This window comes from Drosophila nasuta, chromosome 2R (assembly GCF_023558535.2).
Source record: "Drosophila nasuta strain 15112-1781.00 chromosome 2R, ASM2355853v1, whole genome shotgun sequence".
Classification (NCBI taxonomy): Eukaryota; Metazoa; Arthropoda; class Insecta; order Diptera; family Drosophilidae; genus Drosophila; species Drosophila nasuta.
In genome coordinates, this window is record NC_083456.1 from 10,166,475 (window position 1) to 10,448,621 (window position 282,147).

Sequence of the window (282,147 nt, forward strand, 5' to 3'; positions counted from 1 at the left end):
CTAGATTCCAGCAGAAGAAATCGCCCGCAAAACGCACAAAATAGAATAAAAATAAAATGCTCTTAAACATTTGCATTGATTATGCATGAGCTTGTTCGCGGATTTCTACTTAGACTTCTTTTGAATGTAATGAGATCGGAATTCATTCTGAGAAGCACAATCCATACTGGCCTGAGGATTGTTGACTTAACCGACTACGCTGCAGGGCATAATTTGATTTAAGATACAAGTACGAAGACTTTATGATTAAATATGCAGAAGCCTCTCACTCTCTTTCTCTCTTTACTCTTTGCTGCCCTGACTATGGATTTTTGGCTCGTTAAAAAGTCTGTGCAGACAATTAGTGGCAGGATAAATGAAATAAATTATCATAATAATGTCAAATATTTGGGAGGCCAGGACAAGCGCAATTGCATTAGCCCAGCCGAAAGGAAATCCGTGCGAGGCGCCTTAAAGCATGCAACAATAAATTGCAATTGCGCTGACAAGCCAAGTTGAGTTGGAGAAAGGCAAGCAGAAGCAGAGCAGAGCAGAGCAGAAGAAGAAACAGAAACAGAAGCTGCAACAGCAGCAGCCTTGCGAAAAGGCAAACTCATTACAAATGACTGCATTAATTTCAACTCGAGCGAACAAATGAAGCTTCTCGACAGCATCAAATGAATTGTGGGCGTGGCAAGGACAAAGTAGAAGGCGACTTGTAAGAAAAGGGAACGGCTTGGGCGACAAAGGTAAAAGGCAGACGACAGCCACTTGAGTTGCATTTGTGCACCAGGAAAATGCAATTAAAAAGCGCATCAAGCGCAATATGGCAAAGGGAATGACAATGGCAAAACGGGATGAGGGGAAAACATGCCGAGAGCAATAAAGGAGAGAACAGTGCTAGTAATTTAATAAGCAGCGCCAAGACAAGGATTACACTATGCAAAGAGCATGACAACTGACTGCGCAACAACATCGAAATGAAGTGCCCAAAAATGTAATTAAATGATGAGCTGCAAATAAATGTTTTAGATTAAGCACATCAGATCAAACGCTAGCCTGCTTCATATGGTAATCTAGTATAATGTGTAAGCCCATTAAAAGACAAGCATTCCATTCATAGCGGAGGGTTTATCTCTCCCTCGAACTTGATTGCTGCAAAGGGTTAAAGCGACGGACAGCTGTTTCTGCTGATTAATTGCCCAAACGCAAGACACGCAAATTAAATTAGCCAATAAACGGCGGGCGGTCCGAGCATGAAGAGGAGCCTGAATGCTGTTGGTAGCTGTTTGGATGTTGCAGCCCGGAAGCTGAACCCAAAACGGACGAGCGAGTGAGCCGTGAAAGTGCCAACTTAGAAATTTGGTTTTTTATTTTCGCCAAAAGGTTACAACATTAAAAACAAATGAAGCCCTAATGGACTACGAATGCAGAGTGGATACTGGATGCGGCGGCCCCCTTTTTGCCAACCCAAAAGCCAGTCCTTGTAGATGACCAGAAGGCCAGTTCTTGTAGCAAGTTTGGCATGGATCCCAGCACGGCACAAATAATTGGCTTAATTTTTAATTGACGCGAAATTAATAGCCTCTGCCTTCTCTTGTGCCCCTTTCGCAGCCCCTTGATGCTGCTCTTTGGCCTGTGCCTTTGTGCTTCTTCCAATTTGGCCATGGGTGGGGCTCAAGCGCTGGCTCTGTTGCCATTGAAATTGAAAGGCGAAAAACCAACGACCATCGATGGGTCTCGCGGCCTGATGACAAATGGAAAAGAATGAGCCAAATACGCTGCACGTTTCGCAGAATTTCGTATACGCTGTCAAACAGATTCGTTTAATTTTTTGCATTCCGCTTTAGTATCAAATTTCACTTTAAATCTAAATTGCGAACTCTTTGCTGTTCGAATATTCTCGCGAAAAATCTATTCTTAGCGAATCACTAACATAGACTGATTTTCATTCATGATTTTTATACGATTATAAATAGCGTATTTGTGATGATGAATAACTAATCATAATTATTCTCTATTCCTACATAAATTTCTGTGCCAAGCATGCGCTATTCTGTACCTAACTTGTCAAAAGCAATTTTAGTTGGATGAAAATGGTCCGAAATGGATTTTAATGCTTGCTAAGTGACTATTAAAATGCGAGTTAAGTGAAGCAAAGTTAACGGCAAAGTTATTAGACTCAGAGCTCAGGTTTGCATACTCGCATGCTCGTGTATACTTAACTACATAAAAATTGAAAAACTTGAACGTGGCAAAGTTGGTCGACCAAGTCGAAGCCAAAGTTCATTCGAGTTTGGCTCATTAGCGTTTTGGTCAAAATTATTAATAGCAGCAGCAACAGAAGCAGCCGCAACAGCAGCAGGGGCGTTTATGTAGCATACCACGCCCACCTGGGCATGGGCAGAGGAGCTGCAATTAAGCAGCTGTTAAATTTAATTAAGCCTCAGCTTGTCTAAGCCTTTGCCACGTAGCCGTTGCCCTCCTTAATCACAGTCTTCCACGTCTCCCACGCTAATCAGCATGTATGTGTGTGTTGCTGTTCGTGTATGTGTGTGTGCAAAAGGTGTGCCTGTCCAGGTGTCTGGCAATCTGTGTGTACGCACAGGTGTACTTGTATGTGTTTTTTGGGCAAACTTTTCAACTTTGCACGGCGCAAATGTTAAGCGTGAAACTTTCTTTCCTTTTCGTTTTTTTCTCTCTTTTCGTTTTTGGCCAACAACTTGGAAGTTGGCTCAAAGCGCGCCAAACTTTTCGCATAACGGAAACGGAAATACACGTCAAGTGTGTGTGGATAGGTGTCTCGGCCTCAGTTCCTGTTGAAATGAGTCTTTCTATTCACAGCATAACTACCAGACAATTGCAACAACCACAACAACATTAACAGCAACAACTACAACAAAAATGCTCGGCAACAGCTCGAAACAACTATTTATTTAACTGCCAACATTTTTGGGGTGCCCGTCATCAAGAATCAGTCGGAAAGAAACTTTAATTAGTGGCAGGTGCGGATTTGGATCGTTTTTACCTAATCTATAATTGAACAATCAAAATATTCAGTGAAATCATTACAAGCAAAACTTAAAAATTATCATTTAATTCACCATAGCGCTCAGATTGGTTCAAAACTATGTATATAATAGTCTAAGGATAAATAAACTTACACATTCAATAACGAGACAAAAGAACATAATGTTTCTCTCTTAATGTGTACTACGTATTTTATTATTTCATCTTATATTTAATCATAATAGTAACCATTTAGGAAATAAAACCTTTACATAAAATAACTTTCTAGCAAATTTTAAGTTTTAATTTAGGTCACATAAGATTCACTTACTTAAAACTTCAGCATGAGGCTAAAATTAGTTTATAAATATATTACAACAGTATTCTTCGCTTGATTTTGTAATTAAAGGTATTTATATAGAATTTAAAAACCATATGTATGTTACTTGGAATAACTTCGACATTCCCTCAAAGATTTGTATTCATAAACTTTTGGTTTTCGCTTAACACAAACAGCAGAATGCGGAATGGAACGTGGACATATAGTTTAGTAGTCAACCCTTCCTCAATTCATTAGCAACCCTTATCCCGTGGGGCGCTTTCATCTATCAGCGTTAAGTATGCTATTTATATGATTATTTACATTTAGTTCAAGCACTTTGCCTTTGGGGAAGAGCTCGTTAATAAAATGTCGCTTAGACGCCAAACCAAATATGTACGATTAGATTACACTCAATGATGCTGTGTTTACCTTTACCCCAAAATGTATGTTACGCCCCCCTGGGCAAATGTCTTCCCCACTTGACTTTGCTCGCACACACGCACGCCTTAATGGGAAAATTGCAGTGCTGCTGAAGGTATTTATCCTTGACAAGCGTCGACAAGTAGAAAAAGAACAAAGCACAATCACAGCATCCACTTAAATATATAGTTGATATATTTTACATACACGAAATTGGTTTTTAACTGTACACCGCATACAACCGCAGCAGTTATCTGCTTTTGGACCCAAGCCCAAGCCCAATCCAAGTCCCAAGCCCAAGACTAAACCCAAGCTGAGACCGCGTAGTTCTTTTTGCGTAGTTACTTCGTCGAGCCTCTCGAGAACTGAGAGCAATTTCATTTTACAACTGTCGTTGTTTTTTTTTTTTTGGCGCTCACATTGCGCCATTTAATGTAAATCGTAAATTTAAAATGTCATGTAAAACGCTGCTGTCTGGGAGGTGATGCTTTGTGGGCGTGGCCACTGCCGTTCCCATAGCCGGGCACTTGACAGCGTACGCCACTTAAGCGAGCAGTAGCAACAACAGCAGCAGCAGCAGAAAAACAAACGCAAAGAAAAACCAGTGAAAAATGTTATTAAAAGCAGTTGACTGTGATTGCTCCAAAGGACGTTCAGGACTGAGAAGAATATTCAACGTTCAACGCTGAGAACGTTGAGAACGATGAGCACGGACACAAGCTGCAGTGTAAGGCACAAGGCGACGCTCTTCAATCATACCTTTTCAAGTCTTACTTTACTTCACTTCCTGAAATACCATTCCTGGTCATTTCATCAGACGCAGATGCAAACTAAAATTAAGTACGGCCCCAGGGAAAGTGCAATGTGATACTCGAGGCTCTTTTTCTGTCTTTCTATCTTCCGTTCTTTATTATTATTTTTATTATAATGAAATTGCATTTTTTTTAACGAATTCTTTGGCACACAAAAGCTTTTTATATAGAAATAAAGATATACGCATACTATTTAATGGAAAATTTGTTTTAACGACAAAAGAAGGAAACACAAACATATTTTCTTCAGCATATTAACAAAGTTTGGGTTAACAATTCGCGGGTTAATAACTGCTTTCAATAGAAATTATTTAATTTTCTTTTAATTTAATAAATCTATAAAAGTCACAATTTTTTTTATTTATGTTATTTTTGTTGAACTTGGAGGAGTCTATATACATATAAATAAGTCTATTTTCAACTAGATATGGCTATATAAATAGGCAAGAAACTATACTAATTTGAAAAAGTATTAATTCAGTAATATTTAATTGAGAAAGACAAATGAATCTAACATTGTTATTTCTATTAACTAGTAAAATTACAAGAATCACAATTTAAAAAAAACTTTACATGACGGTGCAACATAATTCAGTTTGAATTTGAATTTGTAATTTCGATTAAACCAGAAAAAAATCGATATTTTTGCAACTTCAAATTCATATCAGTTCACCTTGATAAAAATATGGTAAGATATTTCCATAAGGGCTGTGGCTGGTTTATTTAAATATGTATTAGCCAAGATATAGTTAACGACATGAAACTTGTTTAAATTGAGCTGAATGTGAATTGCAGATGATAACAATTTGGTGACATTGGGTTGCTGCATGCTAAGAGGGGCGTGACTTAAGCTTCAGAGTTTGCTTTTAATAGAATTTTATGAACTTAAGTAAAGTCGTGTCCAAATCCCACGCAGCTTACAAACACACACTCACAATAAGATAGAGTGACACACCCAACTAAATACAAAAAAAGAGATAGACAGAGCAAAGACTTTTTGACTTACGCAACAGCAAAAAGCTTTCAAAAAGGCTAAGAACGCCCAGGATGAGCCACGATGAGCATGAGTTTGAGTCCAACTCCTAGTCCGAGTATGAGTGCGAGTGCGAGTGCGTAAAATGGCAGTTAATCGTGACCACGTAGCAGGACTATTAATAAAAGCGTCTTTAGCCCTACATTTTGTGGACATCTTGGGCTCCTTTTGCCATTGCTGCAGCCCGGGAGAAACACAAGATGAAAAAACAGAGAGGCAAAAGCAACAAACAAAAACAAAAACAAACACAAAACCAAGAAAAGCGGCGCATCATTAATTTCACGCAGTACAACTGTCGAGCCTCACACACATACACACGCTTACTGAGAATACACTCACACACGCACACACCGATATGAGAATTGTGTTGTGCTTCAGAAAAATGGCAAAAGGCAAACTTAATAACAACAAAATGGCTTTTGTGGCCTAGTCCGCTCGTCCTTCTCTTCTGTCCTGGGTCTCAGCCAACTCACATTGCCATAGGCAGCAATTTTGTAATTTATCATTGCACAAATACACACAGTTCCTCCCTAGCCTAGACAAACATACACGTTTGCATCTGTGTGTGAACGAGTGCTATATTTGTGTGTATGCAGTTGTTGTTGATTTGTTTGTTCTTCAGAAAATGAACTTTAGAACTGAAAGCGACCCAACTATTTAACCTGACCATGGCTTACATTTAATAGTGTGTGAATTTGAAACGGGTTTACTATACTCTATTTTATATTTTACACTTCACATTTTTTTTAACAATTGTTCATAATTCACATTTAAATAACTGTCTAAGCAAACAAACAGATATGTGTTTAATTTAATACTTTTATATCAAATAACATAAAATACTGTTAACAAATTAAATTATTTAAATTTATACATTTTCATATCTATCCATTTTTCACATAAAATATGCTTTAACACAAAATTTATCTGTAATTTAATTAGTACAATATAATTTAAAAAATATTTGTAGTATCTATCTAATTCATCCTTGACTGGAATTCTTTCCCTAATGAAGAGATATGTACATTTATTTATTTAAATTTTCTAAGTCTTCAACGAAATTTACAAAATAAATACATTTAATAACTATTTATTTAATATAAACCAAAAATATATTTGAATACATTATTAAATTCGATTACGTTACGTTACACTAGTAGGATCAAAAAATAAGCCGTAGCCAGGCATTTGAATATCAGTCAGAGTAATATACACGCACGTGTGGGTTAACTAACCGCCTAAACACACTCGAAAAAATCCCCCCACAAAACCCATACGAAATTGTTACAAAATTGCCTGCAGCGTGGCACAAAACAGACAAAGCAACGGACAGAATGACAGACGGCCACAAAGAGGCAAAATTGAACACAAACACAAACAAAACAGTGCTTTGAAATTAAATAAATAACTGGCCCCAATAGACAAACAGAACGGCAGACAGACATACAGATGGACGGGGGACGGAGGGACAAAGAGATGGCTACACAGCGACACGTCAAAGTCAAGTCATTCACACTCATGACCACGCCCAATTCAACGCCCCCTCAACCATTATGTGTATTCTATCTTCCACATGTGTGTTTCTCTATTTTTAAAGAAAACCCGCTCTAATTGACGTGTCTTTGGTCAAATGTAGCAATTTTCGGCATGGCGTGTATATAGTATATTTTTTTTCCTGTCACGCCGCAGGACAAAAGGACATGCGACAGCATCGCACGAGTGCACCTCGAGTGTAGATATGTGTGTGTGGTGTTTATAGTTTGTGTGTGCCCTTCTTGGTAAAAACTTCCGTTCGCACGTGCTCAGCTAGGAGTGTCCTAAGACCGATTGCCTCTCGATTCACTCGGTTTCTGAATGGTTTACTGCATTTCCTGCTCTGTCGGCTGGGCCAGTTTTTTGATTTCCGTTGCAGTTGCAGTGATTGGTCAGTTTCATTTTGTAATTAGAAGGGACCGCAGCACTGTGTAATTGGCCGTGTAACTTGCGTTAATTCACTTAACAGCTGTTTAACATCAGCTTGGGGCAGCTGTTTCTTTGACTGGAGAGACTTATGAAAAACCGCTTAGGCTGACCCGAAAATCGTCTTTCTGCTGTCATTTGCATATTGTTTTGTGCTCGCTGAACTTTAGCTTATGCTCGAGAAACAAAAATGTGCTGCATACTTGGCAGCTTTATGCAAATGCCATTATCGGGCAGGACAAGGGAAAAAGAACCCAATATCAAGTCGGTTGATGCCACGTTTAACGTTATGCATGGTATACGAATAGAAATTAACATGACATTCCTAGGAACAGTTGCCCCAAAACTCAGCACAACACAACACAACTCAACTGAACTTAACTCAACTCAACTCGACTCAGTTGTGAAACAGCAGCAGTTAGAGACGCAGATGAAGATGACGATGATGGTTATGGTGTTGGTGATGGTGATGGGGAAAGCATCTTTTCGAGGGACGCATATGACGCGCTGACACCAAGAGCAGCAGCAAGGACAACAAACATGCAGGGCATGTCCCGTAGAAAATATGAAAAATGTAAAACAAAAATCTGGCAAAAACTTTTCTAATTTAAAACTGCCAACACAAAAAAAAACAAAAAGAACGACAGCAAAATGCAGCCAGGAAACAGCAAAAGGGCAACAGGGCAAAGGGGCCAAGAGATGGCTGTGTGTAGAACCTTAAGCAAATCTTAATATCATTTATATACGCTTCCAAAGTGGCAACTACGGACTATATGAGATGATTAGATACTTTGAGCTATTTAACTTGAAGTACAACAATAATTAATATCAATTATTTTTATGATTTATTTTGTCAAAAAAAATTACATATTTTTTGTACGCTATTCTTAGGAAGGGTATTTAATTAGTCTTGTGTAAAATTCAGTTGATTTCCATAGTATTCACTCAAGAAACTCGCAAAATGATGTCTGTTGACAGTGGAGAAGTGAAAGTCCTTTGTTTTATGCTTGTGGACGGGGTTGAGTTAGCTTACTGCACATGTTGATGAATGTGAGGCCAAAGAGATTTCAACTTTCTAATTTAATGCGGCAGTCAGACAGATAACTTCAATGTCAGCAGACTGTCAGAGCATTACAGCAGAACCATTCTGTACACTCTGAGCCAAATAAATGATATTGCGAAATTATTAAGGCAGTCAACGTGCCGTATGCGCAATGTCTCTTGCACCATATTGTTGCCTACGTTTTATTCTAAAGCAGCACATTATCAAAATTAATTTCTTAATTGAAAATTAACTGACAAACGCAAAGAACACAAAAACAAGACAATGCCCAAGCAAGCATCTGTCTTCTCATTCGCATTTGTGCGTATGTATGTATGTGTGTGTGTGTCCGCCTGTTGGCATGTGCAATGTGGCGTATGTGTGATAATAACTTACAGTAGCAATAAAAGCAACAATAGAGCGCAATTGCCAACTATTAGCATAACAATTGAAGCTGGGAATGTTTGTTGAAAATATTACGCATTCATGTGCAAGTATTTAGATAGAATTTATCTTAGTCGTGTTCCATTTCAAAGGTTATTAGCATTTAATGGAATACGCTTTCCCAATCTCAGTCTGCCAATTGTATTATCGATCAAGCGGCTAGCATAGGATAATCTATCATTTTCGCATGGTACTTACTTGGTTTTGCAAATCGTTTTATAATTGATTTGGAACTTTGGCATATTCTCCTTTGAAGCATCGACTTTTCCATCTTCAGCAAGCCAAAAGGCATTCGGAGTAATTAATTTCAAATTTAAATACATGGAATAATAAATAAGAAACTCAAAGACCGCATATAATTTTAAAAACTCTTTGATTTATTATTATTATCAAATTGTGCTGTGCTTTCCACTTGACATTTAGATTAGTTATTTTACTTGAAATACATTTATAATATTGCTGACAGTATGACGTATTTGCTAGTCGCTTATATTGGTTAACTGATTGATTCAAAGTTCAAAGGTTACATTTTAAAATTTCCATTAAATTTGACCCAATCCCTTGTCCATAAATTGTTAACTTTATCAAGATTTTGTGTCAAATGGCAGAATGTGACCCTTGACACAAATTTTGCTCCATTTCTGTTTTGGTGCCATGATGTTGGCCTTGCTGCGTTGTCGCTGTCGCTGGCTTCGTGTTTTTCATTTTTCGTTTTCTTTTTATTTTTAGCATTTATAGCATTTTGAAGACTTTTTCGCTCTTACTTAATTAACACCCTGCCTGATAATGTCCGGAGGCAGCATGAAATTGTTTTTGCGCAAAGGAATCTCGCTGAGTTGGCGGTCGATGGGCGCTCGGGTGTCATACAGCGAGGGGGATTGGCAGATGATGGCGCAAGTGCCAAACACACATGACAACGTGAATAGCCAGAGGAAAAAGCGATCCAAGACCATGGAAACAAATTTCCAATCCTCCACAATCTGTGAATAAAATATAACATCAATTTACAATCATTTGACTAATTGCAAAAAAAAACTGTGGTTAAATTTGAAAATAACTCAAAGAAACTGCTGCCGCAAATGCGGAAAAGCAATCGAAATTTTCTTTAATAATAATTTTATTGTTTCAGAGCTCGTAAAACACACTTAGCCAAGTGGATGGAGAGCAGAAGCAGGATGGAAAATTGTCCTATAGTGTGGCTAAATAAATTGGTTTCAATTGGAGTCATAAAATTTCGTTTGCGTCTGTCTTCTTTCAATAAACTTGAAATGTAATAAAAATATAAAGTTATGATTTAATATTTTACAATTTCATGTTGCACATTTGGGATTCGCTTCTCTTGCTCTTGCTCTTTGTGCTGTTCAAGCCGAAGTTTCAGGCAATAAACAATAATAGGAGCTCTCTGAAATCGCTGAGGCACAAGAGCTCTTCTGCCAGACGCCGAAAAATATGGCAGGATAAACAATAACAGCAACAATAAGAATACGAATACAAATGCGAGTACGAATGCGAATGTGAATGTGAATAACGAATACGAAGTGAAGGCTCAGACTCAATCTGGTCTGGCCCGTGGTGTGCTCAATAAAAGTGGGCAACAAAAATTGCTTGTGTTATGTATGGAAGTGGAGCGCTGAAGTCTGAAGACTACCCACCTCGTTATCCTTGTCGGCATCCTTGATATGCTGCGCAATAAATCTGACCGCACGCAATGCCTGCAGCACTTCGGGTGTTAAGTTGCGCGGTATCACATTGTCGGAATCTGTCAAGTCTCGTGGCGAGCGCATGAAATTGCGAAAAATTGAAATAAAATATAGGAATAATAAATAAATGGAGATGCCATGCTCGTGTCGCTGGACCCCCAATCTCCATTCTCCCACAGGCAATGGCAACTCTAAATCTGTTATAGATGTGTTTGTGTGTGTGTGTGTGTTTGGTTCATATATGCATAGAAATATGTATTATGGCCTATGCGAAATCAGTCCTCAGGCTATGACCAAACACTCGCAGCTTTAAGTTCCACAACCGCTATCCATAATAACAACAACAACAACAGCAGCAGCAGCAGCAATAATAACACCAACAACAAGAACAACAAAACTGAATTATTGCTGGCAGTTTTTTTATTTATGGGCATGCTTACCCTTGGCAGGGCATTGAAGCATCTAAGTGAAACTTGTAACATTTATTGAGAGCGCCAATCAATTCGTTGTGCGAATTTGCATAGCAATCGGAATTCATTTTGCGCCTTAATGTGACACTGAGTGTTGCTCAAGAGTTGCTAACTTCTATAGTATCTCGTATCTATTCGTTCTGACACTTACTTTTATTGTAAACTTTTTACAAATAGCTGAAAAAAAACTTACGAGAAATTGAATTCAATGCTTCTGCGCTCAAAAGTTTACTATAACATTTTTAGTGGACTTGGAAACTGCTTTGCTTAGTTGCTTGACCAATTGATTAAGATATTCAACTAAATATCTATGATACTATAAATCAGATACAATTCCGCATGGATATTACTTCTAAAGTGCATAAATTTCGGTACGTTTGATTTTAATATTTAAATATACAGAAGAGCTTGAATTTAATCTCGGAAAATTGCAGCGTAATTAATTTTAATTTGGCACATTTATTGTATGTTTTTTTTGATTTTCTAATTGTCATTTTTAAATATTTCTTTAGAATGTCATCGTATAGGTCATGCAGACTTCGTTGTTTCTAGCTAAAACCTTTTCACACATGGCTTGTTTTATTATCCTGTATATAGACACACTCACACTCACATGCACTCACGTACATGCACACGCGCACTCACACAGTCGCAACTAAAGCACATAGACGTTATTTGTCATCAAAGCGTCACATCATCGTCACATCCATCAACATTGTCCGGCAAGCAGGAAAACCGAAGCCATCATCCTTGAGCATGGCCTAAGAGCATATTCGGTTTTTCTTCGATTTTATTGCATTATTTGCTTTTTATACCCGCTACCCATAGGGTAGAAGGGTATTATAACTTTGTGCCGGCAGGAAATGTATGTAACAGGTAGAAGGAGGCATCTCCGACCCTATAAAGTATATATATTCTTGATCAGCGTCAACAGCCGAGACGATCTAGCCATGTCCGTCTGTCCGTCTGTGTGTCTGTCCGTCTGTCCGTCCGTCCGTATGAACACCTAGATCTCAGAGACTATAAGAGATAGAGCTATAATTTTTTTTCGACAGCATTTGTTATGTTTGCACGCAGATCAAGTTTGTTTCAAATTTTTGCTACGCCCACTTCCGCCCCCGCAAATCAAAAAAATCAAATAACAAGCGTAATTGTAAAGCTAGAATTGCGAATTTTGGTATATATAATAACTACTATAGTAGTTATGATTCCTGAAAATTTGGTTGCGATCAGATAAAAATTGTCGAAGTTATTAAAGAAATACTTTTGTATGGGCAAAACGCCTACTTACTAGGGGTCTAATTTGCTTTGGCCGACAATCTGGTATATTGTGCCGTCTATGGTATATTTTGAATGGTGTACTATATCGATATACCAAATATACCATTTGGTATATTTTTAGTATTTTTAGTATATTTGGTATATTTTTTATAATAATACCCCAAAATATATTTTTAGTATTTTTGTAGTATAATTGGTATGTTTTGAGAATAATACCGCAAAATATATTGCTTTTATTCAAAATGGGTAGCGGGTATCTCACAGTCGAGCACACTCGACTGTAGCTTTCTTACTTGTTTTTATTTGATTTCAATTTCAGCTTTTGGGTCGCGGGCTGCGAGTATTGCAAAATATTTGTGTTCTTGTATTTGTTTTTGTTTTTGTTGTTGTTTTGTTTTTTTTATGAACAAACCTCCCATCCCCATCCCCAAACACAATACACATACTCGAACTCACACTCACTCTCATAGTTAAACCCAAACTCCGATTCAAACTCACCCACAGAGTGCTGCATGCCATTATCGTAAGCGCCGTCTTGGCTGTCTTTGAACTCGCTGGGAAAATCGCTGATGCTGTCGCTGAAAAACAAACACAAACAACCAAGCACACGCGCATATTCAGGAAGGATGTTAGATAAGTGAAAGGATAAGTTGGAAAGCACAACAAAGGGGAGAGAACAGGGAAAAAGACCTTGACTTACCGCACATCTATCTCGTTGGTGTAGCCATTGCTGGGTGTGGAGTCATCGTAATCGGGAAGTGTGTACTGAGTGCGTCGCATCATCATTAGCTTTGGCATGAAGTGCAGAAACAATTTGCGCACTAAAGGCGACATGTTGTGCGTCGAGGGGGATCTAAATTGATTGAAAAGTAAGTCGAAGTCCATTAAGATTCCTCCACCACAGATCGTACAATTAGCGACCCGCATCGCTCCTCCCTCATCCTTTTTTCTCTCTGACTCACCTGAAGTGTATGTTGAGCACACAGACCGTTGTCCAGACGGACAGAGAGACAAGTATCATGGTAAAGAGTAGATACTTGCCCAGCAGAGGCACAGCCAACGATGTCGGCGGTATAATTTCGGCCAACAGCAAGAAGAACACGGTCAACGACACGAGTATTGAAATACATAACGTAACCTGTCAACGAAATGTTTACACAATTTCTTCTCTCTCAGTTTCTCTCATTCTCCTCCACTTCCTTTCTCTCTTTCTTCTTTAGTTGTTTCTCGCTCACTTTCTGTGTCAACCTCGAAGTGCCACTTTTGTTTTTGCAAACAATAATAACCACAACCACAACAATGACAAGAACACAACACAAACAAAACGATAACATGAACAAACAATTTACCAATCATTATCAATTAGATCCAATTACATATCAATTACGTATACGCCATGTAAAACAATAAGCCGATTTCAACAATGGATTTTAATAACTTTATCAAATTTCGTATACTTAACTTTAAAAAATTATGAAAACAAGAAATTTTGTATAACATACAAAGGAGAAACACATCGCAAATCAAGGAATCAGGCAACTCTTTACTCCCTTCAATATACTCAATGCTATCTTTAACACATAAACTAACGTAATGTATACCTTCTCTGACCGAGAATTTAATTTATCAAGAACAAGTATCAACACTAGAAGCAACAAGGTTTACTACAAACATGTATATATTTTTATACATTGTATGTTGTATGTGTTTAAGTTTAAAGTTTCGCATTTCACTGATTCAAATTTGCTATTCATTGGATCTGGTTGTCCTTCAAATTTGCCCTAAAACTGTTTGAAATATTAAGCAAATTACATGTTTCACTCATGTCTATGCATTCTATATATTACAGCCATATCTGTATGAAAGATCAATTAAAATAGATTAATCTACAACTTGAAGTACTTCATGAAAAATATTGAAAGTATATATTTTAGAGAAATTTGACAGCCTTCACAAATGTATTTTATTGAAATGGTTTAAGCAAACCTGTAAATTTCAAATCATTACAATGCAATTTAGTTTAGTTACACTAAATATATAACATTCTTTAAAAAAATAAAATGGACTTCCTCATTAAATCATCGATTGTATTCTCAAAATAATTCCAAAGATATTTCCCCTGCTAAAGTCATTCACAATAATTCATATAAATTGCCTTAAAGTCACTGCTCGTTAAATGTTGAATAGTTGTGAATAAGTATGAATAAGTATGGCTAAGTTGTTACTCAAGCAAATGAGCGATCTCAAACGAATCAATTAACGAAAATAACAACAACAATTAACAATACGCTGCACTGTGTTAGTGTGCGTGTAATATTGTATGTGTATATATGTGTTATGTGCGTGTCTAGTGCGTCTATATATGTATGTATGTGTGTATAGGTGGGAGTGTAGTATGTGTGTGTGAGTAGAGTAAAAGGACGTGAGTGCTCTGCTTAATTGCAGAACACGCGATATGAAGAAACTTTCGAGTGGCATTGACTTTGAATGCGATTCAAATTTGAGTTGATTCGATTCAAATCGATTGAATTTAGTTCTTTTATTTATTTTTTGGTATGCATTCGATGAAATTTACGTTATGAGATTTCACTACTCAGCAAACAGCACAAATGATATTCGACGCCAACAATACTATGAATATGAATCCATGATTGCATTACTGATTAAGTATTTGCTGTGAATATAAATGTGTGCTGCACATATGATTCAATGCATTCGCATTTGGACTGCTGGAACTCTGCGATTTGGAGATATATTGATAAACGTTCATATAAATGTATTTACGAGTAAATGTTTCTTAATCGATAATTAAATTACGAGTAGTTGGAAAGTAGTACAGCGATAGCAAAGTAGATAGACAGTTTTGTTGTGGAAAAGTAGTAGAAGTTGAGCTCTTACATTTTAGAGAATTTTGTAGTCAGAGTTTGTTTTTTCTACCGATATTCGATATTAAAGCCAATCTATAAGTACTATACTTAGCAGAGCTCAGCTTGCATGGAAGTTGATTAAGTTTTGGAAACTTTAAAGTGCAAGATAAGTATTTATAATAGTTATTTCAGTGTTCTCAGGTAGTTGTATGTAATTATTTAAATAAAAATGATAAAGTCAAAATATATACACATTAAAAAAACTTCTAATATTCCATCGTTTACAATCAAAAAAGAAGTCAATCTACACAAACAAACTACAGTATTCTAAATGAACATGCCACATGCATAAGAATTGGAACATTTTTGGATGACAATTGAAGAGTCCTCTGAAGCTGTCTTCATCCGCAAAATTTCCTTTAGAGCTTACCTTTTCGCCCGAATCGCTTGGCAAGTAAAAGACCAAAACGGTAAGAAATGTTAATGCCACACAGGGCACAATCAAATTCACCGTATAGAACAAAGTTTTGCGTCGCATGGTCAACTTGAAGGTAATATCTGCAGCCAGACATGAAATTTACATATTCGGTAACCAGGTAAACACACCTCTACGCAAAACTCACCTGAGAACGGCTCCAATGTGTCCGGATAGTACTCCTCATTCTTGGTTGCCGGCACCTCGAGTATGTCCCACTCCACCGACAAATAGAATTCAGTTAAATCGATGCCCACCTGAACAAGATTACTGCCAGGCACCTGGGCAACACACAAATGCACAGAAGGGAAGGCAATTTGTTAGTACTGTAATCCAAGCCACAATCCCCACAGCCACGCCCACTGAACCACCCCCTGATGTGGCTGCATAGATTGCATTTTGTGTGCAATCGAGCGTATGGTAAACAGTAAAGCAAATTTGCATCCTTTGGCCTTTCGATGTTAATCGAAATGCGGTTGGTCTAAGCTCTCACCTGGTCCAGGTGCTTCAAATCCACTTGGGCACCATTGTACGTCCATGAGCCGAATTTCATGAAACAAATTTGCTCATCGTATGGAAAATATTCCACATTCATTTCACAGGATGACTTGTAAATCGCCGGTGGCTCCCAGAACACTTCGCCAGTGTACTTCAGAGTGGCCTTCGTCATGAGAGTTACCTGCCAACAACACCCCATGTGGATGAAAGATTGTTTTCAATTCGATTAAATCGATACTCACCTCATAGTTGCCATCCCAGTTATTGTAGAGCACAATGTCGGGCACCCAAATGTGCTCAGAGGGCACATATAACTGCTCCACACCACCGTACTCTTCTGGATCCCAGCGCAACTTATAATCGAACCAGCGCTGCAAAGTACAATATAATATAATACCTTTAAATGGATAGTCGAATATTATTTTAAATTGAGTATTTACCTGCTTGACCCACAGATTGGTTGTCATCACCTGATTCTTCAGATTCACCTCGATCAGTTGCGATAACTTGAGGCCCAACCACACGGTAAGAGTCTCGGTATTATTTACAACCGGCCTAATAAGGCGATTATAATTACTCAAGAGATCATCATATAGCCGCTTAGTATCCGGATTGGCTTCGAAGCTTATAGGCGCTGCAACAAGAAAGATCCCAAGGCAAAACTAACATTAGCTAGAGAAAAATATCCCAAACAAACTGAGAGAAACGACCAAAATTTCCCAAAACAAATCACTGCGCAGTCGCCGCTCTTGTGCTCTGAAGCTCTCTCAATGGGCGCAGCATCCTGACAGCTGGGAAACTCATTAGATACATCATAAAAGTATCGGAATTTTCACAACATTTTCACGCTCAAGTTTTTCAAACTTACGTGTGGTATTTGCCAATGGCAAAATTATCAAAAACGCCAACCAACACAAGCGCCGCATTTTAATCGTGGTGTTATTACACGCAATTTCCTAATGTATTGCACTTATTTCCAGCGAATCGCAAATTTATTAATACATTTTTTTCTCCGCAAATTTTGGAGTAAACCACTCACGTCCGGGGCTCAATGGTAACTGGTGAAAAATCTCACGAAAATTGGACAAGAGATGAAAGCAGCTGTCAGAAAAACAAAGCGCGAAAAAACATCAGAAAATTCAAATTGAAAATGAAAAGAAAGTTTAGAAATGAAAGAACATTTAAAAAAATATTCAAATTTATTTATGTTGCATTCCAAATACATATTATATATTGAAAACATATCCATAATGAGAACATGTGGCAAATTTTCTTTGACTTGATAGGTCAGATTTCTTTCTTTATTTGGTAAATAATATACAACTAAAACTACAACACAACTTTGCGGCTGGCAATAAAAATTTAAATCAGTTATCTAAGACACAATTAGGAAACACCACCAAGAGTGTATTAACATTAATAGCGATTGTAAAAATATATTAAACTAATATAATGATGGTTCAAACAAATTCCTATAAAGCTAAGCTTACAAAACTCAAAATCGGCGGGTTTTTTTATAATAATAAAGTTCAAAAGGAACTTTTGAACCGTAGCCGAGTTTTCTACCATTTAGGGAAATTACCGAGATATATCATATATTAACATAGTTCCTCTAGTCAAGTCCAGAACCAAACCAGCGTGTACGCTGTTTACTGAGGCGTGATGGGTTGCCACCCGTTTCCTAGCAACGACGACAACGACAATTTGACAACACATAAATGCGTTAGGGGAAGTAACTGGAACAAAACAATTGAAGTTAGTCGGTAATTGGAAAACAAAAAACGAAAACGACAAGAAAATACATTTCGTAAACAACTTTCATTTTCAGCTGTAGCTATCGATGACGTTGAAATGGGCTACAAAGGCAACTTTCCACAGATTATGCGCGAGGCAGGCTTCAAGCTGCGGCAGTATCGAGATGGGCCATTGGACTGGCGACTCATGGGTAAGTTGAATGGTTAATAGCTTAATTTTATAAAAAAAATATGCAACAATTTTGAAGGCGCCTATGAAACGGATCGGATACTGCGGGAACAAAACTTTGAAGTGGTGGACGACGCACTGCAGCATTTATCCGAAGCGCCGCTGGGCACAGCGCTGGAGACGCACATACTGGACAGTGGCATAGCCAAGTACTTTATAATGTCGCAATATGCCATACAATATCTGCTCTACTGTCGCACATATCTGGACGAAAGCGTCGGCGAATTGCGCGAGGCACATGCTACAGCCCAGCAGGAGATTGCCAAGCTGCGTCAATCACTCGGCGAGTCCAACAATGAAGTTATCCAGCTGCACAAGAAGATCACGCAAATCGAGGCTATACGAGAAGTCGTCTTCCCCTGTCACTTGTGTACCAAGAACTTCATCAGCAACGACGCACTCAATGTGCACATCGGCAGGAAGCATCGTGTGGGTACTCCGACCACCAACTTGCCAGGTGGCAGCGGCTCCAAGGACAAAGATAACGATGTACAACTGATAAACACCATTAAAATGGAACTGGAGATCAAGCAGCTCAAAGAGCGACTAAATGCCGCCGAACGCAATATTAAAGAGCGCAGCACCAGCTCCAGACATCATGCTAGCCCACGCCAGGATCAGTCCACAGGCACCACACAAGTGCGCACTGTGGGCATACAGAGTAATCTGGCGGAATACAAAGAGAAGGATGAGCACAGCAGCGAGGCGATTGGCAGCGAAGCAAGCGAACGCAAGGAACAGCTTCATGGACTCGCCGAGCGTCTCAGCAACTTTGAAGTGTGGCAGACGCAGTTGAAGCAGAGTAACGATCAATTCATCCAGGACATCAATCACAAGCTGGAGGATTTAAGTCATGCTCTGGAGCAGACAAAACTGCGCGCCGAATCGAAAATAACAACTGTTGCAGCAGCAACAACCGAAGATCGTGTTGCTACGCCTTGTCTGGAGGATTTGGAGCGCATACTCAGCGAGAAGGTAGCCGAGATTGGGAAAGTAAGTGCCAATAAACTGGAAGAAGTAGTTTATCAGTTGGAAATGGGTTACAAGGAGAAATTAGAGGCATTGGAGCGTGAGTTGAAACGACTCACCGAGCACAAGGAATCTAATGTCATCACACAAAGTGTATCCAAAATACCCAAGCCGCTGCCCAAGAAGGAGGAAACCAACTTGGAACGCATTAAACGACAGGTGGAAACGGAATTTCTGAAAACCAAGCACGACGACGACACATATTCCATAGAGGAGCTGCCAGCAGAGCCAAAGCGAGAGCCAGAGCAACAGCAGCAGTCTGCGCAAAAGCAATTGGTGACAAAAGTCCAAGAGCTTCCCAGTCGCAGCAGTTCAGGGAGTCATCCAACGTTCACAAAGCCCGCAGCTGAGCTTGAGTCCAAATTAAAGAGCAAGCCCATCGTCAGCCAGCCAGAGACAATAGAAACCACGGACATCAGTGAGAGTCTCAGCGAGGAGGAGGAAACCATCAGCGAGGAGCCTAGTGACTTCTTCACCTCGGAACCAGAGCGACAAGTATTCCAAATGCCAAAGTCTAAAGCAGCGGCAAAAGCTAAGTAAGTAAAGGAATAATATATATAATAATAAATAAATACTTAAACGGCTCCCAGAAGTCCACAGAAGCCACAGCAGCCACTCACGAGGAAAGATGCACGTAAGCTGGTGAATCACAAGCTGAATCCACATGGCTTCAACATGAAGTCAAAAAGTATTTCGGGCATATCGCTTAAGCGCGTCAGTGCCGAGCTGGTGCAGCACAGGAACAACTTTCGACTGGTAAGTAAGATTTGTTGGCAAAGAGAGAATTTTTCAAGATGTTTTAACCGCCACAGGATAATCCACATTTCTATGCGACACGTAATCGCATACGCAAATTTGTGGATAAACTCTGCTCCGCCAAGATGCCACCGACTGCTCAGTTAATGCTAAAACACAAGACGCCACTACAACCATCTGATGATGGAGGCAAAAGCCTCACGGGCACAACACAAAATGACGAAGATGGTGATGATGATCTGGAAACTCCTGATCGCACGTCATCACAGGAGGAGGATGATCCGCAGGAGTTATCGCCCACTAACTCTAGTTCGCCACAGCAACGCCAACAGCATCGCAACTTTAAGGCACAGTTGGAGCAAATGTTGGCAAAGCCCGCGGCTCGCGTTGTTTCCAAGACGGGCACAACGCAAGTGCAGCTACATGCAGCCAGGCCAGTGCCGTTGCCACGCAAACGCGTTATGTTCAACACCATGGGCATTGACAAAAGTCTGAACGATGAAGATGAGGAAATTAAATGAGATTAAATAAATGTATAAAACAAAAACAAACGGAAAAATTCGTTATTTAAAATCTAGTGCTGCCACCCGAACGCGTTTTGTTTTCGTTGGCAATGCTGGCTATAAGTGGCAACAATTGCATCGCTGTGCTATCGATAACAATCTGTAAAAACACATGCATATCGATATGCTATGACGGCGAATTCATATGGAGATGCGGCGAAGTGTGGTTGCGCGAAAAAATTTCTTGACGTCGCAAAAATCTACAATAACTTGCAATAAATGCTTTAAAACCCAATTGAAGCGTACGCAAACCAGTGACAAACGCTGAACGTACATGGCGTAACGGCTAAACTACTGAAATTCCTCGGGAGCAGCAAAAAACAGCGCTGTTAAGTGTACAATATTACCTGACGACCACACACACAAACACGCACACGCATACACAAGCATACACTCCTACACACACACACTGTCACATACGCTCGTATATACACAGACGCACGCAGTTTCACTTGGCCTCCCTCCCTCCCTTGAGCCACCCAATCGCATCGATGAAATAACATACATAACGCGTATACCGAAAATACATAAGCTTGTTTGGCTGAAATAACGGAGAAGCAAAAAGCACAAAAAGAAAAAAACGCAGGTAAACAGAGATAAGAAAACAGACAGCGAGAGTGTCACAGCAGCAGTTACAAATACATAGATACAGATACAAACGCAGGTATCTGCAGCAGCACACAACAACAACAAACAGCGCCAGTGAAACATGTCCGACATCATGAACATTGACAGCATTATCTCGCGCCTGCTGGAAGGTAAGTCCTACAACTTAATGTTATTTCCAATTGGAAATCGGTTCCGTAAATAATTTTCAAATACCTCCCCCACTTTGTTCCCCATTCTTTTAGTGCGTGGCGCACGTCCAGGAAAAAATGTGCAACTCTCAGAGGGGGAAATACGAAGCTTGTGTCTGAAATCGCGCGAAATATTCCTATCACAACCGATACTGCTGGAACTGGAGGCGCCGCTCAAAATCTGCGGCGATATACACGGACAATACTATGATCTGTTGCGTCTGTTTGAGTATGGCGGATTTCCGCCAGAGTCGAATTATTTATTCCTGGGCGATTATGTGGATCGTGGCAAGCAATCCTTGGAGACGATATGTCTGCTGCTGGCATACAAAATCAAATATTCGGAGAATTTCTTTTTGCTGCGCGGCAATCACGAATGCGCCAGTATCAATCGCATCTACGGGTGAGTTGAGGAATACTATACAATTTCCATACTAAATATTTCATAAGCACACGCAATCATTTAACTCTTGATTAATCAACTGTCAACTAGGTTTTACGATGAATGCAAGCGACGTTACACCATCAAGCTATGGAAAACTTTTACGGATTGCTTCAACTGTTTGCCCGTTGCAGCAATTGTAGATGAGAAGATCTTTTGCTGTCACGGCGGCCTGAGTCCTGATTTGTCGTCCATGGAGCAAATACGTCGCATTATGCGGCCAACGGATGTACCAGATCAGGGCCTGTTATGCGATCTCTTGTGGTCCGATCCCGACAAGGATACCATGGGCTGGGGTGAAAATGATCGCGGTGTTAGCTTCACATTTGGAGCAGAGGTAAATTGTTGTAATACTAATTTATTATTGAGTATGCTAACAATGTTTCTTTTTTGGTGCTCTTTAGGTTGTGGGCAAATTTCTACAGAAGCACGAATTCGACCTCATTTGTCGGGCTCATCAGGTTGTTGAAGATGGTTACGAATTCTTTGCCAAACGGCAGCTGGTCACACTCTTCTCAGCACCTAATTACTGTGGCGAATTTGACAATGCGGGTGAGTGATCACTCACTGATCAGTGTGAGAGGGGGGAGATCAGGTCCATTGGACTTTAGACAGCGGCGTTGTGGGTGTTATCTTTGTTTTTGTTTGCAAATAACCTATACTATACAGATAACTGAGATTAGCTGTGATTTTGGAGATAACCTTCGCCAGCTGAAATAGGAAAAACTATAACATCTATTGTATACTCTATATGTACATTCTAATTCTATTGAATATTGTGCAAAAATGGAAAATTTCAATAGACCATACATTTATAAATAGGTTTTGAGTTTCCATATTCATGATTCATGCCTAATCGTTGTTTATTTATTGCAGGTGCCATGATGTCGGTTGACGAAACATTAATGTGCTCCTTTCAGATATTGAAACCCGCCGATAAACGACGATTTGTTTATCCAAACTTTGGCAGCTCAGGGCGTCCCCTAACACCGCCCCGCGGCGCTAACAATAAGAATAAGAAAAAATAAGCAACAACAATAATTTACAACAGCAGTAGCAACAACAACAGTAACAAGAAACGGCCACACAAAAATGAATACCAATTAAATGCGCAAATTGTTTGTTTTTTATCGAATATGTGTAATCGAATCGTGAGCAACGTTAGAAGGGTATAGAAATTCATACAAATTAGCCTATTTTTCATTTTGGAAAACAAAAAAAAAAGGAGAAATTACAACACACATACACACACACTCTCACAAATTGAGACACTTTAGTTCAAACTAATTGTAGTGTTAAACACTGCATAAGCATGAATATCTCTTAATGTATTAATTTTATTTTGTTATAGTTTTCCTTGCGCAATGCGAACACATTTTGAAACCTCAATCACAAGCACCCCCCAACACACACACACATACACGTACAGTAGGTACAAAAAGAATGCACACATACACACAGAAGCAAAAGTTGTATTTATCGCATTTTATCTTGCATAGCATTTTCTCTTTTCGGTTTTTTTGCATAGCACAACTACCAAGGCAGAGAGCACAAACTTCTCTTCACAATTTGTATTGTTTTATTCAATTTGTAGCAAAGGGTAAAATGTTGTTTTTATAATTATTTTTTTGAATTTGAATCGAAAGCTTTTGATATATGTGTGTGAAATGAAAAGTATGTACGGTATTTTAAGCGCAATTTATTTTTTTATATTATATTTTATTCATGATTAAATTTCTACTAAATGTTTACTTAGTTTTAAACGCCAAGCAAATTTAGCTCGAAGGTACATAAGATTCACAATTGTTTACACCAAAAATATTAAAATAAACAACAAAAATTGTGTATATTTTTAACTTGTATGCGTTGACGATTAAAAATATGTAACACACGAACACATACACAAAACGTGCATATAAAAATCAGAAAATGCAAAAAAAAAAACGAAATCGAAAATACAAACTACAATAATTATAATTAACTTAACAACTGCAAAATCCAGCAAAGATTTGTTTAACAAAAAACATAAGTATATTGAATGCTTGTTAGAGCAATAATAATAATTTCTAAAAGCAAAAGTTAAACAAGCGCATTAAGAGAGAGCGGCATACTTTTGAGCGGCACTGTGTGCCCTCAGCCGACGCCAACGAGGCGGCAGATAAGGTTACAAACAACAAGAACTACAAATTTAAACACACAAAACAAATAAACATACATATTATAATTAAAAATATATATACATATTTAATAAAATTGTAAGCAAATGAGACACACAGTACATGCATTCGTGTAGTTGTATTTGTATGTATTTGTATTTTGTGACAAGAACAACAAACAACTAAAAACAGTCGGAACATTCTAGTGCTAAAAGGCCGCCACACATTCGAGTATTATACTTATTATATGCATGCATGTATGTAAAATGCCGAGCCCCAAAGAAAGGCAAGCATCCAAAAATCGAATATGTAGTTCTATCTGTCGTTTTGAGAACACCCCCTCCTATGTAAAATGGTTTCGTTTGTACAATCTCCCCAAGAAAAAGTAATGAACCGCCCTGTAATGCAACGAGTTTTCGCAACTTGAATGTCCAGCTAATGCCTCCTTGGCCCCTTTCTCCAAGATCCCTTTGTCGAAGCCACACTCTAGTACTCTGTTTAATGTTGTATCGAATTCTACATATACGCAAAGGAAAAGAAGAAAAATACAAGAAAGTAATGACAAAATATATAATATTATAGTTAATATCAGCTGTTTGCGGAAAACACAGGAAAAACAAAACGATTTACATAAGAATATTTGAAAAAAATCATCAAATGTAACATCGTAACATTGCAAGCAGTTGAAAGCAAATTAAATTTAAATATAAACAAAATATAAATCACTTGTAATTAAATTTTGAAAATTCGAAAAGACAACAACAAAACGTAATATGAATAATAATGATAATACAAATTAAAATTAAAAATGCATGCAAGAAGCTAAAAAATCAACAAAAGTTAAAAACAAAAAAAAAACAAAAAATTAAAAAAAAAAACAAGGAGAAAAATTAAAATAAAAACAACATGAAGCACTTGTAACAAAATAGCACTGTTTTATTAAAATGATAAATGAAATACATATGTATTAGCAATAAATCTGAATGGAATCGCGTCGTTTTAACTTAACTGATGATAAATAGGGAATCAATACTCATGATAATATAATGAGTTGTCACTTGATTGATTGATCGATTAAGCTAACAATTTTTCAATTCATTCATCTATTTTTAAGTATTCAATATCTACAGCTAATGGCAATTGAAGCGAAGTGCACAGCTGCGTTCCAAGGGTGCACACGCTGCTCCCGTGCCACGTCCCGCTGCCTCCTCCTGTTGCAATCGCAGCTGCAGCAACTTCTGTCGCAGCGCATAAGGTGTTGTTGTTGCGGTTGTTGTCAATGGCTGCTGTCGCGATTCGTTGGCTCTATTTTTGTGCCACTTGCTGTCGCCACTGGCCACGCCCAGTTTGTCATAGGCGCGCTGCAGACGCAACTCATCCTGTCGCTGGCTGCTGAAGCAATCGCTGGCATTGAGCAAACGAAACTGTTGCAAGGCGAGCAGGCGCTGCAACTCGTTGTCGCAACTTGGGGGCAAAGGCGATGACGTCGACGTTGACGAAGAGTTGCAGCTACTTGCAACATGAACCTGACCCTGACCTTCAGCTGTCAGACGACTGGCGGCGCAGGCGCGTTGTTCATAGACCCGACGATTGTCCGTGTGCTCGCAGTGGGTGTTGTTGTTGGTGTTGCTATGAGAGCTGCCACTTGCCTGCTCCCCGCTAGCCCAGCTGAGCACCTTGACACGACTTTCCCGCAGCTGTGGGGCGTAGCCAGCGGAGCTGCAGCAGCTGGAGCAATGGCTCACCGTAGTTGTTGCCGAGTTGCGTCTGCTAAACTGACCATTCAACTGCGTGCTAGAGTGACCTAATCCCAGATTCTGCCCCGGTTGATTGTTGCTCCTGAGAAGTGGCCGTTTGACAAACTGCGTCGGCTGCACGCTTTGTCGGGATGATGATGTCAGCGAAAGCAGATCACTGCGTGGTCGTGGCTGCTCCGGTGGCTCTGGCTGCAGTCGTCTGCTGATGTGGCTCGTTGATTTCAATATGCTGCCACTGCCAGCAAAGCTGCCGCCGCTGTGTCCGCAGTAGCACCTCTTCATGCTTTTGTAATAGTTATGACGTAGAGAGTATTTGGAAATGATTTTGAACTGCGAGCAAGCTCCAAAATTTGTGATTGCGTGCTCACAGAATGTTCGGCGACGACTGTTGTTGAGTGCGGCGGGGCAACCGGTTTCCACACACATCGAGACTCACACATATCGAGTACATCGCGGCTGCCCCGACACCAGCAGCGGCTAGTGTTCCCATGCCCAACACCACCGTTAGTTACCTGGTCTGGTCGCCACGCCGGGCCGGCTCGCGTCGCGTTTGTTTATATTTGAAAAACAATTGCAACAGTTTCCATAGACACACGCCGAAGTCCTCGTGTTCTGCCCACATTTGAGTCGAATGAGTAAAACGAATGACTTAGGCAACAAACTTAATTTATGAACGTCCAATCGCCATAGATCGTTACTCGCCTATTGCGTTAGCGATTAGAACTAATTGGCTAGATGGCCGTTAGCATGGGAACTCGTTGGCATTTCGAGTGTCGAAATAAGACGGGATTCTGTTTCCAATGAAATGCTTCATTGCACATTACAACTTAAGTAATTTGCCTAGAGTAAAGCCGTAATACTTGTGGATGGTGTAAGGCTACAATTCACTTCTATACATAGCTACTGGTAGCAATGAATAAGAATTTAATGTTAAAGAAAGAAGAAATGTGTATATTGAATTCTGTAAATTTTTAGAATGAAAAGTACTTAGGGAAAGTTAATTTTTTGTTTAATTAGGAAATGTCGGAATAAACAATAATAGTAAAGATAAACACATATCATCAGTAGAATTTTGTTTTAAATTATATAACTAAAGTTAAATGTATGATATGAAATTTTAAATTCGTAATTGGACACCCTAATTAAAGTAAATTTAAGTGTACGTTATGAAATGTAGTCAAAATATGTATATCTAATGGTATATTCTTAAACTAATATGTAAATTAATTTCCTATATTTTACCTTCTTGACTGCAACATCGAAGGTATTTATGCATTAAACGCACCTTAGTTTTCAACTAAAAGCTTATATCTTCAAAAGCTCTTCAGTGTCGTCAAAAACCCGTAACGTACAATCGCACAAAGTCTTTCCAATAGACGCATATGTAACCGACTTATGAGTACTACCGGCTCTTTTAATAACACCCCAATTAAGGACTACCTCACTAAAGCCGGGGTTCAATGAACCGCAACACAAAACAGAAAGGGCATTACGGGGTTGCTGACTTGCCGGTCACCGTTCGTCACCTGTTTCCACAGTTTACACAGTTTTTGTTTTGTTTATTGTTTGTTTTTTTTTTTGGCAAGCAGCAAGAGCAAGCGACTTAAGTTGCAACCTCATGATCAATTATGGCTATTGGTTGCATTACCTAAAGTGGTCAGCCGGAAAGCAAAAGTTGCCGCATGTGGCGAGTAACATTCATATATGTATAAATATTCAAGAGTCGACATACAAACATACATGTTTATGGGCCAAAGCTCGCCGTGGTAATGATCGAAACTTTATCATATGCGAAGGAAGCTTTCGTGGGCTCAAGCCGAAGCTGAAGCTGAAGCTCAGTATAAAATTCCGTTGCTCGGAGCATCCCGCTTACATTGCGTTGTGATATCTCGTCGCGCTGCAGTCGATAAGCTGCTAAAGTTGTTTGTGCGTGTGTGGTGTGCGTGAATTTTCAATCAGCGGGAGGGGAAACTCCAGTTTGCCAGTTAGCAATTTCATTTCAATTTCGCATTGCATCCGATTTCGACTTTGACTTAACATCATGTCAAAACCATCGACGTTTTTATTGCTGCTGCTAATCGCCGTCGTTGCGCAGGAGACCACAAAATGTGTAACGGTCGCGCAAGATTTGCGTAAGTATAGCTCACTTCATAGCTATAGCTATAACAATAATAAAAACAACAAGTGCAAAATATTTGATTTGTCATTTGCGCATTTGCTTTCAAGTTTGGCTGTGGCTGTGGCCGCTTTTAGGCCCACCAACACTGTTTATGGCTTAAACGTGATAAATATTGTTTATGCGTGTTTAATATATTACCCGTATTAGCTACGGCATTTAAACGATTGCCCTTCAAGGTCGTTGACCATCTAATGTAATATTCTCTAATGGTCCGTCAGGGTGACAATCCCAATTCGAAAGTCCTTGCAATGGTTAAATGCACTCTTTTTATTCGCATATTATCGCATCCTGCCCCACTGTAAAATTCAGTTAATGTGAAAATACATCTCTGAAAAGAACACTAAAACATAATTAATACGTTGCCGTAAATCCATCCATATACAATGATCTCATTTCCTTTTCATCGCATTACACCTGAGATTAATATTGAATAAAATATAATTATTTTTATTGTTATTAAGTAAATTTGAACATATTTATTGTTATTATTGTTTTTTATTTCTTTTTCATCGCCTACCTCCGCAAATATAATTAATATTAAATACATATTTTTATAAAGAAATATCTGCCTCGATTAGAGTCAGAAATTTGTCACTTTGTTATTGAATTAAATCTTGTTACATATAGTATAGTTTTTTTTTAAAATTACAAATTGCAATGGGGAATCGTTATGCAAGCGAAACTGGTCTACAACATAATGACATATGACGATAGCGAGACAGATAAACAAGTTTCCAACTGTCAGTCAGTAGTTTACTTCCGCTTGATGCCATTAACCCACAATCGCTTCGCAATCCAACAGCAACCAGAATCGATGACACATATTTTTCAACCTACTTATCGTGCTGTGCATGGTATGTTGCCGTAGGTCATGAATGGCTTTGTTTTCACACTACACATCTCAAAAACAAAGATAAATAGCCGTGCGCATCGTCTTGACATTGAGAGCTAACAATGTTGGCTGTCGGCTCTCATTTGTTTTTAGCCCATTGTATGAAACAAGTTTCTGTTGTGGCCAACGAACTCTAAGTATTCGACTACTGATCGTTGCTATTAAGATTTATGCTTATATGTTGCTATTATAATTACAGAGTCCCAAATCGCAGCTGGACTTCCGGCCAAGCGATTTCAATTTTTGATTTCGATTTCAATGTCATTATCAAATCCGATTTGATTTGATTTAAATTAATCAATTAATTTTTATTATTTATTTTCGCAGCTGACAACTTCCCCAAGTGCAAACGCGATGCCAATTTTGACAAGTGTCTGGTGGATGCTGTTAATCAGGCAATACAATTACTGAAAACTGGTTAGTACTGTTACTACTTTAACTATTAATCGTTTAGCCAGAAATATCAACCTATTATGAACTCATTAAACTATGCGCAGGTAACAAAGAATTCGGCATTCCGCCACTGGAGCCGCTGTCCGTGAAGAAACTCGTTATAGATGCCGGTAACGCACCCATTAATCTACGTCAAGCCTTGAAAAATGTGAAGGTGCACGATATGATCTCGACAAGCAAGATTCATCGGTACAGGTAATTAGCAGATTCCAATTCCGAATCCAGTCCGGATGACAAATAGATCGAGCGCATTGTAAAACACATTCCATTCTTCTGACAGAACCGATTTGGACAAGCATTTAATCATCTGTGATAGCAAAACCGATCGCATTGAAATGATTGGCGACTACGAAATGTCGGGAAGGATTCTACTCTTACCTATTACGGGACATGGCAAAGCCAACATTACGTTGGTCAATACCAAAATCGAGCATCGTTTAATCGGGGAGCCCTTCGAAAAGGATGGCGTCAAATACATGCGTCTGAAGGAATATCGCGTTGCAATGGAGCCAAAGCGTGTTTATCTGCAATTTGAAAATCTGTTCAATGACAAAACCCTATCGGAGGGTATGAATCGTTTTCTGAATGAAAACTGGGAGACTGTCTTCAATGAATTGAAGGTGGGCTATTCTAAGAGCTTTGGTCTCGTATTCAAAGAGCTCTCAAACAAAATCTTTGAGAAAGTTCCGTTTGACAACATATTCTTAAGTTAGTTTCTATTGGCATGTGTGTAATTTATATATGTTAAATAACAAATTAGATAATAAATAGAAAACGGTTTCTGATTTACTTTTCAAGCCAAAGCAGAAAATAACGGCTATTTATAATTTTAAAAGCAGCGCCTATCGATAACTGACTAACCGATTATTGGAGAATTTAAAAAACCTTCGATATGTAGCAAGTATCGCTAAATTGCGGAATATCGCACATTTTTGCCAGCACTAATCTTGCAGTTTTGGCACTTTCGAAGCGGAAAAAGAAATAGTGTGTTTTTGTTTAAACAGTTGCACAAACAAATAAAGAGTGTACGACTCGACGACTCAGCTGCCTAGATGGCAGAACATTTAGGAAGCATGGAGAGTACCTCAGTGTCAGAGGCAAAGTACCAGAAACTGGCCAGCGAATACTCAAAGGTAAAGGCAACAACACAGCAACAGTTTACGCCCCAATTTGTAAGCGTTTTTAATCAAATTTAATCCACATCCGCTTTCCCACACGCACACTACAATAGATGCGTGCCAAGGCACAAGTATTAAAAAATGCGGTGCAGGATGAGCGGGCGAAGGTGGAAAGTCTGCGTGAGCAATTGCAGCAAAATGCAACATCATCACGACGCACCGAGCAGGAAGTAGACTCATTGAATTTTCGCAATAAACAGCTAGAATCGCGTGTCTCGCAGCTGCAGCTGGAGCTGTCGCTGCACGAACAGGCGCCCAAGAAAAAGGAACCAAGCAGGCGTGGTCTTTTAGGGGGCATCAAACAGGAGCCGCCTAGCGAGACGCCACATAATACGAATGCGGCGCAAGAGGCGCTCATATTCGAGGAGTTGCAAAAGAAAATCATGGAGAACGCGCAGCTGACATCATTGGTAAATAATGTGCAAGGTCACGTCACTACACACACACTTGTGTACTATTTTTATGACCACCCCACAGATCGATGACAAGCAGCGCGATTTGTTGTTGCACACCGAACGAATGGCAGAGCTGGAACACAAGTTGGAGAAGCGCACAAGTGACCAAAACGAGCTGGAGAAACGTTTGCGTAAAGAGCTCGAAACACTGCAACATCGCAACTGCGAACTAGAAACCAAACTGGTCGATGCAGCCAGCATGGTAACCTTACCGCCCTCTTAAAATGAATGTTAAAAGAGTTTAATGACCTATTTATGTTGTAGTTGGGCAGCGAGGATGCTTTAAGCGCCACTGGCAGCGACAGCACGCCGCTGCACAATCCACTGCAGCAGCAGCAACATCAACTCAATACCAATGCCGCCTTACCGTTAACTGCTGAGGAGCGTATTGCTCTTCTGGAGAAGGAGTCAGCTCACTGGCGAGCTCAATACGAGGCGGCAAAAGTCATTCAGAACTTCAACTCGAACTCCAACTTAAATTCGAACCCCATTATGGATCTCAGCAGCATTTGCAGCTGCAGCACAGCTGCTGCTGGCGTCACCGTTAAGCCTTGTAGCCTCGAAACTAAATGTAGCCAGCGAGTGCGCGATTCGCTACAAGAGCCCCTCGAGCCGCCTACGAAGGAACAGTTAATCTACAGTGTATTCAGTAGAAAATACGAAGATTTGCTGCGCCTCAAAGCGTTGGCCGAGTCGCGATTGCGTTCGTCGGAGCAGGAGGCAATGCATTTGCAGATTTGCCTGGAGAATGCGACGCAAGAACTAAAATCAAAGGATGAGCAACAGTCCAGCTTGGGTGGGGCACTGCAAATGCTCGAGGAAGAACTGGTAGGAATTTATTACAATATCAAAGTCAATCCTTGTTGAATATTTATGTGATTTACAGACCACGACACGTATTAACTATGAGGAGCAGATCAGCGTGCTGACAGAACAAGTGATTAGCTTAAGTGAGCAATTGGCGGCCGGCAATTGAATTGTAGAATTATGTATGCCTTGCCGCGTTCCCCATTCAAAAGTACCCAGGCCACAGTGGAGCATCTAATGTCGCTGTTTTGCTTTTGGTGCGGTTAGTTATTGGAGATGCTTGTGCAGTCATTTTCAAAGCAATAATGAAAAAATGTCGAATAACCAACCGTTTACATGGCAAAACAAACCCCCACAATGCAATGTGTGTATTGTATATAGCTGAATATATAAATTTATATATGTATGTTTTAAATAATTCACTAAAATTTAAACAACAAGAAACGTACTGAGTATGTTAATTACAATTTAATTGCGAACGACGAGCCACAGGAGCAGCCCATTTCTGCTTGGGGATTGGCCACCATGCGAAATCCTGCTCTAATTAGTTCGCTATGATAATCTATTGTTGCCCCACTGCAATAATCCAGCGATATTGTGTCAATGACCACTTTTGCCTTCTCCTCCCCAAACTGTAGATCGTCTTCGTTCATCTTTGTGTCCAAATCAAATTTATACTGGAATCCTGAACAGCCGCCGCCCTCGACGGTGATGCGCAGAAAGGAGCCGTCCAGACAGATCTCACGCAAACGTTTTAGGCAGCTATCGCTCACTATCAGCTGCTGTTGTGGGTTTGTCATGCTGGGTGCAATTGTTGTCGGAGATTTGGAGGCGGCGTCTTTGGCGGCATAGCGCAGTGAGGACGTCGATACCAACAAATTTCTGTAGTTAATGTTTATGTAATACTGTTTGATGGGCCAATATTATAGCTACCTTTGGAGGGTAGGTTTTGCCAGTTGGCGCAACACGAAAGCCATTTCTATAATTTCACAATTTCGAAAATAAGTTGCAAGTGACAAAATCTCGTAATCAAAACAAAAGGTACCAAACAGCTGCTTGTATTGATATACGATATATTTTTTTTATGAAGCTGCAGTGGCATGTCAACACGATTAATCTGTTAGCCCTATCGATATACGATTGAAAAAGTAAGACCGTGTGAAGTACAAATTTGTATTGAAGAGAAACAAATATTTTGAAAATCCAACTAGTATTACATATCCATTCTAATTTAATAATTCTCAAATCTAAAACAAAATGTTCTAATTGTCCGTTAGTTGTGGAGACAAACGAAAGGCTGTTAAAAAAAATTGGGCTATTGCATGCAAAGTGTGGCCAAACTGGCAATAGTAGTAGTCAGATCATTTTTGTCGTAAATTAGGATATTTGTAATTCTACTCCACGGTCACGCTGGTGTCTGCGCTTGCGCTTTTTTGTTGGCTTGTTTTGAACGTTGTGTTTGATTTTTTATCACCTCCAATAAGTGTTTTTACTAAATGTTTGTGCATGTTATCAGTGTTTATTGCGTATATTGTAAATAAAGTATGTCGGTAAAAATAGATAATGGTAAAATAGAAACAAATGTCAGATTGCGTCATAAAGTGCTCGCCGATCCCGAACGGGTTCGAAAAGATCTTGAGCATCAGCGTCGCATAACTCGTTTGCAGCAGGTAAGACGCAATATCAATTGTTTACATGCTCTTTTTACAACATTACGAAACACTGCATAGGTGCGCGAGAAATCGAATGATATAGCGCGACACATACGCCAAGAGACTGCAGCCGAAAAGACGCGGCAAGTACAAAAACTGGAAAGCGTCAAGCAAAAAGAATTGAATGTGTGGCGCGAGCATGTTATGGCCAAAAAACACCAGGACTACCGCACCGCAGTATTTCAAGTGGGCGCCGCCCATCGAGCCGCCCTTGTGGAAATCGAGAAAAGTGAACAGCAAAAGCAGCAGCAAAACGAACGCATGAAAAAGTGTCGTCGCCTTGCGGCCACAAATCGTGTGAAACACACGCCAGCAAATGTGCAACGTTCCACAGGAGGCAGGGACCTCAATGTGGAAGGGCGTGCCACTGCAGGCACACAGACACCAGTGCAAAAGACAACGGAGGGCAAAGAGAATAAAAAATGTTGCAAGTCATGGAAATGTCCTGGGAAAAACAAGTGTCAGGATGCCGCTGAATTCTCCGATTGCAGCTGGGATAATGAGCAGCTTGAGGCAGCGCAACGCATTGAATGTGCCCCAAGTAACAGCAGCAGCGGGCGGCAACTGCAAAAGACGCCGCCCATCATTCTCGATGTAGACATAGAAAGTGAAGATTCTCTGGAGATTTGCACACGTAATGGCATTGAGATTAACGATCGGCACATGCAAACCAATCGTCAATTCAGTCGTGTTGTGCGCTCCAGTCCTAGCAGCAGTCCAGTTCGCCAAACTAAGAAATGTGTTTCGCGTCCGCGCTTCACGCAAATCTCAGATTTGGTGCATCGCAACACGATGGACGAGCCACCTACAACGACGACCACCAGTCCGACACGTTCTGTGCAGCGTGTAATAACAACTGAAACGAACACTACGTCGCCCAAAAGAACTTCATCTCCACCAGCAGTAGTAACTTCACCCAAACAGGCGCCTGTCCAAAAGCGCTCTTCGCTAAGAAACCCAGTCAAGCAGGCGCCTCCAGCGAAAGTCATCGATGCGGGCATCAAACGCAGCTCAGCTGTGCAAACCGTGCAACAGCAGCCGCCCGTCGAGCTGTCGCGTTTGCAGTCACAGCCGCCTCTACAGGACCAAGCCACGCAAGTACCTCAGCAGCAAATACAACCTCATCAACAGCCGCAGCTGCCCATCCAGCCTATTCCCATGCAACCCATGCCACCATATATGCCACAACCCATGCCACCACATGCTGTTTATGGTCCGCCCATGATGCCTGGCTATGCGGCTCCCATGATGCCTTACGCCTATCCCATGCATCCGTATCCAACAACAAGCAACTATGTTGCACCACAACCTACTCAGCAAGCCTCCAGCAATAGCGCCACTGTGGTTCCACCACTCCCACGCACCACAACCACCACCACGACACGTTCAAGTGTCTCTACTAGCAGCTATGTAGTGCGTCAGAAACCTGGTGCGGAGACCAACACATCGGGCCGTGTGCAGTTCTATGATCACAATAACAAGTACACCCGCAACTATAAGGCGCCGGAGGAGTCGGTGCAAGTAAATGTGCCCGATGCATCACATCTCAATGCAATGGACCATGCACGCATTGAGACACAGCTCAGTAAACTGCGTGAGCAGGAGCTCGACAAGCTACGGTAGATCGATAAACAAGCCTTTCTTTTACTTGATTTTAATTATTATTAAATTTGCAGCAAAGTCACTGAACAGCGTGGACAGAAAGCGTTGCAGCGGGAGCAAGTACGTCGAGATTGCGCCGAATTAACAGAGAAATTGGACGCGCTTTCGCAGCAACAACCTCAGTTGCTTCCTAGTGATGTGAGTATATAAATGTATTGCCCATTTTTATATTTAGTTGTTTACTTTTCGCAGGCAAACTTTGTGGCTGGTCATCGCTATGCGGACTTGGCTTCGCGTAGAGAGCAAAAGATGAACGAGGTTATGGAACAGATGCTGCTGCGGCCGGCGATTGTAACCTGTCCCGAGGTGCGGCCATCCAGCAATCACAATTCCCCAAGAAAGTGTCATCACACAAAATCAAATGCGCCATATGCCATCAATGTTGGCGATCCGCCACTAGGCAAGGGCGATGATGCAGTGGACACTGCCAGCTGCTGCTCCTTACTGCTCGACTACGTGGATGATCAGAGCAAGCAGCTACGTACCGAGCTGAAAGGCATTCACAGTAAGTCTGCAAAGTCGATGAAATTGCGTAATTTGCTGCAACGAATTGACAAGATTCGTGGACAGTTGCTGAACGAATTGAAAGCTGGGGACATGAGTGGCGATAATGCGCAAAAGGTTATTGATTCGATACGCCAAGAACGTGCTAATTTGAATATCGACATGACACACAATCTTGACGAACGCGAGATGGAATTGCAGAAAAAGGAAGCAATTCTTGAGCAGCGCTTACGACAATTGTACCGACAACAGCAGAGGCTGGCCGACCAAAAAGAGCGACAGGTAAAGGACAGCGATGAAGGCACACATGAAATCATAATTAAGGTACGCAGCGATGGAACAGTTAAGCAATGCGTACCTAAGGGCAAATCCCATAGGAAAGCAAGAACCACAGAACCCAGCAAACCAACTACTTCGTCTTCAACTGGAAGCAGCACATTGTCGACTGAAAAAAAACAGGCGGAAGTGACATTGAATCAACGCCAGAACTCCATTGATTCAAATTCTACAGCGTATCGTGAGTTGCCTCCCGTTAACTATGAGAATATTAGAGCAGCTGTTGCTGCTACTGCACCTCCTCCGACTCCAACTGTAGCCACAAGTCAAGCTGAGCCCTTGAATCCCATTATTGCACATTATGTGCAACGTTTACTGACCATGTCGCAAAGTGCAATCAATCAGCTGGGCGTAAGCAGTTCGGATGTATCGACGCCTGCTGATTCTATAGTCAATCAGCCAGGTAATATAAGCTCTGGTCCGACGGCAGACGATACATTAATTAATTCACAGCGTATGGAACGTGTCCAAGCTTTTATCCAGGAGAATCGCAGTTTCATTAACGAACTGGAGGACACGCTGCAACGGGAACAAGAGCAGCAGCAGCAAAGACAACAACAAATTCCAGATCAACACACAAGTGAAGTCTTTGATGAAATCTGGATGAAGCGTTTAGCCAGCAAGATGCAACTTCAGCAGCAACATAAGCAAAAGAATCTGGAGCATCAAGCGCCACAATCGCAATCACAGCCAGAGAAAGATCAAACTCAAACCAGCCAAAGAGGCCATACTAGACGCTCAGTGACCATTGCAACCGATACTGAAAGTGCTGCCAGATCTTTGGCTCAATTACTATCAAGTCAGATGAAGAGCAAACAGATGGCCATCAATGAGTTAAGAACTACCTCAAGAACCTCAGAGATACAAACGCAAAAACAATCCCAAACACAGACGCAATCAAAGCTTCAGTCTCAGACGACATCGAAGACGCAGTCGCAAGTCATCAACGAGGTGAGCAGCAGCAGTGACAAATCTGCAGCACGTCATGTTGAACGCTATGCCAAACTCACCGAAAACTGTACACAGCGCATAGCCGAGCTAACCGAGCTGATAACCAAGGTGCGTGGCGAGAAGAATCGACTGGTAGAGGTAACTCTGACCTCGGCTAGCGAGGCAGAGCGTCACTCCACCGAGTATTTCGATTTGCCACCGCTGCACGAAAATGGACAGAAACAGCTAGAACAAGGTGGTTCTCGCACTATGTCCGAAGGTAGCGATGCCACACAATCCAACTCTGAAGCGCTGCCGTTGCCCCTGCAGAAGCACAAGTCAACGGGCGCCAGTCTGGACAGTGGCATTTCTGTATCGCGGCCCATGACTGCCTTAGGACAACAGGAGCTGCCCGAAGCAGAGCCCTTGTCATTGGGTTCATCCAGCCAACCAGGCACGCATCGTCGTGGCAAGGCGCCGCCAGCCACAATACGTCGTTACAGTCCACAGCTGGCGGCCGAGGAAATGGCGCATGAGTTGTCCACCATTACTGAAATTGATACGCCAGCGCAGTCGCATATTGTTGCTGCCCAGGTTGAGCCAATACCCTTTCCCACCTTTGAGCAGTATGCACGCGAACTGAATGTGGATGTCTCTCAATTGGATTTCAATCAAAGTGTGCGCTTACAGCATGAATTCGATGAGCTCATCAAGAGTATTAGGGAAGCCGGTGTGCGCCTAGATTACCGTGAGTTTCCCAGCATCAGGGAGTATCTACATGAAACTTCCTCTACTCAACTGCGTATTCGTACAGGGAGAACTTCAATGGAACCAGCACCATCGTTGACAGCTTCGCAGATGATGAAGGAGATGCGTCTGAGTCATGTCAGCGTTCGTGAATTTACTCCACGACACGAATATATGGAAAGGCTAATGGCAAGACTGCCGCCGGAAGAACGCGACATGATTGATAGCGCCAGCTTGGATAGCACCGATTCATTCAACGTTGAAGCGGAGTTGCGTCAACGACACTTATTGAAGGCCTCGTTCAAGCGAGGTCCGCCCAGCGATGTGGACGTGGCTAGCAGCACGCGACGTGAAAGTGTTCCACCCAATGCCAGTGCAACTGCACCTGATGAGAGCGGCATCGAACACTTGTCGCATTCGCTGCATGAGCAAGCGCGCCAGCAGCGTCCAGCTCCAAGTGAACAGCAGAATCACAGCAGGCAATATTCTGGCATGCATCAACGAAGCCTGCAACATCCAGATATAGAGCAGCCTAGCATTCAACACGTAGGAATACTTAATCCGAGCATGCATCAACGAAAACAAGAACGACAGTTGCACTCCAACAGCAGCTCATCCGAGTCGGAAAGACAACCACGAAGAGCAGGGACATCTTTTCACAGATCCAGTGAAAACTTGTCCCAAGATCCGCCACAAGAAGTCAGTCAAATGGGACGTTCGCTCAATTTGCGAGACTTTCTTACCAAGGAACTTCTCAAGCACGGACGCGGCAGACGGATGGTCAGTGGCTCCGACGGCACCGACGATTCACTGAAAGGCCAATTTCTGCAGTCGGTCATTGATTCGTTATCAGGTTCAACTTCACCTGCAACTCCAGGTGGCCACACACATGTCACAAATGCAACCAATGACAGGCAAAAGACGTCCACACCAGTAGGCTCCTTTACTACCGGTTATGAGGCTGGTGCCACGTTGCACAGCTCGGACTCGCAGCTCTTCTCGATGGACAGTCACATCTCGGCGGTTAATTATGCCGATGGAACGCCACCAATTCCATATGAGTCACAGAGTATGCGAGCTGATCGGGGATCAGCGAGTCGTAATGCAAAAACCGCACATAAATGATCCGAAATTCTTCAGAAAATTATTTATATTACCTTTTAATCTGATTATATATTGAAAACAAAAGTGACGAATGCAATGTAATTATCAATTATTTATGTATGTATATTTGTAATAAAAAATTATTAATGTTGCAAACAGTTTTTCTAGCTAAGTATTTCAAGTACAGAGTTCACAGAGTGATTGTGGTTCCGATTAGATCGGAGTATAATTTAAAGATTTGTTTAGTTTCTAATACTAGCTAATGCATATTTTGGACTTTGTGAAAAACTCGCTGAATTTCATATTATTTTTGCATCGTATGCTTAGTTATAGCACCCATAAACAATAATAAACTCATAATATTGAGTTCTCGTTGGGTATTTCGATATACATATAATAAATATGTAATGTTTCCATATTTTTAATGATTTCGTGACAGTTGACTCAACCTTGTCATTGTATTCTATGTGATAAATTGCTGTTTATACTTAAGGCTTATGTATATAAGGCAGTACATCTAGAGACTTTCACTATTTTACCTGTACGTTGGACACCGACAAAAATCATACTACACTACAGAATATCAAACATAAGTACTCGCTTACAAACTTAGGTATATCATTTTGGTACGACTTTAAAAGAAAACTTGAAAGTCTTCTTTTTATTTCGGGTAAATGCGAATCTAATTGACCCACTCACAATTGTTTCTACTCCTGCTGCCCCTCGGCTGCTCGTTGTGCTTCTCTTTGTTCCTGCATCCGTTTGAAAGAGTCGCTAGCAATCTTCTTGAGAGCATCGGCTTCTCCGCCGGTCGCTTCCACCATCTGTCTCAGCACTCCACGAGATTTCTTCAACAGCAAATGTGGTACATCGAATTCCGCTGCATTGCCGGCATCCATAACAATGATGCGTTCTGAATCCATGACCGTGTGCAATCTATGTGCCACAGTGAGAACGGTGCAATGACGAAACTTGACACGAATTGTTCTTTGGATCAACGAATCAGTTCTAAAAGTAAGAAAAACTCACATATAATTTATGTATGTTAATTAAATTTATTTATTGACTTACTGTGGATCCACATTGGCAGTGGCCTCGTCCAGCACCAGAACCTTGTTGTTGCGCAGAATGGCACGTGCCAGGCAGAGCAACTGTCGCTGACCCACACTGAAGTTGCTGCCACGTTCGGTGACCATAAAGTCGAGTCCAGGAATGGCTGAGCGTAGCTCGACATCTTCCAGAGATCGCCACAATTCTGCATCGCTATATCGCTCAAAGGGATCTAGGTTATAGCGAATGGTGGCGGAGAAGAGTACCGGATCCTGAGGAATAATGGATATACGAGTCCGTAGCGTCTCCAGCGAAATGCTGCCCGTCTCTATGCCATCTATGTAAATGCCACCCTCAATGTATGCCAAACGAAAGAGTGCACCTATCAGCGACGATTTGCCTGCTCCAGTGCGACCCACAATGCCCACCTTCCAGCCAGGTTCAATGGTCAGGTTGAGATGCTTAAGCACAGCTGAGCCACTGGGATCATAGCGTAGACTCAAGTCACGGAATTCTACCTGTCCAAGAGTGGGCCACTGCTGAGATGGCTCTTTACCGAAGGGTTCTGAGGATTCCTGCTCCAGTTCCGTGTATTGGAGAACGCGTTCTACACTAGTCATTTGTTGCAAGGATTCGGCCACCTGGCGGACACCATATTGCACCATGCCTGTGAGTATCATTGCCTGCGAGATAGCCAAGCCAACATTGCCGCTATAAGTAGCTGAAAATAAATACGAATATATTTTAGTAAGTAATGTTAAAAAGGATCGCATTGAGAGACTGTGGACTCACTTTCACTTGAGATAATGAAGCTGAATGTAACAGCAGCGAGAAAAGCGCAACTGACACAGTCCAGCCAGAGTCCCAATGTCGTGTTCGCCGCCATCGTTAATTGCCAGACGCTACTGTGTACATCCTGGAGTAAATCAAATTCCTTGGCCACCACGTCCTGCATCTGACGCGAGCGTATGATTGAGAGTCCCATCAGAGATGAGCTGAGGTGCGAGAACACAGGACTACGGCAAATACCCTCCAGACGCTTCAGATCCTGAGACGGACGCAAATACAGCTTCAGGATAAGCATATCGATAACAGCAACAATCAGCATGGCAGCTATCAAGATTGGATTAACCACAGAGATGACAATCAATATACCAAACATCACCAAAGCAATCTGTATAAAGTCCATCATAGCACGGGGCAACAGCTCATCAATGGCGCCCATATCCTTAGAGAATCTATTGAGAATGCGGCCCGAGGGATTCGTATCAAAGAACCGCATTGCGGCATGTAAAATGCTGCTAAACATACGATCGTGCAACACCTTCGAGGCATGCATGCACGTCTTGAAGAAGAGGAATCCTCTGAACGTCGTCATCACCACGACAGCAATAATGAGACCACCGTAGATGTACATACATTCGTAGGTGGTGAAACTGGTAGCTTCTCCACGAGATCTCAGGTCTTCTTGCTGGGTCCAGATGTTAGAAAAGTAATCAGAGCTGCTGCACACAACCTGGGATAATAGCATGACCAAGACCATGAAGCTGAAACTGAGTAAAGTGCTGCCGGCCTTGAAATATTCAAACCACACACGACCCGACACACCACCAGAAGCTTGAGCCTCAGCTAATTCCTCGTCATCTTCATCGGCATCTGCCTGATCAGTGCTGTTGACCTGTTGGATCGTTCCCAATTTAAAATCAGTTCATCAGAAATTTGGTTTTTACTTACCGATTTAGTGCCCTGCGTAGAGTTGCTGTGCTTTCGAATAGGTTGGTAACTGTAGGGTGCTCCATCGATATAGGGTATGTCATCATCATCTTCGGACTCATCCTGTAGACTTAGCGTCGTGTTGGATGAGGAGTTGCCAATGGCACTAGTCTCAGTCTCCTTAGGTCGCTCCAGTAACTTTGCAAAGTCGAGCTCACTATTGATCAAATCCTCGTATTTTCCTTGCCTTAGGATTCGACCCTGATCTACAATGACAATCCAATCGGCCTCAGAGAGAAAGTGCACTTGATGCGTGACAAGCACGCGCGTTGCCTTTTGTTGTGCTAAACGCCCACGTGGTCCAATTACCTCATCAAACAAATGTCTTCCCACGTGAGCATCTACAGCACTCAAAGGATCATCTAGCAAATAAATGGAAGCGGGTTTATAGACAGCTCGAGCCAAACTAATGCGAGCACGTTGACCACCGGATAATGAAGCTCCACGTTCTCCTACAAGCGTTTTATCGCCATTGCTCAATTGCTGGAAATCCGTTGTCAAAGCACAGCATTGAGTCACATCCTGATAGCGCTTACGTTCGTATTGCTCCCCAAAGAGAATGTTATTCCGGACGGTGCCGGTGAAAAGCCAAGGCTCCTGCGAGGCATAGGAAAGATCGCCCTGAATCACGACTCCGCCATCCACAATGGGCAGTTCGCCGAGCAACAACTGGAATAGTGAGCTCTTTCCAGCGCCGACAGGACCAATGACTGCACACAGCTGACCTTTTTCGATTTGTAAATTAAAATTTTGTAGTGTACGAAGGGGTTTTTCTAAGTCCCAGGTGGCATTCACGTCCTTTAGAACAACAGCTCGTGTATCGCCTCCATCCTGCTGCTGTTTATGAGTCAGTCCCTGGACCTTCTCGTCGCGTCCCTCCTGCAGCAGATAGGCCTGAACACGCCGCAGAGAAACCAAAGCTTCGGCACCAAAGGTAACTGCTAGGGGATACCAAATGGCGGCCACCAACTGGAGGATGTTGTAGTAGCTGGCGGCAGAGAACACAAAATCCGCAGTTATCTGCTGACCCATGAGAGCGGCTGCAGCGAGCGTGATATATAGGGTGGATCGCTCCGTGAAAACCATTGTGCTGAGGTAGAAACCACGCAGGTAGGATGCATAGCGAATCTGTTTGATTTCGCATCGTCTGGCTTCCGCAACGACCGCCTGGAAAGGTTTTTCCCAGGCGTACATCTTGATTACCTGTATGCCCTGCACCAGCTCATTCATGATTCCCACTCTTGCATCCGTTCGCTCGGCAATCCGCATTCGCAGCACCGAAGTCAGCTTACTCAATGCCGATTGCAGTGGTACCGTCTTTAGTAGCAATCCGACGACACCGACTAAGGCCGGGATGCCAATTCTCAAATAGATCAGATAACAAGTGAGCACCGCTTGGATGGGCATTATCCAGATCCAATGCATAAAAATGAATCCATAATCCAGGCGATTTACATCATTGGATAGCAAATTAATGAGGTAACCAGCAGGCGTTTGACCCGCCGACTTCATAGACAGACGCAGGGTCTTTCGGTAGATAAGAGAACAACAAGCAATGCGCATTCTAGCTCCAATCAGGCGTTGCCTTAGATCCAAGTGATGTATAAGGAAGCAGCAAGCTAGTGTGGATCCCACCAACACTCCACCAAGGCAATAAAGATCTTTCCAGAAATAAAAAATGGCCTGCTCAAATGTACTCAGCTCAGTTTGATTGGTGCCGGTAATGACATCCCTTATATGTTCTTTGATCGGATCATTATTATTTATAGCATTGGGTGAATTGCCTGCAGTTTCTGATGATCCAAAGTTGGTCACGGCTCTTACAGTGCGGTTCAAGGTTTCGGTAATGTTGGTTGCCAGAACAGGCGAAGTTGTCCTTTGGAACTGCATCAATAGTTGAGCCAGCACAGCGGGTATAAGAGTTCTGCAATAAATAGTCCGTGTATTAAGAACACAAAAATAAATGTGTTGCCAGACTAAACTCACTTGATTACAATGTAGACAAAGCTCATGATGCCATTGACAATCGTTGGCCAAAGGAAACAACGAAACAATGCGTTTCGCAGACGGGGCTTGTGGGATTTGCGATGAGAACGCTCCAGCTCCTTGAACCATTCACTACAAATATATTAAAATTAACACGGATTTCGTAGTGTTTGTGCTAATATTGTACTCTTCGAGACGATCTCCTAGCTGCTCTGAATGATCTTCCTTCAGACATTCCGTTAGATCATTTGTATTAAGACCCCGTCGCGATCCACGATACAAAAATGGCACCGCCCAGGCAAATATTAATTGCGATAATATGTTTGCCCTTTGTCGGGGATTCTTTCTTTCCGGCTTGGCGCTGCTATCCATTTTGTCATGGAATGGGGAATGCAGTTACCTGCGGCTGAAATACACAATGATCGTATAAATTCTTCTGTTGATAAGACAAAATAATCTATGGCGAGCGACGTACGCCTAATTTGGCACATCTTTGCAATAAAGCCTGGGTGTAAACCGCATCAACATCGTGACTCTCAGCATATACGACGTCTACTCTATAATTTCCTTATCAATACTACTACATACTACCCCAACCAACTAAGCGACCTTGTGCACAATATTTTATACTGATAGTCGTCTAACTAATGTCTAATCGACACAGTTTGGAGGCGGTAGTTAATGTTATCTTTCTATGAGTAAGGAAATAAAGCAACTAAGTTGAGTTTGACTATAAATCGTGGTCTATTAATATGTTATATCTCTGTGTACTCATTGGAAACTGTGGTGAGGTGTGGTCTAAACGTACCGCTTTATTCATAACTAACACTTTTCATATTTCCAAGCTTGTTTAACGACTCAACGCTGAAAAACGAGCATTCCATTGAGCGGGTGCGATTAGTGAATTCTGCAGACCCAGACTCGTAAAACGAAACAGTCGGTACTCATTATAAGTAAACAGGTCGCGTTACCAACTTATTTATAAAGCTGTTTAATTGCTTCTTACTTTCTCAGATTGCAGAAAGTGTTTTGATTGCAAGTCCATTGTTTTGCGATATGAATCAAGTATTAGAAAAATAATTCTTGTTCAGATAAAAGTGAAATTAACTTGATAAATACGAACTTTGTTCAACATTATCTAGCCAGACTAAAGAGGCTCTAAGCTTAAAGCTATGAATGTATCTCTAAATGGTCCAATGCGTATCGGTCGTTCACTTAGTTGTTTATTTGTTTTATGTTTATGCACATACATATGTCTGTAATTGATAAGATGAAGACACCTAGGCATAAATCAAATTTGATTTAACGACGTTGACAATTTTCGCAATTCTTATGACAATAATCATAATTTTTATTAATTAGCGTACATCCACTGCACTCGCAGCTCGTGTGTGATAAGCTGTCTAAATGGCGCTTCTGAAAGTTGATGCATGCCCAAAGTTCCTGACAATAACCTAACCTGATGACCCACATTTCTAAAATGGTTCTTTTGCAAGTAAAACTTTTCCAACTACCAACAAGTTAAAAAGTTAAACAGTATGTGAAATATGTCGAAACTTTGAAGTTTGCAAAACGCTGTACAATGCGACAAGACTGTTAATTCACTTAATGCAGTTGAGTTATAAGGCAATATAAAAACATTCTAATTTATAGGGTTGGAGATTCATAGTGCGTTCACTTTGTTTCAATCAAGACTGATCAATTTGATTGTGTGGGACGATGATAAAGTATTATAAGTGCTGTCGCACTATATCAGGCCCTTACATTTAATTGAACTGACTTTTATTAACTTTAAATTGCTATCTTTTTATTTCAATTAATTCTGAGAAGCGCTTAATAATTCATTTCGATTAATTGGAAAACTTATTGACGTTTAAATAGTTTCTATAAGTCAGTAGGATGTTTTATAATAAACTACATTTACATATGTCGTGTTTAATAATATAGGGAGTTATAATAAAACTATATTTGTTGCCTTTGCAAATAAATAAACAGAAGAAATAATTAAGTTGAAGTCAAACTGCAATTAGGCTGTGCACATAATTATCAAAATGAACTCTGGAATTGATAGCAAATTATAAATAATTGCATTTTTATTACAGAAAGTTAATTGCAAAATGGTGGCGATGAAAATGTTTCAGATTCAAATTTAATATTTTTCATGATTTTTAAGAGCTTCAGTCTCTTTACGCGTGAAAACAAATTGGCAGCCGAAAAAGCTGTCGAAATGCGTATTCACCACACCAAAATGTGTTGAATTCAACACGCAATGTGTGTGCTACTCTCTCTATTTCTGTCTCTCTCTCGTTTTTCATTTGACAAGAACAACAACATCAGAAGTACAAGCAACAGTTGTTTCACAGTTGTTCTGTTTTACAGCTTGCTAAATGAATGGCGAAAAAGACACAGATTGCCAACGGGATTAGATTTTTCTAATAAATGAGCATACAAGTAATAAAACCAGCGCACAATTCTATATGTATGTCAGATGATATAATTGATAATTATCAGCAAAACGATAATGTGAAATACGAAAACTGACTAACAAACCGGCAAGCGCAGGCAAGTGGTTGTTAACGTTTACAGGGAATCGAAAGGGGAGTGAAGCGGGCACCTTGGAGTCAATGGCATTATTTCGCCGGGGGGTTGTTGTTGGCATTGGAATGCAGTGAAAAAAGCAGCTTGCGGCGTGCTTAAAAATATCGCATTGTCTACGGACGACAAATGGAAAACTTTGGTGAAAACATGAAACAAACGGCAAGACAATTATTATCAGACATTAATGACGTAAAGCAAAGGCAAATTGCTACATAATCAAATGACATACAAATGCACATATTTATTTTTTCTGGTCGCTTGATTCACATACCCAGCTAAATGTATTGAGTGGTACACTTAAATTAATTGTTTTATTTTATCACACTTTGATTAAGTTCACAGCACTGTTAATTATTTTGCTTCTGCTCATCGAGTGGGAACCACTTGAAGCTTTCGATGTTGTAACACGTGCGTAAAATACACCAGCCGTCGTCTCTTTATGATGAGTATTCTGGCAAGCACGACAAGCATTCACGTATTCCGCGACGCCGAATCAAGCACCACCACAATGGCGCACAGCTCGAATGCAACTGAAACAGAAACTGAAATGAATGGAACGTACTCGTACTCACAATGCTTATTTGCCTACCACTCGAGTCTCTGCTGCGCCCCCAGAGGGAGAACGTGAGAGTAGGAGGTAGAGAGAGCAGACCGTTTTGGTTTGGCAAACAAATGCTTCTCACTCAGTTGGGTCTTATCGTTTGAGCGACATCTGAGAGTACACATGACTACACAAAAATCGACGCAGTAGAGGAGTTAACCCATTTCATCGTATTATTAAATGTCATTTTCAATTTTTAATAAACCGCCTGGAATCATTTATTTATTATTTTTAAATTAAAATAAAATCCCTTACTAGTTTCTTGACTATTTATAATTTATTTTTTTAATTAATTAAAAGAAAATTAAATTCTTTCCTACAGAGAATTCCAAAAAAATTTGATAAAATTGTTTTTATCTTGTGGCTATCTTATAGCTACTCGGAAATGTAGCGGTTAAAAAATAAAAATATCGATTTGAACTTGATTTTCAAATCGAAAATTTAAATTGAAAATCGAAAATTTAAATTGCTGAAGCTTATCGCATTTGTTACCAGTTGTAAGTCGGTTTATTTCGCATATCAATTGATTTTAGAAGTATTCTTCAGTTGAGTTCATAATACACAATGTAAGATACAGATGTCTAAATATAACCCATATATTATTTACATATCCTATAAAGACTTCTTGCAGGTCAATTACATTAGTTGTAATTGTATATTTATGCGGAACCAAAACAATTGCTGTCAGGTTTTTTTTTATGGGAAAGTGACATATTTATAAGGTTGGAGGAAGAATCGCTATACATAATCTGCGAGCCCTGATATTTTTGTTTGAGAATTTAACCATTCCCCCTGTGATTGCCGAAAACAAATCTTCGGCAGCGCTACTGCCGAAATACAATTTGCATGGCCAGCAATAAGATCGAATCGAAAGAAGGCATTTTTCAGTCCACTCAGCGTCTATCTACTTTCGTTGAAGTGTTCGCTCTTCGATCGGTTTCTTCGTTTTCGTTCGCTCGTTGCTCGTTTATTCGTTCGTTATTCGATTTTGCGCATATGATTAAAGGCACACTGGCCTGAGGGACGGCAGATATGTTGAAATATCGGTGAAATGTATCTGTCAGATACTCAGTTATTTAGTACGCAGGTAGTCGCAGCATTTTTGCCAAGCATTGCAACCAAGGTAGCCGCCCGTCCACCGATCTTATCGCACCTCAAGCTCAGCATGAGAGTCTGACTCGGAATCAGAGTCAGAAATGGAGAGTCGGAGTCGCTGTAGGTTATAAGGCACAAGTCGGACAGCATGTCGAATCAGTTGTATGTTGGCCTTGCCCTTGTCGGGCCGTGAGTTTCGGGTTTCGGATCGTCTAGCCTGCTGCTTGGTGTCTTTCCTTTCGCAATAGATCGTCTCGATTGTTCTTGTTTTCCTGGAGTATGAAGAAACAGCTGGGCCGCGGCGGCCTGCTGAGCTGGGCGGTGCAGCTGCTCAAGACGCTGCTGTTGCGCATCATGTCGCAGTTTAAAGCCGAATGCCAGTCAAACTATCCATGTCACAGTCTACATATTGTGCCCAAATATGCACCAATACCACGCGTCAAAGGATTACCGCTAGTCGGCACACTCTTTGACTTAATAGCTGCAGGAGGAGCACCAAAGTGAGTTTACCATATATACCTGCCCAGCAGTTTACAACTTGAAATTCGCTCCAATATGCAGATTACATAAATACGTGGATACGCGACATCAGCAATATGGTGGCATCTTTCGTGAGTGTCTAGGCGGTACACAGGATGCAGTATTTGTTTCATCCGCGCATCTGATGCGCAGCATCTTCCAGCAAGAGGGTCACTATCCGCAGCATCCGCTGCCGGATGCCTGGACCTTCTACAACAAGCGACATGCCTGCCAACGTGGACTCTTCTTTATGTAAGTGGCGCATGAAATGAATTGCAAATCAGTGCTCAAGTTTTCGGTTGTCAATTCTCGCTTTTCGTTTGTCTGTTCTCGGTTCTCGTGCACAGGGAGGGCGCTGAGTGGCTGCACAACAGACGTATACTTAATCGGCTGCTGCTCAATGGTAATTTGAATTGGATGGACGTGCATATTGAGAACTGTACGCGACAATTGGTGGATAAATGGCGAGCGGGCACCGAAGAGGCGCAGCGAAATAAAAAACACTACGAACTGCCTCAGCTGGAGCAGCAACTCTATCGCTGGTCCATCGAGGGTGAGTGAAAAATACCACACAAATTCAGACAAAATATACTAGCATTTATTAATCTTGCAGTACTTTGTGGCATCATGTTTGGTTCCACAGCCTTGGCTACCGTAGAGATGCAAACTGCGCTCGATCAGTTCACACAGATTGTTCATAAGGTCTTCGAGCATAGCTCCAGACTGATGAACTTTCCGCCCAAATTAGCGCAGCTGCTGCACTTACGCATCTGGCGCGACTTTGAGCAGAATGTCAGCGAAGTACTGAAACAGGGCGCCGCTATCATTGAGCTCTGCATCAACACACAGTCGCAGCAGCCACAGCCGGCATCAGAGGGGGGAGGAGGCGCTCTATCACAAGCTTCAGGCGGCAGCGGTGCCCAGCGAAATGATCAGACGCATCTTTGTGGATCTGGTCATAGCAGCAGGTGACACGGTCAGCGGCAGAGACGCAACTTCAAGTACGCTTGCGGCATCACTAAAGGATTACTTCTCTCCTCTTCTTTTTTTGCAGACCGCCTTCAGTAGTCAGTGGGCTCTTTATGTCTTGTCGCAGGATTTAGTTTTGCAGCAACGCATTGCTGCGGAACGTATAGCAGGAGAGTCACAGGTGTTGCATGGTGTGATCAAGGAAACACTGCGTCTTTATCCAGTTGCCCCGTTCATTGGACGCTATATGCCACAAGATGCCATCATCGGCGGTCACCATGTTGAGAAGAATGTCAGTTGTATAAGCCATTTGATCTTCACAATTGTTTCACATTGTTTTCTCATCTGGCTGCTTACAGACCATGGTGCTCATCTCGCTGTACACAGCTGGACGCGATCCATCACATTTCGAGCAGCCACTACGAGTATGGCCCGAGCGTTGGTTCCTTGGTTCATCGGATCAAGTGCATCAGGCGCATGGAAGTCTGCCCTTTGCCATTGGCCAACGTTCCTGCATTGGCCGGCGTGTCGCTCTCAAACAGCTGCATGCTCTCCTGGGCAAATGTGCCACCCAGTTCACGATGCAGTGCCTCAATGAAAAACCCGTGGATTGTGTGCTACGCATGGTAACAGTGCCGGATCAAACGCTCTGCTTGGCACTGACGCTAAAGCCCGAAGTGAAACCAATCCACCTGGACAATGCAGTGTAGCTCCTTCCCCATCCTAATCCCTTAAAGAAAAGTGATCTGTTTTTATCTTCCAAAACACCAACAATTAGCAACTGTAGTCTTATTGTTAGTTATTAGTCTGTAATAGTTTAATTAGAAGTATATACCACACCTAGCAAAAAAAAATGGTTAAAAAAAAACAAAAAAAAATGTATTAAAAAACTAAAAAAGTGTCTTAACATAAAAAAAATGACATCACAAAAAAAAAATATTTAAAAAAAACAAAAAAAGTCAAAAGTTAACATACAAAAAATCGATAGCTCAAGTTGGATGAGAATGTTTTTCTAATAGAATCCCAGTGCTGCGCTCTAGCAGCCGCAAAAATTGATTTTCATCAATCCCACGCGGCTGTGGCGGCTGTTGCAGGCGCTCAAAGGATTCGCTGGCCAGTTTTTTGAGTGCATCCGCCTCGCCGCCAGTCGCCTCCACCATCTGGCTGAGAATACCCTGTGAGTTCCTCAACAGTAAATGCGGCACATCGAACTCCACGGCATTGCCGGCATCCATTACAATGATGCGATCCGAGTCCATGACAGTATGAAGTCGATGAGCTACAGTAAGCACTGTGCAGTGACGGAACTTAACACGAATTGTGCGCTGAATTAATGTATCAGTTCTAGTAAAGCAAACAAAAATAAGTAGCTGTTAAAACTTCAAATAAATGTAGTTGCTTACAGTAAATCCACATTGGCAGTGGCCTCGTCCAGCACCAGAACCTTGTTGTTGCGCAGAATGGCACGTGCCAGGCAGAGCAACTGTCGCTGACCCACACTGAAGTTGCTGCCACGTTCGGTGACCATAAAGTCGAGTCCGGGAATAGCTGAGCGTAGCTCGACATCTTCCAGAGATCGCCACAATTCTGCATCGCTATATCGCTCAAAGGGATCTAGGTTATAGCGAATGGTGGCGGAGAAGAGTACCGGATCCTGTGGAATAATGGATATACGAGTCCGTAGCGTCTCCAGTGAAATACTGCCCGTCTCTATGCCATCTATGTAGATGCCACCCTCAATGTAAGCTAAGCGAAAGAGTGCACCTATCAGCGACGATTTGCCTGCTCCAGTGCGACCCACAATGCCCACCTTCCAGCCAGGTTCTATGATCAGGTTGAGTTGCTTGAGAACCGGCTGATCATTGGGATCGTATCGTAAACTTATGTTACGGAACTCTAGCTTGCCTTGCACTGGCCAATTTTGTGGCAGATCAATGCTATCGCAAACATTGGACTCTTGCTCAAGTTCTGTGTATTCCAAAACGCGTTCCACGCTGGTCATTTGCTGCAGGGACTCGGCCACCTGGCGAACACAATACTGTACCATGCCCGTGAGTAGAATGGCTTGCGAGATAGCCAGGCCAACGTTGCCGCTGTAAGTAACTGAAATTGCTTTGGGTTACTCCAGTCTCAAGCTGAGGAAAACGGTTTAACTCACCCTCGCTGGAGACAATGAATGAGAAGGTTACGGCAGTGAGAAAGAGGCAGTTGATGGCATCGATCCAGAGTCCAAGCGCTGTGTTGGTGGCTTCAGCCAGCTGCCAGACGCTGCTATGCACATCTTGAAGAGCATCGAACTCTTTGGCTGCCACCGGTTGCATCTGGCGTGAGCGAATGATGGAGATGCCGGACAACGTAGATGTTAAATGTGAGTAGACAGGACTGCGGCATATGCCCTCCATGCGCTTGAGATCCTGCGAGGGTCGCATGTAAAGTTTTAGCACTAGAAGATCGATGATAGCCACAATTATCACTGCGGGGAAAAGTACGGGATTCACTACAAGAATCACGGCCAAGATACCAGCAATGACTAGACCATGCTGCACAAACTCCAGCATATTTCTGGGCAACCACTCGTCCATGGTGCCAATATCCTTAGAGAAACGGTTCAGAATTCTTCCTGAGTTGTTGTTATGAAAGAATCGCATGGTTGCGTGCAGAATACAATTGAACATGCGATCGTGTAGCACCATAGAGGCATTCATGCACGTCTGGAGGAACAGGAATCCCCGGTAGGTTGTCATAATCACCACGCCCACGATGAGACCGCCAAAAATGTACATGCACTCGTAGGTGGTAAATTTGGTGGGCTCGCCCTGGAAACGCAGGTGCTCCTGCTGTGTCCAGAAGTTGGCAAAGTAATCAGATCCGCTGCACACGATCTGGGACAGCAACATGATGCACACCATAAAGCTGAAACTGAGCAGTGTGCTGCCAGCACTAAAGTATTCGTACCACACTCGCGCAGGGATGCCTCCCGTCGCTTGAGCCTCCGCCAAGTTGTTTTGCTTTTGAACTGGCTTTGGCTGATCTGTGATCTGCAATAGTAATTATAGTTTGATATAATACATCCATTAATTGATATTTGTAAGAATTTAAAGCTCATATTGGAGAAGTAAGCTAAGCTAACTAATAGTTATAATAGACATTGCCAATCTTCTTTTATTTGATTGCACCCCCAAAATATATACTAGGAATTATTTTAGAAAGTAACAACCTAACTTTACTTCATTCAAATATAATACATTATATAAGAAGAAACTATCCGTGAAAAATTATCAGCCATCTATGATGTCAAATCAAATTTATTTCACAGTCGCAGTCATATAAATCAATTCAAATCCCAGTCTTTATCTTTATCCTCGTTGATTCTTAAATTGTTAACTTCTTAAATGTGACTTGCAATTTATGGCTGTTTAACTTTTAATTGGACTTAAGTAGTAAATTCTTGACTTCCTTAACTCACACTCACCTGTGACTTGTCATGTGTAGAGCCGCTTTTCTTTCGTAATGGAAGACTATCAGGCTGTTCATCGCCATCCACATCCTCCTCATCGTCCAGATCTTCGGACTCCGAAAGTGGAGCCTTAGCTGGAGTCTGCGTTTGGGTCTCAGGTTTTTTAGCTATCGGTTCAGCCACTTCACTGGGACAATCTAGCAGCTTGGCAAAGTCTAAATCGCTGTTAATGATCTCTTGATACGTGCCCTGCATCAAGATTTGACCATTATCTACAATGACAATCCAATCGGCCTCCGAAAGAAAGTGTACTTGATGTGTGACAAGGACACGAGTTGCCTTCTGCTGGGCCAGTCGACCACGTGGTCCAATTACCTCATCGAACAGATGTCTGCCAACATGAGCATCCACAGCACTTAAAGGATCGTCCAGCAAATAAATGGAGGCAGGTTTATAGACAGCGCGAGCCAAACTAATGCGAGCACGTTGACCGCCCGATAGAGAAGCTCCGCGATCTGCTAGAAGTGTTGTGTCGCCATGGCTCAACTGTTGGAAGTCCGGGGCTAAAGCACAGGCGCGGGTCACGTCATGATAGCGTTGAGGATCGTAGATTTCGCCAAAGAGAATGTTATTCCTGACGGTGCCGGTGAAGAGCCAAGGCTCCTGTGCCGCATAGGAGAGTTCATCCTGAATAATGACGCGACCATCAATTATAGGCAGCTCTCCCAGAAGCAGCTGGAGCAATGAGCTCTTGCCTGATCCCACTGGCCCGATGATAGCACAGAGTTGTCCATGTCCGATCTTTAGATTCATATGCTTCAGTGTGTGCTGAGGCTTCTCCTTGTCCCAGCTAGCAGTGACATCCTGTAGAATGATGGACTGCTTGTCGGCAGCCGCTTGATCTGGTGATAAACTATCAACCTTTTTGGCACGATCCTCCTGCAGCAGGAAGGTCTGGACGCGTCGGAGCGAGACCAAAGCTTCGGCAGCCAAGTTGACAGCGAGTGGATAATAAACCGCGGCAACAAGCTGCAAAATATTGTAGTAGATGACCACTGAGAATACAAAATCCGCCGTGATGCTCTGGCCAAGAAGTGCGGCTGCTGCTAACGTAATGAACAGTGTGGTGCGCTGTATGAAGAATCTCGTGGTGCGCTGGAAGCCATACAAATAGTTGGCATAACGCAGTTGTTTGATTTCTCTACGGCGCGCATCGGCAACGACAGCTTCAAATGAGTTTTCCCATGCATACATCTTGATCACTTGAATGCCCTGCATCAGTTCATTCATGATACCCACACGGATATCGGTGCGTTGGGCGATTTTGCGACGCAATGTTGAGGTCAGCTTACTCAACGCTGTCTGGACAGGTACCGTCTTCAGCAGCAATCCTAGCACTCCAACCAGTGCTGGGACGCCAATCTGCTGCCAGATGATGTAGCAAGTGATGACCGAGTGAATGGGCAGTATCCAAATGTAGTGGGTGAAAACCAAAGCATAATCCAGCCGGCTCACATCATTCGAGATAAGATTAATCAGATGGCCCGGTGGCGTTCCACCCACTGTCTTCATGGAGAGTCGCAGTGTCTTACGATAGACGAGCGAACAGCAAGCGATCCTCATGCGCGCACCCATCATGCGTTGCCGCAGATACAGATGATGCCACAGAAAGCAGGCCACAAAGTTGGTGGCCACCAACAAGGCGCCCAGGCTATAGGCATCGTTCCACGCGTACTGGACAGAGCGGCCAATCTGCTGCCAAGTGCTGTTGACAACAGTGACTGGAACTGTGACTGAAGTGACGTTGTCATCCTTTGGAGGCAATGCGGTACTGGCAACTAACGCCACATGTCGCAACTGCAGCAACAGCTGAGCCAAAACTGCGGCTGTTATCATTCTACGCGTTCACAGACATCAGAGGGAGATACGTTATCAGTCAACAACAACAAGAATACACATACATATAAACGCAAACTGCACTAGATTGATAAGATTTCGCTTACTTGAGGGCAATATATATGAAGCATAAGACCCCGTTGATGATAAACGGGGTCCAGAAGCAGCTGAGCAGGGCATGACGTAGATGCGGCTTGCGAGATTTAATGCGTGCCGTCTCCAGCTCCTTGTGCCATTCCCTAAGCATTTGTGTTACTACAAGATCGATTATTGCAATCAGTCAACTACTCACTGTTCAAGGCGATTGCCCAGCTGCTCGGACTGATCGGCTTTCTGGCATAAAGTTATGTCATCTGTCGTTAATCCGTGTCGCGATCCATGGTACAGAAAGGGCACAGCCCACCCAAATATGAAGTACGATAGGAAACTCGCTTGTTCACAGGGATTCTTGCGGTGCGGCTTCTGGCTACTGTCCATGCTAAAATGCTGGAGGAGCAGCGAATGTCTAGCTCCGAACGGTTAGCGCGCCTTTAAAAGAATGCCCGCTCATTTTTAAACAATTACTCGGGCCCAACTAATCTTATCTTCAGCGCTTGGGGAGTGTAAAAAATCCACAATTGTCGTACCAGTTATTAATGCAATTTAGTGTACATAATTTAATTTCAGCATAAAATCTTCTAATCCGTCTGTGCGAATCTTCTATACTCTACTCCAAAAAATATTACGCTTATCGCACTTATCAATTACCCCGATTAGTGCTAATTTGGTGTCATTAAATTGAAGTGTTTTGTCAGTTTATGATCTTGGTAAAGGAATTGTAGAGAAGAGAATCAAATGTGGAAGGCATATCCATTTATATGAAAGTTCTTAGTGTAAAGTTACGCAGCGTTGTGATGATATATGATACTTTATTACAGGTGATAAGAGTTTCTTTTATGAGTGTACGAATCATGCCGAACCATTTGAAAATGCTATTAGTAGTCACAGATAAAAAACATTTGCAAGGCGTCCATAATTGTCCATTTCATATACATATATATATAAATATAAATATAGTTTCTTAAGATAGCGCCGCCATAAGCATGAAATAACTCACGAACAGCAAACACAATAACAATAGTCCAACGAATGCGCCACCACAAAACAGATGTCCAAAGAGTAGAGCAAGCGCAATCAACAAAAGGTTTGGTATGGAGCCCAAACCCCGCAGATTAATTCTGGCCGGCAACTGCTTCTCAAACATGTCCACATTGCCCTCGAAGTTCTCAAACCATTTCTCAGTCATGGGCGCACTCAACACCTGTCGCGACAGCTTGCCAACATAATCTTGTCGAGCATAACATCCTTGTATTTTTCTGGCATACTGTAAAGCAAATATAAAGCTTTAATCATGTGGACTAGAGGAATGTGTTTGAAAGCTACTCACTTTCTTATTGATGCTTTCAGATACTTGATGCAGCAGTCGTATCAGCGGCTTTATCTCATTCGATTGTATGGGCAGCAGTGCGGGATCCACAGTGGGCTGCATATTGGAGGCATTCAGTGACATGTGATGCGGCGTCACTTTGGACAGATCTAAGCAATCATTCGAATCGAAAAAGCTAAGATTTTGCCCTGAAGGTGATGCGGGTAAGCTCGATTCGGCGGGCAATGTCTCATGCATCGACAAGCTGCCAGCATCCACCTACAAAAAAAAAGGATATTAGAAATTTCAATTTCAAAGTGTCAAAATTACCCTTACGTTAAAGGTGCGACAAAGTGAATCGATGCATTGGCGCAGCACCTCTGGAATGCGACTCAATTCGCGCAGCGTCAACTCATCTTGTGTGCATTCACCTAGTAGTTTCTTGAACAGGTTTCTAATGTATCCCTCGGAGCGTTGGCGTTCTGAGATCTCGCGCCTCAAAGCACTAATATCCGACAGCACGGAATTGCGTGCCATGCTGATGATAAAGAGGAAACTCTGAATCTGTTCATACATTTGGTCACTGAATAGCTTAGGAATGTTGTTGCTAACTAACGGATTCCATTGTGCATTGTACGAGCTGTTTGCAGAGCTATTATGTGACTTGCTGCAAGAGAATATAGATTGTATATTAGAACAACTCCAAGAGATGGGAATCTATAATCATACTTTAGCACGTTCACCTGTCGCTGTGGCGAATCAAAACCATATGTGTTGCCCGAGTGCAGACGCTCGAAGCGTTGCAGGCGCTCCACCAAGCCAGGCTGCGAAAACGTCTTGGCCAATCGATGCAGCATGTAGGCATTGCGATAGACGGAGTAATCTAGACGCTCAAAGCGCGGCATTAGTTGCATAAAAATGTGCGTGTAGACGATGAGATTGTCTATAATGAAACCATCGAAACTAGTGCCTATTGGCGGCTCATATTGGACTCCCAAACTGCAAGCCAAATGGTCGAATTACTAATCATATTACATGGATTAATATTTTGCCACTTACGTTCTGTTCTCGGTAGAGGTTAAATTGTAACGCCAAGGTTGTATATAGCTCATCCACAGCTCCAGCACCACGCCTAGCGAACTGTCCAGTGGCCAGCGATCGATCAAACTGCATATGAATGCATATATGCGTGCCTTGACCATGCTCAGCGATACCTTCCGAAGCGCACACATCGAGCTGTGATCCAAACGCGCTGTATTTGCAAAGAAATGAATTTGCTTGATCAGCGTGCGAACGCCGCGCACAAAATCGCTGCTGGGTAGATGATGCTCCATTTCGATATCGTAACGCAGCCAGATATCCACAAAGAAATACAACACCGACTCCGAACGCCACATATAACCACGTCCTCCGGCGCCACCACTTTCGCCAGACTGTGGCGATGTGTTGCCTGCATTCATGACGCTTCCCTGCCCGTTGCCATTGCGATAGGAGCTGGGCAGCTTGAGGTACCGCAGTTGTCGCTGCGGTTGCAACGCTTGCGCATGAATCTGTTGCGGCGCCTTGACGCTGCTGCAGAAATTCATTGGTTCGATAGCCGCATCCGGCAACTGTGGCAGAAAGTTGTCGAGATATTCGGAGGTGAGACGTTGATAGATGGTCGTGCTGCGTTCGCTGTGGATTTGCATGGCAATGGGATTGACCGTGTGCAGCGGTTGCAAGGCGTATAGTACAAAGTGTAACATATAGAACTCAAAGGTGTTCAAGGATAAGGTGCTAACTTGATGCCGCAGCGGATCGATGTTGATTAGATCCGCATAGAACATGGGTCCGGCTTGCAGCATGGCAATGAACTTGCGCTGCAATGGATTACATGATTAAGTACGTCGTTTCATGCCACAAGATCTCTAACTTACCGGCAACAAGTTGATGTCGATATCAAATTTTGTTGTTTCGTTGAGCAGCCGGTGGCAAATGTGCATCCAGACGCCACGCACCCCAAAGAATCGTTGCAGCGTTGTGAAATAATGCGGCGCGTTCTCCATCGTCGTCGTTCGCAATCCCCATCCCAAAATATTGCCATTAAGGCCAAATATTGAGTGAACGATAAGTGGAAAAATTTCTTGAATTTGTCGAACGGTGCATCGTTCGAACAATAGCTCCAACTGCTGTATTTTGTCTATTAGCGGCAGGTTCAGCACGGCCAGTATGTGGCTCTGCAATTAAACTTATTATTAACAAATTCTTTCACTAATTTAAAGCTTATTTACGTACATTTAGGTTTTCTGGCGGCATTGAGTGGGCCATGTTGTCGGCGTTTTGTGTGTGTGACTCCTAAACTGTAAGCATGATGCCCAAAACAAACGTAGCGTTGCCACTCCGCATCTACAAGCTATTAAGAGATATTTGTTCTGCGTTGCCACTCATTAGCATTTTATTATTGTTATTTATTTTTCACAATTTCAATTGATTAAAACAAAAATTTACTATTTAAAATAATTTATTTTAAAATTTAAAAAATTGTTTAATTTAAGGTGTGATCAGTAACAGTACAATTAAATAGTCAAAATAAGTAAATATAGTGACGTCGTGATCTTTTATTCAGGGCTTCAAGCTCTCTTATAGTTTATTTGGTATATTTTAATAACAACAACTCGAGATGTCTTGCAATTTAGTTTGTGGTCACACGAAGTCGTTTTTGTAGCCGGCGTTTTGTTTTCGTTTAGTAAATTTGTGATTTTTGCGTTTTTTTTTGCTAATTTAGCGTGCGAAAATGAAGCGCAGAAGTCAAACCCAAGCCGCAGCTCCCAAGGAGACCAACAAAAAGGTCAAGGAAAAGTCGGGCGCCCTTACGCTGGACCAGTTTAGCTCTGATGTTATTTGGCAGGTGCGTGATGCGATATTTGTTAAACGTTTACGAGGATAAACTAAAAAAATATATTTTTTATAGCTTGCTTCCCAATATTGGTCTCCCGATACTAAGGCGGAGCACTTGCCCTATAATGCAGGCATCATTGAGCAGATTTACGCTGATGAAATGTCCAGCGGCAAAAGCAGCGCACGCCGCATCAACATGTTGGAATTCAGTCAATATCTCGAACAGTATTTGTGGCCCAATTACAAGAGCGAGAAGGCAACACATGCCCATCTCATGTCCATTGTGATCATGGCCAATGAAAAGTTTCGCGAACGCGTCGAAGTTTGGAACGTATTCGAGCAACTGCCGGAGCAATATCCCGCATTCTTTCGGCATGTTCTAGAGACTTGTTTGCCCAAGCCAGGAACAACTGAGAATCGCAGCACCTTACGCGAACGAACTGCGCTGCTTATGTTTTTAAATCACTGCTTCAACAGCATGGAAATCGAACTGTGCCGCGAGCAGGCAAAACGTCTAGTTTCGCTCTCCATGTGGCATTGTTTGCAACCGAGTAAGTAATTTAATCATTTATATCGCAGATCTAGTTATATCAAAATTTCATTCTTTAGGACGTCGCGAGCAGGAGCTGCGTGATGTGCCCGAGTGGCGCAAGTACTGGAAACGGCTGCAGAAGAAGGAGAAAGACAGTCCTAAGCCGGACGTGATGTGGGAACGCCACTTTATGCAGAATCTCATCATTGACTTCCTGCGCATTCTTGAACGCATTCCACTCGAGGGCGAACTCAACAGCAATGTGGTGCATTATTGCGAGCGCTTCCTCGAGTTCATCATTGACTTGGAAGCGCTCTTGCCCACACGTCGTTTCTTTAACACTGTACTCGATGATTGCCATTTGATAGTGCGGGCGTTGATGAGCCCGTTGGTGCAGCGTGAGGAAGGAAAACTATTTGGTCAGGTATGTGTCAGACTTTGTTTTGTTTAATTAGTTGCTCGGGTGGCATAAATTAGTAATAAGTACAAATCGCCAATGTTTCACATTGTTAAACTAAAGAAAAACACTTAGAGTATAGCTTAAAATTATTGCTGATCGATTGCTCAATAGTCGTTGCCACCACCACCATTCATGTAGTGCATCTCATCGCCCCAATCGCTGGCCGATGGCGGCTCATTGTAGCAACACGACTTCTTCAGCAAAAAAGTGACGTGTCGCTGCCGCAACACACAGATGTAAAGCAGCAGAGGAGCCTGGAATGCGTTCACAATGATGTGTGCATAGAGCAGACCGTCCAGGGCCAGCCAGGACATTGTGAGGAACAGCCAGGCAAAGGACATGACCAATAGCATCAGTGAAAACATGATGAAGCTGCAAAGCAAATGCAAATCATTTAAATCCTTTTAAATAGAGAAGAATTTTCTACTTACTTGGCCTTTAGTTTGTGCGCAATTCGTCCGTAGACTGTGCGACGATTGATTAGCTTCCTGGTGGTAACATAGAAGAAAATGTTGATAATGATGGTGCAGGCAATGGGCGCAAAAAAGATGCAGATACCCAGCCATCCGATCGTTTGCTGTTCTCCCCGCATATTCTCCTTCTTATACGAGTCCGCATCGAGAAAGAAATGCGCAAAGACCGCCATGCCCGCCATAATGGCTGTGCAGCCCCAGGCATAGGCCGAATAATAGCAATACTTGCGTCCATCGGTCACACGCAGAAACACATTTCTGGAGCGGAATGTCTTCCAAATGTAATACCCAAAACTATTGAGCCAAAAGAATGCGGCCAGCAAGCTGAAGCATAAAATGATGTCGGCCACAATGAAGCTAACATGGTTGGTGAAATCTGTGAATATGCAGACTAGATCCGCTGCCTGGCTGACCATCAGACACATTGCAATGGTGGTCACAATGTTGCCAACCAGATCTCTGCTAAAGAAACGCAAAACGCAATGAATAATTTGGCGTCTAATACGAAATCATCTATGGAACGATCCTAACCTTAGGGTGGGCAGAATAAAGTAAATGATGGCGATTACCAGCAGAATGATCAACGATATGCCGTGGAATATGGGATTGAGTATTTTGCGCAACAGAAAGTTTGAGTCATTCCAGCTGCTCTCCTTCTTCGCCAAGCAAATGTGAGCAAAAAGGCTGTGTTTATGCTCCGGAGAAATGGCCTTGGAAGAGATAAGAAATACTACATTAGAAGGCTGTATTTCCAACTTAGCTGAGTGAGCTACCTTATCGAGGCAATACTGCCCCAGTTCGTAGTCATAATAACGTGGCTTATTGGCCTCCACCATGTCTTCGTCGTAATCACTTTGGACGCCGCGTCGTTCATCGCTCTCATCTTCGGCATTGGTGTAATGTCGCAATTTGCCATCATCCAGAAGCACCAATTTATCGTAGCTCTGCAGGAGAAGAATCAGTAAATCAATAGCAGCCCATCTTTTCATTGATCTTTCCACCACTTACGCCAAGATAGTCGAGAACGGGCCACATTTGCTTGGAGCCACAGTTGGGCATTCCAATGACGAACTTGAATTGTGCCACATTTCTGTTCTGATCGCCCCCATAGCTGGTAAACATGGGCTCAAAGTAGTCTATATTTAAAAAGCAATGAAATGATATAAAACAATGCATTAGCATCCGATGACTTCAATTGAACAATGGGGCCAGATTGAAACAAAGAGAATCATTAAAAACACTTCAAAGTCTATAAATATTCACGGCCGGAATGTGATGCACTCTGCTGGAACAATGCATCATAGTCCAGATTGTTGGCGAATTTGATTAACATATGGATTAAATCATCGCAGCTCGCATAATAATGGATGCTAATAGCTAAACAAATAACTTTCAATTGTTGTCAATTTAACAGTGTACAAATCATTGATATAGTTATTAGAGCAGCTGTCGCCTCACGTCATGTTAAATCACCCCTCAAAGTGGAGCTGCATTCCCTACCATAGTTTTTTAAGTGAAGGGGACCCTTTTGCAATTGATTGCCAGCAAATGGGCCATTAGGCTGTCTGCCATGCCATATGTTGCATGCAACGAGCCCAAAAATCCATAAAGTTGAATGGCCCAAAGCCGGCAATGGCCTGGTCGAGTTATGTCCGCTAATTGAGCGCTTTGCGTTGCCATTGACAACCAAATCACTGTGTTCTGTATTTGTTAGCCTAGTTATGCTCACCCGTTTCGTTGACCTGCTGGCATGTGTTATTCACGTGTATCTCGAACTTTTCACAGCATTTATTCACCAGCACTACACTCGCATCGTTGTTGTTGTTGTTATTGGCCAGTTGTGGCGCATCGGCCACATGAGCGCCGACAACAAAAACAGCGTGCAGAGTGGCTAACAAGACTAGCAAAAAGCAGCTGCCCAGGTACGGCGAAATTTGCGCGCCAAGCATCTCAAGCGAATAAAACAGCAAGAGCTAAAGATACAGATACTTTTAATCGTTTTCGTATTCGTTGTTGTAATCGGGTATCGTGCTCGTAATCGAATGCGTCATCAAGGCTGTGACTGATGCCGGTTTCGAGCCAAGATCATGACTTGCATGACCAAACTATGTTAAAGCTGTGACTGTTTTTCTCTTCTTTTGTTCTTATTCGTTTATGTTTGTGTTTCGCCGAAACTTTTCTTTTTTCATCACACATTCACACTCTGAATATTCGTTTGCTTATTTACTAAACATTTCTTTATTGTGGTTGTTTTGTTATTTTTTATGCAGTTTGCGCAAAAATTCCAAAAGACAACTAAATGCTGCGACGACGACCAGCAACTGACTGAGACTGAGAGAAATCGAGAAGTCGAATGAGACTCGCTCGCACTCTCCCTCACACTTACTGTTAACTGACTGACTGTTCTCTCGCTCTTACGCTGACTCTGCTGACGCTCTTAACTTCTAGTCACTAGCATAATACAGACTGTGAAGAGCGAGACAGAGAGCTAGCGGGAGAGAAGCAGCCCAAGCAATAGCATTGGCATTGGGCCTAGTGTAGAGTTCCACTTTCTGTTGCCCCCTTGAAATTTTTATTCTCTACAAGCAACCACCAAGCATACAAAAAGTTGAAGCAGGGCTTTAGATGTGTGTTCGCACTGTCTCTTCCTCTCTCTGTCTCACTTACTCACTCACACACACGTGAACAGTGTTTTTTGTTGTTTAAATTAAGCGACGGAAATTATCAATTGGCAACGACTCAAAGAACCGGCAGTCCCTCGTCTTCCCTTATATGTTTGTGTCTTGGCTGTTGTGTGAGTGTGTGTGCGCCTGGCTCGTTGTTTGTTGTTGTTGTGTTGTCTGGCGATGTGTGATGATGTGATAAGACTGCCAAGCACTTTATCTAAGAAACTGCAGCAGGCAGCAAACGCTCACAATAGCAGCAGCAGCAATTCAAAACGCGTGCCTTGTCTTTCATTACGCGCCACTTGTCAGCACTTTGACGCTGCTGCAATCCCGCTTCCCCAATGCTCCTGTGGGAAACCCTTGTCATATCACACATACTAATGAACCATACATATACGTGTGTGTATGTATATATTTTTGTTACAAATCACCTCAAAATTCCCTTCAAGTTAAAAGACTGCTATAGATTTGATATACATGTGTTCGGTTCACCTTTCGATTATAGCATGACATATAGAGTTACAAAAGGATATCCGATTTCCAAACACGTTTATTTTACCTCCTGTACTTCTTAACTTCCCAAAAAGGACTTCCTTCAAACATAGTTAAAACAGCTTTTTTATGCTCTCTATAACGCTCTATGCGTAGTCTCCCAATGCCAAGTTAAGGTTGACAGTTTGTAGACTTTTCACTCACTCTCATTAATTGAGGCTCGACTTGCCCAAAATGATGACGTATTGCCCTTAAGCGGCAATCGCAGACCGGCTCACAACACGTCACATCGCAGCTAGCGTCGAAGATACCTGTGTTGCACTGCCAAAGAGAGCAACGCTTTGTGTCTGTGTGGGTTTTGTGTAGAGTTGGGAACAGGTATCATAGTGAGGTAGTAAAAAATACGTTCCATTCAATGCATGCACATGGGGGAAAAATGCAGGAGCGGTTTAGCAAAGTTGTCATTATAATTTTATTATGAAACGATTTTAAGTAAACTTCTCCCTCGTTTAATAGAATATTTGTGGCAAATATTTTTTGTTAACCAGTGCGGCCAATAATTACCCTATCGATGAATTCTGGAAAAAAATTGTCATGTTAATACCATTCAACCGACAAAGAATGTTTCTAGTGTATAAGGTCTAGAACGCCGCCTTCTATCTAAACATTATAATGCTATTTTCAATCAAATAAAGATAGGGACTTGATTTATAGTAATTTTAACAAATGAGTATTATAATTAATCTATTAAATTTATAAATTAAAAAGTTACTAATAGGAATAACGAAACCATGTAGTTAGTATCTATCTGCAAGTTCAACATTCAATAAAAAATAAAAAACCAATACAAATAAAACTTACTATAGTACAAAACTAAAATAATCAGATAATAGAATGACAGAACAGTTACAATAATATGCTTGTAGTTATCATGATAATGTAATTTTCACCAATGCAACTTTTTATAATATTATTTCTCCTTCGTTAAGTTGTTGGATATGCTCAAGTTCTACACCCGCTTCGAAATCAACGATGTGACGGGCAACTCTCTGACGGATCACGATATGACCCAACTCCATTACAAAAAGATCACCTCACTGCAACGTGCCATGTTTGCGAAGTTCACCTCACTGCGCACCTTTGCCTTGTCCAATGTGGCAACAGTTGACAATCGTGAGTCGCTGGAGAAACACTTTGGTACTTTGGATGCGAATGGGCTCAAACAAATTGCATCGTTCCTCAATTTGGTCCCAGATGAGGCAGTAGAGCCCTTTCAATGGCATCGCTTGGATGAGGAATTCCTGCGTGAATTACTGGTGACGCGACATGAAAAGCGTTGCTCACAACTAGAGGCACTGAATGAGATGCCGCTGTATCCCACAGAGCAGATCATTTGGGATGAGAATGTGGTGCCATCAGAGTACTACACTGGAGACACTTGTCTGGCACTGCCCAAGCTCAACTTACAGTTCCTTACGCTCCACGATTATTTATTGCGCAACTTCAATCTATTCCGACTAGAGAGCACATACGAGATCCGTCAGGACATCGAGGATGCAGTTAGTCGCATGCTACCTTGGCAATCGGAGGATGGCGACGTTGTTTTTGGTGGCTGGGCACGCATGGCACTGCCCATTGCTAGTTTTGCCGTTGTCGAAGTGGCCAAGCCGCATCTAGGCGAGAAAAAGCCATCACGAGTACGCGCCGATGTGGGCGTAACACTTTCGGTGCGTCATGAGATCAAGAAGGAGTGGGAAAATCTGCGCAAACACGACGTCTGCTTTCTGATCACTGTCAAACCTACACAACCCTATGGCACCAAATATAATCCACGAGAGTCATTCATACCTCAAGTGGGCTTAGTCAGTGTGCGTGGGTGTGAGGTAGAGGGCATGCTGGATGCCAACGGTCGTGTCATTGAGGATGGACCTGAGCCAAGGCCGCAGATGCCTGGCGAACAGCGCAGTTATCGCGTCTGGCTGGACTCCAATCAGTATCGCATGGACATGGACGATTTGCAGGACGTAAGTGTGCAAGTTTCTTACATGAAGCAATAAATTCACAACTTTTCTGTCCTACAGGGCTCGGACGATGTCTACGAGAGCTTTAATATACTGATGCGTCGCAAGCCAAAGGAGAACAATTTCAAGGCCGTGCTGGAAACCATACGCCATCTAATGAACACCGAGTGTGTGGTTCCTCCTTGGCTGCATGATATACTTCTAGGTTACGGCGATCCGGGTGCAGCACACTACAGCAATATGCCCAATCAGGAGCGCACGCTAGAGTTCAATGACACCTTCCTCGACTACGACCACTTGAAGGCTAGTTTTCCCGACTATGAACTGAAGTGTGACGCTGCCGAGGGAAGCAGGGAGCCACCATATCGCCTTACGTTTGAAGATGTTGCCGCGCAGCGGGACAGTGATGACGAGGAGGAAACGGAGCAGAAAGCTACAACTAAATCCATTGCTGTGCAGCCATACAAGTACGAGGCAAGAGGTCCCTATCCCAGTGACAAGCCTAAGCAGTAAGTAGCCGAACAATCTTCTTGCAACATCTCTTACAACACATCCTCATCTTACACTTTCAGAAACTGCATACGCTTTACGCCCACTCAAATTGAGGCCATCAGGGCCGGCATGCAGCCGGGTCTAACGCTGGTGGTGGGTCCCCCGGGAACGGGTAAAACGGATGTTGCCGTGCAAATCATTTCCAACATCTATCACAATCAGCCCAATCAACGCACTCTTATTGTAACACACTCCAATCAGGCACTCAATCAGCTCTTTGAGAAGATTATGGCGCTGGACATTGATGAACGCCATCTGTTACGTCTCGGTCATGGCGAGGAGACGCTCGAGACCGAAAAGGATTACAGTCGCTACGGGCGTGTCAATTATGTGCTGGCCAAACGCATGGATCTGCTCAGCCAAGTGCAACGGCTTCAGGAGGCAGTCGGTGTCAGTGGCGATAATGCGTACACTTGTGAGACGGCAGGTTACTTCTTTCTATACAATGTGATGGCACGTTGGGAAAAATTCCAGAGCCAAATCGAGTCGCAACGTGAGGAAACCGACATGCAGAAGTTGAGCGCATTGTTTGAGACGGAGTTTCCCTTCACTAAATTCTTTGCGGATGCACCTCAACCACTCTTCATGGCCAACAGCTTTGCGGAACTCATGGGTATAGCCGAGTCAAACTTCCGCTACATCTCGGACATATTCACAGAGTTGGAGGAGTTCCGCGCTTTTGAGTTGCTGCGTACAGGACTCGATCGCTCCAAGTATTTGCTAGTGAAAGAGGCAAAGATCATTGCCATGACCTGTACACATGCAGCCCTCAAGCGTAAAGAGCTGGTTAATCTAGGCTTCCGCTATGACAACATCTTGATGGAGGAGTCGGCGCAGATCTTGGAGATCGAAACATTTATTCCTTTGCTGCTGCAGAATCCTCTTGATGGGCTAAATCGTTTAAAGCGCTGGATTATGATTGGAGATCACCACCAGCTGCCGCCTGTCATCAAGAACATGGCCTTCCAGAAGTACTCTAACATGGAACAGAGTCTCTTCACGCGTTTGGTCCGTCTCGGCGTACCCACTGTCGATCTGGATGGCCAGGGTCGTGCACGTTCCAGTATCTGCGATCTGTACAAGTGGCGCTACAAAAAGCTGGCGGATTTGCAGCACATTTTCGAGCATGACGAGTACAAGAAAGCAAATGCTGGTTTGGCATACGATTATCAGCTAATCAATGTAGAAGACTTCAAGGGCGTGGGTGAAAGCGAGCCCAATCCTTACTTCTATCAGGTGAGTGCAGCCATGGTTACATATTCCGCATTTTAACCATTTATTTTTTGCTTAGAACCTTGCCGAGGCGGAATATGTTGTGGCTCTGTATATGTACATGCGTCTACTGGGTTATCCGGCTGCCAAGATATCAATATTGACCACTTACAATGGTCAGAAGCATCTCATTCGCGATGTCATCAATGCGCGCTGCGGCAACAATCCACTCATTGGCTGGCCGCATAAGATTACCACCGTGGACAAATATCAGGGCCAACAGAATGATTACATACTCATCTCCCTGGTGCGCACCAAGGCTGTGGGACATCTACGTGATGTTCGTCGGTTGGTTGTGGCTATGAGTCGCGCTCGACTCGGTCTCTATGTCTTTGGTCGCGTCTCGCTGTTTAAGAACTGCCTGGAACTACAACAGACTTTTAAATTGGTGAGTTAGACAATTAAAGAAATAGAATATTTAATTTGCAATTCTTTTGATTTACAGCTCACTCAACGTCCGCTGAAGCTGCGAGTAGTGTCAAGCGATGATTATCCAACTGAGCGATTTACCACTGATCCGGTCAGCAATGACTCTAGGACAATAGAGAACATGTCTGAAATGGCAGAATTTGTTTACCAACTGTACACAAAGAAAATGGAACAGATGAAGGATACACTGCCCACCGAAGAAGAACTACGCGCTATGCGTAGACAGTTGCCTACGGATGATAACGACGAGAATAAAGAGGAACCTGTCGCTGCAACAGAGCTCGACGATGAGCCACCTCAGAAACGTGCTGCAAAAGAAACTAAAAAGAAAACGGCAGCTGTATTCAAGCCAACGCCCATACTCAACGAGATTAACGTGGACGAGACCGAAATAGAACAACAGGAAGCACCAGCTGACACGGATACGGAGTCCTCCACCCAGCAGACTACAGAACAAACCCCAAAAACAGACGAGTCTTAGTTGTTCACTACATTTAATTGCAATAAGTTTTAACAAATCATTAAACACGACAAACACAAACCATACACCATCGCACACACAATGTGGCACGTTTATTTCTTTGGAGCTGTAATACCCTCGAGCTGTGCCTTGAGTTGTGCATTGGTCTTCTTGAGGAACGTGATCTCCTCGGTGAACTTCTTCTCTTCCGAAGCGCGTAATTCGGCGTTACGGCGTTCGGCTTGTTCCTGCTTCATCTTCATATCAGAAATGATTTCCTCAAGTGCTTCTTTATCCTGTTCCAAAGTCTTGACCCGGTCGCGCAACATTTCCTTTTCCTCGTGGGCCTGCAAAGCTTTACGCATACCAAACGCGACAGAGCTGCAGTAAAGAGTCTCGTAGGCCTCCATAGACATGGCAATTTCGTCGCGGATGCGTAGTAGCAACAGACCGCGCTCCGAACAATTTATAGTCACCTGGCGTATGATCTCATCTGTATGTACGAATTTTTGTTGAGTGCTTAATAAAATGGAGGTATCGCAACAATTTACCAAAGCACTGGGAATAGAGTTCACGGCGTACAGGGCAGATGCCGGTCTCACGGGCTTGGGTCTGCTGCAGGCGCGTGTCCAGCATTTCCTGCAAATTGATGACATCCTGGCGGGTTGCCGGTGTACTAGATACAGATTGCTGCCAAAGCTGGCCATCCTCTTCCCAGCAACGTGGTGGCAGTATGGAGTTCAATATTTCCTCAGTCTCTTTTTTGGTATCTAGTAAAGCTCCAGCTGTTTGCGGGCGTTTCATTTCAAGTTCAGTTAATGGGGCTCCTTTCTTGTCCGGATGTTTTACGACAAGCACCGGATTGTTGTAGCGCACCAGCGTCTGGAACTGGCCCACACTTGCAATCTCCACATCATCCATTATTTGTTGATTTTGGCGCTTTCTCTTCAAATTCAATAGTCGAAATTATTTCTGTGTGTACTCCGTCTGACGTGTTCAGTAATTTTTGATGATTTGAATAATGCTGAAATGCCTTTGTTGAGGAAAATCCCTAGAGGGTTGAGTTAATGTCGGCAAGCAACGAGGAAAATTGTTATTCACAAGTCAACAAATAGCAACAGGTAAGGATTTTACATGGTATCCAGGTAACCGGATAAGTTCACTTCCCTTTAAAAGATTTTCAGTTTTGTTTTGATTTTATTTGTTTATTTATATTTATCGTTGTGAGGTAGTTGTCTAAATTAAAGTTGCAAATTAAAGTTGCAAAGTTGCAAATAAACATCTGATTGTCACAAATCAAAGCATCAGCTGATGCGCCAAAGCCTTAATTAAGTTGGCAACTCCACTTAGCATAGCTCAACTGTTGAGTCTATCGAACGGGGAGTAAGTATTGCATTGATCCACACAGAGATGCTTTGAGCACTCACTAAGGGCAGCCATCTTCACTTATGCACTTTTTTTCACTGAGAACATTAATACATCAGACCAAAAATTTGCAAAGAAAAATTGCAAAAATAAATATAAAATAATACTGCAACCGAGAAAGGAATGCCAACACTTTTGGGCATTCGAGATTTTCTTTTGTCCCAACTTGGATTGGCCGGCTCTTTTAGAGAATTTAGAATTGCTAAATTTTCTCTTTGCCACTGATTGGTAAGTAGTGTCAATCTGATTAGACCTTGCGGTAAAATGTTATTTTATGCAGCTTATTGGTCATACCGCTGGCAATTGCACACGCTAGACCCTCCATAGAGTGTAATAGGTGTTGCACATTGCGGTCCTCGCCTTCCCCACCTGTTGAACAGGTGCCACTAGTGAAGCGCACGCGGATATTCACCTAACCTGCAAGCCTAAGGGAGAATTGGTGAAGGCAGCGAACCTCGCTGCGAACAGCCAGCTAGAGTGGGAATAAGGCGATAATCTTGCGGCAGCAAATCTTCGCTGCAGATTATCAAACGGTATTCGATAGCGGCTCAGCGAAGGCGATACTAGAGACGTTCAAAGGAGCGTAGATCTTCCGGCGAGAGATCTACGGCTCCACAAAAAACACGCCGGCACCATCTGCATTGGATTGTTTTCGTTCGCAAAATGCACTAAGAGTGCCAACATGGTTTGCTAAATTGAATAATTAAATTGAATTTGTATTAGTACTTGTCAAAAATCGACTAACTCATTTTTCGACTTTTTGTACAGCCAACATGGGGTTCATAGGGATTTGAAAGCCTGATAACCATAACCCTTTATCATCTTTAACAGCTAACATCAACAAGCATATATGCTACGACGGATTCATCAGTTATCAGGCCTGCTAACATCGATGGAAAGTGCGTAAGTACGGCATAGCCGTGTCTATATTATAGTTGATTGGGGTTGTGATTGTGAGGTTCTCAATTCCGTGTGTTCCGTGTTGGTTCTCTATCTTTCGTATTATTAAGTCATGAAGACAACCGTTTAAGTAAAACAAACTAACGTAACGATAAATAAAGGCTCAATAAATCAAGCACTATTGTTAACTAGAGATAATTTTTATAAACAAAATGAAGTATGTTTATTAAATTACTGTATATCATGGAGAAGAAAACAATAATGTGTTAAACTTTTAATTCTAATTGGGCACTGAATGTGCGAGCGTTTGAGATAATGCGAGATGAGTACTGTCCCTCTCCCTAGTATTACACTCTGTCTACACTTTAATTTATGATGACTTACTACCCAGTCGAAGCCAAAGACCCACCCCAGCCCTGAACTGAGCCGGCAAGTTAGCTAGACAGAGTAGGCTTAGACGAGTAGAACCTCGTGGTGTTCGTCACATAATTAAATGGCGCCCAACTCGTGAGGCCTATGGAAAATGTGCCCAAAATAAAAATTTCGTCATCAAAATATTCATTCTTTTTATTGAAAACATAGATGTATGAATTTTCTGCCTTCTGGATTGGCTGTTTACTGATGAGAAAGTCGGAAGCAGACCAGGCGAAAAGAACATACATAGCGGATTCATTAATTGATAGTGTTATCAATGAATTAAACCTGCTAAATACAATTTTCTGGCCAATAATGTGATTAAGGAAATTTTTTGTAGAATTGGATGAATTTCGATTCTCTACCGAATCATTGTTAGGCCCAGTACACAATATTGTGTTGTGGTATTGAAATCGAGAATTGTTCAGTATTGGTTAATATCGATCTGTTCCTCTTTCAATCACAAACACTCATCAAATACGTTACTAATTAAAGTAGATTCAGACTCTCAGTACACACTTCGCATTGTCTTAAAATCGCATTGAAGGGTAAGTCCCAAACTTAAAAACTTAAAACTTGAACACTATATTATCGCATATCGTAAACCTATTTTTGTCAATTACCTTGTCAATATCGAATACCGTACTAGTTCACATTCATACTTAAATTCATTATGCCGGTTACTCGCAGCCACGAAAACCTCGCATCAGCTAGTTCATTAATTCTTTGCAAAATTTGCAATGATTTAAAATCGTCTGAATTTGAATTAGTAAAAACTCCTTGTAGTCATAACTTTCACTCCGAATGTATATCCAATTGGCTCAATACTAGCGAAACTTGTCCAACTTGCAAAAGCCGTGCAGGATAGGAGATATTTTTGGCTCAGAACAATCTGAAGGGTTAAGCATGCTTCATACAGTTGCAGCACCCCAATTTCACGCGATGCCTCGGGAGCCGCTGGCACTAAACCGCGAGATCGACCAAAAACAAGAGCTAATCAGAGAGAGAATCTCATGAGAAATGCCGCACAATCTCCTTCTTGGCAACATAGGGCAAGCTTAGAACAAAATGTACCTACTTCCAGGCAGCATCAAAATGCTGCGCGAGAAAGTCGCTTACCCCGAGCATCAACAGGAAGTACAACCACACCCGTTCCAGCTGTGTCTGAACAACGAGTTCAAGGACTTATCACTTCTTCACTCGATAACTTTCGAGCGGAACTAGTCGCTACTATCGCTGATCAGGTTGAATTTGCCTTTAGAAACTTAAATATTGCCGCCCAACCGCCAATAGTTCGTTCCGAGGAACCGCAATTGGAATGGGATAACGAAATTCCAGATCAGAATAACGAAGGATTGGGGCAATCAGGAAATATATCTGGTAGTCTCGATCGGCCTGACCGAATTTCTAGTACCATTGTTAATTGGCATCTTAAGTTCAGTGGTACACCAACTGATATACCAATCGACGACTTTATATATCGAATAAATTGCTTGACCTCTCGTTGTTTGAGCGGAAACTTTGATACGTTGTATCAGTTTGCTCACTTACTATTCTCAGGTCCAGCGTTAACCTTCTATTGGAGATTTCATCGTAGCTCTCATCATAGGAATTGGTATAATCTTTGTTCTCGTTTATGCGAAAGATACCAAAATCAAAGAACCGATGAAGACATAAAAGATAGCTTACGGCGCAGGAAACAAAAGTTTAATGAACCTTTCGATGAATATTTGGATGCTATGTTGAACATAGCAGATACGCTTAATTCTCGTCTATCCGATACCGAATTGGTCTCTTATGTTAAACAGAATTTGAAACCAGATCTTCGACATGAACTGTTACATGTTCCAATTTCAAATTTAGCTATCCTTCGTAGAGAATGTCACAAACATGAAGAATTCTACTCCCAACTGCCTAAACATCAAAATCGATCGAATAACCCCAACCGAGTTATTCATGAGATTGCTTTAGAAAAAGACCTGGAGTTAGGCTCTGAAGATGAAAACTCAGAATCAGCAGATGTAAATGCTATGAAGTATTCTGATAATTTCAAATGCTGGAATTGCGATGAAATTGGTCATCGTTACCAGGATTGCCTGAAATCACGTCGCATATTTTGTTATGGATGTGGAAAACTTGACACATATAAACCAAACTGTACAAAATGTAAAACCAAACAGGAAAACTCGCAGAAGGGTATTCGCTTACCACCAAAAGCGGATATCCGCAATTAAAAATAGAACCAAATTCTCTAGAGTATTCTCAACCACCTGCTATATCGAATAACTTACCTGACTTACAAATTCATCGACATTTTATACCTTATCATTTGCGATTAAGAAAAATACACACATCTCCAAAATCGCGTGCTGCTCATCGTATGCATACATTTTGGTCGAAAAAGCGTGTACTAAATTCTTATAGGATATCAGCTATCGTAAATAAAGACAACGATATACGACCCTTTACTTACCTCAACATTCTCGATCAGCGTTGTTTGGCCTTGCTCGATAGCGGAGCAAATAAAAGCGTGATCGGAGGAAACTTAGCAAAGTACATTCTTGAAAATAATATTAACTATCTTAAATCCAAAGGATTTGTTAAAACTGCTGATGGACAACCTCAAAAGGTCGCTGGTACCATTAATCTTCCAATCGAATATAATTCGACAAAGCAATCGTTTGAGTTCCTAATTGTTAGCGCCATCACGCAAGATGTTATTTGCGGAATTGACTTTTGGAATAAATTTGGAATTTCTGTTAGTTATGTTAATGCAGTAACTGAATCTGAAATTGAAAATGAAACGATACCCAAATTGTCTCTTACAGTAATGCAAAAACGCAGATTACAAGCAGTTGTTGATTTTTTTCCGTCATGCGAAAGGGACGGCTTAGGAAAAACAACACTTCTTGAACATTCTATAGACACAGGAGATAGTACTCCCATTAAACAAAGATACTATCCCATATCTCCAGCTAAAGAAAAGCGACTTTGTGCCGAGATTGACCGCATGTTACGTTTAGGAGTAATAGAAGAAGCTTCGAACTCTGCATGGTCCTCGCCTGTGGTTTTGATTGTTAAACCTGGCAAAGATCGTCTATGTCTTGATTCTCGAAAGCTAAACGCAGTGACGAAGAAGGACGCATATCCCATGCCTAGCTTAGAAGGTCTTCTAAGTCGATTGCCATCTGTTAAGTGCATTTCCAAAATCGATTTAAAAGATGCCTTTTGGCAAATTTCTCTAGACAAAGAAGCGCGACCAAAACTGCTTTTACGGTACCAAATAGACCCTTGTATCAGTTTACTCGGATGCCATTTGGCTTGTGTAACTCACCTCATACAATGTGTCGTCTTATGGATCAAGTAATTCCTATGACATGAAGGAACACGTATTCGTATACCTAGATGATCTATTGGTCATGTCCTCTAACTTTGAAGACCACTTACTGCATCTGACCGAAGTGGCAAATAGATTACGAAAAGCGGGACTAACAATAAATGTTACCAAAAGTCAGTTTGGAATACGAGAAGTAGATTACTTAGGCCATGTAGTAGGAGAAGGCACACTTCGAGTAAATCCAATGAAAGTGCAAGCCGTTTCCGAATTTCCGGTGCCACAGTCCAGACGCCAACTGAGACGATTCCTGGGCATGACTGGTTGGTACCAGCGTTTTATTCCCCAGTACTCAACGGTCATCTTTGAACTAACAGAGCTGCTAAAAGGAAAGAAATTTGAATGGAATGAAGAGGCCCAACATGCGTTCGAAGCAATAAAACATAGACTATGTGCTGCTCCGTTTTTGCGTCATCCCAACTATGAGTTGCCATTCATAGTGCAATGTGACGCTTCAACATATGGCATCGGCGCCGTATTAGCTCAACTTGATGCAGAAGGCAACGAACTACCCATTGCATATATGTCGAAAAAGTTGAACAAAGCACAACGAAATTATTCTACAACGGAATTAGAATGCTTGGCAGTTGTATTAGCCATTAAGCGATTCCGTATGTATATAGAAGGCCAATCATTCAAAGTTATAACCGATCATGCAAGTCTGAAATGGTTGATGAATCAAACAGACCTTCATGGCAGACTTGCTCGGTGGGCGTTAAAGCTACAAGGAATGGATTTTCAGATCGAACATCGAAAGGGCAGTCAAAATGTAGTCGCTGACACTCTTTCCAGAGCATTCGAAGAAAATGTAGATGTTGTTGAGCTCGAAATACTACCAGAGATAGATTTAAACTCGGATGCATTTCTCGAAAGTGATTATGTCGAGTTAAAAGAGAAGATGAGCAAATCCAATCTTCCGGATTTCAAAATCATAGACGGATATTTATATTACAGAGCAGTATTGCCTTCCGACGTCAGCGAAGATATTGGCGATGGCTGGAAACTGTACGTCCCTACATCTCTCAGAAATTCGGTGATAGTTTCAGCTCATTGTACCCCAACGTCAGCACATTGCGGCACAGCGAAGTGTCTAGAACGCATTCGTAGGCATTTTTATTGGCCACGAATGGTAGTGGAAGTGCGAGACTTTATTAGCAAATGCGAAATATGTCAAACCTCAAAATACCCGACACAAAATCTAAAGCCGCCAATGGGTATTCAAACAATTAGTGAGCGAGTATTTCAAAGACTCTACATAGATTTCATAGGTCCGTTTCCACGCTCAAAACTTGGTAATATTGGAATTTTTATCATCCTAGATCATCTTTCAAAATTCACATTTCTTATACCAGTTAAGAAATTTTCGACTTTAATAATCATTGATCACTTGCGCAACACTGTATTTAACTGTTTTGGCACACCAGAGTTCATAATCAGCGACAACGGCACTCAGTTTAAAAGCCGAGAATTCGCTGCATTTTTGTCTTCGTATGGTATCAAACACATGTTCACTGGAGCATATTCCCTCAAAGTAATGCAGCTGAAAGAGTCAATAGATCCATTAATGCGGCGTTAAGATCATTTATTCGTTCAGACCAGCGAGAATGGGATATATATGTTAGCAGTATCAATTGTGCTCTACGCAATAACATACATCAATCGATAGGCGCGTCACCGTACTATGTTGTATTTGGACAACATATGATGACGCATGGTAAAGACTACACAGTACTTAAAAATTTGAATCTCTTAAGTGAAGGAACTGCTCGACTCGATCGTGCTGACAAATTTTCTAAAATCCGTGCTGATATTCACAAATATCTGAAAAAGGCATATGAAAAGAATCAGAGATCGTATAACTTTCGTACTAAACAACGAACCTTTGAAGTTGGCCAGACAGTAATTAAGCGTAACTGGGCACTGAGCAATATGGCACACAATTTCAACGCTAAGCTTGCACCAGTCGGCCTTAAGGCACGAGTAAAACGAAAAATTGGACAGGCCTTATACCTATTAGAAAATTTAGAGGGCAAGGAAATTGGTCAATTTCATGCTAAAGACTTGTGGGAATTCAAAGAGTAACTACCTTCTTTCAGATTTTACGTCTTCGATTGAACTCTCGATTAAAATCTGCTGTTGTGAGGTAGTTGTCTAAATTAAAGTTGCAAATTAAAGTTGCAAAGTTGCAAATAAACATCTGATTGTCACAAATCAAAGCATCAGCTGATGCGCCAAAGCCTTAATTAAGTTGGCAACTCCACTTAGCATAGCTCAACTGTTGAGTCTATCGAACGGGGAGTAAGTATTGCATTGATCCACACAGAGATGCTTTGAGCACTCACTAAGGGCAGCCATCTTCACTTATGCACTTTTTTCACTGAGAACATTAATACATCAGACCAAAAATTTGCAAAGAAAAATTGCAAAAATAAATATAAAATAATACTGCAACCGAGAAAGGAATGCCAACACTTTTGGGCATTCGAGATTTTCTTTGTCCCAACTTGGATTGGCCGGCTCTTTTAGAGAATTTAGAATTGCTAAATTTTCTCTTTGCCACTGATTGGTAAGTAGTGTCAATCTGATTAGACCTTGCGGTAAAATGTTATTTTATGCAGCTTATTGGTCATACCGCTGGCAATTGCACACGCTAGACCCTCCATAGAGTGTAATAGGTGTTGCACATTGCGGTCCTCGCCTTCCCCACCTGTTGAACAGGTGCCACTAGTGAAGCGCACGCGGATATTCACCCTAACCTGCAAGCCTAAGGGAGAATTGGTGAAGGCAGCGAACCTCGCTGCGAACAGCCAGCTAGAGTGGGAATAAGGCGATAATCTTGCGGCAGCAAATCTTCGCTGCAGATTATCAAACGGTATTCGATAGCGGCTCAGCGAAGGCGATACTAGAGACGTTCAAAGGAGCGTAGATCTTCCGGCGAGAGATCTACGGCTCCACAAAAAAACACGCCGGCACCATCTGCATTGGATTGTTTTCGTTCGCAAAATGCACTAAGAGTGCCAACATGGTTTGCTAAATTGAATAATTAAATTGAATTTGTATTAGTACTTGTCAAAAATCGACTAACTCATTTTTCGACTTTTGTACAGCCAACATGGGGTTCATAGGGATTTGAAAGCCTGATAACCATAACCCTTTATCATCTTTAACAGCTAACATCAACAAGCATATATGCTACGACGGATTCATCAGTTATCAGGCCTGCTAACATCGATGGAAAGTGCGTAAGTACGGCATAGCCGTGTCTATATTATAGTTGATTGGGGTTGTGATTGTGAGGTTCTCAATTCCGTGTGTTCCGTGTTGGTTCTCTATCTTTCGTATTATTAAGTCATGAAGACAACCGTTTAAGTAAAACAAACTAACGTAACGATAAATAAAGGCTCAATAAATCAAGCACTATTGTTAACTAGAGATAATTTTTATAAACAAAATGAAGTATGTTTATTAAATTACTGTATATCATGGAGAAGAAAACAATAATGTGTTAAACTTTTAATTCTAATTGGGCACTGAATGTGCGAGCGTTTGAGATAATGCGAGATGAGTACTGTCCCTCTCCCCTAGTATTACACTCTGTCTACACTTTAATTTATGATGACTTACTACCCAGTCGAAGCCAAAGACCCACCCCAGCCCTGAACTGAGCCGGCAAGTTAGCTAGACAGAGTAGGCTTAGACGAGTAGAACCTCGTGGTGTTCGTCACATCGTATATTGTAAATGCAAACCAATGAGTTTTGACTCTGTTCTTGTATAGATGCAAATTGGAGTGTTGCACATTATCCATTTCTATATTAACTAAACTTATTAACTTATTGGTGTATGAGCAAGCGTGGCTAATTAAACTATCAAACTTAACGCTAACAGTTACAAGACCAAAAAAACTAAACTAATACAATAATTGGAAGAGCAAATAATTTAGTCTTTTCTTCGAGTACTCGGTTAACTTAATCGTAATACAAAATCAGTGTCAATTAAACTAATATCGCGTCGTTGTTCGTTAATCGAGTGGAGTTATTTACCGTATATAGTTAGTTAGTAACGCTTAGATATTAAACTAGACATCGGTAATATATTCGTATATATGCATGCATGTATATATAGATATTTATATATATATAGAGATATACAAGTATATTATTGTCATTATTTATGCGGGAGAAATTCCACTATGGGGATTTTGTAGCTGTTTTCATTATGTTTACACAATAGCAATAGTTATTGTGCGTGATATCTGTATATTGTAATCGATTGAGTTCTATATATTTTTTCGTTGGCATACCAGATACTACGACTACTATTGTAGCTATATACCTTATGTATATGTATCTTGCATGCGTGTAATGTGTATCCTGTGCGCAACTGCAAACTGAGGAAATGCAAAAGATCAGATCAGTGTTGAACTAAACCTAAGCAGGGCTCGGGGTTCTCTCTAAATATCTGTATAGATAGATATAGCTACTATATAATTTACAATTTAGCTGTCAGCTGTCAAATGGAGAGCTTATTATTCTGCTTAAATAAGCTCGGCCACGGCATCGTCACCATCTCGTATCGGTGCCTGAAATGTGGATCCCGTGAACTCGTACATCTGCAAATAACCAAAGCATTAATTTGGATTGATTTCGATATTATTTAAAAGATTAAATTACAGATGGTGCTCGGTTGTTGCGCAGCGTTGCATAATCCGCAAAATCATTGACGTGGGGATCTATGCGCGTCAGCAGCAGTCCAGCACCGCCAAGGCCACCAGCGCTGCCAGCTCCTCCGCTACGCATAGAGATGGAGCCGCCGCCGCCATTGCTGCCAGAGCCGGCGGTTAAGCGATTCTGATTGTTGCGCGGCTGGATGGTGGCATACGTGTTGTCCACGGACTGGCCATGATGCACTTGCTCCAGCGAGCTGCGATGATCCAGATGTCCAGGCGCATCCGAGTTGGATATATGATCAGGCTCTGAAAATACCTGCATGGTGAGCTCTTGCTCTTCGTACAGCTTGAGTTTTCTGCAAACGAAACAAAAACTTATTAACAAAATTCAGATTTAAAGAATATAAAACTACTTACTGTTCGATCCAAAGCGGATTTTCTGTGGTATTCAAATCTTCGATAATTTGTTTCTTTATCAACGCCTCCTTGCGACGCGTTTCAACGGGTACCGAGAGATTCCAATGCTTCAAGCAACAGCACAGCACAATGAAGCTAATTACGCCTACGAAGAGCACTATGACCAGAGCCACCAAGCCAGCAACGGCGAGATCAAACTCATCCTGCACAATAGCTATATAAGCGGGCACAACATTTTCAATTGCAAATCCAGCGTAATAATCCTGAAATTAAATTTAAGCGAGTTACATGGGGAAACAGATTAATTAAAGAAAATTGTAAATACCTTGAGGTAATCATAGTTCCTGTCAATGTCCTTGAGGATCTCATCGACAGGCGCGATTTGCTGTGTCTGCGGATCAACAGCATGGAAATACAAGTCGCACCAGTCCATACGAATGCGACCAATCGAGTCCAAATGGAAGCGTATCTCATCCACAATAATGCGATGCTGTGTCGCATTACGCAGCTCCGCTATAATTTCCTCCTGCTCCTGGTAGACTTCCTCTGGCGGCCGCGAGAGAATCACTCTCACCAGCTGTGTGCCGTCAAAGACCCAGATCTATTAAACAATAACCATTAGTTTTAAATTTTTATCATTAGATTAAGTTTCTTTCTTATTACATTGACTTTGGTGTTGGCGGAGCGCTGTGGCTGCTCCAGTTCGCGTGCCACGATCTCCAGTTCAAAGCGATCCTGATTGTACTCGGCCATAATGGTGTTGGCCGTTATTCGACCATCCTGGGATATGGCAAACGGACTGGGCACAATCGAACCTGTCGATTTGCTGGCACCAAACTTGTAAAGATTGGAGGCAACAATCATGTACTCGAACTTGGCATTCTTGCCCTGATCCGCGTCTGTGGCATTGACCAGTGTTATGGCCGCATTCATTTTGGCATTGGCATTGACACCGGCATAGTAAATGGACTTCTCAAACACAGGCGGATTATCATTTTCATCCAACACTGTGATCAGCACTTTGGCAACAGTATTATCTCGACTCAAAGTCTTAATGGAGAAAGACGCGCGCTCCTCTTCCGAAATATCCAAATCCGACTTGATGCTGGCCAATATGTATAGTGTATAAGCATCGGTCTGTTCACGATCCAAACTCTTATTCGTGAAAATATCGCCGGTCAGTTTGTCAACATAGAAGGCGCCATCCTCGTTGCCCAGCAGCATGTAGTAGAAGATGTCTCGATTGTGTTTGCTCCGAGACGCAGCCTGAATGTGTCCTACTTTCACATCACGTGCACTGTTCTCATTGATCGACACCTTGTAGGGATTGGCGGCATCTGGGAATTCGGGACGATTCTCGTTGGCATCCACAATGCTCACCGTGAGCAGACGAAGTGACTCAAAGGGCGGATTACCCGAATCACGTGCTACCAAAATAATATCATAGCTGCAAGAACAATAAATATTAGTAGAGCAAATAGATGGAAAATAGGTATAGTATATTGGATATTAGTCATCGCTTACTTGGCGCGATTTTTGCGATTGAGCTGCTGCCTGGCCCGCAATTCACCGGTATCCTCGTCGATCTTGAACTCTGTGGTCTCCTGCACGTTAAGATTGTTCACCTGGAGATGATAACTGATTCTGCCACCGCCATCGGTGTCATTATCCTGCGCCTTCACCGTAAGCAACAAATAATCGGGTTGCACAATATCGCCTGGAATTTCGATGGTGGCATTCGATAGGGCTGGGATAACAAACTCTGGACGATGGCGATTCACTCGTAGCACAGTGATTAGTGCCTTGGCTGTGCTCTCCATGGTGCCCGATCCCTGGGTGTCCCTTGCAGAAATTAATAGTTCGTAGTTGCCATGTTTGCCGGACAAATTCTGGGCCGGATAGATGATTCCCGACTGGGCATCCAGTTTGAACAGCGCCATTTCATTGCCTGCGATGATAATATAACGCACATCGCCATAAAGTCCCTCGTCTAGGTCAGTCGCCTGCACCTGAAGCAATGCAGCCGGCGGTTGAAACGCGGCATTCTCCGACACAGTCGAGTTGTAAGTGGAGCGTGTAAACACAGGAGCATTGTCGTTAACGTCCAGAATGTTGATGTGAATCTGCAGTAGAAGAATTGGTGTGAGTCACAAATAAGAAACACTTTTAAGGCACAATCGCTTACCGTTGCCGTGGCAGACTTTTGCACAGTGGCCGGGGCTTTATCTTGTGCGACAACAGACAGCGTGAGCTCCTTTAGTTGCTCTCGATCTAGTATAGACGCATTGGCCACCATCACATTGCCCGTATAGGCATCGATGCTGAAGTACTTGTTGTTCTCACCAATCAACGAGTATGTGAGCTCCCCAAAGGCGCCCACATCGCCATCGTGTGCCTCCACTTTGCCGGCAACAGTGCCGCGTGGCGAGTTCTCGGTGATGTTGAAGTAGTACTCCGACTGACTGAAGTGTGGTTCATTGTCATTCAGATTGATGATGTCCACAACAATGTCTGCTGTTGCCGTCAGTGCTGGCACACCCGTATCGCTGACCGTAACCATGAACTTGACCTCCTTGACCAGCTCGTAGTCCAATCGAGACGTGGTGTAGATGACGCCCGTGGTGGAGTTGATGTCAAAGTAATCGTTGGTCGTTATGTTGAATTCACCAATGCTGGAATCCTCATCGCTGGCCTGCAATGTAGTCAGCACCGTGCCCACCGGTTGCTCCTCGACCATTTGCAGTTTAATCACCGGTTGCTCGGGACTCCAGGGTGCATTGAATCTCTATATAGAACGAGAGTTGAGGAGATTTTTTGTTGTGAAAATTGAGTCATAAATATTATATAAATATTTGGAAAATTGAAAAAAAAAATCAATATTAATGCACTCAGATTGCCGTAGCTGAAACTTGCACAGATGCCAGAAAGGATGTCGTATTTCAAGCTAAAGATTATCTTTGTAAACATCATTGCCATATTGTATAAGGCGACAGCATTGAATGTTCATCGCTTGCACTCGGACTTGCGTGAGGTCAAGGTGGTAGTCAACACGTCGAAACAGGAGATCTGGATACGACAATTGTTCATATTCCTAATTTCTACATTGCTGCTAATGCGGTTTCTCATGTGCTTCGTGGGTCTAGCCTCGAACATCATTGCAATGTGAGTAAACTGAATGTGTTTCCTCACTTATCTAGTGACCATCTCCGTATCTTAGCTATCCTTTATTAACCAATTCGCAACCAGAGCTTCTCATGCCCTCAATCATTATGCAGATCTTAGATAATGTGGCCTTAAACATTTATGAGATTGTGCTGGGCTATGCTTCTCTCAAATATCTGCATCCCGAAAGCTTTGCTGTCTTTCTTGTATTCCTTACGAAACTGATTGTGAAGACCAGCTGCTGTGTATCTGCGCTGTAAGAATTCTTTTCTCTGAAATATAGTTACTTTAACTTTATTTTCTTCCTAGCAATCTATATGCTGAGAAGCATCATCAGTTGACCACAGAGTCTGGCACTCTGGACAGCGAGTCGAATGAAGAATTCGAAATTGATCAACAGCATTTTATGACAAATCCCATCGCCGAAAGCGAGACAAATTTGAGTGAACATTAATGATAAGTAAAAGTAAAATGTAGTGTAAGCAATGCCTAACTTACCGGTGGTATTTTATTCACGTCGATAATCTGTATGATGAGCAGACCGCGTCCCTGCTGTACATTGGGTGCTGTGCTATCCGTGACGAGTACGTTGAGACGCATTACGGCGAAGAGATTGCGATCCAGCTGGCGATTGACCAGCACTTTACCATTACGAGTGATGGCAAAGTACTCTTTGAACTGTTCGCTGTGCGGCAATTCCTTGCCCTCTTTGTCAATGGCCGTGATGTCGTCGGTGGCAGCAAACTCCAGAGCATTATGTGTGGCCACATCGGGATCGAGAGCAATCAATGTGTGCACCAGGTGGCCAGTGTCTGCATCTGCTCTCACCTCGGCATGCTGTGTGGCGGGCACAAAGTAGGGATCCTTGTCATTGCTGTTCTGCACATTAATTGTCAGCGTGGCGGTGCCTGTCAAACTGGGTGTGCCCAGATCAGCGGCCTGCACCTGCAGCTGATACGTGTTGCGTCTGTCGTAGTCGAGTTTGCGGGACACAAACACTTCGCCGGTGCGCTCATCAATGCCAAAGTCATCGAAGCTGCCCTGTTGAATGCGATAGCGTAGCTCGGCATTTTTGCCGGTATCCAGATCGGTGGCCTGCAGCTTCTCCACACTGGTTCCAATCTCAGAGTTCTCCTCGACCACAGCGCTATAGTTGTGTTGCAAGAAACTTGGCACATGATTGTTTACATCGCGCACAGTGATGTTGACACCGCAGTTCGCTGTGAATAGTCCATCGTTGGCTTCAACCACAAAAATAAGCTGTTCACTGTTCAGATTCGTCACATCCAGGCTCGCATTTGGTCGTATATTAATCTGTCCACTCTGCTTGTCAATGTCGAAAATGCTTTCTATCTGTGGCGAGCCAATGATCCTATAGCTAATGCTGGACATTGTGTCCGCATCACGTGCTTTCACTATTAAAGGTGAATCGAACACCAAAGCTCCCTCATCCACACTGGCGCGATACAACGGACTCTCGCATACTGGCGGCGAATCGTTCGCATCGCTCACTGAAATGCGCAGCGACACCACGGACGTCTGACCCTGGCCATTGTCATCTGTGGCCTGTGGAGTAATGACAAAACAAAACATTCACGTGTTAATTAAATAAATTTAGTATGACATCGAGCCTCTACTACTCTATTAAGAGCATGCGAAAATCTAATAAATAAACGTTTGAATGGAATGGTTTTTAGAATTATTATAGTCTATCTTAATAAATAAATATTTTAAAATTTGTTGAAATATTTAAAAATTATAATCTGAAATAAATGAGATAGCTGCTAATATTATATTTAAAATATATTTGTTATATAATATTTTAAATCACTTGAGATTAGTGTGCTCTAAATTAATGGACAAAGAAATACGTGAAACCAACTGTTTATCTACTTTTATCCATGAATTTCAACTTTTTGAGCTTGAAATACAATTCACTAATAAATAACTAAAAAAGCTAAAAGAGACTGATATTTAAACTATCACTAACAAAAAAATTGAGGTTAGATTAAAACATATTTGAAAGATTTTTTTGCAGTTAAAATAATGCTTTCAGGTTCGCTCGCCAATTGCCTGACCTGGGTAACTGACCCATCTGCAGCTAATAAATATTGATGTCTTCCACGACACTTTTCCCACTCCCTACGAACACAAACACCCACACGACCAAACACACACAAGAATTTCAGACTACACCACAAACTTACCTTGTATGACAAGAAATACGTGGTCTCCGTTTCATAGTCAAGACACGTCGAGGGCGCCTTGCTGCTGGCGGCTTTGTCGTCATTAGTAGTTGATGTTGCTGCAACGGCGGCAGCGGCATTGGCAGCGCTTATGTCTGCCACAGGCTGGGACGGCGTTTGCGAGATTAACGTATATTGCACGGTGGGCTCTGTGTTAATCTCTCGCAACTCAGAGTTGAGGTGCTGCGGCATGGAGAGCATTTCAAGTGCGTGAGCATCGCTATCATTTTCATGGAGGTCACGTCGCTGGCGCCTGTTGCGCTGTTCTGCTTGACAATCGGCCAAGGTAATGACGCCCGTTTGCTCGTTGACATGAAACAGCTCGGCCCCGGTGCCGGACAGACTATACCGTATGCCGCCATCTCCAAAGCTGCCGGAGTCCACGTCCTTGGCGGTAATCGTTGTGATGTATTGTCCGGGCAGAGCTGCCTCCGAGATTGTGGCCGAGTAGCTTTCTTGCTCGAAGCTGGGCTTATTGTCGTTGGCATCCAGCACACTCACAGTAATGGTCGCCGTTGACGAGAGCTTGGGATTGGTGTCCGTCTCCTCGGCCACCACCAGGACAATGAACTTGCGTTGATTGGGATTCTCATAGTCTAGTGTGCCGTTGGCTACGCGTATGTTGACCTGCGAGTAACCCGTGACCAGTTTGGGCTCCACGTCAAACACACCCGACACATCCTCCAAGCGCAGAGAAAACTTGGAATTAATTCCCACATCCGCATCGCTGACACTCATATCGAGCGCTAGTGGAGTTCCTTCTGGCGTATTCTCAAGCAGCGCCACCTCATACTCTTTTTTGTTGAAAGTGGGTGGCGAATCGTTGACATCGCGTATCGTGACAGTAGCTCTAGCCGTTGCACTAGTTAAGGGATCATCGCTGGGCACACCATTCACAAGTTCACGGGCACGAATCAGTAATGGAATGAGGCCCGTGGAGTCAGTCAAAGCCTCACGATCCAAAGGTTTAGCTGTACGCAGTTCGCCGCTTTGTGAGTTCAGCAGAAAGTAATCGTTGGGGTCTATTAGGGAAAGAAAAGTTGCTGAATTATGGGAATCAGTTGCCTACGAAATAACTTACTGCTCAGCAAATCGTAGACAATCTTTCGTGGTTCTCCAGTGTCGCCATCGCGAGCATGAACTGTTAGCACCAGCGTGTTAATCGGACTGTCCTCGTCGATGACGGTCGATAGTGATCCTTGGAAGACGGGCGGCTTGTCCTGTACATCCTTGACACGTGCTTCAAAAGTGGTTTGTGTCTTATGAACGCCATCAGTGGCCTCGATTTGAAAATGATAGATCATGCGCTGATTGTAATTGAGTGTTTCGTTGAGCACAACGGCCGCAGTTAGCACAGTCGCCTCACGGGTTAGCAGCTTAAGCCGGAATCTAAGAGGTATTTACGTAATTTATAGTATGGAAAACAATTAAGGTCTAGGCATGTTCATACTTGGTACAAGCTTCAGGACTTTGCTGCTGCGGCAGGCATTTGAGATCTAAACTTTCACCAATTGTGTCGCGATCCTTGACCAATATTTTGTCGAATATTGTTGTGCCCACAACGGCATCTTCGTTTACATCGGCTTCATAAGGAGTCTAGAGGGAAATTTAAGTTATAATTTTATCATTAATGTTCCTTTTTTCTCTAAAAAAATCTTAAACTACAGATTTTTTTTGTGGAATCAAAACATGTTAATTCGCAAAATATATTTTGCTATTATTCTTATAGTGTTTTCTTTATAAATTTGACGACTTACATCCTGGAATTCGGGCGGATTATCGTTCTCATCGAGAATGATGAATGTTATGGGCTGCTCCACAACATTGTCCTGTTCCGATTCACCCGCTGGATCCACGCGATCTCTGATGGTTACCAAAAAGGTCAAACTATCCGTTTCCTCGCGATCCAATGGCTTTATTAGCGTTATATTGCCCGAAACAGCATCAACGCTAAAGTGATCCGAACCAATCGAGCTGAACGTCACATTGCTGCCCTCGGGATCGTAGCCCTCTAGGCGAAAGACAACAGTGCCCACGGGTACATTCTCGTAAAGCACAATGTTGTTGAGAGTCTGTGTAAAGACGGGGGGCAAATTCGTTTCAGCTGCAAGAGAGAGAAAGGGAGAAAAAGTGTGTTGCTTTTTAGTCAAGATGTTTGCTGACTATGATGTAGAAAAAATAGCACTTACAGCTTACGATCTCCGATGTCAGGCAGATTAACAGCACGGTCAGTGTCCACTTCATTTTGTGAGCTGCAAGTAAATGATAAGGTCTATGTTTATTTATCTAACGTGATAAAGAGTGTAAACAAACTAAGCCAAATTACAAAATACGTAAGGAAAAAAGTGCTGTTAACTTGTTTTCACTTTTGAATTTGCATTTTATTTCGAATTTTTTGTGTTTTCCTCTTCTTTTGGCAATTTGTTGCGCAAACAAACAACAAAGATAAATTAAATTTCATGCTGAAAATTCAATTAGCTGACAACACAGAAACAACAGGAAGGCAGGAAAGGAGGCAGAAGGAAGGGGGAGGGATAAACGATGGGCTGACGACAAACGCGCCGACAACAATGGCCATAACAATATAACGACGTTGATGACAAGCAACAAGAAACAACAATCAGCGACAGCGAGTAACAGCAACAACAACAACAATGTGCCAAATTTGTGCACTTTAACTGAAGTCGAAGTCCGGAGTGTGTCGTCAGCTTAAAGGCGCCAACAATTTAAATGCGTCCGGCACGCACGACCGGAGTCTCTAGACATGCGGGACCGGGACCCAAAAACCCTGCAGAATCTTCTTATGTATCAGCCAGCAGCGATAGCAACAGGAGTAACAGCAACAAGAGCAACAGCATCTGGCATGACTGTGCTCCAGCATTCCCTGCTGCTTATAATCTCACAGAAATTATCCAGAAGGGAGCACAAGCGTATCCAGGTCGAGCTTCGTAACTGGGCACAGACAGCCAATTAGTTATGCATAAAATCCCGACTAGAATGCTACAGTTGCCCGCATTTTCAGTGTGTACGTGTGTGTGGTGTGTGTTTATTTGCTGTGCAAAACAGTCTGACCAGTCAGACAGAGGGCGGAGAGGACGGCCTGCTCCACACACCCACTTGTCCACAGGCTTCTGTGGTCCATAAATATCCTATTTACCCGACCGTTGCCTGACCATAAACCGAACGTTTTAAGGTTGTTTGGCATTTGGGTTTGGGTTTTCGTATTAGCACTGATCCAACAAGTTAAATGGCCAGCCCCTTATACCAAGCTTTGCTTTGCTCTTTTGATGCTCTTTGCAGATCATACATTTTCTGTTGCCAAAGGTAATGAAAATATTTAACTGTTTCTCATAGCTATCTCTATCTCTCTCTATGGGTAAATTTCAGAGTTAATGTCGCATTTAAAGATTGTAAAGATCAATAATAGTGACATATTTATTATAAATTTAAAACAGTAATATACAAACAATTATAATTGTCTTTTCGTTTTCGTTATTATTTTTATCATCATTATCGTTTGTTGAGCAAAGTCGTTTAAATTCGCATTAACTATAAAATACAAATTATTGAGATATTATTATAATATAATTAGCATTGTTTTTATTATAATACGATTTATTCAACCAATTAATTAATTTTGCATAAACTATTGACACACTTTTAGAGAGCTTTGTAATAAAGTGAATGGACTCCCACATGATTCACTCTGATTATAGTGAATGAATTAAATTCATATTCAACTGGTTGTTGCTGTGACTGCAACATTTAGCTGCCTTGTTACTTTTGTTGGTGTGGATGTTGCTGTTGTTTTTGTTGTGCTGACTCAACATTTATGTCGTGCTAAATGGTATTTTGTGCTGACATGAATAACTCCTTGGTACTGCCTAATGGACAGTTGATTACAACTGCTGCCATGTAATTTATGATCATTTGAATTATGTGGCCAAAAGCGTAGGAGACACGTGTCCAACCGGGATTATCTATGCAGATTTCCTTGAATATGAACAGACCAACTATACGCACAAACATATATATATATATATATTTATATAGTATAGTATGTAGATTTGCTACATGAAATTGTACTTTGACAGCACTGGTGAAAGAAGGAAACAAGGCATAATGTTGTTGAATAATCCAATTTTCTAGCCACACATTCAAAGTACTTTCAATTGAGCACGAGAGTAAGCTGATATTTGCCACATCTTGTTGCTATTATCGACCTTAAGCACTTAAAGCTGATGTAGTCAAGGCAAATACTGTATCCCATCCATCAAAATCATCAAATTTCAATCACATAGTAATTTTATATGGCACGAGTTCGAGTGTGTTTTTGTATGTGTGTGTGTACTTTGCTTTTTCATGTATGTCAATACGAATACTCAAACCTGTTGATGGATTCTTCCCTGAGATTTAAGCCCTTCGATGGCAGCGTTTTCCTTTATGATATTTTCATTTTTCCTCCGATTTTGTGTGTGCGTGTGTGTGTGTGTTGGGTAGCTTTACTCCATCCCCGTAAGTCATCATCATAAAACGTAAAGTGTACCTTAAGTCAAATTTGTTTTATGTAGTGGCTGGGGTCACAGGTCGACTGGTTGCTTGATGGAAAGCTAGCGCTGGGACTGGAAATGAAGCAGGGGCAGGGATTGGGATATTGCGTGTGGTTTTGGGGGGCAATCTCGAGTGCTGTGTAAACTTGGCGTTCATGTTTCGTAATCCTTCATGGTGATTGCCCCCTTTGGTCCGGAGATTCAGGGGCTGCACTGAGCGTGCGTTTTAGCCATGCCAAACATAATAAATCATATTTATTTAAAATAAATTGTACTTCTTCCCTTGTGTTGCCAGCTAAAGCAGCCATAGCAGCAAAAAAAAAAAAAAACAGCTAAACCAGGCAGGCATCAGGCAGCCAAATCACTTCTCTTGGGGTCTTGCGGGCAATAATAATTGAATTATGTGCGCATCAGAGACTCCTCTAGTCGCAAATTCATTTTGCGCTCTTTTTTGTTGCATACTTTTTGGGGCAATGCTCCGAACGCTAATCCGACTGATGGAACTCGAAAGTTGCAAGTCGCTTGCTTCCTGTCTCGTTCTCTCTTTCTTCTCTTTCTCTCTCTCTCTCTCTTTCTTTTGCCTTATGCTGCTTACGCTCTTTGTGTCGCTGGCGGCAACATAATAAAAATGTCAAACTCCTTATGCTGTCGCTTGTAATACATCTTAGTCAAAAATATGTTCTTTATGTTTTGCGACGTCCTTGCCTAGCTTATTTCCTTATTTTCTTCATGCTCTCCAACTGAACTCCACTGAACGCTCTGTCTGGCAGTTCCTCATTCTGTTTTTTACATTTATTCACATTTTTATTTTGTGCAACATTCGTTATGGGCCATGATGATGATATCGTGCCGTGTTGTATGCGAGTTCACAAAGTGCTCCACTTAAATATGCTATGTAAATCACCTGTGCGAGCTGTAGCTCTACACCGATTCCTCATCCATCCAACCCAGAACAACCCACCCACCCATCTGCATTGCTCCCCTCTGGCCTCATCGTTTACATAGCTTTGCTGCGCGTGTCAGTGCTGACATTTTCTTTATGTCCTGCAGTTTGTTCGGCCCCGCGGCAGCCTTCCAACAGTCACCAGATTCTATTTAAACGGCATTATCTTCTGTTGCCGTCTTGTCGTGTCTCAACAGTTGCCCATCCCCCTTTCACCTTACTTCCGCTGCTATGAGTATCTAGAATTTGAATCTGTAGCAAATGCATTTCAATGGGGTATTTGCAATTTAAGATAGCATTTATTGCGAATGTATGAAAGACTTAACTTTATTTTAATATTTGTCGAAAAACTTTAAAGTATTTTTTTTTTTTTATTAACGTATTTTTACTGTGTGCTGATAAGTATTCAATTAGTGTAAATGATTCTCATTAAATGTTGTTTTAGCTGCTTCTCAAACTTGAACCTTGCTTAATTAGCAATGCCAAGAAATTACTTCATCTGAAGGTTTATTCATAAGAGCATTTCTTAAAATTTACAGGATATTTTAGGATTTGCGCATATCGCTTGTTTGTGCCACGACTCGCATTCAAATTGCCCTTTTTTTATTTGCGTCGTTTGTTTTATTCTCGCGACGCCTTCGTTTTCCTGCCGCCGTCTCGCCTCCGCCCCTGTCGTCATTCTCTGCCTGCCGTCGCCTCCCAGTGGCCCCGTTTTCGAGCGGCCTTTTCTTAATTTATTCATAAGCCTGGTGGCAGCGGCACACATCTTGAGTGGGAGGCAACATCATTACTATTACTCATGTGGGGCACACGCTTCCACCTAAAACGGAAAACCACCTCACCCCATCTCTGTCGCCATAGCCATAGCCATCTCCATCGCCATCTTCGTCTCCATCTGTGGCAACCACGTGCGTGTGGCATCGTAATTCAACGCCGCTTGTTTGTTTAGCTCCGGCAAGCCAGTTTGAAGCAATTTCCTTGGCCTGTGCCACCTGCAGCCAACTCCAGCACCAGATTTTCCACCCACTCCCCCAGCTTTTCCTTATTCTCTTGCTCACACTTTCAGCTCGTCTGCTTACTTTTGCTGCTCTTGCTGTATTCATATAATTATGCTTCGCATGTTGTGAGCCTTGTGCTCATTTCGCATTCAGAGCGTTTGTGACAGTTTAACAAATTTGGAATTTAAATTGCACCTTGCATTTGACTGAGCCTAGATGCCAGCCTTATTTTAAGGAGTGAGAGGCATCGCACGGCAGTAAGAAGACTTCGAAAAGCGTTGCCCGCACCTGTTGTTGCTCAAGCTCTGCATAAATCTCAGTCCGTCGTCTCCGGGCAGCCAGCGTTAATCGTTATCACCGAAGAGGCTTCATACAAAAGTTGTCTAGCATTCGCTTACTTAATTTCGAAAATCCACATAATTATGAGCACTACGTGCCGCATCGGAAAAGTTGCTTTTCCTGGGGCTTAAGAAAAGCCAAAAAGCAGCGTGCGCTAAGTATTATCAAGTTTTTCTCACAGCCCGCCATTGTTGTTTTTCCCACGCGCATTAAATCGGAGCCTCCTTCCTGTCGTCGCAGGAGCAGAGTCCATTCCTCCCCCACAGCGAAGGCAGACAGTCAGACGAATGGACAGACAGAAAAACAGTCAGGTGGGTAAGCCGAAAGTCAACTTTAAAATACTGCGCCAAAATGAAATTAAAATTGTTGTTTTTTTACTTTTTATCCTCAAATGGAAAGAAGGGCAGCCGAGTGAGGGAATGAGGGCAGCTTGTTGTCTCTCCTTGCATATTGAGGGAACGTTAAACAGTTCAACATTCAGGAAGAACGGTGCGGGGAAGAGTGCCAGCCGCATGTCGATTGTTGAGCTTCTACCCCGTGCAGAAGAAGTTTAAATTGGTTTTATGTTAAGGCCAAATGAGTGACTCGAGTTGTTCTGGCCTGGCCTGAAGTGGCACGGTTTGAGTTCTCTCTTTTTAGCTCGAAACGAGTAGAGCGGGGTGGGGGCAACCGGAGCCAGTTGAACGCCAGGAAATGAAATTTCTTGCGAATTCCTTTTTTTTTTCATTTCATGTTTCTTTGCTCTACCAAGCTTAATGGAATGGTAACTGCTATTGGGAAACCGGGACCTTAGACGGTCGGTGCCTGGGACCAGACCAAGATGACGACGGGGAGCCACTTGTAACTGGGGAGCCTGCGGGTACTTGTCTCGCTCCTGGGAGCACTGTCAGTTGACGAGTGGCCGCTTAAGTTTGACTGCTTGTCAAATACAGCAAATGTTTTCAAATATTTCATGTACTTGACAATATGCGAGCCATACCTTCAAGCACCGCCCCCTCTCCTCATGCGGTCCCCTGCTGCGTCAAACTGACTTTCGCATGACAAGAAACTGTGCAAAGCGTTTAAAATAAATCACTGTAATGTATTGGGTGTATTTACTTTGGCAAAAATAACATTAACAAGGCTTAACCCTTAGGCGACACACTTCTATTTAGCAAAACATATTTAAAGCTTCACTCCATGGTTGATTTAATACGCATATATATTGTAGTCTTTTCTTTTATATTTTGTGTTTTTATCGTCATAGATTGCTGTGACAATTTCTCATTACACCCAATTTAAAAGTAACATTATGGGAACTTAAATGTATTTTGGTTAATTAATAAATTAATTATCTGAATATTCGCCTTGTTGAAAAAACATTTTCGCTATGTTTACGCTTTGGTTAACAGAGGTTAACACCCCAACGCATCACATTGGTGTTAAATGTTTGTTTTTGGCAGGCTCTAATGCAGCATAATATATAAAGTTAAGCTCTTCTTTTTTATTTTGTTCAGCTACGCCTACAGAAAAGTTGAACTTTTTATGCGTTTCTTGTTCTCGCGCAGGAGAAACTTTTGCTTTCTGAAATTTTCACAGCTTTGTTCAAGTTGTCAGTTGTAGAGTCAACCAGTGACTGCACTTATCATTTGGTTTAAATCGCACTACTATTATCAGCAACAACTAAGTGCAGCACTACGACAGCAATAACAACAATCAGCTTAACTATTCCCTAGAGAGATGGCGACAAAAGGAGAGAGAGAAAGAGAAAGAAAGAGAGAGATATAAAGGGAAAGTATAAGAGAGAGAGTGTGATAGAGAGAGATAGTGAATGAGTCTGATTTTGGGCTTTTGTCCTGTGGTAGAACTAATGTACTCAATGGATAATGCACACTCGCATCACAGCATTAATGTATTATGCGACTATTGTATGTGCGTGAGTGTGTGAGTGTATGTAAGTGTATATGTGAACGTGGATTACCAAACCACTAACAATAGTTTGCAGACTAGAGAAACAAAATTCTTCTGCTCTACATAACAATCAACCGAAATTCAACACAAAATTTAACCGAAAATCATCGAACTGAAATATTTTTTTTATGAATAAATCAGAGAACATAAATTATTAAAATAAATAATTATGCGTTAATGGTTTTATTCACAAAATTTGAACAATTGTTTATCATATTTATAATTCAATGAGTAAAATAAGCGCTATCTGAGCTAACAATGCATCGTGTGGTTAAGACCATGAAACGAAGTGCAGCTAAATAGATTATTTTCATCAAATTTATTGGTATTCATGTGGTTGGTGGTTGTGGACACAGATGACAAAACAGCATCCTTTATATACACAAAATGCAAGGAGCAAAATTGAAAATCTAATTAAAAACATGCTTGTTCAGTTTAGGAAATTGACATTTGCATCTTCTATGAATATCATAAGATATGTCAAACGCAACTGATTGTCTGCATTTGCTTGAGAATTAAACAGACAATGCATTGCTTAAAGTTTAATTCAGCTAAAAATTCAAATTAAAAACTCGGCAAAACCTAAATGAATATTCATAGCTTGCCAGAGGCTACGAAGGCAATTGACAACAGAAAATAGACCAATGCTGTTCTTTAATTTATTCACCATTGCTTAAGACTTCTTTAATTACATCTTTCATGACCAGGTGACTCAATTTTGATAGAAATGTTTAATAATAACAAAGTTCGCTACAACAAGGGAAGTGACACTTTATTTATTTATTACGCATTCCTATTTATAATCGTGTCCCTGGGCGACGCTTAGCATAAGACCGAGCGAATGTTCATTGATATTATAATGTGGCAGTTGCAAGCTGAAGTATTGAGATAACTCTGCACACATTCCGTACTTGCGGCACGCACCTGATGTTGAAAATCGAATTGCGCTGCGATATCCTGGCAATCATCGGTGGCAGCAGAGCAGCAGCAGTGTATCTATCTATAGTATAGTATGTGGCAGGCAGATCTGCGTATCTGGCAGGCAGTGAGGCACGTTTCAGGAAGCACTTAAAATATTTGCGCACGCATGACTGATGATGACTGTGCCATCGTTCTTGCCACATTGAAACTGCTGTACAGTTGCACGATTACATCGGGAATACATGCCCACAACAAGATGAAGCGAGTACGGAGGACGAGTGCGAGTGCGAGTAAGGGAATCTTCTAATGCACTTGTTTGTTAGCCTGTTCAGTTGTACGTGAACGTGCCCCAAATACCACCCACATAATTATTGGGCCTAAGACATTGTCGACAATGTCTGTCGACTCCTGCTTCTGCCTTCAAGTAACCGAGCAAGCGAGCGAGCAAGCGAGATGCTTGTTACTTGCTGCCATTCTCTACCTGGCAAATTTATTGAACGTTGAGTGCCAAACATCATTACACAAATGGCAAGAATAACATGCCAAAAGCTTAAGATTAAATGGGTCTCTAATGCGACTTAAATGGCAGTGCAAACAGCTCGGCAAACGTGTCCGCAAGCCACAGCATTAGATTCAGTTTAACTTGTCTGTAACGGACAGATAACAACCAAACAATCCATTGACTCGGTCAGAAAATCAATTCTTCAACCAACACAAGCTGTTTGCATTTTAATTAATATTATCAATGATAGATGTGCGATGAGGAAAAGGTTTTTTTTAATATATTACAAAATATTACATCACAATGTTGTCAACAAAAGAAGGAAACGGAAATGATAAGAGTACAACACAACAAATGTTACTTCCCATATAGTATAAAAAATGAAGATGAGAACAACAAAGAATTTAAGGAAATGACAAGTCAAGATAAAAAATATGCTAATATGAGAAATGAGTTGGGTGAAAATATATCAACAAAAAGTACTTGCAACAACATTAGTAGTAGAGAGACAGATATAGAAGTATTCTTTGAGAGAGGAAGAAGGGGAAAGACAGAAACTCCGAAAAGATAAGCGTGTTTGCATTAGTCTGAACTTTAAATTCATTTTGTTTACCTTCGGGGTCAAATGCATGATGTTAGTCGTGAGTATCATATGCAAATTCTTACAAGAGGTTTCTCAAACACCAACTTAATATAACTATAGACTAATGCCAGACACAAAGAGAAATTAATTATAAAGATAATAGCGTTGAGTTCAAAAGAAAGCAGAAACAACTTTCGATTTCGCACATTTTTTGATCAACCTCGATAAGTCAAAGTTTAGATTTATGTTATTTCGGCACATTCTCATATTCAAATATATTCAGTTTTTCCGAAAATAAAGATTAAGATAATGGAATTCCGCCCCAAACCAAAGCAGAGAAGAGTCATCAGACTTCTAGGTCAACTGTGATAAGTCAAGACGCAAACAACACCTACGAATCTGTTTAAAGATTAAGTCAGGTCATATTTATGTCTGTTAGTGTATCGTGTCGTCTTTTGGGAAAGTGAAAAGAGACACGTAGATTATTTATGATACGTGATGAGCACGCATAACCACAACACAGCACAAAGATGACCATGATAAGCATATGAATAAGCCAAAACCATGCTTATTACTTCTTACTCAGAGATTCACATAATCGTCATCATGTTGGTAATTAGACTTATCAAACATTACCAAACATTGCTTTTTCTTTTGCCTCGCATTTTGTCAACGTTCATGACTTTGTGATTTGACTTGTGGTAGTTTGCGTGTGCTTTCTTTCCGATCTGTTTGTTTGCATTTTCTTCTTGGTTTTCATATAAAATCAGTTAAGCGCATTTGATGACACAAAAGTAAAATAAATAATAGAAAATAACGCGAACATTACGAGTACGACAGAGAAGAGAATTACAGCACAGCACAGACTGAGAACAAGTCAAAGAGAAAAAAGACTTGTGTAGGAACTACTTACGAGTACTATGGAGTACTGTGTATCTAACAGCTGAGAGCTGATAGATGACTACGATAGGGAGAGGGATGCGGAAATGGTTCACAAAATATATATAAAGAAATGAAAGAAATAAGGGCTATTATCGTTATTACGTGAGCGAAATAGCCAACAAAACAAGTGGCAGCAACACAGCTCAACGCAGAAGCAACAGCAACAACAATAAGTGGAACTATAGCACATATTAACAAACAATAACAACAACTAACGGCAAAGAAAGAGAACGACAACGACGACGACGACGAGACGTCCACCACGCTGATGATGACGACAAAGTCGCCAAAGTGCAGAAGCTCCATAGGGATGGCAGTGGACGATGGAGCATTGAGCATTGGGAGGCACCACGGCAACAAGCGCTATGGCGGAAGTAAAAGGATGCGGCAGACAGCAAGGAGTAGCAGCCTGGAAGTGATTTCAGTAAGCACTTATGGCGCAAGTATTTTACTGCTTATATCTGAGCACATAGTATGTAACATAATATACACAAACTAAATACTTGTACTATATATATTGTATACATATACATATATCGTGAAAGATGTACACGATGCTTGGAAGTGGACGAGCAAGTGCACTTATGGAATAACCGTAACCGAATTTTCTTGCATATGAATGTGAATATTCGAAATGCCTTTTTCGCCAAGCAATGCAAGCAACTATATAAAAAAAATGAAGGCAACAACAGTGCAGACGCAACAAGCGGATTAATTATATCTGCTTCTATTGTTACAATGCAGATAAGGAATGCAAATGTAACAACAATTAGAATGAAACAGGCAAACACGAAGCTAATTGCAATTCTGTTTTCGCCGAAAGTAAACTCCACTTGGCTCAAAGTAACTCACAACCAATTAATACATTTAATTCAGCCAACTACAAATTTGGATACAATTTCAGATATTTTCTGGTCTAAACTTGTTTTTTCTATTTCAACAAAAACTTGAACAGTATTAATTATCCATTGCATGTTAAGTGTGGGTTAAATGAAATAGTATACCAAATATTCTTACTTTAGTTTTGAAAAAGGGATATTAAATTCACATGAAAACGAAACTTACAAAAATAAAGTATTTGAAGAAATGATTTAACAATTATTGAGAGCATAAAATACCGATATTCATATTAAAGAAAATTTGATAAATCAATTCAAATATATTTATTTATATAGAAATATATATATATTTCAATAATAGAAAAAAAGTTTAGATCAACTTCAAAAATCAATCAAACTTTAATTAAATTAGGGAAAAATTCAGAAAAGCACTTAAAATAATTCAAGAAAATCATAAAGTGAAATATTTGTGAATTAACTGCTATTTTCGTCGCTTTTTGTCATTTTGCAGACTCAGCTCTTTGATGGAATACGAAGACTCTGCCATTTCAAAGGGCATAAAATGATGCCATTAAGAGGATTCGAGGGAATCGCGAGCCTGCCGCCAGCCGCTTGCCTGCCTGCCAGCCACATGCGACGAGCGCTTAAATTTTATTTGTTGTGCAAATTCTATTCAAATTACGACGGATTTGGTGGCATTCAACATATGGTCGTATATGTATGTATGTAAGTATGCTATTGGCGGATGTGTTAGAGGAGGCGTCGCCGGGGCCAATGCCATTGGATTTAAACTGCTTATTCTGGGATTTAGTTATAAATGCACACGATGGCACAGGCCCAACAAAAGTAATCATGTTAAAAAAAACATATTTGAATTGAAATTTAATGCAAATGATGTAAGTGTGGATGTGTGTGTGCGACTGTGTGTGCTTATAGAAAAATATATTGCATACTTGTAGGCACCATAAAAACAGCCCAGCCAGCCACATGTAGGCGTGGCATTAGCATTAAATATCTGATTTTTTGGCTGTTGACGCAATTTTTTCTATCCCTTTGGTTTTTGTTTTTATTTTAAATTGATTCAATTTACACGAAAAGTAGACGACACCCTATATGATGCGTTGTGGGATTGTCGCCCCAAATGCCGATGCCAGAGTAGAGCTGGGTAACCGATTGAAAGCCCTTAAATATTTTTGCCCGGCCTTTTTTGGCAGTTGTCTGTTGGCCAGTTGAGAGTTGGCAGTTCGTAGTTGACACAAAAAACAAATACGCAAAATAATGACACATGCCGCGGCGTTGGCAGCCAAAAATCTGTTACAATATTGAAATATTTTATGAAAGGGCGGCCGAGCATAGCAAACATCCGCACTAAAATCTCCTCCCACCCATTCATCTCCTGCAGTCCCCCACGCAGCTCAAGCTGCTTCTCCATCCCCACAAAGTGGGTTGTCAACTGATGCGTGCGTAACGTCCTTTTCCGGATTTATTTTTTTTCTTTCTTTCTTTTTGCTGCTGCTCTCTTGTTTGTAGCCGAGTGATTGTTTTTTGTTTGGGCAACAGGAAGCGGTGTGGGACTGGGTGTGGTGCAGATGGGTGTTGTGACGCTGTCGACGCCCTTTTCCTATCCACATCGTTGTTCTTATTGTTGCCGTTGTCGATTGCGCCACAAACAAAACACAATGCCTGTGTCTCCATGTGAGAGTTGGCGAGCATGCCCAGCTAAAAGCTACTAACTGTTTGGGTCTTGTTCTCTCTTATTTCGGTTTCTTAAATTTCACACATCCAAAACTAAAAGGTACACATTTACTATAAGGAATAGTAAATAAGACTTAAGATAAAAGATCTACAATTTTTTTAATACTCACAGTTTATTTCATTAAAACACAACAAATATTTTAAAAAATTGTTTTTTTTTTAATCTTTTAAATACAAATTATTGACTTACCGAAGTCAAAGATAACCAAAATGACCACAAGCAGTTTAAATTTTTATATGAATTTACTTTGAAATGCATTTCACACACTCTTGGAATTTTAAAGTAAACTGCCGTAATCCTTGAGAGATTATTTTTCTGCTTAATACACCCTTCTGGTATGCCTTGTGGCCACAGGGTGCTCATTTGAGGGTGCTTAAAGCGCCTTTAAAAACAAATTTATATGTCATTTTCTCAAACGCCACGCCAAAAGAGGCATCCATCCTGCCGAAGCCTGGATAGGCCCAGCCAGATCACAGGCCGGGAGTTGTCAGCTTGACAGTGCCAAAGCTACCATTTTATGGACAATTGCATTGGGGGCCTTTACCCCCGCCAGACACTCAAATATTGATTTATTGAGTTGCTCATATGTGCGGAGTTCTCGTGAGCATCCTTGTTGCTTCTTTTCGACTACGTTTTTTTTTACATTTCGCCACAAAGTGTGGAACAAATAAAATGAGTGAATGCTGCAGCAGGCTGTGACTGTTGCAACCGTCGAGACATGAGAAAGACAAGCTGCAGTGGCATTGCTTAAATTACTTCAGGTTAACCTCAAGTCGTCTGCCACTTTTACATACTAAAACTTAAAGTCTAATGACTTTTATGGGTACTTCAAGTTCTTTGGCTCCTCAGTTATGGCCAGAAGGAAGCACGGAAACTGCACGAGTTTTCTGTCTGACAGCAGCTTAGTGCGATGAACTTGACTGTGGCCCGACTGAGTTGCAAGATTGCCGCAACTCAAGATGAAAAGCAGTTCCAGCTGCGAAACGACTACAATGAAGTGTCAGCCAACGGCAAGTGTCTAAGCTGAGCGCTCATAGTCTAGTTGAAGCCAATATGCTATAAGCTATTGGCTTACTACTTTATGGCTTAGTGTGTTCAGTCAATTTAAGAACTATATCAAAATCTTGTTTATGAGTTGAAAAATAAAAACGCTCAAAACATATTAAATACTAAATACAACAAAATAGCTTATAGATACAAAAGATAATGGGTGACAACTAAAATTTAATTTATACTCTCGTATTTCCCTTATTTTGTGAACTTCCAATTCAATTTCAAGCAGGCTTTGTTCTCGCCCTTCCCTTATTCATTTATCATTTGCCGCTTTGTAACATTGCCTGCTGGCCCCTTTGGCCAGACAATCATATGCGAGACATGAAGCACACACAGCATATTGCAATCCTGAGTTACCGCAGGGCATTTAGACAAAGTAGGCAACCCACAAAACGACCTACCCGATATCCAGGCGGCTCAACCACACCAAGCCAAGCCAAACCAAAACGAAACCAAACTGAACTGAACTGAACCAAACAACAGTGATCACCCCTTGGAGCATATATCATCTGTGCTTTATTACACACTCTTTGGGTCCCCGTCGTTTTTCACACAATAGGTGCTGGTCCTGGCCGTAGTTGTCCCTGCGGGGGCGTGCCATAAAATTGGCGCAAGGAGAGGCGACGACAAATTGTCAAAAGGAGCGCGGAAAATGGAAGAAAAACTGGGCAAGTTTTATTGTCGCCCAACTGCACAGAGACTGAGAGAGAGAGAGAGAGTGAAAGAGAGGGTCGTGAAGAGTAAAGGGGTACTTTAATCTGAAACCACTAAGATGGGAGTTTTCCTTAATGTAGCTCAGTGCACTTAAGGGATTTGCTGGCAACAAATGCGGGCGGAAAATGGGATATAAATAGTATAAGAATAAACCATATGAGTGCACCATTCAGCAGTCGCAATGCTGGTTAAGAAGGTTGTAAATGCCAAAAGAGAAACAATTGACAGCTTTTAATGAGCGGCAAATACAAATAACAAACAAAACCAACGGAAAGTAAAACTGAAATTGCAATATGCACTTATTCGACTTTTATTGCATTGCGCTGGAATCCCTGGGTAATGCCAGAAATAAGCTACGGGCTTACCAGCACAAATTGATAGCCTACCAAGTGGAGTTTTCTCTCCTTAATAGCAAAATATAAACGAACCCGGCGCACATTGAAACTATAAAATGCAAAAAAAAACCTACAAATTAACACTTTTAATGGCATCTAGGAGCACATTACATTTCGTATTAGAAATTCCGATTGCAGTGAGAAATTTAATTTGTTTAAGAGCGCCATAATAAACAGACATAGTTAAGTGAAGTGCTTTATTTAATTAAGAAAACTTTATGGGTTACAATGTCATTTAACCTGAACGTAAAATAAACACAAAGCAGGTTCAGTATATTTGAAAATCAGTTAAGACAATTAAAAATAATAGAATTTGTTAAATTTTCGCTTTGATATTTTCATTTTATTTGTTCAACGACAAACTTAACAATATGCAATATTTGTTTGTACTTTATTCATTTAACACCAATTAGAATATTGTCTTAAGTTTCCCTTCATAAATCACACTTTATGGCGAGCAAAATAGAACTTATAACCAACAGAGAATCTTTTGTGCTATAGTTCTTACTTCAACTTGAAGTAAAACTCAATTGCATTTGCAATTTTTGGGGCAAGCGAATCGTAGGAAAACTGCAGCAAGCTGACAAAAGTGCATAATTCCATAAAAGGCGAACAAATTGAAACACAAACAGAGAGCCGTCCCTCGGCCCTGAGGCCCCCTCGTCTCTTCTGTGATATGGCCCAAAACTGGGGACACAATGGTTGCACTGGCACTGGCTGCAAATTTGCGAAGAGAAAACTTTTTGGGCGTCGAGAGTTGAGAGTTTCTATTAAAAATATTGTCAACTCAATACAGCGGTAACAGGGTAACCAAGTAAAGCAGAAAAGAGTGCAGAGGAGACTGACTCACTGGCTGCCTAACAGTCTGTAGGCTACAGCTACAGGCTTCCAGCCTGAGTTGATTGTCGTAAACAAAGTTTTCATAAAGAATTTTTGCAATGGCACCAAAAACTGCCAGCTGACAAATTGGCATCCTCAGAAGAAGCACAAGCTGCCGCTGCTGTTGCTATTCCACCTCCTGCTTGCGGTATACCAGCTGTCGTTGTTGCTGATGCTGCTGCTGCTGCTCGTTGCAAAACGAAAATCGCAGTAAATTTCAAGAAGGCATAAAAAATAAATTGACAATTTTGCTGCACGTTTTTGCCAGTCCATGCACATATAAATACATATATATACATATATGTATGTTGATATATAAAAAGCCACAGATCCTCATGCTCATACTCTGTTCTATTCATGCTGAAAAGCTCTTACTCTTAGTTTGCCTTCTGCAATTTGAGGAATGCAATGCGGCGGTTTTTCCTCGCATGCCTCTTGGGGTAGCCCACAACGATGAATTCTGCGGTTATCCCCGTGCCAGGATGAGGTGTTAGTCTGCTGGGGGCTGCTTGCCTTCGAATATAGATTGCCTGTGGTGGGTCTGACTTTGTTTCTGGTTTGGTTTGGGTTATGCCGTTGAGCCACAAATTAAAATGTGGCCAAATTCTCACAAAATTTATTGTTTGTCGCGGCTTGGCAAAAGGACAGCGACAAAGCGAAACTGAGGCAAATAAGTTAAATGGCTTTTATGGCCAAATATTTATACGAGCAAACAAAATAAGATACAATAATCGACGATTAAATACTCTATTTTTTATTTGATTGCTGGCAAACAAAAAATGTATAATAGGGAGTAAAAAATTCACAATTCAGAATCATAACAAATAGTCTAAAAGTTGAGTATTTAAACAGTATAAATATGTAGATATATAAGTAATTTAATATTTCAAAGTAAACTCTGCGCTGTCAATTTTTAAATCAATTGTTGCAAGGCCATGTAAATATTTCAAAGTTTCTAAAGAAGTTAGCAAACTCGCAACAAAAAAGGAATTGTAAGGACAAAAACAAGTGGGGATAATGTGCTGCAATGTCGAGAACAATAAAAAGGATAATGCGACAAGTTGAGAATGAGGAAAGGCGACCGAATGACCGTCATTTTTGTGCAGACCCACAAAGTTTGCGTGGAAGAAAAACAAGAGCAAAAAGTTGAGTGCATTTAATGAGTTTATTGAACCAATTGCACAAGTTGTGCGAACTTGCGTCACTTGCCAGCACTTTCAGTGGAGCTGGCAACCATTTTCTGGCATTGTCCTGCGCCCACTGGCCATGTCCTGTTTATATGTTTCATTCGCATTGCTTGCCAGTTGCCACTTGCAACTTGCAACGGCTACCGTTGCGACACACACAAGCGCACAAGTGGTCAGTTGTCTTTCTCTGCTTGTGTGTGTGTGAGTCTGATTCTTGGCAGTGGGACAACAGGAAATATTCTTATCTGTTACAGAAAAGAAAAATGAAATTTTATTTACGACAAAGGATTTTGTGATTTCCCCTAATAGTTAATTCAGCCTTAGCTTCATCCCCAACACCATTTCCATCCATAGCTTCAGCATTAACTCCAACACTGCTGTAATTCTTTCCTTAGCTTGACTGTCTTACGCCTTTTTCCATAGACTCCTTAACATTTTCTTCGGGTCAACGTTGCTACAGCGTCTGCTGCTGCTGCTGCTGCTTCTATTGCTGCCGCCAAGGAAAAGCTACAAAATTGCGGCAGACAGAAGTCATTTAAGGAGAATTTATGGGATTTTAACTGACATTTAAACAGTCACCAAAAGAGAAAAACGCAAAAGACTGAAACGAAGACATAGACCGACTCAGACAACGGGCTGAGAAGGCCAACTTGTCGGCTAAGATTAGCGACGACTGTGCAACAAAATGTTATGGACAGCTACGGATAATGGATGCTCCTTCTTGCCGAGACGTCTAAAGAAGAACTTGAAGAAAAATGAATTGTAATTACATTTGCAAAATGCAGAAATGTTTGCCCTTACTATACTACAGTTAATGGACAATTTACTGCAAGTTGTTGAAGCAAAAAGCAAACCAGAACTGCCTGAGAAACTGGTTAACTTACTACTTATTGAAATACCCGACAGGAGGTAGAAAAGTTTTGGCAGCCAAGTGTTTGAGATCTTTATGTTCAAGTTGAAAACTATTTTAAAATGTTTGTGTTTCAAATTCACATGGAAACTTTGACAAATTTACGTACCTTTTAGGCTAGTCATAGTTGCAATTGAATGTCTTTTCTGTAAGAAAGAGAAATTTGGAAAACAAAGTAATTAGTTATATGTAAATTAAGAAAAAAGTATGTATAAATCGATCGTATTATTAAGCTAAAATATAAGCTATAATTGGGGTTTGGCATTTTGAATTTAGGTTAAGAAAAACTGATTGACTAACTAGCTGAGTTACTAGTTTATTCACTATCAACTTCGTATGGCCTCAACGCACTATAAATTTTTAATCACAGCACTCCATACTGTGTCAACAAACTGAGAAGAAAACATTACAAACTGCAAACTAGGGAACGAATTAGTTTACCTTTAGTAACTTGGCACTTTTCCCAACACGATAGCAACTACTCGTAAATTTTGCAATAGTTAGCAACTTTTAGAGCCTGTGCTGCACGAACTGCCTATTGCAAGTGGCGCAAATGTGTTGCTTTTACCATATTTTCATAATTTTTGGAGAAATGTTGTCAGAAGTTCATTTAAGCACACTCAGCAAACGGCAACAAATAATTTTGTTGTGAACTGCATTTTCTCCCCATTTCATATCGATAGCTCACAACTTTTCCAAACTGCACTTGTGAGTTTTGCCTTTGAACTTGTTTAAGTTGTTGTTGTTCTTCTTCTCGTTACTGTACTTGGCGTTGTTGTTGTTGCTGTTGCTTATTGCCGAGTGCTGCAACAGTAATCGAAAAGTTAATTCTCCGAAAAACAAGGTAATTAGTGTAGCAGAGCCCATAAAAAGCAAACGAATGTGCAAAAATAACGAGAAAAGTTTGAAAAGTGCACAGCATTGGGGAAAAGACTAGTAAAAGAGAGAGAAAGAGCCCAACGCAACAAGAAGACTGTGTGGCATTGTTGGTTGCAACTAGGAAAAACACGTTGTAATAAATGGCCTCGAAGAGAGAACATTACAACAATGCCACAGGTAGCGCAGAACCTTCCACAACGTAAACCAAAACAGCCGAAAAGAGGGAAAAATAAACACAAGTAAATACTACTTGAACGTCAAGCAGAAGGCAGGGTTGCCAGGTGGCTACAGCTATTCGAATTAAATATGTATGAAATTTAATTAAAACGAATTAATTCTTTGGGTTGCAATCTTCAATTCATTTCCACTGGAGAGAAAAACTCTTCACAAAAAGAAGTTTCACAATTTAATTATGAATGACACTATTCATTGAGTTCGTTCACAAAAAGAAAGAAAAATATTTCTGTAAAATATAATTGGATTATGATGGCCCGTATTTACCTTTAATTATGTTAATTGACCTGGCATCCTCCCTACCTACTCAAGTGCTGGCAACCCTACAAAGTACACTTGTACTCGTATATGGAGGGAGAACGAATACTTAACATTGCTCACATACGTACACGAGCCTTCAATTAATTAATAAACAAAACTTTTAGTCGCTCGAGTGGCGTAAACAACTTTGCCGACTGTCATTTGTTACGCCAGGAACTTGAGCTTGAACCTTTCGCTCGACATAAATAAAACTCTTCTCGACTACATGTGCAAAACAAACCCTTTCTCTTTCTCACATTCTCCGGGCGTGGCTTCTCTGTCGCTCTCTGTTTGATTTGGTTGTGCCTAATGACAGCATAAAGTTTTTGCAACCACATCAATCAAAAGTTTTTCATCAACGTCATCAGAGTTATCAACATTGCCCGCAGGCGGCAAAACTACAGCAGCAACTAGGAAAATATCAACGCCTCGCTTTCGACGCCACTAGCAACATACACATTCTGGTCATGTTGATAAACAGCAAAAACAACAACAAACATCATACAACAACAGTTAACGTCCAAGTTGGGACGAGCGCATGGGAGCGTACGTGGCATACATATATACTATACGTATACGTAATGTGGCAATGTCCGGTGTCAGGCGACACATAATCAACATCAGAAACGCTCCAAGGCAGCTCACTGTCTGCATAATTTATTAATCCAACAAAAACAATAGCAACAACAATGGCGAAAGCACCCATCTCGCACACAAACACACACACTCTCAAACCTGAAAATGTTTGCACCTTCAACAAGAAAAATAGCATCATAAAACCTCGAAATACCAGGAACAACAACAAACCACTTGAAAATGCCATCAACTGAAGTGCTGTTCGCTGCGAACTAAATAACTCACAAATAAAATGCTTTAAACGCCTCAGATGCCGCACAAATCTTTTTAAACTGCAGCCCCTGCGTATACGTAATATTGATAAACCAGCAGCACTTCATCTTCATCATCGGCCAACATAATCAGCTTCATCATCAATGTGGGCAGGCGTTGGCATAGGCGCCATTACCACACCTTAGACTTATGGTATACTTTATATATCTATATATGTATTTTATGTGTGTGTGTGTGTGGTTGTGTGAGAGAGAGTCATGACAAAGCACGGAACAGGAATATGCTCCAACTCAACAAAGAACAGCTGGGAGGACGACAACTTCATCTTTGAAATGCGTTTAATTATGTCAAAGCTGCATACCTTTTTTGCCAGGTCCTCCTGCTGTCCTCTGTCCTCTTTCCTCAGGACAGGACAGAGACTCGCAGACATATGGCATTCCCAACGAGAGTCTAAATGGCATACGGATTGGGAAATAAACAGAGAATGGAGATGAGGCAAAAGGAGCGCAAAGCAAAAGCATAAAGAAAAGATCCATTCTACCTGTGTACTTATGTATGTATATGTAAAGACATCCCGTACCATCCCGTTTTACATTTGTTTCATTTCTGCGATGTTTCACATTTAGCTTGACAGAGCAGCTTTTGTGCATAATCGTGATACAGTTAACTGGGCTTTAGCTTCACCCTCCCTACTCCTCCACCTCCTCCATCCCAGCCACCATCTGAAAGGCCAACACTCTACTATGGCTCTTTGGTTCCCGTCTCACTCTTCACCCAAAACACGACACTGACTTTGACTGCGATGTTTGAATGAGCGCTTTGGCTAAGGATATAAGCTACCAATTACTAAAGTGTTTTACTCCAAAGCTGAAATATCCCTTGTTGTTGTTGTAATTGTAGTAGCTGTTGCTGGACAGGATTTGAACTTGAGATAAGTGAATGTCAGGCTGTTATATTAGCTTGATGGGGTGACAGTCAGGACACTCAGGATGGAGGTAATAATATTGTAAAATTTAAAGTGCTGCAAAAGCTAGCGAATAGCTTTTAGCTAACTACTTATACGACCTCAAACAACAGATATATTTAAATTAAATTTACTTGATTCCATATAAAAAATATAATATGTATATGCAAATATAATAATAAAACCATTTTCAGATAAGTTTATTCGTAAATCAAATACTGCACCGCGTATGGAATTAAGCTGCTACTAACATACAGCTTAAGTTGCTTATTTAAAACTGACAGCGTATAAATTAAGATCTATTTATAGACGTCCATTCATGTGTAACTATCTCTAGCCGTCTTAATGACGCACCTTATAACACTTTATCGTGATCATGGCTTGCCCCAGATTAATCAAGCAAAAAATTTAACGTCTTCGTCAACATCTTTGTTGGAGAGTCATTAGTGAGAGTCACAAGGAGAAACTATTTCCGTCATTTGTACTATGTACAAATCCGAAGAAACCTTGTACTATCTGAACATATTACAACCCAGCGTGTTTTGCAGACCCAAATTAACGTAAAACTTAAACAGCTGTAATGACTACATAAGAAACAGCAACTCTCTGATAAAGATGGTGGTATAATGAAGGTGCGGGAACACCGAATTCAATTGGGCTAGTTATTCAAGCGCAAAGTACAGGCCGTGCCCATGTTATTAGCATTTCAGATTTAATTTCGCCAAAGTGGAGAAGTCAACAGCAAAGGTCGACAGTCAACGACGTACCATACATATGAGTAGTTCTAACATAGGTATCCCTCTCTCTCCCTCTCCATCTTCCTATGCTTCCCGTTGTCAGTCTATCCAATTGAGAACCGTTACGACACCCACGTGTGCCCCATGCGCGTATGTCAAAGCCCAGCACATTCGAGTCGACACATGTAGAACGGAATGCTAATGACATTTGCCATCCCTCGCATCCCACCAACAACAACAACAACAACAGCTAGAGTTGTCCAACTGTCCGCCCTGCCATGACTGTCAATGGGTAAGTCAAAGGGTTCTTGCAACACGGTTGCCGGCTGCTGCTGTTTGCCGGTTGCTTGGTAGCTTGGTAGCTTCATTGCTTTTTCGGTTAGTTAACCGTACTCGACACGTTCCGCTTGGCTAGGTCAATATGCGAGTTGTTGCCTTGTCTCTTCAGCGTTCAACATTTTACCCCGTAATTAAACATTTTTTTGTGCTGCGCCTCCGGAATCTGTGTGGGCAAAAAGGTAAAGGTGAAGATTTCTATCTGTGCGAATCTGCCTGACAGCTAGTCTCTCTTCATTCGCCTTTGCCTTGTCTATCTCTCTATCTGTCTGTCCGTCCGTCTGTCTTTGCTTAACAGTCCCTGTTAGTTGCCCTGTTAGCTGAAAATTAATGAGTGTCGTCCGTTGCCTGGAGCCAGTTCATTCACTCAACCCAACCAGATTTCCTCTTACTGTATAACACTTCAATTAGTCCTAACGCTAGTTTGCCGACCCAGTTTTGTGGTCCATCGACTAAATGAAAATTCGAATTTAATTGGCGACTCTCAGCTAGCTACTAATTGATGAGTTAATGCCATTCAAGAGGCTCAAGTCTATTAGGTATATTCAGCTTTGGCTGCTCACGAGTAAAATAAGCTATTGCTATTGCTGGTCTATGGCAAATAAACAAGCAAAGCAAATACCAATATTGTATACACCCTGAAGACATGCAATAAAGAAGATGTAAATAAATTACTAAGACAGCATCTACCATTGATTAGATTACAAAGTTTATAAAAGCAAAAGTTCTACCATACATCAAATTACAGTTTATTTTTGTTCAATAGAGAATTTCCAAAGTTTACTACTCTTTGTTTCCTTTTCTGTTCCAGTTGTTGACCAATGCAATCGGCCCAACTCCCAACTCCCAATAACCCGTAAACTGTAAATTGCATTTCCACAAGTTCAGACACCCGAAGTCTCGTGTGTGTAATACATAAATTTCATAAATACAATTTCAACAGCACATCACTCAGCTCACGATGGGAGGAAAATGACCCAGCACAGGAGATGCAGCAGGATCGAGGGTGCACCGTATGGACCATCACTTGCATTGCAGTCGTTGAATGAAGAATAGTCCTGGCATTTCAGCACCCTGTTCCCATAATGACTGGCATAATGGGAGTATTCGCTATGGTCAATTTGTGTACATTGCAATAGTCGACTATAATTATTGGAGATAAGCAATAAGAACAATTCGTTTTTCGATACGACTAAGCTTCTTTATTTCTTATCTGAGTGAAAGTATCCGAAAGTATTTACAAGTCGGCTTTACTCTTGTAAACGAACACATGTTTTTTAATACAATGAATATATACAACATACTCACACATTATCAGACTTTTTGCGAGGCAGAACCCAGACAAGACATCAACGTCGACGTCATTCACTTTTTCGTGCCTGTCCAAACACACACTCACACACTCACACTTGCGCGCACACTCACACACACAAAGCGAGTCACGCACACAAGCTTGCAAATTGTTGTGATATGTTATGCATTTTGAATATTTATGAAAATTTTCAGTGTCATGCGCTTGACCAACACGTAAAACACATTCACATTCCCATAGACGAACACAAATACAATTACATAGTCGTGAGTATGTATGCTGCCCTTTGCTTGTCTGTTGTCCTCGCCCACACTGTTTCTTCTTTAGCACAATGTTTCCCACTCAACTTCTGGTAAATCGAATGCAAATAATTATTCAACATGATCCCAAATGCATGGCAGTGTGAGTGAGTTCCTCTTCCAAGAATAATTGCATGAATATGAAAATTAACATATTACGCATACGCCCCGTAAAACGCCTCCCCATATTTACGCTGTACATTCAGTCGGTTGAACAAACATTCAAACGTCACTTGTTATTTGTGATTGCGCCCACACACTCACACTCGTATGCAGATTGTTTTAAATAATTACGGCTTGGTTGCCCAGGCCAATGATAGGCAAATGAGCCTTTGTAATCAAAAATACCACCGCGTCTGCCAAATTAGTTTTTGGTTTACCTAATTTATGAGAAAATTGTTGTGGAGAGTGGTTTCGACAGAATAACCGAATTCAGATTAACGTTTCCTGATTGGTCGCCAAACAAAAGCGAATTGAATAATAAATCATTTAACGCAACGTAATTGTAAATAGAATCAACAACATGTTAATAAACTATTGACATTTGCATCCAGCTGAATTTTTAATTAAATTTACAACCATACTCAATGTTCGCCTAACAATTAGATGGAATAGCGAAGAGCGAATGACACTGATATATCCTATTTCAACATTTAATAGAGTACTATACTATATATAAATAGTAATTGAATAACAACAGTATCATGGAACTCTAATATAACATAATTTACTTATTGAATGCTTTTACTCAAAGTAAAAAAATACTCAGTACAATAATCAAATAAACACACATCTTGCAAGGAACAGAAAATTCAAATTTTACTTTACTACACTTGCTGTATTTCGCAAGTAAAATAAATTGCTTTTGAACATTTGTACGCTTTGGAGTATGTTCAGTCTGTTCTTTATATGCTTCAAATTCAATTTATATGGTACAAATGTGATGTGAGATGACTTTGGACTACAGCATTCAATATACAATCAGTGGAATGGCAGAAGCATTATGTCAATAAAAAAAATCCATATGAGATTGACGCCCTTTTTATTGGAACAAAAGATTTATGCACACTCCAATGGGGAAGGGGGGGAGCCGGAAGAGTACGAAGAGTACTTTTAGCAATGTGCATTTGACAGCGTCCAACGAACTGAAGTATGACATTTTTGTGTGTGGCCCAAAACGAGTATAAAAATCACAGCACTTCACTTTATATGCGAATATAAACGAGTAGACGAGCAGACGACTATGCGAGTATATGATTGTATAAGTGTATGAGAATGTATGCCAAAACAGAAAACAGAAAACGACAAACTAATTCAATCTGTGGCGCTTGTCCACGTTTATCACTCCACATCCACAGCCATGTCCATGTCCACGTCGAAGCAGACCCACGTCCACCACGTCGACGTCCACGTCCAACCAATTCCCCCTTCTCACTTCAATCGTTACAGAGGCCCAAACAAAAAGTCCATTCGTGTGAATTGCATTTTCATTTGTATAGAATTTTCATTGCCAACTGTAGTTCGAGTGTTACTCTTCACTCCAGGCATTCACACATGACCCCCAGATTCTCCTCCGCCCGAAATAGTCGGACTGACTTCCAAATGGGCACGGGCACAAACACGAGCATGGGAACTGGGACTGTTTCCATGTCTCGTGTTGCTTTGACAGTTTTTTGGCAAAACGCCAGACGGCCTGGCAATGGCAATGGAGTGCAGGATGGCTTGGAGACCAACGAGGAATGCGTGTGGAAAATTTAGCACGCTTCACGTGCCATGGCGGCAAATAAAAAATTGAAGTAAATTTGGCAACTGGCTACAGTCGTTACCGGATCCTTGGCGTCAGCATTCGGTGTCGTCAAGGTTTTCAAATAAAATTTACGAAAAAAAAATTAAATAGAAGAAAAAACATTTCCTACTGCAGCAATGCGACAATGCAGTTAGACAGACAGGCGAGACAGAGGAGAGTCGAGCAGATAGACAACCAGACAAGCAGTCGCCAGACGACAACCAGGCCATGAAATAGGTGTCAGACTATTTACCCCTTGCTTGAAGGCTTTTTAAACTATTCTCATCCACTTAGCCAACAAACACCTTACGTCAAAAGAGTTTTGTATCAATAAACAATGACTTTGAAATGCAATAAAGCTAAGTGAAATAGTTTTTAGAGGATTGAATTGTCATTCTTTAATATTTGTTGTTTTAATTAGTCTTGACAGCCTGCTCAGACGTAGAAGATGATTAATAAATGATGAGTTTGAATAAAGTTGGAAAATATGACTTTACGCAAGATTTCAGCGTTTCTTTAATGGCCTTGCTTATAATGCAAGTTTCATAAACTTTCGCGAATAAAGCTTAAAGCATTTTAAATTATACTTAAAGAGTTACGCCGCCATCACGACGTATACGTAATGTATTCATACAGCCGCTTTGAAGCAGAAAACTAACTAGCTCTCGCCTGGTTGAATCCGCCGAGTCCTGGTCTGGTACTTGGTCTGGCCGTGGGCCAGAAACCCAGCTCTGGATAATATTTATTATGGCAGCCGCGTCGGCCAGCCAACTTATTAATATGCAGAACAGTCAAGCAGGTGTCTTTGCTGGCGTTTTATGCCACAATTTGCGCCACGTGCCACCGCTGACGACGTTGCTGCTGTCGCTCATGCTACTGCCACTGACAAGGCTTTAATAATGTGACCATAATCGTTGGCACAGATTTTCTCAGCTGCAGCTGGAAATTAACAATTCCTAGGCACAATTTTGGCATGTTCGTTGCGTTGGCTGAAGATGAGCTGAGTTATTGGCAATAAGCAATAGTTCCACGCACAACCAACCAAGGAGCGAGGGATGTTTGACAACACAAAAAAAGTGAACATCAGCTCGATAAAGGAACGCAACAAACACCTAAAAGCCCTTCAGTGTTGTGTGCTGGCAAACAGAGCCCCCATCCCAGTATTCCTCCAGTCGAGGCAAGCAATTTCATTGATGTGCAACATAGAGAGGTCCACACACACACACACACATCCTCCTACATTATACACATACGAGCTGCTCATCAGCAGCTTGTTAGTTGCTTGTTGCCAAGGGTTCAAGGTGACGCCTGTCAACGCATTGTTGCCAACAATAAACAGGCCAACTAGCAGCATCTAACCTCTAACAATAACAACATAAACTATCGGCCCTAAGGCCAACCAACCCACCCACAGACCGCAGGACACCTGGCCACTGGACACAGGACATTGCTTAGATAAGGGCTTGGTAACATTGCACACAAGCAGACAACATGTTTCACTTCGAGAACTCAACATTTCTCTGGCTTACATTTTGAGTCGAGTCCAGAGTTAAATGAGGAACTGTAATGTCGACCCCACAGTCCACAGTTCGTTGATTGAAGAACTCGCATTCCCTCTTTGCCGCTGCCTATCGTACAATGCTTCTCAAGTTCTCCATTGCCCGATGCAATTTCATTCAATTACAGCCCTAATTCATCACTTCAACAGTTTGTTAAGTTAGTAAATCCAAAACTGATTCCGATAATTGCATTTACTAGTGCTCCAGTTTCCAGTTTAACCTTTTCACCAGAGCTGCTTATAAGGCCGATTTCGAAGCATATCGCATCTTTGCGTCTTTCATTTTCGAAAATATTTTTCACTTATTCCTAGCTCTCTCTCATTTGCATTCTTCTTTACAATTTCAATTGGAGTTCACGTCGAGAAGAATTCATTCATTGAACGTCAAGTTCCTGTAATCATCATATTTGGTCTGGCATCTCACATATCAGAAGTCATGCCAGAGCGAGCGAGTGTTTCCTAAAGGGAATTGGGAAAATTTCACAGGTTGGCATAAAAAGAGAAACATTCTCTCAGTATCTGCATATTATTTTTTTTAGTTCTCTTTGCCTTGACAGCGTGTGATTTCTACGGTCTTGTGTCTGGTTTTTTCCCGTATAATTTTCCGCATACAAAATGCTGTCTTCGCCTGCCTGTCTCGTGCTGCTTTTACTATTACTGTTGCATCCTGTGTGAAACATATGCATACATTAATACCATTACCAACATTACAGGCATTACAATATTGCATTTGCAGAAACAATTTCTCGTGTCTTTCACTCTTTTCTCTCGATGTACGTAAAAGAGTGTCTGTTTGCTTCGTCTTCCGTTACACGAATCCTGCGAGTCCTGGCTGCGAGGATACCAGGCTGAAGGTATTCCGGGTGTGAGTATCATTTTCGGTGAATTTGAGCTTCAGTTTGGTTTTTGGCCATGGTTTGCCATCGTTTACACTGCTGTCTATCTACCTGTGTGGCAGGAAACCGCCATCACCTCCCCCTTCCCCACTCACTCCTTCACCACCACATATATCCACCATCATCTGCACCTTCATCTCCAACTGACAGCTGCTTCTTGCTGCTCCTCGGATCGCGCATAAAAGCTGCTCCAATTACTGTTTGCATAGTTGAGTGTCGTCTGCGGAAATTTGTTTATTTTACGCGCGTTGCGTTTTGTGTTGCTCGTCGTTGGATCGTTTGCTTTTTTATTGCCAGAGCGAGACAGATAGACTAAAAGTGAGCACGGTGAGCGTTAGGGCCCACACACACACTTACATACAAATACAACTAGCATTACCTCGAATATATCCTTTTGGTGCCTTTGACTAAGACAAACTGACAGTTAAATGCGTCACAGTCATTGCAGATTTCATTTTCGCAAATATTTCGATGTGTTTTGCATTTTGTAGAGTTGACATTTTATCCAAGAAATTCGCAAAGTTCCTACTTTACACACAACTATTCAAGCATTAAGTGAGCTTAGCGTTTCCTCTTTGCTGTCAGCACACCGACTGGAGTTTCATTTGCAGGTAAAGGCATCGAATAAGTTTACCAAACATTGTAGAATCAGAAAAGCAAAGCTACGTATGCATTACAATAAATTAGTTGCTCATTCACATTCCAACTAAAACGAATCTTTATTAGATCAAAAACCTCATTAGCTTTAATTAAAATTGATTAGTAGCCAGAAATAATATATAGATAGATTTATAGTATTGTTTCAATTTTATTTTGCAATTTGCAATTAGTTTCAAATAATTGGACAATTTCAATTTTCATTTTTAAATTCAATTTGGGCTAATTAAATGGAAAACGACCAACTAACTTACATTGTCAGTTAAATGTTAATTGATTGAGAGCCACTGGAGTGCCATTATAGAGAGTTAATTTTCAGTTTTATTTTGGTTACAGTTAGCAAACATGTGGCGAGCAGGTGAAAAATGGCAGAGTAGCGACGGAAGACTGCGAAGCCATGCTAATGGACAGACAAACAGCTCGTAAGGGGCCAAGGGTCGTAAGAGAAATGTACTTGAAATTCTTTTAATATCGTTTAGCAAGTACATACATGCAGACACAAGCAGACGTACAGAAAGAGGGACAGAGACAAGGAGTCAAGCAAACAAACATGAGAAACAAACAAGAAATGGACACATCACCTACAGCTTGCTCTGTTGCAATGAACTGGCGACAGCTGGCGACATTATGACTTCGGGCTTACACACATCCATTACACACACACCCAGTTCACACACCACACACTAGACTACACACGCTCACATACACTCGTGTATGCATATGTCTCATATAAACATTTGTCGTCGTTTGTTGCTCTGCTGTCGTCGCTCTGCTGTAATTAATAATAATTTGCATTCGCAGTTTGCAGTTCAGCGCCCGTGCGAGATTTCATTTTAATTAAATTATATGCGGCCATGTTGAGCATTGGGGCGTGTTGTGTGTGTGCCTCTGTGTGTATATATCTGTGTATGTGTGTGTGGGCGTGGCTAATCATGGCAACTATCTGTATCTGTGGGTGGGCGTGCGTGCGTACCTACTTGCAACACACAACATGCATAAATTATTAACGTTATCTGTCGTCATTTTGGGTGGTTCAGTTAGTGGCTTAGCGGCAGCACAGCACAATTAGCCATAGTAGAGCGACGACAGCATCAACAATAATGAGAACAACACTGAGCCACACTATACTGGCAATTAAATGTACGATGTGTGCTTTTTAAATATTCCCATTAATGTCCGCTACATGACACAAACTTAAAGACACACAACAGCTTGAAGAAAACAACAAAAAGTTAAAGAGACAATATTTGCGTGTTCTATAATGCAATGGTTAAATCGACTAATTGAAATGTTAGAATAAACAAGAGAGGTTAACAAAAGCGGGCACACAAGAGAAACTTACTGCACTTGTCGTTTATCAGAATTATCAACAAGGCGTATGCGTGATATTATTGCGAATACGACCCGTTGACCATAACCGAACCCATTTTCGGGCCGCTAAACAAGCCGACAATTCAGGGTGGTGAACAGCAGCAAATAGCTAGCAGTCCCGCCAGCAAATGCTATTAAGAGCTTTTGACCGAAACTCGCCGTAAATCAAGTCACTTTAATTCAATAACAAGTTGGCCCCACAACAGTTGCTCCACACACAGCGAGTTACCCAGAGGTGGCTCCAGCAATGTTGCAGATGTTGCCATTTTGGACAAGTTAAGTTCAGTTTGGTTCAGTTCAGCGCAGTTCTGTGGCCATCAGTTTTGGGGTTGGAGGGACATTGATTTCGTTTATCAATGATGGCAAATTATTCATTTGCTGTGCCACACAGCACAAACAGAAAACAAAGTTTACAGGCAGGCTGTCGTAACAGCGGCCGTAATTTGGCAATTTGATTTTGGCCAAGAGGCAACAAATTCAGTAGAGTACATGGTAGTGTTTTTGGTGTTGTTGTTGCTGTCGTTGAAATGTTTATTTGCGCCATTCATTGCTGCTATTGCCGTCTGCTGCTGTTTGCTGTTTAATTTCCATTCAAATTGCACACACAATAAATACAAAACTTATTCAACCTTGAACATTTTACACAATACAAATATATTATGCCAAAAAAGTTGCTGCCAAACTTTCAAGTCTCTCTCTTTCTCTTGCTCTCTCTCTCTCTCTCTCTCTCTCTCTCTCTCTCTCTCTCTCTTTCTATCGCAAATGTCGAGCAATTGCTAAATTTATGTTTAAATTTGCCACCACCCCGCCTTTTGTTATGCAGAAGCAGCAAACACAATTAATGACAATTACGGTTCATTGATGAAGTAGAAAATTGTCATTTGACATTTTGCTCGTACAAATTGTTATTACCCCGCTTGAGATTTATATTTATGTGTGTATTTAGTAGTCATTACTTATTGAAATTTATGCAGGAAGTTCTGCTCGAAAGGTGAATAAATTAAATAAATCAAAAGTTTATAAATGCATAAATTATGTGGCATCCCGAAAGTCGTTGAAAAGTTCTACCGTAAGCTCTCTGTCATGACCACAACAATTATTCATAATTATTCAAATGCAATTTTACACAAGTTTTACCCAAAACTAAGCTAACATTTTAATAATTTATTGTTTGTGTTTGTGTTTGTGTGTGTTATTCTTGCAGATGAATTATTCAAGTGTGGTTTCTTCACAATTGTTAAGAATTGCATGGTATAAAATTTAATACAAAGCATATTTCAAATTTCAATTTATGAATTTTCATCTTATTTTGACACATTTAGCGTACTTTATTTCATAAAGTGTTTAAAGACTTGCCGCAAAAACGTTTATAATCAGCTTATAAAGATTTTAAATCAAATAATTCTGGTGCAAAACCCTCCGTAGTTGCATGCCACAAATTGAGAACCAAAATGGAATTCTGCTTGCAACCAGCAAAATAGCTAAATGCTATTGGTTTTTTGAAGTCTGTCAAACTTCTATATAACAGCACACGTCCAAACTCACACGAATACTTCCATACACATACATATGACACACGTTATTGGCACGAATTTCTATGCAAATTGATAATGATGATAATGATGGAAACCCTGCAAAATAGGGGGAGCGATTCAACTGCATTTCAGTTACCCCGTAGACAATTTTTGCTGAAGATATTAAGTTTCGTATTAGAGTATAATTCTACATCTATTTCATAAATACAACATGCCCGCTTTGCTCTCCTCTACTTTTATAGCGTATACAAACATGATGGCAAATGCATCTGATGCTCTGATAGAGCTCTCTGGGCTATCGGCCACCACTGAACTCACATTTTGCCGGGCCCCTTGTTGTCACTTTAAACATTGTGCCACCCTAGCCGATGGCCACTTAATGCACTGAGGCAAATATGCGAAATGTGGTTAATATTCATGCGGTGACAGTTCGATTATCTCTTCGTGGTGCATTGTTTTTGATATCTGCCCAATGTCGACAATTGTCTCTTGTTAATTTACAATGCGGTTAATCAAGTCATATTGAAACTGAAATATCACAAAGGCAATCATCATCAAAGATAAGCAAAACAAATGGCAGAGCAGATGTAAATGTTATTTTAAAGCATTCCAACATATCATCTTGTAATTTAATTTGCTTCGGAAGCGAACCATTGGATTTTTATATCATTTGACAACTCATGTGTATTATTTATTACTGTTAATAAAATAATTTTTGTATAGTATTGTATTTACTAAGATTACCACTAAAACTTCAATCAATATTATATAGTAGATTCGCATATTCAATTCACAAATCCATAATCTACGGGAATTGGAAATGCGCAAAAAAATGTAAAACGAAAGAAAAAATGTTTGCTATGTAAATTAACAGCGAAAAAGCCAAAGATGGCAAAAGCTATGCAACAGCAGACAGACGGACAGACATACAGCTGGAACAACAGCAACAACTATCACAACAAACAAGCCACAAACACATACACAGGCACACACTCTCACATACATGGATTTACTGTATTCAGAGTTGGAGCGTAGAACTCTGCTATGAAATAATCCGCAACGACAAATATGCGCGATTTCTGCGTCCGTCTGTCTGTTCTTTCCTCTGTCTCTGAATGTGTCCATGTTTATTTGTGTGGCTTGGCCAGTCGGTTAGCCAAGCCCCGCACAAAGCACTTTTACACACACTTACCCACACACTCACCCAGAGAGAGAGAGAGAGAGTGAGAGAGAGAGAAACGTATGAGTGTACGAATATTTTGGTGGAGCCAGTTACCAGACGCCAGTCAGCAGCAACAATAGCAACAACTGAAAACCACATACATAAACCGGTTCAACGAAATTCCAACCATCAAGGCAGCAACAGCAGCCAGCAGCCGAACAACAGACAACACACAACCCAACCGACATCCCAACAGCCAAGAGCCAACAGCCAGTTCAAGTCAGAGTCAGAGTCAGAGACGTCTGTGCTAAAGATTCAGCCTGAAGCTTAAGAGTAACAGAACGGGAAGCGGGAATGCGGGAGCAAAATCAGCAGCCGGCACTAAATGTCAAGCGAGTTGAACGGTTTCTGTTGAGGGGGGAGGGGCATTGGTTGGGTAGACTTACTATATAGTAGAAGGTGGCTCACCATAGTGAAGCAAAAGTATAAAAAGTGCAAAAGGCAGAAAGAAATCTGCGCATTTAGAAACCAGAAGAAGCAATACACGATGAATGTAAAACTACAACTGTAGACAGACTTCGATTAGAGATGCTAACGTGATGATAAAAACGCCAAGCGTGTGGAAACAAGTGATTTCTATAATAATAAAGAAACAGAATAAACTAATGACACTTTATTTTGCAATTAAAGTGAATATTAAAATGCATCTGAAATATGTAAAAACACTGTTAGTTAGCTTAGTCAGCTTTAACGATATTAAGATACCTTGCAGGCTTTTGATTGTTGGTATAACAAAGCATTTTATTGGGAAATATAATTTTCATTTTATAGACAAACCTCTTTGGCAACTCTAGCGATCATTACTTCACCTTTAAAAAGTCTGACAATCCCCCTATTGAATGACATAATCACTGCAAATAGCAAGTCAAAAAAAAAAAGTTAACAAGAAAAACTAAATATCAGTTACATGTAGCATGATTTTTCCAATTGAGCTTCACCTCCAGCTTAAGCAGCAGCACGAGCTTACCAATGACGACAACTTCAACGACAAAACGGCGACGGAAAATTTGTTGTAATCAATATGAACTGGCGACTGGCGGCTGCCTCAGATAACTTCACATACTGACGATATATCTCCACAATGTGGAAGTGTGTTTCTCTCTTCCTTTGAGTGTGTGTCTATGTGTGTGTGTCTGCGCGCAAAACAGATTTGTGAAAAATGCGGAAAATGGCAAAAATGAATTCGATGGATTCACGGCAGACATTGCGTATAAGGAGCATTGCGAAATGTATAAATGTACACTGCAATGCTGGGGAATTGCTATGAATCGAATGATAGTCTCTCGAGAAAATGCAGAAGCTCTGCGTCAGTCCTCTTGCCCCACTTGGTTTGTTTCCCCCCTTTGCTATTATGATAAATCGCACCTTTTATTGCAGCATCAGCGCCTTGGTAACTGATTTATAAATGTCCCAACGCCACCCAACTGTTGGCTTAAAGAAATAGACAAAAAACAGCAACAGGAGGCAGACACTAAGTGAAAGAATGGGAAAAGGCGTCACTGAGGGAGAGTGAGAAAGAAAAAAAGACATTGAGCGAACATGACATCATTCGACAGATACGACAGCGTCGACGACGACGACGACGACGTTGTCGCTTTTCCTCAGTTTGCGTCTGTCTGTGGAAAAAATAAAGAGAAAAACACACAGACGCCCTGCTCCTCCCCTCACAGACACCACTCAATTTCTCGGCTTCAACCATTAACTGGCGCTCAATGAAGTTCACATACTCGTAGTGAGTTTTTGCTTTTGTATGTGCGTGCGATATTTATGAGCGCATATTTGCAATAGTCTGTGTACACTATATATTCGTATATATGTATATACACACACATTCGTATGTAGGTTTATGGGCTGCCAACGAAAGTGCAAAAGCCGTAATCACCAGAAATATTTATATTTTCATCTGAGAAATATTTTGAAGTTGTGCTACAAATATTCATAAATTTTCATAAAGGTTGATACAATTATTAATTGCTGCATCTGATTTCGATTAACTTTGATTTGAAAATGAATCTCATATTTTCTTTATGATCGTATATACTTACTTTACTTTGCCATTAATTTTAATATATGAAAGCAACAAGCATTGAGGATTTAGTATATAATATTCATATTTTTTAAATCAAACTTATTTCAAGGGTATCCCAGATTTCAGTGTAGCATGTTTATCGTCAGCTCTCCATTGTCAAATCAATCTGCATTTTCATATTTTTTACGAATGGCAGTGAAAAGTCGTTAAACATAAATCATAATAGAACACCCAGCAAATACGTCACTATTTTACAATTCATATTTTTGTTGAAAACGAACCAACACACGCTGACATTCATACACACACATGTGATGTGATGCTTTATTATTCACATCAACCGCTCTTCTGTCACTGCCCGGACACATTTATCCCACAACATGTTCCCTGTCCCATTGGCCCATTAAACATTCATCATTTTCCGTGGTCATTCGTCATCAATGCGTGCAACATTTAACACTACGAGTGAAAGATGGATCAGCGAATGGTAAACCATAAAATACCCTGCAGTTCAATACATAATACATAGTTGTAGATGTTATATAAAATAGAATATTTGTAATCTTTAATAATCAGCAAACATTTAAGCTTTCTATTAAGATAGATAAGTCTGGGGATTATTGAATACACATACATCACGTTAACCAAATAAATAAATGCAAATTTTAACCATTCCAGACAATTTACGAAAGTATACACTACCTGCATATTTTCTAGAGTATGCTATGCATAAATAAAATCAATAGTTGTGCGTATATTAAAAATAATAACAAAATATGACCATGAAATTGAGTGACTCTAAATGCTTGTTAAATGATGCCTTGAATGCAGCTTTTTATTGTCCTTCGATTATTTCATTCCCCCAAATGTTCTAGTGTAAAAAATGTAACAAATCAATATAAAATGAAAAAGAAAAAAAGATACTCCATATTTTTGCTGTTGCATGCAAGGTGCCCAGTTACAGCATAACCCCCATTTGCCTCCCCCTACTTGTTAACTCATGTATGTATGGGAGAAGTGTATGCTTGCTATATAATTTGGATATGCGATGCAAAGCAACCGAACTTAGCTGTCATTTACATGAATCGAAATACTTTAGATGCATCGAGCTGAAGTAAAAGTAGATGAAAAAATAAATATATGTATGTTGTTGAAATCTGCAATTGCTTTTACTTCGCTGAATACATAAGAGGGTTCTATTTTATATAAATACATGTACATGCGGGTATTGCGATGATAATGCCAAGTCAGGCATAGAATGCTGAAGAATGTGTAGACACCTGCGAATAAGGTCAATTGAAACGAAAGAAATATGAAAACGGAGACAAGAAACTGATGGCCCAATGTCAGTCAACTGTTTTATTTGCTTTTGTGGTTAACAGCAGCAGCAGCAGCAGAAGCAATAATCAAACGCCTCTCCCCGTCTTGTTTTTCTCTCTCAGCTCATTACCATAAAAAGCAGCACGAGCAGCGTGAGCGAAAGAGTACGATGATCTAGAAAAGAGAAGAGACAGATTGCGAGATGGTGACTGGTCACCAAAGCCACAAACGGGTTTCGCAAGCGATGCTAATGCAGAACAAGAATAAGTATTCTTTGGGACATCCAGTGAAAGTGGTGCTATAGAAAGTTGATGCAAATGGGGTTGCCACACCAGCAGTCAGCGTGTCCACCTGGGGGCTGCCTTCCACCAGCCAAATACTTTGACACAACTTTTAATTAGGCCTCTGAAATGCAACAGTCACAGTAACGGCAAGAGAGTTGTCATCATCAGCAGCAGTCAGTAGACCCGCTTTGCAGTTTAACGACAAGGAAACATTATCCTGCTGATTAGCACTGCAAAGCAGAACTGAGGCATGCTTGAGAGCATATCCAATTAGCCATCCAGTGTGCAAAGTGTACACAAGGTGTGCTATTACATAGGGCAAAGAAGGGTAGTCCAAAATCCTTGTGTACGCAAATCAAGCTACAAATTCTCGCTTAAGAGTAATTTGTCTTCAATCTGAGAACATTTGTTCTCTATTAGAGTAATCAATTGTGGATTTACGAATCATTGAAACATAATTTATCGTACTTTAAATTGTGACATTTCAGGTTGTCTATTTAAGTTAATGTGGCAATTTATAACTACCTAACTCTTATTACTTTTGAGGCAAAAATTTGGTTGTGATATTTTTAGCAATGTTATAACATTGTTTATCAACAGTTCAGATTTCAGAGCCACTTACAAGTTTTTTCTTTTCAGGTTCTTGCAGACATTACAACAGGATTACCATTAAACATAAACTGCTCAGCACTTTTTTGAAGCGCATGTCAAATTCGACATGCTAAGAATATCCGGATTTGAGAGTTTCTGCGATCAGGTTACTGGTAACTGGAGCAACTCGTCGACTAAAAAGTGCCCGCCAGGCAAAACATGGCTAACAGAAGGAAAAAATACAAAAAAAGTGCAAAAAGTGCTGAGCACAAGAAAAGTTTAACAATATTATGCTGAGCAAGCACCGTGAGCGTGAAAAAAAGGACACGGAAAATTGTGAATTACAAAAGTGAAAAGCATGTCAGGAGGATGGCAAAGGAGCTAGCTGCCTGTTAGCCTTCATTCAAGTTGAGCGAATGGTTAGCTGAGTGAATGGGATCAAACAATTTGCTAGTTTACACCTTGGACGGCTTTTAATTATACGCATTGTGCGAGGACGACGCGCCGTGCTCATTAGTCGCCTCCACTTCACCACGGACCCAAGACACAAGGCACAAGTCAACTCTAGTCTACTCGACGCTGCGCCTCAACTCAACGCATCTCAGTCCTAACAGGCAGACAGGAAACTTCAACTACAACATGAACAAGCTGATGTCTATGGCGCAAACTTTAGAAATTTCTTGGCGCAAGTGACCCATAAGTTGGTTACCAGCAACAACAAACACCAAGTGGAGAAATGCCTACGCAGGATGCGCTCCTTGTTTGTATGCCGCCTGCCTAATGAATTTGCTGCCCTCCGGGACTATACGGCGGGGCTCAGTGCCGTTTACTTAACAAACTCAAACTCAACGGTGTTGCTGTTGGTGTTGGCCTATCCGTGGATCTAATTGCTTTGTTAGACACCGTCGGGGCTTAAATATGATGGTGTTTAGTGGATCCTTCGTCCCCCCAAAAGCAGGTCAGAACGGTCTTCATACATTTGCATGCAGAGGGTTGTTGCACAAGTTCACAGTTAAAGTTTAGGGAAACATTTCATCTTATCTCTGAATCTAGATGAAACACGTTTCGAAGCAAAGTTTAAGGCATTTACATTCTAGGGAATGATTGAGCTCTAATTGAAAACAGATTATTTAAATGATTAAATAATGGATTTCGTATCACTGATCTCGGAATACATTTTATAAATAGAAATTTAACAAGAATTAAAGTTGGCGAGAATTCCCTATTGAAGAATTGGATAAGTGTCCCACACATAAAATAAATAATCTTTTTTTGTTTTTCAATTTCATTTTTTTATTGCGACCTCACAGATTATGGTAAATTATCCGCAGGCACTGTCCAAACATTATCCATGGTCAACACTCAACATATTCAGTGTGTCTACGCCCCTGGCGTGTAATTATAAATACTTTTCAACAGTATTTACCAGGAAAACATCACAGAGCATTTGACTAATCTCTGACTTCTCCCTGAGCATACAGAGGTATAGAAAGAGAAAGAGAGGGAGAGAGCAACAGAGAATGAGAGACAGCGAGAACGAAGGAGAAACTCATGCATGGGGACCAGGGGACAGTTCAAATACTGGCCCCAAGCATTGGCCCTGGTCATGTCACGCCCTTGTTGCAAGCAATCTAACTTCAAAAGCGACTTCATTTGACAAGTTTAATGCAGTCCAACAACAATTTAAACAACAAGAACAACAGCAACAACAGAAAAAAAGTAAAGTTGTTTATTGCATTACTGCTCGCCGGTTAAACTTTTCAACAGAAGCCAGCGGTCAACTAACCAAACCCTTGTCCCCTACTCGACCACGTTGTCAGTTATAAATAAAAAATAAATCGTCAACCCACCGAGTTTTCATATTTCTTGCTGTTCGTTTTTTTTTACACTTCTGTAAAATAGGCAATTATAAGTTGGAAATGATGTTTACAGATTCCTTGAGTAGATGCAAATCAAATAAGTCACGAAGAAATTGCGCATTTACATTAAATTAAATCCTAATTTAAGTTTGCGCTTAAATTTGACATGAAACGAAATACCGTATTAACTTTAACTATTCGACACTTTTTTCAACTACAAATTTAGTTAAAAACTTATCGTCCCTATGTGGATGTGTGAGTCCCAACTGATGCGACATGTTGGCATACCACTAAGTGAAATTAGCGGTTGTTACTAATGAAAAGTGGTTTTAGAGCGACGCAGAACTTTTGCAATTTTCGGGCATAAGCACGACGATAATGGTTGAGCTTCGCCTCATGGGCAACCGAAAAAGTTGATGGTAAATACCCAGTGGATCAGCTGAAGGAAGGGTATAAACTGCGCAACACTTGATTAAGAACATATTTTTGATTAAAGTTAGATAACATTTTTTTTGAATTCCTTACTTTAATGTTAGAGAAGTCAAGAAAAAACAGTCTAGAAATAATTATACACTGAGAACGCATTCTCTGCAATATTATATTATCAATGGTATAATAAAGAATATCTTTAACTAATTGCAACAACTTCCCATTAAAACGTACACAAACTCGTGGGAGCTTTTGTTATTGCAAGAATTCCAATTCAACTCACAACTTAAGTAAAATTTATGTACATAATTTAGTATTTAAGTACCGTTTCATAATTACCATTAAGTTGGTAAGTACAGTAACTAAGTATAGGGTAGAGAAGAGTCAGGCAGCTGTTGCGTAGTGTAAGTTGAGGCTATTATTTGCCAAAGTCCAAATTTGTCAGCGACAAATGGCAATGGACTTAGCATTATGCACTACGGTTTTTTTACTTCACTATAATACAGTTTAGTTAACATTACCCGAAGTGGCATTAATGCGACTGCTGAAAGGGGATTAATGAAAATGGAGATTGCTGCCTTTGCTTTTGCACTGAATATGCAGGATGTGGACGTGATTCGTATTCAAGTCAGCCAATAATCGGATTAGTGTAGTTCGCATCAAACTTTCTGCACATTATGCGCATAATTAAAAATTACTTGAGTACACTTTCCCTTTTGCTGACCATGTGCCACGCCCAAGTTCGCTAAGCGCCTTGCCACCTCCCCCACCCCTTCGGATGGCTTCCTCTGCGTTCTTCGCATGGCATCTTCTTCGACGAGAAGCGAAATTAATGGCTTTTCTATTATTTTGCGCAAAGTTTCGAAGCGCATTTGACGTTGATTGCATTTTTTGCGCTTGCAATAGCAGCGGCAACGGCAGCGACAGAGGCAGCAGCAACAGCAGCAGCAGAGGCAGCATCATCAGCAGCAGAAGCAGCTCCTCTGGCGGAATCACAGCTGCTGCAAGCTGACTGCTGGCTGCTGGATATGGATACAGATACGGGTTGCTAGATGCTTGATTAAAAATTTAGTGTGTGCAGCTGATGCCCTGCCGGCAATTTGTGTTGCCGCCCCCACTGCCCAGACACGCACACCCCCACTGCTGCCACCAGCCACCCGCCAATCCCTGCGAGCTGTTGCCAGTTTTGGCCATTAAACATTTGATACTGGCGAATCGCAGCGTAAGGAAAGGCGAAAATCTTGCAAAACAATTGCCAAACAGTGGACAAACCGAAAACAACAAAACCTAAAGAGTGCATATACTTGTATGAGTAGTTTGTAGATTGTGGTGTGTTGATTTGTGTGCCATGAGATGCAGATACTCGTAATGGAAACCATCTATTGAAGAGAGGAAACCGATAAGCAGAGTGAGATACTGGCAAGTAAAGTGCAAATACATGTGGATGATAGAGCCAACGAATAATTAAAGCAACACACAGTTCGAGTAGAGCAATTTAAGCATTCTCAGAGCTATGTAGTATATTGTTTTTGTATTAAGAATTTTTTAATACTACAATAAATTAACGCTAAAAATTTATCAATTTATAAAAGGAACTGCTCAAGTTTCTCCAAAGTAAACATTTCAATCTTGTAGCCACCTAAACTCATGCCGTATCAGAGTCCTTTTACATAGAAGCTCTAAAAATGTGGCAGTCCTTGCACGTACACACATACATCCAAACAGTACACACACACAAGCAAACACCGCAACATGCGATGGATGTTGCAAGTGCACCTGCTCAGCTCCGCAATAAGCTAAATAGATTCAGGAATAGATCAATGTTTTATATATGTTTATTGCAAAAAGTGAAAGATTAAAAAACACTCTAAGCTAGTGCTTTTTATCAAAATATTAACAAAGTTTCCTAAGATTAGATCGTTTTATCATTGTGAACATAACCACATTGAATTTGTAGAATTTGATAATAGTAAAATAAATTCGTTGTCAACCAAAAATACATTCATAGAAATAAAAATGGAATTTTATTCTATTTATTTTGGAGAATTTCATAATAACAAAAATTCGCTCAAAGAAGATTTCTTATTTATTTTTTATAATCTTTAGGCATGAAAACAAGGATTGCATTTAACTCAAAGAGCAAATGCATTTTAATTTTTCCCAGCCACTCTTTAATCATGTTGAACATGCATTCTAATTGTATAGTTTTCAAATACGAATTTAAATTGGCACAACTTATTTTGCATTCAAAGAAATGCTTATTTGCATAAAGGTTTATATTATAGGCAAGGATCTTAACAACATGCCTAAGCCAAAAACCACTATTCAAGCGAGCCTTGTCTGTCTGTTAGCACTGTTCCAAAAACTGTTTTCTTTGAACCCGTTTTGCCGGCACAATTATATTGGGGTTTGGGGCCAGACACACGCTCGGACCAAAAGAAAAGCGTTAAGTTGCACAAAATAAACTTCCTTCCGGTCGCGGCTGAATGCTTGGCTGGCCGACTAGCTGACTGACTGACTGAATGGCTGACTGGCTGCGAGGCTGGCAAGCTATCTTCTTCGCCTTTACGCTTATTCGTTAGTTGGCTGCCTGACTGCTTTCTGTTGGCCAGTCGTAATCCGCCAGAGATGCCCCCGTGGCCAGAACTTTGCGGCAATCCCAGACGGGGCGGCCGAAAACTTTAAGCGCATTTCGGCTTTTTACATAAACTTGTCTAGGCGCCATCGAACAATACAAAATGAATGGGAAGAGGGTTTTTTGTGTGTTGTGCTTGGACGTGGGGCAATTGGGGAGATGGAACGTGAACGTGAGGCAACTAAGACTCAGCATACAGCAGCTGACAAGCAAAACAACCAGTTAATTTTCAAACTGTGCAAAAGTACCCAAAAGTGCGACAAGCAACGCTACGACAAGGAGGATGAGAGGAGGCAACGAAACGGTTTCGAGGGTCGGTTCGTGGTTAGACTTGATTTGATACGCCGCAACTAGTTCAAAACTACAACAGCGCCCGTCACAAAATGCATTGGGTGGGGAGCTGGCGTAGAGTGGCCTCGACTGGTCTGAAACTGGTGCCAGCGCTGGCGATGGTGCTTTTGCTGGTTTTTGCTCTTACTGGGCGCTGCTTAGGCCCGGTTCGGCAAAAGAACAACAACACGAGCAGCTGTGAGACCAATGGACTAACTGGCCAGCGGGCCAGCGTAAAAACTATAAAACTTGTTTCTGTCTAAACATGGAGGCACGTTCGGAACCACAATTCACCTCATTTCCCTCTGCCTCCCGTGGAAACTTGCCGTGTTGCAAGCTTGTCTGAAATATCTTCCGGCTCGCAACAACTGTGCAACGCTGTTTGGACGCAGTTCCGTCGACGGCTTTTCGAGATTTTCCATTGTTAAGAAGGCGGTTCCCCAAAAGCCGCCGCTGCCACCGTCGCGTCGTTTATTATTGTTATTGTTGTTGTTGTTGTTGTTGTTGGTGTTGTTATCATTGTTATTTTTGTTGCCTGTTAGAGTCTTACAACGCCATCGCCACTCGCAATTTTCCCATTGTTGTTTGTTGTTGTTTTCCAAAATTACGAAATTCTTCACTGAGTAAAATAGAGCTCCGACCCAACGGGGAATAGCAGAGTGGGGCATCTACCTATGTATATCTATTGTAGTTTTGCAATAAATTATATCCAAATAATGCTTTGGAAACTATTGAAAGTGACTTTTTCAATCGTTTTAACGCCGCTCAGTTGTAGGTGGATAAAACAAGAGAAAACTGCGCACACTGCTCATGTATTTGTTTTAGATAAGCTCTAAAAGTGCTTTTGACTGATTTAGCAGGGCTTTAATAAATGATTACTAACAAATTTAGTCAATAAATATAAAATGAAGTTGAAGCTGAAATAATCTTTTGTCGTCACAACAGAATTAAAATATCAATTCAGTTTTATATAAGCAAACGGGAATATAAAATACATGGTGTGATTCATATTAAATTAAATGATGTCATCTTAAAACTACAAAAATAACTGATAATACATATGTATATGCAGAAGTTTTTTTTTTTTAAGAGTCATTTTATCTGATATGTGTTAAATATTCGCTCGTTTAACCTGATTATTTGCCATACTATTCGTTTATAAACAAACAAATTATTTAATTAATAACGTTTTAATTTGAAAGCAATACAATTACATCTTCAACCCATCATTATGTCAATAACAATTATAAATTTACAAAATGAATGAAACGTTAACAATGACCAAGTTCAATGCCATAGATCGGCGTCTTTCTATCTCTCTCAACTAAGTTCATTAGCTACTAAAAGATCATCAGAAAAAAAAACAAAAATAAAAAATTATTAACAGCAAGTATAAAATGAAAATGAAAAGGCCTTGGTAAACTTTTGAAGTGATTTCACACTTTGCAATCACAAACATAATAGAAAAAGATTCGAATGCATGATATAATATATTTAACTTCAATGCTGAGTAAGCCCACAACTGTGAGATTTTATTCGGGGAAGGGTTTTAAAATGTGATTTGCCTAAAAGGGCGAATGTACAGTAATTGAATTTGCAAATTTAAGATTAAACGATGCCCTATTAAGAGACGAAATTAGGTTTCGCTTCTTGCCAATTAGGTATGCAACATGTGTGCCAATTGCCTTGGCAATCTTAGTAACTTGGTAACTGTGCTACCCGCACACGTATCCATAGGGTGCTCCCATTTACCCAAAAGCACACTTACTTGGCCAAGTTACAGTCTTTATTACATTAGGGCCAATACCAATTCATAATTAACATAATTGAGGCGGCAGCCCGGCATGAATGTTTTTTACTGCTTTGATGATCTGAAAGAAACACCCTGTGGGAACGAGGGGGACGGAAGGGAAGCTCTCTTGCCAGGTAAGGTAAAAAAGGTAACAATGTCAAATGACGGCGAAAACCCATAAACAAAAACGCCACAAAAAAATAAGTGAAAACGCTGAAGTTGAAGTTGATCGACTACAAGACACCCACATAACGACTCAACTATTTGTATTCAAATATGATATTCCAATCCATGGTATACCCTGTCAATCACTACTACAGGGTATAACTCAAAAATACGAAACAACAGAAAAGCAAAGATGGGAAAATGAAACAATATGTGTATGTAATTTCTACGCAAAAATCTTTTCACATGGCCTGGCAGGCGGCGTGTAACATAACAGAAACAACAATAGGCTAAAGAAGACGAACTGAGAAGAAGTAAATAACTGCAAAAAGAGCAAGAAGAAGAGGAAGACGTGGCAGCACAAAATTGACGTTGATGTAGTTGACTTACCCACTCTGAGATGCTGCAACCGAGCGAAAGTGCGAGCGAGACAGCAGCTGCTGGCAGGCTGACCTAAGCTTTGGGGGCCTCTGTCGCTTGGAATGTGGCCGTTGCGCTTTTTCCTCTCTCTCTCGCAGTGTTGTTTTGGTTTTTTTGTTTGTAGTTTATAGTGTTGTTTTGCTCGTTTTACCGTTGTGGCAATGCCGGCGACGGCGTAATTGTTGCTGCTTTTGTTGGGTAGGGCGGCGGAGGTGAAAAAGGTGACGCTCGCACTTATTTTGCGTTTTGCGTTTAGTGCGCCTCTCCTTGCAGTCCGTCACTTGTTTCTTTTGCTGCAATATAAACTACATTGACTGAAGGGCAAAATACACACACAATCATAGGCAACCACAGAAATTTCAACAATTAAATCATTCATTTTTGCACTTTTGCACGTACAACAAGCGAGACCAACAGCAACAACGAATAACAAAATATGCGCGCGATAATGTGATCAAATTTATTTATTTTATTATTAATTTAATAAAGCTTAATAAAGCACATAAATGAAAAAAGATTTAACCTTTTATGTGACGCGACAAAACGAAAAACAACGTAACATAAATAATAAAGGCACGCGACGCACGTATGCAGCGCGGAACCGCAGTCGTAGCTCAGCAGCAACTAGTCAGCAAATTAGTAAAGCAGCGATGCTATGCGACGCCATGGCCTCTGCTACCTCAATGTCAACGTCGCAGTAGCTGTCATATTCTTCTTCTTCGTAAGCACCCACACACACACAACAAGAACTAAAGGCTATTGGCTAAATTGAATTTCTGGGCTGCAATTTGCGCTTTTAATTAAATCATTAAAATGAGGGCAAAAAGATTACGATTACGCCATTTATGTTCCCCGCCCGCGTTTCGTCTTCTACAGCTTCTGACCACATGCTGACTGACTGACCGTTTTATTGTAATTGTTGCTTGGCGTGTTTCTCTTTCTATGTGCTTGTATGTGTGTGATTTTTCTGTTTGTGCATTTATTTGTTGTTTGCCGAGCTCAATTGCATTTGCTGCTGAAAAATTTAATTACGCACCCAATAGTAAACGCAATTCAAATCAAATTATATATTTGCTGTAGTGTGTAATTGAACTGTTTTAGTCTGCAATTAAATTGTTGCTTCAAACACACACACACTTACACGAACACATGTACACATGTACAAACAGATACGCAGCCTCATGCACAAACAAAAACCAGCCAAACAACTATTTTTACAGCCTACGCCGCCGCCTGCTGCGCTGCTTCTCTGCTGCTGCTACCGACACTAATGCTACATGTACCGCTTTAGAACTTCCACTTGTCTACTTCTTTCTTCGTTGTTGCTTTGCTTTTGCCTTTTATTTTTTTACCTTTGCTATTGCACGATTTTAACATTGTGTGCGTTCTTCCCAATATTCATGCTTTTTTAATTAGTTGTAATTTAGCGGCATTTCAAAATACACACTCGCGCACGAAATTCTTATTTTGAACACAATCAAAGCACACGCGACGCAACGCTTCTTGGTGAACAGATTTTTATAAACAATGCCGCCGACGCAATTCAAATCGACGGCCGCGACACACCCGCACTCGACCAATGAAGACGATAAACTAATAACAGGTGTTCAACAGGTGACCAGGCTGCCAACTTAGCAGAAATCATTTCACAAACTTTAACATTATATTTTGAGTTTAACATTATTGGAAAACAGCTGTCTCTTTTATGTTAAAGTTAGGGAATTGTTTTAATTGTTCTGCTAAGTAACAGTGTGTTGCATGTAAGTTTATGTTGCTTGCTAACAAGTCATCAGGAGTTTTAAAAACATATTAAAAATAAATAAAATTTTAAATATACATATATTACATCGTCCTGACTTATAAATAACATATACTAAAGAGTATCAACAAAAGCTTGTAAGTATTTTTCAAGCTTGACTTTTAGAAACATTGCCTACGGTCGCACTATTTTAAATATTTTAATTAGCCAAGCTCGGCACCTGAAGCTTACTAAACAGCTGAATCAGTCTTATAAAATATATGGCATCTCTTTGGGGATATTTTTTTATGTTTCTTGACAATGCACTAGATGGCGACACATACGGATAAAAATCGATGTATCTTTCACTCATAGGTGGTGCTTTTGGATAGAGCAATTTTGAAGTACCATTTAAATTGGTGGCGCTGTAAGTACAGACACCAACCATCCGGTGCGTAAACCAAAATTATAAATGCACAGTCATAGATGGCGCTTTTTAATACGAAATTTTATAGTACCATTTTGTAATGCTAGGTGGCGCTGTAAGTACAGACACCAACCATCCGCTGCGTATACCAAAATTATAAATGCACAGTCATAGATGGCGCTTTTGAATACGAAATTTAATAGTACCATTTTGTAATGCTAGGTGGCGCTGTAAGTACACTCACCAGCCAGTACAAAAGCTCAAGCTGTAATCGTACAAGAACTAAAAGCAAATATTTGTACACTTGCAATCTCAAAAGCATCTTAATTTCTGAGTGATCCTTTGGTGTAAATGTGTCTCCTGCAAAATCCCATTACCAACCAACTATTATGATGAAGAATACAAGTTTTGCTATTTTTTTTTAAACAAATTTCTTTATATTTGCTTGCATTTTATGGTTTTTTTCAAATATTTTTTTAAAATTTTTTTAATTTTTTTTTTGTAAAACTTTGTTTTAAGTTGTTCTTTCATTTATCCGTTTTTTGTTTCTTTTGTATATAAATAATAATACTTATGGCTACAATATAGTAAACGTTTTTCGATTTTGCTTGTTTTCTTTTACATTTGCTTCTGTTGTTTTTTGTATTATATTTTGTCTTTGTATCAAACACAAATTTAGTTAAGGTTTTTCTGCATAATTGAACTTGTTGTATTGTTGTTGTTTTTTCTATGTATGTATGTGTGTTTATGTTTTTGTTGTAATCGAAAAACTGCAACAATTGCAACTAACAAAGCTAAAGTTACATGTCATACGCGCTAATATAGATACAATTATCTTTTATAATTCTAATATTTTGTTTTCATAATTGTTTATATACTCTTTGTTTTTGCTTGCTCAAACTTATGTGCTACAAGTGGTTGTTGTTGTTCTTTTACAATATTTACACTTAAAAATTTGCTAATAGTTTTCATTTGTCATATACCATTTTATCATCTTAGTTTTTCATTTCAATACAATTGCAATTGCGCCCCCTGGCGGCGACATCCGAATGCTTGCTTGGGTTTCAAATGGGCGGTGTGTGTAGTTGGGGAGTGTTTTTTAGGAGTGGAGTGGACAGCGGAACCAGGGGCATGGTGCACGTTTCACAACCTGAGCATAATTCGAAATTATGTTTCGTTTTTTTCATTATTTTTTTTTAGTATTTTGCTTGCAACAATTACATATTGAATACTGCTTGGGAATTGCTATGTGGCGCCACCTGGCGTCGACGCGTGACCCGCACGCAACAACGCCCGGCGGCCAACATCGAACACCAGTCGAACAGCTAGCTTACAACTGATACTAACTGCCGACCATAATGTGAGCGGGCTGTTCGAGCTCATTGTCGTGCAGCCTCGAACTGGCCACTGGGCCACTGAGGCCGCTCTTGAAGAGTTCATCTGAGCTGAGCTTGCAGCTGGGCACCAGTTCGGTAAACTCGGATCCCAGGCCGAATTCCATATCAAGGAAACCGTACTCCCATGTATTGGCACCCGCCGACACATTGGAACTAATGCTGCTCACATAGGATGAGGTCAGTGAATGCGTTGCCGACGAAATTGTCGACAATGTCGTGAACGTGGCTGTCGTCGACGACGACAACGAGTTGTTGTTGCTGCTGCTGCTCGAGTTGCTCGCCTGCACAGTGGTGAAGCTGCCACTGAAGGCCAGTGGCGAATTTGCGCTACTGCTGCCGGTACTACTGTTCGCTATGCAAACAGGCACTGCAGTGGGAGTGGCAGCGGCGGGCAATATGTTGAACAGATCGTTGTTGTTCAGCGGATCCAGCGCCGACTGCGAGCTGAGGCTGAGCACCGAGCTCCAGTTTATGGAACGCGTAGAATCGTCATCCGCATAACCCGAATCGCTTGAATCACAGGCGCTGACCACACTGCTGGTGGCAGAGTTGTTGCTGCTACTGCTCGCGTTGCTGCTGCTGGTGTTGTTGATGTTGCTGCTGCTCGAGTTGCTGCTGTTGGCGACTTGTGCAGGCGTGACAGCCACCACAGAGACAGCGGCGCTCACTGGCGTCTCGCTGGCGCTGCTTACGACTGTTGTTGCTGCTGGCGCGGCAGCAACTGTTGCTGCTCCTGCTGCGGGGGCGGCGACAACTGTGCTCTGGCAGGTGGGGAAGGGCGTGGCACGTCCAGACTGCGACTCCCGAAACGGATAGTGGTCGTAAGGATGCAGCGTCGTGCTAGCAGAAGACGTATCACAGTTGCTGCCAGTCGTCAATGGCTGGAAGCCCGTTGGCGCGCCAGTTGTTGCTGCTGAGTTGGCTGCTGCTGCTGGGACACCTGCAGCTCTGTAGGCGGGCGGCGGCGCATCGAGTCGCTCGTGGTAGCCAAGTGGCGGTGGTGCTTGGGGTTGGAAACTGGGCGCTTGCGCCAGCTGCTGATAGTGATCCATGTTGGCCAAGCGCGCACAGTTCAACACGGGCGCATAATCCTGTTGAGCATGATGCAGAGGCGGTGGCGGCGTTTGCTGCTGCTGTTGTTGCTGCTGCTGCTGTTGCTGATAGGCTGGATGGTACTGAGCTGCCTGAGCTGCGGCTGCAGCTGCTGCGGCGGCAGCCTGCTGATGATGCTGCTGTGCCGCCTGATGCAACTCCTTGGCCTCAGCCTCGATCTCGCGATCGATGCGCTTGAGTGTGTTGCAGATGAGGACCGAGCGATAAAGCGACTGCTCCGACACTTGGCGAAAACGCGACAACTTGAACATCGATAGATTGCGTATCTTCAGTCGCGTATCCTTGTAGCAACTGCGATTGGCGCTGCACCAACCGCCGCGTCCATCGCAGCAACGCTTCAACGGCAGACCGTGCAAAGGCAGAGGCAAACCGCCAGGCACGAAGGCAGCGGGCGCGGGACCATTGCTGTTGCTGTTGACATTGCTGCTGTTGTTGTTGCCGCTGCTGGGCAACGCGCTCGTTGGCGTCGAGCTCGCCGCACTGCTGCAGCCCAAGTCCAGATAGGATTTGCCATTCTCCGCACAGCGTATCGTCTGCTGTGGCGCAGGCTGCGCATATACAACGCCGCCGCCATTCTCATAGAACTGCTGCTGCTGCTGGGCGGCACTGGGCGTGGCTGCAGCACCACTGGGCGGTGGACCAGGCACGCCCGCTGCTCCCGTTGTCGTCCACTGCGGCGGAGCAAAGCCTCGCGGCGCCATGTGCTGCGGGCTGCCGGTGCGCGAGCAATTCTGCTGGGGAAATGGCTCCGAGTAGTAGGCGGGACGGCTGCCATAGCCGGGAGCGTAGCTGCGTTGCTGTTGCTGCGCTGCGGCAGCTGCTGCAGCAGCCGCTTGCTGCTGATGTTGCTGCTGCTGTTGTTGCTGCTGTTGTTGCTGTTGCTGCTGCTGGGCGAAGGGATGATAGCGCATGGGACAGTAGGTGGGTATGATGCTCTCCTCCTCCTCGTAATCATCCTCGAAGTCATCATCATCGTCGTCCAACTCATCCGCGCTGAGCAGTGTCGTGGCCAGCGTGGAGCGTGTGGCAATGCTGCCCCAAGGATCACTGGGCACTGCCACCGCCTGCAGCTTGGAGATGCAGTCGACAGGCTCGTTGCTGTTGCTGCTGCCCACAGAGGCTGTTGCCACCGGCGAAGCTGCTGCCGTTGACCAAGGCTCGCAGGGCACCGCAGCAACCACCTCGAGCTTGGCAATGTTGTCCTCGGGTATGGCTGCACTTGCCGTTGGCGGCAGTGGCACCTCGGCAGGACATTTGCTGGTCGTGCTTGTGCTGCTTGGGATAGTAACTTCGTCACCGTTGCTGTTGCTAATAATACTATGAGCTGTCTTCAGGGTCTCCACATTGTTGTTGTTGGCTTCGGTTTGCTGTTGTTGCTCCGTTGCTGCTGCTGCTGCCGCTGCAGCTGTTGGCGTTGGCGTTGTCTTTTGCTGTTGCTCCTCGAGCGATTCCAGGTAGTTGTTGTTGTTGATGGCCCATTTGTTGGCCTTCACCGGAGGCGGCGCACAGTTGCCCGTGTAGGTGGTGTTGGCATCCTTGCTATCAAAGGTCAGCTCATGCTTCCGCTTGGTAGCGGCTGTTGCTTGAAGACCCATTGCTGAATTTACCTGCAAAAGCGGGAGAGAAAAGTGAAATTGTCTCGATTAGGAATTGGCGCCAACAACGGATAACAAAGGTGGAATGAAATCAGTATGAATGCGCTAAGCAGTTACCCTACAATATATTTTTGATAAGCTTATCTTACGTAAATTAAAATCTGCTCTTTAGTTTGCTAATTGCCAAGATATGTGTTGTTTGTTCAAAGGGAATTGCTGATCTGAGCTTCAGCTAATGTATCCCTCAGCCACTTTCACTTTCAAGTTGCATATACCCCATTAGCTGCAACTCAACGAGAGTATTTGCTTGAATGTCGTCTCATAAATTGTGCAGAGCTTCGCACAAAGGAACAGCAGCCAATGACTAAACCCAGCAACCCACCAACCCAGCCACTCACCCACTCATCCACTCGACACCACCCAAGCCAACCAATCCAGCCAATGTCAGGCGCCTGTCTACGTGCCGCAGCCAGGACAACGACAAAGGGCACAAAGTACAACGAACAACGAACAGCGCACACAAAAAAACAAACGAGAAAAAAAAGAAGAAACTTATCAAGAAAATGGAAGTCAGGCGGCGGCACCACCATCGCCATCACCATCACCATTGCCATCACATCGCTGCTAATGGAGAGCAGAGTCAGTGAGGCATCCACCCTCGCCACCAACGAGCTGAGCTGCCTGGCTGGCATTGCTCATCATCAGCAGCAGCAGCAGAAGCAGCAGCAGCAACAGCAACGTTTGCTGCTCGAATCTTCTTAAAATAAAACACACAAACAACTGGCAGATGGAGAGACCGAGACCGAGTCTGAGACTGAGGCACAGCCAGCGGCAGAGACGGAGATGAAGACGCAGACGGACGGACGCAAGGCAGGAGCAATGGCTGACGCTGCGTGTCTGACGAGGGGGAAGCGTTGGTGGCGTTGCTGTTGCTGTAGCTGTTGTTGCTGCTGCTGCTGCAGGGTCAGAGGCATGAGCGTGGGACTCGCAGCCAGTGGGGCTGCCTTCAAATCGTCTTCTCCGTCGACGTCTCGGTCTCGCTCTTTGTCTCCGCGTCCCCGTCTCCGTCTTTGTCAGCGTCTTCGCATTGCGTTCAGCACTTCCGCCATTTACGTCGAGTCTTTGCCGACTTTTCTCAAAAACTATTTTTGGGGGCAGCGCAGTTTTTCATCATTTTGGAATAATATAGAAAGCCATTCGAACAATGCCACAGTCGACTTGCAAATGTTCCATTTCAATACGTTCCCATTTAGCATAGTGCAAACGAAACGAATTGGAATGCAACGCGATTGATAATTTGAGAAATCCGACAAAAGAATTCAATTCAAAACTTTAGATGATCCATGCAGAATTATCCAAAAATATAAATAAATATCTCATGGAACTCTTTCGATTCTCTAATCTCTTTATGCCATACTAAGAATGTTGCTTTCAACTATTTATTTTTTTCATAAAATCATATCAAAAAGATCTTCAAAAACCATTTGTGGCTTAGTACTTTATTGTATAATAGGGTTGCCATGCTTATAAGCTCATTAAGTTTAGAGCCAACTTCAAAGTATTTCAACTGATCTAAGGGTTGTCAGTGTGGCCGCACTCGATTTTATCATTTGCCTCTAATGCACAGCATTGCTAAATCCATCTTAGCAGTGTTGCCACCCCTCTTTGGCTTAGCTCAACACCGAGTTGAAGCTGAACATCACAGATGTGTGCTCTGTGCCTAACTTCGATGTACGGAATATGGAATACGGAGTCCGGACGAGCCTTTGTCATGAGTTATAAGGGTTGCCATATGCTCGCATATTTCAGTATTCGTCGAGGGGGAATACGAAATGCTCGAATACTTGAATACGAGTACTCGCAGTACAACATGATTCGAATCGCAACAACATCGGGGTGAGTTTTCGTTTCGTTCGTTTCGTTTTCGTTTGCATTTCTTTTTGTCTTCTTTTTTCTGTTGTTGTTGCTGTTGCTGTTGCTGTGCTGTGCTGTTGGTACGTTTTGTTATCGTCATCGAGGTCGTCGCATGTGTTTCACATTTTCCTTGCCCTTTTTTCCAGCCCCCGTTTCGTGCCCGCCGCACATCGTGTCTGCCTGTTTGCCAGCCGTCTGTCGTCTGCCGTCTGCGCTCAGTAACTCAGCCCTTTGCACATTTGCCGTTGTCGTTGTTGCCTGTGCCTCGAACTCAGCGTCATCGTCATCGTGTTCGTCATATTTCATCCCTCGTTGCTGCAGCTGTATTCTCTGGCATAGGGGCTGGCTGACTAGAAACTCGAGTCTAGACTCATGACTAACTGCTGGCCAAACAACACATCTTGCAACAAAACTGTGGCACATCTTAAGGCGAGCCCAATCACCAATGTTGCCAATGCGATCGTGTTTGTATGTGAGTGTGACTCATTGGCGCTTATCTAGCGACGCTAAAGAATTTATTGAATGTACATTGGCGCACATTGCTCATACGCGGCGTGTTTGCGGAATGCTTTAAAAAGCGCATTGCGCATACGCCTCGTATGACGCGCATCGCATACGGCTAAAGCTGCTGTAATAACAACAAACCCCAATGCAAAAGCTCAGCTACAAAGCTCAGAAAAACGGAAATCAAAGCGCAACTATAACAAGCTAACTTTCTACGTTTAATTTTCTACGTTGAACAAAAGTTAAAGTTACAACAGCGTGCGGTGAAATTGTTGTTGCCGTTTATTTGTTTGTTCGTTCGTTCGTTCGTTGTGCGAGCTAAAAAGTGTTGCTATCATTATGAGCAACAGCGACAGCAGCAGCAACATCAACTGGCCAACAATCAACAGCCGAAAGTCATCTTCAATGCTGCTACGAGAGCAACATGATTTTTGAGCTGCGTTCACTCAGATTGCGACTGGCAATGCGACTGTTGCCAGTTGAATTTTATTGCCACACCAGCAACAGCATAAGCAACAGCAATAGCAGCAACAACAGCAGCGGGGCACTCACAAAATCCAGTCCAGCAGTCGCTTTTTTTACGCTTCGCCAGCAACTCGTTTCAGTTGGCGATGGCGATGGCGACTGGCTCCAAATTGACGGGACTGAAACTGCGACTGCGACAGCAACAGCGGCTGTGACTGAGACTCGAAAGCTCGCACGCAGCGTTGCAGTTGTGCTGTTGCTATTGCTTTAGCTGCAGCAACGACAGCGACAACAACGACAACGACAGCAGCAACATCGTCGTCGTCGCTACCTTCAAATTCCACAATATTCAAGTTTCAGGTTATGAGCCAGCACAACGAACAAACTGAGCGTCCGACCAAGCGACCAACCAACCAACCAACCAACCTGAGAGCCAGTCATCGTCAACAACAACAACAACAACAACTACAACAATAACAATAGCAACAGCAACAACACGAAATGTTTGCCCGAAAGCCAAAGCCATGCCGAGAGCCCCAGAGTCTCAGAGCCAGGCCAACAGTTGAAACGTCGCGACGTCCGCTTTGCAATACAGTGGGGCAAAGTCAAACGAGCATGTATGACATGCTGATTCAAAAATGTAAATCTTTACTTACTATAAATATTTAAAGCTTTTTTCTTTATAATAATATTGCTAATAGTAAAAAGACATCAGTGGGATTAAACTATTATTTCATAGTTCACAATATTTTCAACTAGTGAGAATCTATTATTATTGTTTTAGTTAATCCAATATTTAATCTTTAGGAGTTACTCATCGACAAATGCGCATTCTTTTATTACTTTTATTTCCCAAGTTAATTTTTAGAACAGAACACTCTTTAAGCATTTATTTAACTCATTTAATACTTGGAACTGTGATGAGTTTAAGATCCCAAGTAATATATTATTATTTCAATTTCAGCAGAATTTTTCTTATATGATAAATAATCCCAAGTTAATAACTTGACTACCACTGTGCCGGCCTCGCTTGGCACACAGCTCAAAAGTCGACTTCAGCATTAAAGTCGGTCGCTGGCTCGTTGGCTCGACTGACTGCCTGCTTGGTTGCTTGCTTGCTTGCCTGGCTAGCTGGCTGTTGAGGGGTCTGGGCCTGGCTCCGTCGCTCGGCCACTTTGAATTCTTCAGCTGAAACAACGTGCGATAGCAGCAACGACGAATACGAATACGAAAAGCAACAGCAAAATAATAATAATAAAAAAAAAAACCCAAGTTTCAGCTTTCGACAAAGCCAAACTGCGGGCCAGCTTCGCTTCGTCTTGGCTTGGCTAGGCTTGGGTCTGAGTCTCAAGTCTCGAGTCTCAAGTCTGAGTCGGGCTATAAGCCGCCGTCGATCTCACAAGCAATTTAAATATACAAAGCACAAAGAGGAAGAAGAAACTTTATAAACATAAAAAAGAGCGCAGCGTAAGAAGAAGCACGAGATGAAAACGTAGAAGAAGAAGAAGCTACATTGGAACAACATCATAAAAAACCAGCTCCAAGTTTTCGAGAGATTCGAGACTGTGAAGTTGAGTTCAACTCTGGCGACGCTCATCATAATAAAAATGAATTGAATTGAAGACGGTCTTCAGCTTCAGCTTCAGCCAGATCTTGGCTCTTTGCCTGATGGCTGCTGATGGTGGATGTTATGTAGTGGATGGTGGATGGTGGAAGGTGGATGGTGGAAGACAAGCGAGGGCGTAGCGTTAAAGATGACGGCGCTGATATGTGCGACGTTGTTGTTGTTGATGATGTTGTTGTTGTCATTGGTGTTGCTGTTGATTCCCATGCTGGTTGTTGGCTCCGCTGCTGGGTGAAAACTGTGTACACCCACAACAAACAATGGGATCGAGTGAGAGGAGAAGTGTAGAGGGAAAGGGAGAGAGTACGCAGCACTTACATATTTGCTTGTGGGAAAGGAAAGGGTTTGTTTTTCTTTAGCTTTTCCATATGAAACTAGACTAAATACGAAAACAGTCGCAGTCATCATCAAGTTAATAATGATGTTCACAATCGAAGATGATGATGTTTCGGGCTCTGTTTGCTGCAAGGTTAATACGCCGCTTTGGCAACTGGACGACTCTTCGACTGTGCTGGGGGTAGCGAAGATGAAGAGGGAGGAAGAGGGGAGGAATGGCACATTGGGTAGTTTGTTATATGCGCATATTTTGCGTCGGGGCCATTTCATGATGCCGCACGACGAAGTGCGCCACACGACTGCGAGGCGAGAGTCCGATGTTGATGCTACATGGTGGAGTCGTCGTCGCTGTTGTTGTTGCTGCCGCTCTTGTCGATTTGCGACTGCAGGAAGCGAAATCAGCTGTTTTTGGCGAATTTAGAGCAATTTTCAATGCGGCTCGCTTTGGTGGTTTTTGGTTTCGGTTTCGCTATGTGTGTGCTTGTGTGTGTGTGTCTGTTTGTGTGTGTAAGGGGTTAGGAGGGGGCCTTTTTTTTGTGTTTCGGTTTTTTTCGTTGCCGTGTCGAAGATTTATAAGCAGCGACGCGGGCAGAGAAGTTGGCGTCGCGCAATTGGTGACATTGAAAATTTGCAAGGCACAACACAGCTGATGGACGTGAGATGGGGCAACTGTTGTGGGTTACGGGTTACGATGTATCCTGTCTGTCTGTCTATGTGTGTGTGTATGTGTGGAAGTGCTGCCCCAGTCACGACTTATGGTCAATGAACCTCGCTCCTTTATTTTTTGTTTTTCCTTTTTTGGTTTCCAGTTTTTGCATATTCATAAACAAAGAAAGGCAAAGCACGCCGGAAATTGTAATCAGCAGCAGTTATATGACCGAGTTCCTGGACAGCAAGGACACTCTTCGCTCGTCGGTAAGCTGAGAACGAACTCTCTAAGCACTCGAAAATCCTCAACTACCTAGAGCATTAATCCTCAAAAGGGACACATTAGACACGGTGTGACTGTGCGACCTTTTTCCAATCTGGCTCTACCTGAGATCGATCAATCACAACTGCAACAGAGAGAGAGTTGTCCATAATCGATATTAGATGACCGGGGGAAATTCTTTTTCCCAACAACCTGCTGCCCAGGCTAATCAGAAAATGATCGAAGGATGTGTCTATATTTGAGTGATATGGGTATGGATATAAGCTGAACCTCCTTCTTTCCAGTAAATGTCTTTGTAGTTCCCCGTACATCTTATCAATGTGTTCAAGCATTTCCCCATTCCAGAAAACTTTATCAGATAACCTTCAACTACTATCCTTCCCAGCACATTGAGCGCTTATCACGCGCCTCAACTATCTTCTATGAAAACCTTACGTCACTTTTACTGCTGTTGATTGTAGTTGAGACTCAAGTCTCACCCACTGACTAACTGACTGACTGACTGATAGTTAAGCGACAGCAGCAGCTGTGCGCATTGATCATGATCAGCATCAATATTTCAATGCATGCAAATTTATTTGGCATGCTAAGGTAACGGTAAACGACGCTGGTGCTGCCATTGTTGTTGTTGCGGTCGCTTATCACGAGCAACTGATAAGACAGCGGCAAGTGCGCTGCTTGTTAATCGTTTGCCAACCAGGGCTGGCCGAAAACCAAAAACTTATCGAAAAGAACTGAAACAAAAACATATAAAATACAAAGAGCAGCAACAAAAAAACGACAATTGCCGTTAACAATCGTCATCGTCGTTTTCGTACACTGCGCAAATTGCACAGCGGCTATGAAACGCGGCCGTGCCAGTGCCACAAACAACAACAGCAACAGCAGAGGCAGCCAAAGCTATCAAGGCGTACGTTGTGTTGTACGTTCACCAAGCCGCGCCGCGGCCCGCTTAGTAAACACAAAATTACAACAACGAAATACTATGGAAAAAATGTCTGTATATATTGTATGAGTGTGTGAGTGTGTACACTGAAATATACAGCCAGGCCAGGCCAGTCAGCCAACAGCAAAAGCAAAGGCAGCAACAACATCAACAGCAGCAGCGACAGCAACAACAAAAACAAAGACAACGTTGACGTCGCTCCACACACAATTTCCACATCGCTGCCGGGCCGCGCAATGCTGACTCGGCGTCAGTGTGGAATGAGAGAATGCCATATAAAAATACACACGCACACATACATACATATACATACGTATATGCATACTCACACACATACAAGCATAGCACAGGCATACAGCGAGAGCGAACGAGCGAGTACAGTCGCACAGTTAAAAATAAAGTGAGGGTCGTTGCGGAGAGACAGAGAGAGAACAAGAGAAGTGGATGGCTGAGTAGCAGAAGCAGAAGAAGAAGAGCGTGTGTGTATGTTAGTGAGTGAGTGAGGGTAAAAACAACAAAGCAGCGACAGCGACGTTGCTGCTGCTGGTAAATAATGATGATGGAACAACAACGCTGCTGCTGCCGAGTGTATGTATGTATGTATATGTATGTCTGTTATATGAGCGAGTGTGTGTATATACTGCTCTGTTGTTGCTTTTGCTGTGTTGATAGCGAGGGACGTAATATCGCAACGTTGCCCGTTCAAACGAGCGAACGAACGTTCGTTCCGAGACTCGAGTTTAATTTTGTAGTACGTAGCAGAAAAAGAGGCAACAACAACAGCAACGACGACAACGAAAAATAAATGATGGCGGCACCGACGATGGCGACTGCGACTGACTTGGCAGTGTTGCGTTCCGATTTTTGTTTCAAATTGTCGTTGCTGCTGCTGTCGCTGTTGTTGTTGCTTTTAGGTTTCGAAAACACTTTAAAGCGCAGGAAGAAGAAGCAGCACCGACGTTTTCTAGTGCATTTCGCTTAGAATGGCAAAAACAGTTGGTCAGACGTTTTATTGGAGGGTGCCTTCTGCCGTTTAGCTGTGAATGCTGCTTCTCTGCCTTTTGTTGTTTTTGCTTTATTCCTCTCGCCTCGTGGTGAGCTTTAGTGTGTGGAGTACGTGTATTCAGTCGCAGTCGCATTCACATTGGCATTCGTAATCATATGCTGGCCTCGTATGTTCGCTGAATTGCCAAAGGTTGCCTGCTCTCTTGTGGTGGATTATTGAGGAGCAGCGACAGCGCGCGTAAATTGACGGCTTTTTGAATGTGCGAAACTAACTAAATACATTATGTTACATGCGATACGTTCCACATATCCCGCAGTAGGTTTTGATGCTTTGTATGAGGTTAGGTCGCGTTATCTAGTGTCGATCTATTAGTGACTTTAATATTCGACAACTATTTATATCATTGCTAAAAGTTTAGGAAATTAGGTTGAAGAATAAAATATGCTATATACTTGCTTATGGTTTATAAATGATTTTGTAGTACATTTAAGATTTGGACACATAAAAAAGTATTATATAATTTCAATAGAAATATCGGCAAATTATCAATATTTTGCGATAAATTTAAGATTTAATTCGACAAAAAACAGATCGATACAAACATATATGGATGTTTGTACCGAACATTATCTATTATGTCTGGATTTGCATAATGCACAATGATCTTCAACATTTTAGCTTGGGTGTCAATTCAACATCCCTTTCCTGACGATGTCGTGTCAGCGTCAACGTGACTCCACGATAGCTCAGATCGAGCTGCGACTGCCGAGTCCACATTCAATAAAGTAAAGCATAACACAACAGCCAAGAAGAGTCTTTAACTATAGCCACCCACCAGGAGGATTGCGCCCATCCCTAACTCCCCCCAACCACACACACACACACACACACACACAAATACACATGCATACACTGCGAGAGCGATAGAGATAGCCAGAGCAATCGCCTGCCTCCCCTCAAACACTCTGGAACTGTTTATAAAATAACCTTATTTCGCACATACAACACCAACACACATATATACTCTTTGTGAGTGTGAGTGTGTGTGTGTCCCAACGCCCACGGGTTTGCCACTCCTGCTGCTATTGCTTCCACGAAGCTGACTCAAACTGCTGCCTGTCGTAGTATCCTGCCTCTCGCTCTCTGTGCTTTATGCCTGACATTATTATAATATTATATTCCTTATATTATAATGGGTTGGCAGCTCTGGCAGCCGAAAACCACCTTACGAAACACACACACACAACGAAACGCACCACCCACCACCCACAATTTGGTGCCTGCGCAGTGGCTTCGAGTCGAACCGGCTTTTATGCACGAGTCCGAACTCAAACCCGAAACTGTCTCTAAAAAGCAAGCGAACAACAGACCGAACGACAGACGGAACGAACGGCAGAGGGAACGAGCGACAGACGGAACGAACGACAGAGGGAACAAACGACAGCCGGAACAAACGACAGTCAGTTCGTCTGTCGCTTGGCAAATGCCAAGTGGGCCGAGGGTGTCTCATGGTGGTGGGATTCTATGCGTAAGTGTGTGTGTGTGTGTATGTGTATATATAGATGTGTGTTTGTGTGTGTGTGGTGAAATATGCCATGACGTATAAAAGCTAAAAACGTTGGCAAATATAATGAAATTGGGTGAAATGCGCTCTCGCCCTCTCGGTGTTTGGGTCCTGGGGTCTGACATAATAAAGCCTACCACTCTGCCAGGCAAGCAGCAGCAGCACTACGAAGCCAGAATGCCAGGCTATGCTTCGACATGGCTCTGACTCTGACTCTCACTGGGTGGGTTTTGGATGGAATTGGACTGCTGCTGCTGCTGCTGCTAGATGGTGAATCAGGGGGCGAAAGAGAAGGTGGTGAGTGAGAAGAGTGGAGAGTGGTAATGCTGGTGATGTGGCGGTGGTGTTGGAGGTGGTTGCTGTTGGTTGTGGGCCATGAAAACCACTTTTCGAATTGCACGTTGTACGTGGGCAGAGAACGAGAGTTGAGTCGACGCTGCGTCGTCGTCGTCGTCGTCGTCATCGTCGTTGATTGTCAAACGTGTGGCGCGGGGGGAGCATGGGAAATGAAAATGGAAGAGGCGCTCGGAAAAGCAGCAAGACTAAGGGGAGGAGCAGGGATGAGGAGACTGCTTGGCGTTACTGCGCTGCCGCCGCACGATAACTTTAATTTAGCTTAATGGAAATTTTGAGCAGAGAGCACAACAAAAAAAGGAAAAAAACACGACACATTGCTTGGTTCGCTTGGTTATCCTTTAGCGCACTTGCCACTCTGTGTGGCAGGCGGCGCTGCTAAGTAGGTGACGCAACCGCAAATTTGTGGCAAGCGATTTAATAATGTTAATAGTGTGCGTGCCACACTCGCCTCTGCTGCAAGTCCGCTTATGTTTGGCTTGCCTTAAACGTACTCAAAGTCATGTATTTCAATCTGTATCTGAGGCTTTGACTCTGTCCGTATCTGTGTCTGCGTTTGTATTTGTGTTTGTGGCTGCTGCACTCTGCTTGCATGACGCGTCACGTCATCGTTGGCGTCATCATGAAGTATCGAGCATCAACTGCCTCGTCGTCGTCGTCGCTGTCGTCGCGCCATTTACGTCGTCGCCGGTGAATCCCCCAACAACTGGCGCCCAACTCGCTTAGGTAGCAAGCAAACAAGTGCAAGTGATGCGCATTCATTGATAAGATTTTGTGCAACACAAGAGCTAAAGCTGCTTCTCTGCCTGCCACAGCTGTTTGTCGTTGTTGTTATTGTTGTTGTTGTTTGCGCGCTTTGGGCATACATTAACCGCCATAACAGACGAGTACTCACAATTGCACTCGCACTCGCGTAGTAAATCCACCATATAAGCATGTGGCACGTTGCAAGTTTGTAAATCTCTTAAGCACAGCCAGCCAGTCAATCGGTCAAACACCGAATACAGCCATGCAACCCAACGATGGTCAATGTCTTGCGATTGTCGTCAATTTGTCAGCTGATTGATTCGCCGTTGCTCTTGCCACATGCAACAGTGCAACAGTGATGCACAAGGTTAGTCAAGCCAATGTTGTACGAATTTAGCAAGTGAAATGGGTACAAACAAATTGCAAATTAAATAAATGAAGTTCAAGAAAGAAAAACTATTGTATGAATCCCAATGATGTATATAATAAAATAGTATTTTGATAAATCAGTTAAATTTACAGATTATTGAGAGGTTCAATAAGAAAAAATTAAAGAAGTCTAGACATTAAAATGTAATTTTAATAGTTTGTGATGGAGAAAATAAATCAATAAAAAAAAAATTATGTACAATGTTTTTAGGAATAAACCAAAAATTAAGAATATATTTTCTTTATCTCTCATCTTAAATTATAAATGTTATTAACGAATTATTTAGTGATTTCGAAGTATTGCCAAGTGTTTCTTCTTTTTGTTGTATACACATTAATAAATCATGCTTGTACTTCATTCGAACACTTGAGGGAAAACCCCTGTTGAAATATAATGAGACTATTGTATACTGCAAATGCATGTAGGTAAAACCTGGACATATCTTTATGGTGAAGGTGCTTGAACCCTGCGAAGAAACATAAACCAGCTGATAGTAGGCGTAGTTTCTTATCAGCAAAAGCAATGCGAGTAATTAGAATAATTATTGTATAATTTGATTTGATTAGACAAAAGGTCGATGGCTATCAGAGAGATAGAGTTTGTTCGCTGATAGCACTCGATTAATATCTAAGATATGAATATACTATTATTAATAATTTAAGCAACTTTATGCGAGATGTTCACAACAAATTTGTGCTCATCTAACGACGTCGTTTCCCCTCCAAAGTCGTGACTTTAGTCGATTACTCATGCGCGACTAGTTGAAAGCCACCAACAGCTTTTAACCCGTCTTATACACTGTCTGTGTGTATGTGTGTGTGTGTGTGGCAGTTACCCAAATGGCCATGCGGCATTTTGTTTACATTTTTGCGTCAAGGCTGCGCCAAGAGGAAGAGACTTTTTACGTTTGGCGCGCACCAAATGAAGGTGTTGTTGAGAGGGGTTGAGGCAACCCTTAAAAGCGCCTTCTTTTCTTTACTTCACGTTGCCTTTTTGCATTTCTTTTGTTTATCATCGCTTAAAGTTTATCATTGAGCGAATTTCGCTTTCAGCGATGCACTTGACCGACGCAACAAGTTTAAGAAAAAGCAGCAGGCGAAATTAAAAGCAGTCAGCAGGCATCCCTTGAATGCCTTGCGAAAAAGGATAATAATGCCATTAATGACAGCACACACACACACTCATACACGCTCACACGCACATATGCAGATCGAGGACAATGACGACGACGCGTCGCAAGCAAGCAAAAAAGCAAAGTCGAGCCCCCCCAAAGGCATTTTTATGGCAGCAGCCGCAGCAGACATGTGTGTATGTGTATGTATGTGTGAGTGTGTCCTGCCTCTTGCCACATGCATGCAAATAAAGCAATGCAGAGGCAACCCCAACGAGCAACCCAATGCAAAGCAAACCAAACCAAACCGAGTCGCGTTTCGCCTTCCTTCGCGATTTCATTCATAAAATCGAAGAGCCAAAGAAAATGCCACAGACTCTGGCCTACTCTTCCCCTCGCCTCCTCTCCTCTTACTACACAACTGGCTCTGCTGCTGCTGCCTCTGCTACCAATAACTCAAAAGGCGTGCGCATTCAGCGCACTTGTGTTAATGTATCTGAAAGTGAAATCAAATGCCCAACAACAACAACAACGATGAGAAGAGGAACAGGAGGAGGATAGAAGAGGAAGACAGAAGGAGGCCCGACCAAGCATGTGACCGAGGAGCCGAGGCCAATTCCAGAGTGCCGGCAACGTCTCCTCACTACGGGTCGAACTACAATAATAGCGATGCTCCCGCTGTCGCAGTTGGCGTCGCAGTCGCTGTTGACGTCGCAGTCGCCGTCGCAGTCGCGGCTGCCGGCGCTGCTTGCTCAATTAAGTGAATTAAGTCTCGTGCCGGAATTTGCACCACCCTAATATGAAATAACAACAGCAAAAACAATAACAACGCACACACATACACACAGACAGACACAGCGACAGCGACTCACTCGTAGTTTGTCGCACTCACACTCAGCTATAAAGAACAATTAAAAAGAAGCACAAGGAAAATAATGATAACACACTTTTGCTGACTCGCATCGCATATTACGTATACGCACATGTTGTATTCGCATTACCCAAGTCGAAGTCGAAGTCGAAGTCGAACTCGAAGTCTGAGATACCCTTAAGCAAAACAAACAAAACTCTATAAACATAACAACTAATTGGCAAAACTTCATGTTTAAATTATAGAGCGATAAGTGACAGGGCGGAGTTGATAAGGTCAAAACTAAAACTGCTCTTTAAGTGAATATTGGTGCAAATTATTCCTTAAGTATCTATGGTCAGTTATTGACAATAAATACTCAATTGTTTAATTAGTTCCAAGAACCCATTGATCAGAAGATTGTTGCTCGCTTATATTTCGTTAAAAGTGTCACAGCTAACTTAATCATAAGTGAAATACTTTCTATAGTAAGAGAAAACATAGTAGGAGAAAACTTATCGCGAATTTAAGAATATCCTATTTTTAATATCTTATTAACAAATTTTGAACTATCACTAAGAGTCTCCTGAAATTATTGTGAACATTTTTCTTTACTTTAGTGTCTATCCAAAAACTTCAAATGTTAATATCACCTTCATGTAATATCTTTTTTTTTACTCTCAATAAACAACAATGTCTCTTTATTTGCTGTTTAAGCTTTCTTCGAAGCTTTTCTTCTGTCTTAATAGTTCAAATATATAAAATAATCAAATTCGGATAAAAACTCTTTCGGAAAATTCTAAAATACTTTACTATATACATTTCATGTGCAAAATTGTCTTAAATTATTGAAACCCAACTAACATTTTGTATTCAAATTAGATCTGTATTTCGATTTCAAAACTTAACTGCAATATGAAGTATCTGTCATGCCTTTTATTCAATCAAAGTTATGCACTATCTAAGCATGGTCAAGTTGTAAGTAGTTCGAATTTCGTAAGCAGAATTATTTTGTGTTGGCCGCAAAATGCTTTGTCATGCGATAATCAATTTTATGGCAAACTTGTTGACCGACTTGCTAAACTTATTTTGTTTTGTTATAGCAAGTGCACAAATCCATAATAATAACACTAACAATAACAAATTTACTGCTGCTGCTGTTGTTGTTGCTGTTATTGCTGCCCAAGAACTGCGAGATTAATACAAAGCTAACGTCGACGTCTTACAGCACGCGACTTTTGCTGCCAACGAAAGAGAAAACGTAAAATGAGCAGCGACGTCAACGTCAACGTCGACGAAAAAGTTTGCTGCCGTTTTCTTATTATTCCTCTTCATTTATTTATTTACTTTTTTGTGTGCTGCGCCGTCGAGTTTTGTATGTAATTAATTAAACGGCCCAAAAGTCAGCTGTTGTCTGCGACGCGACGCAACGCGACGCGACGTTAACTGCGACGTCAGCGTCTGCGTGCGGCGTATCAACAATTGTTGCATTAGACAATCACGATGTCAGCTAAGCCGATGCAGAGGCAGCGACAGCGGCAGAGACGTCGCGTCATCGTCGTCGTCGTCGGCTATTTAGCATATTGCGCTATTGCAAATGTGTGCCAATAGATGGCGCTGCATGATGGTAGCGGGAGCACGTGCAACTTTTGCATTGTTTACATGACGAAGGCGCTTTATTGCTGTTACTGCTGCTGTTGTGATAAGCGTTGCGCCTGTGTTCGCCGTTATCCTGCATGCAACTCACACACACACACACACACACACACACACATCGACGCAGACTCAACGGAAATCTATTCATATGTGCAACGTCATGCCACCCACAGACATCAACTCTCGCACACACAAACTCAAATGCATAGAGAAACCCTCTCATAGAGACGTAGACCCAAAGCACAGCCAGCCAGTAGACCAACCAAACAACCAGTCAACCAACCAACCACCCACGCACATGCCACACGAGGTGCAGAGTCACAGAGTCGCATATAGAGAGGCAATGCCAATAAGTGTAGGCGGAGGCGGCACAGCGAATTCCGTATTGAAACCACATGTTGAGGCTTCCACTCAGTTTTACGCGCATTTCTAAGTAAAAGGTGCAACAACGCGCATCGTGCCACACACACACTTTAAAGTACGGGGCAGACACCACCTGAATGATTCACCAAAATGCATGCTTATGAATGGAAGTCTCAGTCAGCTGCAGTTTGTTTAGCTAAAGCAATCTGTTATCAGTAGCCAGAAATGACAACAACAACAAGAACAATTAGAACTTGAGTTACGTTGCGTGAACTTGAGCCAAGTTCATGTTCTCTTGATAACTGATAAAGCTGACTGCTATAAAACTACAGCGAAGCACCTGATTAAAAGCTCGTCTGTCTGAAAGCTAAATGCTATAACAGCGCGTCCTAATTTATATTGAGTATACGCAGTGATCATGTAATGCAGTTGTAAGACCTAAAATTAAACGACCGATAATGATAATAATAATAATAATACTATTTTCGTCTAAAAGCTAAATAGAAAATTAAATGGTAATCAACAAATATAAGATGGTCATATTAGCTAATACTAATCCTAACTGTATATAAAAGTGCACTCGAATTCCTCCGATATCTGTTTCAAGTCCTCCTCTTACAAGACATTCTTTATTATTGAAACCCAAACAGATCACAGCTGTATTAAGCTGTATCTTTGTATACTCCCTTACTTCAACTATTGTGTATTTTTCAAATCATTGAAAACTACATTGTTTAGCTGTACTGCAATCGTTTGATCCTTAACTAAGGGAAACTGCCTGCACTTGCATGAAGAGCAGGTATCTGGTTGCACAACCCCGTGATTTATGCAGCCCGCCAAATGACTGGTCCAATTGGTACAGCAGTCAATGGGGCACATATGAATATACTGATCGGTTAAATATATCCTATATTACTATATATTTTGGAAGGAAGGAAGACTCACCTCTGTGCACATTTTCGGCTGGGCCGTTGGGAGAGATGCGTGTTCACTGAGTTTATCCAATTTACCAACAAAATAGCCAAAGGCCGAAGCGAAGCGAATGAACCAAAAAAAATTGTGTAGTGTTGTTCTTGATGTTGCACCTTGCGGCTCTTTGGTAGAGTTGTTTTATTTGCTGTCAGTAAGTTTAGTTTAATAGTTAATCTCAGTCACTGGATTATAATTCCTGGCGGTAACTCACAGGTCAGTCAGTGGGTGAAGCCTGGAGACAGCCGCTTGGCCCACCGTATTACAATGAACAGATTGCATTATTTGTTTTTTGTTTGTAGCACTGACTATGTTCACAAGTATCTGTTTCTATTTGTATATCACTTGGTATAACAATATATATTTTATTTTTATTTTGGAATTTTTTTTTGTGAAATTTTCCTTATAACTTTCGCCAATTTCTTCTAACATGAATTAGAATATTTGCACACACTTTTGAAATGTTATTGCTTGGTTTTAATTTGCAAAGATTTTGAATTGTTGTGATAACTTTGAATTACGCGCGCTGCTGCTCAAAGTATTGAGACAGAAAATTTACGTCGAATTTTTTGTCGTATCGGTGTTTTGCGTTCGACACGAAATAGCGGAGCGACGTGTACCTCAGTCTGCCATGCTAAAATCACAAATAAACTGGCCAGCGCTAAAGAAGCAGCCAGCAGGCACAAAGCAAGCAAGCAAGCAACACAGACACACGCACACATACACAACTACAGATAGATTTAGTAAATGCACCCCTGTACAGTGTACAGCGTACAGCGTACACTAACACAACAGCAGTGAGAGCGAACGAACGAACGAATGAAGAAACGAACGAATGTACGAACGACTGACTGGGCAAGAGAGCGAGAGAGAGATGGTACGATTCGTCGCTCTGCTCGCACCAAGGCAAGCGAACGACGCGCACTTATGTAAAAAGCATTGAAATTGAACGAGTTTGTCGGTCGAAAGGCAGGGAATGGCAAGCAGCAGCAGGGTAGTGTGTGGTGTGTGTGCAGCGACAACACTTTAGCTGTAGCTGCCTGGCATTGCCAGCTGTACTCGAAATCGGCAGCGTTGCCAGCATGAACATTTCAGTGAAATAAAGGCAAGCAACGCAGCAACAAAACTAAAGCAAAGCAATATTGAGGCGAAGCGAACGTTGTGCAAACGGCCCCGGCTGTCGGCCGTAGGAGTGGCAGTGGCAGCAGCAGCGGCTGTTATTTAAATGCTGCTAGCGTTGCCAGATCTGATACGCGGTTCAAGTGGTAATATTTGAAAGTGTCGTTGATTGAACTAGCGTTATACAACTAGCAGGCTAAGCCGACTGAAATGCATTCGATACGTTTTCATTTATAACCAACATTGTGTATACCTAATACAATATTTATTCTATAATATCTATATATGATTACAACAATTATTAAATATATAGTTGTTTTCAATTTTATATATTTGTAAATAAAATTAAGACATCTACAAAATTTACTTTTATAACATATGTTTTGTAAAAACAATATTTACAAACCTAACTAATACGCATTAAAAATCTTTTATATTAATTCCTGTATCTATAAACCCATTTAAAAAGTTTCGCAATTGGGATTCTGATAATCGCAAACTGATACATAAATAGCTCGATAATATTTGGTCCTATTGTCGCAGAGATATTTCGATTTCCAATGCTATCACAATTCTCAACAGTATGGCAACTCTGAGACAGCGCTGAGTAACAGTCTAACACACACAAACGGGCATGCTATATATATTTTGTGTGTATATATAGATGATGTACATACACAAGCATTGTATGTGTGTGTGTGCTTGGCAGTCTTGTCAGTTGGGATTTCATGTAGTGTTGTTGTTGTCGTTGTGCTGGGTCGTCGTTTATATAAAGGTACATTTCCACAGAGCACACACACATACACACGCACACAAAGAGAGAAGCCTCTGACGCATGTGTGTGTGTGAGTGTGTATCTGTGTGTATGAGTTGTTCATTCGTTAGGTTCGTTTCGTGTGGTATGTGCGAAGGCAACGGCAAAGTGGAAGGCAAAATTGAAAACTGCCGTCGCTGTTGCCGTTGCCGTCGCTGCGAAAACTAAAACTGAACTCGACTCGCGAGCTCGGAACTGTGGCTCTTGGGCAAGCTGATGCGATGTACTCTATAGTGTGTTGTGTGTTGCTGGCCGCCGCCGCCGCTGCCGTCGTCGTCACCGTCGCTGCTTTTTGTTCAACATTTTTGTTTATTTCAGCGTTGAAGCTACAGCTATAGCTATACTGTAGCTGTAGCTGTAGTCATGCATTTGTATCTGTATCTGCGAGTTGTGCTTGGGCATTTGGGCACGTCGTCGTTGTCAGCGACGTTGATCGTTGTTGTTGTTGCTGCTGCCGTGCCAGGTACTTTTTGCTTGTTGTTTTTAGCTCGTCGCCCGCTTCGTGTGCGCTCTGTGCTATTTTATGCGACGAACTGACTGACTGCCAGGCGAATGTTGTTGCTGTTGCTGTTTGTGTTGTTATTGTTGTTACCATGACGCAGCAGCAACAGCAACGGCAGCAGCGACGCTGTCGTTGTGCGAATTTCGCCTTGAAACATTTTTGCCGTTCGCTTTACTGCTGCTGCTGTTGCTGCCACAGCTCTTTGGCTGCTATGTTGTTGCTGTTGCTGTTGCTGTTTCTGCTGTTGACCAGCTTATCTTTTTGGCCCCAAAAAGAAACAACAAGAAAGACAACTGCATTTGGCAAATCGGAAAGCAAATCGCGCGCCAATTCTAATTCGCCTAGCGAATTTTGATTGAAGGTCAGCACCCAAAGCATTTGCAGCATCGAATTTGCAACTCTGTCTCATTGAGAGTTTTGTTCGTCTCCGGCTTCTGTGAGTTTCGACTTCTTCAGCAGGCTGTGGACAAACGGCGACTGACGACGCGGACTCTAAACGAAGCGCCCGCCTGAACCTGAACCAATTTTCTCGGCATTTGTATTTTTCGCTCTTGTTTTTATTGCTTTTGTATCTGCGGCATCGATGCGTGCGCCGCAGCAGCAACAGCAGCAGCAGCAACGATAACAACAACAGCATCGTTGTTGCCCCGTTCAGTCGTCGTTCCGTCGGATGGCTCACATGATGTCATTACTTTTGGCAAAGCGAAAAGCGAACGGGGTTTTCAATTCTTTGCCGCAAAGCCTACCCTATATTAATCACAGTGCAAAGGTGTATCTCAAGTATTAAAGCTTTTGAGCAAACTTGCTAAATGCTTCTATTATACAATATAAATGTAACTTTCTTGAGAGCTACATTTCCAATAAAAACAATACGTTTTATATCATAATTTCTATACCAATTTTCTAAAATATTAAGCAAGAAAATAAAGATCAGCAGTTCTATTAACTTTATTTGCAAATTTTTATCATTTTCTAAAATATTGAGATATTAAATAAAGATCAGTTACAAATCTAAAACAGTTCTATTAACTTTATTTCAAGCTTTGCAAATTTTTTGCATTTTAATATTTTATATAAAAAATTCTTTTCATTGACAACTCTTATATTCAATATTTATAGATCCGTTTCAGAATTAGTTAGATCTAATCACTTAAGAGGGAGTTAAGAAAACTTTTCATAATTCCGATGAGTATTCAATGAGAATTAATAATGAATATCATGTTATTATCATTTTATATGTTAATTAGAATTCTAAAGCATTCACGTAAGTTTCATCTAATGCAAGGTATCTTCGAGTCTGGCACTTGGCTTTAGTCCTGACGTTGCTTGATATATTTTTGTTGCTGCTTTATTTATTTATTCTTTTTTTTTGCCATGTCGGGTGGTTGTTTAGTTTAATTCGTGACGGCGTTGGCTGAGCAGCAAACTTTTCACGTGAGAGTAAAAGCGCCGCAGTCGCTGTTGCTGTTGTTGTTGCTGCTGTTGTAACGTTGTCGCTAACGTCGCGATGCTGCGCTGCGCAGCGCTGTCGACGTCGACGTCGCAGCTGGCGATTTGAATATGTTATGATGTTGCATGTTGCTAACTGGTTTGGTTTTATACTCGCTTATTATTCTCTATTGCGTTTACTTCCGAGTTCAATGCAAGCGCCGTCAACGTCAGCGTCGCTGCCATCGCTGGCATCGCTGTCGCAGCTGCGTTGCGCAACCGCCCCCTCACACTCTATGTGTCTATGTGTGAGTGTGTGTGTGTGTGTGTGAGGCTGCGTCGTGCAAATATTTTTGCTTTGGCAGCACTTCCAACGCACCCACTTCGAGGCACTGCCAACCCCATCGCACCACCCACTGCTCCCTCCCCCTCCCTCTCCCACAGTGCTTGTGGCAGACGCCTGTCCACTCTCGCTATCTCACTCGCACGTTCCCATTGCCGATTGCGATTTGCACACATCTGTCCTCATTGAGTGCTAGCCGCTTTTGCCGGCAATCTCAAACGCACACATGTTGCTTCGTTTTTCTTTTCTTTTTTTTTTATAGATTTAGACGGGTTTTATTTTTTTGTTAGCAACCAACTTGCAGCAGCCAAAGCCACAGTCGCTGCCACAGCCGCAGCAGCAACAACATAAAAATAAAAAACTTGCTTATAAAAAGCGCGATCGTGTTGCAAAACAGGTGGCAGGCAACCAGGAACCATCATCCTGCATATTTTTTGGTGGTGCACCTCACGACTTGGTCTTGTTGTGACTAGAAACCTATTGATGCCTTTTTTCACTCTGCTGCAATAAAATGGTAGCAACAACAGCAACCAATCAAGCTAAAATATATTACATACAATACTATACTATACTATAAGTACATACGTCTTTTTCCCATATGGCTGTCTCTTATAGCCCCAAACTCTCACATATTTTACTGGCAAAATCGTTAGTGATAACTATCAACAGATAAGCAATTTGTTTTTAAAATTGTCACGTACAATTTTTAGACTTCGTTAAGTTTTTATTTATGAATATTTCAGCAAATAACAAGTTAGTTTTTGAAAGAATATTAGCCTAAAATTGACTTTGTGTGTTAAATTTATTTCGAAATACACTTAAATTAAAAAGGCTTTAACTTAAATTTATGTTATTAAAACATCATTGAAAATTTTTATGGCTTGCCTGAATTCTAATTGCAAATGCCTTGATAAATGTGTAAGAATCATTTAATTGATATATGATATAAATTATAGATTTTATATTATTATTTGTATGCATTCATTGTAAATTTATACATACAATTATTTCAAATAATGATAAAACTCAATGATGTAACAAGAGTAGTTAAAATAAGTATGTAAGTACAAATTTCAATGCGTCAATAATTATACTACATTTAATAGTAAAACGCTTGAACGAAAATTTCAACTTTAATTTAAACCTTCTGATTAAGAATATTAAATTATTGTAGACTCGCAATTGCTGCTCTTGTTGCAGAACTGTTAAAACTTTGAATAAGACAAAAATTTGTGCTTGTAAAGTGTTAGTTTCACTAATTATATTTATGTAGTATGCTACCACCCAATGCACAATAATAATCTTATTATATATATATATATATATACATTCTTTATTTATTTACAATCTATCTATCTAAAGATAATAAGTAAATTCTATGTACCTTATTATGAACGCTTAAATTTAAGAATATAAGATCCTACAATAAAATTAAAAATTTCGGTTGTCGTTATGTTAAATTTTGTGCGAAGATGTATCACTTTAAATTAGAGTAATCAGTAGAAAATAAGACTGCATACTGCATATTTAAGAATGAAAACATTTAATGAATGAGAATGGTAATCGAAATGTATCCACAAATCAAAGAGAATTTTAATATTACAGGTAGTTTCAATATAAAATCTTTAATCCAATTTTTAGCCCTACCGCTATAAACCTGTCTCAGCTATTTGGTTCAAGAACTGACCCCGTCTCGAATGCAACACAAAACAATAAACTGATAAGATGGGGTTTCAGTTGAACAGGAAACAGTTGCGGTAGCCAGGAACAACAATCAGTCGCAATGGGAAAGAAACAAACAGAATAGCAATCGAACAAACCCATAGGGAACACGTTCCGATCGATGCTGTTGTTGTTGCTATTGCTTTCTGTGTTGCACTTGTTCGAGAGCGAACCACTCGATCTCGATCGCCGTTGATCGGTTCAGCATTCAGTGTTCATTCATTCGACTGCTCTGACCAGGCCATCCCGTTCATTTCCGCTTTTGCTAGATTGCTTTTTGCAAGACAAAACGAGCGAATCTCGTAGACAACAAACAAACAAACAGATAAACAAAGATAAAAGGCGCCCAATCGGAACCGAAGCATTCGAAGCGAGCGAGCAGCGATGATCAGAGAGTCAAGTGGGAACAAATATTGCACCTGATTGCCTTGAAAAAACTCAAATCAAAACAAAGCAAAATCAAACGTGCGGCGAAAAACGAATTTGCGGCGAAGGCGACAACAACGACGACGGCGAAGCAATCAAAGCGATCAGCGAACATGTTCTAACTGCCCAGCGTCGTCAATGTCGCTGCCTGCCGAAAATGCCTCTCGCTCTCTCTTGTTCTTCTTTGCTGTAGTTTAGTGTCAGCAGCATCCACATCCATGTCCACTTCCTACTTCAACTAGCAAAAGCTGCGCTCAGCTGTGTCCAAAGACGACGACGGCAAGTTTTCAAAGCTCAATTGCTGCCGCCGTTGTTGTTGTTGTGTGTGTGGCGGCGACGGCGGCAACAGAAAATTGCAGAGAAATTCCTTTGGCTTAATTAGCCTCTTTCGTTCGGGGCGAAAATATTTTCAACAGAGCGACGCAAGAAAGCGGCACAACAGCAACATCAGCAACGGGCAGAGACAGCGGCAGCACACAACACAACACAACAGAGCAGAGCAGAGCAGAGCAAAAGCAAGGAGGGTAAAAACAACTCAGAGCTGAGCTCAGCGCGGCTCAGCACAGCACAGCGCACAAATGAAACCAGTTTAGTTCATTTCGTTTCGTTTCGTTCATTAATTCAAAATTTCCATTTGAAACTTTTTCTTTTTTTTTGTTGCTTTTTGTGTGTGTTGCTCTGGCTCCGCTCTGCCGCAGTCGTTGCTGCCAATGCCGTTGCTCTCAGCCCCCGTTTCCCTTGTTCAACCAACGTCATCGTCATAATCAGAGTTTTAACATTTTATGTACAGTGCGCTACAGTGAACACTCGTTTGTAGCGCACAGTTGTGCGCAAATCATTGGTATAAAAGGCAACAACATTTCTAGCGAGTACACTCTGTATGTACACAATCTTTATACCCTCGTACAGCAATTCACACACACATGCATACACATCAAACACATGCACACGCACACATAGAGACGGAGCTCGTTTCGATGGAACGACGACGTTCGTTCGTTCGCTCGCTCGGCTGCCTCTCCCACAATCGCAACGATTTTGACTCACACTGCTATTGCTGCTGCTGTTATATACACATAACCTACAAAAATATATAGCTACGACTCTGGCTCTGGCTCTGCTCTATGGACTGACTCTGGTCTGGTGCGAGTGCCGAGTAAATGCGATACGATATTTGTGCGGCGCATCGTGTGCGCTGTGCTGGCTGTCAGGCGGTTTGCGATGGCAATGTTAGTGCTGTTGTTGGTGAGGGAGATTTTCGTGGGGAATGGGACATTGACGTGGGCTGGGAACGGGGCAGGGATGGCAGGCAGGCAAGCTAGCAGGCTGGCTGGCAGACAGGCGGCATAACATCAGCAGTGCGAGCAGCAACAACAACAGAAATACAATTTACACAGGGTTGCCAGGCACTTCAAAAACACAATGGCATTGAGCGATCAAAAAGATACTTTTTCTTCGGTGCAGATACTTTTTAGAAAATACTTTTGTTTAAAGTAGTGTTTTAAATGTAGTAAAATGCTTAATTTAAAACGTCGTTTGTAAGAAAATTCTCGATTTAATAAATAAAAGTATGAAAAGTCTTAACACATAACGAATTACTTTAATAAAAATTAATTTTTAAGATGAATACACATATTAAAAAATAATTTTAAAAATTATTGGTTTAAAGTATTTTCAGATAGTTCAGAAATTCACTATTACAAAATATTTAAAATACTGATTTTAGAAATATACTTTATAGAAATAACTAAAAATATATTACATCAATAACATATTTAATTTAACTGAACCATTAACACAACGACTGTTCAACTAAATTATCTTTATGTAATTTTCAGGTAGCTGACAACCCTGGCTGAACGTACTATCGAGTTTTATATGTCTGTACATGCGCTGACGCTGTCACGGCCTCTGCCTCTGCTTCTGCCTCTCCGCCTCTTGCTCTGCCTTGCCGTCGCTTGCCTGACTGACTGACGCTTGCCTCGGCGCGTATGTGGGAACGAAATAATACCTATAAAAAATTCTTTTTTCCCTCGGTCTTTTTTTTGCCTCTGCTGTTGCTGTTGCCGTTGCTGCTGCTGCTGTTGCTGCTACGACAACGAAAAAGAGAAAGACTTGTGGGTAGAAAACCAACAAAGTAAGACTATAAAGTACTGGGCACATTGCTACAACGAGGGATTGCAACGGTTGCGGGGGTTCACTCAACGAGCGAAGGCTCCGGAGCACAGATAGTGGGAAGAGAGTGGAGTGGGAGAGGAAGAGACAGAGACAGAGAGAGCTGAGTGAGGGCAAACAAAACAAAAAATTTAAGATACTTTTGCGTTTGAATGGATGTGATGTTCAGCAGCAGCAGAAACAGCAACAGCAAAAGCAACTCTGGCTGCGAGATCTGTTAGCCTGACTCGACTCCGGTTCAGGCTGTTTTGTTGTTGGAAACATGTTGAAATGAAATTGGTGAACGAAGCGAGGCGACGTTGTATGTTCGAGTGCCGGTTCGGCGTGGTTCGGGTTTGAGATTGAGTATGAGGTTCGGATAATGGGTAATGGGTGCTCTGCTGCGGGGGTGCGTTGGGCAACCCAACAACATTTGGCAGCAGCATTTTAGTATTACATTTTGCTAAGCATCTGAGCGTGTGTGTGTGAGTTGTAGATGTTGTTCGCCGCCGTAGCATCCGAGAAACTTTTGAACATGTTCGGCTGCCTTTGCTGTTGCTGTTGTGTGTGCTAGTTACTCGAAAATATCACTAAAAATGCTGCAGGTTCGGCGCAGATGAATGTGGAACGGCAACCAAGAGATACACGAGACATAAGCAAAGATCTCAGACCAGAGACCAGAGCGACCAGCTGTTGGCCTTGTGCTGTTAATGTTTTGCAGTCGACTCTATAGCCATATAGCTGTGTAGCTGTAGCTGTAGCTGTCTTTTGTATCTGCCATTATTTTTGGAGACGACGACGGCAGCCGTGTCTGTTGCCCCTCTTCTGATGGATGACTCGACACAACGTTCCGACTCGACTTGACTCTCAAAATCGTCGAAACAACAAAACAACTGTGTGTGTCTGGCTATTTTTATTTGTTGCTCTTTTGGGAAGCGATCGTTCGTTTATTCCATAGTCTTTTCCAGTTGGTCCCATTCACGATCAATGACAAAACGCAGTCAGGTGCAAATAAAACTAAAGATAAGATATTTGCGATTTCTATTGGGTCGTGCGCTTCAAATATGACCCAGTGGGAATGTATTTATAGCAAAATTGGTCTAAAAATAATAATATTCGTTCCATATACGATTCGAATATTTTGTAATGGAAACGCTTGTCAGCAATTCTAGTTATTTTTAAAGCTTTTCATGTCATTTAAGCAGCTTATCATGTAATGCAGTGTCTACTCCTAAACAGAATTTATTTACTACCGCCAAAAATTCATAAGTGCTTATATGCATGCAAGTTTGTGAAGAGGTGGTGAGGGAAGGGGGGAGGTGGGGAGCAAGCTTTCATAAGCCCCCCAAAACATTAAGCTTCTCATATGCTCTTCAGTACTTCGGTTGCAGTTTCAGTTGCTGGTTGTTCCTACATTTCAATTCCCAATAACTAAGCCGAACTACGAGTCGTTACATTTCTGCTGTCCTGTTTCTCTTCTTATTGCCCTGAAACTCTTCTCCTCTAGTCGGATTAGAGTTGGCCAAAAGCAAAATCTGCTAACCAGTAACAACTTTACTGCACTACTGCAACAGCAACTGCTGTCTATGTTGCTGTTGCTGCTGTGGTTGCTACTATTGCTGCTGTTGTGAGTAGTTTTGATGATTTTACATTCGCCATTCTCGCTCTTTTGTTACACACACTCAAACACACACACACAAATACATACATACATACTTGTCCCACCCACTCGAGCGTCAAGCTCTCGCTCATCTCGCGCTCTCTCTCTCCCTCTCTGACACTGCTCCTTTCGTAGTGGTTTATGTCCGTGTTATGTTGCGCTCCACTCGAAGGAAGAAATGCGATTGCCGATTGAGGTTATAATGGATTTCGACAGTCCAAGCAAGAGTTGCGCCAACAACAACGGCTACAACGGCAGCGACGTCGCTGCTGCAGTCAGCGTGCTGCATTTGCCTGTCGTCTCTTACAGTTTTCTTTATGGTTACGTTCGGTGCTCCTTTTTGCGCTTATTAGTTTAATTTGTTTACGACGCTGCTCCGTTTCAATGTGGATGCTATTCTTCGTTTGTGTGTGTTTCTTTTTCTCTTTGTTGCTGTTGCTGTTGTTGTTGTTGTGCTCCTTATTGCATGCAACATGCTGCCGTCGTCTTTTGTCGCTCACGAGTGAGTGCGCGCTCTTTGCCTCTCTTTTGCTTTGCGCCCAAAAAATGACTTCAAACAAGTTCGAATTCGCGACGATGTCGTCGACGTCGCTGTGCAAGGTGCATTCCCAATCCGATTATGCCTGTGTGTGCGCTGAATGTGTGCATGTGTATGAGTGTTTGCATTTACATATATGCAAAATATTTAGCATTGCAGAGACAACGTCAACGACAGCGACAGCGACAGCGACGTCGCGCAGCATCAGCCGAAAAATCTCAGACAGAGTCACATGTTGCATTCGCCTTTAATTTATGCTGATTGCTCTGCACTTGCACTCGCCACTCACACTGTCGCTGTCTCCGTCTCCATCTCTGTCTCTGTCTAACGCTCTTTAGTGCTTTTGTATAAGAGTTTTACAGTTTACAGTTGGAAGCCACTCGTATCAATGTCAACAGGCAGCGGCGCTGACGGCGACGTCAACATTGACAGATAGACAGACAGGTAGCCATCGTCGTCATACACAACACACACGGCTCAGCAGGGGTAGGAAGTTGAAGGTCGTTCGTTCTCACACACTCATATTTATTTATTACTTTTTATGTTGTTTTAATGATGACGACAACAACAGCGACTACGACTACGACAACGGCGTCTGCTTCTGCTTCTGCTCTACTTCATCAGCTCTACGCGTTATATTGTGCATCTCTGTCTGGCACACACATGTCACCTCCTCCTCCTCTTCTTACAAACACTGCCAGCGATTATTTCGGGTTATTAAACCAACCACAGCAGCAACGCTAACAGCAACAGCAACAACGACAACAACACCAACAACAACGACAGCGACAACCACTTGCAGTTTTTGAATTGCTGATTAATTTTATTGCCTTTGCCTTGTTGTAATTGTAATGATAAATTCGTTTTTTCGGTTTTTGTTTTGATCAGTTGTTTCGCGTGCCGCTGCTACCGCCAACTCTGTCCCTCCTCCTTGCCATCTCACGTTCTCTCACTCTCTGTGGCTCTCGCTCTGGCTCCTATACCATTACCTCTCGCTGTCCCTCTCCCACTCTCGTCGCTTACTACACGTGACGCCATGTTGGGTGGCTGCTTGTGCTTGCTTTACTCTGCTGTGCTGTGCTGTGCTTTGCTTTGCTTTGCCTTTTGGACAATGTCTACCAATGCCGTCGCCAGCCACCGTCTATAATTTATTAATTGTGCTCAGAACGACAGCGTCGACGTCGCTGTTGACGTCGCTGCTGCCGTCGACGTCGTTGCCTTTTTTGTTTTGATACGCGAGTTCGTGCGCCAAAAGTGTATGAATGGGTAAATGGTAAATGGGTGTGAAGGGGGCGTGGGTCTGCAACTCGTTTGCTGCTATCAGTTAGCTCCTTGTTGCAGCAGCAGCAGCAGCAACAACAGCATCGACAATGCAACAGCTGTTAGGCGCCTTGCAATTTCCAATTGAGGTTACGTCGAGACGGCACGACAATCAGGAAAGCTTAACTCAAACTTTATTCAGACTCCGCGTTTATTCGCTTCATTAAATTCAACTTTTGGATTGGCCAAAAGCAAAAATATATACATACATAAATATTACCTTCGCCAGGCACTAGAAGTTCAAGACCTCCATTGACCCCAAGACAGCATAACAAATCCAGTTCAGACTTAAGAAAAACATATAAACAACAATAAAATTGACTCGAAGGTCTAAAATTTTAACAAAATGCTAACGAGACATTCACCTATCTGCACATTTTTAAAGATAAAATGTTATAACTCATACTCGATTGATACTTGTCCACTAGAATGATGAGGTGATGACAGTCTGCAGACTGAGAATTATTATAAACTGAAGTCAACATATTTGTGGCTTTTATATTTGTTCATTTCAAAAAGCTAATTTCTATTTCTATAAAACGAGTTTATAAAGTATTCGGTGAATTTGCCTTCTAACATAAATTGCTAGTACTTGAAGGACAGAAATCGGTTAATAAATTGTTTATTTATTATGTATTGTACTGTAAGTGTTCGGTTTTAACAAAATTGAGGAAGAAGTTAATAATCAAGTAGGTAAAATGAATGCAGTCTTTCAGTTTATGTATATATTATATTATATTAACATATATTGGAGCTATTAGGATATAAAAATTTAGTTTCATTTAAATATAATTTGCATAAACACTAATGTAATGCTTAGATATGTTAATCTTTAAAGTAGGTTATTACTTTTTAGTGAAAGAGTCTTTTTAAATAATATTTATTGAGAGAATAATATCTAGAGATAATAGTATTTTTTAATATGTTAAATATAAATCAGAGAAGAAAGATAAAGATGCGAATAAAATACTTGTCGTAAGCTTTATAAAATTAAATGGTAAATTAAAATAATAAAATAATATAAAACGAAAGATAAAGTAGTTGTCGTACACTTGATGAAATCATAGTTTCTCTTTGTTAATGTTAAGGAAGGATATGTTTCAGATAATGTAAATATCGTGTAATATAAAAATAAAATATAATTTAAAGATAGCAATACAAAACATAAAGTGCATGCTCAAATACTTGTCGTATACTTAATTTAACGAGATTTTCTAAGTTTTTGGACATGTACGCTAGCTAGTTTGGCATTATTACAACAAAAAGAATTACTGTAAGTAAGTGAATTAACTGTGAGCTTATTAAATGTTTCGTAGTCAAAGTAGGAAGTACTTGCACTTGCGCTTAGAGCTGTGGCAATATTTTCCGGCATTGCTAAACCCATTTATGGGGCATAATTCAATTTACGGTGCGCCACTTTTGCTTGCCTGACCTACAAAAGGTAAAAATATAGAACATATTGTATATTGAGTAATACTCACACACACACACACACAAAGAGCAAGCGAGTGAATTATTCTTTTTGATCGGCATTTGTTTCTCTTTCTATTCAATCACTTTTCGTATTCACGCGGTAACTTGTGAGTGTTTTGATTGTCATTTAATAGAGACACAAAATTACGTATTTGCCGCCGATGTCGTCGTCGCTGCTGTCGATTTGGTCTTGTTTGACAATTTCAATGGTTTTTCTCACGCTAAGCAGCGCTGCTGACGTTGAACGTTGGCGTTGGCAACGACGTCGACGTCGCCGTCGGCATCAGTGTCTCTGGCGCCGGCTTGTCTTTTATTCATTCATGCCTCGGCCTCTCGTTGTTTGTTTGCTTCTGGCCGTTTTTTCTTCTTTTTGTTTTCATTCATATTTATTTATTTAGCTAATAATATAAGTCAAATCGAAATTATTTATGATACCGGCATTGCTATTGACGTCGCTGTAGCCGTCAGCGTCGGCGTCGCCGACCCGGTCACGGAACGTGTGCCCTAGCTGTATTTGAGTAAGTGTGTGTGTGTGTGTTTCTCTTGTTTTTGTTTTGATCGCTATGTAAATGGCTGTGAGATGATTTTTATTGTTTTTATTGCTTTTTATAGCTGCCGTTATTATTGCTCTTGCTGCTGCTGCTGTTGTTGTAGTAGTAAGCTATCAGGGCATTTTATTAGCGGCGACTGTGAAACTCGAGTAATCAGCACAGCGTGGGCAGCTCTTGTGCTGATTGTTGTCAATGGTCCGTCAATGAGTAGTATTCAAAACAGCTGATCGCATCAGTGCGAATAGTAAACAAAGTCACAAACAAAAGCATTAACATAATTACAACATTTAGCGGTGAAGCTTTTTTGCTTAGCTTGAAACTTGCTTTTGAACTGCAAGTTGAAGTTGAGGCTGACAGCTTTAAAGCTTAACACAGGATATAAGCACAAGCACTTGCCATTCCAATGGCAATTCCAATTAGTTAATTATACGAAGCGTAGTGCTACCGAGTTTCTGTGTTGTCCAATTGGCATTTCTTTCAATTCCATCAGCTGTGCTCCCGGTCGCTATCTTTCTTGTCTGTTTCCTTTTGCAGCTAGCAAGGCTTAAGGGCACACACACACACACACACAGCGACACTAACAATACTGACAACACAGACAAACCTACATACATACCCATGCATAGAGTATGTTTGTGTGTGTTTTAAGAATTAGCTGACGTCGCTGCCGACGTCATTTCGAGTGATTCGCCGCAGCGGCATTTTTTCGCTGTTTTATGTATTTTTCTCTTGATTAGAAACTGCAAAGCAAAACAAAAAACCGGAAAAAGGGTTATTTTTTTATTGCTCACTTTGGCCGTCGCCATGTCTCCCACTGTGTCTGTCTGCCTGTGTGTGTGTGTCTGTGTGTGTTGTATTTTCTTCTTAACTTTTGGCGATTCGCCTCTTTTTGTTTTTTATTATTATTGTCGCCGGCTGCTTTGTCGCTGACTGCGCTGCTGACGTTGACGTTGCCGTCGAGCTTTTAGCATTTTAAATTGACGTTTATTATGCGCAGCTATGGCGCATTTACTCTTGTTGTTGTTGTTTTGCTTGTTTTTTTTTTTTTGTGTACTCAACATGTTGTGCGAGTATCTCTCCTTGTTATTGCTGTTGTTGTTGTTGCTGTAGTTGTTGTCATCGTCTCGCGTGGCGCTGCTTCGGTCGACGTCGCTGCTCGTTTCTTTAGTTTGTTTTGGTTTTTAATTTAATCGTTTTTGTGTGCCCCCCGCCCCTTGCGACACGACGCTATCGTTATTGCTCTTGTTGCCTTCGCTGTTGTTGCTGCCATTGTTGTTGTTGTAGTTGTCGTTAAATGTGTTTAGCACGTGCTGCCTGACCGACCGGCCTCTCTAGTGTCAGCTGTTGCTGTTGACGCTGCTTCTGCTGCTGCTCTGCCGCTGCTGCTGCTAGCGTTGTTGTTGTTGGGCTTTGCTTTTGCCCTTTTGTGTCTGCTGCTCTTGATGCTTATTAGCGAGTGCCATTCACTCTTCTTCTCTTCTACTCACTCAGCCAGTCAGTCACTCACTCTCCCCACATCACTCACTCCACTTCACGTTGCCTTTTCTCGTTTGTTCACTCGCTCCCATTCAATGTTCAACTACGTGCATGCTCATACATGTATGAGTAGGAATGTGTGTCTGTGTCTGTGTGTTGCGGCAGGTTGCTGCTGCCGACGACGCTGCTTAGAAACAAGTGGCCAATAAATTATGGGCAGCCGCAAAGAGCAGCCCCCCATTATTATTGCCCATTGAAAGCCTAATGGTAAATACACATAAAACCGTTAAATGCGTTCGCTCGCTTGTGTATGAGTGTGTCTGTGCATGTGTTTTCATTTAATGTGCAAAAAAAAGGGTTCACTCTCTGCCAACGCTGACGGCGCTGTTTGCTGCTGCTGTTCGTTTGTGTTGTTGTTGCTTTGTTTTTTTTTGTTTTTGTTTTTTTTGTATGCCACGGAAACTGACCTAAGCTATGCAAAGTCGGGAGGCATTTGCATGAAGCAAGCAACCCGGCAAGCGGCTCCGATAATGGAAATGTGCTCCATCTCCATTGCCATTGGGGTGTGAGAAATGACGACGCGTCGTCTCCCGCTGTCGCTGACGCTGCCTCAGTCGCTGTCGCTGTCGCAGTCGCTGCCAAGCGCAAGTCATGCTTGTTACCAATACATACAAACAAAAACATGTGTTTGTATGTACTTTTGTTGTTGTTGCCTGTCACTGTGTCAAGGACAAGTGGCATCTTTGTTTATGACCACTTTAGAAATCAGCCAAGTAAACTTCCTAATCAACATTGCCCGCAGTTCATTCAACTTTTCACATATGTTCCCACCTACTTATGTGTGTGTGTGCGAGTGTGTGTGTGTGAGGTAATCTTGATAAGCTGTCGGCGTGCCTCAGGCCATGTCTAGGCAAAAGTCTAATTAGACGAATTATCATAAATGTCAGCATTGTCAGCCATCGATATGTATTACAAGCTGCCATTTAGATAAGATATAAATCACACGATTAAACTTGTGTATGCACACACATGCATACTATACTATGTAGTATGAACTACTATATCTATGTATGCACTACTATTACTATACTGTATCTATTCTCATCATGTACGTATGTCAAAACTCTAATCTCTGTTGTCCTTTTATTTCTTTTTTAATTTCAACCAAATACAACTTTCCCTACTGAAGTCGTAGATAATTCATCTTAAGATAAGACGATCGATAACTGCAATCCTTGAATCAACCTTATGAAGTTAATGTACGATTATTTGCGTTATTGATTTGTTGTCTATCTCTTCTTTTTTTCCAATGGCAGATTTCACATTTGGATGTTAAGAAATATTAGGGAAATAAAAAACTAATCAAATAGTTGAATAATCACAACTCGATTATCATATGAATTAAATGTTAAAGTTCTGGTAAAGAAATATAAAAATTATATTATAGAAAAGATGTTATATAAGAACTGCGCATTTCATAGGAATAATGAAAAGTTATACTTGATCATATCATATTATGTTTTTAGATCAGTATCAAAGATTCTCAAACAATAAAGTCATTTTTGAAGACAGTTTTTTGTTTAATATTAACAAAGTTTTGTATATTCTAATAGTTTGCTGGTTTAACAAAATAAAATTAATTTTATTTTAAATATTACATGCAAATTGGATTTTATTTTCTTATAATTAGAATTTTCAAATAAATGAATATGTTAGTTATTAATCATAATGTAGATTAATAAAGAAATACAAACACTCTTGACTGGACATTCATCCGATGAATGATGAATTTCATCGTCAATATGTCCGCTTAGAAAGGAAAAATTAACGCTTTAGGGAAAGTGTCATTTTAGAGGACAATTCAAAATTCATTTACATCCACAAAGCTTAGAAATAACTGAAGTGATCAACTAAGACATGAAATATTTACACTTGTATCTAAAGATAGTGAAACATTGACACTGAAGTTTTAAGTTTATAGCAAAATTTAAGCGAAATGTTCAAATAGAATCGGAACGCATCTGAGTTGAGATAAATTTAATTGTTTTTGTGGCAGCAACACCCGACATTTCAAATAGCGATATGTGCATAGTACGCAGCATATACATATATATTCAGAATATATTCCTCCCACTTTGACCACGACCCCAATAACAATCGCAGCCACCTCCAAATGCTGCATGCCCCCACACATTGCAGCAGAGGAAAGCAAAGCGAAGCACACGCATACAATGTGTGTGCGATGCGATGTATGACATTTTTGCAGTTTTTGTTTTGCTCGCCGGCTTCTGCAATGTCCCTGCCTCGCGCCCCTGCCGCACCCCGTGCAGCCGTGCACCCGTAGCATGCCACGGTCGCACCTCATCGAAAAACTTTCATTTAATTGCTGAGAACAACAGCAAAAAACAAGTTGAAAGAAACAACAAAGAGAAAAAAAAACGGAAAAAAGAAAAATATTTGCCGTTGGCTTTTGTTTACATTGCTTCGATTGTGCCACGACATGGGGCATGATGAAGAATGGTGAATGGCGAATTGTGGAAAGGTAGCATGCCAACTGATGATAGTGACGTAGGCAGCGGCAGCGACGTTGACGTCGACTGCGACTGCGACAGTGGCAGCGAAGCATGCTATGCGTGTCTGATGCGATGCGTGCGTGCCCCTTACCTTGCCACCTCCCCTTCCCTCTCCATCTCTAGCCTGCCACCAGCAGAATGTGTCTGTCAGACGTGCCCCAAATGGCTTTTCAATTGCCCCGGACCGGTAAACACACGAAGGAAACGCGCACAAAGCATAAACGCAGCTGAAACTCAATAATCAAAACAAAAGAACTTGACTTGGCCATCAACCAAGACATGTACATACAACATCATCTTTATCTTTATCTTTACAAATATAATAGTGATAATTATAATCATTGATCGTTTGCTGATCCTTATGTTCAATTTACTCACCTTGGCTTCAGTCCACATTTTTATCTAAAAATCGATCCTTGGTGATTACTATTGATTATTTTTTGGCGCCGTTTTTTGCCGTATTATATTTTTTTAGTGTAGCAGGATCAGGTGGCAGGCTTCAGTGCCGCCTCGCGGGCAATGGGAGGCAACTACACCACATTGTGGCAACTACTTTAACTAAATTCAACAAATACACTTTTAACACACAATTCGAATTTCGATTTATTTAATATTAAATTCTTGTTATCAAACTGTTTGTTTGTTTTTTTTTGGCGCTTCAATTGCGACAAATTTTACGTATTTTTTACGTGTTTGGGCCGCGCGTTGTTTTCGTCGTCGTCGTCGTCGGTGTCGCTGTCGTTGTGTGTTGTCTTGTTGTGCGAAGTGCAGAGTTCGTACTGAATGGCTTTGGACCAGGCCAACAAACAGTCAGCCAAAGCAACCAAGCCAGGCCAACGCAACCAAAGCAGCAGCAAGCAGCAAGCAGTAAGCAGTCAACCAGCCGGCCAGCCAGTCAACCAGTGTTGCCCTCGTGCCGAGCCGATACGAAACGAATCGCAGCGGCAACTCGGCGATGGCAAATCGGCGACTCGGCAACTCTGTCACATGCGCACATTTGTTGTTGGCTCTGCGAGTTTTCCGTTTCGCATTTTCAGTTGCGCTGTGGAAAGCTGCCAGGCGGGCCATGCCACGCCGAGTCCTGCTCTGTTCTGTTCTGTTGTGTCCTCTTCTTGTATCCTGGTGTGCGTGCGGCAACACAGGCAACTAAACTAAACCCAAGCACAAGCCCAAACCCAAACTCAAACTCGAACCCGAACTTAAAGCCAAACTCAAACTCAAACCGAAAGCATCATCATTGTAGCTTCACCATTATTGTGGGCTGCTCTATCACTTCCCCCTCAGCCCAAGCCCCTCTTCCCTTTCATTGACAGCTGAACTATTTTAGTGCATGACAAACAAAGGCGGCTTCGACTGACGATGTTAGCGACTTACGATGTTAACTCATTTTATAGAGTCGATAATTGTGATTGCCTTCTAACGGTTTTAATCGAAGCAGTTGCCTTTACATCGTTATCGTAATCGACAAGTTATCGAGATTGTGCGATAATTATTCGATCGATCGACCGATCGATTTCACATATTTGCTCTACTTCTTTAATACGCATTGATATACATTAATATAGAGATAGATGATTTTATTTTTTAAGAATTTTATTTATATATCTTAAATATAAATTAATATTGTAATAAAACTATAAAGAAAATTTAAGTAGAACCTTCATCAATTTTAATGCAATATATCTTAATGCAATATATATCTTAACGCGATAAAATCCAGTTTAATATAAAGCGTAACCTAGCTACTTACCTCGGTCAGTATCAGTAAATAACTTATATTTATTTTTTTTAACCAGACGACTTTTGAGATGGAATATAAGTGCAAGATATTTTAATTTTTTAAATGAAGCTAAATAATACTTATTTTATAAACTATAAAGACTTTTTAAAAATATAACTAAAATTCTGAAGCAGCTAGAAAAAAGTTAAAGACAAATTATCATTTCTACTATAATTTTTTTTTTTTTATTTCGAAATAATATCGATGTGGTAGCAAAGATAGGTGCACTGTTACCTAAGTGGGCAACTTAAACAATTCTGAAATATCTACTATAATTTATTGCCTTCTAATTATAACAGATATTTCTGAATTGTTTAAGTTGCCCAGTTAGGTAATTGAAAGAGATATGAATATACTATTAATATATAAATATGAATTTACTATTATATGGATTTATAAAAAATTAATAAAATTATTTATTAAATTAGTGCGAAAGACGTCTAAAAATATTATATATTAAATTTATTCGAAGATTAAATTTAAAAAAATCAAATATTAATAATTCTAAAGTATAGTTTTAATTATTTAGTGAGAAAGACTTCTCAAAAATATGAATTATAGAACATTTTGGTTGTAATGAAAACTATTAATAATTCAAAATAAAAAAAAATTATTATATAATTATTATACATAATATAAATAATGAAAATAAAGGGCATAATCAACTGTTTATAATAATTTCTTAAAAATGATTGGGGATGTGATAAAATATTGCTCATACGTATGATCAGTGGAATGATCAATTCACATTGCTTTCATGTGAAACGGCGATTGCAAGTCAGGTGCTTCGTCATGAATAGCGTCGTCATTATCATTATCTCGCTGGCATTATTATCATCATGCGGAGCAGAGCAGAGCAGACTCAACCACATAGCCGAACGACCTTTTGCTGACTGACTGATAAAAGTGGGTGGTTGGTGGCGTGTGGTTGGGGGCCCCTGTGGCTGCTGTTGGCTGGCAGCAGCTTAGCTGCACACACAACATACACAGAGATTTCACACACACACATGCACACACAAAGAGCATATAAACTCATACACAACAACAGCAATTCCCCATTCCCTGACCCGACTGACTGCTGATTGCTTTGCTTGCTTGGTTGCCTGGCTGACGTGATGGCATTGCACAGACACACATACAAATTCAGAAACACACACACGCACTGTGAGTTATATATATGTACTTGTGTTAGTGTGTGAGTGTATATACCACATTCATAGAGACGACAGTGAGGGAGAGGGAAGAACGAAAGATGGAGAGGGAGTGAGAGCGAGCGAGGGATTGCTGCCGTTGTTGTTGTTGCTGTTGCTATTGCTATTGCTATTGTTGTTGCTGGTAACTGGGTGGCTCTTTGTTTTGCACACGCTCCATGTCCCCCAAAATGCGAAGCCTCGTGTCGCTCACCCGAAGCAGCAGCCGAACGAACATACGAACTGTTCATATGTTCGTGCGATTCGCCTCGTTCGCTTTAATATAAATGGAGAATTGTTGTTGCTGCTGCTGCTGTCGTTGTTGTTGTTGCTGTTGGTGTTGTTGGCGCTGTGTTATTTGCAGTTAGCGCATAACGAACGCCAAGCCAAGCCAAGCTAAGGCAGAAGTTGTAGCTAACAGGCCGGGGCCAGAGCTGGTCCAAGCCAGGCCAAACAACCGTCGACGGATGACGACGTTTTCCGACTAACAACGGACGCGCATTTTCCACCGTTTCGAGGCGAGCGCATTGAAAACGTGCGACGCAGCGCAGCGCCAATGTTTTGTGGCAAGGAGCCGGCCAACGGCAACACAGCGAAGTGGGGGATGTGGGGTGTGTTGGGGACAGTCAATGTGATTGCTATGAGGGGTAGAGAGCGAGTTGGCTGCGAAGGTAGGGGAATTTGGGTAGCTGGTTTAAGCCCTAACGATGTTGGCGCTCTGGCGTTGCTGCTGCTGTCGCTGCTGCTAATGTTGTTGTTGCTGTTGTTGCTGTGGCATTCATTGTTCGCCTTCAAGCACTGAAAATGCCATTTGTTGTTGTTGTTGTTGCTGCTGCTGCTGTCCCGTTGTTGCTGTAGTTGTAGCTGCTGCTGCTGCTGCTGTCGTATTTTTTCTTCATACATTTTGCGTATCCTTTTGCATGTGTTTGTGTGTTCGTTTGCTGATTTGTGCGCAAAACTTTTACAACCTCGCCGCAGTGAACCGAGAGTAGCAGCATCAGCAGCAGCGACAGCAATAGCAACAGCAACAGCAACAGCAACAACGGTATCAGCAACATTAACGAGACACAGCAGCAACAGCAACGTCTGAAGCAGCAGCAGAAGCAGCAGCAACAGCATCGCAATCATCGTTGTTGTTGCCAGTTTAGACTCTGCTTTGTCTACGAAAGGTCGAAGCCAGAGTTTGTGGTCTGCTCTCAGACTCTGTTTCAATCTCTATTCTATTCGATTCGATTCGATTGCATTCGATTCTATTTCGCTCTTCTCTTCTTCTTCATCTTCGTTCGTTTGGGGCTTTCAAGGGGCTGAGCAAATAGTTCAAATTCACAATGCATAGATTATTTTTGGGCGGGAACTTTTGAAATGGGAACTAGTCTTGACATGAAATGCTCCTTGCTCAATGATCACCTGAATGATGTTTATAAATGAAAGATTTTTTTGTTAGGAGACACATTTATTTCAGCCAACAAATATTATATTTGTATTTAAGTTAACTATTATAAAAATAAAATAATTTTCGTTATTAGAACACTTTAATAATTTAAAAAATGTATATTCAGATATATACAAAAAAAATGTATGTATCCTATAATATAATAGATATCATATAATATACATTTCATTATTTTTATCTAATAATCTATTACACATTTTTTTACCAAACCTTTGATTCCTCACTTTAAATGTGATATATATATTTTCGTGCATAAATCCTAGAAGACATATATAACCCTGAAGATCAATTTATATTCTGTTTTCATCCAACTGATCACACAAAATTAATGTCACTTTATGTTCAATCTTAAATTTACTTATCCATCTCTTTGCCAAATTCTGAACTCAACCATTTAATGATATTTTATTCAGCCTTCTATGCGCTTCTCACACTCTCCCCAAGCCACCCAATCAATTCGAGTCTTTCACTCGGGTTTGGGTTGTCACTTTGATGATTTCGGTTTTAAGGCTTATCAACCCCACAAGAACAGTGAATATTCATTTAGATATCTTTGACATATTTGCAATCTCTTCAATACTCAATATTTAAAGGGCAGTCGAAAAGGGTTTCATATAGAACAGGTGTAGCGATCCATTATCAATATCAAGGATTTCACTTTAACTACCAGGCATGTCATTAGTGAGAGCTTTCACTGTATGTACACTATATGATATACTCAAGTACATGCGCATTTATATGAACAGAGACACACACTCATACACACACACATACACACATTTACCACATACAAACACATACATCTATAAGTAAGCATATGAAAGCAAACAAAGCTGAAAATGCGGTAAGTCAGTGGCGGAGTGATAAACGCCAAGAGGATAATATTCATATTAAATGCGTTTGTAGCATATACATCACAAGCTAGATAAATTGAATTATATGAATATTTAATATATCGAAAGTGAACATAGTTTTGTTTCTGATTGGTAATAGTATTTTTGTTGCCTTGGGGAATTAAACTAACTAGTAAAAAACATAGAATGTGAAATTAACTTCAAGATTTTCTATAAAGAAATAATAATAAAAGAAATTCATATACGAAAAATGTTACCGATATTTAAACAAATGTCAATAAATTCTCTATAATACTGTTTTTTTATCAAACTACTTTTTTTATACCAAATAGCATTTTGTTTTTCAAATTTAAAAAAAAAATTATATCGATAGTTCTATATATAGAAATTCTAAACTTCACTAAAATTCATGAAAATTATTTAGTTTTATGAAACTAATTGAATATTAAAATTATATTTCAAATACTCCTAGTTTTTTTTTAGATTTTAGATTTATTAAGTAATTGAACTACTGGCAGCAATATAGAACTATAACAACAAATTATAAAGGAACACTTTCAATCCAAACCTCAACTTATATACAAATATTCGTAGAAAAAGAGAACATTTTTAGAAAATACTCTATAAGTTTTAAAGAAGAAAAACCCTTATTATTTATTCAACTATAAGAAAAATAAATATGTTTTTTGTTTTATTTAAGTTAATGTTTAATACTACCGAATTAATCTCCAATAATTAATGTTTAATATTCTATATATATTATCAATTAATTATTAATATAATATATATTGTTATTATTATATAATATATTATTATATTAGCACATCGGTTTGCTTTTAATATCAACTATTTGTAAAGATGCGTTCGTTCTAAGTTTTATTTTAAATTTCAAATGTAATATATTTGCCTGTAATATATATATATATATTACATATATGTAATATTCTTCACTATTTTACTTATTTTTCAGGTTATACTTTAATATTATTTCAGTCATTTGATCCCCCTTTGTTAGTGAGGTCTCTGTTGCTGTTGCTATTGCTGCTGCTGCTGTGATGCGTTCGCTGGCTGTTGTTGTATTTTGCCGCAGCAACAACAGCAACAACAAGGCGCATTCGTTCGTTAGATGACTGGCTGTGTATACGAGTCTGTGTGTGTGTGTGTGTGTGTTTGTGAGTGTATACAGTCCTACATTTCCATCGATTTAATCTATCTGACTACGACATCAGCCAAACACACACACACAAATACATACACACAGCAGCAGCAGCAGCAATGGCAGCAGCAGCTACAACAGAAAAACCCACCCAAAAGTACTGACTGACTGTCTGTCTGTCTGACTGTCTTTCGGATCGACCGTCGAATCGAGTCGAGTTGTGTCGAGTCGAGTCGCAGCGTTGCGTCGTCGTTTCGTTTGTTGTTTCGACGCTTTGACTGCTCGACTGTTCGGCGGCAACGTTTCCATACAAATAACGAAATGGCAGTGGGGTGTACGATGGGCCAGGGCATGGGCATGGGCATGGGCATGGGCATGGATTTGAGTTTGAGTTTGAGTTTGAGTCTGGGCCCTGCCAGAATGGCTGGGTGTTGTTTTGGGTGGTGGTTGCTGCTCGACGATGGCAATGGCGATGGCGATGGCTCTGGGCTTGGATGGTTTTAGTTCACATTGCTTTTGGCTCCGCTCCGGCTTGGTTATGGTTTGGGTTTTTGGGTTTGAGGGTTTGGGCATGAGACTGAGCATGGAATGGGTTCGTTTGGGTTGCTTTTGGGTTCAGTTTTGTGCCGTGCCATGCCATGTGGATGGGCGTTTTTGGGTTGTGAGTTGGAGCCGCATAAATTTCTCGTCTCGTCTCGTTCGTCTAGTTTAAATGCCTCTGCCAAAGTGTGAGTGTGCACTGTGCGTGTATGTGTGTGCTTGTGTGTTGTGTGTGTGTGCCCGGCGACGTCAACGGCGCCACAATTGAACTGTCAGTAAGCTGGGAGCCAAGGGACCTAAAGAGGCAGCAGAGTCAGCAAAGCACAGCACAGCACAGCACAGAAGAGCAGAGCTAGAGCCATTGTAGCCCGTGAAGCCCATGCTACATAATAAGTATGCTCCGTATAGTGTTGGAAAACAACAGCGAATATGTGCGGAAAATAAAGAGTTTGGCACAGCGATTCGAAAGCTTTTTGTACATGCATTATTTAACTGCAATTTCGAAAGCTTTGACAATTTCGCAACACTGTTGTCAAGAAACTTTTGGCATTGCAAGTTTCGTGGAGACAGCTACCAAAGTTTATTTATATTTAAAGTGCATAAACTTTAAATATAGCTACTGACTTGATATTTTGTCTTTTGCGTTCGCTTCCGTTCTTTAATTATATTTCTATGTACTTTTAACAAAGATAGACAAGAGCTTCGAACCAATATACTTTTAAGAGAATATATAAAAATATTTAAACAAATAAGATTTCAACACATTTTGATTAGGAAGAACCTTTTTTTTTATTTTTAAAATTTCATATTAACATTATATATTAAAAACGATCACAGTTGAAGTTCAAATAATTAAAATAATTTCATTTACAAACTCTTCAATGAAATTATCTAAATATTGAAATTTTTAAATATTGAATACTGTCATTACTCGAAAGTTATTTTATTCACTTATTCGTTAATATTTATATTAATAACTTTTTGTATTTGATGAGAAAATTAATGATTTATAATAAAATAATGTTCACAAAAGAAAGCAAAATTAAATTTTATAATATACTTAATTATTATACATATGTATGTACACTTATTAATACTGAAAAGTATGATAATACGATTTTAGAGTATTACACTAAGAGCAATTCATTGATTTTTGTATAACATAAATATTTATCCATATCTATAATTACCATGTATGTTTTAATTTGTTTAGAATTAAAGTTCTTCCTTTTATAGTATTGTAAAGAACTATGATAATGTGAGGTGCTTTGATTTGCTTGGCTCAGTGCAGAGTTTCTTTGGTTGCCAGTGACAACGGGAGCACTCTAATAATATTACATTACGTATACTATAGCTAGAGGGTGAACCCTGCATAAGCAGTATGCGGATCATCAAGCATCCTGATTCAAGATTCAGCTGGCGGCACATTCATTGCTCTGGTCCAGTCCAACACTGATTGCCGGAGCGTTGAGTTGGAAATGGGTGGCAGCAGAGTACAACATGATGCGAATCAACTCCATCAGCAACATCGTCGTCATCGTCATCGTCATCGTCATCGTCATCGTCATCGTCATCGTCATCGTCGTCGTCGTCGTCTGTGCACTGAACTCAACTCAACTGGACTCAGTTCGGCGCCAACTAAGTAGAATGCCATGTGTATTGTAGTTTAGCCAATGGTCAACGTCAACACACAAGGAGGAGATGGGGCGAAAGAGAAGTTGAAGTTGCGTTAGAATGGTTGGAAAAAGCCATGGGGGACGATAGTCGCTGTGGCGACGCTGGCGATGAAACTAAATAGTTGCATGTTACGTATACGTACTGTAGTACGATGGCCGAAAGTAACGTGTGTTGACGCAAATGCAAATACAGATACACACACACACACACACACATTCTTGCACACATTTATAGCTATGTACATGTGCATATGAAATATTGACCGCTGCATGGCATTGCATAGGAGAATTCATTCGGATGCCACCTTGTGGTTTGGGGCACAGTCAGAGTTTGAGTCTGCACAGAGACTCAAGCTGAGTTTGGGCGCATTACGCATAGTGCTGTTGTAGTGGCAGTTCTATGTGGAATACATCGCACTCCAACTGCAGACGATTGCAAAATAACCCAGTTATAAACTTTGCTTTAATTACAGCCAAATGAGTAAAGGAGCTGGCCAAGTTTAGCACTATTGAAGGATGCGCATAACGTATCGAGTGATTTTATCTAAAAGTTTGATGTTATAACTTCTTGCCTCTAACTAAGCGAAAACTGTTTAATTGTACCTTGCAACACAGTTAATGCATTAGTAGGGACTCCATATAAATAACAATTTGGCAAAGCATCTTACTTTATTTGTTAGGTGTTAATTTCGTTTAACTCTACACATACAAGGTTTCAAGATTAAATGATAAATAATTTGATTTTAAAGTTGAAAACTTTTTAGAGAAATAATTTGTTGCCCACACTTAAATCATCAGAAATCTTTGACATGAATTATTTTCAGAATATTTACTATACAACGTGTTTTATTTGAGTTTAATCGGATTTAAAGTTTACAATAAACAATAATCACGTTCAGAAAAACAGCAAGATAAACAGTTTTTTTTGTTACACCAAAGTTTCACACAATTACTTTAAACAAAAAAAATAAATATATAAAAATGTTACTATACTTATTTTTTGCAATGCCGGCTTAAATCAACTATTTAAAAACTCATAAACATTTTAAAGTGCAAGCAAGAGCACTAATATATTGTTGAATAATAATAATTAAAATACGAAATTTGTTGATAAGGATATAATGTTAATTTATTGTGCATTTTGGCAATCGCAATTCATGCGGAATTGAGTGTCGTGGTTGCCGAAAAGCGAATTCCCCGAAGGACAACTGTCGACTGACACACAACTGACAGACTGACTAACTGTTGACAAGACTCGAAGGCAACAACAACAACATCACGGTTCATGCAACAAGTTGCGCGTTATGCATTGTGAGTTAGCGAAACTCCTTCTCAGCTAACTGACCTTCGTTCAACACTCATTAGCGTGTCCACTCATAATCTCCATTCACAACACACACACACACAGTCAAACTCAAACTCACACACAACATTCACTTGAGTGGAGGCAGCAAACATTCATTGAGAGTTTTTTCACGCCTAATTAAAAAGAACAACGCAAATAAAAACGACAGTTCCCCTCTCCCAAAAAAACAGCTGTGAGTTGGCCCTTTTTATTTTCTGCTTCCCCATTTCCAATTTTTCGTTTCTCCTTTTTATTTTTGTTGTTGTTGTGTAGTGTATAAACAGATTAACCGCAAGCCAATGAGGATAGAAAGGCGTGTGGTGGAGTGTCTCCAATAGCGGAGGGAGAACCACTTGTTACCAAGTGGCAAATGTTTTTTTTTTATTTTCATTTTTTTTTGGGAAAGCGCCAAGCGAGGACAGGGAGCATTGAACGTAACACTTTCGCTGCTGAGGATGATGACGACAACAACATTGACTAATGATAGATGGATTGCTGCTGAATTGGTGGTTGTTTGATGGACTGACTGCCTGACTGCTGTTGCTGCTGCTTATGGTGGATGCTTTATGTTGCTGATGACTTTGAATGGCAGGTTGCCGGCTCTGACAACGCTCGCTTGCTCGCTTGCTGCCTGCTTGCCTGCCTGCCTGCTGACTGCTGGCTGCCAGGCATGCATATATTACAAGGGTCCAACAAAATACCATAAATAAATAAAAAGCAGGCGAACACAGCAACAACAATAAATTGTTCAAGGTCGCCGCTTGTCTGCTGCTTTCGCAGGCAGCATGAAAAATGCAAAACAAACGTCGACCGAGACTGCGACTGCGACAGCGACGGCAACTGCGAAGCTGGCGTCAGCAGCCACCGCGGTTGCTGCGGCAACAACAAAGTCTGTCATAATTCACATGCGAGTAGTGGGTGACTAAGAGAATGAGTGTGGGCACGAGTGTGTAAGTGTGTGTGTGTGGGAGTGTGAATGTGTGTGTGTGTGTGAGTGTTAGTCAGAGGGGAGTCGAGTCGATCTGGCTCTTCAGCTGCGGCTATTCAACTGGGGACTCCAGATATAGAAATTTCAGTTTAGCAGCTGGCTGAAATGTATTAAAAGCGAACGCACGAAGCAACAGACGACACACAGCAGCATCAGGCGTAGTAGCAACAACAACAACAATAGCGAGCAGCCTCCCTTGCCTCCCACGCATTGCCACCCTTGTTGCAAGTTACATGCCTCTGTTGCCCGTTGCAGCCCTCTAAGCACACACAATCCACAGCGGGGTGCATTGGCATTGGGCTCTGTCTACGGCTGCTGTTATGGTTGTGGCAGCCACAACAAACACATACGTGTGTGTATGTGTGTGTTGCACGTCTCGTGCTTTGTGCATACAAAAGCATAAATTGAAAATACGCTGCCGATGCCACTGTCGCTGCCGCTGCCGCAGTCACTGTCAACGCTGACGTCGCTGTCGCAGTCGCCGTCGAAGAAGGGGTTGTAAAAGTTTTTCACTTTTCACGTCGAGCAGCAGAAGCAGCAGCAAAAAAAAGAAAACAAAACTCGTACACACTCACGTCGGAAAATCAAAATTGTTGCGAAGAGCGCACAAAACTTTCGCTTCGCGGCAAACGACGACGTCGTTGTGACGTCGCCACGTCCTGAAGGATTCACGCCTTGTTGCCCAGCTTGTTGCCCGGCCGCTGATTAAACGCCCCCACAGGACTCTTGCCACCGTCGTGTGTTGCATTGTTGTGGTTGGTGCTGCCAGACGCGACACTCAGACAGCAACACAGGAGACTGAGAAGGAGAACGAGAAGGAGAAGGACACCTCTCTCAATGCTCTGTTCTCTGTTCTGTGTCCTGTGGCATTCACATTTGGCTTCGCCTGCACTTCACACATTTGCATAACTCCGCCACGCACTTTGACATGCGGCTGGCGAAATTTGCAGCCAAGTGTTTTGGTTTGTCTGAATGAACAGACCCATTCAAAGTATGCGAGTGTGTGTGTGTGTGTGTGTATTTGGGTCACACACACACAGCAGCCATTGAGCCAGACGCCAACATGCTCCACATCTCCAGCACCAACTCCAACTCCAACTTCCATATCCTCAAAGCGAGCAATGAGACTCACTCACTCACCAAAATTGCACACTCATACACTCAAACACTGCCTGCGGTTTGCCGAGCTGACCTTTCGCAGCGGGATATGCCCACAGGCAGATCAGAGTCGGAGTGGAAGGTGGAAGAGGAGGAGGAGGAGGAGGAGGAGGGGCGGGTTAACTTTAGCACAATTGCCATTGCGTGGGGATTGCCTCATGAGGTGTCATGCACAACACCTGCTGCTTCGCTTCGCTTGGCTTGCCAGAAACTTTCAGCAGGTCAAGTCGTTGTTCGCTGCAAAACCAATTAGTGGGTCATGTTACCGAACGTATGGCAACTAGTCGATACTATTCGATAGCAATATATCAATTTACATCGACTATTGCATTCGCATTGGAGGCGCTTGTCCTAAGAGCGAGCCTCGCACTTGTCTTGCTACGAGTTTCTTTTCTTTGCAACTTGCAACCAAATTACACCTCGAGAAATTGAAAGCCAAAAACATATAAAAGTAAGGCAATGAATATAATTCAAATGTAATTCATTTAATGCTTACTTTTTGAATCATTTCATAACAAATATATTACTTTGATTTAATTCATCATTTAAAATCCGTTTTTTATTTATTTAAAGTTTACGCAATTTAAATATTTTTGAAATACAAATATGAATTTATGTATTATTCCAATTTTAAATAAAATATTTATTTGAATACAATTTTTTATTAACTTTGTTATTTGTTACTTGAAATTAAATAGTACAAATTATAGGTAGACCAATTGAGAATATTATAATTATATATTAATTTTGTTTAATCTTAGCTAACTTTTTAAATTAAAATATAGACGACTTATATTTAAGTGATTAGTCAATAATCATCTAATTAAAGCTTAACCCTTCTATAAAACTTATGTTATTCAAGAAGTCTCTTGTTAACAAAAGAATACTTAAACGAATTTTTTATATTTTGTATGCATATATTGGTTAAATTTGTGTTATATAAAATATGATTTACGTTATCACTAAATGCGTGCAGAAAATTAAATAAAATTGAATTTATTTAAAAGTAAATTCTTTCATTATTTAAATGTGGTCTTTAAAGATCCCTAAGCTGATCCGAAGTGAGTTACAGGCATACAAATGTTCTATGAAGTTATTGATTTATTTACAATACAAAACAAGTGCAACTATTAAAATAGATATAGCAATCACTTTCCATTTTTCAAGAATAAAATTCATTAAAAGAATTAAATTCAAATATTATATTTAAGTAATTAAAATCATTAAAAGAATCACATTTAAATATTACAAATATTAAATATTTGAAGCAACAAAAGAAATTTCGGAAATTAGATTTTGTAATTATGGGAAGGCAAATATTAATTACACTTAGACAGTGGCAAGATGTAAACACAACTACAAATTCAACTAACAACAAAAATATCTAGCAGTGGGATTAGTTTGGATTTAATTGCAATTACGAAGCATGCTTAGATCTCTGTGTGAGAGAATACACATAACACATAACACAGTAAGTATAGAATATTCGTATCTACTCGCATATCCAGCTTATGAGTGTATTCACATACTCGTATATGTGTTATGAGTATATGTGTGTGTGTGTGTGTTTGCTTGTTTGTAAGCATTCGGTATGCATTGAATCATTAATATGAGCACTGTACCATCCTTTAATTGTGCTGCCATACGTCAGCTGAAGCAAAAACTAGAATCCATTGTCTTTGCCAGTCGATTTCTAATTTCAAAATACAACTCAAAGCTTAAATGCAAGAAATTTAATAAACATTTCGAGTTGAATATATTTTGGGTTTTCTCTGGTTCTGTGGTAGCTTCAATCCAGCTTCGACCTCCTTCCACCCAAACGCACACACACACACATACACAGTTCATCCCATCCCAAGAGCAGCAGTAGCAATACTCATCCACAAGCCGACCAAGGCTCAAGCAGACCTCACAGCCACTCGTATACAAAGACTTGACTAGGAGCTGCTGATGCCGTTGCTGCCGTTGCTGTTTGTAGAAAAACAAGGCAAAACCAGGAGGCGCTCGGTTAGAGAAGCATATTACAACAGCAACGGCAGCAAGAACAACGTTGTACATTCTTGGCGTGTTAGACTTTTCACAACAGCAGCAACAGCAACAGCAACAGCAATAGCAAAAGTGGTATTTCACATGAAGCAAGGAGCAAAGCGAAGGCAAACGCTTTTTGCTCGATTCGCATTCGCATTCGCCTGTTTGGATAGCTCTAGCCTGCCTGCCTGCTTGCCTGCTTGGCTTCCAGCATCAGCATCAGCATCAGCTCGGGCTTCTATCTGCGCATCTCTGTAATCATCATCAACACCACGAGTCAGCCAGGCAGCCATCCTGTCCTCGTGCGCAATATCCTTGTCGGAGTAGATGTGCTCCTTGTGGCTCTCACTCTCCCTCTGCCTCCCCCCTTGCATTGCCTCCTTTGTCTTCTCTGCTTGAAAACAGCCAACTGGCAGCTCTACCATCTCCATCTCCATCTCCGTCTCCATCTAGTCTCCTCCTTTTGCTCGTTTCACACAGCAAGACACATTTTCCATTTTCGTTTTCATTCTGGCCCAGAGACCAGGCCAAGCCAAGCCGAGCCAAAGCCAAGTCGACTGCCAGCCAGCCAGCCAGCCAGTCAGCCAGGCAGCCCGAGTTGAGTCGAGTCCTTGCTGCTTCATTATTTCAGCATGCTGCTCGATGCCTTTTCTATCTGATGGATACGTATACGTACCGTGTGCCTCGACATTGCCGTACGATGTACGTTGTTGTTATTGTCGACGTCGTCGTTGTTGTTGTTGTTGCCGTGAATTTGCAGCATTTTATCCTTCGTTCGAGCACAGCGGCAACATGCAGCACATACATACATACATACATATGTGTGTGTGTGTCTCACTCTCTATGTGTGTTTGGTTGTGTGTTCGTCTGTTTGTGCTGACAATAAAAGTTTCGTACATACACACACACTCACAAACACACACACACACACACACACGCATAAAAGCTTAATGCTTTCAGCTTGTATCTATGTATGTGTGTGTGTGTGTTTACTATAGCTGTATGTATAGTCCATCGTATTTCAGAGCAAGTTTTTATACCCTGCAACCATGAAATGAATAAAGCAGACAACAACGAAATTGCTTCAAGTTTGCTGAATAGAAAGGGTAACTTTGGTTAGCATATCAGTAGAAAGAAATCTTATATATATTTCTAACCAATTATTTTTATTTTTTAGTATAAATTAACAAAAAACATCTTCAGCAAACGAACAATATATAGATTTAAATTTAATGGAAACAAAATAATGTGGAAATAAAGAGAAACCAATTTTATAGAATAATTATTCCATTCGAACTAAAAATAGTTATACAAATATTAGATTAGAAAAACTTAAGCTTTTAATGGCTAGCATATTAATTCAAACTTGTTTTAGTTAGAATGACAATAAATATAAGATATATATATATATATTTAGATAATCAAGCATATTTTAATGTTCAAAATAATAATATTTACATAATTTAATGTTTTTTGATTTATCTCAATACATTTACATTTGTAAAATAATTATTATGTATTTTAAATTGAATATTAAGGTTTTATTCTACACTCGTGACTGTATTTTTCAAATATTGTGCATTGTCTTATTTTTTTTTTAATAATTTATTTTTGTTAATAAATTACTATTCTACATTTTTTTCTATCATATCTAGTGAATAGGAGAAAGCGTTCTATTTATCTCAGCTTACAGCGTATATCGAAGTTTATTTCTTGCAAAATTACGAGTAAATTTTCCATAAACACCTATGTGATTTTATGCTACAATTATATTTGAAAATATATGAGTGAAGAATTACAGGGTATGTTTCTTTTAGTTTTGGAGAGAAGAATATTTTTGTATTCTATATTTCAGAAGATGTTCGTTTTATATAAGTCAGAAATAATCAATAAATGCAGAGCACATATTTTTCTTTCAATATTTGCGAAATAGTTTATAGGGTATCTTGCTGCCTGCTACTTTCCACTCTAGTGCTGCTGTTTGTTTGTTGCTGTGTTGATGTTCGTTATGCCGATGCCGACAACGTAGCTGGCTGGCAGGTCGTGTGGTGGGTGGCTGGATAGCTGGTTGGATGGGTTGGATGTGGGGTGTTGGGTGGTTGGGTGGCTTGGGTGGTTGGCAGACATTTGGTCTACACATGCAGCTGGGGTGGGGCGGTGGTGTCTGTGGGTCGCATAACGGTTACAGTGAAACTTTTGCCCTATTGTGACAAACAAACGACAACGGGCGAGGACGAGGACGAGGACGACGACGAGGACGAGCACAAACGAATGACTGGGAGGATGGAGGATGAGCGTCAGCCAGGCAGTCAGGCAGTCAGGCTGGGTGGCTGAGTTTTTGGGTGGTTGCTGCCAGGCGAAACGGGGGCGGGTATATGAATCGAGTGTGTATATGTCAGTGTGTGTGTGTGTGTGTGCGGCATTCACCCTCAACGAATGTAACCGCCGCTCACCCGCCCGCTGCCTATGTCATTCTGCTCCCGACCCGTTGAATAGCAAAGTGAGCGACCGACCGACTGACAGCCCGAGCATGGCCTGAAATGTGTGCCGTTTTACAGGGTGTGCCGCAGCAGCAAGTGTGTAGTGTGGCTCACAGTTTTGCCTGCAACACGCTGTATGTGGCGCTGTCGCTTCGCTTGGCTTTTTATGCATTGGGCCATGAGTTGAGGCTGCCTAGCAGCCAGGACAGCCGGTAAAGAGGACTCCGACCATCCTTTCACATTCCCCGCCTCATTGAAACAAACTATTGTTGCTGTCGCTCTGCGAAAACTAAATGAATGAGGTTTTAGCCCGTGCATGTGTGTGTGAGAGAAGAGCGTGTGTGGTTCGAATTGGCAAACGTTGCTGCAGGCGCCAATGGCTAGAAATCGGTTTGGCTGTCATGGCTCAAGCCACGACTCGGGCTCTGGCTGAAGGATAACTGCGTCTGCGGCGACGGCGCATTGATTGCACCCGAGAGGAGCCTTGAAGAGAGTGACAAAGACCGAGAGAGAGAGAGCTCTGGCGATATCCTTGAAATTTAACCATCATAAAATTATACCGCCAGCATTGCTTCCAGACGCAATCGATAACTTTTTGCCTACGCCAGAAGAAAAAAAAACAGCAGCAGTGACAACAATAAATGCAAAACACAATCGCCACAAGTTGAGTTCAGTTTTTATTTTTTGGGGACGCATGACGCATTCTGTTTCAGGTTTTATCGGTTATTGTTGTTTTTGTTGATCACCAGTGTTCGAAAAAAACACTTTTTTTCGCTGCTGTTGTTTGTTTTGATGACACACACACACAATGAGAGACCGCACTGAGGCTCAAGCTAAAGCTGAATCTGAAGCTGAGACTGAGGTACTGGGAAGGTCCCCAAAAAAATAAAAACAAAGTTTGTGTGCGCCATCGACTTGGCATTGTTTCAACTGAAATTGACAGGGCTAGCCCCAATTTAACCGTAATGTAAAGTGGAGCGCACGTACACCTGGAGAGCTGTTGATGGAACTTACAAAAGCTGTGGGAATACAGCTCCATGATTTTGGTTGTCATTGCGTGCCATTTTAAGCAAGTGATAACTAAGCTAATAATGAGTCTTTTATATTGTTAACGATCTATGAACGTTCGATCAATAATGCAAAAATATTTATCAAAATATCAGTTAAGCTGTCAATTTAAATAGAAGTAAAAAGATGTGTTTATATCTCCTGCATACTTGCAATATGATATAACAATAACTTGATTTAATAGGTCAGCGCAAAGAACTATTCAACGCAATATTTAATATGTTATGATATGCTAATATGAAAGCTTCAACTTGTATATATCTTAAAAAATGTTCTATGTTATCCATCTTAAATTCAGGTTTTTATTTCCATAGAAATTTCTTTAGAATATTGATCGTCTGACACATAGTCTCGTAACCTTGAACTAGTGAATTGAAATCTATATGAAGCATTTTAGAATTTCTAATCTTTAGTCTATATTCTGTGAATTGGAATCGCTTAATTTATTTATGATCCCTCACATCCTTTTAGTGTAGCTTCAAACCTTATTTCCAATAATTTCATCACGTTTCTATAAATACGAATACATATTTCAATTGCTCTAGATATATATTATATACTATATATATATATAGTTGCCCAAAAAATATGCTAATTATTCCCGTTCCTAAAACTCGTACCACCCACCCAACTAAGTCAAAGGCTACTACTATTTTTGTCCGCACACATCGATCGATGTTGCTGTTGGGTTTTTTTTTGTATTATTGTTGTTTCTTTCTCGGCTGCGTTGCGCAAATGGCAACTGGTCATTGTAGTTGTTGTAGTTGCTGTTGCTGTTGCTGTCGTCGTTAGCCATGTGCTCGCTTGAGAACCAGAACCAACAAACCAGCCAGCCAGCCAGCCAGCAGCAGCAGCAACAGCAGCAGACGGCACCAGCCACAGCCGCAGAGCACAGAGCTCGAGACCAAGACTGAACTGTAGAGCCAGAGCCCCAAGCCCAGAGTTGCAGAGTTTCAGAGCTCTGGTGCTGTAAATGGGAACGAAGCAAGCAAAAGGCAGCGGCAACACAACGCAGAGTTAGAGCCCAGAGTTTTGTGGCAGTGGCACTGGAGCTGGCGGTGCCAATGTTGCTGTTGCTGTTGCTGTTGCTGCTGTTGGATCTGGTGCTGGTGCCAGTGTTGGGTCGGCACTAAGGCACATGAAGCAGCCGTCGCGCCGCAGCACAAAATCGAATGAATAAGAGCGGACCGACAATCGAAGTTGCTGCTGCTGTCGTTGTTGCAGGTTCTGAGTCAGGGCTCGCAGCAGAGTGCGACTCTGTTTTGTGGTATGTGACCATGTGCGACGCTTAGGACGAAGACGTCGAAACAGACCGAGGACGTAGACGTGGACGTGGACGTGGACGACTACGATATTACTACGACTCTGACGTTGGCTTTGCCTTTGAAGGGGGGTGGGGAACCAACTCCAGCAAATGTGTTGTCACAGTGGTGTGGCATTTCCTTTATCGCACAAAATGTATAAAGTGTGGAGCGAGAGTTGCCAGGGGGTAGGAGGTGCTAGAGGGAATATTTTAGGTCTCGCACTCAACTTCTGGCCGGCAATCCGGCACTAGCACTCCAGCACTCCAGCTATCCAGCGCTCCAGCACTTGGGATGCCGCCCACTCCTTGGCGTTTTCATCGTCGTCTCCATCTCCTCGTCGCTGTCACCGTCGTCATCGTCATCGTCTCCATTGCTGTTGCTGTCGACAGAGTTGCGTTCGTTGGGTTCGCTCGTTCGTCTTGACATTTGCGTTTTGCCCTGCTGCTTGGTAAGGTTGAATGATTGGAGTGAACAGTGGCAACACTTTCAGTACAAAGCAAGCTTTAATTTCGGGTAATGTTGCTACAATGAAAATGAACTAGAAATTATATAATTGTGTAAAGATTAAGGAATTCTTGAAGATATTTTATTTCATCTCCTATGTCTTCTTATACGATTACTTTATAAACAATATATTTAATCAAACAAAAAATATTTATTAACTTGGTTAAACATTGTTCATAAATATTATATTTGGAAATAAATAATATTATTTGGAAAACTCTAAAACAAAGGCTTTTCTTAAAGGCGTATCTTAACATAGCTGAAATAATTTTTATTCTTAAGCGTTAAATATCTGAGCGTGCATAAAAAACAAATACATATACAAATTATTGGATTGAAAATATGTATTAAATATGGTTGATTCACAATTTTAATCTACATTGCTGCAGCCATGCATTGTGAACCACTGTGCAACGCTTAAGCGAATTTTCGTTTATTCTGATTACAAAAGGAGGGCATGGGAGGCCAGGCGGAGGAAGGCCAGGCACAAATTCCAACTTTACTTCAACTTTAATGTTCGGTCACTGTCGGTACTGCGTTCTACGCTCTGCGTTCTCTGTGTGTATGCTCAGAGTGCGCAGTGACGATGACGACGAAGACGATGTCGACGACTACGAATACTACTCTTAAAACGAATACGAATACGAATACGAATTCGACTCTGACGAGGCGACGCTCGCTCTTTCATTTTACATACACTTTCCTTAATCGAAAGTCCTGCGATATCACAATCATTGCGTACTTCACTTCTTACTTGGTAGCTTTAAAAGTTCCCCATTGTAATATTAAATCAAAAGTGATTTAATATCAAATTTATAGAGTTTTTGAATATATAATATAACATTCATATTAGTACCTATGTATGATATGTTTAGTTTTAAGACAGATTGCAATATTTAAGTTGTTCTCACTAGTACTAAATTATTTTTAATTTTAAATATCTAAAGAAGCAGAGGAGCTGCAAAATGATTTTCAAAATGTTAAGAATATTTCGGACTTAAGATATTATAATCAAAGTTAAAACAATAAAAATATTATAATTAAAGCATGATGATTTAATAATAACTAACATAAAAATAAGTATGTTACGATGCATTTATTTGATTTTATAACTGCAATTTTTTCATTTTACTGAATTAATTAAATTGAAATGTAGTTCAAGGCTTTAAACAAATTTCGGAAGCATCGGAATATTATATGAATTATTTAGATTTCCTAAATTTTAAAGTAAGATATGAATAATTTATTTCGGAAGCATCGGAAGAATTACTATATATGAAGATTAAATGAATTATTTAGTTTTCCTACATTTTAAAAGTAAGATATATAGTAAGATAAGAATAAAAAATAATAATAAAAATAAATAAGATAAGAAACAAAATTCCTTCATTATCGTTTTACTGATTCGTTGTTATCTGTTACATATTCTATAAAATATATTTTATGTATTTAAGAAATAAACTTAAGATTTTTATTTAAATATCTTCATTTAAAAGATATATTAAGTCCCTTCGAATTTCATAATTCTGTTTTACCTATGGAAGATCAATAAAATTAGCAAGGGCATTTAAGTCCGGGTATTGTTTGTTCATAAGTTCAGCTGGAGAGTTGAGGCTAGTCTGTGCTGTTGGATACTTGACTGGCTGGTTGGCATGGCACGGCATGGAATAGCATGGCATGGCATGACTCTGGCGCTGGTCGCAGTTGCAAGCATCGTAATCGCCATCGTCGTTGCCTTCAACGTTAGCTGGCAGTCGTTGTTGTTGCTGCTGCTTTTATTATAAATTTTTGCTGGCGCTGGTTCGTTGCTGGGTTTTATTTTTTCATCGTTGTCGTCGTTTTCGTCGTCGTCGTATTGCCTGACGTTATACCAGCCAACGCCATCGCATGCTTCACCTTCGCCCCACCGCACTCACACACACACTCTCATACATATACGCTATACACAGATACAGGCATACAGATATACACGCACACACTCGCTTTACAGACACTCAAACAGTCACACACTTTGTGCGGCTGCTTTGCTCTCACTCTTCCTCCCACAGCGCTTCCCCGCTCTCCCCACTCACGCTCCCATTCGGTTTACTCCTCTCTCCCCACCAGCGTCGCTGCTGCGGCGAAGTTTCTTGTTTTCTTTCAACGTCGCTGATGCCGCTGTCGCTGTTGCTGCTGCTGCTGCCTCTGCCATTGCCGCTGACGTCGCTGTTGCTGCTGCTGCCTCCTCTTTGCTTGTCGTAATTTTACTTGATTTTTTTCTGCCTTTGCTTCTTCTTCTTCTCTTTTTTTTGTCGTTTTCTTTGTTGCTGCTGCTGATGTCGTTGTTGTTGCTGTTGCTGTTATTGTTGTTGTTGTTGCTGTGTGCTGCTTTCAGTGCGCTCGTTGGCTCGTTCGTTGTTCGTTGGCGTTTTTCATTTGTGTTGCTGTTGGGTCTTTTTTTCTTTTTCTTTTTTGCTGCTGTTGCCGTTGCTGTGGCTGTTGCCAGAGAGTTGGTTTCGAAATAAACTTTAATGCGAACATTCGTTCGGTTGAGTTTCAGTTTCTGGTGCTCTGTTAAATTCGGTAAAAATGTGCGCAGTCAGCTTCAGCTATGCTACTGCAGCTTGAGATGCAATTGCAGGCTGAACTCCACTATAATATCTATAATATTTTTATTCTTTAATTTCTCTGTGTTAATAATGATTATTTAAAAGATATTTAATTGAAGTTGTCTTTAAGAACTAGCATATGTATTTGTAGAATTGCTAAGGAATTGGGCTTCGAAGTCTAATGCCTATTCAATTGCTGCAACAGCTGCGCGCGTTTTTCAAAAACCTTCGCGCAGGCGAAGCAATCCAAGCAATCGACCAAGCGACCAAACAACCGTATAGACCAACCATCCAACCAAGCAGCAATAGCTACAAAACAGCAGCAGCATTCCGGCAACTTGAATGCTGCTGCTGTTGTACATTAAGCTTAAGCTGCGTTGAGTTTCACTATAAAATGAATATGAGTTTTCGTTGCTGTTTTGCTGTTGGTTTGGCACGCAAACGCACCGACGAGCCAAACAACCTATACGAAACGTAACGATACGATACGAAACGAAATGAAACGAATGAACGAACGAACGTCCTCGACAAGCCCTGGCAGCAGCAACCACTTCAACAGCAGCAACAGCAACAACAGCCACAGCAGCAGCAATGAGCTACGAGCAACCAGCAATCTCCCACCTCAAGCGCCTCGCCGTTTGCTATACAAACTCAAAATATACAAAAAGCAGCAGCACCAACAACAACAACTACAACTACAATATCATCAACAGCAACAACAACAACAACAGCAGCAACGTCGACATTTGGGACGTTCGTTCGTTAGTATCGCTACAGCGAACAGCCGGAGCCAAAGCCATAGCCTCATATAGCAGATACAGATACGCAACCCACACACACAAATGCTTACACACAGCCATATACACACACACACACACAGAAATGCTGAGCTACACGCGCGCTGGAAACAACAGCAATACGACGGCAATGGCGAAGCGACCGACCAAACAACCGACCGACAACGACGGCGACGACGACACTAGAAAACGACAGCATGAATAATGCCTTAGACTGGGGCTATACTGGGAAAAATATACGCTACAGTATACAGAGAGAAATGGGAATTACGCGATGACTAACCTTAAATCTTTGGAACATTACTCTTTTCAGAAAAATCAAACAGCTTAGAACGATGGAAGTGAGCTTGGCATATTAAAATAAATAAGAAATCTCTCAAAAATTCATAGAAAATTATATGATAAAAATAACAAAAAAAATTTAAATGTTAGACACTCAAAAATACCAAATTCACTTCACCTATAGCTTCAATTTAACAAAGATTTCAAGATTTCTATTATTATTGCAAAATATGTACGATCTATAATTCTAAAGAAATGCGCTCTTATAAAAATCTGTATAAATTTATAAGTTATTGCTCAAAGCTTTGAGTCAAGTTATTTGCATGTATCGAAGTACCCTAGAAAATGGTTGTTGTGACGCACAATTGAAATAGCTTCAAGACTCTCTGACTGAGGCTAGGGCTGGCAATATTCTTGGGGCACCAGCCCATCACCGGCAACAGCAACAGCAACAGCAATAGCAACGGCAACAGCAATAGCACCATCAGCAGCACTAGAACCGGCACCAGCACCGACATCCACATCCACATCGTCGACTGGCCGACGTTGTCGGTTGGCTGTCGTCATCGCCTGAATTTGAATGCAAAGTCGCAGAGTTGTGGAGAGATTGTTGTTATTGTTCTTGTGTGGCTCATTGCTGCTTCGTTGCTGTTGCTGTTGCAACAGCACAAGGGCTACGAAAATATACATTCATTTAAAAAAACAAGTGATTTTATTCTTCCGTTTTCGTTTCAGGTTCACCGCAGCTTGACGCCTTTCGAACTTATTCTCTCTTTTAAGCTTTGAAATGTCGCCTAAACGGGCTTTATGTCTTAACATGTGTTCAAAAAACAAAATGGCGACTCCTAATGGCGGCTCGCTTACAAAGCTTCGGCAATTAACGAAGTGGGTCGCTGATCGCATATCCTGTTTCGTATTGAGTCGAGTTCAGTATTTGTATGCGAGTTTCGGCTTGTGTGAGTATGTGTAGGATTATTTGTAAAGACTTTGAATGCAAACGTTGATAAAACACTATTAACTGAATGCATTAATATTCCCAAAACAGAATATGCATGTACACTTATATTAATTGGGGTAATTTTATTATTCAACTGTCTATAAGATAGCTAAATAATGTATATTCAATACTGTATAAAACTATATTAATATTTGGAAATTTGAATGATTGTTCATTTTCTACGCCTATAATCAATAATAATAATTAATAATAACTTATAATCTGAAAATAAATATTTAGAAAAGAGTTTAACTTATTAAATGTTTTTGTTGGTAACGTAATTATGCGCCTGCTTTGCGCGAATTCAAGTCGCATAGCTTTAACTTTGTCAATTGTCACTGCACACTAGCGCCAAAGTTGTCAATATTCTGAACTAGCTTGAAAATACACAAAAGTTCCGCGCTAAGTTTTATAGCACCTAGCTTTTTGTCGGGATTTTAAGTATTTCTACAAATATCCCCCAGAGCGCGCCACAGTTTCTATTAGATTACAGTGGTGGTCAAAACATTAGTACACTTAGCTTGCGTCTGTTAAAAAAAGGTAAATAATGTAGATTCAAGAAATATCAAATAATAAGTAATATACGCATATTTAAAATGTACAAACCTACATTTAGTTTTAATTAATTGTAATAGAAAACTTTATTTAATTTCAATAAATTATCGATTTTCAAACAAGAGTTCACTATTTATTCCACTAGAGTGCGCCAACAGCATATGAAATAATCGAAACCCGCAGTAAGTTGGTTGTGTTATCGAAAGAACAGCTGTTGCTAGAAATTAAACTCGCATTGCCGCTGGATAAAGCACGCTGAGAAAATGATGCAACAAAGTAAACGCATTGTAAGTTAAATATATACAAATTTGTTGTCAACATATAATTATCATGTAAATATTTAATAATTTGTGGATGTGCAGTTGACGCCAGTCCTGCAGGGACTCCGGAATCTGTCGGCACGCGGTGCTGCCACAAGTACATCAAGCACAGCACCCGCCAAAATTGAAAAAAGTGCGTAATTGATCGAACAGGGATATATTATTTCATATGCTTACTTAATTTATTTGTTTAAACTGCAGCTGTCAACAACGTAACCATATTAGGGCGTGTGGGCGCAGATCCACAACTGCGCGGCTCTCAAGAACATCCAGTGGTCACATTCTCCGTTGCCACTCACACCAACTACAAGTGAGTACTAAACAAAGTGTAAATTCAACTCGATTTTTAATAATCCTTTGACTATACAGATATGAGAACGGCGACTGGGCTCAGCGCACAGACTGGCATCGTGTAGTTGTCTTCAAGCCAAATTTGCGTGATTCCGTGCTGGAGTATCTGAAAAAAGGGGCAGCGCACAATGATCCAAGGCAAGATCACCTATGGAGAGATCACAGATCAACAGGGCAACCAAAAGACCAGCACCAGTATCATTGCCGACGAAGTGGTCTTCTTCCGCGACATCAATAACTAACATAGCATATAACCAAAAAAAAGATAATCCCACTTAATCCTATAGACGTAAGAACAAAAGTTGAACTTGGTTTGCATTTAATTACATACCCATACGCATATGTATAATATTCATAAAACTTGAAAAGATAATGCTGTGACTAGGATTTATTTATAGTATATATCGTTGATGACATTGGCCATCGTTAAGGTGCATTTGGTAGTTAGGCTGCTAATCTGCATTTGTTTAGTTATTTGGTCATAGCTGTTGGTCACTTCTTTTGTCATCGACTCCAGTTTGTTTATTTCTTGCTCCATTAAGACCAGAGACTTCCGATGATAGTCTATAATCTTTGTGATCTACGGTTGCAAATATGCCATAATATTCTTATCTGATCACTTTTTTTAAGTTCTTACCATATTAATGGGCTTTAAATGGGAACCAGCCTCAGTATTAAAACGTTCAATTTCAGCTTTAAGTAAATTGGCCTGAGCTGCGGAACGGTCTGCGGAGAGAAGCAGCTTCATGAGAACCAAAAAAACAGCTATGTTTGAACGGCATTGTGTTAAACTTTGGACATTTCATCGGATCCATGTACATTGCCTCACAATGCGAGATAACTCTCTCTGCTTGAACTAATTCATTTTCATTCTCCATCAGCTCCAACTCCAGCTTATATACACAGTCCTTCAATGTCTCCACAAACTGGTCGATAAAAACAAGCTTACGGCGAAGTTGTTGTACATATGAATATTTTATCTTATAAGAAAGTCTTATACTATTATCTCACTTGTTTCCCATTCTCTAAGCAGATCTTTTCTTGTTCGCGTATAAATTTCAATTTTGTTTCGAATTGATTTTCGAGTTCTTTTGTATCATCAATTAAAATAGTAGATAGCATGTCGAGGTATAAAAAGGTCATGGGATCCGTTATGCAAGTATCGCCCATGTTAAATTATTTTAAATTTAAAATAAGTGTAATTTTGAACTTGATGATTTTGTATAAAAAATACAATCAAAATTGAGGCTGCTTAGGTGGAAAAGCAGTCAGGTAAGAAATGCAAAGAATAAGGGAGTTTCAAATATTAAACATTAGATAAGATTGCTGAGATTGCACTGTGTGGATCGATTAAAATCAATGTAATTGATTCATAGTTTTAAAAATCTCTACCATATCCATTTCCGATGGGAGTTCTCTATCTAATCAAGCGATCCACGTGCTGTTGCATAGAAACAGAACGCAGCTGTGATGCTGATGTATGGTCCTCCTTTATTGATTGCTTTGCCCTACTCTTATCGATAATGAATTATGTCACATTTAGAGAGCTAAATCGACCAAAACAACAATAACAAATTCAGCAGATACTCAAACAGAACGATCCGCACTCAATCGCAAAGCTTTTCAGCACTCGTATGTTTGTAAAGCGAGAGAGCGAGCGACGGAGCAGCTTGTTATCGCTGTTTGATTGTTTGCTTTCATGTGTGAGTGTTATTCAGTCGCGACTCGAAGCGATTCAAATATTCAAGACTTATTCAGTTGGCATTTAGCTTTTTGCCAGTTCGGCGGCGCTTGCAAAAGTCTCAGCGCATCGTGTTCGAGCCCGATCTCGCTTTCGATTCAGATTCGGTTGAAAACTGAAAGTAAACCTCCACAGAAAATGCAAATTGTTAACTATTGACACCAATCATACAAACAATTTAAATAGTACAAAAAGTTATATCCATTTGCAACAAGTTTTTAGGAATCTTCAAAGCTAAAAATGGCCGTGGATTATGTTTTAGAGGAGCTCATGGGCAAACTGGGTAAGTATTCCGTCATGGGAACAGAGTGCAGATCAACAGTCAAAATTAAGTGTGTTGCCAAGTTGTCAACAAGTCGCCTGTTCTTATCAATTGGGCTTATCTGTCAGCAATGCTTGCTCTTATCGGTCCGCTGCGCCAACTTCCGTTTATCCTCATAAGTGCATGCAAAATTCAGTTATCCACCTGTCAAGCTCTTATCACAAAAGCACGCGTTATCAATTTAATTTAGATGCAGATCTAACGATTACATTTCTACGCTAATTTTGTTCATGTTGTTTTTGTTTTCTTTTTTTATTAACGCTGCGACGTTTGTTTGTCAGGTTTGCCGCCAAAGTTAAAAGCGCCTAGAGCTAATACAATTTTAATTACAGCTTTTTCTAATTTAATAAATCTCAAGGTTAGCTAAATTGACAGACACAAGTATGACAGTTGTGATAGCCGTAGATTGTTACAATTTGCGAATATGACGAGCACTTGTACAGTGAATGTGATCGACATTCATCTGAGGCAATACATTTACGATTGTTTCTTTAGAATATCAGTTAATACACACTTAATAGGTAAGGCCAGCATCATTGTCACGAGATGACCGTAATATGCTAGGTAGGGTGGCGTAACGGTGTATTCAATCAATTCACACGAACACACTAGCTTACACTCAGACCACTCAGACTACTCAGACTCGTGCATTAAATGCGCTCATTTCGAAAGGTGCTATGAGAGTTTTTTTTGTATGCTAAGCAGTTGTATTAACTAATGCAAATATTTAATGGCATGTCAATAGTTCCATATAATTGATCAAGCAGCCATCACCAAATACACACTTAGTACAGTATATACAATAAAAGAGTACAGACATTTTGAATTGCAGTCTATAACTTTTGTGTATTAAATGCGGCAAACGAGTTTCTCATGCGATGTCAGCCCACGATCCAGCTAAGCTGCAAGTGCTACTGAGATTAACGACCGCATTAGCAACTTTTTCTTAACAGTAACCACATTTGCACAGACGTTTATATGCACATACTATATGTATATGTATGTATTGTATTTGTATTTGTATGGTAATCACACACATATGAATATGACGCTAAGAAATGCGAAAGGCCAAAAACAGGTTTCTCCTCAGTTTCATTTCTAATGTTATAATTTCATCACTGTTGTTGTATTTTAACTTTTTTGCCGACAAACTTTGCTGTTTGTCGCGTGCGGCTTTTGCAGTATAGCATGGTGAGCTGCATAGTCAAGGCAGTGTTTTAATTATTCGCTTAGTTCAAGTACTTTACTCACTTCTATGTAACGTGATTTTTATGGGGTTTTGTGTTCTTCTGTGCCCTTTAAACAACACGCTTCAACTTTGATTACTGTCGGAAATGACGAAACTTTTTAACTGACCATAACATCAGGCGACCTTCAGCATTTGTTTTCTTGTTGTTGTGTGTTGAGTTTTGCAGACAAACATGTCGATAAGAACGATATTAAACAAAGTCCAATTTTTTTTGGGCTACCGATGAGGTTGTCTAAGAGATACCCCAAAGGTTTAAGATAGTCTACCACGTTTTCGCAATTGTATTAGACTACCACATAAAAAAACATGCATGCTCGATAAGAAATGGCTTCCTGATTTATAATTATTATCGGATCATTATGAAATTTGTTTATTTGTCATACTTTATGATATAACTTATAAATTCTAATGTAATCTCAATCTTTAAAGCTATGCCTTTAATTATTAAGGGATAAGTATTGCAAAAATAATATGGCAATAAAAAAGTATCTTAATACTTGTGATAGCTAAGTTTTTGTTTTTTCAGCAATTTAGCAGCATATATCTCATAGGATAAGTGCTGACTATGTGCAAACATTTTTGGATTTCATCGTATAACAATAAGTTTTTTAAGCTTTCAGAAAACATATGCACACCCGTATTTCTATTTGCACAAACTATTGTTGACGTGAGTTAATTGTATAATTGAAATAATTATGGTCTAACATGAGTTATGGAAAATTTGAAATCCATGGCCCAACAAAAGCTGCTTATCCAACCCACAACAGCAGCAGTTGTGCTTAATTCTTTTGTGATATATTCGGTTCTATGCTTTTTGCGGCTTACACCAAGTTTTGTAATGTGTATGTAATTACAAACTTCATAATGTGCATCAAAAAGCAAAATCAACAACAAACAAAATCAATGCCATTAGAGCCGCAACAGCACCCACTGTGCCCCACATGGAAATGAAAAACAAAAACTAAGAGTGAAGTGCACTTCACTATTTCATTATGTGTATAATTGTATGCAACAAATTAGCAACTGAAAGGGATAGCACACTTGTGAGTTATAAAAATAAATTAATTCCTAAATTAAATATGTGATTTTATTAGCGAGGTACAAAAAAGTTTCAAGGATGCAAACTACAAAATGTATTGTACGTATACGTATTGTAAAAAGTAAATAAAAACAAAGGTTTTTTACTTGGATACAATTTATTTTTAGAAGCGAATTATTAACTAGAAAATAAAGGAAATCGTGTAGCAAGCAAGTGTGATATGCTTATAATTAAAATATTGTGCTATAAATAGAAAACAAAAGTATTATTTACTTGTGATACCTTCATTAAATATGGTTCGAAAAATAAATGTCCGAATTTAATTCTAAGTCATTTTCAATTCGTTTAGTGTTTTGTTTACGCTCAAGATTGATGAGCTTTATTGATTGGTATGAGAAAGATATTTAATATCGGGCATTTTTTTAGTTTATGAATCATTTACGGTATCATAAAATGTAACAGATAATCGATATACTCCATTTATGGGTTACAGTGTATCGCAAATACACGTTTTATGCCATGTTTGATTAGTTAAACAAACGATTCATGTGCCGTATTTTGTTCAAGGACCATTTGGTAACAAACTGCTAATACTTCGGCAACAAATCCCACAAACAAGCCATAAATTTATATACTATATTACTTACACATATAGTAGTACTTGTACTCATATTTATGTCGTGGGAGTAGAGAGTGTCGAAGAGTGGGTATGAAGCTCAGCTAATCCGTTATGATTTCGACGTCAGCTTATTTATTGCCGTTTGTTTTCGTTTTCATTATCGTCACTTATCGATCGCAGGTTGTGTCATTCTGATTATGTATATGAGACGTAATTGAATTTAATTAAAGATTGTCGCCATGACGAATTGGTATTAATTAAAAAATTGTCTGTTACAGTGTCGGATCTCTCTGACATAATACTTATCGCACTTATTGTGTGATCTAATCAAATCAGACATTTTTCGAAAAGTTTTAAACATTCCTAGACGATTGTATCACGTGACATGACAAACTCGCACTTGCTCTGTGTAGCACTGTGTAACTTTGCCCCGCCCAACTGGGGCATGAATTGAACGATTTGTGCACCACTAATCAATTGTAATTGCCGATTGAACATTGGACCGTTCACATGTGTCAAATATCTAGGCGACGCTCAAAGAAATTTACACAGTGTCTGCCCTTGCAGGCAACGAGATCACAGCACAACAGTCTATGCAAAACTTTGTCATAATCAATTCAGTGCAACAAGCCACCATACCATTTCATTTCAAGCCTCAGTACTCGGTTCCAGTACCTCGATACGTCAATAGACCACTGTGAAAAAAAAAAACAAAATAATAGCGTAGGCAAATATTTCGACGCGTATTTGTATGCCTTTCAATTGAAATCGAATTGAATAAATTCTCCTTGATTTAATTGCAATATCTATTGGTGTGACGACAATTCCGGCGGCGGCGGCGTCAAATATGCCAAGCTACGCCCATCATCGCACATTCGATAACCCAATTTGGCAATTTCAATGGCTCCATTGCTATTGATAATCTATTATTATCTTTATATCCACTGGCCGAACTATCAAGCGGTAAGAGCTAACGGGCTGAATTTTATTTTAGTGTCAACCAGTCACATATTCGAATTGGATAAAAGCTTAATTGGCCAAAGCAAGCCAAATAAGCAGCTGAATCATCAAATGAATTCAGCAACAAATTTTGGCGCCAATTTTTAAATGCTTCATCGACGATTTATTTGAATTTCCAGCTTTGTTTATATCTTTTTAAACATTCAATAATAATTTTTATTGCTATAAATAAATTATCGTTGATGTGTAAATTTTGCTATAGAGTTTTGAAGTTTAGCATATTAGCATATTAATGTTGAACATATTTAAAATGTGTGTAAAATGTTCAGGATTTTAAATTATCTATGGTTTACCTTAGGTTTATTATAGGAATATTTGTTAGTCTAAGTTTCCCTCAGAAAGTCTCAATCTCCACTTGAAGTTTTCAATATGCAACTTTTAAGAGTACTTTACATTGACCTAGACGAATTAAATTACAAATAAAACTTTTTTTCTACTACTTCTATTAATTATAATTGATTATCAATTATAACTCAAGTGCGACAATTAAAATCATAACTTAATTTAATCTTATCTCAAATAAATATTTTTGACATACCTCTTAAGAAAGCAACACTAAATCATTTAATTATGTTTTAGGTGAATTTGGCAAATACCAATTCTTCCAGTTCTTCCTACAAGTGTTGTCGGGTCTGACAGCCGGTCTGCATATGTTGTCACTGGTGACTGTTGCCGCAGTGCCAGAGCATCGTTGCTACATTCCCGGCGTGGACAACAGCACCTTTTCACAGGTGCCATGGAATTCGAGCGACATTCTGGAGCACATTCCGTTGAAGGAGAGTGGCGAGCTGGACTCGTGCCACATGTACAATGTGAGTGCTGGCGACCGCAATTTGATTCCCTGCGAAAAATATGTGTATGACACAACATACTACAAAACATCGCGCACCATCGACTGGGACTTTGTCTGCGAACGTCGCTGGATGGGTTCCATCATTCAGACTGTGTTCATGTTGGGCGTCTTTACGGGCGCAGTGACTTTGGGTGGCCTCGCCGATAAGGTTGGCCGCAAAACTGTCTTCTGCTGGTCTGCTCTGCTGCAGTTGATCATCGGTGTGGGTGTCGCCTTCATTCCCGAATACTTTTCTGTTATGGTGGCTCGCTTTTTGTTGGGCATTGTGGGCTCAGCAGGTGCTTATATCTGCGGCTTTGTGCTGACCATGGAGCTGGTGGGACCCACCAAGCGTACCGTGTGCGGTATAACTTTCCAGGTGAGTTAAATCCAGATATTTCTTTTAGACAACTTTACTAACGTTATTCCACTTTTAGGCTGTATTTGCTGGCGGCATTATGCTTGTGGCTGGGTGGGGAGCCATTATCAAGGATCGCACATGGCTGCAGGTAGTCTATGGTCTGCATGGCTTACTCTTCATCGGTCATTGGTGGCTGTTGGATGAATCGCCGCGTTGGCTTTGGATGCAGGGACGTGCTGCCGAAGCTGTCGAAATTGTCGCTAAGGGATTGCGCATCAATGGCTCGGGTATTAGTGTCGACAAGGATTACTATGTGCAAAAAGCTAAGCAGCAGGCGGCCGTCGAGGAAAAGTCCAGTGCCGGGCTTAGTGATCTTTTCCGCACTCCAAATTTGCGCATGAAGACACTTAATGTTTGCCTGTGTTGGTTTGCCAACTCGATTGTCTACTATGGACTCTCGCTGAGCGCTGGCAAGCTGTACGGCAATCCCTACTTTATACTGTTCCTCATGGGTCTGGTGGAGTTCCCCACCTACATCACACTGGTGTTTGTCTTGGATCGCTTGGGACGTCGGTCGATCACATCCACTTTAATGTTGGGTGGCGGCCTCTGCTGCATTATAGCTGCGTTTATTGCTCAGGGCAGCACACTCTCCACCAGCATTGTTATGCTGGGCAAGCTGCTCATTGCCGGCTCCTTTGCTGTCATCTATAACTATTCGGCGGAACTGTTTCCCACCGTGGTGCGCAACTCGGCCATGGGCTTGGGCTCAATGTCGGCTCGTCTATCGGGCGCATTAACGCCACTGATTACCCTGTTGGGTGATTCATTCGATCCCAAAATTCCGGCCGTGCTATTCGGCTTGGTGGCCTTGCTTTCTGGCTTCTGGGTCATGTTCCTGCCAGAGACAATGAACAAACCCATGCCAGAGTCGATAGAAGATGGTGAGAACTTCGGCAAGGGCGACACCTGGTTCAGTCAATGTGCTGGTCGCAAGCCGCGCCAGGACAGTGTTTATCCCGATGATCCGGAGCAAATGGTGCCACTCAAAACCATTGAGAGTAAATAGGAAATGCCAAAGTTTATTTTGTTTTATTTTGTTAAACATTCTCATACACGCACACACACATTCCATGGTTGCTTCTGTAGCAACTTTAGTTAAGTTTCAACCTGTTAATAAATTGAGAAATTTGAAAGTTGCCTGGGCCAATGTTACAACATCCAAGTGCAGCATTCCTGCACTCTTGGCCTCAGTTTCTCGTCTACTCTTGTTTTTGTAAAATTCGTGTATTATTTTGGAATCTCTACTCAGAAAATTCTTTGCTTGAAACGAGACTTAGTTGAGTCATCCAAAAAGTATGCTGCAAATATTTTCAAAGTCAAAAAGCAATTTTTTCCGGATTGCAGAAATGTTCAATTTCGTTTACCACAATAATTTTGGTCGAACTTTGTGTCTATTATCAATAAGTGTTCGGATAATTGCAATTAAATTGGCGAGAGACTCCCAGGGCAAAACAAATGCATACCAACTGTCAAATGATTCAACTGTTCGCACGCCCATTAAATAAATCAGAACAAATGAGTTAGTATTTCTTCGTTTTAAATTGGTATTTGTTTTAGTTTTTGTTTTTCTTTTTGTTTTTGGTACATTTGAGAACATTCATCATTTTGAATTTGAATATAATTTCGATTTTGCATTAACTTTGTGTTTGCTTCTGTTTTCAAATTATAACTAATAGATTTCAATACGTATTTCAATAGTCAGATATAGTATGTGGATATCTGAGTTCTCTCTGGCTTACAATTAGATCAACATTTACATATACATACACAGATATAATTTGCTGAACATACATATTCATATCTGTCCTTACAGGGGAGGGCTTTCGCATAAAGTTTTTTTTAGTTATAGTTTCCGTTTCCGTTCCGCTTCTGCGTCAGCTTCCGCTTCCGTTTCGTTTAATTCATTTTGCTAAACACAGACAAATACATGCAGAGTTTCATAACAATGAAGGTACAGTTAGATATTGTGTGAATTGCCAGCGAATAGCCAGTAACAGTAACAAGTAACGAGTAGCTGACATCGATATCGATACAAGTACTATTATGCTATACAACAAGTACACAAACAAGACACCAAGAGCGAGAAACAACGCGACTTTGACTTCGAGTTCGTATGCAAACGAGAAACACATCTATAATTAATTTTCAGCTCCACTTGGCGCTGTCGCACATTAAGATAAGCTAATCATCTTCTGCATCATCGATAAATGCTCGGCGGCTACACACGGAAGTTGGGGGACAAATGAAACGCTCCACAAAAACATTGTGTGAGCGAGCGATTACGATTACTTAATACAAAACATAGCTACATGTAAATTAATCACAATCGAATTATTTAAAATTATTTACACAAAAAATACTCAACCACAAGGCTGAGAACCCCAGGTGGTGGTCACCAGGTCCAATTGACCAACCGATTATCCCATTTACAAATCATCATCCATCATCAGGTCAACTGCAACCCATTTGGACATTGGCCATCTAAAACGTTGCTCAGTGTGTTTTGGGGCTTGGGGCGTTGGACACCTCTCTCTCTCTTTAATTCTCCATCAGCCGACTGAAGTGCAGTTCTCAACTTCAAGCTGTCCCTTATGCGCGCTCTGGGCACTTGGTCTGCACAATGGGCGCCTTGGGTTGCAGAGAAGAGACTCCACCGGGCACTGTCCCCTCGGGCAGCATGGCCGTGTGTACAATAATGGCTGGCTGATCCTCGCTCTGTGGATGCAACTCATGGGATTCCCCGGGCGTCAGACTGGCCAAGGCGGCAAGCAGATCGTGATTGACCAAAGGCTCGGCCTCCTCGCGTGGCTCCCAGCCCGCTGGCGGCGATGCGGGCGGTGAAATAAGGAACTGTTTGACCGGCGCCGGCGGCTGTAAATTCTTGTTGTTCACCGGTGTCACCGGCTGTGCAAAGTAGCAGGTGATCACCGTCTTCTTGTTAAACTCATACTGATGAAGCTTGATGCGTGCATTAGCAGCTGCAATAGCATTGTCATAGTTCACACGCAGCCTGCGGAAACTGCGCAACCATTGAAAAGTTGCCGATTCGCTGAATGAGCGAAATAGCTCCTCCATGGCATGCTTCAATTCCGGATTGGCAAACACCTCCGAGTGTATGTTGGTCACAATTATCGATGTGGGCAAATCATCAAACGAATCAGCATCCACCTCCGGCTCCGTTTCGCTATCCACATCCCCCTCCGGTGGCAACGTTGGATGCTGGCTGGGTAAGCCGTCGGCTGCATTGATATAAATATCCTGATCCGGTGATAGTTTGTCTATGCTGCCGCTACCTCCGCTGCTGTTTTGTGTGGATTTCAATTTGCTGCTGTTGTTGTTGTTGTGATTGCTGCTGCTGCTGCGTGTTGTCGTTGTCGGTGTGGGAATAGGAGTGATGTCGCCGGCCTCACCTGCAGCACTCCCCGAGCTGGCGGCATTATTATTTGATTTGCCCGTGTCGGACATGGCTGTGCTGAAAGCAGACAGAGAGAGAAAGAGCGTAAAGCATATTATTGATTGAACACTTGAAACGTATAGCAGTAGAATAGCTTAGCTAAACAAGGAATGCAATAGACATTAGGGCCAATAGAAAATGCAAGTTAAGGACTGTGCTTAAAATTTCAAGCGATTTGGATAACTACCGCACAGACCTTCGACATTTATTCAACAGCCAGAGATCCTTCAAGTAATCACGTTAAAAACAACATTCGCTTAACTGTTTACTACCAATTTGGGTTGGCCAAAAAATTTTGCGACTCCGCCCACGTATTTCGACGTGTTTGCATTTTTCATTTACTTAACACGTTAAGAACAAATTTCAAGCGTCACACAACGACTACAATGACGATGACGACGACGACGACGTCGACGTCGACGACAACTATAAATTGCCGCCCAAAAATGTGTGGTGAAAGCTAAAAACTACAGACGTGTCTGAGAATATTTGTGGTACGATTGCGTTTGGGTTTTAGTTTAGAAATGAGCAAAACGTTGGAGGTGAAGAGAGGCCGTGAAGTGTAAGAAACTTAAGTATCGGCACGTGAAGGCAATCAATAGGGTCCGCCACCGGTTGGTGACGCACTGTTGATTCACAAACTGTTCTTGATTTTATTGTTATGCTGAATTATATACTTCTATATATACTCGCACACAGAGCGGGGAAGGCGGGGATTGCGGGCTGATTAATAGCATTGGCGAATTTTTGTGAATGAATGAAAATGAGCAAAAGCGTCGCGACAACAACCAACGCTTTTGGCGTCAGCACAATGACGTCGTCTTTGACATCGTCCTTCAACCGTTATACCCCCGCCCGCTACACCTCAACCATTTTACTTTTCTACGCTGTGTTGTTGACATGACAGCAGCACCTGTGACCGAGTTCAATTTGTCGACTCGAAACAGTCGGAAGTTTTAGCCAGTTTTATTATTATGATGATTACTATTTTGGGCTTAGCATAGTTTTAGATTAGCGCTCAATTGTATGCTATAAAAAGGCTACCTTGCCCTTCCCTCCCCCTCATGATCGTTGAGGTGCCTAGTGCCAGCTGCTATTTTTATGGCGTCGCCCTAGGGAGAGTGATTCAGCAAATATGGAATATTAATACACTCCTAAATTGCGTATATTCTACACATGCCTTCTTTTAGGCTAATCGTAAACAAACAAACCAACTTTTATATAGCGCCAAAAAGTAGACTATGCTGTTGACTTAATTGAGCCAATACCCAATTTCAATTTCAATATCAGAAAATCGATTGTTTGTGCCGCATTTCGGTATTTTTCCTTAAGAAAATGAATTGAAATCGCTGAAGGTTATTAAGTACATTTGTGGTTTGCTTTTCATTAAATTTAAATGCAATTACGAGCTACGGCCATGGCCGCCAGTCTATCGATGTTCTATCAAACTGACACATTGCCCCCCACGGCGTTGTTTGTCGACGACTAGAGGCAACTGTCAAGCGCAGATTTTAAAGCGCGCCAGACTCAAGTATACTTGGACTCTCGTCGGCTCTGCACTCAATGGACTAATATCAGCGGTAGCTTTAGAGCGACTACGATGGATATGGCGACCGCCCGGAGTGAAGCACTCCTGTTTGTTGTTTTTCACTTGTTTTTTGTTGCCACTTTCTTTTTTATTTGCTGGACTTACCGTGGCGTACAAGAGCGATTGGATGTACAATACAATAAAAACAATAGCCAAATTGAAAGAGGACTCTCCCGCCCCTTCAAATGACGACAGCCAACCTGGGGAACCTGTTTTGTGTACACCGCGAAGTGAGGGAAGAGGAACGTCGATAGCGACTACGACGACGACGACGACGAGTTGATCTATTTCTGGATGATTGATTTCCTTGAAAACTCACACAATTGTTACTCGTGCGGAAGTTAAGCTCCCCGGGCCTGCATGACGTGTGCATTTTGTTTGGCTCCATCAGCGCTTGGCGACGACCAGAAAAAGCCGGAGGGACAAACAGGGGTACTCAATGAATGGGTTGCTTGCTTGCAAAACGTGTGCCACGCCACGAGCACTACGCACTCTATATACATTTGAGGATGGAAGGTACAAGTGAAAACAAAAAACTGCAAGTAAGCCGTTCGAAACTGAGAATGATGGCGGACTTAGTTGGAGTAAACGACCGGCTTGCATGCAAATTGTGTAGGTCCTCGATGACGTCATCATTGTTTGCATGCTAAAATAATGCCAACATACTGTTATGAAAGGCGGCAATAAAAGCAAAACGAAACGAAGAATGCTTTAAAAAAAAAAACACACTCGTACTTGGACAAAGACTGAATGGAATTTGTGTGTGTTTGTGCGAGTGTGGAGCTCCTAGTGGGGCTCAACATGATGATGAATTGCCTGACGGTCGTTATCCTGCGACCTTCACTCATTCATAATTGCTGTCATCATTATATCAAGTGGGCGGCCAGGTCTGAAGCTCTCTAACAAGATCCTAGAGGCGGTGTGGGCGTTTCGCAACTAAATCTTTGTTACCACAAAATTGCCGACAACTTTTCAAATATTATGCAAGTTCAAATTGAAGATATTTATAAAAGCCACAGAAAGATGGTGGAACTTAAAGTTTTCTGAGTGAAGCGTATTATATTCAATATCAACAAACTATCTGAAATCGCATTGAAATATAATATCTTTCAATTGCAAAAATATCCTGTGACATTTCTACTGTTGTTTTGAAGCCTTAGACATTCATTGAAATTCTTGCAACTGCTAAGTTAATTGGATTTCATTATGCTATTGTAAAACGCAGTTGGTTCTGCGTCTAGAGTGCGTGTCTGGCATCAGTTAATCAGGCAAAGTGCAACTGCAATTGCGTCTGCAATACTTTCACATCCCACACACATCTCTCTCACTCTCTCTCTTCCATAACATGGCTAACCTTCATAACGAAAATCAAACCGTACATGTTTGGTTTCTGTTTTTATTGCGATTCAATGCCAACGCGTGGGGGATAATCTAATTTTGATTTTACGCAGAAATACGAAATACGAAACTGGCAATGCACACGAACGAAACATGATTCCCAACACAGATTTTGTCGTCCTTTTTTTTGGGACTTCAATACGAGAATTTTGTGCGCAATCGAAGCATGCAGCACACAGGTCAAAATTTAATTAAAACTTACTTCTCGCCACAGTCTGGCCAAATGTTTGCACAATTGTTGCAGAGCATTTTATTCTACCATGGCAACCTGCAGCTGTCAGTTTCGTTTGGAATTCGAAATATTCAACCCACAAAGTAGCCGGCATACATTCTGTCACATGCACTGCAAGATACTTCACTGCCCAACTGTACCTGACATGCCAAAAGGTCATCGTGTGATCCATTAGAAGTGTGCAAGTCGCGTGGGCTTTTCCGACACAACATTGTTAGGCGCTGACATTTTCTACTTTATTATGCAAATGAAAGTAGACAGCTACTTCTGTCTAACTTCGCACTGCTTTAAAGACGCTTCCTAAAATAGCAATTTATGGGACAATTTTAGCTTTGCTTATTTTAGCCATTTGACACTCTCTCGCTGTCTATTCAGGACTTTTGATAATACCCAAAATAAATGCGCGTTCTGTTCCAAGAACGTTTTAAAACGAAAAACAACGAGTGTCTATGAATATGTATGCATATTTCTGTTTAAATTATCTACATTGTGCTGATGTGCGTTCGCAACGCCCACATTTCAACAAGTTATTTTCAGCTTGGCTTTCAGCTGCACCCACCTAAAAGTGTGCTACACTTTTTTTATAAGCCTGCTATAATTGAACATTATGTGCGCTGGCGATGAAAGTTGAGTACCATCTACATATGCAGACATGGCGTATACGCAATGTGAGTCAGTGTTGCATGCAACAAATGCTACAGCTGGTTGTGGACATGGCGATAACGGCAAACTCAGTGTTGGTTGTTACATTGATTTATGTTGTGCTACTTCTTTTTTGTTCGTTCTCGTTCGCATTTGAGGTTGCCTCATTAAACGTAATCCCGTAATCCATATGACAGTTGCTTCCCGCATCGTCAATTATCGCAGGTTCTGCCTGCGCTGCCCACTCATTAAGCTGCCACAAATACACATGCATACATATGTATACATATATAATACAATACAGAAATCATTTGTACATATATCCTCCACTCGCATGTGTCCCGCATGTGAGGCGAGTGGCGAGTGTGTTCGTGTGTGTAACACGAATCGTTGCGGCAGTTTGACCTTTGGCCAAGCTGATGTATCGCTTCGTTCTGGTCAAACTGCTATAAAGCTGCCGCAGCATTTGTGCTCACATTTCTGCTGGCCGAATGGGTTTGCTCGTCATGATAATGGCAGCTTTGGTAATTACCCGACACTTTTAGACCTTAGCTCAGCTCAGCTGTTAATTAAATCGTTTACACACCGATAGGCAACCACAAAAATGCACAAATCCTATTTCAACAACTATTCCAATGCATTCCACCTATTCGAATAACTCGCCAGTTTGATTTCACATATAATAGATGATTTTACATGTACTTGTACAGCTAAGCTCATCGCAAATTAAACAAAGCCACATTGATTGAGATTGATTTGAGCAAAGTTTCCAAGAATTTGCCCTCATGTTATGGAATAGTTGGTTAAAGAACATTCTGCTTTAATGTGAGATTGTGCTCATCGTTTCTCTCTCTCTCTCTCTCTCTCTTGTTATCAATGAGCATGTGTAGCATGTGATGCTTATCAGGCAAAAGAGGTCGGCCTTGGGGTCTCTTTTGACTCATTTCGCAGACAAGCCCCTTTGTTGTTGGTTGTCAGCAACAACTGTGACATGTCAGGGACGAGGCAAAAATAGTTTATCAACTTTATGCAAAACGTTTCAAATGAGACATGTGTTACCAAAACATGCCATAGACGTGAATCCCCAACGCATTGTCACCGAATTAAGGTGGCAAGTGGGTGTCTATGGATATGTGCTGCTGAATCTACTAAAGTCCATGTCGCATATCATAAATCATTGCCATGGTGGTCGTCATTGCCTCAGAGCTTATCATTCGACAGCGTAGCGTTGACGCACCAACTGAACCCGGTTGCAGCCGGCAACAACAAGTTGTCCCCAGTTAGTGACTACGTTGATAACAATTAACAGTTGTTATTATCGTTAATTGAGACACAAATACATGGGATTTATTGCATGTACATACGTATATGGATGGTATAGTACGATTTTATGCCCCGACTATAACTAGGCATGCTTTAAGTCAAGGCGTCGTCCGTCCCATCCACAATGCCAATCAGTAAGTACTCTGTGATTGCGCGATTGTGGCCGTGATTGTGATTGTGTCTGTGTTTGTATTGTTAAACGTTCAAATGACAACTACAATCGCTGTGACGTCAGTCCAATTCCATTGCAATTCCGGCCCTAGTCTCAAGACTAACCGTTTGACGAAAGACTGCGTCCGCCCGTCTCCTGTACTCGATTCGTCAATTGCCAAGAGCAGGCAAAAAGAAAAAAAATTCGAAACAAAAGCGAACGTAAAATAAAAATAGCATAAACCGCGTCCAAATGGACAAAACGCAAACTATGTAGTATAATAAAAACGATGAGTTGAATTTATTTTAAAATCGCTTCATATCTTCTGCGTCAGCAAACGACGCAGGCGAAGGAAATGCTATGCACGATATTTATAAACCCCTCACACTCGCACTCACATCCGCAGAGCTATATACAAGAACTGCGGTGGTTGACCAACTGAATCAAAAAAAATATCCACAACTGAAATTGTCTATTTCTTCTTGATAGCCCGAAACTCAAGTTGATGACAGATGTTATCAGGCAAAGCAAGTGGCTGCTTGTCGTGTGGCAAAAACAACAGAAATGTGGCATAATTAATGATTGAATACTTTGAAAGTAGCAGAAAGCAATGCTTAAGGCGCAAACTTAAATGAGGTAAATGGGAATGAGTTGTAAGACAATGCAAAAAGCTTTAATGAGCTAGTTTCCAAGTAACTTTGCATACCACAAGTTGAAAGAATATTAATGCTGAGATTGCTTATGCTTTCTAGTTCGGTATAAACATTCTATTATTCAATTATCTGCCTATATCATCGAATCCATTTATGCCGTGGAGCTAAGTGAATGGAAGGGGAAATATTCCCAAGTTTCATATTCCACAAAGAATATTAATGTTGAGATTGTTACGAATACATTTGTTTGGTATAGACATTATTCAATTATCTGCCTATATCATCCATTTATGTATGGTAGTGAAGTTAAGTGAATGGATAAGATAAATTTCCTAGTAACTTTCCATGCCTAACTTAAAATAAAATTAATGCTGAGATTGTTATGGGTATATTTGATTGATACAAAGATTCCATTATTTCATTGTCTGCCATAATTGACCTACATATGCAACGAATTTATGTTAATGGAAAAGGGTGAAGATTAAATGATGAATATTAATTATAGAATCTAAATGATACCCAAGTAAAATTGAAGCCAATAAGATCAATGATAACTGGGAATTAAAAGATAATTAATAATAATTTCATTTAAGTAAAATGACAGAGATCGTAAATATGCACAAAATCCACTGATCAGTCAGTCACAAAGTAAAGAGAATTCAATTAAAAATGGTCTACTATAAAGACCACCGTAGATTAGAATTAGTGACTTCATTATGTACAGGTGCACGCATTTTATTGAGTTTTAATCATGATAATATTGTTTACTATTGTTTATTTTTTAAACCTCATGTTATTATCGTGATTATTAATGAGAACATTTACAATTACAATGCTAAGTTTAATATATGTAGATAATCATTGATCTTGCAAATACAGATAAGAGTAAAAAAAAGTTGTATTGGACTTTTATCAATTATCAACCCAACATTCGTCTGAGATAAGCAATTATTCATGCACAAGAAGTGATTACTGTGGAATCAACTCTTTTGTCTCTGGTCTTTAAAATGATTTATTCAGTTGCAAGTGTTACACATGTTGCAGATGTAATTCCAATCAAGTTGTTTGGCTACCTGGACAGTCTCGTAAGCTGCTGTTGTCTGAAGATGAATTGGCGACAGACGACAGGCTTTAAGTGGACACTGCCCTGTGAGCAGACAAAGGTCGCTATGGGGAACCAAGGTCGAGTTTTGCTGGTTGCCAGTGCTTTTCGCTTTTGAGTGGCACATGCCACGCCCACAACAAAGCACAACAAACGCATTGAAAGAGCAAAAGTAAGAGCGAGTGAAAGTGAATGTGAAAACATTTGAGCACAAGAGCTGATTTTATTTGCATTTGAGAATTTATTGTTTTTGGCTTCTCCATGCTTTTGGTTTCGTCTCAGCTATTTCCATTTTCCGATTCTTGCGTTTCTTTGGGAATTTGTTTTGCCAAGCAAAACATTTCCAACAGCAAAATACCACAAAAAAAAGGGGGCATGAAAGGAGTGTGAGATTGAGTTGCAAAGGGCGCAATGCGTTGGTGACTTGCTCTTGCCCAAAGCAATTAAAATTTTCGAAACACACACCAGCAGCGACAACGGCAACAAAAGCAACAATAAAGCATCTGTGCACAAGGACGCCGCACATTTAAAATTCATGCGGCAACTACACAAACACGCGCAAAAACAAAAGAAACAGAAGCAAAGGCTGAGCGAACAAAGGGGAGAGAAAGAGGCAACCTCATTCTGATATGTAGGTGTTAGGGGGTATTTGGGTTACAGGCTGTCAGTCACGGTCACGGCTGAAGGAACCCTTTAGAAAGACCAGCTGATGGCCAGACAACAACATGGGCACGAAGAAAAAAATTCAATAACAAATATGTACAGATATTGTGAGTGCACCAACCTCGAACACTATATACCCTGTATTAAGTTCGAAAGCAGAAATAATTAACTTAAAAATATAACTATTATTCGTAAGCGATTTTGTACATATATTTTATTTTTCATAAATATGCTTACAAAATAATTCAATATTAGAATATTTAATATAATATATTGTATTTGACTAACTGATCTAAATTAAAAGAAGCAAACAAAATTCAATTTAAAATTATATTAAAAATAATAATTGAATGCATAATTGGCTCCTCCTTTCTATTATTATTATTTTGCTACGAAACTTGTAAATAAAAATTTAATTAAATGCATTGTATTATTATATTATTATTATTGTTTATTAATAATTATAGACAGAAAAAGTTCAAGACCTAGTTAGTGGCTGGTTGTCTCTTTTTAGATTTAATAAATTAAAATGTAAAGTTTGTTTTGTCTTTTACTTTTCCTCACTCAGCAGTCTCGTTTAAAAAGCTTTTATAATTACAGGGTATAGATGAAAATATTTGCACCCACGCACTCAACATAATAGCGACGCGACAGACAATCTGGACAAAAATGCTTGCGCTAAAAAGTTTGCTAACTTGCAGGATGCTAATAATACGGTACTATATTATTATTTAAGTACAGTAGAAGTAGCCTAAGGCGTAAGGGTGCAATTTGTTAAGCATGGAAAAACACTTAAAATTAGCTAAGCAGTTGCTAAATTCATAATTGAATTTTGAAATGATTTTCGCCCAGATTTATGCCCGACTAAATTTGATGTATTGCTGAAAAAACTAGATCTATTTAGATAGCTTTCAGGGCGAGTAGCTCTTTAGACACTCTAATGTATCGACTATTAGTGCAAACGCGCAATTTATCAGAAGTGTCATGCCAAATTTACTGTGCACTTCACATTGAGGCACTCTCAGTGGATGAATGTTGTGGTTGCAATGATGTGCGAAATGGAACTTAGGGTATGGGTAATAATTACGCTGCAGCGTAATTGCGATGCGTATGTTTCTTGGAATGACCACAGCAAAGGCCCGCTGCAATGTTTATAAACAAAACGTGAGCAAACAATTAGCGGCCGCAAACAACAAAGAAAGAAAATAACAACTATGTGTCGTTGCGCGCCAGTTAAAAATATTAACGCACAAGCACACCCACACTCATATGTATGTACATACTATAAGCATGTATTCACCCACTTTATTCATACGAAAAAGAACGTAAAAATACTTGCATCCTCAATCCGCTATTGACATTGCTACTGCAGCGAACAATGCATTACATAAGCATCTTTGGCTTGCAATGCCATCATATTCTTGATTATCGCATTTGGTTTTATGCAATTACTTACCGTTTACAAACTATTTAAGGTAATTACTCCGATGACGGCAAATTTTGCTGTTGTTTTTTCCTTTTGTTGTTGGTGGCGTTTAGCTTCACTGCGGTAGATTATGAGAGAGGCCCGGAAAGGTAGCTGCTTTAGCACTAGTCGATATTATTTCTCTAATCGGCTGGTGCAGCGCGCGGTTGCAATTGATCTTGAAATTGGCAAAAGATATTGCTTAGTCGTTTGGCATTTGCAATAGATGTGGGTAGAAAATTCTCCGAATTTGCGACACTCGCGACGCGACACAACAACCATTCAACACAAATTTCGTTTTCACATTGTTTTTGTGAGCAATTGTTGCGGTGTGACCGCAACTTAAATTCCGAAAATATACTATTTTATGTCGGAAAGTATTTCCATAATAAAATTAAACAAATTTATAAAAAATTACGAAATGGTTAGGGTCTGACATTGTTTTAATATTTATTAGGATAATATTAAAATATTTCATTGTAATTTTAGTTGCAGAAAGTTTCCAATTCAGAAGATATAAATGGGCACATGTGGGAAATACTGCTCTGTTAAAAATGTCAGCACAGCTGACATTGCCGTTACCTCATAAGTTTACAGCGATAGTATCGCAGGAACGCAAACATCGCTTGTTTTAAATTATAATTTCTTAAATATATTTTTACTATTTCTGATTTTTTAATTTTTATTATATATGTATTATTATGTAAATGCTTACTTATGAAGAATGATCTTCAAACAGTCATGAATTTGTACTTTACACTCCCAACTTCACTCTTTTGGTATATTCGAAATACAATAGTATATTTCAGAAAGTGTGTTCGCGAATTTTCCCACCACTAGTTGTTGTTATTTTTGGTGGTGCAAGAGTATTTCATTTGTTTTCAGCTAAATATTTTTTCATTATCAATTAAAAGGCATTATTAAAGAACGCAATGGCCAATGTAGAGTCAATGATTGTAGAGGAGAAGACGCAGATCAAACAAATTGATCGTGAAAAGGTTTGTTTCATCTCTGCACCTACAATACTGCCGGCAACTAATTTGCTTCTTCTTCCTGGGTGCACTTTTAGACCTGTCCGCTGCTGCTGCGAGTGTTTTGCTCGACTGGACGCCATCATTCAGTCTCCGAGTACATGTATGGCAATGTGCCCACCAATGAGCTGCAGATCTACACTTGGCAGGATGCAACGCTGCATGAGCTAACTTCGCTGGTGCGCGATGTGAATCCAGATACCCGTAAAAAGGGTACCTACTTCGACTTTGCAATTGTGTTCCCCAACTTCCGGAATAACCACTTTCAAATGCGCGAAATTGGTGTGACTTGTACCGGCCAAAAGGGCATCGATGACAATAAGACTCTGGCCCAGGCCAAGTTTAGTATTGGCGACTTTCTGGACATTTCAATAACCCCGCCCAATCGCATGCCGCCCGCGAGACGTCAGCGCCCGTATTGAAAAACACTGAGATTACAGGCTATTCATAATCATATAAATTTTCTCTCACTTTACACTCAAGATAATAATAAAGTACAGACGTAATTACAGATTAGAAGAAATAATGGAGACGACTTAACAGCTGCATGACTTAAATTTCTATGTGGAGTATTGTGTGGATGTGGTGTAGTGCTTTCTAGTTTCTGTAGATGCTGTTGGGACGCTTGGACTTCTTCTTGCCCAGTTGCGTCATATCAATCTCCAGACCATTGGGTAGCACAGCGCGATTCTCCTCGTAGTTGATGAAACCGTTCTCCTGCAGCTCCTCCTCGTTCTCGCGTGCATTTGGATCGCATTTGATGCCAGTCTCATAGTTGTACTCACGTTTGTTGCCATCGGGATCAATGTAACCATAGGTGCCCCTTTAAAAAACACAGTTCAATAAGCACTTTTCGAGTTTATATAAGTAACACTTACTTGGTTATGCAGTCGGTGCCAATGATTTCCTCCTTGAAAGAGCCGTCGTCATTCTCATAGCCCCACGTGATGCTGCCATCCTCGTTCTCATCGCGCCACTTGCGAATGGTCTGGGCCACAGGACGTTGGCGACGCTGTTGCTGTGATTGTTGCTCATCCTGCAACTGATTCTGATCGATGAGCGGACGCGACTGAATAGGCTTCGGTCTTGGACGTGCAACGGGGACAGGTGCTGGTGCCTCGGGACGCACTGCAGCCGCGGGACGTGTGCGAATGACAGCAATACGTTGTGGCTGTGGTGGTGGTGGTGGAGGAGGAGCTGCAGCTGCTTGCACTGGACGCTCTGGGGCAAATCTCTGTGAGCTCTCGAATCGGCCAATGCCAAAGTCATTGAAGGCAGGTCGATTAATGGGCGTTGCAACGGCGGGACGTTCAGCGAAACGCGGTGGTGCGGGCAGAATGGCAGTTGGTTGACTGTCCTCATGCTGCAGCAGCTGTGGGACGGGAGCAGCGGGCTCAATGGATTGCTGACCATTCAGAAAAGCGGCAGCCGCCTGCTGGAATTGCGACTGCTGGGCCTGGGCAAGCTGTTGCTCACGCAGCAGACTTGGCAGGAATGCATCTGGCTGCTCATCCTCAGCAGCTTCCGTAACTGGACGCTCCTCCAGCACGACACGAGGCGTCACCGCTGGCAAGATGGCGTTCTGCTGGCGCACCGTCGTTCCGGGACGACGCACGCGCAACACCGGTTGACGATGGAGAACGGGACCTGGTGAGGCAATGGCACCGGGAATGCTCAAACGTGGAGGATAGTTTTGGGCCTGAACCATGACGACGGCGACGCTGCATAACAGCTAAAAAATATTGAGGGAGGTAAAAATGTAGTGAGATTAAGACACGATTGTATGTGGTATGGACTGCATTATTTAATGAGTGTTGCAAGAGTTGCGTAAAAGTTTGGACGACTTTGTAGCACGTGGCCACTTTTGGGGGCACACTTCTAATTAACAAACCCATTAGACGGTTTTTAATTGGTTACTTTGTGTAACATGTTCCACACGCGTTCCACAAATGTGAGCTAAGTTCAGCTTATGCTTTTCGTGGTACTTCTTAAGCTGTTGTCCCCATAAGCAAACAGGTTTAAATTTATACGCCGCTTAAGTATTACAACAACAATTTGTAATTGTAACGCTGCGGCGACCACAACAACATTTTGATCGAAGTAACTGCAATAGCAATAAATGTGGAACATAAAGCAAAATCACAGAAATTGCTCGCCTGCCTGCGATCGATCATAACCGGCAGCATTAGCAACAACATAGCCAACGCCACCGCCAGCAACAACAATAAGAGTAGAAAAATGTCGGCTTTTAAAATTGTTGTACCTGCAACAGTAGTAGTAGTAGTACAGTAGTTGTTGTTGCTATCGCTGTCTCGGCCCGGATTGCGCAATTTGCATGCCTCAACAGTTGGCGGTGGCCCAAAGAGGTGGCAGTCCAAATACAAATACAAATACAAATCCAAAACAAGACCAGCAACAACAAAAAACGCCAAGAAAAACCCCAATAAGTTATGCGAATTTTTCCGTGGCATGTGGAAAACGTTTTTAGCTCAAGCTCGTAGAGTTTCCGGTTAAAACCAAAAACCAAAAATGAAGTCAGTGTCTAGGACAAGTGGCCGATCACTCAATGGGCGACTTGATATGAATTCGAGTACTTTCCAAAATACCAGACATTGAGTTTTAAGTTTTTTTTTAATTAGGTGCCGCTTTAATTGCGATTGAGATCAGTGAACCAAATCTGTGTGGAATTGCAGCTGCAACAACGTAACTTTGGTTGTATTGTTTTCTTAAGCTATGTTGTGTTTTGATTAAAGTGTAGAGAACAGATATAGAAAATACAGTGCACATTTGTTCTAGGTGTCATTTTGACTATTACTGTTACTCAGATTATTATATAAGTAAATTAAATAAATAATTTAAAGCTGAAGTGGAACATTCTATTTTAAAAAGTCACAATTATTTTATCATTAAATCTACAAAAATGTGTGTTTGGGTGCGACTAAAACACAATTTAAGAGCACCTAATTAAAGCAATTTTAATACGTTTCATTGCGTTAATTTAAATGAATAATGATATCACGCACTGTTTTTAAATTGCTCGAAACAGAAAATCTGAGTAATGGTATAACCAGCATTATGCAATAGCGTGTTAAATATATATTAAAACTTGTTTTTAAAAATTCTTGAAATAGAACTGACTTTAAACTTAATAGAATATAGCATCCATTAATAAATAGGTTAGTAGGTTCCCACAGACCTCAGTTGCTTCCATAAAAAAATCAATTGTTGCGTGCTGATAATCTCATTAATTCCATCGCGTATTGTGTCAAGCTTATGCAAATGTTATGGTCATTATTATGCACTCAACCAATATAGGTATTAATTCATTTCTGCATTGCTTTCTTAGCCGTATTATGAAGAGTGTGGAGTGTTGTGCTGTGGGCAATCAAGCCAAGCATTCCAGTGGCCAAACGACTTGAATGCAGCTCAGGCTGGCTGCCCAAACTACCTGGTCAAGTGAACTACTTGTTAGTTGGCCGTTGGAATAAGTAGCATGATTGAAAATAACAGAGATAGCTATAGTTTGGGGCTGCTGCACGCTTTGGCAAACACTTGCAACTATTTTGGTGTGGAACTTGATTTGATTTAATTAATTTTTTTTCTCTTTTGTTTTATGACTGAACCGAAGTCGCGTCGTTGTCGACTTGGTTCAAGGAAACTGAACACAATAAATGTGTGCAACCAATTTGAGTTATGTATGTGTGTGGCAAGCCAAGCCCTAGACTAAGGAACAGTCATTAACGTGGGTGTAGCTGCCAACTCATCAGAGTGCGAAGTCTGTGACTGAAGCATAGTTTATGCATGATGATGGTGATGCTTGATTGCGATTGAGGTGATGATATCTCATTAGTAACAATAACTTGATTAAGGACTCTTGGCCTTGGGGGAGAACACGAGTAAAGTTGACTGGTTATTGACTGAAATGGAACGAAATCCGAAAAAATCCATTGCATTGCAATAAAATCTTAAGCTCCCTCCGGGCAGCGGCAGCAACAATAACAGCAGCTCAATCCCTCCTGCTCGTATTTCTCTTTTTTTTGCTCAACTGGCTGGAAATAGTTGTCAGTGCACTTTCAGAGCTCAAATATGTAACGCTTTATTTATGCTTATACATATATTTATTTGTATATGTAAGTGCCATGTACTCTTGCATTACGTAATGCCTTCACATACTACGCCCAATTGCGTTATGGCGCACTCTATCTGTATCTGTATCTAAAGCTGTGGTTGCATTTGTATCTGTAATGGATCTACTACATACATATATCGGTTGTGTTGGAGCAACTGCAACTCACTGCATCTGCAATGAGTGTGCGTGCTGAGAATTTGCATAAACTGAAGCTGGGTGCGTTTTTGAATCTCAAACAGCCTGGCTTTTTGTTTGTGGATTACATTGCGTGGACTGTGGATTGTGGACGGCATGTGAGCCAGGCCAAACAGCAGCTACGACCTTGAGACACATATTCGTAAGCCAAGCACAATAACTTGCCGTGACCAATTTTAAGTTAATTCATACATAACTAACTGCTCTTTAAACGCTTTACAAATTGCCGGCATTTACTACTCTGATTTTACAATTAGGATTTTTGATTTTTGTTTTTTTGCAAACTCATTAGGCTAAACCTACGACCAACGGTCGGGACAAGCCCAAAAAAATAACACAAATCAAGCAATCAATCAACAGTACTCGAATCCTATTAGAAACGGTTATTCATGGTTGAATTGAGTGTCTCTCAGGCTGATTTTATGTGTGCAATTTCCGATTATAGCGAATTTCTTTGTACGGAGATGAAAGGCATAAAAAAAGTTGTGTTTGGAGAGGAAAAATTTGCAGATATGTTTTTAGTTATGAAGTTAATGATTTAAAAAGGTAGAAATGTGTGAAATAATTGTAGCTTTGTGGTTAAAAATTATAAGGTTTGGATTTAATATGCAATGAAATCTAAAGTAGTGAATTAGTTATACATTTTTATTGTCTTCCATAAAGGATGCAAAACATTTTTAATATGTGAATAAACAAAGAAAGATATGCTCATTTTTTATTTGAATCGATTTTTTATGTTATTTATTTACGACATCATTACACATTTAAGTGCTTTATCTGAATAACCAATTCTAGACGAAATACTTGACAATCTTAAGCACTTTATGCCTCACTCAGTGGCAAATTCCATAGATAAAATACAATAAACATTTTTGGCATATTGTTCACATTAAAGGGGCGGTGGCAAAAGCGAATAGAAACAACAAAGAAAATACGGGTTACTCGTTAAAGTTGTGACCTGAGGGCTTGGTTAACCATTAACCAATATTCAACAACCAACATCCAATAACCGATAATTCAATTGAAATTCTTAAGCGGATAGAAAACAATTGCTAATGATTGAATCGCATATTTATTGTTGAGTGACTTTTCTATGATCAACATAATCGAAATGTCAATTGGTCATAGTATTTAATTGCTAATTGCGTTGCATTGAGATAATCACACAAGTACACTCATCGACTTTCTATTAAATGCAAATATTCGTAAACAGCACATAAATGTCTCAATTGCTGCTCGGATCGAGATCTTAAGCCTCAAACCAAACGACCTTGGCTCTCATACTCTCATGTTACGCATACCGAGTTATGTTAGGCGAACTGCACTTTTGTGAAACTCTTATAATAACAAGTCATAGTTATATTTTTGATATATTTGTTCACTCTCTTATTGTGTATTACAGATCCTTTCAAAACTTACCGCAATTAGTTGCAGTTTCATGTTGATATTCGTTGTGGTGTATGTGTCTTGAATCGTTTGTGCAATACTTCCGCGAACTCCAATCTCACAACCCTAATGACTACGCCCAAACTTCAAGTACTGAAAACTGTTTTTAATATTTTTTTGTCTTCTCTTTTCGTTTCTTAAGACCGTCGTGGGTTTGGTTACTTTTGGCCAGCCGTTAAACGTTGAAATGCTAGGCGCCCCAGGTGTGCAGTCGGTTTTATAGCCACGTTCGCAGCTTTGCGTCTCTCAAACAGAGCACTCGACTCGAAATTTATGTGAGTTGTGTGTTTCGCATGTCTATGTTTGCCATGTGAACGCTGAAACAGTGCAGACTATTAACGCATCTCGAAATGAAAGTAAACGCGATGATTATTGCAAATTTTTAAACACTATTCGTGGATGTCGCCTGTGCTGAGAATCGTGTGAGCTTCGTAAACGTGCTTCAATTTTTAAATTACTTTTACCGCAAATGCAAAAGCTTAAATAACAACAGGTGGCAACGCTCCAAATAGAGCTTTGCGATACTACACGAGCTTAAAGCTTTTTACGTATAGCGAAGTTTTTTATTAGTAGCCAAAAACTCACAAACCAATCACTTTCGATGGCATTATTGCAGCCCCAAAGCGGGTATTGGAACCCGGAGACGAACGATTGATTTCGAATTTCGAATACAAATATGCACAATTCCACACCTCGTATATTTTATGCATAAGTAGAATGCAATATTTGATTCAAATTTAAAACAATAGCGAAGGCAAATGATATATTCTGTAGTATAGTATATGAAAGGTGATGGTTGAGTTGAATCCATTATTCGATTATTGAATTCTACTTCTCAACATTGAAATTGTTAGTAGCTTTAAATTCAGCTAATAGAAAATATTCTATTCTGAATCATACAATATTGCTTTACACCCCTTACTCAAAAGAAATACCAATTCTTTTATATTAAAAGTCTTTAAAAACTGCATTTATATTCGAAATGAATTATAAGAATAAATATAACAAACTATATATTAATTAGAGAGACAGAGAGTGTGGGAGCATGAAGGAAGCATGATTTTGTGAGGGCCCATTGACCAATATGTCCAATATATCACAGTTATACGTGTAAGAATCGAGGCATGCAAAGAGTTTTTACAGTTCAACGTCCTTCATCAGAGTAATAGCAACAGCTCCAATGATACCACAAACTCCCATAATGTTAAGCGGCAGCAAAGCGTCGTAATGTTCCTGCGAATGCAATTGGAGATATTAGATCAAATAACAGAAAGTAGGCGAGAGAGTTAAAAGCTTACCAGCTGCCACAGGGATGGCACCATAATGAGAGCGATGCCCGATGCCAGGTTGCCCATGCCGACGCCAAAGTTGCGCACAATGGTGGGATACTGCATGGCCGTGTAGGTGGGAATGATGGCATTGTTAGCACCTATCAAACATTTGGCTGTAAAATGTAGAGTATTAGATGACAAGCTGACACCAGATACAAGAGATACAGTATCTAACAGATACTGGTACTGGGGCGTACGCACCTATAATAGCCAGAGCAATGACACCCGTCTGATTGTCCTCGCCGTGGGGCACCAAGTTGGTGGCCAGACAACAAAGACCCGGCAGCAGCATGTATCCCAGCAGGCTGCGTCTTATGCCCGCCTTGAGCACCACAAAAATGCTGATGCAAATGGAAAGAGCCTCAACAGCGCCAGCAACGGCGCTATTAATATATATATTACCTCCAAGATTGCTCAGATGCAGCGTCAGTCCGAAATAGATGATGATGAGTGTTAGCCAAATAACAAGAGTAAGGACTGTAGTACGCCAATATTTGCGGCCAAAAACGACCAAAATGGGATTCACATGTATTTCCAAGTCATGTGTCTTGACCTCCTCCACGTCTGTAGCTTTCGTCTCCTCCGCCTGTCCGGCGATTTCTGTCTGCGATGGGTCCTTCACCTGGGCAGCCATTGGTACAGCTGCCTCGAGAGTTTTTTGATAGTTACTAGGCAGCGTGGTGCCATTCATCTTGGCCGCCTGCTCAATCAAACGAGTTAGCTCCTCGAGTCGACCCTGAGCCAGCAGCCAGCGTGGAGATTCCGGCAACCAATACCTGGAAAGTGAGAGAGGCAAAAGGAATCAGTGTGACTGTCGCTGTTGGTATTTATTGCCTGACCAATGCACATTGGCACAATGGAATTTTTCAATTGGTTTCAGGCTTCTCTACGAATGAGGCTAATCTGAAGGGTTTTACTCTGAGACAAACACTCTAAGGAATTTTGTGTGGCAGAACTTTGCTTTGTCCGTTTGGAATCTAATTGATCCCACGCTTTGTAATGTTGTCAATCGCTTCTCATTGGTTGCGAAGAATGTTTTGCCAGATACAGTTTATTTTTTTCACTTTGATGTCAGATGCGAACGTGAAAATAACAATAAAATGGTTAGCACAACTTTTACTCTCCGACCACACTAAAAGTGGTTTCATGTCACATACTCGTAAGTGATTCGAAAACGACAAAATTTAAACAGGCAAAATAAATAGAAGCATTAACATTTACGTGAATCGCATTCAATTAAATTTAATAGTCCGAATAAAAGTAAAATAGCGAATAGATGACATTATAATAAATTAACCAGAACTTATTTTGTCTGCTGAAAATGCATAGTAAAATATTGAACTCATGTTTATTATTTTTTTTTTGGGCTAGTACAGTTGACTTAATGGTACCGCTCGTCGTATACTTTCTTTGCGTTTGGTACGAAAACTTCGCTGCGTTAGAAGACCTTCGATAAACTAATTTAACTTAAAAGGCCTGCGTTTTGGCGTCAGTAATAGATTATTCAGAATTTATGCATTATTTAGGATTCGTAATATAAATAAATAAATATAGTAAATATAACTTTAAATTTGTTATGAAGCCGAAACCCCTACACATAAGTATCGGTGAAAATCCAACATCTCTGACTAATTTGTATAATCGATAATTATATAAGCTTGCCATATTAGCAAAAACAAAGAAGCATTAAATCAAAACGATGTTTTGCGATAGAATTACTTGATTATTTATGTTACTTACCAGATGCTCAACATGACCAGCCAAGGCCAGGATATAACCAGCTGGAGAATGCGCCAGTCTCGGATGAGATAGGCAATGCCGGATGAGAGGACGTAGGAGATGGCAACTGGTAAAATGTTTAATATGCCGATTATAGTACGCCATTTGCCGGAGACCAGCTCGACGACCAGCACGAAGCTAACAACAGTCACGGTCATTGATGCGAATCCAATTATAACACGTAGCGACATGAACATGGCCACCGATGTTGAGAAGGCCAAAATTCCACCTGTGTGTCGTCCACCATTGGCGATAGAAAGACAGAGCGAGAGAGCGAGCATTAGTGACAAAATGTGTGGAAGCGAGAGCGAGAGATGAGAATGCCAGGTGCAAGGCCAGGCACGTAAATAAGAATGTAAAGTCAATTAAAATCCCTGCTGCGGACAAATGCAAATGTGCAAAGCCCTTTCACACACACACACACACACATTGTACACACATCATACAGAGGTCGCAGTGGCAACGTTTCATATAAATGACAATTAGAAAATAAACGTGGCTTAAATTGTCATGGCAGCGCACACTTGCATTGAAGGAACATGTCCAATTTGTCCCATGATTGCTCCATCAGCTATTTATTTGACATACCGAATATGGTTTGTATGGTGACAAAGGTCATCAGCGTGTGACGGCGACCAAAACGATCCGAAATCCATCCCGAAAGCACAGCTCCCGCTGCGGCGCCCATTAGAAAGCACATCTCAACGAAGCTGGTTATGTTGTTGCCACAAACCAGGCCAAATTCCTGCACCAATGTCTTGGCGTCGCCGTCCACATCGGAGAACTCAAATTGCTGGCATTGTGTGTAGCTCAAGTTGGCAACGTCGCTGGGCCAATTAATAAGCTGGCCATTCTCAAAAGTCACCTGACTGTAGTCAATGTCGAGCAGCTGACAGCCATTTGGACTCTGGCTGAGATTGCGCCACTCCGCAATGTCGAGCTGCTGCAGATGTGCCGGCCTAGCACACCAATAGTCCTTGGGTGCGGTCTGTAAGAAGGGGAGTGAACTGGTTATTAATTACTGCACAGAGGTCAGCCTAACTGTAAAATCTTTAATTGATGTGAAGTTGTGTTGAAAGTTAATTATTAAGTTAATTACGATTACTGTCAAAAAAGATTCATGGTTAACGGGTACTAAACTTTAAACAACATGTGTTTAATTTATAAATATGAGTGCATCATTAAGCTCTTGGTTAATTATAACAATAATTGAATAATTAGATCCAAATATAGAGCATAATGGGAAACAAATCAAAAGTACCGCAAGCTGCAGTTAAAATATAATTGGTTTAATGATCATTAAAAATTAAACTGCAATTAGAATTGAATTTAAAATAACTTCAAGTGTTTTTCCAACTTAGCACTGCAATAGCTTATGCATCTAATTAGAGTTAATATAGAGACTCTACCTGATTTATTTTTTTATGCTTCACGAGTCGATAAACTCAAGATAGACCTCAGGTAATTAGCCAATAGCAATAGCAATAGCAATTGCCGTTTACGATGACACTTGGCATGCCATTAATTAACACCGCATGTTCGTGTATTTGTTGCCCATTTTTTATGATCGCATTTGTTACTTTTGCCATTGGCTGATGTTTTTATATGGCTATGTAAAATGGCTTAGTGCAGGCCAATGACTTGAACCGATTGATTGTTACAGCATACGGGAAATTGCAAAACTCCAAGCTGCCCGTCTGAGTGTCTGTCTGTCTGGCTAGCTGATTGATGGCACCATCAATGCGAGCAGACATCATCGGAAGAGTGAAAGAGACAGACAATGAGTGAGAGAGGGGTTATTCACCGGCTGCTCAGACTGTGGCGCATGGGGCGTATGCGCTATGCGGCTGGTCAGGCCTCAACAGGTTGATTTTCGCTTCGCTCTGCTCCGTTTCGTACGTGACTCGGTAAAAAACAAACACACAAAATAACAGTGTTGTTATTGTTGCGGTTTTGTGTGTGAGTTAATGATTTCAAGTTCAAGTTGAAGTTCGCACAAACAGGAACCGAGATGGAAAGTGAAATAATGAGGGAACAAGTAAAAGTTAACGTTCTTCAAAAATAAAATAAATAAAAATTGCTGCCGACCAGCTCTTTCCTTGATGACCGTAACTTGGACGTGGACACGTTACTGAAAATTTTATTATTGCTTAGTTGTTTGCTGTGGCTTTTCTCGTTCTCGTTCACGGTCCCGGTCTATCTGTCCGCCTGACAGTGCCGTGCTCTGATGCCATAAAATGTCCATATTGGAGTTCGTGTCCCTGTCCGTTTGTCTGTGGTTTCAAGTTCTGCGGCGGTTACTTGTCACGTTTCAAACATTTGCATAAAGAACTAACAATGGAATTTTATAGCGTGGGCTACGCCACACGATCGCCATCGCACCACCGCACCACATCGCACACTCGACATTAGTTGTGGAGTTTTGATAAATTGTTAAGAATTTGCGCCATTTGTTGGTCGTAACTCTGTGTCTCTTTATTTTGCACCTGATTGCAATTTATTCTAATGACGACATCGGCTACATTGGTCAAACAGTCACACAATGCGATGAGTTTTCAATTTGAGCAACTGTTTTCAGGCATTGTATTACAACAGTATTTCCTTTTCGTTTGACACCAAACAATGAGCTTAAGTTATTTGTCGACAAATTCTCTACAAATTAATTGTATAATTATTATGCTAATAGAAATGGGAATTTACAGGGCATTTTGAATGCGCATTCCAAATGAATCTTCACTGATTAAATAATAATTTCAAATATTGGGAAAGATCCACTTGCAATTAAAGCGAATTTCTTCTGGCCAAAAGAATTTTTGGAATTTATCAAATTTGCTGGTGGCATCAAATTAATTTTATTTTTAAAATAGTTTGCCAGATGAAATCTAATCAATTGTTTTTGGAAAAACCCCGGAAACCTCTTTTTATAGATACTAAAAAAACCTGTTGATTAAATTGAAATCATGACTTATTATTAGCTTAATTGTGTTGGGTCAGTGAATGATAATAGTATATTAAAATACAACGTAGATGTACTCGCACAGTTAGGTAAGTGCAAGTCGATATTTGCAAATCGATAAGTACAACTTGGAATCAAATTGTTCAACCAGTGTGCTTCACTTGCTATATGGCAAAACTATCAGATCGGGCATGTTTGCCGGCTCACTGGCTGACTGCCCCAGTAAAGTTTATTTTGTTATTATTGTTGCTTAATTAATATATTTAGACATTTTAGCGGTCGCAATTGGCTCGAGGCACGAGAGTAACCTTTCGAAGCCAACCTTGGGCCAACCTCAAGCTCAACGTGTGATATAGATCAGTGGGAGTGTAAATTAATTGAAAACTCTTGGACTGAGAAGCTGCTTGAGAAAACTCACTTGAACTATAGAAAAATTATAAATATCTCTAAACCAGTATGTTTGAAGTCTGACTGCATTTGACAAATCATTTGTATCTTTCACCGTGAGCATGCAATATTTTTAGGCTCAGCATATAATACGTTCGCTTATTGTATAATGATATATCTGGTCAGACTGGAATGGAAGGTAAACAATATTGTGTGTGGCTGTGTGTGAGGAGAGTTTGGGGTACAGAAAACGTGTTTGGTATCAAATTCAATACGTATACGTATGCGTATACGTGTTAAGCTATTTTAAACTCAACTTCAGTCAGTGAACTAATTAAGAGTCCAAACAACAAAAAAAGCGGCACGCGAAAGCAAATTCATTCTTAAAAACATTTTCACAAAATGAGTTTACTATCTGTAACAATCTGACATCATTTCTTTTTATCACACACTGATAAACGAAAACGTTAACAAGTTTCTCATTCTTAGTCAACACTCGTTATTGCTCAAGCGCATCGACACATTGTTGTGGAATAGTTGCAGCACAATTTGGTAAGCAATATGCTTGGTTTAAGGTCTTGCCACGCGATCACTCACCTGAAACACAAAGACGAATATGTGGAAGGTGCAGATGGCTTGCAGAAATGATAAGATGGGACACCACAGTTTCTGCCAGCGACCTATGCAACCCAATAGCTGCTCCAGGGTCTTGGATTGAAGTAGCTCTAAATCCTCGTCGCTGGGCTGCAGCATTGGCGACAATTCGCCTGGAGATTGCTCCATTGCTTGCATTTATTTCTAACGCACGTCGTGTGGCGGTCTCGAATTTGTGAGAAAAAAATAAAGTCAACCGACTGGCACTTGAGACGCAGATCAACTGATTTCGAATGTTTGCGAATATATATTTGACTTAAAAAAGCGGCACACACACAGAAATTCTTAATCATATGCAAATTCGGAATATTTGAGTGTATATATTATGATTTACATGCTTAATTGCTGAGAGTTTTCGGTCAAATATTGTTGTATATAGCGGACCTCAAGCTTGCACATTACTCTTACAACTGATTTGATAGACGGGCAGGTGTTGAAAATGATGTGGAGTCAAAAAGTTGCACACAGGTGCGGCGCCATAAACTACAACACCAAACATCAACATTAACAGCAACAACAACAACATTAGCGACAGCAACAACATGATCATCATCATCTTCGTCATCATTAGTTAGCAACAACACCCAACATTTCCGAGAGGGGCATCAAGATAAAGTTCAAAAGCAGCCGGAATACGCCTAACTAATTTGTCGAACTTAGAAATAAATTAAGGCAAATGTGAAAAACTGAGCTGCATATAGAGCAGTAGTTGTAGACAGAGAGCGAGCTTTAAGGGGTTTTCAAACATACGAGTATGCTTATATAGTCATAAAACTGTACTCGAAACAGATCTGATCTGAACACATCATTTTAGCACATAAGATCAAGACCCGATGGGGTTAGTGTTATTGTGTATATTTGCGTATTATTCACCGACTGATCTGTATATAACATTAGCTACTTCAGAGCTTGACCCTCATAACGTTGACGTCGCAGTTAGTACACCAAACATTTAATTTTGTTTCCCGAGTGTTTCGGTAAATGGTTTAATATTTTCCAAAAGGTCTTGACCCCCATTTTCCACACGTGAAGTTTGGCAAAACAAACAATATTTTTTGAGAGGAGATAAAAAACTCTCATTGGTTTTTAAATATTTTAAAAATACTCGAAGCTGAAACTAAGTAATTAAGATTCGACTTAAGTCAATTTAAATTACTTACTTACTTTCAGTTTTAGCAATTAATTGGTGAACGAACTTTTTATGTTGTATATTTATCTCTATTTAAGTACCTATCAAATTTTATTGCAGTGCAAGCTCGTTTCCGGCAATAGCCAAGCATGATTGTTACAAATACGTTCTTACATCATCGTGGTAGAGTTTTAAATGATAGTTGAACCCCCAATAATAATAATGCATATGCTGGTATGGAAATATGCAATTATCAGTCGGTAAATATGAGTACAATACTTGCAAAAAGGTAATTCTTAAGTTCTTGCATGATTGCAGTTGATGTTGAAATTTGTCTTCAGCATTTGTTGAGCTTCGACTTTAACTTGTGATAAACCCAATATGTCAAGGTATCTTGTGGTTTATTGTTGTTTTACTTTGTACTTTATTTTATTTCTATTTTTTTGGTAGCCTTCCCAATTGCACATTAGCACGAGAGATGATTATCGTGATTATCGAACAATCAAAGTGCATAAATCAACGCTTGCACTTGACTAGCACGCTATATAGTGGTATTAGTGTGTTTGCATCTGACAGATACGCGCATTGACGCGTTGACAAATGATGGCTGATCGCACTGACTGGGGTCCATTAAGTGCGTATGCAATCTGATGCCAATGCAAATTGCTTGAAGGTTGCCCCTCGAATGGGTTTCAGCCCGCACGCGAAGTTCCAATCAAAAAATAATATTGGCACATTATTGTTTAAATGAGATTTGATTTGTACCGCACACTCTACACACGACGTACAGTTTGACACATTTTGATTTCTTTCGAACTCGCTCATTGCAAATAACAATCTCAAGTGTTGACAGAGATGTCGTGTTATCAAATGATTACAAGAGGTGAGTAGTTAATTTGTAGGCGAGACTGGCGAGCCTCGCTACGATAACTGAGTACGACAACAATTGATGATAAGTGGCTTGTGTATTTAAAAATAGTAATTTTTAATTGCTCACTCAATACTCTATTTGAAACGTGCTCTAAACAATTTGTAATCATTTGTAAGGGCCTAACTCGATTAAATAATGCTGCAACTAACTTTCCCTTTTCATTCATAACTTAGTGCAATTCACCCAATCGAGCAATTATCAAATTTGCCCTCGATCTGTTTATTAATGGTGTTGTTATTTTTTGCTTGCTGTTAACAAAACATAATACAAAATTTGGCTTTGAAAGTGCGACGCAATCAAGTGTGTAAATATTTGCCAATCCATAAAAAATAAACGACTGAAAAACTTACCTGAAAAACAAACATAAACAAATGAAATGTTGTTGGTATCTGGAACAAGCACAATAAGAATGTCCAAAGGAAACTCCATTTCCGATAGTGGCCCAGGAAGATCGATAGCACATCGCTGTCCACATCTTGGCTAAGATCCTTGGCTGACTGCACCACTGCCGGGGGCAGTGGCATTAGGCCAACCTTCTTCAAGTCATCCGAATGGCGACGAAAATCCATTGCAATAACACTTATTTCCGGTGTGCCTGGCGTTGGCTTTGTCTCGCGGTAACCGCCATAAAGGTTTGCATCAAGGCTGCCCCGTGTGGTATTACCAACGCAATCAAAATTCAGGGAACCGCGTCGCAGCACGCCACTCATTGCGATATGAAGGAAACGATAATAACAACAACACGACAAACTGAATATCACTTCGAAAATGATTTAATTTCAATAATCTTAATTTTTACTGATCGATTGCATTGCTCGCAGTTGAAGTCGACGTCGCGCAGTTGCCTGTTGCTTAATGATTGTTTGCTTCGCTTTTCGCGGCGATCTAAATCCGTTAAAAGTTCCGCCAAGCAGTTATAAATGGTTGAAAAGCTCAAAAGCTTTTGTACTGAGGCATTGCCAGCTGCAAGAAAACGATTGTTTAAACTTTAAACGTTAAACATCGCCTCAGACAACGACTTTAAAGTTGTCGTAGGTCGCAGAGCTTTTGGCTTAAGTTTGGATACGAGACAGTTTCAAAAGTGAGATTCATTTCCACACATTTATTCGTTATTACTTTGTATTATTTATTTTATATATATAATATGTATATATATATATATTTCCTTTGACACTGTAATTGCATTTACGTTGCTTTTTGGTAATTTTGATTTACAACAATTTTATATACGCATTTATTAACATTATCCGTTCTCCAGATCTGTTTGAGCAATTAACATGAGCTTTAAAACACGACTTGGGATTTCAAAATGGAATATCTAAGAGTTTACATTCATCCATTGCATTATTATTATTTTTAGTAATATGTAAACATAACTTGTTCATCATTTGATACATTATTTCGTAACATTCTTTACTTACAAGTGAATTTTTTTTGTCATATGAATAGTTTTCGCTTAAATATACAAATTGCAAGTATGTAAAACATTGAATTATCATATGCAGTGCTCCTATTAAATGATATTCATTATATAATTTTTAGACAACATAAAGTTCTACTTATGGTGTAAGTACAATAAACAACAAATTATAACTTATATTTAAGAACAATATCATAAATATATTTGTAAGTACAACAAGCATTTTGGCGATTTCATAAAGCAACAATTTCCATTTCATTTTAATTTTAATTTCCATTGCTCGATTTGTTGATCACGTTGATTAACCAAATTTGTTCATTAATTGTTCATCTACATACATACATGTTACATACATACATTAATAGAGTAAATGCAGCAGAATGGGAAGATTATAAACTATTTCAGTTAGCAAGCAAATTACCATGAACAATTTCAAATGTGTGATGCGTGTAAAAACAATAAACATTGCCTGCTCTTCAATTGCAAATACATAATTGACCGATATTTACTTCAATTTCCTTGTTTTTCTTTTTGTATATATATAGGTATTTATTCTAATGATTAATTGACTACATTTACCAGAGATTACATTTTTCACTTTCAATTGCATAATTATTTGTGTTTTTTTTGTATTTATTTTATTTGATTTATTTTAAAAAACATTTAACCAAGCATAACGAAGACGAGACAACAACAACGAGATTATGCATATGTTGACATATTGACAAGGATAATTAGTTATTGTATTTTTGCTGTTTTAGCTGTTTTGTTCATTGCGTTGTTGATAGAGTTCATAATTTAGCAATACTTTTACATGCATTTTAACAAGATTATAATTTTCACAGAATTTCACATAAATCTCTTTTTTTAATTTCAATTTATATGAAATCTGTGAGCTTCGATAGCACCGAAGGCAAAAAAAACCTACTCCGAGTTGTGACTTGGTTTGCAATATGTGTGTTCTTATTTTCTTATTACTAGTATAAGCTAAAAGCCAATGTTAGTTATTACTTTTAAATTTGTTTATTAAATACTCACTACTTGCGGCGCAAATAAGGTCCTGCCTGACAATTCGCTGTATGGCATTTAATGGACATTCGATAAATTGCGCTATTTACTTGAGTTCCTCGACTACAGATACAGATACAGATACGGATATAGTTAGAGATACAGATACAGATACAGATAGAATTAGGTGGCGGTGGCTGAGGCGGTGGATATGTCAAATCGGGGCTGGGCATCGATTATTGGTTGGTTACTGATTGTTGGTTGTGTTCATGTTCTTATTCTGGTTGTTGTAAGTAAGTAGTTCTCTGGTAGCCTGTGTGCTTATTTTGGACCAGCCAAAATGTATCCTTGATGACAAACGGGACGACGACTCGAGGGTCTCTGTAATTTATTACACCTGCTTTGCTGCATTCGCCTGGCGACTTTCCGTAGTGGCTGCATTTTTTCGCACCGCTGTCTCAGGCAGGAAGAGTACAACGAAGCCACCAAAAATACTCCAGGCGGTTAGTAGAGTCATCAATAGGTGGCCCTCGATTTTGTTCTATACAATATACAATTGACAATTAATTCATCACACTTCTATAAGCGATTCTCTCTTACCAAAAGCGATAAATAGGGAGTTAGAATGAGCGCCAACCCGGCTGCCATGTTGCAGGCACCCACACCCACATTGCGTATTATCGTGGGATAAAGTTCCGCGGTATAGACGGGCATTATGGTATTGCCAGCACTGATCGTAAATTTGCCCATCATCAGGAATGTGATCTTCAGCCAGAGCAGATCCTCGCGCCCCTCGGTCATCGCAGCGCAGAAGCAGGCGACGCCGGTGCAAAACAATGTGGCGCAAAAGAGCCACTTCTTGCCCACCTTGGTGATAATGTACATGGCCACCGCAATGGCGGGTATTTCGACTAGGCCAGCTAGTGCCTGAAATATACAAAGAAGCACAGTTGGCACATGAGTCCATGAAGACTTGGATTCCTATTTGGATGCGGATTCGTGGACATTCGGCATGTCGGTGGAGAGCATTAAATCAACTTGGCTTCAAAGGTGCGCCATGCTATGTCAAAATAAATTATGCAATAAATTAGCTGCAAAGGCGCTTTGGCTATTGTTGTGCTGTCAGTGAGGAGCTTTTAGCTTTTTTAAAGCTAAATGAACACTACGGTGAATGCTTTTACATATATTGTAATGTTCTTCTTCTAAAAGTTATAAAGAATTACCCAGTCATTTATTGTGCATTAATCAGAAAATCTGTCATTTTATAGCTGCACGTTTTTCGCTTTTCCTCTATAAATCAAAGTGTTTTTAAGTTGTAGTAAATTTTGGAATTTGATTGTAAAACATTTCTTATGAAGAATACTTGGAATATTATAAATTTAATTGCTATCTAAGCCAATCAAATTTTTAAGATTTTTAAAAACGAAGTGATTCACTAAATAAACATAGCATTGTAAAATGATTCTATTCAGTTTTTTATGCCAAACTATGAAAAAATGTTAAAAAATGCTTAGTAGTAAATTAAAAATTATTAAATTATTCTTTATGTATTTTTCACTTTTTCTCTTGGGTATCAGATTTATTTGCCTCGTAAATAATGTTAGGTAATACAGATTACTGCTAGAATTCATTTTCACCTCATAATTTTGTGAGTTTCCAAGTTTATTATATTTTATAGAATGTTCAAAATAATAATAATTAATTGCCTTTCCTACAAAGAACTGTCTGCTACACAAAAAAGATTGTATGATTTTTTTCTTGTCTCTCTTTTAACAATTGGCCAGCCGCCAAATTCGGCAGATAAAGCTGTTGAGGCATCAAGGGAAATGGGAGATGGGAGGCATAAATATCATCAACGGCAGCATCAGCAGTAGCAACCGTCGCAGCATGAGCAATTGTAAGCAACATCATAATTCGATGGTAAACACATTTGGCTGTCTTTTGGGCCCACTGTCCAGATGGACGTTGGCGTTGACATGACACACACACACACACATAAATACACAACTACACAGTGAGGAAAAACAGGGGAATGACAAATCCAATTAGCGAACAGATCTCGACTGGGCGGGCACTTAGCACTTGTTAAATGTTAAATGCGTATACGCAACGTACTTGTCACTCGATGCTTGATGCTCGGTACTTGGTGCCTGAATGTTTGATGGATACAAGTTGAGATTACAGGGAAATGGTTTGCTAATGTAGTTTAAATTGTGTTGCTTCTGCCATTAGGTCGAAGTACCCCAAGTATGGCACTTGGGCCCTCTTCATGTAAATTGTCAACTTACCGAATTCAAATAGACATTGCCACCGAACGAGCTCATGTTCAAGATGAGGCCATAGTAGATCAAATTGATGGTGAACCAAATGCAGAGGAAACAGATGGAGATGCGCCTCAAATAGCTGGATCGAAACAGATATGTGACGTCCTGTGTACTGCTCTCCTGTGTTGGCGGCGTCAGTTGGTAATCAGCTGGCAATTGTCGTCCATTGAAACTAGCCGCCGCCTCAATGATGCGCCGCACTTCCTCAATGCGACCCTTGACCAGCAGCCACCGCGGCGATTCCGGCACCACAAACCTTCCAAAGAGAAGCACAACACTCATAGGTCTCAGTATCGGTCTCAGTCATTCGACAATATGCTCATAAATTAGCCACCTCCTCTACAGGTCTGGTCTGGTCTGGTCGGGTGTTTATAATTTGGGACACCCACGCACGCAGTTCATTATTTATTTGCCATTTATTGCTCAGCCGACTCTGTGTGATCCACAATGCATAGATACATACATATATGTATGTTTGTATTTATGTGAATGGATACATAGCAGCATTGAGACATAGACAAACAAACATGGAGCACACGTGTAGCTGTTCTCTAGTTCTTTCTATTACTCGTCGTACACAACAACATTTTATTGGCAATTTACACTTTTCACGCGCACACATTTCTTTCTGTCTTGTTTACCCCATTGACCCAATCAAAGGGAAAATGAAATACTTTATGACCTTACCAGAGAAAACAAAGGAAAATGCCGGGAATGCCAATGCACAGCTGCAATCGTTGATAGTCCTGCGTCAAATAAGCCAATCCAGAGATCATCATATACGAAATGGGCAGTGGAAACAGATTGTACATGCCGGCTATAGTTCGCCATTTGCCATCCACATATTCAATGGCTAATATGAGGCCCGAGTAAGTCACAGATACAGAGACAAGGCCCAAAAGCGCTCTCAACGTTAGGTATAGCTCAAAGGAACTGCAGAAGCAAAGCCAAAGACCTGCCAAAGAAAGTGGTATAACACTCATTAATTTAACAAATATAGTTGAATAAAGATAACTAAACACGAAATACAGAAAATTAAATGAATATGGTTGATATAATGTTATTGGAAATTCTTAATTTTAATGTACCAAAAAATGATTTAAATTTTCTAAGCATTTTTACTAATATTTCGGATAATCCAAACTTCGATATTTCAATTTAAAATAAATTGTGGAATTCAAAATTCTTCGGCATATTTCACTAAGTTTCATTTAATGTTTCAATTTTGGTTCAAATTAATTAAATCTATCAATTTATTATGTTGATTATTATTTTCGTGAGAATATTCTACAATTATACGACTAATTTTTTAAACCTATTCTTAATTTTTAAATAAAGAATAGTAAGAAAATCTTTAATTAAGAGATAAAAATTTCAAATTATGATCAAAACTTGGCAATAATTAATTTAACTTTATTCTCTACTTTACTTCATGACTTTCTTAAATTTTGCACATTACTCCTTTAAATATCCCTAGCAACAGGTTAATTTTATTTTGTTAGAGGCAAAAGAGTACAAAATGCATTGTTAGTTTGCCCATTTGATGCTCTTATGCCTGAGAGCTGCCCTCAAATGGGTTCCTCATTAGTAGTGTCCTTTTGAATGCAAATTCCAATTACACTGTGGGTGATTTAATCAGCAAGGACAACAGGGCGGGCCAACTACAGTCAGCAATGCGGCAGGAACATTCACTGATGCATTGCCCACTCAATGTTGACCCCGCAGCCAATGCCAAGTTCAAAGTCAAAAGGGGACACTGACGGCATTTGCCAATGTCACTTCCGTGTGCTCCGTGTGTATAGTGCATAGAGGGCTGGTAGTAAAGGTCACTGCAGTCTGATAATGATGATGGCGATGACAATGGAGGCTGATGAGGCTATGAGGATGAGGTAGCACATTGTGGATGTGAGGCCCACTTACCGAATATCGTCTGCAGCACGGCCGATATGAAGAGCATTGTTTTGCGGCCAAATTTGTCCGATAGATAGCCGGAAATGATGCCACCTGTTGCAACGCCCAGCAAAAAGAACATCTCGGCGACGTTCTTTAAATGCTCCTTGTCGCACACTAAATCCCACTGCGAAGTCCATGTGTTGCCTACATTATCGTTCGTCTCGTATTCCCAGCTGTTGCAGGCCACATGCTTGCCATCATCGCCCAAGGCTGCTGCCTGTTGCTGGAGAGCGTGTTAAGTGAGTGATAAGGACGTTAGTTCCTCATGGCTGGGTTTGGCTAAAGGTTTGAAAAGAATTTGGAATTTTCGGTTGCTTACCTGCAGTTGAGTCGGCAGGGAATCGTTGCTCAATTGGCTCCAATCGATGCCTGCCCTACGGCGACAGTTGTCCTGGGAGCCGCTTAGATTCCGCCAAACATCGATGGGCAATTGCTGTAGATGCTCTGGTCGCTGGCACCAAAACTCCTTGTTGGCTGCCTGGTAGATGGATGAGGATATGTGGAAGGTGTTTGGCACCTGGAACAGTGAGAGCAGCACCGTCATCAGCAGCTGCCATTTGCCATAGTGACCCATCAGCTCGCCAATCACATCGGTTTCGTCCTCATCATCTGCTGGTACTGTACTAGGATCTGCCGACGCCATTGGCGATTGTGTGGGCGTGGCTATGGGGGACGGCTTGCCGGCTGTGTCGTGCATGGCGCACAAAGGAACTGCAATGATTTTAAGAGGAATATAATTGATTAGATTAATAATTTAAAAGATTAAGAAATATAACATAATATAAATACTTATATAATCAATACTCGACTTAAATTTAACTTGAAATTCATAAGTTTTTAACAATACTGTATAAATATACTTTACCCACAAAATGATTAATATAATTGTAAGACCAGCAAAACCATGAAAATGTTCTTGCTTAAAATAAAACCAATTTAATGCATCGCATTGTTGACTAAAATATATATTTAAATTTAATGTTCGTTTATATTAAATTATACCTTAGAAAGCTAATTGTAATTAATAATCCGACAATAATAATCAAATAAGTTCTTTTATTCTAATTTGATGCCCAAATCAAGACGTAAGACCCTCAAGTATTTATAGAGATAATCTTGTATATTGAGATATTTGATTTGTTGTTAAGGTTAATTGAAAACATGGCTAAGCATTTTCTTTTCTCAAAAACAGATCCCTTTGCAAGATCCTGTTGCTTAAATGGCTGTCAAGTTGCATGCGAAGGTCAGCAAACTCAATGGGAAAGGACATTCAAATTAATTTTATGGCGCGTGTCAGGCGCACACAAAGGCTCAATTAGTTAAGTGGTCAGTGGTCGGTGGTGGCCATAAACCAAGTCAGCCTCTCAGAAACAGACCAAAGCTAAGGCTAAAGCCAATGCCAATGCCAAAGGCAAAGGCAAAGCCAAATCCAAGTGCAGCTAAGTCAGGCGGCGAAGGCGACTCTATTTCATTTATTGCGCGAATCCGCAATCGTTTCCCCGCCCCGCTTTCGCTTCAGCTGCCCCTTTCAGTGCCGACTCTTGGGTAAGGGCTCAACCTGCGTTCGATGGAATTCAATCACTTCGTGGGCGATTAACTTCAGCTGACCAAAGTCAGCAGCAAAAGTTGTGGGCACACAAATACACAAACACACACACATTCGAATAGCAATACAAAGTAAAAGAATAATAGCTAAGATTTAATGTAATTGCGTTGGGAGGAGCAGCAGCAGGCAGACGATGATGCTGATGCTGATGCCGATGCCGACGCTGGTCGTCATGTTCATGTCCTTTTCTCAGTTGGCTAGTTCAACATTTTTTTGCTGCTCTTCTGTCCCCGCTTCTGCTCGCATTTTCATCGTCTTCTTTTTACTTGTTTTGTTTTTTTCTTTCTTTTTCTTTCAATGCGGTTGAGCGACGCTTTTGTGGCTGCTTTGGCTTTGTTCGGGATTTGCCAGCTCAGCCAGTACACACATAAAGCCATAGGTAACAATATCAATACCCTTCCACTTCCCCTTCCCCATCACATCTCTTCTTGTAAGAGGACGAAATAAAGTTGCTGCATTAAATGGTTAATCCTTTGGCAACTTCCTCTTTGTGCCTGGCTTATATGTAATTAAACACTTTACTGCACGTCAAATGGAATTAATTTCGCAATCCATCAATATCATTAAGTATTTATTCAGTAATGTGGGTGTGGAAATGCTGAGGGAAAAAATGTATTCAATACTTCTTCTGAATACATTTAAGTTACATTAAAGAGCATAATTAGAATCACAGCGAATTGAGTTGAAGGCAGCTGAGCAAACAAAAACACAGATGAAAGCTAGTGTTTTGCAGATTCTACTTGAAATCGGATTATTATAATGTTCTGCACGTCGAAGATAATGAGAAAAGAAAAGCAGAATAAATCGGTATGTTCTCGCATTATGGCGCATTTCTCTGCATTCAACTTGGCTTAAATTAGCATTCTACATATTTGACACAGTGCGTATACGTACTATATGTATATGTGTGTGTCTGTTATTCCATATGTGGCCAGTGGACGCTTGGTGGCAGTAAAATTCACGCCACACGCCGCACGTGATAAGCAGTTAAGCGCAAATTTTCACGCACTTGTAAGCACAATAAACGAAGCGTGTCCGCGAAAAGCCGCAAGCCGTAGGGAAAGCGCATGGGGAGAAGTGAATGGGGACGGTGATGATGCTAGGGACACTGGGGTGGACTAGGTTCTGTCGGGCTTTGGGGGACGTCAATGAAAAGAAGGCGTAATATAAGCTCTGGCTGGCTTGCTGGCAGGATAATTAATTATCAATTTCATAGTTGCAGCAGCTGCAATACACGCATAGCAACAGCGCATCCGCATAGAGACACACACACACACATAGCTGCCTTTTCGGTCAGTGGAGTTGTATGGAAAACAACAACAACGACAACTAAAACAACAACAAACAGTAAATGTTTGTTTGTTGGCATTGCCGTTGACATCGCAGTTAGTGCCGACAGGCAGACCAACCCATTGCCTGAAGGTCGTCGTACGCAGCAGCAGTTTGCAGGGAGCTGGGGGATGGCAAAGGGGAACAGAAGTAGCTGGGCCACGAGAGAGGGAAGCTGAAGAGGGAGTCACTGTGTGACGGCGCCTCAATCTCAATGCTATAAACTACGTCGTCGTCGGCGGCGTCGTCGTTGCCATCATCAGCATTTCACCTTCAACACATATGTACGTGCAGGTTGCTGGCACACATGGCGTATGCGCAATCTTACGGTATGCTGAAAATAACGCTAATTGCATTTTGCAGCTGTCGTTCAACTAACTAAACGGGTAGCCAAGCAACCCAACAGATCAACCACCCAGTACCAGTATCAGTCAAATTACCTCCCACACCCCCCTCCCCGCTTCCTGTGTGCCACTTTTCCATCTTATTGGCCAGATCGCAAAATACGCAATTATTCAGGGAGGGTTTAACAATATCGACAGATTGCTGTACATCATTAGCATAAAATAATTAAAACAAAGATTTTAATATACACGAAAGCTAGAAAAACTAGAAAAGGTGGCCACTGCCTCAACCCCGAACTTTTAATACCCTTTCATAAATGTGGCAAGTATGACAACAGTAAATAAAGTTAAACTTTATTAGATTACTACAATACATCTATAAATAGTATATACATAATAAGTACTCATAAGCAATTATTTTTTTAAGATACCCAAATAAGAATAATTACTTATAGTGCCATATATATTTTCTTAACGGATTTCATACATTTTAGCACTTTGTAAGCGACGTGTAAATAATTTGAAATTGTTAAGGTTACTTTGTAAGTAATCTATCTATCACTGATAACATTGTTCTTTAAAATCATAAAAAAAAGATTTGTATATGATTGTATGTACTTTTCTTATCGGGTTTCATAATTTTTAACACTTTGTTGGCTATCTGTGAACAATTTGAAACAATTTTAGATGGCTTTGTAATCTATCTGTCTATCACAGATAAGTACTCGTAAGTCGTTGCACTTAAAAATCCAAAAATAAAGATCATTATTATGGGTCATATTTCTCTTATAGAATTTCATAATATTTATCACTTTGTTGACAATGTGGTATAACCAAAAATGTTTATTTGAGTCACATAGTGATGATACTCTTTGCTTTTGCTGCAAATTTATTGAGTGTCGCTGCTTGACGTAGTTTGCATTAATCGGTCGATCTAGTTTTTCTGCCACATTGTGGGTAGATTGATCGCAATGCTTGAGGGGCTGTTTGCCAACAAGGCATTATAAGTATTTGTGGACGTAGTATTTAGTATTCCCGGTCCCACATTATTTGCTATACTATGCAAATTAAGCTGCAACGGTCCATGTCAAATTGTTAATTACTTTCACATAATAAAAACAAATTAATCAATGCATATTGCAATCATAAAAATGCATGCTAATACTGCATACATGTATCTCGAACGCCTCAAAGTCAAGTTCACAATGTGCGATATTCCACCCGATACGGATGTGTTTGGGTGCGATCTCTTGACACGCTTCAACAGCCGAGCAATCGACTCAGCTTTAGCTTTTGCCTTTGCTCATCGCTTGCTCAATTGAAAACAAAAAAGATAGACACGATGCTCAAATAATGATTTGTTTCAATTGAAGAGTCAATGCCAGCTCTCAAAGCTGAACCAGTAAAGGCGCCAACGACATCAACATCATCATCTAGGTTTATTCATATGGATATATGTTATATGATTAATTAAGAGTGCTAATAAATTACAGAGCTCAAGCTAACTGGGGGTGCTGAGAAACTATCACACCGCTTGCGATTCATAATAATGGAATTTGTTCGCTTTAATTTGCATAGTTGAATTATGATTTATCTTTACATAACTTACATTCCGAACTCTACATAAATTATCGACAAGATTGTAAAGATTGTATATATTAACGACTGTGACTCTTACAGTAGCCATATTCAAGGTTTTACAAATTGTTAATGACAACTGCTGACAAGTAATTTACTTCAAATAGAGCATGAAGAAAGATAATTTAATTTTGTATGTATTATTCATTAATTTATCTATATGGACGAGAAATAATTGAATTTGCATATCTTAATTTATATTTAATTATAGAAAAATTTATAAATATACTACCTACAAATTTTCTTACTTTTTATTAATATTGTATCACCTCAATAATGAACTAACTGGAATGCGGCAGATAATTTTCGTTTAACTCAACAAACCAAAAACTGGCAAATGAATAACTAAACAAAGTGTAAATTATATAGAAATTATAAGCGCCACAATCAGCGAGAAATGTGCTAAATAATTTTGCACAAAAGAAAAGCGTTTAGCTCTGGGGACACAAACGGAAAATCACAGGGGAGCAGGGAAGGGGCGCATAGAGGAGAGGGGAAAGAGTGGTGGTGGGCTGAGGCTGACTGACTGAGAGATAGACAAGCTGTCGCTGTAATTAGCGACCATGCATATAAAAGTGCATTCACTTTCATGCTATGACTATGAGATGTTGCTAATAATGACGATGACGTTGGCGATGATAATGATGATGATGATGATGCGGATGGTGGATGGTGCATGGTGCATGGTGATGATGATGATGTTGAAGAGAGGACGCTCAATGACGTTGCCAGGCAATTTGCACATTTATAGGATTTGTTTATTATGCATTCAGCGGCAGCTGGTTGGGTACTCGTATTTGAATTGTTGAATGCTGCCAAGTGGGTAATAGTAATCGTAATCTTTACACACTCACACACACAGACTATCTCTACTACTATTACGATTTACTAGTACTTGCGATAGTACTCGAACTAGTATATAGTGAGCTCTTCAGCGGCGACAGTTTCCGTTTGTTTTACAGAGAGCGAGATGAGTTGAGTTAAGATGCCGACATTTAGCCGGATGCCAACCCATCACTCGTACTCACATTTATATTCACACTCACGTTCGTATTCGCAGTCGTATTCACCTCACCGATCCGATCCGTCTGGATCTAGCTTCTAGCTTGGCATGTCTGTCTATCAGTCGAACTGTCTGGCTGAAGCAGACTCATCACTTGTCAGTCTAATTGCAACGAAATCCTCAACTTTGCGATGTGACAGCTCGGATAAGAAAACAATTTTTTGCGGCGTACGACTAACAGCATTTCAAACATGACAAACTGTTTTGTCAACTCATATGGTACATACTATATGAAATAGTTCGGTTCACATTCAGGGCATTGGTTCATTTGCCGTAAATATCGTGAATTAATTTTCTAAATTTTTTCGATGCCTCATTTACGTTATTCACTGGACGCATTTATAAACAATTTTCGCAATTTTCACGTTGTGATGTACGTGCTGCATTGAGACTTTCACGCCATGCAATTAATGCTATTGATTTTGGCATTTGAACCCATAAATATACAGTACTGAAAATCAACAACTGTGAAAACATTAGCAGTATAAATTCAACCATATCTTGACTTTACTTTTTTCCTATGCTATAAATTGGCAAAGATTTATTGCAAACTATAGGGACTAATCGCTCAGTAAATCAGGCAGTAAATAGCCCGATTTATAGTTTTTCAGTAAATACAAAATACCAAGCTTTTTTGTAGCAAAATAAATCTGTTGGAAAAATCGAAACATATTTTGCAAAAATTCTTTCTAATTAGCACATAATTTGCTGCTAATTTTGACATGGTTTACCGACTATTATCGGTATTAAACTGGCTTAAAAACCTATTAAATAAACAAACTTTCTCTTTAATCTGTGAAGCTTATAAAAAATGTATTAATCTTTAAAAATTTGTTTTTAGATTTTTATAAACAAACAAAAACATTTAATTTTAGATTTCCAATAATTTAACTTATCTATTAAATGTAGACATGTCTTAACAAAAAATAGTTCATTTAAAATGATATTTACTTTTTCAGGAACTGACCAAGTTTTTTCTTTCCATAGATTTAGTCATTTTGATGTTTCAATTTATCCGCTTTCAACGGACTATCTCAATATTTGCCTGAGCAAACATGTAGAAAGCCAAATATCCAATTTCAGGCATTATGTTACAACGTCAGCTTTTATAGCCTTTATTTGCGGTTGACTTTTATGGACCTTCAACCGATTTGATAAGTAAGGGGAATGGAGTCAAGTAAAGCGAAGGATCGAATCGTTTAGACAGAATACATTTGATTGCCACAAATTGAAATCAGTTTGACAATTTTGTCAATAGCTCTCATAAAATGTGTACGAAATATTCACAATTCACAATGGCGAATGATTGAAAAGAAAGGTACACACACTCACACTCATAGTCATTTGAATATATACTCGGAAATGAAATGAAATCAAATCAATTGTTTGGCATTTACAAAGATTTACATTTTCGCAGATTTAATGAGGTGGGCGTTTATTATTTTGAGCGAATGTGGGTGTGTGTGTATGTTGTTGTGTGTGTGTGAGTAACCTTTTGGCACTAAACTGCAAAATGTGTTTTGATATATTATGCAAATGTTTCCTTTGTACTTCCTTCACCTGACTGAAAGTTGTATCTGCCTCGAATATCTTTTATTTTGTAAACATGAAAATTTTCTACAATAGCAAAAGAGCAACAATAATAACAACAGCAACAGCCACAAAACAGTAACAAAAACAACAACATCAACAACAACAATAACAATGGCGAAAAGTATCTACGAGTACATTGCAATATTGGCAGATCCGTTATGTCCAGCGCGCTGCCATTGTCCTGCTATATTGAAGGGTCCTTACAGACTTCCTTCCGCTGACTGCTGTCTGCTGGCTGTAGTCCGTTTGTCTGCCTGCCCGAGTGTCCTCCAGTCGCTTCATGATTTTCGCATTTGTTGATATTCCCCCCGTTCCCTGATCCCCGCACCCTTGTGCCTGGCTACAATTTATACATTTTCTATTTTGTTTTTCTTGGTTTTTTTTTACATTTTTTGCTGCTGTTGTTGTTATTATAGCTGGGCTTCCAAAATGTAGGTCATCAGTGCCATGAGCATCCATGAGTATCCTTATTTTCGTACTTTTTTTTTTTAATATATGTATGAGCATCCATTGTTGTAAACATGAATTTGCAAATCTATTTCCATTTCGATTTATCTGCATGAGTGTGTGTGTGTGTGGGTGTGTTCTTAATGGTTCCATGTTGTAAACCGCTCTTGCAGCTGTTGTCTTCTTAATCGAATAGCAAATCGTCTGGCAATTTCAAATTTAGCCAGCTAAGCAACGTTAATCCCACAAACATGCTCCATGACCATTGCCCCATGACCATTGCCCCTAGACCTCCACCGTCACATCTAACCTGCAACCTCTAACCTTACGCCTCCAGCCACATGCCACTTACCACACATACGCATACACACTGACTTGCCGCATTGTGAGCGCCTCTTGATTACAATTTCAATTTCAAAGTGGCACACTGATTTGCTACTTTTATGCGCTTCCAATCAGCCAACATCGTCATCGTCGTCGTTGTCGTTGTCGTCGTCATCATAGTCGAAGCACAGCTTCCGCCATTAGCATAACCCAACATCGATGACTGGAGGCGGCGGCAACCGGCGCCAGGTGATTGCCAGCAATGTTTGTCTCTCATTCGTTTGATATTTTTCCCTTTCATTCATTCTATTTCACTTTTTTTGCATTTTCGATTCTTCTTCTTTTTTTTTTCATGCATGCATTGTTAAGATTCGGATTCCAATTCCAATTGGCTGCATGCATAACAAGTTGCCTTTGTAACAGAGAGACTACTGGCATACATATGTAAGCCTTTAATATTTGCTGACTTGCTGACAAGTTTAATGTCGCACACATATTACACTATAGACAGGTATTAATACTTTAACTAGTATAGTTTAAGTTTATGAGCTTAGCAAACCCCAGTAATTATTGCGTAATTTCATCTTTTAGTTTACGGCTTTACGAAACTATATTTTAAGCCTGGTGATCGTGAAAACCCACAGCTCATATTCATATAACTGACTAGAGAAGTCAATAGACAACAATCACGATTCAATTTGATTATGATTCGAAGAACTCATAATATATTGAAGATCATTAAAACGAGACAATTAAATAAAGTCATTATTTGTACATGGAGAATCTGTGCGCAAGTCAAAAGTCAAAAGTTAAAAGGCGAGTGAGAATGCCATTTATCCCATAACGAATTCGAAATTCATTTTAATATTTATTTATATTTTTGATACTCACATGTCTTTTGACAATGTGGACATTGTGTAGTATTTGAACGAGTACATATAAAGTTGAGGCAGCTGCTTTGCAATCTGTCAAGATAAAGTCATTGTTGTTGCTTATCATCTATTGTTGTTGCTGTTGTTTTTGTTATTTGCTCTAAAGCACACACAAACGGACAAAATAGAAAAACAGACAGACATGGAGACAAACAGGCAAATAAATAAACAAAAGCAAAGCAAACACCGCTGGCGCACATCCGCAAGCTATGCAAGTATCAGGAGTAGCTCTTAGGATGAGGCCAGGACACGCACTCACTGCGACTGAGCGACAGAGACAGGGACAGAAAGAGTGGGAGAGAGCAAGAGGAAACGAGCTAGCGGAATTTTGCTGCCGTTGTCAGCATGGACAGGTTGGCAGTGCTTGTAATGAGCTTACCTTATGTATACAATTCAAGTTGTTGCTACTACGGCTGATTCTACTGTTCCTAGACGTGGGCTAATCCTGAAGAGCGTTTTGCTGCACAATTGGCACCCCTAGGATGCTGCCTAGTTCCCTGGCTGACTGGTTGATTTCCTCAGCCCGCTTCCTGTTGCTGTTGTTTTGATACCTCTTGGCGCGGAATTCCGTTGTCCGCTCTGTCACGTTTCACGACAGCTTCTGCTTGCGTTTTTTGAACAATTTTCAAAAACTCAACGAACGGAAACTGTCACATAAAGCCAACCTTTAGCGCAGATTGTTTTTACTTTTTACTTCTTTTTGAGGGACTGGTGTTAAATGCTTTTTAGTTTTCTAGTTTAGGGTATTACGTATACGACGCATTTACCCAATATTAATTGGATTCTTATTTACAATCTCAATGGACTTGAACTGCACTTCAACTGCAGCTGTAAACTGCAATTGTAAAATTTAAATTGTAATTTACTCTTGTGGTTTTGCTTTGTTAATGAATAGAATTTGTAGTAACCGCGCGAGAAACAGAGAGTGAGAGAGTTCACTTGATATTTGTTACACATACGCCGCGTGGTCTGACAAACGAAATAATTTTGCGCGCGCTTCGCTTAACTGACAGCAATTTGCAATTTGGAAACAAATGCGAGCGTTCAACGTGCAACAAGACCAACAACAACAACAAAACAATAAAACAATATATACATTCAGTACACCAACAATTGGTTTTTTAGCTTGCAATAAAGTTAATGAGGAGGGCGGAGAAAAGTGTTTTTTCTTTTTAAACTGACGTTTGCCTCTTGAGCAAAAAGAAAATGTTGAAATAAATATCTGCTGATGCTATTATTATTTTGTTGTTGTTGTTGTTGCTGCTGGTTGCTGTGTGTGGGTTGTCTAACAATATGCTCTATTTCAGCAGAGCATCTCGTCATAGTTGTCCAAACATTTGCCAGACTGACTTTGAGCGAAATATAAAACAAGAAAAAACATAATAACCAAAACTATAAGTATCAGCGTATATTGGCACATAACTGTATAGATATGCTATCTATATGATGTACGAGTATATGCAGAACAATGTTGTTGCCGCTCGCATTTGTTGTTTCTGATGCTGCTGCTGTTGCTGTTTGGCGTTTGGCGTTGATGTTGCCGTTGTTTAATGTATTTATTTAATTTTATACTATGCGCACTCACGCACCCACAAAACGTTTTGTCTTTTGGCTACTCGAACACGAAAAAAAACTCTTCCTGCTGTGTTGCTTGCTGTTCTGTTGCTTCGTATGAATCTTTCGTTATGGCGACGGCGATAATGATGGCGACAATGTCGTCTCCGTTTGCTACTACTGATGCTGATGCTAATGCTGCTGTCGTTTTGTCGTTTGTCGATTGCTGATGATGCTGCGGCACAAGTTCACACAACCACAACGAATGACCGAGAGCAACTGAGCGCTCGTGCGAATTGCGAAGAACTTTTATAACTTTTGCTCCTGCACGCAACGCCAATGTACAATGGTCCATTTTACACATTCGAACCAAAGAAATCGATTTTTCTTGAGTATTTCAAATGAATTTTCTTTAAAATTATTAAAATATTTTTAAGTTGTCTTTAATATTACCACTGACATGTCATAAAAGTAATCTAAACCATTGAAACCATGACGATTTTAACAAGGTTTTAACTTGACAAATACTTTTAATTCCACTCAGAAAAATGCATTGCGTTCCACTGTGCAATGCCAGCAGCGTTGATGCCAACGCCGACGTCGACAACAGCAAAAGCGCCAATTTGCTGCTGGGGCTGCTGGGGGCTGCTAGCTGGCGATGCTGCGCTAAGACCATTCTTTCGCAGTCAACGTCGAAGTCGGCGTCGTATCAGCTGCTGCTATTACTGCAACCAGCTGTGCGCGCTCTTCAACAACAACGAATAAATTCTCTTAACTTAGGCTCTCTTAAATTTGCTTGCTTGGCGCGCAAAACTGTTGCTGTTTGTTATTTAATCGCCGGCATCGTTTGACTCAGCGCTTTTTGTAGCAAGTGTCGGTGCCATAACTGCATATATCATGCAAGTTTAATTCTATCTCAGATCTCACATCAATTAGCATATCGTACCTAAAAATAATCAAAGATGTAATCAATCATACGCATATCAAGTATACGTAAGGCAACAGTTGACAATTTGGATATGAATTTAACTTGGCGTAAATTAAATAGCTTATTCATTAAGAGTATTAGGTATTCGTAGTTTTATTATCATTGACGCGTGCTTTAATTATAAATATTGAATATTCAGAAATCAATGAGCTGATAAGTGCTCTCACCTCAAACGAACAACAGACTGCTTGGTTCTACGTTTAAGTAGTCATATCTATAGATATAGTCGTAAATATAGTCAGAGACGACACGTGGCCAGAGGCGATCGTTGGCCAACGACTGTCAGCGCCAATTCGCTTGATAGATCACATCAAAAAAATTCTGACAATTTGTTGACACATATCTATTGTTATTGTTGTTTGTTGTTTGTTCTTGTTGTTGCTCACTCTCGTGGTGGCTCGTTGTTTTACGTCTCGTTTTTTTGGGTGGGTGATGATGACTACAATGATTGTTTAATGACTATTTGCGGCTGCAAACAACACATTGCTAGCGCACAAATAAAATTACACACACAAAAACATGTGCAAGTGAATAAAAATAGTATTATTGAGTGAGATTTAATATTTTTGGACTTCATTATGTTTACTTGAAATAATAGTTCTTTTGTTGTATAATAATAAGTGTTTGGCTAATTTAAAATAATAGTAAAGCGATTTATAACGAAAACCTTCTGCGTTAACGATGCTATAACAAACTGTAATTACAGCCATATTAGAAGTCACAACAATTACATTTCAAAATAAATATTGACTTGAAGAATACAACATAAACATTGTAAGAGGCGCTCTTTATTATATTCACAAGTGCAAAGAACAAACGTAGCTCTTTGTTCAGCTACTTAATTGTCGCTAATTGAATAAAAAATATTACTATGATCGAAAGTCATGAGTGATAATTATGCAAAGCGGGTTACCAATCGAGTGAAACAGCAAACATTATCAAATGCCTGCTAATGGCAAATTCAAACAGTAGCTGAAAATTCTTGCAAAATGCCATTTGATTCCTCCCTTTAAAGTGAAGCAGCATTGTATCATTATCGCAGCGATTATCTGTAAACAAATATTAGTCATTCAACATCCTGTTATTCTTGACTCGGAAATGCTTGTCAATTTCCGTATAAAAATGAATAGATATCAAGAAAGGGGCGTCTGATTAATACAATCGAAATCATCGTAGCGATCCACTTTATTCACAACCAAAGGCCGATAAATATTTATTTATTTTTTTAACTCGCTTAAAATACTTATGCTTATTCATAATAAAATGCATATGGGTAATTCCATGACAGAATTTGTCCCTTACGAGACTCTTTACATTGAAAATAACATAAACTGAAACAATTTTGAAAATAAGAAAAGTTTATTTTTATAGCTCTAGATAAGTACTTTAATCTAATTAAAGTAGCAAAGAATGGTTTTGGAATTTTCTTTCTGTTTTGTTTTCTGTTGTGATAATTGCAAAAACTAACCAATTCGTACGCAAAACCAAAAAAAATGAACGAAATTATATATTTTATCGTAAAACAGAACAAGTTCGTAAAATCAATCTTAGCTCTAAATATAGTGCTTATCTAGAGCTTTAAGAATAACACTCACTTATTTTTAAAATTGTTTCAGTTTATGTTATTTTCACTGCAGTGCACTGTAAATAGTCTCGCACGGGACAAATTTCGCCATGGAATTACCCATATGCAAGACTATAGTCTTGATTCTAAAATGAATCATCCCAATTTAAAGTGCCTACAATTTATTTCATATAAATACTCGCATGCGACAAGTCGCTTTACGTTACATTTCTCACATGCGATAAAATGTGAACATGTTTCTCGCCCACCGCTTTGGCGCGTATTTTGCAATTGTTGTTGCTGCAAATTAAATGCAATTTGCATTTTGTTTATGTCGAATTGCGTTTTCTTTATTTATTATAATTTTATCAATGAAACTCAACAAGCGGACAAGTCGTAGTCACAGTCGCAGTTGTAGACTATGATTAAAGTTCCTCAAAGAGCACTTGCATTTGATTATGTCAAAGATATTTATAAATAAGTTTGTTTGTGCAAGTGCTGATATTGATATTCTAATTAGATTTGTTGGCGCCACACGATTTTCATAATGTGTATATATAGCAAATATTTCGCATTCACATTCGCATTTGATTAGAAAACAAAACAGGCAACCACCACTTGCAGTGTGCAAGTGTCACTGATTTATGGCCAAGACCAACATGTATGTGTCCAAGTGTATGTTCATGTGTTTTGTATGGTTTTTTGTTTGACCAACTTAACTGGTTTAATGGCCCCAGTAATGGGGCATGTTGTACGAATGTACTTACATTTCGCCTGCTCCTTGGCGGACAGCAAAGGCAGTTGCAGCTCCAGTTCCATTTCCATTTCCATTGGATGGATGTCATGGGTTAAGGCATCGCCTTGATGCTTTGGCATTTTGTGCGCACTTTGTTCTTGTACTTTGTGGACATGAACTAATTATTATTATAGCAATTTAATTCTGATTTCAGATTTAATAACTTGGCGCCCCCCGTCTTATCAATTTCAGCACTGGCCCGCTTATCACCGGCACTTCACAATGCCAAACTAAAAATGCGCGTATTGTTTAGTAGCAGCAGCTAATATAGTATGTTTCTGGTACTGTGTTTAATGTGCCGCAACAATACTTGCTTTGATAGCTACTGTAGTTAGGATTGACCACTTGGCCCACATATATCACGTATCAATTACCAGCGTTGCATATTCCAAATTGACTAAACGTGTTGGCATTTCATTTGGGTGTTGGCTTTTATGTTTGAGGGATTTTGAACGCGAATCGATGCATAGCGTTTATTTTGACACCTTTAACCGTTTTTAGTTATTACTATTTGCTGCTTGTTTAGTGTAGATTTCGTTTTTGTTTTAGCTCTTCGCGAACAACGTGCGAACTGTGCAACGGACTGCGGCCAACTGACTGAATAAACGCTTCTCTGCTCAGCCTTAAAGTTGCCTCAGTCCAGTCCCAGCCCCAGCCCCAGCCCCAACCGTAGCCCCAGTCTCAGTTTGTGTCGCAGTCCATTGAGTCGGACTACAACTACAACTCAATCGAGCAGAGACCCAAAAAAAAACCAAAAACAAAATATAAATCCCAAATATATTGATAAAAATTCGCTATGTTGCTGCCGGTTTTTTCGTTGTCGTATTTGTTTTGGTTTCTGCTTTATAATTGCGCCTCGGGGAGGAGAGCAGAGGGAAGCAGTGGTATGAGCTATGGCAATGAGATTGGGAGTGGGAATCCGCTACGGGTAAACGATGTGGGATGGGTTCGGCCCATTAAAATGTATTTACACGTTCATTGATTGTATTGAAAGCACTCTCATTTGTTTAACATAAAATGAAAAATAATAATAAAGTAAAAACAATAAAAAACAACTGGCACTCGAACACTGTAAAACATGGTACAAATTCGCATTTAATTGACAGCTGAATGGCATCGCAATCGACTTGAACTTAAATAACCCTCAGGTTATTGTTTAACAAATAATGATGATGCCATAATACACTTGTACAATACGATTACTAAGCAGTTGCTAACTGTCGAAATTAATACTGAAAGATGATGTACGTTCAACTAAAATTTAGTAAAGTAAACACTATCATAAATTAAAAAGACTAAATATTCAATCAGGAATATTTCAAGAGTTTAATTATGAAAACTATATATATAATAAAGTAGTATGAAAAAAAAACTTATATGAAACTGTAAACAACTGCAAATCTTTTATTAATTTGTTTCCTATGTAGATTAGGCAGTTTGAACTTCTTGTTGGCTTCTTAAAATACTTATGCCAAAATATTTTTTTGCTTGACGTTCATTTCAATAATTTTGCTTAGATTAGATTGCGGCAAATTGTATAAAGAATCCAACTAAAATAAACAGCTACTGTGAGCTTAAAATATTCCCTTAAAAGCTTAATCAAAAAGAGTTTCAAACCCAAAAGCTTCCTTAGAATTCAGCTTATGGAAAAGCTCAGGTCCTTGACGAAATTCACCTCATAAGGTGGAAGAGGTGGAAGCTGTTTACTTTTCCCAGGATATTTTTAAAGCGTAACCGCATAAACTGGCTGGGATTTAACACGCATTAAACAGCATCAAAATAAACAAACAATTTCGCAGACAATTGATTTAAGCAGTTCTAACTGACGCACCGAATTGCGGTCGAGGGTTGGAGAGTTTAGGGATGGGGGTGGGATGAGATTATCCTGTGGAAAACTGTGTGTGCTATTCAAGTTCACAGACAAATTTGCTTTGCCTATTTCTGGTGTGGATGCAAAGCGCTAATCGATATGTTCCAGACGCAAGTCCTCGATCCTGTTCTGCCCTAGGCTGTGAACAGTACAGGGGAGTGGCGAGGCTGGTGTGTGTGTGTGTGTGTGCGTCTGTTGGGAGTGTGTCCTTGATGGCTGTTGCTCCAGTTGAGTGCACCAAGCAAACTTCTTGACACTATCAATCTGTTTCCCGTTGTTATTCCTTGCGGGTCGCCGCTGTGTGTCAACCCTTGAATGAAATTATTTTAACATGACTTGCCTGAGTTGAGATTTGAGATTAACAATTACGCACAAATCATGAGAAATCCACAACTATGTAAATTATCAGTCATATTTTGTGTTAGTTTGTCGTAAATATTATTTTACGTAGAATTGTTTATTTATGCGAAATCTTTCTTAAATCAGTTTTCTGACTAATAATGCGTAATATTGTTGTCATATTTATATTTAATTATTATAATATATTAAATTTACTTATTTTTTCCAATTTATAATCGATTTGCTTTGTAATAATCTTATTTGAAATGTTGCAATCGAAATACTAAATTTGTAATATTTACTTAAAGCCACAAAACCAAATACTTTCTTGGAAATATCGGGGATCCGCATCGGATCCATAATACTAATCGATCTGTATGTTATATATTGCTCGTATATAAATTTATATTATGAAATTTATTGCTTTGTCGCAAGTATAATCTTACTATTTATTCCTGAAGAATCAGAGTAGTTCACTTACTTGTAAGTTATTTACTCTTCAATCGAATACAGCCAATAATACAGCTAAAACGAACCCCTTTTAATCAATTCCTAAATAAATATATGAATATAGCTGCCCAATTAATGAGTTTGTCAGTGCTTAAGACCCCTCCCCAAGCAAGAGCTCTACTTGCATTCGAGAATACGAATATGCAAATCAAATAAGATTGTTGTATAGTATTTATAGTATTTCCGCTTTTTTCCCACAGTCGGTCAAGTCCAAGTGGAAGTGTGCTTTGGGCGATTATCGCCTTGCTACGAAGACCGGCGCTCTCGCTCGAAATGCGATAATTTAATTGTGGTCCGATGACATATCCGCCGCACTCCAACAACACCAACAATGAATCGTCACTGCAAATAAAGGTACCAGTCATAGTTATAGTTATACGATCGGGGGTAGCTGCGGCAATTGCAAAAGTTAAATTAACAATCGTGTTTACATTGGTTTGTAACAAGATTTCACTTAAGGATGTCAGCTTTGGGCTTGCTTCAGTACCAGGCGACTGTTCCAAAGGGTGCTGAGCACTTACCCTGCATCAAAACTGATTACTGTCATCAGCTTTGTATGTGTGTGTGTGCGTGAAGGGTGCGGAGTGTGCGCCGGCGCGTGTGCCGACCAATTTGACGGGTAATGAAAAGGTTTGCGCATCCGCATATTGTTTGGCATTGTTCAACTTTGCCGGCGCTGGTTTTTCGCGCCTCAGGGTTTCGGTCACGTGACCTAACGTCGTTTCGCCTGTCGGGGCGGGGCGGTGTGATTCTGACGTAGCTAATTTGTGCGTAAACCAAAACATCAAATAAACATAATTCAATTTCAACAATTGCTCTGTCTGTGACATTGACATCTCTGCGGTTTCAAGTGGTTCCCTATCTGCTGTGCTGACTCTATAGATTGCGCGGCATTGGTTTAATGATCCGTAAGCAGTTCTAATTGTCGCAACTTCACGCTCATTTGCTATTCTCGTGGGAATCCCATTGTAGCTTCGATTCGAGACCACAAAATGTCAACAGGTTGGATCGCGATCAGCCTTTGAAATTGAGAAGCCATCATGTTGTGATCAAATTACTAACAGACTACGCTGTTCACTGACCACCTTTCCTTGCATATGGCAGCATCAATAGGGTTAAAGTTACTAAGCAGAGCGAGTGCGCGAGAGAGTCCCATTTGGAGTCCTCTGAATCCAAGTAACCCAAGTAAGAAGAGAGAAGCAGGAACAAACATGGTGGCCGCCTGCTGCGTCGAATATAATGGCAAACTGTCAGTAACAGGTGAAGATAAACAAAGAAAGCGGAAATGTTTTATTTATCGTTGACAGATATGGAGACCATCTGTATACACTACAGACTATTAATTTTGAAATATTGTAAAAATATATGTAGGGAAAGCATTTCATTAGCAAAAAGATTAGGGCCGAAGAAAGAAACACGATGAAGAAAATAAAATATGTAATTACGTTGAAAAAACTAATTGAAAAAATAATAATTTTCTTATTATAATACGTATATGTATGATACATAAAAATTAAAGAAAAATATATTTCTGACTTTTTGTATTTTTATTTCTAAATAAATTAATTTCGTTTTTAACTTGCTTACAATTTTTGACAATAAATAAAAAAACTGTTCCTTTATTGAATAATTTATATTTTCAAAATTATGTTGCTAATACATACATATGTTGCGTCTATCCAATTATTTTCCTTAAATGCTTTAGAAATATTTTTGCTTATCAAGTAACATACTTTTTATTCTTAAATGCTTTAGCCAAAGTAAAAAATTCATTCATTTTGTTCTTTAAAATATTTTCACAAATTCGAGTTGTATATAATATATATAATTTTATAAAATGATTAACTCTTATCATATAGTAGGTTGTCCCAAACATAAATGCCCTATAATTTTCTCACAGCTTCCGAAACAACTTATGGCAAAATCACCCTGTAGTACTTGACAAGCTCCGCCCACTGAATCCAGGCGAATAGTTGCAAGGATATTTTAGGGGTTGATACAGCCACTGAGCAAAACAGGACCTTTGTCTGAGTTGTGGCATTTCCAATTGGATCTGCGATGGTATAAAAGGACCAGAATTCCCAGGAGATGTTCTCATTACAAATTTAAACTTATTACAGAAAGCAAGCAGTGCTCTTACCAACTACAAACATACGTTTTAAATTAAGTTCTCAATTTTTAAATAACCAATTCGCATTTTACAAAAAAATGTCGCGCAATCAATTACCAGATTCATCCTCGTCTCCACCAATAAGGTAGGGAAAGGAAATTTAGTAAAAGTGTATTTAAAAGAAGTATATTTTAGGAAAATAAATAACTATGTATTATACTAAACTACAAAAAGTGACGCGGCCTAAAAAATTTAACACGGGGAAAACAATTGCATTTCGTTTTTATTCGCTAATATTTTATTTTGCTAATATTATTATGATTCCCCAGCGATGGCCGTCGGGAAAGGCTGTCTAAAAATGTTCATTATTCTAAAAATTGGGATTTTTTCACAGCCATTTGCCATATCATAACTTTGATGACGATCTTATCAATGAACTGCCTTCCTGCATCTATGCAGGGCAACATCAAAGTGGCGTCGGTGCTCCTGGAGGTGCACCAGGTGGCATCTCCTCAGGTGGCTCTGGATTGCGTCTTAGCTCCAACAATCTCCGCCACATTCAGCAGCATTATTTGCAGCACAATAATGGTAAGTTTGATTCAAGAGTGAGTCCACTAGATTCCATCAATTGATAAAAGTTTTATGAATTTCAGAAAATCTACTAGACTCCTCTACGAATACCAATACGCTGGTGGGGCTCAATTCCAATAGTGCCACGCCCATGATGTGCAATAGTCCGAGTGCCAGCAGCAGCGGCGGCGGCGGCGGCGGTGCTGGAACTGCAGGAGGCAACGGTGGAGGTGGCGTTCCTGGACCCAGCTCGGGACCCGGACCAAACAATGGCAGCTATGGAGCAGCTGCGGCATCGAGCTATAAGATTCAAAGGCAGCAGGCGAATGTGCGGGAAAGAAAACGCATCCAGAGGTCCGCACCAACTGGGTACACTAAATGGTCTTTTCCATTTCACACTTAACTCATCTTGCACTTTGCAACAGAACTAATGAGCATTCCCATTTGTATCTCTATTCCTCTATTTCTTCATTGCGCTCAGCAGTAGCATAAATTCAGCTTTTGATGAACTGCGCGTCCATGTGCCCACATTTCCATACGAGAAGCGTCTTAGCAAGATTGACACACTACGATTGGCTATCGCCTATATATCACTGCTGCGAGAGGTTCTGCAAACGGACTACGATCCTCTCACCTATGTGGAGAAGTGTCTGAGAGGCGAAATCAAAGCAGATCGTGCCAATTGGAATACCAGCGATTTAACGGCACGTCTCTCCTGGATCAATTGGGAGAATCTAGGAGTACATCCAGGACGTCGCACACTGCTCACTTCGCTTGCCTTATCCTCGGAGCCCATGTGCGGTGCTCATTGTGGAATGCCATAAATTGCAAGCTGAACTGGACTAGTTTCTCATTAACCAAAGAATATTTAAAATATTCACATAAGAATTACATCTCCTTTCCAGTTGTTAAAATTAGAAATTATAGCATACCCCAAAAAGTATGCTATGAAAATTTGAAACTATAATATTTAATCCTAGTGTAGTTCTTAATTTATTTATGTCTTCCCTCTATAACATGTAACACTTTTAAATAAATTGAAATGCAATATAAAGAAAACACTGGAGTTTTGAAAGTTTTTAACAAATATAATAGCCGTAATATTTATTTAAAAAGCATTTTGTTGCACTAAACAAACGACGACACATTGTAGCATTTATAGTTAGTGTGTGTTTGTGTTGTGTTTGTTTTGTTGTTTGTTTGTTGGTTCGTTAGTTTTAGCCTGAAAGGCGTACATAGTTACATACACAAATTATGCATGTATTAACAAATCAATTCCTCAAATTATATTTCAGGATATATACATATGTATATGCTTTTTGTGTATATATAGTATAAATATATGTATGTATGTATATCAGTGTAGACAGTGAGTATTTCTACATACGACAAAGCGTGTCTGCTCATTGACAAACAATAAACAGTAAACAATATACACAGTTAATGTAAATATATAGTTTTAGTGAGTTCTTTGTTCGTTCGTTCGTTTGTTTTGTGTTTGTTTGTACATAGCGTTTAATTAACAGTTAGGCATTTGCTTGCAACTATATAACAATTTAAAAGCCATTTATAAAATACATACATTTATATAAGTGTAAATCTAGAAATTACCTAAACACTCAGTGGCATTGTTCAAAATAAATACTTCATCGAATAACAACAAAAATCAAGAACACATTGAAAGTATGAATAATGCACAAAACGTATTCATACTCATGTATTTAGCGTGTAGGCGGAAGATGTCATCTATAATATATTGTTTTTGGCAACAACTACAACTACTGCTAATGTTGTTTAATTTTTTTTCACGAAATGGAATTTGACTTTGGTATCATATTATGTTTGATTTTTTTGTTTAGTCGAATAATACTCAAAATGCATTGGCTACAATGGGGTTATACACACAAATACACACATAAAATGTTACCTACAAGTATTACAATTGTATATATTGGACACACATTTAATCTACTTCTCTAATAATTGAATTTTACGATTGCTTCTTTCATTATATTTGTTTTGTTCTAGTTGGGTCTTTTATCTTATTTGTTCTGTGTTGTCTTGTTGTCTTTGATTATTTGTTGCTCATGTGTTCATTTAGCACAGCGACTTTGCGCAAGCTTTCAAGTTCACTACGTTTCAAACGTATAGAGAACATGGAATCTATGAAGCTATGGCAGTCGGTGACAATACTACCCTGGATCATGGTATCGCGAAATAGATTGGCCAATGCAGCAATATCCTCGCACTCCAATATGAGGTTTTTGTGTGTTATAAACAAAGCCAGCGCTGCACGAAACACAATCTGGAAAATGCAAGTACCATTATTATATATTCGATCAAAAATGAGGTATCTTATACTTTATAGCCCTCGGCAAAAACGCAATCCCAAATACGCAGCACAGTCTCAACTGGCAGCACCTCAGCAAAAATACAAATAAACCATTTGCTGGCTATGACCGCATATGGCAAGCCTAAAACAAGAGTAGATAAATAACGATTGCACTTAATAAAGTATTGTCACGACTTACCCAAATCCTCCACTCGTCGATTGACAGCCGGCACTCGCTTTATGACCAGCTCGCGGAAAACAGCCAAGTCCCGCAACAAGCTGGCCATGTTATGTGAATGATACTGCGGCACAATGTTCTCCACGATGTGCTTGAGTAGCCAAAAGGATTTCTCCTCATCGTCAGTGACAATGAGCAGCAGGCCGGCTATATAGTTGAGGCCCTGACAGTAGCCAACATCGCGATTGTGATGCGCATAGGCGCAGAGTATGTTAAAGAGTCGTTCCTTTTTAGAATCAAAGTGGATATTGTCGGGAAAAGTACGAGGTAGATCGATTGATATGGAATCGCTGATTTCCTTAATAAAATGATCGATATTCAATAGACTACGATATAGATTGGGATTTTTTTTCTGTGCCGCTTCGGCACCACTGATTTTCATCCAGACATCGGTACGATATGGTCCTGGAATTCCTTTGCGTATGTATCGCTTCAATTTCGTATTCAAAATGAGTTCAGGATTTTCTCGTATAATCGACTCCCATTTGATGCGTCGTCGAGTCAATGTCTTTAAGTAACTGTCCATAAACTTGCCGTAGTCCTTGTAGTCGAACTTCTCGCCCCTCTTAAAGCCGTACTCGTCAACATCGCTGCACATGAGTGCAATTTATATAGAGAAAACAAAAAAATATATATTTATGTAATGAATAATAAAATTATGTAATGAATACAAAAATAAAAAATGTTATGGGCGTTACCCTACTGCATTCAATAGGGGCTTTTCTTTGGTTATATATGTATTATACTTCTAATATACGTACCTAAACTTGGATTCTGCGGTCGGTTCCATATGAAATAATTATGACTAGGTTTTTATTGCTCAAGTGCTCTGCTTCGATTAAATATTTAAATGTTTGGCTTGCGCTTGCCCTATAACTAGTCAGTTTTTATTGTTCCTCTTGTTGTATGTTTGTTGTCGCTGTTTTAATTGTTGTTGTTGCTGTCGCTGTTGTTGATTCATGGCCCCCATTAATTGCTTATTATTTTGTTGTTGTTGTCTCGGTGTTTTTGTATTGTGCGCACGTTTGCCTCTTCCGTTGAATGCTGTTATTGCTGCTGTTACTCCAACTTGGCTTCGAATTAAACTCCCACTGCTAGAATTGATAATTGGTCAATACAATTGGTTAGTTAATGATTTAAATGGCCTGATTTTGTTTCTAAATGCTCATGTCACCTACTTTTATTCTGCGTCCTTGAGCATTTGCTTTCACTGTTGTTGCAGTTGTTGTTGTGGGGGATTTTAGCGCGCCTCGGGCACTGATAACATTACAAACTCAAGTGGGTGGCGGGTGGTGCAAAGAAATCTTTATCACACACACCTTAAATTTCACTTTTGAGGTTTTGTTTAATTCTAGTTGAAGTTGTAAGTGCCAGCCCGCTGTTTATTATTGCCTGCACAAATGTTTATAACGGTTTATTTACTTTTTCAATTCTGTTCTTTCGTTTGTTTTTTTTTTCATTTTTCATTTGTGGGCCAAACGAAAATGTTAAAATGTTATGTTCAAAATGTTATTGCTTAATCGTACAAGTGTGAAACAATGTATTTACTATTAATAGCTGCTGGCACTCACCTGCTAATGTCACAATGAATAATTCTTTGCCATTGGTGCCTCATCTCAAGCCAAGTATATTATTACTATTTCATTATTTCGAAATATTGTTTTACTCGCGAGTCGCGAGACCTGCTAAGAAAACAAGTGTCTTCTTCTTACCCCTGCAACGGTAACCCTAAACATAACAGACCGATAACATTAACATTGAGCGCAGCTGTTGTTAGCGTCTTGAAACTATGACAATGTTGCCAGATTGCTGGTGCAGTGCTTCTGAAACTTTATTGCTGTAAACATAAAATGACTGCTAATGTCGCCTTTATAGGAAAAATTAAAAGTTGATTTTTATTTAATCAAATAATTACATAGAGATTATGAATGACTAAATAGCAACTGCTGTATTTCGAAAACAATAAGTAAATTCAAAAAGGCGGCGCTCAACTTCAGTCAGGCTGTACGACAATCAGCTGTTTCGTAAGCATTCGTCAAGCAATCGTATCGTACTATGACACATTATGCAACGCTGCTTCAAACAAACTGAGGTAAAAAACCAACACAACATCTTTTTATAAATCAAAAAATTCTAATCATTTACCAAAAACGATAAATTTGCAGACACTTCAAGACGTTAGTGCTTAACGAGTAGCCAGTAGCAACAGATTGAGAATGCTACGCACATCATCAATGATTGCTGCTGCCGTCGCAGTCGGCGCCGCAACACCACAAAGCACACCGACAACTGATCCGTTGGTTTGCAAACCCAGCGATCTGCCCGTGTACGGTAGCTTGCGGCCATCAAAGTGAGTGCCAATCATTTATGCCTACATATGGATCTCTATATCAATCATCCCCCAGGCCCAAAAGCCATTCAGAGCGAGCCCAATCAAAAAATGCGCTTTACACGAATCTGGAAAGCGGCGTGCGCACAGTGCGCTTGGAGCTGAAGAGCGGCTATAACATGGTTGCGGAACGCACATCGGTGGTCTCGGACTATTACCAGACGGCTAAGGATCACACACAGCGTTCCATAGACTTCCTGAACGAGCCACAGAACTCGATGCATCGCAGCGGTGCTATTGTCATGGGCGGCTTGGCGGGTTTCATCTTCGCAGCACGTGGCGGCGTCTTTAAGAAGATTGTGTATACGACCATTGGTGCTGGTACTGTCGCCTCCTTGTGCTATCCACGACAGGCTGAGGAAAATGCGCGCATTGTGTTGTTCGAGGGTCGCAAGATATTCGCGGTAGCCTACAATTTCATCAAGGGCGTGAAGCCAGGAGAGGAGGTTCCCATTGAGCCCATCAAGAACTTCCCCACATCTTTGCAGGATTTGAAGTATTTGGCGCTGGATCTTGTCGATGAGGCTAAGGAATCACTCTTCCCCAAGAAGAAGTAAGCGATATACGAACGAAAATGTGAAAAACGAGGATACACGACTGAAACGGCCGTTGACAGAGCTACAATTTCTATGTTATTCCTGAAATTTATATATACTACTTTCGCATAGAGCTATACAAACTCTGTAATATGTATTTGGCGGGCTCTCTTTTGTTGCCTGCAATAAAAGTCTAGTCGCGTATCAAAAGTGAAAACGACAAATCAGAATCTTTCATAGCAATTCGGCAAACAATTTGGTAGCTTTTGTTGGCTTCGTGATTAATTGTTCCACTGGTGTCAAATGTCAATGATGAAAAGTGAAATTCGCAACTCGATGGGAACATCTTATCTTCACGTACCACAATCGGCCGCAGACACATCTCTGTCGGCAAATCGATTGTGCCAATCATTCCAATGGCCTGCGGCGAACATGGTTGCTGACTGAAAAGTTAATGAATGAATCGAAACGAATCGAATCGAAATTGCCGCTGCCGTTAGCTGCAATTGTTGTACATCATTTACGCACTTGACATGGAAGCTGAAGACGACTTGGCTGAGAGTTCAATTCACGCGAGATTCAGCTGAAGATTGTAATAATGATAATGCATCATTGACGTTGTCTCTATTCATGTCTCACAAACGCAACGAGGGCAGCTTAATCAGTAAGTAAATTTGATTAACTTTTACTTACGCAAAAATTATCTTCGAATTAAAATATTTGTAATTTATTACAAAACTGTTCTGCTACTTATACTTATTTTCATTTTCCTTAAATTCAAAATTCAGCTCAGCATTTTTGCTTTTGTAGTATTATTAATATTAATAATATGCGCCAATCTACTATAAAATCTCATTTTCTTTCTCATCTTTTCATGCTCTTGAAATTCCTTGATCACTTTAATCTTCTTTCTTAAATTTATGGTTGCTTCATAGATGTGACTTCAAGATAATAGTTTTTTTAATTATCTCTTGATTTCGCTTGTCCCCTGAAACGATTTCGTCTTAATTTTTGTTATTTTCGTAATAAATTTATTTGAGCTCATCTTTATAAATAAACTTGTTCTTTGGGCAAGATACAACATAATGATGTTTGTATGCAATTTGTTTATAAATTATAAGTTGTAATTAATTGTTAAATATGCCTAAACTACAATACCAACAACTGCACAATAAAAATGACTTTTGCTACGTTTACTAAGTCTATATACAGATATATCGATGCTACTCTTCTTATATCATTTAAAACGATTCGAATCCGATAGAAAGAACTTAAGATCAGCCTACAAAGAATTTTCGCTAGACTAACTTATTGGGGGAGTCTTGACTACATGTACGTTATGGGAGTTGAGCACAAATCGAATGTTAATGCAAATTGTTATTAATTGAAGCTAACTACGCTTAAGATTCGTTTAAAATAAAATCACACAAACTTAAAGATATAACTAATAAATTAAAACAATAACAAGAGTGGAGGAGACATTCATTCTGTCAATTATCATCTGACATGCTCCAGTATCCAGGGCACAAACTTCGAGATGCGCGTGCAGACACCCGGCAAATTGGCCTCGGCACAGCCAATGCCCCACGAAATAATCCCGGCGAGAAAGAAGCGACCATCCTGCGCCTTAGCCTGTAGAAATGAGAATTGAATTTCGGTATTTTTTTTGTCAAGATAAAGTTGAAAACAAAGTTACCTGAAGTGGACCACCAGAGTCGCCTTGACAGGAATCCTGGCCGCCAGTTTCATGGCCAGCACATAGGAAAATGTCCGGTATGAATTCCTGACGACCAGCGCGCAAAAACATCGAATGGCATTTGTCGTTACTCACAATTGGAACGGACACCTATCATGGAAGTTAGTTGTTTTGTTGAGGATGTGACTGTCTTATAGTTGGTCGCATATGCTTCACTTACCTCCTGCAGCACTGAGGGCAGTGTGCCGCCCTCGCTGAGACGACCCCAGCCAGTGACAGTTGCATTCATGCCAATCAGCAAACTGTCTGTTTCGGGCAAACAAATGGGACTGATATGCGGTGCAAATTCCAGCGGCTGCTCCAGCTTCACCACTGCCAAATCGTATTCGTACGAATTGAAGTTGTACTTGGGATGCACCACCCTCTCGGCCACGCCACACTCAATGTATGGCAGCTGCTCCTGCACATGCGAGAAATCATATTCGCCCACGCGTATGCGTATCTGTTTGATAACTAAGCTGTTGGATAGAAACAGCAAGAAAGCGAAAAAAACAGAAAAGAGAGGGAGTTGCGGAAATTATAGTTGTGGTTTCTGGTTGGTTGGCTAACTTCGCTCGCTTGTTTTGCTACTCACTCTTCCACACAGTGCCCCGCCGTGGCTATCCAGTTCTCGTTGATCAAAGCGCCACCGCAGCGATGGGTGCTGGATAAACCAAAGAACGAGATGCGTCGCACAGACACCTGCCAGGGCCAACGACCGAAGGCTGCACTCTTGCCGCCCACAATGCGCGTCTCTGGACGCGTCAGCATCTGCACTCCGCACTCTGTATACAAACACAACAACAAAATGCAAAATGCATGAACACATATACAAATTCGCAAAGGCGACAACAACGACAACACATTTGTTGTTGAATATGTCAAATGGTTTGGGGCGTGGCATGTGACTGTGAAGCTTAAGTCTTACCGCTTCGTGCTGCCGAAATGGTCCTCACGGTGCCCAGCATTGTCGCCGCATTGCCGGCTTCATCATGTGTGGAGGAGTCCGTTATCTCATTGGATTCAATGCCCGACGTGGCTGGCAAGCGTGTGGGCAGCTGTGGCGTTGGTCTCTGGCTTGGATTTGGACTTGGACTTGGTCTCCCGGTTGATGTTGTTCCTGCCGATGCAGCTGCTCCTGTAGTTGTTGTCGTACTCATTGTTGTTGTTGTGCCCACTGTGGTGGGCCGTTGGTAGGGCTTTATGGGTTTTCTTGTGGTCGTTGTCGTTGTAGTTGTCGTTCTCCTCGTTGTTGTCGTTGTTGTGGTCGTTGAGCCCTTCGTTGTTGTTGCTGCTGCTGATGTTGCTGGCAATGCTGATGAGGACGATGCGGCTAATGATGTGGCCGGCGACAGCTGCAAGGTAGCCGAAAGTGGTAAACATTATGCTAATAGTTGCCCAAGCAGCTAAAAAAGTATTTCACATGCAAAGAATCAATTTTTCACTTCGTTGCGAAAATCTCAGCGGATGCAAGAATTAAGCCAAACGACAACAACGATGATTTCTGCATACCCTTACCAAGAAATTTTATAGTATATTTATTTTAAAGAATTACTTTTTTCTTTCCCGTTTACAAATATGATCAAAAGATTATGCTTTAACTAAGATAATAGGATTTCCTCAATTATTGTATACCATTGTACCCAACTTTTTTGCATCATAAGAATTTAAATTGAAGACAAGAGAATATTATTTTTGTAAGTATTCTTTTTTTTTTAACTCTATATCGTTCAGCTATCTATTCTTTTCTGCTGCGCACTCTCAATTCATTTGCCCATTGATTTATTATTCTAGCAAATCTAGTTTCAAATTTCAAATCTGTTGATATTGTTAAGTTGTTCATCTGATACCCTACTCAAGGTGGGCAAGGGCATAACAACACACCCAAGAGACAGAGACAGACAGAGAGACGAACCTCTGGACGATGAGGCAACAAGACAAATCTTACATCAGCTTTAGCTTTGGCTTCGGCTTTGCGCAAACAATAAAATGTCCCCCAAGGCTGTGGCCTGCCACAGCCCCAGTTGGAGGGAATCTGAGAATCAGGGAATCTGGGAATCAGTGAGTCCAAGCTGATCGAGGAGTAAATGACCTCGACGCTCGTTTGTTTCGCTTTCGACATCAATGCATCACACACAGGCCACAACAGCAGACACCATGTTGAATGCAAAATGAGACGCAGACTTCAGACGCGAAATGCCAGATGGACGATCGCAGGGAGGGAGTAAGAGGTAGATGCGTAGTATTTACATACCTGGGGCCTGGTCGGTTTGGGTTTGGGTTTTGGTTTTGTCTGGCCAAACAGAATCATTGTCGTTGACGACGTCGCCGGCGTTGGAGTTTGAGGTGACGGTGGCGGTGGCCGCTCGTATACAATCGGCTTCTTTGTGGGCTTTGGCGGCTTCGAGGGGCGCTGAGGTGCTGGCAAATTGACGATGCCGGGCTTGGTCCAGCCGGTGGGTCGTGGCTTGGTAATAAAACTTGGCTCGGTGGTCATGTGCCAGTGATGATGTTGTGCCTGCTGCTGGTTCGTTGATGTATGCCAAATACTATCTGTTTGGTGTAATTGTTGTTTGTTGTATGTTAAGAACACTCTTCATAACAATGGATCAAGCGCCGTTTAAATATATGTTGTGTATACTCACTGGAACTGGCCGTCGCCTGGCTGGCCGCACTATGCAGATCCGGCGGCGACGTTGGTTTTGGATGTGGCCTGGACAGTGGGCCCTGATGATGAGGACCTGATGGGCGAATTACCAAGGTTCCAGCACCATGGGGACGTTCTATGGTTGTCATTCCGCTAAAATTAATCAACCATATTTCGATTAATACTTGTATTAGTTTTGTACAGCTTAGTATATCAAATTGAAATTGACATTTTCATTAATTTAATCAGTTATAAATGTTTTCAATCTCTTTAGCATTATCATTACCAAAAATAGTAAGTTTTAAATTATCATTAACATTAAAAGTATTATTTTTATTTTGATATAATAATATTTTGGCATTTGCATTAGTTTGTTTAAGTTGTGAGCATAGTAACTTGATGATTTGAATTATTATTGCAATTCGCATTAGTATTATATTGTTCTGTTTATTATATTGGTATAAGCATAAATTAATATTAAAAACATTACCCTATTGCATCTGGATTAACTTTATAGGTGGAATTATTATAATTATTATTGATATCGATTTTATGTTATAAGGGCATGTCTAATATTATTAAGTCGAGTATTAGAATTAGAGTATTATTGTTAATTGCATTAGCATTATTATTGTCATTGTGATTACATATTTCTAAAGCATTTCAAACATTTCAACATTTTAAATAATCTTAACCTATTTATTAGTATTAGGTATCTGCATTATTTTGTAAACACAATAACTCTAGGTAAATGGACGTCTTGTAGATGGCTCACCTGATCAGCGGCTTGTGGGGTTGAGGTGGCGGTCGCGGCCTCAGCGACAACGGTTTAGTGGGTCGAGTGTACGAGAAGGCAGTCTGGGGCAGCACAATGTTGTCCGTGTAGTTGTGGGCACAACAGGAGCCGAACATGAACGAGTCCACGCACATGCCCACGTGCTGGCCCTCGGACTTGATGCACTCCCAGACAAACATGCAGGTGCCCTCGACGCGACCAAAGGAGCACGGCTTTGGGCTAATCTTGTAGTTGTGGCTACGTTGCAGATCCGCTGGCGTGTAGTAGCCATCAAGGCGATGCGGACTGCGATAGAAACTGGGCAAGGACGATGGACTGTCGTCATCCTCGTTTGAGGATGACGAATCATACTCGAAGTTGTTGTTGCTGCTGCTGCTGCTGATGCTATCCGGTGGTGTGATAAGCGCTGCTGTCGCTGAGGCAAGGCCATTGACTAAGATTAAGGCTAGTAATACTTCTAGTATTTGGTGTGTGCTCCTCGCTGGTATCGCAGCAGTTGCTCTCTTGACTAGCCAACGCTGTTTGGGCCACATCTTCGGGTCTGCGGTTCTGCAACAAAAAAAGGCAATTTAGCATGGGTCTTGTTGCCTGCCGGAACTGCAGAAGAGCGATGCCATAACACTCGCCATGTTGCAGATGCCCTCTTGCAACTGCCCCCTTTCCCCCTTCTAGCTACCACCCCTATGTTCTACGCTTTGCTCCCTACTAATTAAGTGCACTTGTCGCATGTTTGGAACCCCAAACAACAACAACAACAGCAGCAGCTGAAGCAACAACTAAAAAACGGGCACGTCTCCTCAGCGATTTCTACTCTTTATGAGTTGTTGCTGCTGTTGTTGTTGTTGTTGTTGTTGTTGTTGTTGCAGTCACAGTTGTTGCAGTTTTTACAACACTGCAGCCAGTCAGTGACTGGTTTAATTACAACTTTTCACTTTTGCCTCATAATCAGTTTTTTTTTTGTGTTTTTGTCTTTTTGTGCAACATAAAAATAAATGAGAAAGAAAAAACCAAACAGATGGAAAAAATTTATTGTGATCGCACGAATATATGTTTTACCAGAGAGACGACACATGCTACAATTAATAATATCATGCCCCAAAGCGAGCGTGCCTCCAAGTCGGGCCACGAGCTCATCAAAGCGGAATCATTTTGAAATTTAATTAAAGTTTACTCAATTCCACACATAGCACATGCCATACACGAGTCACACACACTTACACACACTCTACAACCCATCAAATTAGATGTTGCCTTTAGTGGGATGCCTTCGAAAAACCACCCACAAAATGTCATATATGAAGTATAAGAAGTACAAGTTACTCATATTGCAGTCTAAACTGGTAGCTCAGTAATCTCAGCCATGCAGCCTAGAACTGCCACCAAAGCGTAGCTTGGAGCCAGGTCCAACAACTGGTTGACAACTTACCTGTGTCTGTGTCTGATTAAAGTTGCTTGCTTCATCTGTAACGTGCCGGGCGCATGTCTGAAGACGACCAAGAAGAAGAAAAAGAAGGGAAAGGTTTTGTTGTTGTTAGTTTTACCACGAGAATGCTGAGTGGAATGTTGCTCTGAACTATAATTAGTGGATAACCATAAGTACTTATTTCTATACCCATGCCGATGCCTATGAGTGGTCATCCATGCATCGCTTGTCGCAGTTGCAGCTAACCCACGTTCCACGTTCCCCGTTTCGCGTTTCGCGTTCCATCTCCCACGCCCTGCCTGGTGTTCCACTCAACTGCATCTTTATCGTATGAAGATTACCATCGATTTGATTTTATAATCGACGGATCGATCGTTTTATGATAAATAAATACAAGGCTTAAATATTGTACTCTTCGCATACGATATAAAAATTTTTTGCTGTTCTTCAGACTCAAAAATTTATGGAGCGTTTGCCCTCAAGAGTTTATTTTCAAGCAATATAAAATATTTAATACATATGAAGTGAAATCAATTTTTGGGATCATTAAATAAATGCTTGGTCGCATGTTATTAAAAAACAGATAAAAAGAGAGATTAATTAATTAATTTATATTTTAACTACATATTATAATTTGAAAATGATTTAGAAATACTTAAATGATTAATTGACAAATTAACTAAAATATTTATGAAACTTAAAAAAAAAAAAAGTTATTTCTTTAAAAATATTTAATTCATTTATTAATTAACCGAATTAACTGTAATGCTTAAAAAATTGTTTGAAATAATCGTATTTAATCGCGTCGAAATGTAACTTGAAACATCAAAAAACATTATTTTTTTTGGGTAATTTCAGTAACTAATTGACCATTATAAACCTGACATAACAGTAATAAACTTGACCCAGTTTATAAAATTGAAGACCAGGCATCACTTGCTATGAATGGTATTATATCTGAAAAATGTGTGCTCAAATCTGTATGATTAATAACAATTATTGTGAATTATTTACACACTTGGGAGCGCTTATCTAAGCTAAGTAAAAAAAATAAGAAACTCGTTTATCGGACAGTACTCATCTATCTAAATGTCCGACATTTGAGTTGATGGTAATTACAAATCTGTTGAAACTGGATTTAAACAATTTGTGCACGTCATGTGCGTGAACAGGTTGAAACTGAAATTGAGATCGAATGACTTTAATTTGAGTATTTGAGTATTTGATCGGCTGATCTTGTTGCCATTGGTGTTGCTGTTGTTCCTGCCCCAATAGGATGAATCAATTTATCAATTGTCTGCCAAAATGCTCAACACTTTCATTATAAAACGGCTCAATGGACTGTTATTTAAGCCAGCGAAATGTAATTTTCACTCTAATAACTTTATTTCGGTTCTTTGATGGGAACTGGCAAAGCAACTGTGCTGTTAGGTGACTGTGCAACTGCTACACGCCACACGCCACAACTATGAGCCCATTGACGGTCTGAACCGTTGCAAATTAATTTCGTTACGTTTTCATTTCCTCAACAAAACGATCAGTTTAGTTGCCATTGTTTTGGCTGCCGCTTTTTCACCCGAAAGACCCAAAAGGTAATTACCCCGTTTAAACGCCCTGAGAACAGAAGCAGCAGCAGTAACAGCTAAGCAATCTTTTGTGCTAATGACTATCTTTTAGACGAACCCAAACGGAAAAAAGACGAGTAGCCAGAGACTGACAAACGATCAGACAGAACCAGACTCCGACACCGACACTGACAACGACCCCAACCCCAAGTCGAAAGCCGAAACAGAAACAGAAACCGAACTTAAGTTACCAATAGCAAAAGCGGAAGCCAAAGGCCAAATAATTTTGTGGCAAAAATGTACAACAAAGTATTAGAAAAATGCAGCAAAATGACTGACTGGCTGCCTGGCTGCCTAGCTGACTGACTGACGAAGCAAAGTGGTGTGTGTACGTGCAGCTGAATGTTGCAACTAGCCGAGTTGGCTAGTTGCCAAGTTGCAACAGCTAGTTGAAGAGTAATTGTAATAACAATTGCGCAATTTGCGTCAGTCACTTAACTCCAAGGCGAAGGCTGCCGACTGAAGTTGCAACTGTTGCAGCTTCGATTCGCTGTGGCGTGTGGTAAAGTGCGGAAAAGTCACAGCCCGTTTGGTAATAGTTAAATGGTAAAATTGTAAATGGTAAATGGTGGGTTGCCTCTGGCTACGAGGATCGAGAGTGGCGAACACCGGAGGACGGAGGACTTTATTCAGCCGGTAGGCGTTTTGTCAATCGACAGGCGATCGACAGGCGACGGCACAGATGACAGGCCGCCCAGGCTAATGAAAAAGATAAACAACTGGATCATACAACAACATTAACGACAAGAAGTCGTAGAAGTAGAAGTAGAAGAAGATGAAGATGAACAAGAAGTGTAGACACGCAACTTGAAGCTGCTATCGCATACGTTAGATAGCACATGTCCATCTCTCAAGTCAAGTCGACGTCGGCATCTTTAGAGCCCGCCGCTTGTTATAATCACATCGCGTAACGTAAACACAATTTTTGAGTGGTTTCTTCATGTGAAACACACATTGCCAGGGGCCAGATATAACAACAACGACGACGGCGGCGACGACGAGCATAACTGGGCACGACACTGACTAATAGAAGTCATTGTACCTAGTACGCAGTACTCACAAGCCAACCAACAACAACCACTTGAACACAACTTGATATGATGCTGCAACTTCCTAAAGCATTCAATGCAAATTTACTTGGACAACTAAAAACAAGCTCAGAAATGCGCTTGATAAATACAATTTTAATATATAAATGAAACACATTGAAATCAACTTCTGGGTGTCGTGATTTATAAATTGTTCCCACCAACAAACGAATCAAATAAGACATTAAATGCTGACCCACAACCGAGAGTAGTAGAACAGTTAGTCGAGGAAAATGCTGGTGCACATAAATCAACATCCGAGCCGAGTTAGAACGCAAAGCTAACGCTTTAATTATGTAAATTTCGTATTCTTAGAAAGATACAACTAAGGAGATAAGAACTGAATGAACTTGGTGAATGATTCATTGTAGCTTGCGATCAGTTCACTTACTTATAGTTTGCACTGTCAAATAATCAACTGGCGCCTGCCTGTTAAACATCAAAACTTTTAACGCGCCGCATTAATCAATTTGACTATGCGTCAACGTAAGTACATATCAAGCATACGCAGTGTATGTCGTTCATTAAAACACACTAAAAGAGTCGAAAATGTCTTTTGCATGATGCACATTGAGTTGAAAATAAAAGCAAGATGGTTTCAAACTGTTAGGTGTCGTAGTCTAGGGCACAAGCATAAATCACTCTCCAGGCCTACCTCTTGCTCTGTGTCTGCTGTGAATGTGGCGAGTGTCTTTGGTTTATTAACCCGGCTGAGCTAATGGCCAAGCCAGGCCCGTGCTATGCCGCCTGAAGACGGCCAGCGTTGCACTTGAACCTTTGACTGGACCAGTCTTAGACCTCAGGTCCAATACCCAAAGCTAAGTTATCGTTGTTGTTGATGTTATTGTTGTTGTTGTTGTTGTCGATGTTGCTGTTGCTATCTGTTTGTTTTGTTGTCTGTCTGTTTGTTTATGTATGGTTTTCAGCGTTTTTCCTCATTTAGAGCGACCTCAGTCGGAACCTTTTGCCTTGTTCCCATTGTCCAAATATTTGCTTTTTTTCTATGCCTTGTGCAGAGCAGCATGACGCTGTTGGTTTTAAGGTCGAGTTCTCGGGCTTCTTATAATTTCATTTTGCCCTCAAACCGAAGGCAACATAATTAATTTGGATTTAGTTCTTGTTGCTGTTGGTGTTTGGTTCTCAGCGGTTCTGGATGAAAATACGAACAGCAACAACCAAAAACAAAAAATAAAAAACAAACTTGATTGGCCTAGCGGCTTCACATCTGCTTATTCATGGCAATATTATTCTAAATAAGTAATTTCATTTTTTCGATATCATAACGGTTCGCACCTGTTTCAATAGAGTGAAAATTAAAGTCTCTCAATAAACTGAAATGATGAGACTCATTTCAATGAAGCCATGAATGCGGAGAATGGAGTACGGAGGTATGGAATACAAAGCAATATTCAAAATCAATCATGATCATGGGCTGCGGAAGTATTCAAACACGTGCGAGCGCAACAAAAACCCCAAAAAATGGGAGCCCAGTAAACGTCTCCATTGGCAAACGTAACCGTTGCCCAGATCTGACGTACCGGCCTCACTTGACAGTCAAAAAGGCACAAAAGCGAAAATAGAGGAGGAACGAAGAGAAGAAAAGAGGTTGACTTGAAGTAAAATAAAAATCGTGCGGCAATCACTTTTCATTATTGAATGCTCCAAAATAAAATCGAACAATGAGTTTCGATCTCCATTCGTGAGTGTGACAATTTGACAGATTGAAAGTGAAAATCTTCAAAATAAACGTCTTTAAATGCTTGTAATGAACAAGCCAAGCCAACCAGGGACTGAAACATTGTCGTTAATTTGCATGAAATGCACGTTCCCGTCGTGCCCACAGTCTACAGCCCACGGTCTACTCCAATCCAGAGAGTCAGAGGCAGAGTCGAGCACGCCCCAAGCTGAGTTCAGTTCCAGTTTCAGTGGGTCAATCAGCATTCACTTGTCTCATTTCAGTCAGTCCGTCAGTCATTTAGTCAATTGAATAGGGCCCAGGGCCTAGAGAGTCATGAGTTGAGTTGAGCCTCAGACGAAAGTTCGCTGCATCTGGCAGTTCAGAAGCTGTGTGCTTTATATGTTTATAGCTTGGTTTATACACTTAACTGACATGAACTCAACTTTAAATGGAACTAGGACTCAGACTGAGATTGGAAATAGAAATGGGAATTGGGAATTTGGTTCGCGTGCCAATAATACTTGGTGAACGTCACAGACACCGATGAGAGGTGTCATAATTAAACGCTTTGGCTAATTAATGCGAATAATTATTAGCTTGTCTGATAAATGTTTGCCATTGATAATCACCAGAGCAAACAGAGCAAGCTCACAGCACGAGTATTCATTCCGTATTCATTCATTCAAAACCAAAACTGGTACGAGTATTGCCGCTGTGTTGTCATATTAATTATAGTTTCTAGACGTAGTCGACGGCGAGTACAAATGTGATGTCATTGCATGTCAATGGCCTGGCCTAAGTAATGACACAGCAGCAACAGCAATAGCATCAGCATCAGCAACAACAACAGCAACCGGCGACAGCAAGTTGAAGAAAGTTGTTTTGAATTCTCAGAGCTCTCCTTGTGGTCTGACTTAGCATGAAATTGACCCGCCAATTTAATGAATGAATAATTATTATTTTATGAAGCAACTTCATTTTGTGATGAGATCTACAATTTACAGTTACAGTTAATTAAACACTTATATTGAAAACTATTTCATTCAGAATATTATCGTAATTACATAAATTGTTTGTCAAATTAATTTTTCTAAACTTGACAACATTATTCACCATTTGATTTCTAGATAATTCACGTAATATTCAAGTCATTCTAAGTTATTCACACCTGTTACAGGTGACAGCACAACAACACCTTTGTGATATAACCAAGGTCTTGAGTAATTTCATAATTATCTTGAAGAAAATGCGTCGAGCATTTAAATAAATTTGGGCCTGCGGAATGGCAAACAACATTTGTTGTGACAAATGGAATAATGGGTTCAGAAATTATATAATAAGCTAAAGATGGTCACAGTTGCTGCTCGAGCCGCAATGAGATTCGCCAAACTCAGCAAACAGCACCACACATGTAACACACACATACACAGAGACACACACCTACAATCTGTAGCTGAATTTCGTTTTACGCGCAACTGAATTGAAATTGTATTTTACGAGCCCGCGCCTTGATTGCAACCGTCGTTTGACAGAAAGTGGGGACTCTGAAGGGAAGTAATGGCCAAGAGGATGAGGGAGTGGGAGCCACATTGCAACAATTATTCTGCTCGATGACTTTCGCTAATAAAACGACAAACGACAGTTGGATAGACACATACTCGCGACTATCTGAAGGCAGCCTGGCAGCCAAAGCAGCCTGGTAAATGCCACTGACACAACTCGAGAGATGGCTTCAGATTTTATTATCGTAATACTCGGATAATCGCGGCATACATATGTCAAATGCTGGCATTACACATTTGTGTTTGTGTGTGTATGTGTGTGTGTAAGTGTAATAGTTAATAACAATTTTATTGCACAATTTGTTCGTACAAAGTCATTTTCAAATTAGAATGGCACATTGCGTATACGTAATACGCAAATTACTTTCAGAATGTACAAATTTGTCTAACAATTACCATAAACATAAATTTATGCGAATATCTTTATAGTTTTAAGCAGCTTAGCTGGCTGTATGCTTTGCATAAATGTCAAATAAAGTTTAAGAAATTATTGTCCAACAAAGTGGAATTATCTTGAAAGAAAAGTCGACAGTCAAATTAGTTAAGGTAATACAATAATTAAGGGATTATGAATTAAAAATAAAAAGAGAAAAACAAATAAAGTCTTTCGCAGCAATTGAGATTTTATTCATAAATGAATCTGTTTCGATGTCAATTAAAATATTAAAAAAAAACTTTCTGTTTTCTTAAAGGTATTGTATAAAGTATAAAGAAATTTATGCTGGGAACTTACTAGACTCTCAATTAACTGTAAGGTTGCCAGCCATAAATGGCTGTAATTGGTTCGTTGCACAGAAGTTTAATTCGACTGTCTCTTAAACGCTCTTAACGATGGTGATGAGTTTGGGTTTCACTCGACTTTTGATGAGAACAATAAACTGTAGTTGGCTTGTGGTTTATCAAATTTAATTTTCACTGACTGTTAGCATTTTTGCCACAGATATTTCTTGATCACGCACTTGCATTCGCACTTTTCCAGTGCTGCTTTTTGAACAACAACACAACTTTTGGTTTATGATTTTCTCAGATTGGCACACTTTCCAACGTTTTCATGGTTAGTAAAACACCAGTCGACCGATAACTGCGTATAATAATGGCAATCAAATTATAACGAAAGATTTTATTTGTTTATTTTTTGTATTTACTTTTTTTTATAATTGATTTTCACTCGATTGCAAGTGCAATAAACTTCTGTAAATATTTGTGGGCGAATTTATGGGGCAATAACTGCACGATCACGCAAACAAAACACTAACACTTCGTCTCAAATTCAGTCTTAATTAATTTCTTTCTTTCTTCTTTCGTTTCGACAATTTTATGTTGATTCCTTTGTTTAATTTGCTTTTATTTTTTATTGCACAATTTTAAGATAGTTTTTCACTTTTCCATTTAGGGCTTGGCTGTCTCGCTGCTCGCTCGCTCGCATTTCTACAAAAATAAAACAAAATTTTAGGCATTATAATCGGGTAAATCACAAATTTAAGAGGAAATTAAACAAATTTATGCAAAAATAAGACAAGTTTTAAGTTTGTTGGGTGCAGCCGGTATAAAACTCTTGTTGACCCTATTTGGTGCTGGCATATTAACATTTGATCTACTGGCTAGTAGCCAAAATGGAGATGGCCAAAAGCCATTTTAACTAAAATTCAAATGACCATAGCACAACTACATAAAGCAGTCATAGACGCAGCACAGTCACTGGAGAAGAAGTTGGCAAATCAAGGTAGGAATACGAGTAGTAGATGCTTATCTTGATATATGAAACGTTATTCTTTGACAAAATGGAAATTAACTTTGCAATTCCCCTGAAATACGAAGCGAAATTTGGTGTTGGCCATAATGATGGTCAAGATGCCTCAAAGCGACAGCGTATCAATGATAATTAATCGATAAATACGGCGACAGCTATTACTTATGTTTCGAATGTTTTGTAGCAATTTAATATTCCAAAGTAAATATTATGTTAATTAAATTACAGACAGAAACGAAAAAAATTAAGTATAAATAACTTTTCTTTTTCTTCTTTTTATATAATAAATAAAAATGAATGATAAACGCAAAGTGGAATAAGCCTTTCTGCATCTGCTTCCTCTTCGGTAATTGCATTTGTTTTCTCTTTGCTTCTTTATTTTTTTTATGTATTTTTGTTGTTTTGCTTTATCTTGAGGTTGACTTTTCCCTTATCTATTTGGCTGCCACCGCAAAGCAAAGCAATAGTGGCAGCTATTCTCAGTGTTCCCAAGCAGAAACCACAAGCACCACAGTCGCTGCTCCTCATTAAACGTACATTTGCACTTCTTTCGTTTTGCATACAACGAGTACTTGTCAACAATTAACAATTAACTAGCTCAGTAACTGTTACTGTTGCCAGCCAGCCAAGGCAGCCATCCAGTCAGCTAGTCAGAAGTCAGGCAGTCTGGGCAACTGGTTCGTTTCCTAAGTCTTTTGTTTGTCGTATGTGCCAAAGTGCTGCCAATTTTTATTGCCAACTTATCGCTTCATCCTGTCTAAGTCTTTCAGTCGTCTTGGGTCGTTCTATCTACTACGACTGCTGTTGTTGCTGGTGTCGTGTGTGGTGGTTGTTCCCACTAAATGTGCTGCTATTCAAATGCTATGCACTGCACTGTCGCCGTTGTGTTGTACTTCACTTAATGAGTACCGTTAGGCCAGAGCCCGAGTTGATTTTCGCAACGCATTCATAGAACAAACATCAAACTGTTAGTGGCTGCTGTTGCTGCTGCCGTTGCTTTGTTTTTAGTTTAAAGGCTTAGTTTTAGCTATGTCGAGTGCTATCAAAACTAATTTATATGCAAATGCAGTTCAAGTGGTTTGCAACAAAAGACTTGCTGCAACGCGAAAACTCACAGTAACTATTCAATAAAGAGACGGCAGAGACTCAGAACGAGCTGGCGATGGGTGTATAGGACAGCTTCTAAGTGGCATTCTTATTCTCAGTCTAATTCTCTTTTTCTCTTTCTCACTCTCTCTCTCGCGAATATCTCACAAGTGATACGACTTGTGGCACAAACACAACCAAAGCCAATGTGGCATGATTTACCGTAGAGAACAACAAAGAAATTAATTAACTGCACATGTATGGGTATTATATATATGCCTATGTGTGTATGCGTATGCGTGTGTGTTTGTGTGTGTGAGTGCATTAGCTTTGCAGTTAAATGCTTTGGGAGTAACTCGCCAGCATCTGACCGCAGCAAACACCAACAAGAGCCAGTCCCAGTCCCAGTCGAGTTTGCATTTGACAGTCTCGAAGAGTACAAGAGTACGAGACTAGCACAAGTTGCAAACACCTAGCTGAAGAAAGAAAAATAAAAAAACTGGCTGTGGCACAATGCAGACGAGTATTAACTCACTTTTGCCAGTGTTGTGTTTTTTTTTTTCGCTTGCAACGCCAAGGCGACAGCAATGGCAAAACAGAAGTTTGCAGAGTGTGTGGTGACGGCGTCGCCCAATGTTAACAAGTGGCAAGTTGAGTGCAACGCGCAGCTGTAAGCCACAAATGTGAACTAATTAGTGTGCATGTCGCTGACAGAGTTATCGGCATGCAAAATGCAACAACAGCAATAGCAAGTTTGTAGCTGAGCAGGTCATTCGCCTAACAACCAGTCAGACACACAGACAGATAGACACACAGACCGAGAGACAGAAAGACTGGTCTGCTGTTATCCTTGCTGTCAGCTTTCTCGCACAGCTCGTTGGCTGATCAATTTTTATTTCTTAATTAGCAGTTGCTCCAGTTGCAGTCTTGCAGCCAATATGCAGACGCTAGTGTTAATTTCAAAATTTCAACGCGTGCCGCCGTTGCTGTTGCTGTTGGTGCTCTGACTCTGTGCGCTGCCCCATGTTGCAATGCGTTGACAGCGAATGCAATTTGAACTTGATGGCCGGCAACGTGACACGCATATTAAGCAGCCAAAGAGGCAGTCACAGCCAGAGGCATTGCCACATTGAGACAGATAGACAGACATACAGCACTAAGACACTGAGACTGAGACTCTGTGCGAGTATCAGAGCTTGGGCTCCGGTTTTGTAATATAGGCGGCACTTTAAATACGCATAAAGCGGCGGCGCATGCGCAATTAGTCGTGATTGAGTCGCAAGTGTGTTTAACCGACGAAAAGCAAAAGGCAAAAAAAAGAAGGCAAAAAGCACAAAAAAAAAATAACAGATAACAGCAAAAATTACCTAAAAAGCGTGGAAAACTCTCACTTTTTAACTGAATAACTTTTTCTTCTCTTTCTTATGATTTTTTTTATTTTGATTTGTGCACACTTTTGGTAAGGTTTGATCAGCGAATGGATGGGGGTAATCGACGATCATGTGGCATTAGCTTTTGTCGATCGTTTTTGATTTCAAGAAATTTATGCGTCTCTTTGATTGATTGCAGCGCGTCGTGTGTCTGTTGTTGAAGTGGAAGTTGAAGTCGAAGTCGAAGTCGAAGTCAGAGTTAAAATCGATGTCTATTGCCGCAGGCAGATCTTAATAAGTGTTACAAAAGTTTAGGCACCTTTTTGTTGGTTTTTTTTTGTGATTTTTTGTTTTATTTTTTTTGTAGCTCGTGGGGAATAATGATCCAGGCAACGGCTGCGTTCAAGATGTTCACGAGTAAATTGAATCAGATATCCGTAACCGTATCCGAACCCGATCCGCACTCGTGCGCTGTGTAAACCAAACTGCGGCCGGCAAAGCATCAGGCAGCGCATAAAACTGCGCCACAGAGCCACCTTGCCAGATGCCAAAAGAGAGTTGGCCAGCTCAAAGAAAGAGCGAAAGACAGAGAGCGTGACTGAGATCTAGAGAGAGAGCGAGAGCGTTAAAGTCATTGGGAGCTAGCGAGCGCAATTGGCCAAAGAGAGATTTATGACGGACAAGTTTGTGCCTTAAGTCTTTTGTTGAACAGCTGATTGGAAGCCCCCAGCAAAACAACAGCAACGACATAGTTGCTCTTAACTTGCATATTGATAAGTGAACGAGTATATTCCTCAGTGTATGTGTGTGTGTGTGTGTGTGTTGAGTGTGCATAAATGTTTACGGTTTGGCGACCTCGACCCCCCAGGCGTGTGATATCTATGTATATAAATTTTAACAACTTTTCTTTTGGCTTGGCCGCGATCCCAGGCACTACTCTGTTGTCACTGTTGGTCACTTG

The 282,147-nt window shown here is 40.5% G+C and overlaps 31 protein-coding genes across 51 annotated transcripts; 14 read left to right on the top strand and 17 right to left on the bottom strand.

Annotated features, from left to right (window-relative positions):
* Positions 1-8,132: 8,132 nt before the first annotated feature.
* LOC132785438 (acetylcholine receptor subunit beta-like 2) lies at positions 8,133-17,358 on the bottom strand. Its single transcript, XM_060791539.1, has 12 exons — positions 17,180-17,358; positions 16,752-16,945; positions 16,554-16,682; positions 16,307-16,492; positions 15,962-16,094; positions 15,769-15,896; positions 13,434-13,609; positions 13,172-13,324; positions 12,970-13,049; positions 10,673-10,788; positions 9,219-10,000; positions 8,133-8,784 (listed from the first exon to the last, which is right to left on the bottom strand). Exons 1-11 carry the CDS (start codon positions 17,235-17,237, stop codon positions 9,785-9,787), a joined length of 1,569 nt encoding a protein of 522 aa, XP_060647522.1. The 5' UTR covers positions 17,238-17,358; the 3' UTR covers positions 8,133-8,784; positions 9,219-9,784.
* A 650-nt stretch (positions 17,359-18,008) lies between these two features.
* On the top strand, positions 18,009-20,600 carry LOC132784077 (cilium assembly protein DZIP1L). Its single transcript, XM_060789461.1, has 5 exons — positions 18,009-18,074; positions 18,140-18,256; positions 18,314-19,859; positions 19,914-20,079; positions 20,136-20,600. Exons 2-5 carry the CDS (start codon positions 18,163-18,165, stop codon positions 20,598-20,600), a joined length of 2,271 nt encoding a protein of 756 aa, XP_060645444.1. The 5' UTR covers positions 18,009-18,074; positions 18,140-18,162.
* Positions 20,601-20,785: 185 nt separating this feature from the next.
* On the top strand, positions 20,786-23,843 carry LOC132785441 (serine/threonine-protein phosphatase alpha-1 isoform). The gene is made up of 6 exons (XM_060791543.1): positions 20,786-21,228; positions 21,295-21,400; positions 21,494-21,842; positions 21,933-22,218; positions 22,286-22,433; positions 22,758-23,843. Exons 2-6 carry the CDS (start codon positions 21,352-21,354, stop codon positions 22,907-22,909), a joined length of 984 nt encoding a protein of 327 aa, XP_060647526.1. The 5' UTR covers positions 20,786-21,228; positions 21,295-21,351; the 3' UTR covers positions 22,910-23,843.
* Positions 23,844-25,047: 1,204 nt separating this feature from the next.
* Positions 25,048-26,314, bottom strand: LOC132785440 (uncharacterized). Its single transcript, XM_060791542.1, has one exon. It carries the CDS (start codon positions 26,218-26,220, stop codon positions 25,168-25,170), a length of 1,053 nt encoding a protein of 350 aa, XP_060647525.1. The 5' UTR covers positions 26,221-26,314; the 3' UTR covers positions 25,048-25,167.
* A 1,368-nt stretch (positions 26,315-27,682) lies between these two features.
* Positions 27,683-30,135, top strand: LOC132785442 (protein takeout). 2 transcript variants are annotated; one of them, XM_060791545.1, is made up of 4 exons: positions 27,683-27,926; positions 29,193-29,282; positions 29,363-29,513; positions 29,599-30,128. In XM_060791545.1, exons 1-4 carry the CDS (start codon positions 27,836-27,838, stop codon positions 30,029-30,031), a joined length of 765 nt encoding a protein of 254 aa, XP_060647528.1. In that variant the 5' UTR covers positions 27,683-27,835; the 3' UTR covers positions 30,032-30,128. The 2 variants fall into 2 exon arrangements, with proteins under 2 accessions (XP_060647528.1, XP_060647527.1); XM_060791544.1 differs by lacking the exon at positions 27,683-27,926 and adding an exon at positions 28,596-28,827 and having other exon boundaries at positions 29,599-30,135.
* Positions 30,136-30,246: 111 nt separating this feature from the next.
* On the top strand, positions 30,247-32,036 carry LOC132785439 (protein phosphatase 1 regulatory subunit 21). Its single transcript, XM_060791541.1, has 5 exons — positions 30,247-30,451; positions 30,550-30,906; positions 30,974-31,153; positions 31,216-31,779; positions 31,838-32,036. The coding sequence occupies exons 1-5, from the start codon at positions 30,371-30,373 to the stop codon at positions 31,925-31,927; spliced, it is 1,272 nt and encodes a 423-aa protein (XP_060647524.1). The 5' UTR covers positions 30,247-30,370; the 3' UTR covers positions 31,928-32,036.
* A 91-nt stretch (positions 32,037-32,127) lies between these two features.
* On the bottom strand, positions 32,128-32,858 carry LOC132785443 (iron-sulfur cluster assembly 2 homolog, mitochondrial). Of its 2 annotated transcripts, none has more exons than XM_060791546.1 (2): positions 32,692-32,858; positions 32,128-32,640 (listed from the first exon to the last, which is right to left on the bottom strand). In XM_060791546.1, the coding sequence occupies exons 1-2, from the start codon at positions 32,733-32,735 to the stop codon at positions 32,220-32,222; spliced, it is 465 nt and encodes a 154-aa protein (XP_060647529.1). In that variant the 5' UTR covers positions 32,736-32,858; the 3' UTR covers positions 32,128-32,219. The 2 variants fall into 2 exon arrangements, with proteins under 2 accessions (XP_060647529.1, XP_060647530.1); XM_060791547.1 differs by having other exon boundaries at positions 32,128-32,596; positions 32,692-32,801.
* Positions 32,859-32,987: 129 nt separating this feature from the next.
* On the top strand, positions 32,988-38,868 carry LOC132785436 (serine-rich adhesin for platelets). Of its 4 annotated transcripts, none has more exons than XM_060791536.1 (5): positions 32,988-33,428; positions 33,489-35,089; positions 35,147-35,270; positions 35,325-36,923; positions 36,999-38,868. In XM_060791536.1, the coding sequence occupies exons 1-5, from the start codon at positions 33,303-33,305 to the stop codon at positions 38,772-38,774; spliced, it is 5,226 nt and encodes a 1,741-aa protein (XP_060647519.1). In that variant the 5' UTR covers positions 32,988-33,302; the 3' UTR covers positions 38,775-38,868. The 4 variants fall into 4 exon arrangements, with proteins under 4 accessions (XP_060647519.1, XP_060647518.1, XP_060647517.1 ...); XM_060791535.1 differs by having other exon boundaries at positions 35,325-37,650; positions 37,717-38,867; XM_060791534.1 differs by having other exon boundaries at positions 35,325-38,867.
* Positions 38,869-38,877: 9 nt separating this feature from the next.
* On the bottom strand, positions 38,878-46,667 carry LOC132785437 (ATP-binding cassette sub-family C member 4). Its single transcript, XM_060791538.1, has 7 exons — positions 46,432-46,667; positions 43,750-43,968; positions 43,563-43,694; positions 41,538-43,500; positions 40,596-41,481; positions 39,825-40,524; positions 38,878-39,761 (listed from the first exon to the last, which is right to left on the bottom strand). The coding sequence occupies exons 2-7, from the start codon at positions 43,932-43,934 to the stop codon at positions 39,461-39,463; spliced, it is 4,167 nt and encodes a 1,388-aa protein (XP_060647521.1). The 5' UTR covers positions 43,935-43,968; positions 46,432-46,667; the 3' UTR covers positions 38,878-39,460.
* A 1,336-nt stretch (positions 46,668-48,003) lies between these two features.
* On the top strand, positions 48,004-50,196 carry LOC132785089 (cytochrome P450 315a1, mitochondrial). Its single transcript, XM_060791074.1, is given in 7 exon segments — positions 48,004-48,356; positions 48,418-48,627; positions 48,723-48,928; positions 48,989-49,242; positions 49,244-49,351; positions 49,430-49,636; positions 49,704-50,196. Coding segments are annotated over 7 exon segments (1,557 nt in total). The 5' UTR covers positions 48,004-48,135; the 3' UTR covers positions 50,055-50,196.
* An 84-nt stretch (positions 50,197-50,280) lies between these two features.
* LOC132785087 (ATP-binding cassette sub-family C member 4-like) lies at positions 50,281-55,250 on the bottom strand. The gene is made up of 6 exons (XM_060791072.1): positions 54,990-55,250; positions 54,805-54,936; positions 52,817-54,698; positions 51,503-52,382; positions 50,748-51,447; positions 50,281-50,688 (listed from the first exon to the last, which is right to left on the bottom strand). The coding sequence occupies exons 1-6, from the start codon at positions 55,172-55,174 to the stop codon at positions 50,334-50,336; spliced, it is 4,134 nt and encodes a 1,377-aa protein (XP_060647055.1). The 5' UTR covers positions 55,175-55,250; the 3' UTR covers positions 50,281-50,333.
* Positions 55,251-55,585: 335 nt separating this feature from the next.
* Positions 55,586-58,521, bottom strand: LOC132785088 (sphingomyelin phosphodiesterase 4). The gene is made up of 7 exons (XM_060791073.1): positions 58,377-58,521; positions 58,019-58,318; positions 57,162-57,961; positions 56,832-57,101; positions 56,439-56,769; positions 56,124-56,381; positions 55,586-56,060 (listed from the first exon to the last, which is right to left on the bottom strand). Exons 1-7 carry the CDS (start codon positions 58,407-58,409, stop codon positions 55,758-55,760), a joined length of 2,295 nt encoding a protein of 764 aa, XP_060647056.1. The 5' UTR covers positions 58,410-58,521; the 3' UTR covers positions 55,586-55,757.
* Positions 58,522-58,768: 247 nt separating this feature from the next.
* Positions 58,769-68,422, top strand: LOC132785086 (RNA helicase aquarius). Its single transcript, XM_060791071.1, has 8 exons — positions 58,769-58,989; positions 59,053-59,530; positions 59,589-59,935; positions 64,592-65,626; positions 65,684-66,132; positions 66,196-67,411; positions 67,467-67,835; positions 67,893-68,422. Exons 1-8 carry the CDS (start codon positions 58,876-58,878, stop codon positions 68,355-68,357), a joined length of 4,473 nt encoding a protein of 1,490 aa, XP_060647054.1. The 5' UTR covers positions 58,769-58,875; the 3' UTR covers positions 68,358-68,422.
* On the bottom strand, positions 59,834-62,755 carry LOC132785090 (probable G-protein coupled receptor Mth-like 5). 2 transcript variants are annotated; one of them, XM_060791075.1, is made up of 6 exons: positions 62,174-62,755; positions 61,453-61,580; positions 61,218-61,388; positions 60,976-61,154; positions 60,403-60,906; positions 59,834-60,343 (listed from the first exon to the last, which is right to left on the bottom strand). In XM_060791075.1, the coding sequence occupies exons 1-6, from the start codon at positions 62,391-62,393 to the stop codon at positions 60,076-60,078; spliced, it is 1,470 nt and encodes a 489-aa protein (XP_060647058.1). In that variant the 5' UTR covers positions 62,394-62,755; the 3' UTR covers positions 59,834-60,075. The 2 variants fall into 2 exon arrangements, with proteins under 2 accessions (XP_060647058.1, XP_060647059.1); XM_060791076.1 differs by having other exon boundaries at positions 60,403-60,903; positions 62,174-62,754.
* LOC132785091 (putative inner dynein arm light chain, axonemal) lies at positions 68,359-69,463 on the bottom strand. The gene is made up of 2 exons (XM_060791077.1): positions 68,888-69,463; positions 68,359-68,829 (listed from the first exon to the last, which is right to left on the bottom strand). The coding sequence occupies exons 1-2, from the start codon at positions 69,255-69,257 to the stop codon at positions 68,450-68,452; spliced, it is 750 nt and encodes a 249-aa protein (XP_060647060.1). The 5' UTR covers positions 69,258-69,463; the 3' UTR covers positions 68,359-68,449.
* An 8,946-nt stretch (positions 69,464-78,409) lies between these two features.
* On the bottom strand, positions 78,410-132,792 carry LOC132785085 (cadherin-87A). Of its 3 annotated transcripts, XM_060791067.1 has the most exons (16): positions 132,564-132,792; positions 131,182-131,504; positions 104,532-104,568; positions 87,151-87,213; positions 86,719-87,065; positions 86,412-86,557; positions 86,043-86,350; positions 84,923-85,983; positions 83,214-84,281; positions 81,739-82,338; positions 81,078-81,676; positions 80,217-81,000; positions 79,879-80,154; positions 79,554-79,816; positions 79,141-79,492; positions 78,410-79,079 (listed from the first exon to the last, which is right to left on the bottom strand). In XM_060791067.1, exons 3-16 carry the CDS (start codon positions 104,545-104,547, stop codon positions 79,005-79,007), a joined length of 5,958 nt encoding a protein of 1,985 aa, XP_060647050.1. In that variant the 5' UTR covers positions 104,548-104,568; positions 131,182-131,504; positions 132,564-132,792; the 3' UTR covers positions 78,410-79,004. The 3 variants fall into 3 exon arrangements, with proteins under 3 accessions (XP_060647050.1, XP_060647051.1, XP_060647052.1); XM_060791068.1 differs by lacking the exon at positions 132,564-132,792 and having other exon boundaries at positions 131,182-131,525; XM_060791069.1 differs by lacking the exons at positions 131,182-131,504; positions 132,564-132,792 and adding an exon at positions 104,864-104,929.
* LOC132785092 (uncharacterized) lies at positions 82,360-83,207 on the top strand. 3 transcript variants are annotated; one of them, XM_060791080.1, is made up of 3 exons: positions 82,388-82,715; positions 82,800-82,971; positions 83,025-83,207. In XM_060791080.1, exons 2-3 carry the CDS (start codon positions 82,808-82,810, stop codon positions 83,167-83,169), a joined length of 309 nt encoding a protein of 102 aa, XP_060647063.1. In that variant the 5' UTR covers positions 82,388-82,715; positions 82,800-82,807; the 3' UTR covers positions 83,170-83,207. The 3 variants fall into 3 exon arrangements, with proteins under 3 accessions (XP_060647064.1, XP_060647063.1, XP_060647062.1); XM_060791079.1 differs by having other exon boundaries at positions 82,395-82,715; positions 82,771-82,971; positions 83,025-83,195; XM_060791081.1 differs by lacking the exon at positions 83,025-83,207 and having other exon boundaries at positions 82,360-82,715; positions 82,829-82,913.
* Positions 132,793-134,242: 1,450 nt separating the features above from the next.
* LOC132784585 (AF4/FMR2 family member lilli) lies at positions 134,243-171,826 on the bottom strand. Of its 2 annotated transcripts, none has more exons than XM_060790288.1 (2): positions 171,729-171,826; positions 134,243-137,493 (listed from the first exon to the last, which is right to left on the bottom strand). In XM_060790288.1, the coding sequence occupies exons 1-2, from the start codon at positions 171,744-171,746 to the stop codon at positions 134,719-134,721; spliced, it is 2,793 nt and encodes a 930-aa protein (XP_060646271.1). In that variant the 5' UTR covers positions 171,747-171,826; the 3' UTR covers positions 134,243-134,718. The 2 variants fall into 2 exon arrangements, with proteins under 2 accessions (XP_060646271.1, XP_060646272.1); XM_060790289.1 differs by lacking the exon at positions 171,729-171,826 and adding an exon at positions 153,228-153,899.
* A 21,290-nt stretch (positions 171,827-193,116) lies between these two features.
* LOC132786787 (putative uncharacterized protein DDB_G0277445) lies at positions 193,117-195,715 on the top strand. The gene is made up of 2 exons (XM_060793443.1): positions 193,117-194,223; positions 195,277-195,715. The coding sequence occupies exons 1-2, from the start codon at positions 194,054-194,056 to the stop codon at positions 195,290-195,292; spliced, it is 186 nt and encodes a 61-aa protein (XP_060649426.1). The 5' UTR covers positions 193,117-194,053; the 3' UTR covers positions 195,293-195,715.
* Positions 195,716-196,270: 555 nt separating this feature from the next.
* Positions 196,271-197,885, top strand: LOC132784195 (single-stranded DNA-binding protein, mitochondrial). Its single transcript, XM_060789631.1, is given in 5 exon segments — positions 196,271-196,380; positions 196,456-196,546; positions 196,615-196,723; positions 196,783-196,873; positions 196,875-197,885. Coding segments are annotated over 5 exon segments (447 nt in total). The 5' UTR covers positions 196,271-196,356; the 3' UTR covers positions 197,007-197,885.
* LOC132784084 (uncharacterized) lies at positions 197,067-198,042 on the bottom strand. Its single transcript, XM_060789481.1, has 3 exons — positions 197,776-198,042; positions 197,466-197,708; positions 197,067-197,344 (listed from the first exon to the last, which is right to left on the bottom strand). Exons 1-3 carry the CDS (start codon positions 197,932-197,934, stop codon positions 197,153-197,155), a joined length of 594 nt encoding a protein of 197 aa, XP_060645464.1. The 5' UTR covers positions 197,935-198,042; the 3' UTR covers positions 197,067-197,152.
* A 472-nt stretch (positions 198,043-198,514) lies between these two features.
* On the top strand, positions 198,515-205,016 carry LOC132784193 (organic cation transporter protein). The gene is made up of 3 exons (XM_060789628.1): positions 198,515-198,788; positions 203,334-203,965; positions 204,024-205,016. Exons 1-3 carry the CDS (start codon positions 198,746-198,748, stop codon positions 205,014-205,016), a joined length of 1,668 nt encoding a protein of 555 aa, XP_060645611.1. The 5' UTR covers positions 198,515-198,745.
* On the bottom strand, positions 203,378-217,039 carry LOC132784194 (protein sarah). Of its 2 annotated transcripts, none has more exons than XM_060789630.1 (2): positions 216,673-217,039; positions 203,378-207,477 (listed from the first exon to the last, which is right to left on the bottom strand). In XM_060789630.1, the coding sequence occupies exon 2, from the start codon at positions 207,473-207,475 to the stop codon at positions 206,600-206,602; it is 876 nt and encodes a 291-aa protein (XP_060645613.1). In that variant the 5' UTR covers positions 207,476-207,477; positions 216,673-217,039; the 3' UTR covers positions 203,378-206,599. The 2 variants fall into 2 exon arrangements, with proteins under 2 accessions (XP_060645613.1, XP_060645612.1); XM_060789629.1 differs by having other exon boundaries at positions 203,378-207,482; positions 216,673-217,031.
* A 474-nt stretch (positions 217,040-217,513) lies between these two features.
* LOC132786633 (histone deacetylase complex subunit SAP18) lies at positions 217,514-218,134 on the top strand. The gene is made up of 2 exons (XM_060793209.1): positions 217,514-217,679; positions 217,751-218,134. Exons 1-2 carry the CDS (start codon positions 217,614-217,616, stop codon positions 218,132-218,134), a joined length of 450 nt encoding a protein of 149 aa, XP_060649192.1. The 5' UTR covers positions 217,514-217,613.
* Positions 218,135-218,290: 156 nt separating this feature from the next.
* LOC132786632 (proline-, glutamic acid- and leucine-rich protein 1) lies at positions 218,291-223,677 on the bottom strand. The gene is made up of 3 exons (XM_060793208.1): positions 223,456-223,677; positions 218,591-219,444; positions 218,291-218,535 (listed from the first exon to the last, which is right to left on the bottom strand). The coding sequence occupies exons 1-3, from the start codon at positions 223,474-223,476 to the stop codon at positions 218,310-218,312; spliced, it is 1,101 nt and encodes a 366-aa protein (XP_060649191.1). The 5' UTR covers positions 223,477-223,677; the 3' UTR covers positions 218,291-218,309.
* Positions 223,678-224,437: 760 nt separating this feature from the next.
* Positions 224,438-233,532, bottom strand: LOC132786512 (organic cation transporter protein). Of its 3 annotated transcripts, XM_060793056.1 has the most exons (7): positions 232,996-233,532; positions 230,533-230,720; positions 227,181-227,580; positions 226,554-226,821; positions 225,015-225,589; positions 224,781-224,926; positions 224,438-224,715 (listed from the first exon to the last, which is right to left on the bottom strand). In XM_060793056.1, the coding sequence occupies exons 1-7, from the start codon at positions 233,357-233,359 to the stop codon at positions 224,620-224,622; spliced, it is 2,037 nt and encodes a 678-aa protein (XP_060649039.1). In that variant the 5' UTR covers positions 233,360-233,532; the 3' UTR covers positions 224,438-224,619. The 3 variants fall into 3 exon arrangements, with proteins under 3 accessions (XP_060649039.1, XP_060649037.1, XP_060649038.1); XM_060793054.1 differs by lacking the exon at positions 230,533-230,720 and having other exon boundaries at positions 233,000-233,530; XM_060793055.1 differs by lacking the exon at positions 232,996-233,532 and having other exon boundaries at positions 230,533-230,805.
* Positions 233,533-234,243: 711 nt separating this feature from the next.
* LOC132785745 (organic cation transporter protein) lies at positions 234,244-254,102 on the bottom strand. 5 transcript variants are annotated; one of them, XM_060792004.1, is made up of 8 exons: positions 250,220-250,452; positions 249,010-249,465; positions 239,674-240,065; positions 239,322-239,577; positions 238,089-238,356; positions 237,366-237,657; positions 235,678-236,004; positions 234,244-235,618 (listed from the first exon to the last, which is right to left on the bottom strand). In XM_060792004.1, the coding sequence occupies exons 3-8, from the start codon at positions 240,049-240,051 to the stop codon at positions 235,469-235,471; spliced, it is 1,671 nt and encodes a 556-aa protein (XP_060647987.1). In that variant the 5' UTR covers positions 240,052-240,065; positions 249,010-249,465; positions 250,220-250,452; the 3' UTR covers positions 234,244-235,468. The 5 variants fall into 5 exon arrangements, with proteins under 5 accessions (XP_060647987.1, XP_060647988.1, XP_060647986.1 ...); XM_060792005.1 differs by having other exon boundaries at positions 250,216-250,452; XM_060792003.1 differs by lacking the exons at positions 249,010-249,465; positions 250,220-250,452 and adding an exon at positions 253,504-254,097.
* A 4,019-nt stretch (positions 254,103-258,121) lies between these two features.
* Positions 258,122-259,990, top strand: LOC132784816 (transcription factor ATOH1). 2 transcript variants are annotated; one of them, XM_060790684.1, is made up of 4 exons: positions 258,122-258,506; positions 258,756-258,949; positions 259,015-259,300; positions 259,416-259,990. In XM_060790684.1, the coding sequence occupies exons 1-4, from the start codon at positions 258,460-258,462 to the stop codon at positions 259,753-259,755; spliced, it is 867 nt and encodes a 288-aa protein (XP_060646667.1). In that variant the 5' UTR covers positions 258,122-258,459; the 3' UTR covers positions 259,756-259,990. The 2 variants fall into 2 exon arrangements, with proteins under 2 accessions (XP_060646667.1, XP_060646668.1); XM_060790685.1 differs by having other exon boundaries at positions 259,015-259,285; positions 259,416-259,989.
* Positions 259,991-260,009: 19 nt separating this feature from the next.
* On the bottom strand, positions 260,010-263,218 carry LOC132784815 (growth hormone-regulated TBC protein 1). The gene is made up of 6 exons (XM_060790682.1): positions 263,073-263,218; positions 262,680-262,893; positions 262,263-262,595; positions 261,463-262,091; positions 261,293-261,405; positions 260,010-261,236 (listed from the first exon to the last, which is right to left on the bottom strand). Exons 3-6 carry the CDS (start codon positions 262,289-262,291, stop codon positions 261,006-261,008), a joined length of 1,002 nt encoding a protein of 333 aa, XP_060646665.1. The 5' UTR covers positions 262,292-262,595; positions 262,680-262,893; positions 263,073-263,218; the 3' UTR covers positions 260,010-261,005.
* A 225-nt stretch (positions 263,219-263,443) lies between these two features.
* LOC132784817 (MICOS complex subunit Mic27) lies at positions 263,444-264,650 on the top strand. Its single transcript, XM_060790686.1, has 3 exons — positions 263,444-263,593; positions 263,667-263,851; positions 263,907-264,650. The coding sequence occupies exons 2-3, from the start codon at positions 263,718-263,720 to the stop codon at positions 264,445-264,447; spliced, it is 675 nt and encodes a 224-aa protein (XP_060646669.1). The 5' UTR covers positions 263,444-263,593; positions 263,667-263,717; the 3' UTR covers positions 264,448-264,650.
* A 784-nt stretch (positions 264,651-265,434) lies between these two features.
* On the bottom strand, positions 265,435-281,678 carry LOC132784814 (serine proteinase stubble). Of its 2 annotated transcripts, none has more exons than XM_060790681.1 (11): positions 281,506-281,678; positions 277,714-278,408; positions 271,031-271,087; positions 269,584-270,153; positions 268,807-268,961; positions 268,416-268,714; positions 267,090-267,516; positions 266,757-266,946; positions 266,343-266,640; positions 266,123-266,272; positions 265,435-266,058 (listed from the first exon to the last, which is right to left on the bottom strand). In XM_060790681.1, the coding sequence occupies exons 3-11, from the start codon at positions 271,063-271,065 to the stop codon at positions 265,924-265,926; spliced, it is 2,259 nt and encodes a 752-aa protein (XP_060646664.1). In that variant the 5' UTR covers positions 271,066-271,087; positions 277,714-278,408; positions 281,506-281,678; the 3' UTR covers positions 265,435-265,923. The 2 variants fall into 2 exon arrangements, with proteins under 2 accessions (XP_060646664.1, XP_060646663.1); XM_060790680.1 differs by having other exon boundaries at positions 281,184-281,678.
* Positions 281,679-282,147: the final 469 nt, after the last annotated feature.

Bases quoted from the DNA above. Each gene is read 5' to 3' on its own strand.
- LOC132785443 (XM_060791546.1), bottom strand. From the start codon at position 32,735: ATGGCTTTCGTGTTGCGCCAACTGGCAAAACCTACCCTCCAAAG. The intron at 32,641-32,691 runs GTAGCTATAATA...CATTAACTACAG, and splicing joins GCAAAACCTACCCTCCAAAG to AAATTTGTTGGTATCGACGT.
- LOC132785436 (XM_060791534.1), top strand. From the start codon at position 33,303: ATGTCGGTAAAAATAGATAATGGTAAAATAGAAACAAATGTCAGATTG. The intron at 33,429-33,488 runs GTAAGACGCAAT...AACACTGCATAG, and splicing joins GCATAACTCGTTTGCAGCAG to GTGCGCGAGAAATCGAATGA. The intron at 35,271-35,324 runs GTGAGTATATAA...TACTTTTCGCAG, and splicing joins CTCAGTTGCTTCCTAGTGAT to GCAAACTTTGTGGCTGGTCA.
- LOC132785439 (XM_060791541.1), top strand. From the start codon at position 30,371: ATGGCAGAACATTTAGGAAGCATGGAGAGTACCTCAGTGTCAGAGGCA. The intron at 30,452-30,549 runs GTAAAGGCAACA...ACACTACAATAG, and splicing joins TGGCCAGCGAATACTCAAAG to ATGCGTGCCAAGGCACAAGT. The intron at 31,780-31,837 runs GTAGGAATTTAT...TGTGATTTACAG, and splicing joins AAATGCTCGAGGAAGAACTG to ACCACGACACGTATTAACTA.
- LOC132786633 (XM_060793209.1), top strand. From the start codon at position 217,614: ATGGCCAATGTAGAGTCAATGATTGTAGAGGAGAAGACGCAGATCAAA. The intron at 217,680-217,750 runs GTTTGTTTCATC...GTGCACTTTTAG, and splicing joins AACAAATTGATCGTGAAAAG to ACCTGTCCGCTGCTGCTGCG.
- LOC132785745 (XM_060792003.1), bottom strand. From the start codon at position 253,612: ATGCCAAAGCATCAAGGCGATGCCTTAACCCATGACATCCATCCAATG. The intron at 239,578-239,673 runs GTAAGCAACCGA...CACGCTCTCCAG, and splicing joins CCCTGCCGACTCAACTGCAG to CAACAGGCAGCAGCCTTGGG. The intron at 237,658-238,088 runs GTAAGGTCATAA...TCTCTTTGGAAG, and splicing joins ATTTTCCTTTGTTTTCTCTG to GTTTGTGGTGCCGGAATCGC.
- LOC132785441 (XM_060791543.1), top strand. From the start codon at position 21,352: ATGTCCGACATCATGAACATTGACAGCATTATCTCGCGCCTGCTGGAA. The intron at 21,401-21,493 runs GTAAGTCCTACA...CCATTCTTTTAG, and splicing joins TATCTCGCGCCTGCTGGAAG to TGCGTGGCGCACGTCCAGGA. The intron at 22,219-22,285 runs GTAAATTGTTGT...GGTGCTCTTTAG, and splicing joins GCTTCACATTTGGAGCAGAG to GTTGTGGGCAAATTTCTACA.
- LOC132785437 (XM_060791538.1), bottom strand. From the start codon at position 43,934: ATGGATAGCAGCGCCAAGCCGGAAAGAAAGAATCCCCGACAAAGGGCA. The intron at 43,501-43,562 runs GTGAGTTTAGTC...TATTTATTGCAG, and splicing joins TTTGTCTACATTGTAATCAA to AACTCTTATACCCGCTGTGC. The intron at 40,525-40,595 runs GTGAGTCCACAG...ATTTATTTTCAG, and splicing joins CTTCATTATCTCAAGTGAAA to CTACTTATAGCGGCAATGTT.
- LOC132785087 (XM_060791072.1), bottom strand. From the start codon at position 55,174: ATGGACAGTAGCCAGAAGCCGCACCGCAAGAATCCCTGTGAACAAGCG. The intron at 54,937-54,989 runs GTGAGTAGTTGA...ACAAATGCTTAG, and splicing joins CTGGGCAATCGCCTTGAACA to GGAATGGCACAAGGAGCTGG. The intron at 51,448-51,502 runs GTGAGTTAAACC...AAGCAATTTCAG, and splicing joins ATTCATTGTCTCCAGCGAGG to TTACTTACAGCGGCAACGTT.
- LOC132785440 (XM_060791542.1), bottom strand. From the start codon at position 26,220: ATGTGTGTGGAAACCGGTTGCCCCGCCGCACTCAACAACAGTCGTCGC.
- LOC132784814 (XM_060790681.1), bottom strand. From the start codon at position 271,065: ATGAAGCAAGCAACTTTAATCAGACACAGACACAG. The intron at 270,154-271,030 runs GTAAGTTGTCAA...TTTTTGTTGCAG, and splicing joins TTAATCAGACACAGACACAG to AACCGCAGACCCGAAGATGT. The intron at 268,715-268,806 runs GTGAGTATACAC...TACACCAAACAG, and splicing joins CCAGGCGACGGCCAGTTCCA to ATAGTATTTGGCATACATCA.
- LOC132785090 (XM_060791075.1), bottom strand. From the start codon at position 62,393: ATGCTTGGCGCGCAAATTTCGCCGTACCTGGGCAGCTGCTTTTTGCTA. The intron at 61,581-62,173 runs GTGAGCATAACT...TTTTAAATATAG, and splicing joins CCAGCAGGTCAACGAAACGG to ACTACTTTGAGCCCATGTTT. The intron at 61,155-61,217 runs GTAGCTCACTCA...ATCTCTTCCAAG, and splicing joins GGCAGTATTGCCTCGATAAG to GCCATTTCTCCGGAGCATAA.
- LOC132786512 (XM_060793056.1), bottom strand. From the start codon at position 233,359: ATGAGTGGCGTGCTGCGACGCGGTTCCCTGAATTTTGATTGCGTTGGT. The intron at 224,927-225,014 runs GTGCGTACGCCC...TACATTTTACAG, and splicing joins CATTGCTCTGGCTATTATAG to CCAAATGTTTGATAGGTGCT. The intron at 224,716-224,780 runs GTAAGCTTTTAA...TTGCATTCGCAG, and splicing joins TGCCATCCCTGTGGCAGCTG to GAACATTACGACGCTTTGCT.
- LOC132785086 (XM_060791071.1), top strand. From the start codon at position 58,876: ATGAAGCGCAGAAGTCAAACCCAAGCCGCAGCTCCCAAGGAGACCAAC. The intron at 66,133-66,195 runs GTAAGTAGCCGA...TTACACTTTCAG, and splicing joins CCCAGTGACAAGCCTAAGCA to AAACTGCATACGCTTTACGC. The intron at 67,412-67,466 runs GTGAGTGCAGCC...TTTTTTGCTTAG, and splicing joins CCAATCCTTACTTCTATCAG to AACCTTGCCGAGGCGGAATA.
- LOC132786787 (XM_060793443.1), top strand. From the start codon at position 194,054: ATGAGCTACGAGCAACCAGCAATCTCCCACCTCAAGCGCCTCGCCGTT.
- LOC132786632 (XM_060793208.1), bottom strand. From the start codon at position 223,476: ATGAAACTGCAACTAATTGCG. The intron at 219,445-223,455 runs GTAAGTTTTGAA...AATATTTTTTAG, and splicing joins TGAAACTGCAACTAATTGCG to CTGTTATGCAGCGTCGCCGT. The intron at 218,536-218,590 runs GTAAGTGTTACT...TGTTTTTTAAAG, and splicing joins GGCACCGACTGCATAACCAA to GGGCACCTATGGTTACATTG.
- LOC132784817 (XM_060790686.1), top strand. From the start codon at position 263,718: ATGCTACGCACATCATCAATGATTGCTGCTGCCGTCGCAGTCGGCGCC. The intron at 263,852-263,906 runs GTGAGTGCCAAT...ATCATCCCCCAG, and splicing joins GGTAGCTTGCGGCCATCAAA to GCCCAAAAGCCATTCAGAGC.
- LOC132785091 (XM_060791077.1), bottom strand. From the start codon at position 69,257: ATGGATGATGTGGAGATTGCAAGTGTGGGCCAGTTCCAGACGCTGGTG. The intron at 68,830-68,887 runs GTAAATTGTTGC...TCGTACATACAG, and splicing joins ACTCTATTCCCAGTGCTTTG to ATGAGATCATACGCCAGGTG.
- LOC132785085 (XM_060791067.1), bottom strand. The intron at 86,558-86,718 runs GTAAGTCGTCAA...ATTTCCCTCTAG, and splicing joins ATCCGCCCGAATTCCAGGAT to ACTCCTTATGAAGCCGATGT. The intron at 86,351-86,411 runs GTATGAACATGC...AATACCTCTTAG, and splicing joins AGTCCTGAAGCTTGTACCAA to ATTCCGGCTTAAGCTGCTAA.
- LOC132784084 (XM_060789481.1), bottom strand. From the start codon at position 197,934: ATGGGCGATACTTGCATAACGGATCCCATGACCTTTTTATACCTCGAC. The intron at 197,709-197,775 runs GTGAGATAATAG...CTTCGCCGTAAG, and splicing joins GCTTAGAGAATGGGAAACAA to CTTGTTTTTATCGACCAGTT. The intron at 197,345-197,465 runs ACTTAAAGCTGA...TTGCAACCGTAG, and splicing joins TCCGCAGCTCAGGCCAATTT to ATCACAAAGATTATAGACTA.
- LOC132784193 (XM_060789628.1), top strand. From the start codon at position 198,746: ATGGCCGTGGATTATGTTTTAGAGGAGCTCATGGGCAAACTGG. The intron at 198,789-203,333 runs GTAAGTATTCCG...ATTATGTTTTAG, and splicing joins GGAGCTCATGGGCAAACTGG to GTGAATTTGGCAAATACCAA. The intron at 203,966-204,023 runs GTGAGTTAAATC...TTCCACTTTTAG, and splicing joins TGTGCGGTATAACTTTCCAG to GCTGTATTTGCTGGCGGCAT.
- LOC132784194 (XM_060789630.1), bottom strand. From the start codon at position 207,475: ATGTCCGACACGGGCAAATCAAATAATAATGCCGCCAGCTCGGGGAGT.
- LOC132785088 (XM_060791073.1), bottom strand. From the start codon at position 58,409: ATGGCCCACTCAATGCCGCCAGAAAACCTAAAT. The intron at 58,319-58,376 runs GTACGTAAATAA...GTTTAATTGCAG, and splicing joins TGCCGCCAGAAAACCTAAAT to AGCCACATACTGGCCGTGCT. The intron at 56,382-56,438 runs GTAAGGGTAATT...TTTTTTTTGTAG, and splicing joins CACTTTGTCGCACCTTTAAC to GTGGATGCTGGCAGCTTGTC.
- LOC132784077 (XM_060789461.1), top strand. From the start codon at position 18,163: ATGGGCTACAAAGGCAACTTTCCACAGATTATGCGCGAGGCAGGCTTC. The intron at 18,257-18,313 runs GTAAGTTGAATG...ACAATTTTGAAG, and splicing joins ATTGGACTGGCGACTCATGG to GCGCCTATGAAACGGATCGG. The intron at 19,860-19,913 runs GTAAGTAAAGGA...AACGGCTCCCAG, and splicing joins AAAGCAGCGGCAAAAGCTAA to AAGTCCACAGAAGCCACAGC.
- LOC132785092 (XM_060791079.1), top strand. From the start codon at position 82,471: ATGCCAGAAAGGATGTCGTATTTCAAGCTAAAGATTATCTTTGTAAAC. The intron at 82,716-82,770 runs GTGAGTAAACTG...TCCGTATCTTAG, and splicing joins GCCTCGAACATCATTGCAAT to CTATCCTTTATTAACCAATT. The intron at 82,972-83,024 runs GTAAGAATTCTT...TTTTCTTCCTAG, and splicing joins AGCTGCTGTGTATCTGCGCT to CAATCTATATGCTGAGAAGC.
- LOC132785438 (XM_060791539.1), bottom strand. From the start codon at position 17,237: ATGCGGCGCTTGTGTTGGTTGGCGTTTTTGATAATTTTGCCATTGGCA. The intron at 15,897-15,961 runs GTGAGTTTTGCG...GTCTGGCTGCAG, and splicing joins CACATTGGAGCCGTTCTCAG to ATATTACCTTCAAGTTGACC. The intron at 10,789-12,969 runs GTGAGTTTGAAT...GCTCGCCACGAG, and splicing joins TGGCATGCAGCACTCTGTGG to ACTTGACAGATTCCGACAAT.
- LOC132784815 (XM_060790682.1), bottom strand. From the start codon at position 262,291: ATGGAACCGACCGCAGAATCCAAGTTTAG. The intron at 261,406-261,462 runs GTAAGTCGTGAC...CTCTTGTTTTAG, and splicing joins TCGACGAGTGGAGGATTTGG to GCTTGCCATATGCGGTCATA. The intron at 261,237-261,292 runs GTATAAGATACC...TGCATTTTCCAG, and splicing joins TTTTTGCCGAGGGCTATAAA to ATTGTGTTTCGTGCAGCGCT.
- LOC132784816 (XM_060790684.1), top strand. From the start codon at position 258,460: ATGTCGCGCAATCAATTACCAGATTCATCCTCGTCTCCACCAATAAG. The intron at 258,950-259,014 runs GTAAGTTTGATT...TATGAATTTCAG, and splicing joins TTATTTGCAGCACAATAATG to AAAATCTACTAGACTCCTCT. The intron at 259,301-259,415 runs GTACACTAAATG...TGCGCTCAGCAG, and splicing joins CAGAGGTCCGCACCAACTGG to TAGCATAAATTCAGCTTTTG.
- LOC132785442 (XM_060791544.1), top strand. From the start codon at position 28,644: ATGCAAGCGAAACTGGTCTACAACATAATGACATATGACGATAGCGAG. The intron at 29,283-29,362 runs GTTAGTACTGTT...AACTATGCGCAG, and splicing joins AATACAATTACTGAAAACTG to GTAACAAAGAATTCGGCATT. The intron at 29,514-29,598 runs GTAATTAGCAGA...TTCTTCTGACAG, and splicing joins AGCAAGATTCATCGGTACAG to AACCGATTTGGACAAGCATT.